This window comes from Xenopus tropicalis, chromosome 9 (genome assembly GCF_000004195.4).
Source record: "Xenopus tropicalis strain Nigerian chromosome 9, UCB_Xtro_10.0, whole genome shotgun sequence".
NCBI lineage: Eukaryota > Metazoa > Chordata > Amphibia > Anura > Pipidae > Xenopus > Xenopus tropicalis.
Genome location: NC_030685.2, coordinates 84492084 through 84780441, shown reverse-complemented (window position 1 = coordinate 84780441; position 288358 = coordinate 84492084). Strand labels below are relative to the sequence as shown.

The 288358-nt window shown below is 45.7% G+C and overlaps 6 protein-coding genes and 1 long non-coding RNA gene across 12 annotated transcripts in view; 4 read left to right on the top strand and 3 right to left on the bottom strand.

Moving 5' to 3' along the window:
• LOC105948563 overlaps nucleotides 1-6833 on the top strand; it is a 23159-nt gene extending 16326 nt beyond the window's left edge. Inside the window, exons 1-2 of one of the 2 annotated variants that reach the window (XM_031893788.1) lie at nucleotides 4262-4338; nucleotides 5532-6833. In XM_031893788.1, coding sequence (XP_031749648.1) covers nucleotides 5632-6081 — 450 coding nt within the window. In that variant the 5' untranslated portion in view covers nucleotides 4262-4338; nucleotides 5532-5631 and the 3' untranslated portion in view covers nucleotides 6082-6833. Of the gene's footprint in view, nucleotides 1-4261; nucleotides 4339-5531 lie in introns of those variants that run through there. The other variant, XM_031893789.1, reaches the window with a different exon arrangement.
• Nucleotides 1-61529, top strand: part of LOC116407773 — an 880143-nt gene extending 818614 nt beyond the window's left edge. The window contains exons 1-4 of one of the 3 annotated variants that reach the window (XM_031893783.1): nucleotides 27093-27149; nucleotides 37448-37582; nucleotides 43321-43454; nucleotides 60070-61529. In XM_031893783.1, the coding sequence (XP_031749643.1) occupies nucleotides 43396-43454; nucleotides 60070-61105 (1095 nt within the window). In that variant the 5' untranslated portion in view covers nucleotides 27093-27149; nucleotides 37448-37582; nucleotides 43321-43395 and the 3' untranslated portion in view covers nucleotides 61106-61529. Of the gene's footprint in view, nucleotides 1-27092; nucleotides 27150-37447; nucleotides 37583-43320; nucleotides 43455-57825; nucleotides 58202-60069 lie in introns of those variants that run through there. The other 2 variants (XM_031893784.1, XM_031893785.1) reach the window with 2 other exon arrangements.
• Nucleotides 15723-24526, top strand: LOC101730916. The gene is made up of 2 exons (XM_031893786.1): nucleotides 15723-15844; nucleotides 23052-24526. The coding sequence occupies exon 2, from the start codon at nucleotides 23062-23064 to the stop codon at nucleotides 24085-24087; it is 1026 nt and encodes a 341-aa protein (XP_031749646.1). The 5' UTR covers nucleotides 15723-15844; nucleotides 23052-23061; the 3' UTR covers nucleotides 24088-24526.
• Nucleotides 61530-117665: 56136 nt separating the features above from the next.
• Nucleotides 117666-118580, bottom strand: LOC116407710. Its single transcript, XR_004220514.1, has 2 exons — nucleotides 118167-118580; nucleotides 117666-118076 (listed from the first exon to the last, which is right to left on the bottom strand). It is a non-coding gene; the product is annotated as an uncharacterized LOC116407710 (long non-coding RNA).
• Nucleotides 118581-128994: 10414 nt separating this feature from the next.
• Nucleotides 128995-220509, top strand: mgat5 (alpha-1,6-mannosylglycoprotein 6-beta-N-acetylglucosaminyltransferase). Of its 2 annotated transcripts, none has more exon segments than NM_001126984.1 (17): nucleotides 128995-129155; nucleotides 158672-159046; nucleotides 169019-169186; nucleotides 177566-177642; nucleotides 179870-179959; nucleotides 185419-185490; nucleotides 186037-186198; nucleotides 187198-187367; nucleotides 189946-190080; nucleotides 192238-192371; nucleotides 195713-195846; nucleotides 209005-209154; nucleotides 210106-210252; nucleotides 211309-211425; nucleotides 212219-212293; nucleotides 213060-213217; nucleotides 213940-214175. In NM_001126984.1, coding segments are annotated over 16 exon segments (2229 nt in total). In that variant the 5' UTR covers nucleotides 128995-129155; nucleotides 158672-158805; the 3' UTR covers nucleotides 214139-214175.
• Nucleotides 220462-224419, bottom strand: tuba1l (tubulin alpha 1 like). Its single transcript, XM_031893884.1, is given in 6 exon segments — nucleotides 220462-221626; nucleotides 222287-222435; nucleotides 222912-223131; nucleotides 224221-224250; nucleotides 224252-224328; nucleotides 224410-224419. Coding segments are annotated over 6 exon segments (1461 nt in total). The 3' UTR covers nucleotides 220462-220651.
• A 6719-nt stretch (nucleotides 224420-231138) lies between these two features.
• Nucleotides 231139-286175, bottom strand: tmem163 (transmembrane protein 163). Of its 2 annotated transcripts, XM_031892473.1 has the most exons (9): nucleotides 285852-286175; nucleotides 284154-284437; nucleotides 276032-276151; nucleotides 254057-254100; nucleotides 251727-251818; nucleotides 245263-245359; nucleotides 240374-240485; nucleotides 235374-235515; nucleotides 231139-234302 (listed from the first exon to the last, which is right to left on the bottom strand). In XM_031892473.1, the coding sequence occupies exons 2-9, from the start codon at nucleotides 284329-284331 to the stop codon at nucleotides 234242-234244; spliced, it is 846 nt and encodes a 281-aa protein (XP_031748333.1). In that variant the 5' UTR covers nucleotides 284332-284437; nucleotides 285852-286175; the 3' UTR covers nucleotides 231139-234241.
• Nucleotides 286176-288358: the final 2183 nt, after the last annotated feature.

The window sequence follows — 288358 nt, the reverse complement described above, 5'->3', positions numbered from 1 at the left end:
CTCCTTGCCATGAACTTCACTGAGAAGGCCGCAGTCCGAGTGTAAAACAGAATGAAAGCGACCGAGCTCGTGGTTTACTTGTCTCCTTTAGAGACCAGGCCCTGCTGGCAAGGCAAGCAATTTATAGAAATTTTTGTGAAGTCCAGTATTTTATGTTACCTGCTATGTGTCTTCTTACAAAATCCAGCACCCACTGCACCCCTTCACCCATGAGACCATGGGCACATCGTAATCCAGTATGGAAATAGAATAACTTCATATTGACCCCTATGCTAGATAATAAAACAGCAACATTTCATTTGATGACGTTGTGGTTTATCTGATCTCAGCCCGGCTATTCAAGGGTTGGAGTGGTAGTATACACACTAATGACGCTTTGTCAGTACAAGCGAAGAATACACGAATTAACCACCACTCTATTATGTTGCTTTTGGGTAATTTGTTTGCATCCTCATGGTCTGCCAAAGGAATTAGTTTTCGGGATAAAGTGGACAACTTTCCAGTGTTCAACATCTTCAGGATTTGAATTCCAGTACTCTCTCTGCAACAAAATGGTATCAAGCACAAAATTGACCCCACCCTTATCACCCAGCCTTCAAAAAATTGTTTGGCCTGTAATCCCTGAACAGGGCTTGTTTCAGACATTTAAAAAAAAAGCATTGTATGAAAGTACAACATCTCCCCACTATAGCCATGCTTCCCGCTCGCTACTGCTAACCAAGTGAGATGTTGAAGAACTTTGTACCCGGGATTGTCTGTTATAATTATAGGATACTTCCACCAACAAATTCCCATCCACTAGAAAGTACCCCCCCAGCGGGACATCAAGTTATGTAGAATGAACAGCAATTCTCAAGCATTGGTTTGGAAAATGTTAGACACTATACTACTCTCCTTCTAATGTCCTAGGATACCCACGTTGTGATAATAACTTTCCAGATTACTGCTAATCAAGTCCAGAGCACATAATAAGCTCCAGACCTAAGATAGAAGACTATTTTTTACCACCAGTTGTGTATAAGCTGGTTTCCCGGTTCCGCAGTACATTACCCGCCATTCTCAGGGGCCGCGCTCTTGCGTCTCCCGGATACATTTGTCCTTCCATAGAAGGGGTCCATTTCCTAGACTACGAAGGTTCCCCAGAATATGTCCACATCCATGTCCTAGTGTAGCATAAGACTAAATCATGGCTCTCTAGATAAAGCAGTGTTGTTTCCGGCTGTCACCCGTACCTCCTGTCATTTTGCTTACCATGTGACTTCAAGTACCCCTGTCACACGGCCACCTAGGCCCGCTCAACAGGAGACAATTACCAGATGCCCAACCAATCCCATCTTAATCAAACCAGTGCTACCAGCCTATGAGGGTGAAACCCGGACAGTTTTATTGGTGATCCGTAATAACGACAGTCACTGCCAAGCCTCCCCTGACAAGAATTACACGGATCTTATCAAAATGCGCATCTTATAGTATGCACTTGTTAACTTGTACTTTCACCTTTAAAAATGGTTGTAGAATCTGAAGTTATAAGCTGTTATATATGCTACTAGTATATATATATATATGTATATTGTCCCGAGAAATCTACCTTTCTTGCTAAAAAAGGGAAGGAAAATTAGTAAAACCTGCTCCTGTTGCATTAGACATATCAAATTCTCGTGTTACAATGGCATCTTGTGGCTGCTTATTGCCCATGGTTGCGCTTGTCTGTATGAGAATGAATAAGTGTCCTAAACTATAATCCCTGTTATCGTGTGCTTCTGTAAACCTGCAAGATGCAAGCGCAAATCGGCACAGGCCAAAATCATTAACATACGCCATGTTCTAATAAAATTAACCAAAAAATCCAGTGTGTATCTTAAACACTGAAACATAAAACGCACAAAGACAAAAGAAGTTAAAGTTTATTTGAAACCCCAAACATGACTAAAAGCCAGAGCCTAAGTTTATAAAATACATTCAATTATATCTATAATTGAGGGGTATAATGAAACAAATATCCCCGTGTCCCACGAACCCAGGACAAATAAGAGTTCTTTAGCACTCGAGGTTGCTCCTTAATGATACCATTATTAACAGTAAACTCTTAGAGAACCCACACCTTTTTGATTTCTTGGCAATTTAATCATTATTGCCTCTCTCTGATTTATGGCCTTGAGATTTATTGCTGTTATCAGGATGTGTAACAAGCTTCTACAGATTCCATAGAGTTTAGGGCGTGGGTTCCTCTGGCGCGGCCCGGAGACTGATGAAACCCTGGTTGTGCCAGTGCTGTGCGCTATAAATTCATTGAAAGCGTTCCGGCTGGTGTAGATACCAGGAGCTGGGTAACCTGTCCATACGGCTTTGGAGTCGGGGTGGGGGGGGGGGCAAAGTACCTGGAGGAAACCCAACAGAAACAGGGAATAACTCCTGGGCTGGATTCAAACTCAAGACCAGCTCAGGGCCTCCTGCAGGAAATTCTGCAGTCAGGGGGTTCATGGCAGAAGGAGCCCCGAGAACCATAAATTGTGATTCATGGACCACATAGGGCAGGGGCTTGTGGGGAGTGGATGAGCTTTTAACATAATGGGGTGTGGCTTGGGCAGGGGCGTGGTCATAGGTGAATGGGTCTTTTCATTACTTGTTGGCAGGGCCCCTTTTGCCAAGGGGACTGGAGGGTTAATAATTGAGGGGGAGTGCCCTGCTAACTGATGGGGCCCTGTGATTCCGGATGGCTGCCCTACCCACAATTCTGAGGGAAACTTTTCTTATTGTATATTCTTTACTCTGAGCCTGCTACACATGGGGCCTGATGGCAAATGAGTGGTAGGGGGTTATTATTATTATTATTATTATTATTAACATTTATTTATAAAGCGCCAACATACCCCACAGCGCTGTACAATAAGTGGGTTTCATACATTGGACATACAGAGTAACATATAAAGCAATCAGTAACCGATACAGGAGGGGAAGAGAGCCCTGCCCAAAAGAGCTTACACTCTACAAGGAGTAACATATAAAGCAATCAGTAACCGATACAGGAGGGGAAGAGAGCCCTGCCCAAAAGAGCTTACACTCTACAAGGAGTAACATATAAAGCAATCAGTAAGCGATACAAGAGGGGAAGGGAGCCCTGCCCAAAAGAGCTTACACTCTACAAGGAGTAACATATAAAGCAATCAGTAACCGATACAGGAGGGGAAGGGAGCCCTGCCCAAAAGAGCTTACAATCTACAAGTAGGTGGGTTGGGCTGCTGGGCACCCCGGCCCATATGCCTTGGCCTGACTCTGGTTCCCCCCCCTATCTCCAATACCTGCACTTTGTGCCTGAGGGTGGGGGTTCCCCCTCTGTAATGAGAGAAGTCGGGGTACGTGCCTCACACTTACTGTACCACATCCTGCTGACACTAAAGAAATATTACAAAATAATTGGAAGGTTCAGAAAAACAACTCACAAGTTTGGGCAAAAAATCCAGCTGAGCAATCATTTGCCTTAAAGATATAGATATTGTGTAACAGAACAGCAACCCTCTCGCCCGTGGGCACTACAGCCGCCATCTTGCTCTATTCAACCTACTGTTACTCACATTCCCTATTGCAGCTCCTACTGTGTGGGGCCCCAATACCCCCATCTCTACCCTTCGGCCCCCACCTTATGGCACAGGTAACATTTTGAGGGCCTTTTGCAAGTGACATTTCAATACTTTTTGTCTTAACCCATTCATTTCCACAAACAACCCAGATGCCCCATTGCACCCACTGGCTTATTGTGCTGGGACATAGCATCCCACCCCTATTGCCCACAGCTCCTTTATACCATGGTCATATTCTGCCCCATCAGCAGAGGGGTAAATAACCAGGGTCGGACTGGGAAAAATCCCAGTCGGCCCCGGCTCTAGTGGGCCCCGGCGGCCCAGTCCGACCCTTGCTGGCGATCCCCATGCCTGACCATTCCTCCCCTGACGCATTAAATTTACGTGGGTGGGGGCCCCTGCGGGGGGGGGGTTAGGGGTCACCTGGAGGGCCCTTGGGGCAGGAACCCCCGGTGGGCTCTTCACCCCCCAGTCCGACCCTGTAAATAACAGGCATTTTTTAACTAACTACACTTGGGTTGGGCCGCTCTGCTCTGCTGATGGAGATAATTTCACAAAACTATTAAAAGGTTTAGAAAAACAACCCATTAAAGAGACAAGTTTGGGCAAAAAAATCCTGTTGAGCAATTATTTACCTTGAAGATACAGATATTGTGTAATAAGGATACAAAGCCTCTCGCCCATAGGGGTATAAAAGGAACCGTTCCCTGGTACAGAAGCAGAATAATCTGATTCAGCAGGAGCGGCTGTTCCATTACAGGTAATTACACTGCAGAAACTTTGCCTTTAATTCATTCTTTGAAGAACAATTTTACCCTGGTATATCCCCTGGCACAGCCACTATGCCCCGGGGGCAGCCAACGGAGCTGAAAGGTCACATGGTTATTGGGAATAACTAGGAACTGATCAGGGCCAAGAGCAGAGCAACCATATGCCTCCTACGTTAGGTTTAAGTTACCCTTGATTCTTTATATATATAGCAGTCTTTTATCTCCTGCTCACATGGAATGATAATGATATAGTGACTGTCTCTTTATTATGATAGCTTAGAGATCAGGTCACTATGGCTGTCTATCTGTCTATATCTGCTACTTTATAGTTCTGCATCAATGTGGTCCTTCCCTCGCCCCTTATTATTGCCTCCAGCTGCCCCTCCCACCCACTTTTTTCTGCTGCTTCACTATGGGGAGACTTCATACTTTTCCTACCTCTTTTGCTGCCCCCCAATGTCAGTCAGTTATTTACAATAGTGAATTGATGGGAATATAGCCAAATAAAATGGTAGGTGGACAATTGAATGGATTAAATGGTTGGGCAGATGTACTGGAAGGTAGGCAAACCTATATCAATATCAATGTATCTGAACTGATAGATGTAGACTGCTTCATAGGTGAGTGCACCTAACCCCTGGCACATCTTTATAGCTTTGAAGCCTCCTCAACCTCTACTATGAAGCAAGTGCATAATAAATACCTTTTGTATTTCCCAAGCTCCCCTTGAGTAGGACTTCTTTTGTTTTTATCTGGAGTCCTGTTCGTCTCTGGACATGTTTTAGGTAGGGTGATGGCAAGTACTTGGCATCTATGGCATCCATGTGTTATAGAAATACACTGGCATAAACCCATTCTCATAGTTGGTCAATGAGTGGGTCTTTCCTAGAGGAATTCATACACTCATTCTTGCTTGAGTCCTTGTTGAGTAGAAACTCTAGGTTACAATAACGTCTTGTACTTACCATCTAACGTCTACTGTGGGAGGTCTACTGTCTACTGTGGGAGGCTTAATGTCTACTGTGGGAGGTCTACTGTCTGCTATAAGAGGTCTACTGTCTACTGTGGGAGGCTTAACATCTACTGTGGGAGGTCTACTGTCTACTGTGGGAGGTCTACTGTCTACTGTGGGAGGCTATCATACGTTATTCCATTCAATCCTCTGGATTTTTCTTTCTTGCAGAATCATGGTTGGGATTGTGCCAAAGAATAAGGCCCGAGGGGTGGACTTTTGTGGAGTTAATGATTATTACTAGATCGTTCGATCTGACTTGAACTGTTACATGAGATCAACAAACTTCAACAAGGGAGAAGATATCAATATTTTTACACTTCACCCCTCGTGTAGAGACGGAGACCATTACCTGGCATATAAAGATGATTACTTCTACATCATTAAGGGCAACAGCTACCGCCGAGTCACCAACATGAATAAAGATGAAGGTGCAGTCGTCTACTCGCTCCATCCCAACTGCCAGGGGGGAGACCATTACCTGTCCTCTGGGGACTACTTCTACATCATCTACCAGAACCGAGGTGTCTATCGTCGCACCAAGAACATGAACCAGGATGAAGAGAGTGAAGAATTTACTCTCCATCCAAACTGTAAGAATGGGCTGTACTATTTTGGAATAGTAAAATACTACTATTTTGTAAAGCCCCATGATGAGTGGGGGCTTCAGTACTACAGGAGCAGCAACTTCAACAAGGATGAAGATAGTGAGACATTTTAATTTCATCCCTCTGTCATCAGCTTTCTCCCAGGGGGCTTGGCCATCACCAAAGGTCCATCATTTGGCACGTGGGAGTGCATCAAAACCATTTCCAATAATTCCGACACTCCAGTAACCTGGACCAAGAAAATCACCAAGAAGGTTGGCTGTGACAGAGAGAAGATATCCAGTATAGAGCACAACTGGAAAATATCCCTTGAAGCCAGCATGGAAACTGGGGGCTTGTCGTCTTTAATTGCAAAGGCACAGTTCTCACTCAAAACTGAATATGGGGGATCCTCAGTCAATACGGAGAGAGAGAATTGGTCCCAGGCTACTGAGGTGGAAGAATCAATGACCATCACCTTACAGCCCAATAAATCAATGTATATCTGGCAGTACCAAGTTGGCTTGGGGTCAGAAGCAGTTCTGCACTGCCGCGATACCAGGTTTAAGAATGATCCGACCCCACCTACAGATAATCCACTGCCCCCAGCATAAAAATAGCCTTCATGGTTCTACCTGTTTTAGTGAATAGTTCATTCTATCCTGTTTAGTTTAGGATGCATCTGGTGCAAATGGGTGGGGCTTAATGTAGATGCTTCAGTTTAGCTTGTGTTGACCATAAGGGTTAGGTTGGAAAACACATTATAACTAGCTACTGGTGTTGAACAGGGACCTTGCTTTGATAAATGTTGGGCTCATCAGCATTAGCCCCACTGGGACCTTTTTCTTTTAAAGTTCTTATGCAATAAATCAAATATTAACATTTTCAGCTGCCTGTTTATTTGTGTGTGTGTGGGGGGGGTGTTTGCAAATCATGAATCCTGTATCAGACAGGAGTGCTGGGCCCCCAGGAAACCTTCCCATCACCCACCTTCCCATCTTTTCTGTCTCAGTACCACAGTACAGTAAGCCGTATTTAGGACCTGGTATCCTACCTGGGCAGACACTAGAGTGCTGATTGGGTTTATAATGTCAACCATGTTGGGAAGAACATAAGATCCACAAGATCTCCTTCAGTGGTCTAGGCAGGGTAAGGGAGGTGAGTCCTGGTTCTGGAAGGCAGTTTGCTGGTTGGGTAGACTCTCTTGGCATTGTATTATGGCACCCTGCTGACATTAGCCTCATTAGTGATGTCTCCCTAGATAAACAAATCCAATCCCCAAATAGAACTTTTGAGCAAACGCTTCCTCATGTAATTGGGAAAGGTCCCACCACTTCTCAGTAATTCCTGGACTGCTCTCTTTCCCACGGTCAACAGGCAGAGCTTAGTCCTGACTGAGACAATGATCAATGGTCACTGAACTCTATGCACTTACACTACGCACTCTGTGCACTTTGATAGGTCAAGGGCTGATTTAGTTGCAAAAGATCTAAGAACCTTATTTACAGGCCCAGAGCAATGCAAAGGGAACACCCATGCAACCCCTCTCCATTGGTTCAAGGCTACTCCCCTTTGTAAGACTCATAGAAAGAGAGAAGCCCAGAACCAGAACTACAGCTGTAAAACTGTTTTTTTTTTTGCACAAGGGTCATTGGCACAATAATATATCAGATCTGGGGGTTTTGTAGATCACAAGTTGTCGAATTCCAGGCAGTGTCATTCTGTGGCTACTAAAGCAAATAAAGTGCTGTCTTGTATAAAAAAGGGCATTGACTCAAGGGATGAAACATAATTTTGCCCCTTTATAGGTCCCTGGTAAGGGATGTGAGTGGATAGGTCAGTATGGGTCTGTATGTGAGTGGATAGGTCAGTATGGGTCTGTATGTGAGTGGATAGGTCAGTATGGGTCTGTATGTGAGTGGTCAGTAGGTCAGTATGGGTCTGTATGTGAGTGGATAGGTCAGTGTGGGTCTCAGTATGGGTCTGTATGTGAGTGGATAGGTCAGTATGGGTCTGTATGTGAGTGGATAGATAGGTCAGTGTGGGTCTGTATGTGAGTGGATAGGTCAGTATGGGTCTGTATGTGAGTGGATAGGTCAGTATGGGTCTGTATGTGAGTGGATAGGTCAGTATGGGTCTGTATGTGAGTGGATAGGTCAGTATGGGTCTGTATGTGAGTGGATAGGTCAGTATGGGTCTGTATGTGAGTGGATAGGTCAGTATGGGTCTGTATGTGAGTGGATAGATAGGTCAGTATGGGTCTGTATGTGAGTGGATAGATAGGTCAGTGTGGGTCTGTATGTGAGTGGATAGATAGGTCAGTGGGTCTGTATGTGAGTGATAGATAGGTCAGTCTGTATGTGAGTGGATAGATAGGTCAGTATGGGTCTGTATGTGAGTGGATAGGTCAGTATGGGTCTCTGGGTCAGGTAGTGTGGGTCTGTATGTGAGTGGATAGATAGGTCAGTGTGGGTCTGTATGTGAGTGGATAGGTCAGTATGGGTCTGTATGTGAGTGGATAGATAGGTCAGTATGGGTCTGTATGTGAGTGGATAGGTCAGTATGGGTCTGTATGTGAGTGGATAGATAGGTCAGTGTGGGTCTGTATGTGAGTGGATAGGTCAGTGTGGGTCTGTATGTGAGTGGATAGATAGGTCAGTATGGTCCTATGGTCTGTATGTGAGTGGATATAGGTCAGTGTGGGTCTGTATGTGAGTGGATAGGTAGTGTGGGTCTGTATGTGAGTGGATAGGTCAGTGTGGGTCTGTATGTGAGTGGATAGATAGGTCAGTGTGGGTCTGTATGTGAGTGGATAGGTCAGTATGGGTCTGTATGTGAGTGGATAGATAGGTCAGTATGGGTCTGTATGTGAGTGGATAGGTCAGTGTGGGTCTGTATGTGAGTGGATAGGTCAGTGTGGGTCTGTATGTGAGTGGATAGGTCAGTATGGGTCTGTATGTGAGTGGATAGATAGGTCAGTATGGGTCTGTATGTGAGTGGATAGGTCAGTATGGGTCTGTATGTGAGTGGATAGATAGGTCAGTATGGGTCTGTATGTGAGTGGATAGGTCAGTGTGGGTCTGTATGTGAGTGGATAGGTCAGTATGGGTCTGTATGTGAGTGATAGGTCAGTATGGGTCTGTATGTGAGTGGATAGGTCAGTGTGGGTCTGTATGTGAGTGGATAGGTCAGTGTGGGTCTGTATGTGAGTGGATAGGTCAGTATGGGTCAGTATGTGAGTGGATAGATAGGTCAGTATGGGTCTGTATGTGAGTGGATAGGTCAGTATGGGTCTGTATGTGAGTGGATAGGTCAGTATGGGTCTGTATGTGAGTGGATAGGTCAGTATGGGTCTGTATGTGAGTGGATAGGTCAGTATGGGTCTGTATGTGAGTGGATAGGTCAGTATGGGTCTGTATGTGAGTGGATAGGTCAGTATGGGTCTGTATGTGAGTGGATAGATAGGTCAGTGTGGGTCTGTATGTGAGTGGATAGGTCAGTATGGGTCTGTATGTGAGTGGATAGATAGGTCAGTATGGGTCTGTATGTGAGTGGATAGGTCAGTGTGGGTCTGTATGTGAGTGGATAGATAGGTCAGTATGGGTCTGTATGTGAGTGGATAGATAGGTCAGTGTGGGTCTGTATGTGAGTGGATAGGTCAGTGTGGGTCTGTATGTGAGTGGATAGATAGGTCAGTGTGGGTCTGTATGTGAGTGGATAGGGTCAGTGTGGGTCTGTATGTGAGTGGATAGATAGGTCAGTGTGGGTCTGTATGTGAGTGGATAGGTCAGTGTGGGTCTGTATGTGAGTGGATAGATAGGTCAGTATGGGTCTGTATGTGAGTGGATAGATAGGTCAGTATGGGTCTGTATGTGAGTGGATAGGTCAGTATGGGTCTGTATGTGAGTGGATAGGTCAGTATGGGTCTGTATGTGAGTGGATAGGTCAGTGTGGGTCTGTATGTGAGTGGATAGGTCAGTGTGGGTCTGTATGTGAGTGGATAGATAGGTCAGTATGGGTCTGTATGTGAGTGGATAGATAGGTCTAGGTCATGTGGGTCTGTATGTGAGTGGATAGAGTGTGGGTCTGTATGTGAGTGGATAGATAGGTCAGTGTGGGTCTGTATGTGAGTGGATAGATAGGTCAGTATGGGTCTGTATGTGAGTGGATAGTAGGTCAGTATGGGTCTGTATGTGAGTGGATAGGTCAGTGTGGGTCTGTATGTGAGTGGATAGATAGGTCAGTGTGGGTCTGTATGTGAGTGGATAGGTCAGTATGGGTCTGTATGTGAGTGGATAGATAGGTCAGTGTGGGTCTGTATGTGAGTGGATAGATAGGTCAGTGTGGGTCTGTATGTGAGTGGATAGATAGGTCAGTATGGGTCTGTATGTGAGTGGATAGGTCAGTATGGGTCTGTATGTGAGTGGATAGATAGGTCAGTGTGGGTCTGTATGTGAGTGGATAGGTCAGTGTGGGTCTGTATGTGAGTGGATAGATAGGTCAGTGTGGGTCTGTATGTGAGTGGATAGATAGGTCAGTATGGGTCTGTATGTGAGTGGATAGGTCAGTATGGGTCTGTATGTGAGTGGATAGATAGGTCAGTGTGGGTCTGTATGTGAGTGGATAGATAGGTCAGTATGGGTCTGTATGTGAGTGGATAGGTCAGTATGGGTCTGTATGTGAGTGGATAGGTCAGTGTGGGTCTGTATGTGAGTGGATAGGTCAGTATGGGTCTGTATGTGAGTGGATAGGTCAGTGTGGGTCTGTATGTGAGTGGATAGATAGGTCAGTGTGGGTCTGTATGTGAGTGGATAGATAGGTCAGTGTGGGTCTGTATGTGAGTGGATAGATAGGTCAGTGTGGGTCTGTATGTGAGTGGATAGATAGGTCAGTGTGGGTCTGTATGTGAGTGGATAGATAGGTCAGTATGGGTCTGTATGTGAGTGGATAGGTCAGTATGGGTCTGTATGTGAGTGGATAGATAGGTCAGTGTGGGTCTGTATGTGAGTGGATAGATAGGTCAGTATGGGTCTGTATGTGAGTGGATAGGTCAGTATGGGTCTGTATGTGAGTGGATAGGTCAGTGTGGGTCTGTATGTGAGTGGATAGGTCAGTATGGGTCTGTATGTGAGTGGATAGATAGGTCAGTGTGGGTCTGTATGTGAGTGGATAGATAGGTCAGTATGGGTCTGTATGTGAGTGGATAGGTCAGTATGGGTCTGTATGTGAGTGGATAGGTCAGTGTGGGTCTGTATGTGAGTGGATAGGTCAGTATGGGTCTGTATGTGAGTGGATAGGTCAGTGTGGGGTCTGTATGTGAGTGGATAGGTCAGTGTGGGTCTGTATGTGAGTGGATAGATAGGTCAGTATGGGTCTGTATGTGAGTGGATAGGTCAGTGTGGGTCTGTATGTGAGTGGATAGGTCAGTGTGGGTCTGTATGTGAGTGGATAGATAGGTCAGTGTGGGTCTGTATGTGAGTGGATAGGTCAGTATGGGTCTGTATGTGAGTGGATAGATAGGTCAGTGTGGGTCTGTATGTGAGTGGATAGATAGGTCAGTATGGGTCTGTATGTGAGTGGATAGGTCAGTATGGGTCTGTATGTGAGTGGATAGATAGTCAGTATGGTCTGTATGTGAGTGTATAGATAGGTCAGTGTGGTCTGTATGTGAGTGGATAGATAGGTCAGTATGGGTCTGTATGTGAGTGGATAGGTCAGTATGGGTCTGTATGTGAGTGGATAGGTCAGTATGGGTCTGTATGTGAGTGGATAGGTCAGTGTGGGTCTGTATGTGAGTGGATAGGTCAGTATGGGTCTGTATGTGAGTGGATAGGTCAGTGTGGGTCTGTATGTGAGTGGATAGGTCAGTATGGGTCTGTATGTGAGTGGATAGGTCAGTATGGGTCTGTATGTGAGTGGATAGATAGGTCAGTGTGGGTCTGTATGTGAGTGGATAGATAGGTCAGTGTGGGTCTGTATGTGAGTGGATAGATAGGTCAGTATGGGTCTGTATGTGAGTGGATAGGTCAGTATGGGTCTGTATGTGAGTGGATAGGTCAGTATGGGTCTGTATGTGAGTGGATAGGTCAGTGTGGGTCTGTATGTGAGTGGATAGATAGGTCAGTATGGGTCTGTATGTGAGTGGATAGGTCAGTATGGGTCTGTATGTGAGTGGATAGATAGGTCAGTGTGGGTCTGTATGTGAGTGGATAGATAGGTCAGTGTGGGTCTGTATGTGAGTGGATAGGTCAGTATGGGTCTGTATGTGAGTGGATAGGTCAGTTGGGTCTGTATGTGAGTGGATAGGTCAGTATGGGTCTGTATGTGAGTGGATAGGTCAGTATGGGTCTGTATGTGAGTGGATAGGTCAGTATGGGTCTGTATGTGAGTGGATAGGTCAGTGTGGGTCTGTATGTGAGTGGATAGGTCAGTGTGGGTCTGTATGTGAGTGGATAGATAGGTCAGTGTGGGTCTGTATGTGAGTGGATAGGTCAGTGTGGGTCTGTATGTGAGTGGATAGGTCAGTGTGGGTCTGTATGTGAGTGGATAGGTCAGTGTGGGTCTGTATGTGAGTGGATAGGTCAGTGTGGGTCTGTATGTGAGTGGATAGGTCAGTGTGGGTCTGTATGTGAGTGGATAGATAGGTCAGTGTGGGTCTGTATGTGAGTGGATAGGTCAGTGTGGGTCTGTATGTGAGTGGATAGGTCAGTGTGGGTCTGTATGTGAGTGGATAGTCAGTTGGGTCTGTATGTGAGTGGATAGGTCAGTGTGGGTCTGTATGTGAGTGGATAGGTCAGTATGGGTCTGTATGTGAGTGGATAGATAGGTCAGTATGGGTCTGTATGTGAGTGGATAGATAGGTCAGTGTGGGTCTGTATGTGAGTGGATAGATAGGTCAGTGTGGGTCTGTATGTGAGTGGATAGATAGGTCAGTATGGGTCTGTATGTGAGTGGATAGATAGGTCAGTATGGGTCTGTATGTGAGTGGATAGGTCAGTGTGGGCCTGTAATGTGAGTGGATGGGTCAGTGTGGGTCTGTATGTGAGTGGATAGGTCAGTGGTGGGTCTGTATGCGAGTGATAGATAGGTCAGTATGGGTCTGTATGTGAGTGATAGGTCAGTGTGGGTCTGTATGTGAGTGGATAGATAGGTCAGTATGGGTCTGTATGTGAGTGGATAGGTCAGTATGGGTCTGTATGTGAGTGGATAGGTCAGTGTGGGTCTGTATGTGAGTGGATAGATAGGTCAGTGTGGGTCTGTATGTGAGTGGATAGGTCAGTATGGGTCTGTATGTGAGTGGATAGATAGGTCAGTGTGGGTCTGTATGTGAGTGGATAGGTCAGTGTGGGTCTGTACGTGAGTGGATAGGTCAGTGTGGGTCTGTATGTGAGTGGATAGGTCAGTGTGGGTCTGTATGTGAGTGGATAGATAGGTCAGTATGGGTCTGTATGTGAGTGGATAGGTCAGTGTGGGTCTGTATGTGAGTGGATAGATAGGTCAGTATGGGTCTGTATGTGAGTGGATGGGTCAGTGTGGGTCTGTATGTGAGTGGATAGGTCAGTATGGGTCTGTATGTGAGTGGATAGGTCAGTATGGGTCTGTATGTGAGTGGATAGGTCAGTGTGGGTCTGTATGTGAGTGGATGGATAGGTCAGTATGGGTCTGTATGTGAGTGGATAGGTCAGTATGGGTCTGTATGTGAGTGGATAGGTCAGTATGGGTCTGTATGTGAGTGGATAGGTCAGTGTGGGTCTGGCCAGTAAGAAAGTTGGCAATAGTACCTGGACTTCTATAGTTCAAGATTTCTACAATTGAATCTTAAATATTGTTCTGTGGCACTGTGTGCATTGTATTCTGTACATCTGGGGTTTTACTCTTTATAATAAAACTACATCTCTGGACACAGAAAGTTCTGTTTAGATTTTTTAACTGCACTATAAATTATTATTTGCACATTTTATTGCATTTGCTTTAGGCATTTGCCAAAACACAATTAAGATATACAGGTTCACTGGAAAGGAGGGCGAGGCCCCGCGGCAGTAAAGATTAATTTAACCAGCTGAATGCCTGGGAGACCTACTGACATTAATCCCAGGGGGCTATTCACTAGCCTATCTCTTCATCTTCCTAGTGGTCTTCCTTGACACAGAAAAGGCTTTTGGTTCTATCTCCAGTCTGCTCTCTATAACTAGGTCTTTGGGCATATCAGCTAGAATTCGGGGTAACCCCACTCTTATCTCTCCAACCTGTCTCCAGAGGGCACCAGGCAGGGATGCCCCCTCCCTCCCTACCTCTTTGCTCTTGCAATTTAGCCCCCCACTTATGCAATCCATCAATTCCAGAACATAAGGAACCTTCAATTTCACAACAGCCAATAACATGTTTCCTTATATCCAAATGTCATTGTCCTTTATCTGGAAACACAAATGTAGCTCCCTCATAGTCCTTGATTGAGAGGTCCCAGAAGGCCTTCTTTGTTGGGTCTAAAAAATTAGAAGGTGATCATTCAAATATTGATGGGGTTAATTGGGTTGGAGCAATGAATTATTAGTATAATATCCTAATTTCTATGAGAGCCCATACAAGTCAAATGCTTGCGTCAACCAGCCGAAATCACCAGGCTGGATACTGATAATGTAGGGAATGTGGCGCGGCCAAGGCAAACTTCTTCCATCTGCTCTGGTCCTGTCCAATAGTGTTTCAGTTTCAGTTCTGACTTTAGTGGGAAGTTATATATCCTTCCCCATGGTGAGGAACCCCAAAGTAACACTTCTGGGTTTGGTTGTACAGAAGAAATATATGAGGACCTTGATGTACCTTACACGACTATTCTCCCTTCATACACCCTTAGTGCCCCCATGTACTATTGATGATCTTTCCCAACTAATTCCATGTACGCACTGAGCAGGCAGGTAGGACACAGTGGAACCCAGGCCTAGGGTTAGGGGCAGATAGGTCAGGATATACTTATTCACACGGGATGTGATAGAGAGTTTAGGGGTAGCTAGTGAGAAGCCATTGGCTGTTAGTGGGATTAGGATCCCAGGTTTACAATTGCCCAGAAGTAGGGACCGAGTACAGACTCAGGGCAGGTAGACTTGGCTTGGGTTCCACTTGGGGAGAAACACTGAAAGCTGGGGGGGGATTCATTGTTCTCTTGTTGAGCCGTCAGTGACCCTGTGGGGCAGAACAATATTGAAAGAGAATCTGTGAGTATGTGTGCGCTATGTGTAACGCCGGCATTATTGTTACTATTTACTCCTATGTGGATGTACTTTGTGTTTGAGAACCACTGACGCCCTTACAGTTACACTACCCCCCCGGCCTCCCCTATATGTGAGGGCTCACTCCTGAGAGAAATAGTCCCATTCCGGGAGAGGTGTCCGTAAGGTGTGAGAATTGGGGAGCCCTAATTCCCCATAAGCTTCCATAGACATGAACTGGAGGGGCCCCTGAATCTGTGGCCCTAGGCAGGGGCCCTCAGGGGCCTATATAGAAAATACAACCCTGGTTGCACCACCCGGTGTCCTTTTATTTTTTATTGATGTAGATGGAGCAGAGTGACTCATTTTTCTGTGATAAATGGAAGAAGTATGTTAACTTTATTAACTTCTTTACATTGAGTTTATAGGGTGCCACCCAGTAGGGCAGAGTGCGAGTGTCAGTCATCATTTTCCTGTAACCACAATCTGGATGGATTGGGAAATATAACAAAGAGACCGCAGTGGGTTTTATATAACTGAGCCGTGTTTACTCAGCGCCCAGCGAGCGGTATCAGCGCCGATACCCAATAACTGGGTCTTAAATTTCCCAACTGTCGGAGTATAAAAAGGGAGGATTCCCTGGTACAGAACCAGAAGGCTTTCTGATCCAACAGGAGCGGCTGTTCCACTGCAGGTAATTTCTCCGGCTTATCTGGGTTTCAGGGGCTTCTCCCCACACAGACGCTGAGCAGTAATGCAGTTTGTATATCCGCAGTCGGGACAAGTGATACCCTGGGTGCCGCCGAATGGCCTGATTTGGGGTAATATTTACAGCGGATAGTGCTGATGTACTTGAGAAGTAGCAGAGCAGCCATATGCCTTGTAACAAGAGTTTTAGTTACCCTTTAATAATGGGATTTCTTTCCCGGCTGATTTTTTTAAATAATTCAATTTAGGTTTCTGTGGGATCCAATTCCTACAAAGGAACGTTGCATTGAGCTTTATTATGGCAGCTTGGAGCCCGGGTCAGACATTAGTATTGCCATGTTGGTCTCCACAAGCCTTCAGTAGGATTTATCTGGGCACATTGCTGGGCACATTGCTGGGCACATTGCTGGGCTCATTGCTGGGCACATTGCTGGGCTCATTGCTGGGCACATTGCTGGGCTCATTGCTGGGCACATTGCTGGGCACATTGCTGGGCTCATTGCTGGGCACATTGCTGGGCACATTGCTGGGCTCATTGCTGGGCACATTGCTGGGCACATTGCTGGGCTCATTGCTGGGCACATTGCTGGGCTCATTGCTGGGCACATTGCTGGGCACATTGCTGGGCTCATTGCTGGGCACATTGCTGGGCACATTGCTGGGCTCATTGCTGGGCACATTGCTGGGCACATTGCTGGGCACATTGCTGGGCACATTGCTGGGCTCATTGCTGGGCACATTGCTGGGCACATTGCTGGGCTCATTGCTGGGCAAATTGCTGGGCACATTGCTGGCTGCTTTACAATATTCCTGCACAGGGGGGACACATCCCAGGGCCTGTGGGTTTTTGGGTGTTAGAGGGGCCAACTGTGCTGCATTTACTTGACTAGCGGGGCCCCCCTGCTGTCACTGAGCTGCAGACTTGGGAAGGAAGGGAAGGAGCCAGAGCACTTGGGCCAGCAGAAAAAAAAAATGTTGAATTATGACTTTTAAACTTATAATAATCACTTTATAAAGTCGTCATTACATTTTGGTAAAACTCAAAAGTATCACTTTTTAAACTTAGAATTGTGACTTTTTGTGAAACCGGCTTTTGTGCCACAATATGGAAAAAGTTGCGTTTTTCACATTTATTCTGCATCTATTTTCATTTGCGCTTTATTCAAGTCTGACATTCCCGGAGATAAATTTAGTTGCTTGAAAACCACAAAAATCCGAATAAATCCCTAAAAAATCCCCCCTAGAAGTCAGAATTATGAATTTAGAAGCCAGAATTTTGAGTTTTAAAAGTCAGAATTCATCAGAATTTTTGTTTCTTGCTGGCTCCACTGCTCTTCTGTATTCCTCATTGTGTTTCACCCAGCTTCAAGGGGAACTTAATGCCCTCACTGTTTTGTATTTCACTTTTTTTTACAAACTCAAAGAATTCCAGCATTATCGCGACATTTTATAAATACAACAATGATCGAGTTTAAATAGAATTTATACACACTTAGGAGTGACCCTCCTGTAGCTCTGACTGTTGGGCTGGAGGCCTGTTGCCGGGCAGACATAGTTACATAGGGTTGAAAAAAGAGTCCATCAAGTTCAACCCTTCCAAGTAAACCCAGCACCCACAGCCTATACTTACCTATCTATACACTCACATTAGAGATATTAGTATCACAATAGCTTTGGATACTCTGATTGTTCAAGAACTCATCCAGGCCCCTCTTATAGGCATTAACAGAGTCTGCCATTACCCCATCACTAGGGGCATTCCCCAACCCCCTCACTGCCCTCACCGTGAGGAACCCCCTACCCAACATCCCCCGGCAGGGCATTCCCCAACCCCCTCACTGCCCTCACCGTGAGGAACCCCCTACCCAACATTCCCCGGCAGGGCATTCCCCAACCCCCTCACTGCCCTCACCGTGAGGAACCCCCTACCCAACATCCCCCGGCAGGGCATTCCCCAACCTCCTCACTGCCCTCACCGTGAGGAACCCCCTACCCAACACCTCCCGGCAGGGCATTCCCCAACCCCCTCACTGCCCTCACCGTGAGGAACCCCCTACCCAACATCCCCCGGCAGGGCATTCCCCAACCCCCTCACTGCCCTCACCGTGAGGAACCCCCTACCCAACATCCCCCGGCAGGGCATTCTCCAACCCCCTCACTGCCCTCACCGTGAGGAACCCCCTACCCAACATCCCCCGGCAGGGCATTCTCCAACCCCCTCACTGCCCTCACCGTGAGGAACCCCTACCCAACATCCCCCGGCAGGCCATTCCCCAACCCCCTCACTGCCCTCACCGTGAGGAACCCCCTACCCAACATCCCCCGGCAGGGCATTCCCCAACCCCCTCACTGACCTCACTGTGAGGAACCCCCTACCCAACATCCCCCGGCAGGGCATTCCCCAACCCCCTCACTGCCCTCACCGTGAGGAACCCCCTACCCAACATCCCCCGGCAGGGCATTCCCCAACCCCCTCACTGCCCTCACCGTGAGGAACCCCCTACCCAACACCCCCCGGCAGGGCATTCCCCAACCCCCTCCCTGCCCTCACCGTGAGGAACCCCCTACCCAACACCTCCCGGTAGGGGGGGCCTCTGGTGCATTGATCATTTTCATGGGAAAAGAGAACCCCCCCATCTGCCTATAATCCCCTCTAATGTACTTGTACAGAGTAATCATGTCCCCTCGCAAGCGCCTCTTTTCCAGAGAAAACAACCCCAACCCTGACAGTCTCACCCCATAGTTTAACCCTTCCATCCCCTTTACCAGGTTAGTTGCAGTCTCTGCACTCTCTCCAGCTCATAAATATCCTTCTTAAGGACTGGAGCCCAAAACTGCCCCCCATACTCACTGTTACTGCCCCCCCATACTCACTGTTACTGCCCCCCATACTCACTGTTACTGCCCCCCATACTCACTGTTACTGCCCCCCATACTCACTGTTACTGCCCCCCATACTCACTGTTACTGCCCCCCATACACACTGTTACTGCCCCCCATACTCACTGTTACTGCCCCCCATACTCACTGTTACTGCCCCCCATACTCACTGTTACTGCCCCCCATACTCACTGTTACTGCCCCCCATACTCACTGTTACTGCCCCCCCATACTCACTGTTACTGCCCCCCATACTCACTGTTACTGCCCCCCATACACACTGTTACTGCCCCCCATACTCACTGTTACTGCCCCCCATACTCACTGTTACTGCCCCCCATACTCACTGTTACTGCCCCCCATACTCACTGTTACTGCCCCCCATACTCACTGTTACTGCCCCCCATACACACTGTTACTGCCCCCCAATACTCACTGTTACTGTGCCCCATACTCACTGTTACTGCCCCCCATACTCACTGTTACTGCCCCCCATACTCAAGGTGAGGCCTTACCAGGGACCTATAAAGAGGCAAAATTATGTTTTCATCCCTTGAGTCAATGCCCTTTTTTATACAAGACAGCACTTTATTTGCTTTAGTAGCCACAGAATGACACTGCCTGGAATTAGACAACTTGTGATCTACAAAAACCCCCAGATCCTTCTCCATTAAGGATCCCCCCAACACACTTCCATTCAGTAGATAGTTTGCGTTTATATTATTTCTACCAAAGTGCATAACTTTGCACTTACCAACATTGAACCTCATTTCCCAGTTTGCTGCCCAGTTTCCCAGTCAAATCGCTCTGCAAAGCGGCACATCCTGCATGGAACTTATAGTTTTGCACAATTTTGTGTCATCAGCAGAAATAGAAACAGTACTGTCTATGCCCACCTCCAGGGCATTAATAAACAAGTTAAAAAGCAAAGGCCCAAGGACTGACCCCTGCGGTACCCACTAACCACACTGGCCCAATTAGAAAATGTTCCATTTACCACCACTCTTTGTACTCTATCCTTCAGCCAGTTCTCTATCCAATTACAAATATTATGTTCTAGGCCAATATTCCTTAATTTGATCATTAACCTTCTGTGAGGTACTGTATCAAACACTTTAGCAAAGTCCAAGTAGATCCCATCCACTGCCATTCCAGCATCGAGGTTCCTACTCACCTCCTCATAAAAATTAGTCTGGCAAGATCTGTTACGCATAAAACCATGTGGCACAAACTAATAGTACTGTGAACTGCAATGTATTCAAGTACCCTATCCCTTATTACCCCTTCCAAATGCTTTCCTGATGGATCTGTGGGGAGACAAATAGCTTGAAAGACTGGCTGTCTATTTAGTGTGAGTTTTCCATTCCTGCACCAAAGACTAATTGAAGAAAGTCGTTATAATAGGGCACAGATGGATCATTCTGACAAATGCAGAAAATGATCTTTATTTATAGAGTACAGATAGTATGTAAGCTTCCCCCATTCACTGTACATTGTAACTTTCCCACAAACCCCCCTCCCCCCCCGCTCACTGTTATAGATAGAGAGCCCAGACTGCCTTGTCCACTTCCAAAACCCCTTTCCCCAGGGGCTGTACCAACCCCTGGCAGCCTACCCTCCATCTCATTGGCTTTGAAGCCTCCAGCAAGTTCCGCCTCTTTAAAGAAGCTAAACACAAACGTGTTGGTAACTCTGCTCGGGGTAATTTTGGACATATTAAACTTTACCTAATGAGAATTGCAATTTTTGTAGCTGTAATATTGGTGTGTAGGCGCCATCTCAGTGCATTGTGCCTGAGTCTGAGCTTTCAGCCAGCGCTACACATTAGACCTGCTTTCAGCTAACCTATTGTTTCTCCTACTCCCATGTAACTGGAGGAGTCCCAAGCCGGACTTGGATTTCTTACTATTGAGTGCTATTCTGATCCCTACTGGGAGCTGCTATCTTGCTCCCTTCCCATTGTTCTGCTGATCGGCTGCTGGGGGTGAGGGGGGGGGGGATATCACTCCAACTTGCAGCGCAGCAGTAAAGTGTGCCTGAGTCTGAGCTTTCAGCCAGCGCTACACATTAGAACTGCTTTCAGCTAACCTATTGTTTCTCCTACTCCCATGTAACTGGAGGAGTCCCAAGCCGGACTTGGATTTCTTACTATTGAGTGCTATTCTGATACCTACTGGGAGCTGCTATCTTGCTCCCTTCCCATTGTTCTGCTGATTGGCTGCTGGGGGTGAGGGGGGGGGGATATCACTCCAACTTGCAGCGCAGCAGTAAAGTGTGCCTGAGTCTGAGCTTTCAGAAGGAGCCAGCGCTACACATTAGAACTGCTTTCAGCTAACCTATTGCTTTTCCAAAATAGCTAAACAGGGTTTCTCCTGCTTGCATGCTTTTTTCTTATCTACCACTAGGTGGGGCAAGTGAGAACCTTTAGCAATGCAAACTATTTCTGAAATTGTTCAAAACTCTTCAGCGCTGAAATCTTCCCCGACCTTCAGGAAACCTACTTTTTGGAAGGATAAAATGGGTCTTGGGTGTCAAAAATCATTTTCTTTCACTGTATTTTATATATTTGGGGCTGAAATTTGCACTGCTTCTCACTGTATTTAATGTTTTTGGTGCCACTACCCTTTGTCTCTCACTGTATTTAATGTATTTTGGGTGCCACTATTTTTGCCCCTCACTGTATAATGTATTTAGGATATGGAATTATTGTTTATAGAAGTCAATGTACAGGTATAGGACCCATTATCCAGAATGCTCGGGACCAAGGGTATTCCGGATAAGGAGTCTTTCCGTAATTTGGATCTTCATACCTTGTCTACTAAAAAAATCAATAAAACATTAATTAAACCCAATAGGGCTGTTCTGCCCCCAATAAGGGGTAATTATATCTTAGTTGGGATCAAGTACAGGTACTGTTTTATTATTACAGAGAAAAGGGAATCATTTAACCATTAAATAAACCCAATAGGGCTGTTCTGCCCCAATAAGGGGTAATTATATCTTAGTTGGGATCAAGTACAGGTACTGTTTTATTATTATAGAGAAAAGGGAATCATTTAACCATTAAATAAACCCAATAGGGCTGTTCTGCCCCCAATAAGGGGTAATTATATCTTAGTTGGGATCAAGTACAGGTACTGTTTTATTATTATAGAGAAAAGGGAATCATTTAACCATTAAATAAGCCCAATAGGGCTGTTCTGCCCCAATAAGGGGTAATTATATCTTAGTTGGGATCAAGTACAGGTACTGTTTTATTATTACAGAGAAAAGGGAATCATTTAACCATTAAATAAACCCAATAGGGCTGTTCTGCCCCCAATAAGGGGTAATTATATCTTAGTTGGGATCAAGTACAGGTACTGTTTTATTATTACAGAGAAAAGGGAATCATTTAACCATTAAATAAACCCAATAGGGCTGTTCTGCCCCAATAAGGGGTAATTATATCTTAGTTGGGATCAAGTACAGGTACTGTTTTATTATTACAGAGAAAAGGGAATCATTTAACCATGAAATAAACCCAATAGGGCTGTTCTGCCCCCAATAAGGGGTAATTATATCTTAGTTGGGATCAAGTACAGGTACTGTTTTATTATTACAGAGAAAAGGAAATCAGTTTTAAAAATCTAATCTATTTGATTAAAATAGAGTCTATAGGAGACGGGCTTTCCATAATTTGGAGTTTTCTGGATATCAGGTTTCTGGATAACGGATCCCATTTCTGTACCATTATTTACAAGTGCACATACAGTGTGGATATATCTACATATCCTTTACTTTACAAGCTTATTGAGGCTTACGGCACATGGGGTTATAGAACACAAATGAACAGATATGAAGCAAATAGAATGCTTACAGAGATACACCATATAGTGGATTCCCTTTAATATCATTTGGTAAATTACTCCATTTACTGTAATGCAGAAAATATATCAGAATAAGGTTCATGAAATAATTCCATTTCTGGGTTGGTGTATTTGTTACTTTGAAAGATCCGTTCAATAAGGTATCTTGTTAGCGCAGACGGGTTAAATGTTCGTTATTTTTACAATGATAGGTTTCTGGGGTTTATTCATGGGCAGCAATGTGGTTCTGTTGCCAATTCTCCTGGGGAACAACATCAAAAGTGATTTTCATTTCTTATTGTCAGTTGTAGAAAGACCAGGCCCCACCCCTGAAATAGCACCGCTATCATAATATGGATCCAAAACTTGGTCCCCCAACTTCGCTTCTCTTTCGGAGGTGTTGCAGCTACTTTTTTACTAACTGTCATCATTTCATTTCATCTTATGGCATTTTCTTCTTTTTAGAGTTGCCACCATGACTGGGATTGTGCCCAAGAATAAGGCCCGCGGGGTGGATTTTTGTGGTGTTGATCAAAATTACTATATTGTTCGATCTGATCTGAATTGTTACATGAGATCAAGTAATTTCAATAAGGGTTACGATATCGAGATTTTTACCCTCCATCCCTCGTGTAGAGACGGGGATCATTACCTGGCCCATCAAGATGGCTACTTCTACATCATTAAGGGCACCAATTACCGCCGTGTCACTAATATGAATAAAGATGATGATGCAGTCGTCTACTCGCTCCATCCCAACTGCCAGGGGGGAGACCATTACCTGTCGGCTTTCGGCAATTACTACATCATCTACCAGAGCCGAGGTGTCTATCGTCGCACCAGCAACATGAACAAGGATGAAAACAGTGTAGAATATACTCTCCATCCAAACTGTAAGAATGGCCTGTACTATTTTGGACTCAGATTCAATTATTATTTTGTGAAGCCCCATGATGAGTGGGGGCTTCAGTACTACAAAACCACCAACTTCAACAAAGATGAAGCTAGCGAGACATTTTCTTTTCATCCCTCTGTCATCAGCTTTCTCCCGGGGGGCTTGGCCATCACTAAAGGTCCATCATTTGGCACGTGGGAGTGCATCAAAACCATTTTCAATGATTCCGACACTCCGGTTACCTGGACCAAGAAGATCACCAAGAAGGTCGGCTATGAGAAAGTGAAGATGTCCAGTATAGAGAACAACTGGAAAATATCCTTGGATGTCAGCATGGAAACTGGGGGCTTGTCGGCTCTAATTGCAAAGGCGCAGTTCTCCCTCAAAACTGAATACGGAGGATCCTCAGTCAATACAGAGAGTGAGAACTGGACCGAGGCTACTGAGGTGGAAGAATCAATGACCATCACGTTGGAACCCAAGAAATCAATGTATATCTGGCAGTACCAACTTGGCCTGGGATCAGAAGCAGTTCTGCACTGCCGCGATACCAGGTTTAACAAAGATCCAACCCCACCTACAGATATTCCACTGCCCCCAGCATAAAAACAGCTTTGATAGTTCTGCCATTGGCTGTTGCTAAGGTCGGATCAAGCGGCAACCATTTTGCTTTTGCTGATCATTTCTCTTAAATAATTTTCCTGTTTCTTTGAACTGTAACGCAAGTGCAAGCGCCACACAAGTGTTAATGATGAACAAAGGAAACCGAGACTCAATCAGGATCATTAGCCTCTAATGTCTAAAGGCCAAAGGAGTGAAAATATAAGAAAACCCACAAGAATTGATGCCTAATGATTGGTGGACTTTTTCACAGTTCGTCTAGAACTAATAGCCAGCTTGCTACGTCTCTTTTTCTGTATGATGGTAGGATAGGCCATATGTATGTAAGAAGGTATAAACAGGTATTGCATTACCAACCTTTGCAAAGATCTCACTGCTTTATCCAATGATATCACTGTCTGCAATAAATCACGATAATGAGTTACATCTGCCTGGTTATTGTCTACTAGAGATAGAGTTAGCAGCCTTACCAGTTGGTGACCCCAAACGTCCTACTAGAGATAGAGATAGCAGCCTTACCAGTTGGTGACCCCAGATGTCCTACTAGAGATAGAGATAGCAGCCTTACCAGTTGGTGACCCCAGACATCCTACTAGAGATAGAGATAGCAGCCTTACCAGTTGGTGACCCCGGACGTCCTACTAGAGATAGAGATAGCAGCCTTACCAGTTGGTGACCCCGGACGTCCTACTAGAGATAGAGATAGCAGCCTTACCAGTTGGTGACCCCAGATGTCCTACTAGAGATAGAGATAGCAGCCTTACCAGTTGGTGACCCCAAACGTCCTACTAGAGATAGAGATAGCAGCCTTACCAGTTGGTGACCCCAAACGTCCTACTAGAGATAGAGATAGCAGCCTTACCAGTTGGTGACCCCAGACGTCCTACTAGAGATAGAGATAGCAGCCTTACCAGTTGGTGACCCCAGATGTCCTACTAGAGATAGAGATAGCAGCCTTACCAGTTGGTGACCCCAGATGTCCTACTAGAGATAGAGATAGCAGCCTTACCAGTTGGTGACCCCGGATGTCCTACTAGAGATAGAGATAACAGCCTTACCAGTTGGTGACCCCAGATGTCCTACTAGAGATAGAGATAGCAGCCTTACCAGTTGGTGACCCCGGACGTCCTACTAGAGATAGAGATAGCAGCCTTACCAGTTGGTGACCCCAGATGTCCTACTAGAGATAGCAGCCTTACCAGTTGGTGACCCCGGACGTCCTACTAGAGATAGAGGTAGCAGCCTTACCAGTTGGTGACCCCAGATGTCCTACTAGAGATAGAGATAGCAGCCTTACCAGTTGGTGACCCCAGATGTCCTACTAGAGATAGAGATAGCAGCCTTACCAGTTGGTGACCCCAGATGTCCTACTAGAGATAGAGATAACAGCCTTACCAGTTGGTGACCCCAGATGTCCTACTAGAGATAGAGATAGCAGCCTTACCAGTTGGTGACCCCAAACGTCCTACTAGAGATAGAGATAGCAGCCTTACCAGTTGGTGACCCCAAACGTCCTACTAGAGATAGAGTTAGCAGCCTTACCAGTTGGTGACCCCAGATGTCCTACTAGAGATAGAGATAGCAGCCTTACCAGTTGGTGACCCCAAATTCGGCTGTCCCATGTGGAGAGATAGAATTCCCTCCCCATCTGGATTTGCAGGGGTTTCTTCCCACACAATGACACCTCAGTATCAGAAAGCTGGGTCTCTGTTGGGAATTGTGGATCTTCCAGCAGGACAATGACCCAAAGGATCCTTCAAACAGCACCTTGTAATGATTAACGACCAAACTCTGGACTGTGCTGATGTGGCCAACAATGAGTCCAGCTCTAAAGCCCATGGAACTCATATTCAAACATTTTCAAACAGTACCCCAGTAATATTGCCTTTTTCAGCTATTTATTTGTTTATTTTTATTTGCTCTCATATACTTTCCCCTTCCATAACCTTTCAATTATTTTCTACTGTTTCCCATTTCTCTTTAATTGTCATTTCTAGTGATCAGTGTTGTTTTGCTTTGCCAAAAACAATGGGTCAAGAGGCAGAATTTTACCAAATGCATTGGAGCCAATGGGAAAGCGAAATGGCCTTTATTCCCTTCCATCCTTTCCTGAAGGTGAAGCCACACAGAGCTACTAGTAGCAGCTATTAAAACAGACAATGCTGATCATTTACTGATAACTGTCTCTACGTGTGTTTAGCAGAGGCAATTCTCAGTATTGTCTATGGCAGGATATTTTCTGGGGTTTAGTAGCTGCTACTAAGTAGCTCCGTGTGTCTTTACCCTTAATGCCAATACATGTTCAGTTTAAATGCAATGATGTAAAACTGACATTCAGACTGAAATTGTAGGAGAAAGCCCTAAATATAACCAATGGGAGGAGGTTCTGAACATGAAATAGTTGGCAGAGACCAATCGTACAAAAGTGACTCCCATTGTAGGCCCCCCAAGGGTATCGGCACATACACAATACATACCCAGATTTTATCCTTATTTGAATTAAATTTTTTAACCTGTCGGACTAAATGACCGATCATCATGGTAAGAAAGTTATCGGGACAATAATACTGAGCCCCACTCAGTCTGAGAATTGTACGGAACTGGGTTTCATATATTTTATCCCCATGTGTATTCCCAGCTTCACTCCCATGCTTTATTTCCCCTTTATTTCCCCTTTATTTCCCCTTTATTTCCCATTCCCATGCATGCAGCCTTCTGCTCCCAGCCCCCCCGCACACATTCCCTCCTTCCCACAGTGCAGCACCTATAGGAGCCGGGAGCAGACACATGAGCCTTGGGTGCAGCGGGGGGGGGGGGGCAAATGGAGGGAGAGGGGGCAGCGGCCGCAGGGTTGGGGCGAGAGGACAGAGAGAGACAGAGAGAGAATGATTTTCACTTTCGCTGAGACAGCCGCATAGAGCAGAACTGGCAGCTCTTCATCCCCTCATTCAACAATCAGATCCCTCTGTGTGTGGGTCGGGGTCCCGACTTGACGACTGGGGACGAGGATCAACTTTTTGCATCATTGTCTTCATTTGATTCTTACTGTGAGTAACGAGCATTTCTGCCCCTCTAGCTGCGCCCTTTGTACTGAACACATTTCCACCATTTGACTCAGAAAGTGATGGGATTCCTATGGATCCCACCAACGCTAAATAATAATAATAATTATTGTACAGCGCAGCGGAATATGTTGGTGCTTTATAAATAAATGTTAATAATAATAATAATAATAAAGTTTTATTAGTGCATTCAGCTAAAGGGATATCTGGCGGAACCCAATGATACGTATCAGTTCTGTATGCCCCCATTGTGATCTTTGTCAGGACTCAGGGGTCCCAGCTCCATGTTCTACTCCTCTGTCCCCCATACACTGTCAGCCCCTCTGCCCAATCCCACTCTAACCCTGAAAGTGTCAGTTTGTGGTTCCAGTTGGGTGGGGTAGGGGTGGGGTAGGGGGGTAGGTGGAAGGGGCATGGAGTGGGTAAGGGCAGTGCTGACCAGGGAGGTACCGGGGAGGTTGGGCTTCTGAGCTGGGACAAGGGCTGCTGATTCCTGGCAGGGAGGGGCAGAATTGATCACAATGGGGGCGTAAGGTCCGGGCACCTCTCTTCTGACAATAGAGACCCAGTAAATGGCATTGATGATAATCCAGTTGCCATAGGAGGTACTAATGTGCACACTGTATCAGGGGGAAGAAGTTCAGCACATACAGTGTAAATATATAAAGAATATATATCTACAGTATATTTGATTTCCCGGCATTGGGGAAAGCACTGAATTTTAACTGCATAAACAAGTTTTAAATCCTCTGGGCTCGTTGTAAAGGGTACCCCAGGGTTACAGTTTCATTGGGGGTTTCCAGAGAAGGACAAATATCCCCCTGCACCCCATATTGTAGGGTCCCGCAGAACAGCAATTGTAGGTAGGAAGAGTGTGGGAAAGGGCAGTATTGCACTGCAGTAACTTCTGATGAAGAACCCTGGCAACCAAAAGGCAAACTAGGGACCCCCTCCTCTCTTGATAGTCACAGTAGGGATACCCCCAAGGACAGCCCCGTACCATTACAGGTTAAAGTATTCCTTTTATTCATCTCTTAGGCTGATGTCCCATGGAGAGATTTAAGGTGGCCATACACATTCAGATTTTAGTCTTCTTCCGATGAACGTACGGATATCGGTCGTACGTTTAAAAGTCAGAGATGGTTCTGAACGTGAAATAGTTGGCAGACTCCGATGGGACAAAAAGTGACTTCCTGGAAATGCATTGTAGGTCCCAAAAGGGTTTCGTCAAAAAAGACAGATGTCCATCAAGTTCAACCATAATGCCTATATATAACCTGCCTAACTGCTAAGCTGATCCAGGGGAAAGTGAAAACCCCAGCCTCTCTAATTTGCCTCAGAGGGGAAAAAATCCTTCCTGACTCCATAAGAGCAACTTGTACGAAGAGCTATAAGTCATAACCCTGTATTTCCTTAACTGCAATATATGCGCAGATTTTACCTTTATCCAACCCAAATTTTCGAACCTGTCCAATTGTCCACAGATCCTATCTGATCCCCCCCATTGTAAGCAGCAGTCCTGCCCTGCTTTATGGCTGAGATTCTAGCTATCTGTATAACAGAGCATTCTGTCACAGTGGCACAGATCCTATCTGATCCCCCCCATTGTAAGCAGCAGTCCTGCCCTGCTTTATGGCTGAGATTCTAGCTATCTGTATAACAGAGCATTCTGTTCACAGTGGCACAGATCCTATCTGATCCCCCCCATTGTAAGCAGCAGTCCTGCCCTGCTTTATGGCTGAGATTCTAGCTATCTGTATAACAGAGCATTCTGTCACAGTGGCACAGATCCTATCTGATCCCCCCCATTGTAAGCAGCAGTCCTGCCCTGCTTTATGGCTGAGATTCTAGCTATCTGTATAACAGAGCATTCTGTCACAGTGGCACAGATCCTATCTGATCCCCCCATTGTAAGCAGCAGTCCTGCCCTGCTTTATGGCTGAGATTCTAGCTATCTGTATAACAGAGCATTCTGTCACAGTGGCACAGATCCTATCTGATCCCCCCCATTGTAAGCAGCAGTCCTGCCCTGCTTTATGGCTGAGATTCTAGCTATCTGTATAACAGAGCATTCTGTCACAGTGGCACAGATCCTATCTGATCCCCCCCATTGTAAGCAGCAGTCCTGCCCTGCTTTATGGCTGAGATTCTAGCTATCTGTATAACAGAGCATTCTGTCACAGTGGCACAGATCCTATCTGATCCCCCCATTGTAAGCAGCAGTCCTGCCCTGCTTTATGGCTGAGATTCTAGCTATCTGTATAACAGAGCATTCTGTCACAGTGGCACAGATCCTATCTGATCCCCCCCATTGTAAGCAGCAGTCCTGCCCTGCTTTATGGCTGAGATTCTAGCTATCTGTATAACAGAGCATTCTGTCACAGTGGCACAGATCCTATCTGATCCCCCCATTGTAAGCAGCAGTCCTGCCCTGCTTTATGGCTGAGATTCTAGCTATCTGATATAACAGAGCATTCTGTCACAGTGGCACAGATCCTATCTGATCCCCCCATTGTAAGCAGCAGTCCTGCCCTGCTTTATGGCTGAGATTCTAGCTATCTGTATAACAGAGCATTCTGTCACAGTGGCACAGATCCTATCTGATCCCCCCATTGTAAGCAGCAGTCCTGCCCTGCTTTATGGCTGAGATTCTAGCTATCTGTATAACAGAGCATTCTGTCACAGTGGCACAGATCCTATCTGATTCCCTCATTGTAAGCCACACCCTCGTGCTGAGTGGAGGTGCTGTGAGGGAGCTCCTGTGAGGTGAACTTTCCCCAGGCCCTGTAAGGGTCTGGGGGGCTGTTTGTTTCCCGGTTTGGGGCTTAAAAAGAAAAACAAAAAAACTGATTTCTTTTATTGTTTGTGGAAATGAAAAGAAGATTTTCTCTTCGTGTGAGGAATGAAAAGAAAACTGTTGTTTCTGGAAGGAAAGGCTCAAGCCAGAAAATGGCGGCAGAAAGTGAAGTAAGTAAAGCTAAGCCCAAGAGAAAGAAGGTGGGAGGAAGGGAAGATAGTGGAAGCAGCATGGAGGAGGAGGATATGAATGATCCTTTTCACAGACAATATCAGAAGATTTGGAAAGAACTCCAGTTTTGTTGCCTGATGAGCCTGACCCACAAACAAGCATGTCCCCCCCCTGAGTATGCCTCCCATCCCTATGTCTGGCTCTGAAACCCCTCAAAGTGCCACAATAGTCAGTTGTGTGAGACCCCTGCGCAATTCTCCTCCAGTGACCTGTTGGGGGGTGACAGTGTGGAACCTGAGACCCCCGGGAGGAGCGGGGAGTTTGGTGCAAGTAAAGTAATGGCAGCTGGGAGAGCAGAGAGATCCAGCAATGTGCCTGCGGGGCCTGTCTGTGTGGAGCTAAAGCATCGGGAGGCTAGCAGTGCATGCTGGGAGTTGTGTCCTGCGGAGGGCACGCATAATGCTGATGCTGCTGCTGAAAATGCTGCTAATTGCGCCTGTGAGAATCTGGCTATGGCGGTGGCAGAGGGGGCTTTGGACTGTGCAGAGGAGCCTGGAGTGGAGGTGGGGGAAGGGGGCTTTGGGCAGGTGAGCAAGGACTGTGTTACTGCTGGGAATCCAACTGCTACTAAAGCGAAAGCTAAAATGTCTTATTCTGCTGCTGTGGCTTCTACTGGTGGGGCCGCTATTCCTGCTGATCCACTCACTGCTACTGACTCACTTTCTGCTGCTGATAATAATGTTATTTCTGCTGATTTAAAGACTGTTTGTGCTGCTGCTAAAGAGACATTTTCAGCCTGTATAGAGACTGTTGCTGCTGTGAGTAAAGAGACTGATACTAATTGTGCTAACGAGGCACTTGCTGCTGGAGAGAATCCTGACCCTATGGTGATTGCTAAAGCTCTAAGGACTGTGAACTTTCTTAAAGACAAAAAGAGAGCTTTGGAGAGGGATATTGAGAGGGGGATTACTAACATTAAGTTTGCTAAAGGGGAAGCTAGAGCTTTAGGAATAAGAAAGCTTGCTATAATAAATAAAGAGTTGGAGGAGGCTGATGGGGAAATTGAGCAAACTATGCTGTTAATTAAACCCTGGGAAGAGGTGTTTAAAAACAGAACTCGTTTTGATGAAATGCAACAGGCTGGTAAAGGGGGGAAATCATTTGAAGCAATGTATATGGATTTTGTGCTTAGGGGGGAGGAGGAGGGAACAGGGAAAGGGCAATCTGCTGTTATGTCTGTACCTAAACCCTCTGATGTCCCCTCTGTTTCTAACCCTCCTACCTCTAACCCCCCTACCTCTAACCCCCCTACCTCTAACCCCCCTACCTCTAACCCCCCTACCTCTAACCCCCCTACCTCTAACCCCCCTACCTCCAACCCCCCTACCTCCAACCCTTCTAACCCCATTGTTTCTGCAAGTTCTGTGGATAATGGGAATAATATGCTGGTAACTCCTGATAATGTTTTGGGTAAAGCAAATAAAGTGGCAAATCCTACTAAGTCAATGGAAATGTCAAATGCAGGGGGAGAGGATCAAGGAAGTAAAGGGTTTTGGGAAAAAAGAAGATTTTTTGCAAGACAACAAGAGACTCTTTTTGATGGGCCTGTGTTTAAAAGGATAAATGTAGTTAAGATTAAATGGGATGGGGAGAAGGAAAAGATGCCAGGCAGTAGGTATATCTGCAAGAATTTGATAAAGGAGTCAATGGGTTTTACACCTTCTGATGTTAATGCCTTTATAACAGTGTCCGATGTGGAATTTGAAGTAAGTTTTAAATTACCACAAGGTTTGGATAGATTTTGGAGTCTCTATCAGGAGAAGGGAAGATCCCCAGAGTGGGAAGGTTTCAGGGCCATACCTGTTTCAAAGCCAGAAGTTAAGAACGTCACTGTCATTTTTAAAAATGAATCAATTCCCCCAGAAGATGTTTTGGTCTGGCTTAAGCGCCAATGTAAGGTCCTGGCGCCACTGACAAGGTTATATAATGAGGAGGGTTTCTGGATTGTGGGATGGAAAGTACAAGTGAGATTGGATGTATCTAATAATGTTACCAAGCATCTCCCAAACTCTTTCTTTATCGGGAAGGAGAGGGGTGTTTGTTTTTATCCGGGACAACCCAAGCAGTGTTTCAAGTGTGGTTCAAAGCGTCATCTGGCCAATGATTGCACTCTCAAAGTTTGTGCATTATGTGGGGCTCAGGGGCATGTTAGTAAGGAATGCAATAAGGTAAGGTGCAACCTTTGTAATGATTTGGGACATACGCACCGGGAATGCCCAGAAGCCTGGCACAATATTGTGAGGGAATGCCCTAGAATCGAAAAAGAGTTTTTTCAGGAGGATGTACCCAGGGTGGAGGTGGGTGTATGTGAGGAAATCACTAACAGGAAGGAAGGTGGGGAAGTTTTGTCCCAGACTATTGAGAAGGATGGGGGAGAAGGGATAAGAAGGGAAGTGGAGGTTGAGAAAGAAGGATGGGAGGAGGTAGGAAGGAAAACAAGGAAGATGGTAGGCAAGATGGTTTTCCAAACAAATATTGAAACCTCTAATAGGTTTGAACTCCCTGATGGGAAATCTTGGGGGGATATGGCTGAGGAAGAAGAGGAAGAGTTAAGCAGGTTGGAGGATGAAGAGAGGGAGCATGGGAAAGAAACAGGGAAGAAGCAGAAAAAGAAGAAGGGAAAAAGGAAATCCAAGGCTTCTTTGCCTCTTGTGACAGAAGAAATGAATTGTGAAATTGAAGAACAGGTCCCTTCCCATGTAGAAATGGAGATAACTGAGGATCAGGGGAAGAAAAGGAAAGGTCGGATAGAAAGTGATGAGGAAAGGGAATCTATAGATGGGAATGGGTTTTTTGAGAAAGACGGTGGCCCTTCAAGTGGATTAGGGAAGCCTCAGTATAAAAGATTTGGAGAGGGGAAGGAGGGTAGGCTGGCTAAATCTCCAAAATGTCAAAACAATTGATTCATTTTTGTACTATCAACGTGTGTAGTATAAAGAACCATAAAACAAGGGCTGAAGTTTATGATTTTTTAGGGAAATCTAATTTTGATGTTCTTTTCTTACAAGAAACAAGGTTAACTGATGGGACAGAAATATTTAATGCTAAAAGAGAATGGCAATTTGGACCCTCTTTTTGGTCTATTGCAGAGGAATCTGCAGGGGGGGTGGGAATTCTTTTTAAAGGTCATTTTGATCTTAAAATCAAACGTTTTTTGGAGATCAGAATAGGACGCTGTATACTCCTAGATGTTCATTTTCAGGGTGAGACGTTTAGGCTGATTAATGTTTATGGGCCACATACGATAGCAGAGAGGAAAGAACTGTTGGGCGAAATTAAACCTTTTTTGTGTGTTTCTTGTCCTGTCATTCTGGCTGGGGATTTTAATGAAGTCCTGAAGCCGGGGGACAGGACAGGTAAATATAATAAATATGAAGGGGCCTTTTTGTCTAATATTATCAGGCAGGCGGGGCTGGTGGATGTGGCGACCTGGAATGGGAGGAAGGGTGTCCATACTTATTTTTGTGCAAACCGTAGTAGTCGCATAGATTTGGTTTTTGTTAAAGAGAGAGATACTTTTTCAGATGTAAAAGAAACGTTGGTAGATTTCTCAGACCATTTAATGGTGTCCTTTAAATATGGGATGTCAGAGCTCCCGAGAAGGGGTAGAGGGTTGTGGAGACTGGGATTTGAGTCATTGAAGGAAGCTGCAAGGAATGGCTCTTTTAGGAGTTTTTTTGAGGCCCAGTGGTCGAAGCTGGACTTCTTTGATTCAATCCAACAGTGGTGGGAGGGTACAAAAGAAGAAATCCGAACCTTCTTCACAAAACTATCTGTTAAAAGGGAGGGTATAAGATCTAGAACATACCAGTCTCTGAGAAAGAAGTTGGAAACCTTAATTTCGGCCGGGGTGGTGGGGGAGAAAATTGCCCGGTTGAAAACTCTGATGAAGCAGCATCAGTACAGTCGCCAGGACTCTATGGTTCTGGAAAGGGATTTTGGGGCAAAAAACTCCCCGGACCCTTTCCAGAACTGTAGAGAGACCTTTAAGAAAAAGCAGGTGACTGGCCTTATTGATTCTGAGGGAAGTTTGCAGAAATCCAGGGAGGGTATCCTCAGAGTTGTAAGGTCGTACTATGCTGGCTTGTTCAGACGTAAGGCTTTGGAGAGGGAAAGGACTGAAAGCTTCTTAAAGGCGACCCCAGGACCTGATACAGCTAATTTGGATTTCTCCCTTTGACAGCAGATATTGGGGAAGAGGAGGTGGAGGGTGCGATTGATAAGTTAAACAACAAGAAAGCTCCTGGGCCTGATGGGCTTACAGCAGAATTCTATAAGACCTTTAAGGAGCTGTTAGTCCCGGTGTTAACAAAGATCTTTAATGGATGTCTGGGGAGTGGGTTGTGTGAGTCAATGAGGTGCTCTGCCCTGATTCTGCTGTCAAAGGGGAAGGATGATGAGAGGATTGAGAACTGGAGGCCGATTGCCCTTCTCAACTCCGATAGAAAGATTCTGGCAAAGATCCTTTTTTCCCGGTTAATTTTATTTTCTGGCACTTTATTATCGTCCTGTCAGTTCTGCACGGTGAAGGGGCGGAGCATCTTTGGGGCGATCCTTACTATAAGGGAAGCCTTGGAGTCATGCAAAGCTCATGGTTGGGGTAAGTATCTGTTGTCTCTGGATCAGACAAAAGCTTTTGATAATGTTAACCATGATTATCTATGGGCTGTTTTGTCTAAATACGGCATCCCGGGCAGATTCATTAGTTGGATTAAAGTTTTGTATGAAGGGGCAAAAAGCTTCCCATTGATTAACGGTTGGCAAGGTGAAGACTTTGAGGTTGGGGCCGGGGTGCGGCAGGGCTGCCCTCTGAGTCCTCTTCTCTATGTATTCGCTCTGGATCCCTTCCTGAGGATGCTGGAGAGGAAAGGCTTGGAGGGGGTCTGTGTGCCCGGCGGGCAGCCCCTCAGGTTTGTTGCCTATGCGGATGATGTGTCAGTGATCGTTTCTAAGCAGGCGGAGGTTGAAGTGGTCACTGATTGCATCAGAAGTTACTCGGGGGCCTCTGGCTCCTCTGTCAATCGGGAAAAGTCGGAAGCTTTTTGGGTTCTAGAAGGGGAACCAGCTTTTCAGGTTGGTAATTTCCCAGTAGCCCCAGAGCAGGTAAAAATCTTGGGAGTTAAATTCGGGAGGAATGATAATGGTCTGTTAAATTGGGAAGAGAAACTGGATGCTGGTTTGGCAAAAGTTCAGCGCTGGAAATCTTGGAAGCTGACCTATAGAGAAAGGGTTAATTTGATCAAGACTTTTCTGATCCCGTTGTTTCTTTTTGTTGCCTATGTGTTTCCCCTGCCAGAATCTCTCTCTGCTCGGCTCTACAGTCTGTTCTTTCAGATGCTCTGGGGGAGCAGACTGAACCCAGTAAAAAGAGGGGTCACATTCCTGCAGAGAAAAGAGGGGGGGTTAGGGATGGTTTGTCCAATCGCGTTCTTTGGCACCATTTTCCTGAAATTTAATTTTGGGAATCTGGGCCAAAGGACGTGTTCTCTGTGGGAGAACTGTGTCAGGTCCTGGGTTTCGCCTTTTATCAGAGACTGGATGGAGGGCGGTAGAGTGAAGGGGGTCCGGATTAGGGGGGGGTACTTTCCACAGCATTTAGTTTTAGGCTTAAAGCTGATAAAGAAGTGGAATTTGGACTTTGGGGCAATAGGGAATCTTACCAGGAAGCAGTTATATGAGTCTGTATTGAATTCCTTTTTTATCTCTGCCCCAGTCCTGAAAGACTGTACAACTGAACAGATGAAAACTTGCCTGAAGTTCCTGAATGGCCATAGGCTCCCCGGCAAGTTCCTGGATAACGCCTGGCTGGCTTTCCAGGGGAAACTCTTCCTTAGGGGCAATCTGAGCTATCTGAGTGTGGTAAACAGGCTCTGCCCCTGGGGGTGCCAAGTGGAAGAGACCACAAATCACTTTTTATTAGAGTGCTCGGTATCTCGGGCTCTGTATAATGAAGTCCTGTCAGTTTTGAAAATTGGAAGGTTCTGTCGGCACACATATGGGGAAAGGGCGTATGGGCTGGTAAGGGGAAAGCATCCTTTGGATAATGAGACCTTTTTTGTGATTTTCACTGTCATTAGATACTTTTTGTGGATAATGAGGTGCAGTAAATCTTTCGGGGGGGAGGATGGAACTATTGATCCAACAGTTAAAAGAATCTTGAGGGAACTGTTTTTCATCCGTTTCAAAGAGATTGGCATTAACAAGGACAATGCTAAACTGTGGAGGGAGGTGGATTTCACATGGGTGCAATCTTCAGATGTTATTTAATTAAAATGTCATTTTGATGTTATGTAATTGAATTTTCTTTTTTGATGTTATGTAATTGAAAGTTTGATTTTCTGTTTTATGTTTTAATTTCTTAATAAAAATCCCTATCTGATCCCCCCATTGTAAGCAGCAGTCCTGCCCTGCTTTATGGCTGAGATTCTAGCTATCTGTATAACAGAGCATTCTGTCACAGTGGCACAGATCCTATCTGATCCCCCCATTGTAAGCAGCAGTCCTGCCCTGCTTTATGGCTGAGATTCTAGCTATCTGTATAACAGAGCATTCTGTCACAGTGGCACAGATCCTATCTGATCCCCCCCCATTGTAAGCAGCAGTCCTGCCCTGCTTTATGGCTGAGATTCTAGCTATCTGTATAACAGAGCATTCTGTCACAGTGGCACAGATCCTATCTGATCCCCCCATTGTAAGCAGCAGTCCTGCCCTGCTTTATGGCTGAGATTCTAGCTATCTGTATAACAGAGCATTCTGTCACAGTGGCACAGATCCTATCTGATCCCCCCATTGTAAGCAGCAGTCCTGCCCTGCTTTATGGCTGAGATTCTAGCTATCTGTATAACAGAGCATTATGTCACAGTGGCACAGATCCTATCTGATCCCTCCATTGTAAGCAGCAGTCCTGCCCTGCTTTATGGCTGAGATTCTAGCTATCTGTATAACAGAGCATTCTGTCACAGTGGCACAGATCCTATCTGATCCCCCCATTGTAAGCAGCAGTCCTGCCCTGCTTTATGGCTGAGATTCTAGCTATCTGTATAACAGAGCATTCTGTCACAGTGGCACAGATCCTATCTGATCCCCCCATTGTAAGCAGCAGTCCTGCCCTGCTTTATGGCTGAGATTCTAGCTATCTTTGTTAATGAGATAGTACATCTTTAGCATGGGTTTTACTTGCCCTTTTATACAGCAGTTCTTACATATATTTCTCTAACTGACTGTTTTATTTCCTTTCTTAAAATCTCTCTGACAGGATAATGAAGAAAGTGGTCGGAAACAGGTCCGGTTGCCCTACACAAGGAGACAAAGTGGTGGAACTTATTTACATTGATATCGTGGGACTCTCGCAGTTCAAAAAGACTCTCGGCCCCTCCTGGGTTCATTACCAGTGAGTTCATACATTTAATACGTATTTCTCTTTCGGGAGCTGCAATCGGAGATTGTAAAAACCACTTGGTTTCCATTCCGTATCATTGGGAGCAGGGACAGACGCACGGGGCTGAGTGTTTTCATTCAGAAAATGTTGTTGTAAAGTTTTAAATGTTATGCTCTAATGTGGAACTAATATAGAATACTGTATATACTCGAGTATAAGCCTAGTTCTTCAGCCCCCAAAATGTGCTGAAAAAGTCACCCTTGGCTTATACTCGAGTTGGGTGCCATGGGGCCCTCCAGACTAGCACCCTCTGTCTTTTGTGTGCAAATTAGGCCTCCCGCAACCAGACCCTCCAGTGCCCTGGCCCACTCCCACATCCATCTACCATCCTCACGTGCCCCATTCTGCACTAGCCATTGCACTTTATATTCTATATAATCTGTATATAGTTTTGAATGATTTTAACTCTTTGTGTTTTAGCTGGGTTGCTGATTGAGCTAAGGGGGTAGTACTCTTAAGGTATCATTATTGATACCATATTGTTTTTGTTGACCCTCTTCTCCATTTACACTTACTCTTACTTACACTTACTTAAAAACATCTACCCCACTGATGCCTCATTTAATGTAATTGTATTGGTATTTATTTTGATTATTGAAACTTAGCAATAGCCGCTGCATTTCCCACCCTATAGGCTTATACTCGAGTTAATACGTTTTTCCAGTTTTCTTAGGTAAAATTAGGTACCTCGGCTTATATTCGGATCGGCTTATACTCAAGTATATACGGTATATCAAAGTGCCAGGAACTGTTTCGACTGAAATGGGCTGGGTGCAACACAGGCATTTGTACTATAGCCCCCACGCATTGCGAGCACCCAAACTAATGACAATAAATATGTATTCACTCAGCACCATAAACACACAATAAACAGACAAACATCCGTGTGTGTGCAAAGCCTCGAGGTTCCTGTAAAGAGAATGAGTAGAATTTCAAGAAAGTTGCGGTTAGGTGATGGGTCTCCCCCCTATACGGAGGCCGCTCAGAGCAGCAAACATTCTACATCTTGTGGTTTTAACAAAGAAAATTTTTCATTTTACTTCCCTTTCTGAGAATAAACAACGAGGAAGTTCTGGGTTTTATTGCAAAGTGACTGTTGGAGCAGTTATTGTAGGTTTCAGTTCATTAAAGGGAAAGTATAACCAATGATTTCATTGAAACTGACCTATCACAGGACAGTGTTGCCCAATCAGCCGGCTAGTTTCAACCCAGTCACATCGGCCTGTGTTAGGTACCACAACAGTGGTGGTCAGGGGTGAGCCATATATATTTGAATTTGAGAGAGGAATATGAATAGAGGAGGGCCTAAATAGAAAGCTAAGTAATAAAAAGTAACAATAAGAATAAAACTGGAGCCTCACAGAGCAATAGGGTTTGGCTGCCGGGGTCAGTGACCCCCATTTGAAAGCTGCAAAGAGGCAGAAGAAGGGAAATAATTCATAAACTATATATATTAAAAAAAAAAGTCCAATTAAAAATGTGCTAAGAATGTACCATTCTATAACATACTTTAGAGGGGGGGTTTGAGTTCACTTTTAGTATATTATAGAATGGCCTATTCAGCTGTTCAGTTGGACTTTATTTTTTTTTATAGTTTTTGAATTATAGGCCTTTCTTTTTCTGAGTCTTTCTAACTTTCAAACGGGGGTCACTGACCCCGGCAGTCATGAACCTATTGCTCTGTGAGGCTCCAGTTTTATTGTTATTGTTACTTTTTATTACTTTTTCTATTCCGCTTCTCTCCAATAAATATATCAGTCTCTCTCGCAGACAAAGTAGGAAGCTGGTGCCGGCGAGGGGGCTGATTCTCGGCAGGTGTTATTCCCACAGGCAAAGAATCAGCCCTGTGTGGCGTCAGCTGTAGCCCCCTCCCGGCAGAACTTCTCCCCCATGTTGTACTGATCTCTGCCCATAGTCCCTCTGTTATGTTACTAAGCACTTACAAGAATTCAGCACTGGGCATGGCCTAGCAAACCAGATACTTAGGGGCTGATTTACTAATCCACGAATCCGAATGAGAAAAATTTGGATTGGAAAACGAACATTTTGCGACTTTTTTGCGTTTTTTTCGTCGCCGTTACGACTTTTTCGTAACCGTTACGACTTGCGCGAATTGTCGTGACTTTTTCATTGCCATTACAAATTTTGTGAATTGTCGCGACTTTTTCATAGCTATTATGACTTTCGTGAATTTTCTTGACTTTTTCGTATTGAGCGCTCGAAAAATTAGCGACAATTCGCAAAATACCGATCATTACGAAAAAAACGCATTCGGACGCTTTTCGGACGTTCGTGGATTAGTAAATGTGCCCCTTAGTCTGTTATTGGAACAGAGATGCAGAAACAAATGGAATGAAAAAGGGCCAAGCTTCCCATCTGGAGGCCTGTGGGGCCACATGTGGCCCTCCATGACGTTTTATGACCCCCAGCCTGTCCTAGGGCACCCCTGATTTTTTTTTTATGACAATTATTTTGTGGGTGGGGCAAGTGCTATAAACCCATGAATGAGAAGCATTGTGCCTGGGAGCTGGTAATAGAGAATGCCTATTGTTATAATTATGATGTATATAACAAGCAGCAACATATTGGGCAGCACTGTGCCAGGGCATACACACCCTTCATGGGAAAATCAAAAATAGAAAAGGCAGGCACTCCGGATTTTTTCAACAATGTAGAGAAATGCAGCAACAAAAGTAGTTTACATTAAAAACGTATAAATTTTATTGGATCCATATGTAAAAACAAGAAGCCTTACGCGTTTCGTACCATGAGGTACTTAATCATAGGCTGAAAACATTATGCACAGTACACATTATTTCAAGGCAAATTGACCAATAGAAAGGATTTTTCAATTAACCAACCAGACCAGAAGGTCTTGTGGCTAGGGATAGTGAGTAAAAAGTCACAAATTCACATAAGGATACAATAAGCACTATATAAGTTAAATTAGAGTACTTTGAAAAATGACCATGATATAGTTATTCGAAAAGCAGACAAGGGAGGCCAAATTGTTATACTCAATAAATCAGACTATATTTTTGAGGCCCATAGACAACTTTCAGATAGGGAGACATACTTACCTCTTGAAAAAAGTCCCTTAAATATATATGCAACAGAGCTCGATGCTTTGCTACAAGAGGCATTGAGCTTTAACATCATAGACGATAAACTTATCTCCTTTATTAAAAATGAAACACCAAAATCAGCCATTTTTCACCATTTGCCTAAAATCCATAAAAAAGAGAGACCACCAGTAGGACGCCCTATTATAGCAGGTATTGGTTCACTTGGCGAAAACTTGTGCGAATTTATAGATCATTTTCTACAGCCTAAGCGTAAGCGTAAGGCTTCTTGTTTTTACATATGGATCCAATAAAATTTATACGTTTTTAATGTAAACTACTTTTGTTGCTGCATTTCTCTACATTGTTGAAAAAATCCGGAGTGCCTGCCTTTTCTATTTTTGATTTTCCCATGATGGCTCCCTACGCTGAGAGGTCTGGGGCATGAGCACCTGGACCCACCGTGACTGTGGGTAAGAGATATTTATACACCCAACCTTGTGTGATTACTTCTTGATTTGTTTTTTGATTCATACACACCCTTCATACTGATATGCCAAGGTGACACAGAGATGCCCGCAATGCTGACTGACTACATTAATACAAAGTGACATCTTACATTATTTCCCCTCGGATGGGGGCATATAAATGTCTCCATAAATAAAATCAAATTTTTTTTTCACACCACGTACCTTTGCCTTTCCCAAGTGCTCAGAAAGGACCCAAAGCCACTAAACATTTGTCTCCAAATGCAAATAACACAGTCGTTGCCCAGAACATTCCTTCTCTGTATATTTGTATTTATACATATGGGTAGGGGGTGCCATAGTGTTTCCCTTAGACAGTACAGTATGGGGGTACAGCTTATTGTGTGCCCAGAACATTCCTTCTCTGTATATTTGTATTTATACATATGGGTAGGGGGTGCCATAGTGTTTCCCTTAGACAGTACAGTATGGGGGTACAGCTTATTGTGTGCCCAGAACATTCCTTCTCTGTATATTTGTATTTATACATATGGGTAGGGGGTGCCATAGTGTTTCCCTTAGACAGTACAGTATGGGGGTACAGCTTATTGTGTGCCCAGAACATTCCTTCTCTGTATATTTGTATTTATACATAAGGGTAGGGGGTGCCATAGTGTTTCCCTTAGACAGTACAGTATGGGGGTACAGCTTATTGTGTGCCCAGAACATTCCTTCTCTGTATATTTGTATTTATACATATGGGTAGGGGGTGCCATAGTGTTTCCCTTAGACAGTACAGTATGGGGGTACAGCTTATTGTGTGCCCAGAACATTCCCTCTCTGTATATTTGTATTTATACATAAGGGTAGGGGGTGCCATAGTGTTTCCCTTAGACAGTACAGTATGGGGGTACAGCTTATTGTGTGCCCAGAACATTCCTTCTCTGTATATTTGTATTTATACATATGGGTAGGGGGTGCCATAGTGTTTCCCTTAGACAGTACAGTATGGGGGTACAGCTTATTGTGTGCCCAGAACATTCCCTCTCTGTATATTTGTATTTATACATATGGGTAGGGGGTGCCATAGTGTTTCCCTTAGACAGTACAGTATGGGGGTACAGCTTATTGTGTGCCCAGAACATTCCTTCTCTGTATATTTGTATTTATACATATGGGTAGGGGGTGCCATAGTGTTTCCCTTAGACAGTACAGTATGGGGGTACAGCTTATTGTGTGCCCAGAACATTCCTTCTCTGTATATTTGTATTTATACATATGGGTAGGGGGTGCCATAGTGTTTCCCTTAGACAGTACAGTATGGGGGTACAGCTTATTGTGTGCCCAGAACATTCCTTCTCTGTATATTTGTATTTATACATATGGGTAGGGGGTGCCATAGTGTTTCCCTTAGACAGTACAGTATGGGGGTACAGCTTATTGTGTGCCCAGAACATTCCTTCTCTGTATATTTGTATTTATACATAAGGGTAGGGGGTGCCATAGTGTTTCCCTTAGACAGTACAGTATGGGGGTACAGCTTATTGTGTGCCCAGAACATTCCTTCTCTGTATATTTGTATTTATACATATGGGTAGGGGGTGCCATAGTGTTTCCCTTAGACAGTACAGTATGGGGGTACAGCTTATTGTGTGCCCAGAACATTCCCTCTCTGTATATTTGTATTTATACATAAGGGTAGGGGGTGCCATAGTGTTTCCCTTAGACAGTACAGTATGGGGGTACAGCTTATTGTGTGCCCAGAACATTCCTTCTCTGTATATTTGTATTTATACATATGGGTAGGGGGTGCCATAGTGTTTCCCTTAGACAGTACAGTATGGGGGTACAGCTTATTGTGTGCCCAGAACATTCCCTCTCTGTATATTTGTATTTATACATATGGGTAGGGGGTGCCATAGTGTTTCCCTTAGACAGTACAGTATGGGGGTACAGCTTATTGTGTGCCCAGAACATTCCCTCTCTGTATATTTGTATTTATACATATGGGTAGGAGGTGCCATAGTGTTTCCCTTAGACAGTACAGTATGGGGGTACAGCTTATTGTGTGCCCAGAACATTCCTTCTCTGTATATTTGTAACTAATAGTATTTGGGGGCTGTATTACCTATTAAAGACCCCTTGTTGCATGTTGTTCCAGCTCATACCCCAGACAACAGCTTCCTGGGCTTCGTGGTGGAGCAGCACCTGAACGCCAGTGACATCAGACACATGAATGACATCAAGCGGCAGAACCAATCACTGGTCTACGGCAAGGTGGATAACTTCTGGAAGGTAAGGGATGGTGACTCCTCGGTGACAGCGGAGATGCCGATCAATGAAAGAGGAGGAAATCGCCTCGTCATCACTTTCATTGGCCAAAGGGAACTTTTGTGGTTCCTTTAATCTTTACGGCTTCTTAATTTGTAATTAGCTGATGAAAACTGTCTGCTCCCTGGGCCTCATCGATCAATCATAGTTACATAGTTACATAGGGTTGAAAAAAGACCAGTGTCCATCAAGTTCAACCCTTCCAAGTAAACCCAGCACACAACCTATACTTACCAATCTATACACTCACATACATAAACTATAAATACAACCACTAATACTAACTGTAGGTATTAGTATCACAATAGCCTTGGATATTCTGATTGTTCAAGAACTCATCCAGGCCCCTCTTATAGGCATTAACAGAGTCTGCCATTACCCCATCACTAGGAAGGGCATTCCATAACCTCACTGCCCTCACCGTGAGGAACCCCCTACCCAACATCCCCCGGCAGGGCATTCCCCAACCCCCTCACTGCCCTCACCGTGAGGAACCCCCTACCCAACATCCCCCGGCAGGGCATTCCCCAACCCCCTCACTGCCCTCACCGTGAGGAACCCCCTATCCAACATCCCCCGGCAGGGCATTCCCCAACCCCCTCACTGCCCTCACCGTGAGAAACCCCCTACCCAACATCCCCCGGCAGGGCATTCCCCAACCCCCTCACTGCCCTCACCGTGAGGAACCCCCTACCCAACATCCCCCGGCAGGGCATTCCCCAACCCCCTCACTGCCCTCACCGTGAGAAACCCCCTACCCAACATCCCCCGGCAGGGTATTCCCCAACCCCCTCACTGCCCTCACCGTGAGGAACCCCCTACCCAACATCCCCCGGCAGGGTATTCCCCAACCCCCTCACTGCCCTCACCGTGAGGAACCCCCTACCCAACATCCCCCGGCAGGGTATTCCCCAACCCCCTCACTGCCCTTATCCTGAGGAACCCCCTACGCTGCTTCAAATGGAAGCTCTGTTCCTCTAATCTAAAGGGGGGGCCTCTGGTGCGTTGATTGTTTTTATGGGAAAAAAGAACCCCCCCATCTGCCTATAATCCCCTCTAATGTACTTGTACAGAGTAATCATGTCCCCTCGCAAGCGCCTCTTTTCCAGAGAAAACAACCCCAACCTCGACAGTCTCACCTCATAGTTTAACCCTTCCATCCCCTTAACCAGTTTAGTTGCAGTCTCTGCACTCTCTCCAGCTCATTAATATCCTTCTTAAGGACTGGAGCCCAAAACTGCCCCCCATACTCACTGTTACTGCCCCCCATACTCACTGTTACTGCCCCCATACTCACTGTTACTGCCCATACTCACTGTTACTGCCCCCCCATACTCACTGTTACTGCCCCCCCCCCATACTCACTGTTACTGCCCCCCCCATACTCACTGTTACTGCCCCCCCCCATACTCACTGTTACTGCCCCCCCCCATACTCACTGTTACTGCCCCCCCCATACTCACTGTTACTGCCCCCCATACTCACTGTTACTGCCCCCCCCCATACTCACTGTTACTGCCCCCCATACTCACTGTTACTGCCCCCCATACTCACTGTTACTGCCCCCCATACTCACGGTGAGGCCTTACCAGGGACCTATAAAGAGGCAAAATTATGTTCTCATCCCTTGAATCAATGCCCTTTTTATACAAGACAGCACTTTATTTGCTTTAGTAGCCACAGAATGACACTGCCTGGCATTAGACAACTTGTTATCAACAAAAACCCCAGATCCTTCTCCATTAAGGAAACCCCCAACACACTACCATTCAGGAGATAGTTCGCGTTTATATTATTTCTAGCAAAGGGCAGAATTTTGCACTTATCAACATTGAACCTCATTTCCCAGTTTGCTGCCCAGTTTCCCAGTCAAATCGCTCTGCAAAGCGGCACATCCTGCATGGAACTTATAGTTTTGCACAATTTTGTGTCATCAGCAGAAATAGAAACAGTACTCTCTATGCCCACCTCCAGGTCATTAATAAACAAGTTAAAAAGCAAAGGCCCAAGGACTGACCCCTGCGGTACCCACTAACCACACTGGTCCAATTAGAAAATGTTCCATTTACCCCACTCTTTGTACTCTATCCTTCAGCCAGTTCTCTATCCAATTACAAATATTATGTTCTAGGCCAATATTCCTTAATTTGATCATTAACCTTCTGTGAGGTACTGTATCAAACGCTTTAGCAAAGTCCAAGTAGATCCCATCCACTGCCATTCCAGCATCGAGGTTCCTACTCACCTCCTCATAAAAGGCGACTAAATTAGTCTGGCAAGATCTGTTACGCATAAAACCATGTGGCACAAACTAATAGTATTGTGAACTGCAATGTATTCAACTACCCTATCCCTTATTACCCCTTCCAGAAGCTTTCCTACTACTGATGTTGTTGTGTCCATGGCATATAGAGTAACACACAGACAAGTAGCTGCTGGAGTAATTCTGTAATGCTTAACAGGAAGCTAACTCCATAACACAGTAAGAATAGAAAAAGTTTCAGAAGAAACATAACAGCAGATTCAACATGAAGCCTTATAAGACTCTAGTCCTAGACTAGCATCAGCAGATTCAACAGGAAATATGCTCAATTACTTTATCTCATATTCAACAGTTCTCTCCCCCATCAGATTCATGGTGGTAACACCTGTAAAAGAAATGGTTAATAAATGCCACAGGTTATAAGTTAAGTCTATCCGGGGGTCGATGCTCTCTTTGTGGATAACGCCTAGCATTGTTGCTCTCTTCTCGGGAAGAAACCTGACATTCAGAACAACCAGGTTCCACCGATGCTTCAGAGAATGTGGTCTCCATTTCTGTTGGACTTACAGGGCTTGTTGACTCTGGTGATGCCACAGTTTGGGGTTCAAGGGGTACCTCCTTGGTAAGGGGAAGTCCAACAAGGCCTTGAGTCTGGGTTTGCTCAGTGGTCACTGCAGTATTACGTAGCTGGTCGATATGACAACGCCAATATAGATTGTCTGCCACTTTTACTGTGTAACTGCATGGACCTCTCTGAGCAGTGACAATTGCTGGTAGCCATTTATTAGGCCCTCTGTAGTTTCTTGCCAATACCGTTTGTCTGACACTAAGCTTCCGCAAGGTTCTCCTCTATCCTTCCCTGACGTTAAACTGGTGGTTTCTCACATGATGACTGAGATCTGGTTTCAGCAAGTCTAACCGAGACCTAAGATTTGCAGTCCATGAATAACATTGCAGGCGTGCAGCTTGTAGCCGCATGAATTGCATTCCGATAGGGTAACAAAAACCTTGCCAGTTTATGCTGCAGGGATCCACTGTCGTTTGTCATTGACCGCAGTGACTGTTTCATAGTTTGTACAAATCTTTCAGCTCATCCGTTTGTAGCAGGATGGTATGGATTTGACGTAGTATGTTTAATTCCATTGCGTTTCATTAACAATTGAAACTCTTCAGAGATGAACTGGGGACCATTATCACTGACAATCTGTTCAGGGATTCCCGTTCTTGCAAACAGGGTTCTCAATATATCAATTGTATATGAGGTACTAGTAGACTTCATGCCGAAAACCTCTGGCCATTTTGAATGGGCATCCACAATAATGAAAAACATCAGTCCCAGAAATGGTCCTGCAAAATCAATGTGTATACGTTGCCAAGGAGCAGAGGGCCATTCCCAAAGGTGAACCGGAGCAGGTTGTGGCATAGACTTGTGGCATTTGTTCGCCAGTTGCTCTATTTGCTGATCAATTCCTGGCCACCACACAAAACTCCTAGCAAGTGACTTCATTTTTACTATGCCCAGATGGCCCTCATGGAGCTCATCTAATACTCTTGATTGTAACTTTTTAGGAATAATAATACGAACTCCCCACATTACACATCCTTCATGTATAGTCAGTTCATGTCTGCGTGAGTAGTAAGGAATTAGTGGGGCTTTGTCTGTGTACTTCCAGCCCTTGTTGCTTCATAGACACATGCTAGAGTTGGGTCTCTTTTGGTTTCATTCTCAATCATTTTACAGGTAAGAGGAAGACAATCAATCTGATGTACATTAACATATTCAGCATTTTCCTCAGACGTTTCCTGACCTGGTAATGGCAGACGCGACAGTCCGTCGGCATTTGCGCGTGCCGCTGTCCGCTTGAACTCAATATCATAGTCATAACCAGCAAGAAACAAAGCCCAGCGCTGCATACATGCAGCAGATGTTGCAGAAACTCCTTTCTTTGGGTGAAGTATTGCAACCAATGGTTGATGGTCTGTTACCAGTGTAAACTTCCGGCCATATAAGAATTGGTTAAATCTTTTCACTCCCCGGATAAGGCTAAGTGCTTCCTTGTCTATCTGTGCGTAGTTGCTGTGACATAACCAGTTGTATAAGTTGGAGGGAAAACATGAAATATTGTGGTTATGCTGAAATGTACCCCCTGCCCCCTCCTACCTGTTGTAGAAAATGCATTGTGTAGGTTAATCTCATCTAGGTGTGTATTGTGTGTAGCCAGCCTGTGCTCTTGTTCCTTAGGGAATAGGGAAGTACACACAGTTGGGGGGAATCTTCTTCAGCTAAGGTAGATTCCAGGGAACACAGGGGAGGGGGTCCTGCCGCAGAGAGGTTACACCCCAGACAAAAGGCCCCTTGGAACTCTTGGCAGCCACCTTTTAGCCAGAAAGGGAACAGCCCCTGTCGTAAAATCAAAACAGGGTTGGATTCCTTCTGCCAACCCAAAGGCAGCTTCCAGAGTGGCCAATCATAGCTATTCCCACTGGGCCTATGGGAAGCCACCTAGTGAGCATGCCCAGTTCAGTCTTTTGCATTTACCATATTGTGTCACTATGGGGTCTGGCTTTGTGTGCCCTCACAATAGGGGCAATTACATTAGAAGGGCCAGACAGAGCCGGCTGGCTACACACAATACACACCTAGATGAGATTAACCTACACAATGCATTTGCTACAACAGGTAGGAGGGGGCAGGGGGTACATTTCAGCATAACCACAATATTTCATGTTTTCCCTCCAACTTATACAACTGGTTATGTCACAGTTGCGTTCTGCACTCGTGAGTGACCTTGAAGCAAATGCTATTGGCCTTTCACTTTTGTCTGGGAGAACATGAGATATCACAGCTCCAATGCCATATGGAGAAGCATCACATGCCAGTTTTAATGGCAAAGAAGCATTGAAATGCACAAGGACATCATCGGATGTGACCAATGTCTTTGCTTCCTTGAAGGCTTTGTCACACTGTACACTCCATTCCCATTTTTGACCTTTCTGCAGCAATTGAATTAATGGGTATAGCACAGTTGCAAGATTTGGCACAAACCGGCTGTAATAATTAATAAACCCCAAGAACGATCTGAGCTGCGTTACATCCTTGGGCAGTGGTGCTTGTAACACTGCTTGGATTTTCTCTGGAGACTTGTGCAAGCCACTGGCATCTATAATATGTCCACAATATTGGATAGAGTCCTTAAAGAAGGCACATTTTTCTTTATTGGCTCTTAGCCCATATTCTTCCAGCCGTGTCAAAACCCTCTTTAAGTTTTCCAAATGTTCTGATTCATCTGTACCTGTCACAATTATGTCATCCAGATAACATTTAGTATGTGGAATGCCTTGTAGGACTTGATCCATGGCCCTTTGCCATATGGCAGGTGTAGAGGCTATGCCAAATACTAATCTGTTGTATCGGTATAGTCCTTTTGACGTGTTGATTGTAAGGTAGTGTTTGGCATTTTCTTCTACCTCCATTTGTAAGTAGGCTTGTGCAAGATCAATTTTGCTGAATTTTAGTCCACCGGCAAGAGAGGCAAAGATGTCCTCAATCAAAGGTAAGGGATACTTATCAGACTGTAGAACTGGGTTAATGGAAACTTTAAAATCTCCACATATTCTAACCGAACCATCCTTTTTTATAATAGGCACAATAGGTGTGCCCCAGTCACTCCAAGAGACTTTTGAAATGACTCCATCTTGTTCTAGACGATCCAATTCTGCTTCCACTTTTGGACGAAGGCACTGGACGAGCTTTGTGAAATTTGGGCTGTGCATTTTCCTCAAGGCATATATTAGCCTTGATGTGTTTTAAAGTACCCATGCCTTCTTTAAATACTTCTGAGGCCTGAGCTAAAATGGCCTTTAATTGTTCCACTGGCTTGGAGTTCTCAGCAGACATTGAATGTAGCATTTTAATGGATTTCCAGTCAATGGGTATTTTGTGTAACCACTCCCGGCCCCATAATGCAGGATCACCTGTCTCCACTACATATAAATTCATCTGGCCTTTAAAATTATTGTACTCTACCTTAGCATTTAACACTCCGAGTGGCACTATCTTCTGTCCAGTGTATGTTTTTAGTAGCAGCTTTGTTTTCTGAAGTGGTGTGTCTTTAAACAACTTTTTATATTCTGGGTGTGTTATTATTGAAACAGCAGACCCTGTGTCTAGTTCCATCTTAACTGGAATGCCAGCTATTTTTGGTGTTAGCCAGATGACAGATCTAGCACCAGTATCTGCATGGTAAACATCAATACTTCCAAGTTCTGAATCGGTGCTATCGGCCACACAAGCATTTTCAACATCAGTTTGTCACTTAGGCATACTGCTTGGATTTGGCCCTTTTTATTGCATTTTCTGCAATTGGCACTCTTGAATTTGCAGGTTGCAGGATTATGGAATCCTTTCCCACACCTGTAGCAGGATCCTGAATTATGGGTAGAATATCCTTTATTTTGACCTGCCCCCACCCTATGCACTTCAGTTCCTGCTTTCTCTAGTGTTTCTGCTTTGCTTCTGTTCTGTAGTTCTAATGTGTCCTTAGCAGCAGTCTCCATTGCTACAGCAATTTCTATAGCTCGTTTAGAAGTAATATTATCTTCTGTTAGCAGCCTTTTCTGTTTGTTTTTACTGCATAAACCACATACAAATCTGTCCCTTAGTGCATCATTCAGGCCATCCTTAAACTCTCAGTGTTCTGCCAGTTTCCTCAATTACTTTATCTCATATTCAACAGATGTCAGACTAACAGGCCTATAGTTTTCAGGCTGAGAACGGGATCCCTTTTTAAATAACGGCACCACATTAGCAATCCGCCAGTCTCTCGGCACCATGCCAAACCTCAACGAATCCTGAAAAATTAAGTGAAGAGGTTTGGCAATCACAGCGCTCAGCTCATTTAATACCCTGGGATGAATCCCATCCGGCCCTGGACCTTTGTTTACCTTTACATGTTCAAGTCTCTTTTGAATTTCCTCCTGAGTGACCCATGCGCCAGTAGCTAAATTACTAGCACTGGGCATATTACAAGGGAAGCCTTCATTATCTGGCTCCTCAGATGTATAGACAGATGAAAAATAAGAGTTCAAAATTTCTGCTTTTTCCCCGTTCTCATCAACCAACTTACCCCCCCGTGATAATAAAGTTCCCACCCCTTCTTGCTTCATTTTTTTACTATTCACATAATTAAAAAATAATTTTGGATTCTTTTTACTCCTAGCTGCAATATCCCTTTCCATCTCTATTTTAGCTGCCTGATAGCTTTTTTGCTGCTTTATTTGCCCCCCTGTACCTGATGAAAGCCCCCGCTGCCCCAGCTAACTTGAATGCCCTAAAAGCACGTTTTTTATTACCAACCTCGACTCTAACTCTTTTATTCAGCCATAAAGGTTTTGCTTTGCGATGCCTCTCCTTGCTTACAAGGGGGATATACTGTTGTGTATACCTGCAAAGCAATGTTTTAAAGATGTTCCATTTTCCTTCTGTGTCTAACCCCATGAAAAGCCTTTCCCAGTTGACACATTGCAGAGATGCCCTTATACTGGCACAGTCTGCACGGCTAAAATGGAGCGTTTTAGTTACTCCCTTATCCCCTTAACCCCTCATCTATACGGGGTGGTTTATAACATACACCAATGATCATTTTCTTTGTGACCTTCAGCCCTACTGAAATTTCTACCCAAAGAGATTCAACATTTTCATTGGTAATGTCTTTATTACATGGCTTTAAATCTGACTTTACATAAAGACAAACCCCTCCACCCTTTTTAATCTCTCTGTCCCTCCTAAAAAGTGTATAACAATTTAAATTCGCAGCCCAGTCACATTTTCCATCCCACCAGGTCTCAGTGATACCTATTAAATCATAATTTTCAATACATGCAATAGCTTGCAGCTCCCCTAATTTACCCGACAAGCTACGCGCATTAGCCAGCATGCAGCGGAGATTATTACTTCTCCCTCTGATGTTTACATTAGCTAAGGGAGAATTAGAGCTAAGGCAAATATGAGACTGCTTTCCTTGTAACGGAAGCTCCTTATCTGATAAACTACATGCCCCCCTCACTCCTCCCCCACAACCCTTTGCTAGTCCCCCTGCCCCATCTACACTAATTTTCCCATAGAACTCTAGCTCACCCACCCCCCCTTGTCTAGTTTAAACACTCCTCCAACCTCTTAACCATTCTCTCCCCTAGCACAGCAGACCCCCTTCCATTGAGGTGCAATCCGTCAGGGCTGTATAGATTGTACCCCAAGGAAAAGTCAGCCCAGTGCTCTAGGAACCCAAACCCTTCCTTCCTACACCAAGACTTTAGCCACGCATTTAGCTCCCTAAGCTCCCGCTGTCTCCCTAAACTTGCACGTGGCACCGGCAAAATTTCCGAAAAAATGACATTGGAGGACCTTTGCCTAATCTTAGAGCCTAGATCCCTGAACTCACTCTTTAAGGTCCCCCACCTACCGTTCATTTTGTCGTTAGTACCGATATGTACCAAGACAGCCGGGTCATGCCCAGCCCCTCCCAATAATGTGTCAACCCGATCAACCACATGCCGAACCCTGGCACCAGGAAGACAGCAAACTGTCCGGTTGAAGCGATCCGCTCGACAGATTACCCTGTCCACTTTCCTAATGATCGAATCCCCTATAACCACCATCTGTTTAGGCCTAGCTCTTCTCTCCTCCCCACCACTACTAGAGAAACTGGTCTCCCGGCTGTTAGAGAGATCAGTCCAGAGTTCACACTCCCATCTTCTTCACACAATCTGGCAAATCTGTTGGGATGCGCAAACCCTGGAGCAGCCTCCCTTTTCCTTTTACCCACACTAGATTTTCTAACTGTCACCCAGCTTACTGCCCTATCATCCTTTTGCTGCTCCCCTCCCCCCATACTATCTGACCCCGCTAGTTCTTGTTCAGTTAGCAAGAGACTTCTCTCAAGATTGTTGATTGAACCCAGTGTTGCAACTTGTTCCTCTAGAACTCTAACGCGAGCCTCTAAAGTGGCAATTCGCTGACATCCACAACAGAGGTGGCACTTTGGAACTGTTGTTCCACAACTGCATACATGTGGCAGCCTGGCACTGTGTCATACCTTCAATGTTGCTACAACTCATTCTCCCAGTTACAGAAACAGTTAAACAAAAATAGGTGAAAGGACTTGTAGTAACTACCTTGTAAACTCCTGAGTTTATAACTCCACTTACAGAGCCCCCACTAAAAGAGCAATCACTTACAGAGCACCTACCACCAGAGCAAGCTCCCTGGAGTGCCAGTGGTTCTATTTATACAGCCTGTAAAGGTGCAACTAATCAAACCCCCCCACCTCATACTGAGGGTAATTACAAAGGAATGTAACTTCTGGCAAACCTGCTGTATGCCTATAGAACACACAAACTTTGGTAATTAGCACCAAAAACAACAATTACTTTTGAAAAAAATTAAACCCAACAGTTAAAAAAACACAATGGTTTTGATAAAAGTTAATAAAGAATACTTATCCCTCTTTTGTTGAATTGAAAGCAAGTTGATCCAACCAGCCACCAGCCTGTTAGCAAGCCTAATGACCTGGAGGGGGGCATAGACAGTAATGTTTCTATTTTTGCTGATGACACAAAATTGTGCAAAACTATAAGTTCCATGCAGGATGTGCCGCTTTGCAGAGCGATTTGACTGGAAAACTGGGCAGCAAACTGGAAAATGAGGTTCAATGTTGATAAGTGCAAAGTTATGCACTTTGGTAGAAATAATATAAACGCAAACTATCTACTGAATGGTAGTGTGTTGGGGGTTTCCTTAATGGAGAAGGATCTGGGGGTTTTTGTTGATAACAAGTTGTCTAATTCCAGGCAGTGTCATTCTGTGGCTACTAAAGCAAATAAAGTGCTGTCTTGTATAAAAAAGGGCATTGACTCAAGGGATGAAAACATAATTTTGCCCCTTTATAGGTCCCTGGTAAGGCCTCACCTTGAGTATGGGGGGCAGTAACAGTGAGTATGGGGGGCAGTAACAGTGAGTATGGGGGGCAGTAACAGTGAGTATGGGGGGCAGTAACAATGAGTATGGGGCAGTTACAGTGAGTATGGGGGGCAGTAACAGTGAGTATGGGGGGCAGTAACAGTGAGTATGGGGGCAGTAACAGTGAGTATGGGGGGCAGTAACAGTGTGTATGGGGGGCAGTAACAGTGAGTATGGGGGGCAGTAACAGTGAGTATGGGGGGCAGTAACAGTGAGTATGGGGGGCAGTAACAGTGAGTATGGGGGGCAGTAACAGTGAGTATGGGGGGCAGTAACAGTGAGTATGGGGGGCAGTTTTGGGCTCCAGTCCTTAAGAAGGATATTAATGAGCTGGAGAGAGTGCAGAGACTGCAACTAAACTGGTTAAGGGGATGGAAGGGTTAAACTATGAGGTGAGACTGTCAGGGTTGGGGTTGTTTTCTCTGGAAAAGAGGCGCTTGCGAGGGGACATGATTACTCTGTACAAGTACATTAGAGGGGATTATAGGCAGATGGGGGGGTTCTTTTTTCCCATAAAAACAATCAACGCACCAGAGGTCACCCCTATAGATTAGAGGAACGGAGCTTCCATTTGAAGCAGCGTAGGGGGTTCCTCACGGTGAGGGCAGTGAGGGGGTTGGGGAATGCCCTGCCGGGGGATGTTGGGTAGGGGGTTCCTCACGGTGAGGGCAGTGAGGGGGTTGGGGAATGCCCTGCCGGGGGATGTTGGGTAGGGGGTTCCTCACGGTGAGGGCAGTGAGGGGGTTGGGGAATGCCCTGCCGGGGGATGTTGGGTAGGGGGTTCCTCACGGTGAGGGCAGTGAGGGGGTTGGGGAATGCCCTGCCGGGGGATGTTGGGTAGGGGGTTCCTCATGGTGAGGGCAGTGAGGGGGTTGGGGAATGCCCTGCCGGGGGATGTTGGGTAGGGGGTTCCTCACGGTGAGGGCAGTGAGGGGGTTGGAGAATGTCCTGCCGGGGGTGTTAGGTAGGGGGTTCCTCACGGTGAGGGCAGTGAGGGGGTTGGGGAATGCCCTGCCGGGGGATGTTGGGTAGGGGGTTCCTCACGGTGAGGGCAGTGAGGGGGTTGGGGAATGCCCTGCCGGGGGATGTTGGGTAGGGGGTTCCTCACGGTGAGGGCAGTGAGGGGGTTGGGGAATGCCCTGCCGGGGGATGTTGGGTAGGGGGCTCCTCATGGTGAGGGCAGTGAGGGGGTTGGGGAATGCCCTGCCGGGGGATGTTGGGTAGGGGGTTCCTCACGGTGAGGGCAGTGAGGGGGTTGGGGAAGGCCCTGCCGGGGGATGTTGGGTAGGGGGTTCCTCACGGTGAGGGCAGTGAGGGGGTTGGGGAATGCCCTGCCGGGGGATGTTGGGTAGGGGGTTCCTCACGGTGAGGGCAGTGAGGTTATGGAATGCCCTTCCTAGTGATGGGGTAATGGCAGACTCTGTTAATGCCTATAAGAGGGGCCTGGATGAGTTTTTGAACAAGCAGAATATCCAAGGCTATTGTGATACTAATATCTACAGTTAGTATTAGAGGTTGTATATATAGTTTATGTATACATAGTTACATAGTTACATAGTTACATAGGGTTGAAAAAAGACCAGTGTCCATCAAGTTCAACCCATCCAAGTAAACCCAGCACACCTAACCCACACCTACCAATCTATACACACATACATACACTATATATACAACCACTAGTACTAACTGTAGATATTAGTATCACAATAGCCTTGGGTATTCTGATTGTTCAAGAACTCATCCAGGCCCCTCTTAAAGGCATTAACAGAATCTGCCATTACCCCATCACTAGGAAGGGCATTCCATAACCTCACTGCCCTCACCGTGAAAAACCACCTACGCTGCTTCAAATGGAAGCTCCTTTCCTCTAATCTAAAGGGGTGACCTCTGGTGCGCTGATTGTTTTTATGGGAAAAAAGAACATCCCCCAACTGCCTATAATCCCCTCTAATGTACTTGTACAGAGTAATCATGTCCCCTCGCAAGCGCCTCTTTTCCAGAGAAAACAACCCCAACCTCGACAGTCTCACCTCATAGTTAAAATCTTCCATCCCCTTAACCAGTTTAGTTGCACGTCTCTGCACTCTCTCCAGCTCATTAATATCCTTCTTAAGGACTGGAGCCCAAAACTGCACTGCATACTCACTGTTACTGCCCCCCATACTCACTGTTACTGCCCCCCATACTCACTGTTACTGCCCCCCCATACTCAAGGTGAGGCCTTACCAGGGACCTATAAAGGGGCAAAATTATGTTTTCATCCCTTGAGTCAATGCCCTTTTTTATACAAGACAGCACTTTATTTGCTGTAGTAGCCACAGAATGACACTGCCTGGAATTAGACAACTTGTTATCAACAAAAACCCCTAGATCCTTCTCCATTAAGGATCCCCCCAACACACTACCATTCAGTAGATAGTTTGCGTTTATATTATTTCTACCAAAGTGCATAACTTTGCACTTATCAACATTGAACCTCATTTTCCAGTTTGCTGCCCAGTTATCTAATTTTGTCAAATCGCTCTGCAAAGCGGCACATCCTGCATGGAACTTATAGTTTTGCACAATTTAGTGTCATCAGCAAAAATAGAAACAGTACTGTCTATGCCCACCTCCAGGTCATTAATAAACAAGTTAAAAAGCAAAGGCCCAAGGACTGACCCCTGCGGTACTCCACTAACCACACTGGTCCAATTAGAAAATGTTCCATTTACCACCACTCTTTGTACTCTATCCTTCAGCCAGTTCTCTATCCAATTACAAATATTATGTTCTAGGCCAATATTCCTTAATTTGATCATTAACCTTCTGTGAGGTACTGTATCAAACGCTTTAGCAAAGTCCAAGTAGATGACATCAACTGCCATTCCAGCATCGAGGTTCCTGCTCACCTCCTCATAAAAGGCGACTAAATTAGTCTGGCAAGATCTGTTACGCATAAAACCATGTGGCACAAACTAATAGTATTGTGAACTGCAATGTATTCAAGTACCCTATCCCTTATTACCCCTTCCAAAAGTTTTCCTACTACTGATGTCAGACTAACAGGCCTATAGTTTTCAGGCTGAGAACGGGATCCCTTTTTAAATAACGGCACCACATTAGCAATCCGCCAGTCTCTTGGCACCATGCCAGACCTCAATGAATCCTGAAAAATTAAGTGAAGAGGTTTGGCAATCACAGCGCTCAGCTCATTTAATGTATGTGAGTGTATAGATTGGTAGGTGTGGGTTGTGGGTGCTGGGTTTACTTGGATGGGTTGAACTTGATGGACTATTTTTTCAAACCTATGTAACTATGTAACACTTCTGGGTTTGGTTGTACAGAAGAAATATATGAGGACCTTGATGTACCTTACACGACTATTCTCCCTACATACACCCTTAGTGCCCCCATGTACTATTGATGATCTTTCCCAATTAATTCCATGTACGCACTGAGCAGGCAGGTAGGACACAGTGGAACCCAGGCCTAGGGTTAGGGGCAGATAGGTCAGGATATACTTATTCACACGGGGTGTGATAGAGAGTTTAGGGGTAGCTAGTGAGCAGCCATTGGCTGTTAGTGGGATTAGGATCCCAGGTTTACAATTGCCCAGAAGTAGGGACCGAGTACAGACTCAGGGCAGGTAGAATTGGCTTGGGTTCCACTTGGGGAGAAACACTGAAAGCTGGGGGGGGGATTCATTGTTCTCTTGTTGAGCCGTCAGTGACCCTGTGGGGCAGAACAATATTGAAAGAGAATCTGTGAGTATCTGTGCGCTATGTGTAACGCCGGCATTATTGTTACTATTTACTCCTATGTGGATCTACTTTGTGTTTGAGAACCACTGACGCCCTTACAGTTACACTACCCCCCCGGCCTCCCCTATATGTGAGGGCTCACTCCTGAGAGAAATAGTCCCATTCCGGGAGAGGTGTCTGTAAGGTGTGAGAATTGGGGAGCCCTATTCCCCATAAGCTTCCATAGACATGAACTGGAGGGGCCCCTGAATCTGGTTGCACCACCCGGTGTCCTTTTACACAATTCTTTATTAGATGGAGCAGCGGGACCCATTTTTCTGTGGTAAATGGTAAAAGTATATTAACTTTACTAACTTCTTTACATTGGGTTTATAGGGTGCCACCCAGTAGGGCAGAGTGTGAGTGTCAGAGTGTGAGTGTCAGAGTGTGAGTGTCAGAGTGTGAGTGTCAGAGTGTGAGTGTCAGAGTGTGAGTGTCAGTCATTTCCCTGGAGCTGCAATCTGGATGGGTTGGGAAATATAACAAAGAGACCACAGTGGGTTTCACAAGACGGAGCCGTGTTTACTCAGCGCCCAGCGAGTGGTATCAGCGCCGATACCCAATAACTGGGTCTTAAATTTCCCAACTGTCGGAGTGTAAAAAGGGAGGATTCCCTGGTACAGAACCAGAAGGCTTTCTGATCCAACAGGTAATTTCTCCGGCTTATCTGGGTTTCAGGGGCTTCTCCCCACACAGACGCTGAGCAGTAATGCAGTTTGTATATCCGCAGTCGGGACAAGTGATACCCTGGGTGCCACCGAATGGCCTGATTTGGGGTAATATTTACAGCAGATAGTGCTGATGTACTTGAGTTTTAGTTACCCTTTAATAATATGTGTTTTCTTTCCTGGCTAATGTGACTTTTTTTGTTTAATAATTCAATTTAGGTTTCTGTGGGATCCAATTCCTACAAAGGAACGTTGCATTGAGCTTTATTATGGCAGCTTGGAGCCCGGGTCAGACATTAGTATTGCCATGTTGGTCTCCACAAGCCTTCCGTAGGATTTATCTGGGCACATTGCTGGGCACATGTTTGGGCTAATTACTGGGCTAATTGCTGGGCTCATTGCTGGGCTCATTGCTGGGCTAATTGCTAGACACATGTTTGGGCTAATTGCTGGGCACATTGCTGGGCTAATTGCTGGGCACATTGCTGGGCTAATTGCTAGGCACATTGCTGGGCACACGTTTGGGCACATTGCTGCACTCACGTTTGGGCTAATTGCTGGGCACATGTTTGGGCACATTGCTAGGCTCACGTTTGGGCACATAGCTGCACTCACGTTTGGGCTAATTGCTGGGCACATGTTTGGGCACATTGCTGGGCTCACGTTTGGGCTAATTGCTGGGCACATGTTTGGGCTCATTGCTGGGCACATGTTTGGGCACATTGCACACCCAGCTTCAAGGGGAACTTAATCCCCTCACTGTTTTCGATTTCACATGTTTTCAAGGGGAAGTTAAGCCAGCGCTACACATTAGAACTGCTTTCAGCTAACCTATTGTTTCTCCTACTCCCATGTAACTGGAGGAGTCCCAAGCCGGACTTGGATTTCTTACTATTGAGTGCTATTCTGATACCTACTGGGAGCTGCTATCTTGCTCCCTTCCCATTGTTCTGCTGATCGACTGCTGGGGGGGAGGGGGGGGGTATCACTCCAGCTTGCAGCGCAGCAGTAAAGTGTGCCTGAGTCTGAGCTTTCAGCCAGCGCTACACATTAGAACTGCTTTCAGCTAAACTATTGTTTTTCCATTATAGCTAAACAGGGTTTCTCCTGCTTGGGTGCTTTTTTCTTGTCTACCACTGGGTGGGGCAAGAACCTTTAGCAATGCAAACTATTTCTGAAATTGTTCTAAACGCTGCAGCGCTGAAATCTTCCCTGGCCTTTAGGAAACCTACTTTTTGGAAGGATAAATGAGTCTTGGGTGTCAAAAATAATTTTCTTTCACTGTATTTTATGTATTTGGGGCTAAAGTTTGCACTGCTTCTCACTGTATTTAATGTATTTTGGGTGCCACTACTTCTGCCCCTCACTGTATAATGTATTTAGGATATGAAATTATTGTTTATAGAAGTCAATGTACCATTATTTACAAGTGCACATACAGTGTGGATATATCTACATATCCTTTACTTTACAAGCTTATTGAGGCTTATGGCACATGGGGTTATAGAACACAAATCACATTAAGCAGTTTGTCCTGTATCTTGTTAGCGCAGACAGGTTAACTGTTCAAAAAATTCGGTATTTTTACGAGGATAGGTTTCTGGGGTTTATTCATGGGCAGCAATGAGGTTCTGTTGCCAATTCTCCTGGGGAACAACAACAAAAGTGATTTTCATTACTTATTGTCAGTTGTAGAAAGAACAGGCCCCACCCCTGAAATAGCACCGCTATCATAATATGGATCCAAAACTTGGTCCCTCAACTTCGCTTCTCTTTCTGAGGTGTTGCAGCTACTTTTTTACTAACTGTCATCATTTCATTTCATCTTATGGCATTTTCTTCTTTTTAGAGTTGCCACCATGACTGGGATTGTGCCCAAGAATAAGGCCCGCGGGGTGGATTTTTGTGGAGTTGATAAATATTACTACATTGTTCGATCTGATCTGTATTGTTACATGAGATCAAGCAACTTCAAGAAGGGTTACGATATCAATATTTTTACCCTCCACCCCTCGTGTAGAGACGGGGACCATTACCTGGCCCATCAAGATGGCTACTTCTACATCATTAAGGGCAACAGCTACCGTCGGGTCACTAATATGAATACAGATGACAATGCAGTCGTCTACTCGCTGCATCCCAACTGCCAGGGGGGAGACCATTACCTGTCGGCTTTTGGCTGTTACTACATCATCTACCAGAGCCGAGGTGTCTATCGTCGCACAATGAGCATGAACAAGGATGAAAACAGTGTAGAATATACTCTCCATCCAAACTGTAAAAATGGCCTGTACTATTTTGGATTAAAAAACTACTACTATTTTGTAAAGCCCCATGATGAGTGGGGGCTTCATTACTACAAAACCACCAGCTTCAACAAAGATGAAGCTAGCCAGACATTTTCTTTTCATCCCTCTGTCATCAACTTTCTCCCAGGGGGCTTGGCCATCACCAAAGGTCCATCATTTGGCAGGTGGGAGTGCATCAAAACCATTTCCAATGATTCCGACACTCCAGTTACCTGGTCCAAGAAGATCACCAAGAAGGTCGGCTATGAGAAAGCAAAGATGTCCAGTATAGGGCACAACTGGAAAATATCTCTTACAACCAGTATGGAAACTGGGGGCTTGTTGGCTCTAATTGCAAAGGCACAGTTCTCTCTCAGCACTGAATATGGAGGATCCAAAGTCAATACGGAGAGTGAGAACTGGACCCAGGCTACTGAGGTGGAAGAATCAATGACCATCACGTTACAGCCCAATAAATCAATGTATATCTGGCAGTACCAAGTTGGCTTGGGGTCCAAAGCAGTTCTGCACTGCCGCGATACCAGGTATAAGAGTGATCCAACCCCACCTACAGATAATCCACTGCCCCCAGCATGAAAATAGCCTCGATAGTTCTGCCATTGGCTGTTGCTAAGGTCGGATCAAATTGCAAACATTTTCCTTTTGCATTTTCTGATTTTCCAGTTTCTTTAAACTGTAACGCAAGCGCCACACAAGTGTTAATGACGAACAAAGGAAACAGAGGATAAATCAGGATCATTAGCCTCTAATCTCTAAAGGCCAAAGGAGTGAAAATATAAGAAAACCACAAGAATTGATGCCTAATGATTGAAGGACTTTTTCACAGTTCGTCTAGAACTAATAGCCAGCTTGCTACGTCTCTTTTTCTGTATGATGGTAGGATAGGCCATATGTATGTAAGAAGGTATAAAAAGGTATTGTGTTACCCAACCTCTTTGCAAAGATCTCACTGCTTTGTCCAATGATATCGCTGTCTGCAATAAATCACGATAATGAGTTACATCTGCCTGGTTATTGTCTACTAGAGATAGAGTTAGCAGCCTTACCAGTTGGTGACCCCGGACCTCCTACTAGAGATAGAGATAGCAGCCTTACCAGTTGGTGACCCCGGATGTCCTACTAGAGATAGAGTTAGCAGCCTTACCAGTTGGTGACCCCGGACCTCCTACTAGAGATAGAGATAGCAGCCTTACCAGTTGGTGACCCCGGATGTCCTACTAGAGATAGAGATAGCAGCCTTACCAGTTGGTGACCCCGGACCTCCTACTAGAGATAGAGATAGCAGCCTTACCAGTTGGTGACCCCGGATGTCCTACTAGAGATAGAGTTAGCAGCCTTACCAGTTAGTGACTATGGACGTCCTACTAGAGATAGAGATAGCAGCCTTACCAGTTGGTGACCCCAAACGTCCTACTAGAGATAGAGATAGCAGCCTTACCAGTTGGTGACCCCGGATGTCCTACTAGAGATAGAGTTAGCAGCCTTACCAGTTGGTGACCCCAAACGTCCTACTAGAGATAGAGATAGCAGCCTTACCAGTTGGTGACCCCAAACGTCCTACTAGAGATAGAGTTAGCAGCCTTACCAGTTGGTGACCCCAGACATCCTACTAGAGATAGAGTTAGCAGCCTTACCAGTTGGTGACCCCAAACGTCCTACTAGAGATAGAGATACAGCCTCTGGACTGTGCTGATGTGGCCAACAATGAGTCCAGATCTAAAGCCCATGGAACTCAAATTCAAACATTTTCAAACAGTACCCCAGAAATATTGCCTTTTTCAGCTATTAATTTGTTTATTTTTATTTGCTCTCATATACTTTCCCCTTCCATAACCTTTCAATTATTTTCTACTGTTTCCCATTTCTCTTTAATTGTCATTTCTAGTGAATGTGTTATTTTGCTTTGCCAAAAACAATGGGTCAAGAGGCAGAATTTTACCAAATGCATTGGAGCCAATGGGAAAGCGAAATGGCCTTTATTCCCTTCCATCCTTTCCTGAGGGTGAAGACACACGGAGCTTCTAGTAGCAGCTACTAAAACAGACAATGCTGATCATTTACTGATAATTGTCTCTACGTGTGTTTAGCAGAAGCAATTGTCAGTATTGTCTATGGCAGGGGATTTTCTGGCGTTTAGTAGCTGCTACTAAGAAGCTCCGTGTGTCTTCACCCTAAATGCCCATACGTGTTCAGTTTAAATGCAATGATTAGTGATGGGCGAAAAGTTTCGGCAGGCATGGATTCGCGGCGAATTTCCGCGTTTCGCCATTGGCGGATTGTTTCGCGAAACGGATGAAAAATTTCGCCGCGGAAAAATTCGACGCACGTCCAAAAATTGTCGCCGGCATCAAAAGAGAATAGTCGCGGGCGACGAAATAATAGCCACGCGACAAAATAATAGCCGTGTGCGACGAAACAATAGCCGTGCGACAAAATAATAGCCGCGTGCGACGAAACAATAGCCGCGCGACAAAATAATAGCCGCGTGCGACGAAACAATAGCCGTGCGACAAAATAATAGCCGCGTGCGACGAAACAATAACAGCGCGCGACAATTTTTTTTGTCGCACGACATTTTCGCCGTTTCGCGAATTTTTCGCCGTTTCGCGGATCTTTTGAAAGATTCGCGGATCTTTTGAAAGATTCGCGAATTTTTTGGCGAAGCAAAACGGAACAGATTCGCTCATCACTAGCAATGATCTAAAACTGACATTCAGACTGAAATTGGCAGAGACCAATCGTACAAAAGTGACTCCCATTGTAGGCCCCCCAAGGGTATCGGCACATACACAATATATACGCAGATTTTATCCTTATTTGAATTAAATTTTCTAACCTGTCCGACTAAATGACCGATCATCATGGTAAGAAAATTATTGGGACAATAATACTGAGCCCCACTCAGTCTGAGAATTGTACGGAACTGGGTTTCATATAATTTTATCCCCATGTGAATTCCCAGCTTCACTCCCATGCTTTATTTCCCCTTTATTTCCCCTTTATTTCCCTTCCCATTCCCATGCTTGCAGCCTTCTGCTCCCAGCCCCCCCGCACACATTCCCTCCTTCCCACAGTGCAGCACCTATAGGAGCCGGGAGCAGACACATGAGCCTTGGGTGCAGCTGGGGGGGGGCAAATGGAGGGAGAGGGGGCAGCGGCCGCAGGGTTGGGGCGAGAGGACAGAGAGAGACAGAGAGAGAATGATTTTCACTTTCGCTGAGACAGCCGCATAGAGCAGAACTGGCAGCTCTTCATCCCCTCATTCTACAATCAGATCCCTCTGTGTGTGGGTCGGGGTCCCGACTTGACGACTGGGGACGAGGATCAACTTTTTGCATCACTGTCTTCATTTGATTCTTACTGTGAGTAACGAGCATTTCTGCCCCTCTAGCTGCGCCCTTTGTACTGAACACATTTCCACCATTTGACTCAGAAAGTGATGGGATTCCTATGGATCCCACCAACGCTAAATAATAATAATAATAATAATAATTATTGTACAGCGCTGCGGGATATGTTGGTGCTTTATAAATAAATGATAATAATAATAATAAAGCTTTATTAGTGCATTCAGCTAAAGGGATATCTTGCGGAACCCAATGATACGTATCAGTTCTGTATGCCCCCATTGTGATCTTTGTCAGGACTCAGGGGTCCCAGCTCCATGTTCTACTCCTCTGTCCCCCATACACTGTCAGCCCCTCTGCCCAATCCCACTCTAACCCTGAAAGTGTCAGTTTGGGGTTCCAGTTGGGTGGGGCAGGGGTGGGGTAGGGGGGTAGATGGAAGGGGCATGGAGTGGATAAGGGCAGTGCTGACCAGGGAGGTACCGGGGAGGTTGGGCTTCTGAGCTGGGACAAGGGCTGCTGATTCCTGGCAGGGAGGGGCAGAATTGATCACAATGGGGGCGTAAGGTCCGGGCACCTCTCTTCTGACAATAGAGACCCAGTAAATGGCATTGATGATAATCCAGTTGCTATAGGAGGTACTAATGTGCACACTGTATCAGGGGGAAGAAGTTCAGCACATACAATGTAAATATATACAGAATATATATCTATATATGAAAGGAAAAGTGAAACTAACTCCACACTTGTGTCTATGGCTGCCATATTATGAGAGTGAAATTTGGAGACAGTCCCTGATAAATTTGTATTATACATGTCACCAGTCCACCCCGTGACATTAGGGGACAGATAACATTGCTCGTATCCTGGGATCCCAATGATTGCTGGGTGGGGGGGGGGCAGTTGCCAAGGGGACCCAGACATTGGGTGCTGATGCTGCTCCTAGGAGACAATTTACTACCAGGACAGAGACTCTGAAATAGGGTTGGTCCCTGGGAAACGGGGATTGATGGAAACCCTAATGAACCCTAAGGAGCAATCACAGCATGAAATGACCTGCTCCCTGTATTAAATGAATGTTACTAGTGCATGAAACTTGGCCGGCGAGATGGGAGAGCTGGAAATATTGGCACTGGATGAGCAATAGGATGTAACTGGTGTGGTGTTTATACAAATGGCCTGTAGGTGTCACTGTGAACAAACACAGTGCACATTAATACTGTGCATGCATAGTACTTTCTAGGCTACTAAAAGTGTTAGAGTTGAAGTTCCTGTGTTATGTAATGGCTGCATGAACCTGCTAATAAAGCACTGTTATACCCTACTCTTTCGTGGCTATCAAACATAACAAATTGGCGACGAGGATGTCTCTTCTATCCCTGCAGCAGCCTGCACCGTTTCTTCCAAACCCTGGTGAGCCTACCATGAATTTTACTGCTTGGATTCGTATGTTTGAAAATTACATTATTGCTACTGACCAAGGGGAGATTTCTGATGCTAGAAAGCGTGCCTTACTTATTCACTGCCTGGGAGCAGAGGGACAGCGGATATTCTATACATTACCATTAGCTGATGATACTTATGAAACAGCTCTTACTGCTATAAAGAACTTTTTGTGCCAAAAGTAAATGTGGTTGCTGAAAGATATAAATTTCGCCAACGTGGACAGCGTAATGGCGAATCCACAGAACAATTTGTAGCAGCTTTGAGAGAGCTGGTTGTTACATGTGAGTTTGGGAATCTCACAGATGAAATGCTAAGAGACCAAATAGTGGAAAAAACAAATTCACCTCGCATTAGAGAGAGACTGCTCCTGGAACATGATTTAACCCTTGCAAAGGCTATATTACAATTGCTAGCCAAATTGAAACAGCAGTGGCAGAGGCTACAACTCTCAGTCAGGGAAATACTGGGAATGTACAGGCTGTGAATTCAGCAACAGGGCCTAATAAGGCACATTCACATGCAAAATACAGTGCTAAGGAAAGGGATTCACCTAACTGCAAAACCATACATCAGATACAAATAAAAAATACTGCTTCCGCTGTGGTTCAACACAACACACTGCAAATTATGCTGCATGTCCTGCAAAAGCTGCACAGTGTCGCAAATGCAAAAAGGTAGGACATTTTGCTAAAATCTGCCGTAGTTCTGCTTAAGATGTTCATGAAGTTACTGCTCCGAATGTTACTGTGTTAAGTGTGGCTAAAGATGGTACATCTATTCCAGACAAGTTTCTATGCACTGTTAATGTCAGTACTGCTTCTACTGACAAAGGAGAAACCATTAACCTGATGCTTGATACAGGTTCAGCTGTTTCTATACTACCAGAGGATATTTACTTGAAATACTTTGCAAAAGATCTGCTTGTTGCACCTGCTCTGAGACTGGTCAGTTACTTAAAGGATCCAATTCCTGTCCTTGGTTGCTTGCAAGTGACTGTACAATTTAAATCAAATAGAGCAAAATGTGACTTTTACATTGTGAATAATGGTACTGCTATACTTGGAAGGGATCTATTTGCTGCATTAAACCTACAATTAGTTGATAGCTGCATTACTACAGCACCAGTACCTTCCTCACAGCCAGTGTCTAAAATTTCACCACAAAACAACACTCCACTGGGCTGTGCAAAGAACTTTGTACACAAAGTAAAATTGCGACCAGATGTAAAGCCAGTACGTCAGAAATTGAGGCGATTACCCTACTCTATAAGAGAGACTGTCTCCCAGGAACTAAAGAAACTGGTAGAGCAAGATGTGATTGAAAAATCAGAATCCTCTGAATGGGTTTCACCCATTGTTGTAACAATGAAGAAAACAGGAGGTATTCGATTATGTGTTGATCTGCGTGAACCTAATAAAGCAGTTGTTATTGATAATCACCCCTTGCCACACATAGAGGAAATATTTTCAGAACTCAGAGGAGCAAAATTCTTTTCTACCCTGGATCTTCAGAGTGCTTATCATCAAGTATTACTGCATGAGGAAAGCAGAGACCTCACTGCATTTATCACCCATGATGGTTTGTTTCGTTTCAAGCGTGTACCTTATGGACTTGCTTCAGCACCAAGTTGTTTTCAAAGACTGATGTCTTCTATCCTCCATGACATACCTGGTGTACAATGCTACTTGGATGATATAATTGTCTATGCTCCAACTTTGGATAGTCATGACAAGTACCTTAAAAAGGTTCTGAAACGTATTGATTCTGCAGGACTGAAACTGAACCATTCCAAATGTCACTCCAGACAAACTCAGCTGTCATTTCTGGGTCATATAATTTCACAAAATGGACTACTGCCTGACCCTGACCATGTCAACGCTGTTACACAAGCACCTACTCCATCGGATTTCCAGACCTTACGAGCTTTCCTAGGTCTTACTTCATGGTATTCTAAGTTTATTCCAAACTATGCTTCAGTTGTGGAGCCACTTAGAGCACTATTACGTGGAACTTCAAGTCTGGTTTGGTCAGAGACTGCTCAGCATAGCTTTGAAACAGTGAAACAGTTAATTGTGAACAGTCCAGCGCTGGCTTTATTTGATCCTGCACTAACAACTATGGTTACTACAGATGCTTCAGACTATGGCGTTGGTGCAGTCCTCACACAGATCCATGCCGATCAGTTAGAGAAAACTGTTGCATTTGCATCCAGAACACTTACAGAGGCAGAGCGCAAGTATTCAACGGTTGAAAAAGAAGCTCTAGCATGTGTTTGGGCAACAGAAAAATGGAGAACCTACCTATGGGGTAGAGAATTTACATTGTGCACTGATCATAGCCCTTTAACTACACTGCTTACAACAAAGGGACTAGGAAGAGCTGGAATGCGTATAGCTAGATGGTCAGCAAGGCTACTGAATTTCAACTACAAAATACAGTACAAACCAGGTTTGAAAAATGTTACTGCTGATTGTTTGTCACGTTTACCTTTACCTGCAGCTACTGATACACTGCAGGAGGACATAGAAGTCGTGGCATTGACTGACGATATACTATCATCTACAGTTACAGCTGCTGATTTTAAGCAGGCTTGTCTCACATGTCCAGTTCAAGAAAAACTACGGGACATCTTACAAAGCAAATGGCCAAATTCCGAGAAGACAGTCAGCCCTGATCTTCAACCTTACTACAGGATTAGACATGAACTGTCCTTAGTAGATGATTATGTTGTCCGAGGATCTCATCGCTTACTGGTACCAGAGACTTTGAGGGAAAAGTTCATACAACTTGCACATGAGAGTCATCAAGGAATTGTACGTACAAAACAAAGACTACGAGAACTATACTGGTGGCCAGCAATGGATGCCGATGTGGTAACTGCCATTCACTCTTGTGTTACTTGTCAGAATCACGACAAAACAGCTATCACACATACACCACCACTTCAGCCAGTACCATTTCCTGATTCAGCCTGGGAAAAACTTGTTATTGATATTGTGGGTCCTTTTACAGATGCTACTATAGACTGCAGATTTGCTATAACTTTGATAGACTATTATAGTAAATGGCCAGAAATTGCATTTGTTTCTCATATAATGTCAGCTACAGTAATAACATTTCTGTCTACAGTCTTCAGCAGAGAAGGTAACCCAAAGGAAATCTTCTGTGTATTACCCACAAGCAAATGGAGAAATTGAGCGATTCAACAGAAGTCTAAAAGAAGCGCTACAAACAGCAAATCTTACTGGGAAGTCTTGGAAAGCATTTACAACAGAGTTCTTACATAACTACAGAGCAACCTGCCATGCAACAACCCAAGCATCTCCAGCTGAATTACTACATGGCAGACAGATGCGCACTAAGTTACATGTTGCAGACATCAAATTCCCACAACATGCTCTGGCTACAAAATCATCTACTGCTGACATTGTTAGACGTCAACAAGCCAAATGCAAGGCTTATACTGACAGAAAACGTGGTGCAAGAGAAGTACATTTTCAGCCTGGATCTCTAGTCCGAGTTAAAAAGCCAGGACTACTGAAACAAGGACAGTCCAAATTTACTACACCACTTGAAGTGAGACGCCAGCGAGGTCCATACACATACGAACTGTCTGATGGACGCATATGGAATGCCAGTCGTCTCGCTCCTGTTAGACATGACCTTGCAGAAGTCCCATTTGATGAAGGGCATATTCCTACTCCTGATATTACCTGTGATAGGCCTGAGCAAAGTGAACCTATAAGGCGGCCTGAAAGAAACAGAAAACAACCTGCATGGACCAAGGACTATGTGATGTGAAATATGCATAATATGGCTTTAAGATGCATACTATGTCATAGTTGTTGTTGTATTATATTTACTGTACTGAAAAAAATGCTTTCCTACTATAGGGGGAATATGTGGTGTTTATACAAATGGCCTGTAGGTGTCACTGTGAACAAACACAGTGCACATTAATACTGTGCATGCATAGTACTTTCTAGGCTACTAAAAGTGTTAGAGTTGAAGTTCCTGTGTAATGTAATGGCTGCATGAACCTGCTAATAAAGCACTGTTATACCCTACTCTTTCTTGGCTATCAAACATAACAACTGGCACTGCCAAAATATGGCTGAATAAGTCACATGACTGGGCAGTAAATATGTTGGGCTAAACTATGTTTGGGGGGGATGGGGAAATAGAAAAGGATGATATGTCTGTACATTCAGCATGATCGGAAACCCAGTATTGGGGAAGAGGTTGCTGGCTTTCTAAGGCTAAGATTCCCAAATGGCCGCCCTTCCTATTGGCCACCACTGGGATCACCTGACTGTAGCTGGGAATGATGGGAGCGACAGCATGGAGCTGCTCCTATATAAACTAAAACAAAAAGGGAAAGCTGTACTCAGCAACTTGTGAGTGTAGGACCGGCCAGACTGGGGGTGAGTGAGTGTAGGACAGGCCAGACCGGGGGTGAGAGAGTGTAGGACAGGCCAGACCGGGGGTGAGTGAGTGTAGGACAGGCCAGACCGGGGGTGAGTGAGTGTAGGACAGGCCAGACCGGGGGTGAGTGAGTGTAGGACAGGCCAGACCGGGGGTGAGTGAGTGTAGGACAGGCCAGACCGGGGGTGAGTGAGTGTAGGACAGGCCAGACCGGGGGTGAGTGAGTGTAGGACAGGCCAGACCGGGGGTGAGTGAGTGTAGGACAGGCCAGACCGGGGGTGAGTGAGTGTAGGACAGGCCAGACCGGGGGTGAGTGAATGTAGGACAGGCCAGACCGGGGGTGAGTGAGTGTAGGACAGGCCAGACCGGGGGTGAGTGAGTGTAGGACAGGCCAGACCGGGGGTGAGTGAGTGTAGGACAGGCCAGACCGGGGGTGAGTGAGTGTAGGACTGGCCAGACCGGGGGTGAGTGAGTGTAGGACTGGCCAGACCGGGGGTGAGTGAGTGTAGGACAGGCCAGACCGGGGGTGAGTGAGTGTAGGACAGGCCAGACCGGGGGTGAGTGAGTGTAGGACTGGCCAGACCGGGGGTGAGTGAGTGTAGGACTGGCCAGACCGGGGGTGAGTGAGTGTAGGACTGGCCAGACCGGGGGTGAGTGAGTGTAGGACAGGCCAGACCGGGGGTGAGTGAGTGTAGGACAGGCCAGACCGGGGGTGAGTGAGTGTAGGACAGGCCAGACCGGGGGTGAGTGAGTGTAGGACAGGCCAGACCGGGGGTGAGTGAGTGTAGGACTGGCCAGACCGGGGGTGAGTGAGTGTAGGACTGGCCAGACCGGGGGTGAGTGAGTGTAGGACAGGCCAGACCGGGGGTGAGTGAGTGTAGGACAGGCCAGACCGGGGGTGAGTGAGTGTAGGACTGGCCAGACCGGGGGTGAGTGAGTGTAGGACTGGCCAGACCGGGGGTGAGTGAGTGTAGGACTGGCCAGACCGGGGGTGAATGAGTGTAGGACTGGCCAGACCGGGGGTGAGTGTAGGACAGGCCAGACCGGGGGTGAGTGAATGTAGGACAGGCCAGACCGGGGGTGAGTGAGTGTAGGACAGGCCAGACCGGGGGTGAGTGAGTGTAGGACAGGCCAGACCGGGGGTGAGTGAGTGTAGGACAGGCCAGACCGGGGGTGAGTGAGTGTAGGACAGGCCAGACCGGGGGGTGAGTGTAGGACAGGCCAGACCGGGGGGTGAGTGAGTGTAGGACAGGCCAGACCGGGGGTGAGTGAGTGTAGGACAGGCCAGACCGGGGGTGAGTGAGTGTAGGACTGGCCAGACCGGGGGTGGGTGAGTGTAGGACTGGCCAGACCGGGGGTGAGTGAGTGTAGGACAGGCCAGACCGGGGGTGAGTGAGTGTAGGACGGGCCAGACCGGGGGTGAGTGAGTGTAGGACAGGCCAGACCGGGGGTGAGTGCGTGTAGGACGGGCCAGACCGGGGATGAGTGAGTGTAGGACGGGCCAGACCGGGGGTGAGTGAGTGTAGGACAGGCCAGACCGGGGGTGAGTGAGTGTAGGACAGGCCAGACTGGGGGTGAGTGAGTGTAGGACAGGCCAGACCGGGGGTGAGTGAGTGTAGAACAGGCCAGACCGGGGGTGAGAGAGTGTAGGACAGGCCAGACCGGGGGTGAGTGAGTGTAGGACAGGCCAGACCGGGGGTGAGTGAGTGTAGGACTGGCCAGACCGGGGGTGAATGAGTGTAGGACTGGCCAGACCGGGGGTGAGTGTAGGACAGGCCAGACCGGGGGTGAGTGAATGTAGGACAGGCCAGACCGGGGGTGAGTGAGTGTAGGACAGGCCAGACCGGGGGTGAGTGAGTGTAGGACAGGCCAGACCGGGGGTGAGTGAGTGTAGGACAGGCCAGACCGGGGGTGAGTGAGTGTAGGACAGGCCAGACCGGGGGTGAGTGAGTGTAGGACAGGCCAGACCGGGGGTGAGTGTAGGACAGGCCAGACCGGGGGTGAGTGAGTGTAGGACAGGCCAGACCGGGGGTGAGTGAGTGTAGGACAGGCCAGACCGGGGGTGAGTGAGTGTAGGACTGGCCAGACCGGGGGTGGGTGAGTGTAGGACTGGCCAGACCGGGGGTGAGTGAGTGTAGGACAGGCCAGACCGGGGGTGAGTGAGTGTAGGACAGGCCAGACCGGGGGTGAGTGAGTGTAGGACGGGCCAGACCGGGGGTGAGTGCGTGTAGGACGGGCCAGACCGGGGATGAGTGAGTGTAGGACGGGCCAGACCGGGGGTGAGTGAGTGTAGGACAGGCCAGACCGGGGGTGAGTGAGTGTAGGACAGGCCAGACTGGGGGTGAGTGAGTGTAGGACAGGCCAGACCGGGGGTGAGTGAGTGTAGAACAGGCCAGACCGGGGGTGAGTGAGTGTAGGACTCAGATGAGAACATGTGTTGGTTGTAGGGTTGCCACATGGCTGGTAAGAGTTATGTTGGATGCCAATGTTATTAATAGGGAAAAAAAGACAAAAATATAGGAAGGCCGGTATTTTTTCCATAAAAGGTGGAACCCTAGTTGGTTGGGAGACTGTTGGATCGAGGGGCAAGTTTGCACTCAGTGCTATAAAAAAGGTACAAAAATGACCAAACCCAGTTCCACTTGCATCTCCCCCTTAGACCTCCCCTGGTTAAGTCTCCCCTTATTGTTCAGACAGTTTGGTGCCACTGATTATTCCGCTTAATCTTATAAACATTTTCCTTATATTCAGGGTTTTCATGATGACTGGGATTGTACCAAAGAACGAGGCCCACGGGGTGGACTTTTGTGGAGTTGATAAATATTACTACATTGTTAGATCTGATCTGAATTGTTTCATGAGATCAACCAACTTCAACAAGGGAGAAGATCTCAATATTATTACCCTCCACCCCTCATGTAGAGACGGGGACCATTACCTGGCCCATCAAGATGGCTACTTCTACATCATTAAGGGCAACAACTTCCGTCGGGTCACCGATCTGAGTTCAGATGAAAATGCAGTGGTCAACGCACTTCACCCCAACTGCCAGGGGGGAGACCATTACCTGTCGGCTTTCGGCTGTTACTTCATCATCTACCAGAGCCGAGGTGTCTATCGTCGCACCGAGAACATGAAGATTGATAAAAATGGCTGTGAATTTACTCTCCATCCAAACTGTAAGGACGGGCTGTACTATTTTGGAATAAAAGGCCACTGCTATTTTGTGAAGCCCCATGATGAGTGGGGGCTTCAGTACTACAGGTGCTCCGACTACAACAAGGATTATAATGGCATTACATTTTCTTTTTATCCCTCTGTCATCAACTTTCTCCCGGGGGGCTTGGCCATCACCAAAGGTCCATCATTTGTGTCCTGGGAGTGCATCAAGACCATTTTCAATGATTCCGACACTCCGGTTACCTGGTCCAAGAAGATTGTCAAAAGGTTGGGCTATGAGAACAAGAAGATGTCCAGTCTAGGGAACAACTGGAAAATTGCCCCAGATGTCAGTGGGAAAACTGGGGGCTTGATCGCTCTAATTACAAAGGCACAGTTCTCACTCAAAGGTCAATATGGAGGATCCAAAGTCAATACTAATAGAGAGAACTGGACCGAGGCTACTGAGGTGGAAGAATCATTAAGTGTCACATTAGAACCCAATAAATCTTTGTATATCTGGCAGTGCAAACTTGGCCTGGGGTGTGAAGTGGTTCTGCACCACCGTGATACTAGGATAACGGATACACCAACCCCACCTACAGATATCCCACTGCCCCTGGCAGAGCCTAATGGGGGCGCTAGTGACTCTACGTGAGAGAAGGCCTTGTCCTATGCTACTTACTTTACTAAACAGGGAGGTATTTAACATATAGGAACTTGGGGCAGCAGCTTTGTGGGGGGCATGAAATCCCTTGGCAGAGGTGGGGTGGGTAGGGGGCACCTGTCACAGCATGTTGCATGATGACCAAATATAAAACATATGCATGATGTACATGGCGCCATTCCTTTTAATGGTTGAGGCTAAAGGGCCATTTAGCCTGTTTTACCTTTACAAGCTGGAGCTGCCATAATACTTGTATTGCCAGACTCATTCTGTATAGAAAGTTAAGGTAAAAAGCATGTGACCTTTGAAGATGGTGTCTCATTAACCCTTCATCCCACTGCTGATAAAGCCTCGGCCTATCAGTATGAGCCCCACTAGGAGCATTATCATGTAATAAAGTCTATGCATTCGTATTACCAGCTGTGATGCCTTTTTATGGGTGTGGGGGGAGTGGGGGGTGTTTACAAATGGTGAATATGGTCTCCTCCTCTCTTCTCTCCCCTTCCCTTCTTCTGTTATACCTTTTCCTCTTGTTCCTTTTGTTTTTTTATCTCCATTTTCCATTCTTCTGACTGATTGGCTTCACTCACTATCAACCTCCCTCTTCTCTCTGCATCTGTATTTCTTATCTTCTCTCCACTTGTATTTCTGCTTCCAACCCTTCGTTTTTCCTCCTCCTTTCTTCTTCTACCACTTTCTGATGGCCCTAAGAACCATTATTTAGAACGCCCAGTTAGCCATGGTCAGGACCTGATATCCTACTTAGACATGGCCCTACAGTGCTCATTGGGTTTTGGATGGTGACCATCCTGGGGAGAATACAAGGCTGTTATTGGTCAGGGGATCCAGGTTCTCCAGCAGTGGCCTAGGTAAGGGAGGGGATCCCTGGTACTGAAAGGTCATTTAGCCAGTTGGTTGGACTCTCCTGGAATCCTCCGGTGCCAGTCAAACCTTCTCTGATTCCTACTGGGATCAGGAACAATGGCTGCACTGGAAATCGCCGAATCTGCCTGAGCAGCTCAAGTTCTTCTATAGTTCTGAGCCTTCCCTGGGCAGCCCCACTCCCGGCCATTAGTCATTTACCTCTCATCCATACGAGTTAAAGTTCATATTTTCATTTTAAGTAATAGCAGGGGATCCCATACCTGTATATATGTGCCTGAAATAAGTCAACTTTCCACAAGTTTAGGGCAGACTGTAGGGCCGGCCCCATGGGGGGGGGGGGCTCGTGGGGTTCAGGGGAGGGCTCAGTCTGAAGATCAGTAAGGCTCAGATATTGCTACAATTAGGGTTCCACCTGTCCAGTTTTGACCCAGATTGGTCTTCGTAAGGGCTGTACAGGTCAAAACTTCCTGCCCAGTTTTCCCAATTTAGAAAACCAGACAGGACTCTCCAAAATTGAGGAGGCAATCGGCCAATCCCCGATCACCACATCATAGCCCCCCCACAACAGCACCTTTCCACCAATATGGCATCACATCCCGCCTACTGACTCACATGCCCGCCCCCCGCCTGAACCTATGGCCATGGAAAGGTGGCAACACAAGAGCTTTAGTACACCTAGACCATAAAGGGGTTCTAGGCCTTACTATATGTGAGCGCTACTGGGTAAGTTGGCCCTAAAAGAGGTCCAGTAACCTCTAGAACTTCTTTCAGACATGGAATGTGCCTCTTGGGTAGATAATGAGCCTGGTACTGGAAGTGATTCCACATCACCAACCCGTGGACCAATCAACAGTTCTTCTGATGTCTTCTACATGTGACCTTTGGCCGTTTCATTGATTTAGTCGCCTTCTCCGTCCTTAGTCTGATTTGCCGCTGACCCTGAGACGTCACCTTCTGACTCCCCATCAATCTACTGACAATGCTCCTGGCAGCCAAGGTGCCGTCTGCCCCCCAGAGATGCTATTCCTGCATTTTGCCACCAATGCACCCCCCCCCTCCCCCCCAGCAGCCGATCAGCAGAACAATGGGAAGGGAGCAAGATAGCAGCTCCCAGTAGGTATCAGAATAGCACTCAATAGTAAGAAATCCAAGTCCGGCTTGGGACTCCTCCAGTTACATGGGAGTAGGAGAAACAATAGGTTAGCTGAAAGCAGTTCTAATGTGTAGCGCTGGCTGAAAGCTCAGACTCAGGCACACTTTACTGCTGCGCTGCAAGTTGGAGTGATATCCCCCCCCCTCACCCCCAGCAGCCGATCAGCAGAACGATGGGAAGGGAGCAAGATAGCAGCTCCCAGTAGGTATCAGAATAGCACTCAATAGTAAGAAATCCAAGTCCGGCTTGGGACTCCTCCAGTTACATGGGAGTAGGAGAAACAATAGGTTAGCTGAAAGCAGTTCTAATGTGTAGCGCTGGCTGAAAGCTCAGACTCAGGCACAATGCACTGAGATGGCGCCTACACACCAATATTACAGCTACAAATACATTTGTTGGTTGAAGAATAAAAGGTTAAATGGCAGAGGGAATTATTTGCTGTGTAACAGGGTCATAATAAATATCATGGCAGTGTCCCTTTAATATTTTTTAGTGTCAGTGATCAGCCTCTGATGCTGGATCTGATACTAGGGACACTGGTTTGATTCCCTGTGGCACGTCCCATGCTTAATGTGTCCCAGCATATCTAATGTGCCTATAATGGCAGCCTTGCTTAATAAAGGGATATATAAATAATAATACCTTTTTTAGCTTTTCCCTATTACTTGCTGAAGTTCCTGTTTTCAACCACTAGAGGGGGCACCATTACACTACACTGGCCTGGGAAGACTTTAACAGCCCTTAGAGCAGAGGTTGGGGGGGGGGGGGGACAAAGTGGGCCCCGCCCCCTTAACTCTTCAATCTCCCCTGCTACACTCAAGCTCACAGCCTTACCTTGATGTTTAATTGTCCTGGGAGGAGCCTTTGTGAGAGGCAAGGGTTAACTATTGGCATTGGCTGCATCCCTCTCCTGCTCAGTGGGTCAGGGGCTGAGGGGGGGCTCTGTTATTTATCAGGCAGAAGAGGCTGCTGCTTTTATTTGTGTGCTGGGCAGTTTCACCTTCCCACCCCTAACATATATCTCTCACTCCTGGGATCTCTGGCATTTAAAAGGGGCCCTTATAAGTTTGGGAACCTTAAGCCTAATTAATATGGCTAGAAATTCTAGTGGTACTTTAATATTGTTTTGCTTTCTACTGATTAAGAATGGAAGGAAATAACATAGATTTATGTACCACTGGAATTGGCCCTGTTTATAACTTTGGAAAATGCACAGAACTGTTGGCATGTCTGAAGTTGATATGCCCTTTATCAGTTTCATTTAGTAATTTTACTGGCATGTCTGGGGTTAATATGCCCTTTATCAATTTAATGTAGTCATACTGGCATGTTTGAAGTTAATATGTCCTTTATTCTTTTTATTTAGTGATTATACTGGCACATCTGGGGCATGTAAAATGGGTGTGGCATGTGGGGCGTGGTCACAAAGCAGGCGTGGCCAAAACATTTTTGCCACACTACCCGCGTCACATATTTTTGTCCCTCTTTCTCTTAATGAAATGTTGGGAGGTATGCCTGTGGGGGGTGTGGGGGACATGACCGGCAGGGGCACCTTGGGTGGTGCAGAGCCCCTGGGGTGGGAGCCTCGGTGGGCCCTGCACCCGCCAGTCCGACCCTGTCCATAAGCCAAACCCACACAGAAAGGGGGTACATGGGGGCACTGTAATCAAAGATCCAATCAGATGATTGCTTTCACACAGCAGAACAATATAAGCTCCCTGCACATTGGTTGCTTTTATGTGACTATATAGAAAGGGAATAAAACATTAATAAGGCCGCAGGGGGGGCAGAAAGTTTGTCTGCCCTAAAATAAGTGGCATCACTAACTGAGAGACCCCATAACTGTGCCGGCCCAATAAGGACCCTCGGCTTCACCCTTATTCCCACTAACGACCTGCAATCTCCATGTCCAACGGCCGACAGTTATGGGGGAGACAGTGAGGAATTTAACCTCAGTGCAAACAGTAGGAATGGCCTCTACTACTATAGAACGGAAGGCTACTACTACTACAGCCGTGATATCTTTTTATGTTTTGTGGGGGGTATATGGGCAGTTGGCCGAGGACAACATCAACGAGCCAATGTGGTCCTGATCTGTCGTGAAAATGAAACTTGCCCGGTAGAGGTCTGACCAATTTTAGGCCAGATATCAATCAGGTTGGCCAGTCGGGGGCCCATACACAGGCAAATCAGCTGCTGAATAGTTCTGACCCGAATTGGCAGCTGAAATCTGCCCCTGTATGGGCCCCTAAAGCCGGAATTCTACTGTACAGAGATTTGATACTGTAACTGACGCCGCCCCCTATTGGCCATTATACCCGGCATATAGCAGCCATCAGGCATTATTAGCAAAGTCCCATTCTAGGCTGTTGGGGTTGGACAAAGTTGGATTTATCAATAATTGCTGAAGTTCCTTTTCTCAACCACAAGGTGGAGCTTTTACTCCATGAAAGAGCTCAGGCCTAGTTTTATATAAACCCCACAAAACCCTAGTTTTCAGATATTGCCCCACAAAACCAACCCCCCCCCCCCAAAGCAGTGGACAGGGAACCAATTAGTGTTTTTATATGTTTTTTATATGTTCTCCTTCCTGCAAGATATAATTTGGGGTTAGATGTGAGGAAAACGCTAAGGGGCATATTTAATACACTCCATTGACCTGCAATGAGAATTAACCCTATGCATCCCATTACACATCATCATAATCCATTATAAACAGCTACAAAGCTGTGCCTGTCTTTTTAACATCATGGGTGTTCTCTTTACCATGGTCAATCATAGATTTCACTAAAAAAAAGTATTTTCCCATCACATTGATCTCCATGGGCTACAGAATCTATGTCTATGGGGCCAGGGCTGCCTTTAGTCCCCGACTATAAGTTTCATTAGTCACTAAGCCACGCCCCCTGACCATGGGAAGGAGAGCAACACAATAAGAAGAAGCTCGGAGCCTGACGCTGCTGCCACGGTAACAAACTGACGGACGAGGGGCACATGTCACTGCGGCTTTGGGTTTTTTTTAGTTCATAAAAGCTGATGTTGAAGCCAATTCTACAGTCATTATCCTAACGCTTCTCCCGGAGCCAAACCCCGACATAACGAGGTGACACAGTAATTAAAGATGCAGAGGTTGTGTTAGGTCAGTTAACCCACAGCAACCAATCAGATGCTTCCTTTCATACGGCAGAGTCAGAAGTGCTTCCTGCTAATTGGTTGCTATGGGTTACAAGAATCAGGCCGTGTTATTACATAACCCCCTGAGGATCCACAAACCCAAACGCTGCTCTCGGCTTCCCAAAGCCACGGATACAGCTGCCAAACCCCAGGGTGCGAGGGGCGGCTTCTGTCTTGGGAGTCAGGGACCCAGCTGAATAGGGTTGCCGTGGAGAGGATCCATAGTTACATCGTGTGTAGCTGGGCAGTGCCCCCCAATATAAGCAGTGCTGCATCATTTGAATCCCGGGGGGCAAATTCCAACTGTGGGAGGAGAAAACACAAATACAGAAAAGAGGAGCAGCAAAAGGTTTGGTTGTCGCGATTGACGCTACAATGGGTGCAACTCTGTCGCTATTGTAGCATCATCAGTCAATATAAATGATAGTGAGATCTTTCTCATGTTCCATACAGTTCTGTCCTTGGTGCTGACAGACTCCCCCATGTCAATACCCCCAAGGAGGCTAACTGGCCTTCAGGCTGGGCCCCCTTAGCCCATAACAAGGTTACAGATATATAGAAACATTGGGGTAACAGTCACCCCGCTATAGTTCCAGGGGTACCCAGGGCACAAATAAGCACTCACCCCAAATCCCCCCCCTAACTGGCCTTCAGGCTGGGCCCCCTTAGCCCATAACAAGGTTACAGATATATAGAAACATTGGGGTAACAGTCACCCCGCTATAGTTCCAGGGGTACCCAGGGCACAAATAAGCACTCACCCCAAATCCCCCCCTAACTGGCCTTCAGGCTGGGCCCCCTTAGCCCATAACAAGGTTACAGATATATAGAAACATTGGGGTAACAGTCACCCCGCTATAGTTCCAGGGGTACCCAGGGCGCAAATATACACAGAAGAGAGGACTGTTAAATCACCAGGCTGGGGGCTAACGAAGCGCTAATTAGTGACAGAGATAGGGGCCGCTAATCACGCACTTCTTTTGTACAATCAGCCCGAGAATGGGAGAATGATAAATACGATATATTCTCCCTATGAAGCAATGGCCGTATATCATACTTTGGGATCCCAGTGAGACCAACAAAACGCACCATAAAGTTTATGAATAATAATTATTAAATAGTAAATCTGAAATATATTTCATTTGTTATCCACTAGATGGCGCCAGGCCTATAACTTGCTGCCCGGAGCCAACAGAACATTGATTTGGGAATAGGATGAATATAATTATTATGGTTTCTCTCCCTGATGAAACCAAATGGGAAAAATGAGATTAGACAAAAATGTAATCAAGTTAATGTAAAAAATACAGTTCTACCTGCAGTAACCCCAAGCACAGAGAGATACCATCAAACTATGGCACATAGGGATTCCCCTGTACTAAGCACAATTCAGCAGGAACAGCCCCCTAAGTTTGCTCATAGCCTGTACAGAGAGATACCATAAAACTATGGCACATAGGGATTCCCCTGTACTAAGCACAATTCAGCAGGAACAGCCCCCTAAGTTTGCTCATAGCCTGTACAGAGAGATACCATAAAACTATGGCACATAGGGATTCCCCTGTACTAAGCACAATTCAGCAGGAACAGCCCCCTAAGTTTGCTCATAACCTGTATAGAGAGATACATCGGGAGGTGCAGGGAGTAGTAGTTGGAATGATGGGGAAGGCGGCAGTTAATACAAATAATGGGGCCCCAGGAAGCCTATTTTGCTGCTACAAAGAAGACTCCGGCGTGTTTTGCCCAATGAGGGGACAGAGCCAGGGAAGCACAAGATGAAGGTGATGGATTGTGACGTTCGTATGAGCAATAAAACAAGTGGATTCTTCACTTCCCAGAATTGAGGTCTCGCTGGGGGGGGGTAACGGGGCAAACACAGGCCTTTCCCTCCCCCTTCTGCCCCCCCCCCCCCACTTGGCACTTACCATGCAAATGAACCACAAATGCAAAATTGCACATTTCTCCCTGATAAATAATGAACATGTGAATAAGTGGAGCGACAGGGAAAAGCCTTATGGGAAAAGCCGTATCAGCAGGAAACCATCCCCCCCCCCCCCCCCCCCCCGCGGCCAATGTGGTATCAGGTCGGGCACTTGGTCACTTGGCATCTGTTTGCAGGACGGAATATTCCACGGATTCGGGGAGAGCAAAGGATACGGGTTTAAATGGGGGGGGAAGTCCCTCATATCTCAGGGTGGGGGCTTTCACTAACACAATCTGCGACTTTTAAAAGGGGCAGAAATCTTTGGAGGGACCCATCACAATCATTCATAGGCTATAAAGGAAGCAGACTCCATAGTTCGGGCCCCTCTGGCCCCCGGGCCCCTTCCCCCTCTGGTCAGTTTCCTCTATAGTTACACCACTGGCAGTGTCCCCTATGGTCACATTAGTGCAATAAATAGGGTTTGTATTGAACATCCAAACAATTCAGCAGTATACTTAGGACCCTTGTATAAACAAACCCCTGCCTTCCCCCTCTGGTCAGTTTCCTCTATAGTTGCACCACTGGCAGTGTCCCCTATGTTCACATTAGTGCAATAAATAGGGTTTGTATTGAACATCCAAACAATTCAGCAGTATACTTAGGACCCTTGTATAAACAAACCCCTGCCTTCCCCCAGGTCAGTTTCCTCTATAGTTACACCACTGGCAGTGTCCCCTATTGTCACATTAGTGCAATAAATAGGGTTTGTATTGAACATCCAAACAATTCAGCAGTATACTTAGGACCCTTGTATAAACAAACCCCCGCCTCCCCCCCGGGTCAGTTTCCTTTATAGTTACACCTCTGGCAGTGTCCCCTATTGCCACGTTAGTGCAATAAATAGGGCTTGTATTGAACATCCAAACTATTCAGCAGTATACTTAGGACCATTGTATAAACAAACCCCTGCCTTGCCCCCCCTGGGTCAGTTTTCTCTATAGTTACACCTCTGGCAGTGTCCCCTATTGCCACATTAGTGCAATAAATAGGGTTTGTATTGAACATCCAAACTATTCAGCAGTATACTTAGGACCCTTGTATAAACAAACCCCTGCCTTCCCCCAACTGCAGCCTGTAAGTCCTTGTTACAGGAAGCAGCTGATTATACGGAGGCGCCCCCGTACCCCAGATTATAGGGCACATAATAATAATATTCTTTCACGGCTTCTATATCCCTTTTCCTTACAGTTTTCAGAAGCAAATTGGTGACTCACTGGTACAAATGGATGAGCCGCGCGCGCAGTCGGAACCAGCACAGTGGGGTTTGTTTGTTCGGCAGATATTGTTCTCTCTTTATAATTGAGCAAAGTTACATACAGAGATTTTATCTAAATTATGTCTTTTTTTATGCAAAGAACGGACAGAACATTCCATGTCCCTATTATATAACTATAAGTGTTTCCATCAGCATTTAGTTTATTGGCAGCTCATTCTGTGAGACCTCAGGTGTCTCCTGTGCGAAGCGACAGTCACTTCTGCCCATATTGTGTCTTTATTCCTACCCCCAAACTGTGTCTGTCCCTTTCCCTTCCCTGCACTGCTGGTTCTGACTCCTGATATAACTCCCCAATATCCATTCATTCCTCATTCTCACTGGGTTTATAGTTATGTGTAACTGTCACTGTGTCTGTCCCTTTCCCTTCCCTGCACTGCTGGTTCTGACTCCTGATACAACTCCCCAATACCCATTCATCCCTCATTCTCACTGGGTTTATAGTTATGTGTAACTGTCACTGTGTCTGTCCCTTTCCCTTCCCTGCACTGCTGGTTCTGACTCCTGATACAACTCCCCAATATCCATTCATTCCTCATTCTCACTGGGTTTATAGTTATGTGTAACTGTCACTGTGTCTGTCCCTTTCCCTTCCCTGCACTGCTGGTTCTGACTCCTGATACAACTCCCCAATATCCATTCATCCCTCATTCTCACTGGGTTTATAGTTATGTGTAACTGTCACTGTGTCTGTCCCTTTCCCTTCCCTGCACTGCTGGTTCTGACTCCTGATACAACTCCCCAATATCCATTCATTCCTCATTCTCACTGGGTTTATAGTTATGTGTAACTGTCACTGTGTCTGTCCCTTTCCCTTCCCTGCACTGCTGGTTCTGACTCCTGATACAACTCCCCAATACCCATTCATCCCTCATTCTCACTGGGTTTATAGTTATGTGTAACTGTCACTGTGTCTGTCCCTTTCCCTTCCCTGCACTGCTGGTTCTGACTCCTGATACAACTCCCCAATACCCATTCATTCCTCATTCTCACTGGGTTTATAGTTATGTGTAACTGTCACTGTGTCTGTCCCTTTCCCTTCCCTGCACTGCTGGTTCTGACTCCTGATACAACTCCCCAATACCCATTCATTCCTCATTCTCACTGGGTTTATAGTTATGTGTAACTGTCACTGTGTCTGTCCCTTTCCCTTCCCTGCACTGCTGGTTCTGACTCCTGATACAACTCCCCAATACCCATTCATTCCTCATTCTCACTGGGTTTATAGTTATGTGTAACTGTCACTGTGTCTGTCCCTTTCCCTTCTCTGCACTGCTGGTTCTGACTCCTGATACAACTCCCCAATATCCATTCATCCCTCATTCTCACTGGGTTTATAGTTATGTGTAACTGTCACTGTGTCTGTCCCTTTCCCTTCCCTGCACTGCTGGTTCTGACTCCTGATACAACTCCCCAATATCCATTCATCCCTCATTCTCACTGGGTTTATAGTTATGTGTAACTGTCACTGTGTCTGTCCCTTTCCCTTCCCTGCACTGCTGGTTCTGACTCCTGATACAACTCCCCAATATCCATTCATCCCTCATTCTCACTGGGTTTATAGTTATGTGTAACTGTCACTGTGTCTGTCCCTTTCCCTTCCCTGCACTGCTGGTTCTTACTCCTGATACAACTCCCCAATATCCATTCATTCCTCATTCTCACTGGGTTTACAGTGAAAAAAATTAAGGAAATCATTTTTATAATTTTGAATTATTTGCTTAAAATGGAGCCTATGTGATTATGGGCTTCCAGTAATTTGGAGGTTTCTGGATAACAGGTTTTCAGATAATGGATCCCATACCAGAGGAAACGTGTAATGAATATACAGTATATTGGGAAGTTGCTTAGAATGAAGATAACATTTTTGAGCTGAGTTTCCCTTTAAAGAAAGTGGAAGGGAGCGGTAAGTTGGCCGAGGGGCCCTAGTACAGAGCTGCTTTTCATTAGGTGCCTCCCCCATAACGAGATATTGGCAAACGAGATGTTGCTTTAAGCAAATAAACAAATAATGTGTCCGGAGCCAAACACTGAGGCTCTTTATACACAGCAGGAAATATCCTGGGAACCAACTTGCACCGATATCATAAACCCCATACGTTTGTGTCTAATAAAGTTCCATTTCCGTCTCATAAAGCCCCATAACCCAGTGTATCAGTTCCTTATACAGATATGGGACCTGTTATCCAGAATGCTTGGGACCTGGGGTTTTCCGGATAAGGGATCTTTCTGTAATTTGGATCTCCATACCTTACGTCTGCTAAAAAATTAAATAAACCCAATAGGACTGTTCTGCCCCAATAAGGGGTAATTATATCTTAGTTGGGATCAAGTACAGGTACTGTTTTATTATTACAGAGAAAAGGGAATCATTTAACCATGAAATAAACCCAATAGGGCTGTTCTGCCCCAATAAGGGGTAATTATATCTTAGTTGGGATCAAGTACAGGTACTGTTTTATTATTACAGAGAAAAGGGAATCATTTAACCATTAAATAAACCCAATAGGGCTGTTCTGCCCCCAATAAGGGGTAATTATATCTTAGTTGGGATCAAGTACAGGTACTGTTTTATTATTACAGAGAAAAGGGAATCATTTAACCATGAAATAAACCCAATAGGGCTGTTCTGCCCCAATAAGGGGTAATTATATCTTAGTTGGGATCAAGTACAGGTACTGTTTTATTATTACAGAGAAAAGGCCCCCCCATGTGGCTGCGAGGTTGTACGGCTGTGTTTGATTGGCTGAGCGAGCCCCATTCACCACATATTAGCCACATTCCCTCCCACTTTCAGTCCAGCGCCGCAAGTCTATTTTTAATAAGAAGTTTCTCTGGGTTTTCTAAATATTATCAGTGTTTTATGATGAGTCGGTGTGGCGGGAAACAAACAAAAAAATCTTATTGGAGGGGGCAGAATGATGTCAGTAAATAATGTTTTAGTGATTCTGGTTGGAACGTGTTGCCTGTGCGGCTTCGGGCGGCTAATGCTTTCAGTTGCTTCCCTGGCAGATCCATTGCCTCGTGGAGCTAAAGTGCTAGTGATTGGTTTGGGGAGGAAGTTATAAAGGCCATTTGCAATAAAGCCAAAGGGAGAGGGGGGGGCGGAGCACTCAGGGACATGGAAACCGCCAGGGAGAGCGTAGGGTTAAACGAGGGAGGGTTGGAAATACAAACATTACTTTATACAGGTCCAAATCTAATATAAATGTAATGGGCCCCACCCTTGGTGCCTCCCATAGCGGCGCTGTATATTCCCCTAGGCACCCATCGCTGTGCCGCAAATCATCCAAAAGAAACACACAGGGGGGGGCAATAAAAGCAAAGCTCTGATTCGTTGCTATGGGCAACTGCACTGGAGCAATGTAGTGCTTACGTTAGTCAATCAGTCACTGTCAGGCTCATTTACCAACACCGGGCAAGTTTGCACCGTTGCCGTCGTTCATAGCAACCAATCACGCGTTTGCTTTAATTGCGCTTTCTGCAGCCGTCATCATGATCATTTATTTGTTTTATATTTATCTAGAACAATCGGTTCTTGAAATAATTGAACAAGTAAGGGATGGAGAATAAAAATGGGTTCAGAAGAGCTTACAATCTAAAGGCTGAATGGGAAAAGCTGGTTGCTATGGGTAACTGCCCAGGTGTCAAAGATAAAAGGATAAAGCCACAAAGTAACGCAATGTGTGTGTAATAAATAGGAAAGCGTCTTCGGCAGGACCCGCAACTCATAAAGTCGTTACTGGGAGTCACTGGGACACAATGCCCAGCGATGGCCGCAGACTGCAATGGCCACACACATTGCACAATTGGCCCCTGTGTAACCCAGGCGGGGGCGCTGCCGGGCCCATTCCCCCACTCCTGCTCGATACATTTGTTACAAAGGGAAGAAGCGGAATTGTACATTTGATTGTGAATAAATTAGATCAAGTCGGAAGTAATGCAGAGAGTCTGAGGCGAGTCGGGAAGGAAAATGCATTTATTCCCCGCAGGGCGTGCGTCATACGAGCAACGAGAAACTGCTGTGTGGAGCGGCTCCAGCGGCATTTATACGCAGAATGTGGGGGCAGCACAGAAACGGGGGGCCCTGTGTATAGTAACCAGGTATAGAGCAGTATAGTGATAGTAAGGCTCGGGGTATAGTAACGGGGCTGTAGGAAGATACAGGTATAGAGCAGTATAGTGATAGTAACGCTATGGGTATAGTACAGTAGAGCAAGATGGAGACAGTAGGGCAAGATGGAGACAGTAGGGCAAGATGGAGACAGTAGGGCAAGATGGAGACAGTAGGGTAAGATGGAGACAGTAGGGCAAGATGGAGACAGTAGGGCAAGATGGAGACAGTAGGGCAAGAGGGAGACAGTAGAGCAAGATGGAGACAGTAGGGCAAGATGGAGACAGTAGGGCAAGAGGGAGACAGTAGAGCAAGATGGAGACAGTAGAGTAAGATGGGGACAGTAGGGCAAGAGGGAGACTGTAGAGCAAGATGGAGACAGTAGGGCAAGATGGAGACAGTAGGGCAAGAGGGAGACAGTAGAGCAAGATGGAGACAGTAGGGTAAGATGGGGACAGTAGGGCAAGAGGGAGACAGTAGAGCAAGATGGAGACAGTAGGGCAAGGTGGAGACAGTAGGACAAGAGGGAGACAGTAGGGCAAGATGGGGACAGTAGGGCAAGATGGAGACAGTAGGGCAAGATGGAGACAGTAGGGCAAGATGGAGACAGTAGGGCAAGATGGGGACAGTAGGGCAAGATGGAGACAGTAGGGCAAGATGGAGACAGTAGGGCAAGATGGAGACAGTAGGGCAAGATGGAGACAGTAGGAGAAGATGGAGACAGTAGAGCAAGATGGTCACCCTAGAGCAAGATGGAGACAGTAGGACAAGATGGAGACAGTAGGGCAAGATGGAGACAGTAGGGCAAGATGGAGACAGTAGGGCAAGATGGGGACAGTAGGGCAAGATGGAGACAGTAGGGCATGATGGAGACAGTAGGGCAAGATGGAGACAGTAGGACAAGATGGAGACAGTAGGACAAGATGGAGACAGTAGGAGAAGATGGAGACAGTAGGAGAAGATGGAGACAGTAGAGCAAGATGGTCACCCTAGAGCAAGATGGAGACAATAGAGCAAGATGGAGACAGTAGGGCAAGATGGAGACAGTAGGGCAAGATGGAGACAGTAGGGCAAGATGGAGACAGTAGGACAAGATGGAGACAGTAGGACAAGATGGAGACAGTAGGGCAAGATGGAGACAGTAGGAGAAGATGGAGACAGTAGAGCAAGATGGTCACCCTAGAGCAAGATGGAGACAGTAGAGCAAGATGGAGACAGTAGGGCAAGATGGAGACAGTAGGACAAGATGGAGACAGTAGGGCAAGATGGAGACAGTAGGGCAAGATGGGGACAGTAGGGCAAGATGGAGACAGTAGGGCAAGATGGGGACAGTAGGGCAAGATGGAGACAGTAGGGCAAGATGGAGACAGTAGGGCAAGATGGAGACAGTAGGACAAGATGGAGACAGTAGGACAAGATGGAGACAGTAGGAGAAGATGGAGACAGTAGAGCAAGATGGTCACGCTAGAGCAAGATGGAGACAGTAGAGCAAGATAGAGACAGTAGGGCAAGATGGATACAGTAGGAGAAGATGGAGACAGTAGAGCAAGATGGTCACCCTAGAGCAAGATGGAGACAGTAGAGCAAGATGGAGACAGTAGGGCAAGAAGGAGACAGTAGGGCAAAATGGAGACAGCAGAAACCATAGCTAACGGACAGTAGGATAGGATGGAGGTCAAAATTGGAACAGTGGGGAAAAAATGACAGAAGGGCAAAGTGGAGAATAATGTACAGTTTCAGTGTGGGGATCTCTATATTTCTGTAACACCCCAACTTAGAACTAGTTGCCCCAGGGACTGGTCCGATTGCCATCTTGGAGTCAGGAAGGAAAATGTTTCCCCTCTGGGGCAAATCTGAGAGGCTTCAGATGGGGTTTTTGCCTTCCTCTGGATGAACTAGCAGTCTGGCAGGTTATATATAGGCATTATGGTTGAACTTGATGGATGTGTGGCTTTTTTTCAACCTAACTTACTATGTTACTATGTGGGAAATGTATCCCTTCATAATCATAATCCAGAGAAATGTGTTTCCCGGGTAGAAAAGCGGCTTCTTTTGGGCCAAAGGAAAGGCAAGTTCAGGCACAAACACACAGGAGGTCGGGGCAGGCGGAATGATCAGACAGTGGAGAAGCCTAAAGGCCAACGTCTATAACGTTGGGATAAACAGGTAACAAACGTCACAGAGCAGAATGCTGGGATATATATCCTCATTCTTGGGGAGCCACCCAAAGTGTTACCTATTCTCCACCCGTGGCTGTGGGTGCCATTAATCCTGCAGGAAAGATGGACAATACGATCAATGCTGGAACTCTGAGAGTTTCTGCCAGTCGGCTTTGGACCCGTTCGGGTTCTTGTGAGTAGAAAGGGGACCAAGGGGGAACTTCAAGACTAATGAAAGAATAATAAATGTTCAGTGGAAATGTGACTGACCAGCCCAAATGTACTTAAACTATTGATCAATGCACATTCCCTGGCCCCAAGTTTTATTAGTAATTAATTCTGTGCAAGTGAATGAAAAGATGGGTTTATGCCTTTAATAATGGGTGTTGGCCTTGGGTATCTCGCCAAGGGAGGGTCGGCCTGTACGGCCATTGCCTTAGTAAGGAAACACATTTCCCATGAAGTGCAACCAAGCAGGGAGGTGCCGGCCATGGAAAGTACGAGGCCAATAGCTGGGATGGCAACATTATTATCAGAGCAGGAAGGGATTGAGGTCATGGCTGTCTATAGAGAGAGAAGCCATTATTATTTATATAAGGTAGGACTATGGGCCAGCTGCCTTGCAGCACCGAGGTCCTGAGTTCAAGCCTACCCTGGGCACTATTTGCAGGGAGTTTACATTCTCCATTAAACCTTCAATACTTGTTATTTTATTAGATGAAAAGAGCTTTCTATGTTTTCTTTAGACCATACTTGGCATCAAGGCCAGAACTAGGGCCAGGCAGCCGAGGCACATGCCTAGGGGGCAACAGAAAGATAGGGGTGCTGGGCACATAGCCCTTCTGCTTGCCTACCCATAGGTCTGGCCCAATTGTCCATCAGGGAGGTGAGTAGGAAGGAGGGGGGAGAAGATAAAGATTTGGTGTATGTAGCCGGCAGCATTGGGGGGGGGGGGGGGGGGGGGGGGGGGGGTTGGCCTATCCTGTTACAATAGGATTTTATGAGATGGGCTATTGTGTCACTAGTCAGGAATCCCACGCATTGTAATGTATCCCATATTCATTCTCTGGCTTTAAAATTAGCAGTTTCCTGTCCTTCTAAAGGTTCCTTCTTAGTTGTCAATGGGAAATAGAAGAGAGGGATTTGCTTCCAGTCCATGGAGATATGAGCTGTTTATAATTAGCATTATTCCTTAGTCCCTGCCCCAGTGAGCTTACAATCTAAGGTCCCTATCCCATTCCCATCAGTCCCTGCCCCAGTGAGCTTACAATCTAAGGTCCCTATCCCATTCCCATCAGCCCCTGCCCCAGTGAGCTTACAATCTAAGGTCCCTATCCCATTCCCATCAGCCCCTGCCCCAGTGAGCTTACAATCTAAGGTCCCTATCCCATTCCCATCAGTCCCTGTCCCAGTGAGCTTACAATCTAAGGTCCCTATCCCATTCCCATCAGCCCCTGCCCCAGTGAGCTTACAATCTAAGGTCCCTATCCCATTCCCATCAGTCCCTGTCCCAGTGAGCTTACAATCTAAGGTCCCTATCACATTCCCATCAGCCCCTGCCCCAGTGAGCTTACAATCTAAGGTCCCTATCCCATTCCCATCAGTCCCTGCCCCAGTGAGCTTACAATCTAAGGTCCCTATCACATTCCCATCAGTCCCTGCCCCAGTGAGCTTACAATCTAAGGCCCCTATCACATTCCCATCAGTCCCTGCCCCAGTGAGCTTACAATCTAAGGTCCCTATCACATTCCCATCAGCCCCTGCCCCAGTGAGCTTACAATCTAAGGCCCCTATCACATTCCCATCAGCCCCTGCCCCAGTGAACTTACAATCTAAGGTCCCTATCACATTCCCATCAGTCCCTGCCCCAGTGAGCTTACAATCTAAGGTCCCTATCACATTCCCATCAGCCCCTGCCCCAGTGAACTTACAATCTAAGGTCCCTATCACATTCCCATCAGTCCCTGCCCCAGTGGAGCTTACAATCTAAGGTCCCTATCACATTCCCATCAGTCCCTGCCCCAGTGGAGCTTACAATCTAAGGTCCCTATCTCATTCCCATCAGCCTCTGCCCCAGTGAGCTTACAATCTAAGGTCCCTATCCCATTCCCATCAGTCCCTGCCCCAGTGAGCTTACAATCTAAGGTCCCTATCCCATTCCCATCAGTCCCTGCCCCAGTGAGCTTACAATCTAAGGTCCCTATCCCATTCCCATCAGTCCCTGCCCCAGTGAGCTTACAATCTAAGGTCCCTATCACATTCCCATCAGCCCCTGCCCCAGTGGAGCTTACAATCTAAGGTCCCTATCACATTCCCATCAGTCCCTGCCCCAGTGAGCTTACAATCTAAGGTCCCTATCACATTCCCATCAGTCCCTGCCCCAGTGAGCTTACAATCTAAGGTCCCTATCCCATTCCCATCAGTCCCTGCCCCAGTGAGCTTACAATCTAAGGTCCCTATCACATTCCCATCAGTCCCTGCCCCAGTGAGCTTACAATCTAAGGTCCCTATCACATTCCCATCAGCCCCTGCCCCAGTGGAGCTTACAATCTAAGGTCCCTATCACATTCCCATCAGCCCCTGCCCCAGTGAGCTTACAATCTAAGGTCCCTATCACATTCCCATTAATGCTTAAGTGTTTTTCTTACATGTCTCATACTATCAGACTAGATATACATTGTAGTCCGTTTTTAGTACGAGCCCCATTTATCTGTCTAATGCTGACGTGGGTATAAATTGGCCCTTAAACAAGGAGGATAATGTGGAGCAGAAAGAGACTCCCTTAGTGATAAGGAACCGCTCTCAGCGAATGATATTAAACAATAAAGCAAATACCCACCCTGCAATTACTGCGAGCAAAGCAAATTAAGGAAACCTCTTATACTGTCAGCGTGATGGGAAAACGAGCCCAGGGAGATCTCTGCTTTGCTACATACAGGAATATACAGTATATACACTAACGGGAACGGTGCCAGCACAGTCATTTACCTCTTTAACACAATTACATTAAAGCCATTTGCTGTATAAACTGCAGTGTTATTTTATTAATTGTATTGCTATATAAACTGAGGGAAAACGATACACATTGTAGTTTGTTTTATTGGAAGCATAAAGGCTGCAGGCTGAGTTATACAGGGAACTCTGAGTATCACTCATGTATTATAAGGGATAATGTACCCCCTACTGTAAATGATAAGGATATTAGCAGTCACTGAGGGGTTCTGTGCCCCCCATATAAAGGCACAAGGCTGCAGGCTGAGTTATACAGGGAACTCTGAGTATCACTCATGTATTATAAGGGATACTGTACCCCCTACTGTAAATGATAAGGATATTAGCAGTCACTGAGGGGTTCTGTGCCCATATAAAGGCACAAGGCTGCAGGCTGAGTTATACAGGGAACTCTGAGTATCACTCATGTATTATAAGGGATAATGTGCCCCCTACTGTAAATGATAAGGATATTAGCAGTCACTGAGGGGTTCTGTGCCCATATAAAGGCACAAGGCTGCAGGCTGAGTTATACAGGGAACTCTGAGTATCACTCATGTATTATAAGGGATAATGTACCCCCTACTGTAAATGATAAGGATATTAGCAGTCACTGAGGGGTTCTGTGCCCATATAAAGGCACAAGGCTGCAGGCTGAGTTATACAGGGAACTCTGAGTATCACTCATGTATTATAAGGGATAATGTACCCCCTACTGTAAATGATAAGGATATTAGCAGTCACTGAGGGGTTCTGTGCCCCCCATATAAAGGCACAAGGCTGCAGGCTGAGTTATACAGGGAACTCTGAGTATCACTCATGTATTATAAGGGATAATGTACCCCCTACTGTAAATGATAAGGATATTAGCAGTCACTGAGGGGCTCTGTGCCCATATAAAGGCACAAGGCTGCAGGCTGAGTTATACAGGGAACTCTGAGTATCACTCATGTATTATAAGGGATAATGTACCCCCTACTGTAAATGATAAGGATATTAGCAGTCACTGAGGGGTTCTGTGCCCATATAAAGGCACAAGGCTGCAGGCTGAGTTATACAGGGAACTCTGAGTATCACTCATGTATTATAAGGGATAATGTACCCCCTACTGTAAATGATAAGGATATTAGCAGTCACTGAGGGGTTCTGTGCCCCCCATATAAAGGCACAAGGCTGCAGGCTGAGTTATACAGGGAACTCTGAGTATCACTCATGTATTATAAGGGATAATGTACCCCCTACTGTAAATGATAAGGATATTAGCAGTCACTGAGGGGCTCTGTGCCCATATAAAGGCACAAGGCTACACTTCTATGGAAGTGTAGCTGCGCATTCATGTACCAGTCTATATACAATTTACTAACCAGAACCATCGCAGATCTTTGCACTTACAGTATCTGATGTTGGGGGGCGCAATTCCAGTTTGTAGGACAGAATGTTGCACGTTGGATTGGAACTACTGACATCCCGCTGTTTGGGGATGAGCCCCGGCTGCCAACCTGAGGAATGGGAGGAGAGCAGACCTACAAGAGGACATATGGACCCCCTTAACCTGGGAATTTTTATTGGATCAGAAGCAAATAAGCCCAGGCTGAAACTCTTCTAACCTTGGCACCAGTACCCGCGTGGCATTTCCGCTCCAGGAATCCTCCATTATGTCAAGTGTTTCCTTTCTGCTTGGCAATCAGGTGCCTATTACAGGGAAAGGGGCCAAAGTAGCCCTTATAGATCATTGAGTCGCTGCACTAAGAGCCACACGGAATAACACTGGAACGTGGCCAGACATGTACTTTAGTATTTGCAGCAGAAAGATGCATTATTCCATCGAGCCGCCGGGGGGATAAAATATTCGATATTCATACACAAGCCGGGATTTATGAACAAGCGATGGAAAATCTATGGGAGGGAGGGCATATTTCTAACATATCCCAAGCCTCAGCGAACTGGAAGGCAACCAAGCAGCTGAAAGTCTATCTGTCAACATGGCTAAGAGATTACATTGCACTCTGGGAATCAATTACAGAGGCAATATGGCTGTCTAGAAACAGGGGGAGTCAATAAGGAGCAGGGAGATCAGCTGAATATCAGCACAAGGGCCGGTGGGATAAATGGACTTGAAGTGACCAATGTAGGACCTGTCTGGCAACAGATGGGATCAAAGGGCCATAAACGCTATTACATTAACCAAAGGCAGCCTGTTTTTATGGTATCTCTCTATAAATGCTGATATAAAACCTGGTGGGCTGTTCCTGCTGGATTGTGCTTAGATTGCTATAATGGAGAAAGGAGGTGCTTGCAAACATGGGTTAGAAGGTGGCCATACACAGGAAAGTCACCAACTGAGCAGATCTTCTTCTAATATGCCCACCTAAAATTGAATTACAACAGTGGGCATAGGGATCCTAAGACTGCATCAATGAGCCAATGATCTGATGGAAAATCAAACCAATTTTAGGCCAGATATCAGTCGGGTAGGCCCATTGGGGGTGCCCATACACTGGCAGATAAGCTACCAAATTGGTCTGAAGGACCCGAATCAGCAGCTTAAATCAGAATAGCACTCAATAGTAAGAAATCAAAGTCCGGTTTGGGACTCCTATAGTTACAAGGGAGTAGGAGAAACAATAGGTTAGCTGAAAGCAGTTCTAATGTGTAGCGCTGGCTGAAAGCTCAGACTCAGGCACAAGGCACTGAGATGGCGCCTACACACCAATATTACAGCTACAAATACATTTGTTGGTTCAAGAATAAAAGGTTAAATGGCAGAGGGAATTATTTGCTGTGTAACAGTGTCATTTAGAGATAAAAAGTGCCCCATAAAAATCATGACACTATCCCTATGGGTGTCAAAACTATCCAAAGATAGAAACAGGGCCCAAGAAGACCCAAATGGCAGTGAGAGAGTTTCCTGAGTGGGTTGGCACATGATTTTGATTGGTTGGGACTGGGTGGTGCCAGTTAGAGATGATGCCACCCCTGGCGCTGCGCGCAGACTGGAGAGGAGACTCTGAGCTTTGCGTCACCTTTGCCCGTGTAAATCCTGGGAACGTATTGCTAATGCCTCTGCCTTGTAATTATGGGAATTATTCTACTTATTATTATTATTTTTATTCCAGAATGAAGAACACTTTCTCCCATGGAAACGCCTCGCAGTTAAAGTTTTTACTGCCCTCGTTTTTATGAAATACAAGAACTTGGAAGGAGAGGGCCGCCCCGGTGCCAGCGGCGGTTGATTTAATCCTTATGGCTGCCAGCGACATGATCCATCACACCCCTATAAATGAACTGCCGCCGGCTGCTCATTGGGCAGATCAGTGTTTATTTGATTTTGGCACGGAGACTATTAACGAAACATTGGGTTTTATAATGTTTATAGGCTACAGCGCAGACAACAAGTGGGATGCTGTTTTGCTTGCCAAAGGCCCTTTTTGGCATATTCTGGGACAGCGGCGTAATGTAGAGTCATTTCGGCACCCCCTGCGACTTGCATCCTACCTGTCTCTCTGTTGCCAGGGAACAACCATCCCAAAATAATGCCCTATGGAGAAATAACACAGGGGGGGCTCTATTATACATATGGTGGGATACCCTCCTACAATGTGCAATAGGGAAGAATAGGTATAAGGCTGACAGGGGAAGTCTACAAGGGCTGCAACTTGGGCCCAGTTGCATTAGTCCCACTAGGAACCTGGGTAAAACAAACCCAGTCTCACCCAGTAGGAACCCAAAGACTTAGATGCTCTGTATGTGCCATAATGAGGCTGCTTGGTGTGATGTGTATGAGGTAGGTCTGATGGCGGCTTGGGCTGCAACAAGGTGGGTAAGTGGAATAATAACAGATATATGTGAGGCTGCACCTCAGCCATGCCAATAGGGTAGAACCTCTGGAGAAGGGCAGAGCTCAACCAAGTAATGCCTACTGGGTGAATCCAAGATGGCTGACAATGATGGAACTGCACCAAGGTAACATTAGCCACTGGTACCTGGAATTGTTGCTACTATACCTGCCTTACTCATAGCCACAATTAGTGATGAGCGAATCTGTTCCGTTTTGCTTCGCCGAAAAATTCGTGAATCTTTTAAAAGATCCGCGAAATGGCGAAAAATTCGCGAAATTGTGAAAATGTTGTGCGACAAAAAAAATTTGTCGCCTGCGGCTATTATTTTGTCACGCGACTATTGTTTCGCCGCCCGCGGCTATTATTTTGTCGTGCGGCTATTGTTTCGTCGCCCGCGGCTATTATTTTGTCGCGCAGCTATTATTTTGTCGCGCAGCTATTATTTAGTCGCACGGCTATTCTTTTGTCGCCCGCGGCTATTATTTTGTCGCTCGGCTATTCTTTTGATGTCCGCGACTGTCCTTTTTTTGACGCCGGCGGCAAATTTTGCCCGAGCGGCAAATTTTTCCGGGGCAAATTTTTTCATCCGTTTCGCGAAACAATCCGCCAATGGCGAAACGCGAAAATTCGCTGCGAATCCATGCCTGGAACATTTCGCCCATCACTAGCCACAATACAACTAAAGCTGAGTAATAACGTCTGCCAACCAACACCAGATCAGACATATACTTTCCCCCCTTTCCTATTATACAAACCAAGGCTTGCTTCTCTGCGTCTCTGATAGTGATAAATCTAAAGCCATTGGCGCTGCTAAGCAATCCTGAGTAATCAGAGCAATATACCTGTATATGAACTGCCGCCGGCTCCTCATTGGGCAGATCAGTGTTTATTTGATTTTGGCACGGACAACAACAGCGCAGACAACAAGTGTGACGGTGTTATGCTTGCCAAATGCCCTTTTTGGCATATTCCGGGACAGCGGCGTAATGTAGAGTCATTTCGGCACCCCCTGCGAATTGCATCCTACCTGCCTCTCTGTTGCCAGGGAACAACCATACCAAAATATGGAGAAATAACACAGGGGGGCACTATCATATATATGGTGGGATACCCTCCTACAAATGTGCAATAGGGAAGACAGGGCTGACGGGGAAGCCTACAAGGGCTGCAACTCGGGCCCAGTTGCATTAGTCCCACTAGGAACCTGGGTAAAACAAACCCAGTCTCACCCAGTAGGAACCCAAAGACTTAGATGCTCTGTATGTGCCATAATGAGGCTGCTTGGTGTGATGCGTATGAGGTAGGTCTGATGGCGGCTTGGGCTGCAACAAGGTGGGTAAGTGGAATAATAACAGATACATGTGAGGCTGCACCTTGGCCATGCCAATAGGGTAGAACCTCTGGAGAAGGGCAAAGCTCATCCAAGTAATGCCTACTGGGTGAATCCAAGATGGCTGACAATGATGGAACTGCACCAAGCTAACATTAGCCACTGGTACCTGGAATTGTTGCTACTATACCTGCCTTACTCATAGCCACAATACAACTAGAGCTGAGTAATAACATCTGGCAACCAACACTTTCCCCCCTTTCCTATTATACAAACCAAGGCTTGCTTTGTAACCATGTGTCTCCGGTAGCGATAAATCTAAAGCCATTGGAGCTGTTAAGCTGAGTAATCGGAGCAATATAGATACTGTATATCATGAGCTGGATAAATGAAAGCCTTCATAGTTATTGCGGGGGGTGATTGACGGCCATGGCTCTCTGCCACCCAGATTTCCTATACATAATTAATGGCATTTATAAGAGCTGGAAAGAATATTCTGCCCGCGCAGCCATGTAAATACACTGTACAGTTTCTCATCATCAGCACATATGGCATTGGGGGGTAAATACATATTTCTGCCCCAAAGGCTACATGTCCATAGGCCAGTGACAGCCCTATTTCCTGCCTTACATGGGCTGGGGGTAACAGATATAAAACCTACAGTGCTGTTTCCCATCTATATACTGCATGGGGATAACAGGCATACAACTGACAGAGCTATTTCCTATCTATATGATGCCTGGGGGTTACAAATATAAAACTGACAGTGATATATTCTGCTTATATGCTGCTTAGGCTATCATACATTAAACTGGCACTGCTATTTCCTGTCTATACTCTGCCTGGGGGTAACATATATAATACCAAAAGCTCATGTCTCATGTCTATATGCTGCTCTGGGGGTAACAGATATAAAACCAGTAGCGCTACTTCTTGCCTATCAAGCAGCTGAGGGAAGCAGATATAAAAGTGACAGAGCTATTTCCTGTCTATATGTTGGCTGGGGGTTACAAAAATAGAACTGTCAGAGATATATTCTGCTTATATGCTGCTTGGACTATCATACATTAAACTGACACTGTTATGTCCTGTCTATACTCTGCCTGGGGGTAACATATACAGTATAATACCATAAGCTCATGTCTATATGCTGCCCTGGGGGTAACAGATAAAAAAACAGTGGTGCAACTTCTTGTCTATGTAATCTCTGAGGGAAGCAGATATAAAAGTGACAGAGCTATTTCCTGTCTATATGTTGGCTGGGGGTTACAAATATAGAACTGTCAGTGATATATTCTGCTTATATGCTGCTTGGGCTATCATACATTAAACTGACACTGCTATGTCCTGTCTATACTCTGCCTGGGGGTAACATATACAGTATAATACCATAAGCTCATGTCTATATGCTGCCCTGGGGGTAACAGATATAAAACCAGTGGTGCAACTTCTTGCCTATATAACGGCTGAGGGAAGCAGATATAAAAGTGACAGAGCTATTTCCTGTCTATATGATGCCTGGGGGTTACAAATATAGAACTGACAGTGATATATTCTGCTCTTATGCTGCTTGGGCTATCATACATTAAACAGACACTGCTATGTCCTGTCTATACTCTGCATGGGGGTAACATATACAGTATAATACCATAAGCTCATGTCTATATGCTGCCCTGGGGGTAACAGATATAACCAGTGGCGCTACTTCTTGCCTATCTAACGGTTGAGGGAAGCAGATCTAAAAGTGACAGAGCTATTTCCTGTCTATATGTTGGTTGGGGGTAACGGATGTAATACTGACAGCACCAACAACTGTTAACATGCTTGTTGGGGGATAATGATATCATACTGACAGCACTGTATGTTGGTTGGGGGTTAGGGCTACTGATATAATGCCAAATGCACAAATATAACAAGTCCAGCCTATACGTTTGCTGAGGGCAACGGATTTAATGTTACAGATAAAGCTCATAGTGGTATATTTTGCCCGGGTGAGAGGGTGGGTTGGGGGCTGAGTTGGATATAAAGCATAGCTGATGGGTATAACTGAGCAGATTGGTGGCTAAGTGGGCACACTGGGGGTGTAACAAGAGGGGGTGTATATTATAGTGGCCTTATGCTGCATTTTACCAGTGATAGAAATACAAGCCAGATGCCCCCCCCCCCCCCCCCAGCCTGGGACCTGTAGACCTAATGCAGCATATATAGACCACCTGTTGTCTATGTGGCACCCAGGGGCAATAAACACCCAGCACCCACCGGGGCTGCTGCCCCCTGCCCTCTGCCCTTGTCCCCACTGGGCACCTACACTTACTCGGCCCAGTCTGACCTTTCTCAGCACCTGTCAGTAGCGGGGGTCAGTTCTAAGCTGCTGATCCAAGTCGTTTAGCTTATCTGTGCAGGTATGTGGACCCCCGATGGGCCTACCTGACCGATAAATTGTCCGTCAAGGTGTCAATTTGGGGGGGGGACTGCATTGGCTCATTGATGTGCTCCTCGCTCCGACTGCTCCTATACCCACTGTTGTATTTCAATCATTTGGCTATAGGGCCCAGCAGGGCCGCCTTCAGAAATCACAGGGCCCCTACAAAATTTTCTGCCCCTCCCATCGGTACAAAGGACACACATACATTGGTAGCCAGGGGCCCCTAAAAGATTGGTAGCCAGGGCCCCTTAAAACATAGGTGGCCAGGGGTTAAGGGTTGCATTGGTGCCAGGGCAGGGGCCCCCTAAAACAATGCTAGCCAGCCTAGGGCCCCCTAAAACATTGGTGACCAGGGACCCCCTAAACATTGGTGACCAGGGACCCCCTAAACATTGGTGACCAGGGACCCCTAAACATTGGTGACCAGGGACCCCCTAAACATTGGTGGCCAGGGACCCCCTAAACATTGGTCATCAGGGACCCCCTAAACATTGGTGGCCAAGGACCCCCTAAACATTGGTGACCAGGGACCCCCTAAATATTAATGACCAGGGACCCCCTAAACATTAGTGACCAGGGACCCCCTAAATATTGGTGACCAGGGACCACCTAAACATTGGTGGCCAGGGACCCCCTAAACATTGGTCATCAGGGACCCCCTAAACATTGGTGGCCAAGGACCCCCTAAACATTGGTGACCAGGGACCCCCTAAATATTAGTGACCAGGGTTCCCCTAAACATTGGTTACCAGGGACCCCCTAAACATACGTGTACTGACATCACATGTACAAAAGGGGTGTGACCAATCGGATTACCCGCTGACCACCAATGACAAGGCCCACAATTGATTAAAGGGGGCCTGAGCTAAAAAACTGTAGCACGGCCGGGCCCCCCTTAAAAGCGAGAATCGTCTGGGCCCGGGACAACTGTTCCCCCTGTGCCCCCCTGATGGCGGCCCTGATAGGGCGAAACAATCCAATTAGCCTGATATCGGCCACCTTAAGTAGGTATATTGGGAGAAAGATCTGCCCAAACGAGTGGATCTGTATGAATACGGCCTTACTATATGCCAGATTGTGCAGTGGTGCCCCCTATTAGTCTCTATGCTGGATATATACAGAGCACCAGGATGTCTATATAACATTATGTGGGACAGTAGCCGGGGCAAGTACAGGCCTCGGGGCCCGATGTGCATCTGGGAATAAGCCGGCGTCGTTAGTGGTAATATCCCTCGTTATAGGGAGACCAATAACAGCCGTAAGCCTTGGGCTGAGGAACAAACGTGCCGGGGATTTGCACCTCATAAATATTCCCGCCGGGGAGAGATCTATTAGCAATTCAATCTGTGGCTGATCTGCTAAACAGGAAAACATTGCCCAAATATTGTCTGAGCTCCTTGGCTGCCGGGGAAGGGCCTCTGTGTATCGGCCAAACTCCTCAGCATGTTGGTTATTGTTCATTGGGGGAAACTAGCATCTCTGACATTCAGCGCAATATCTACCTGCCAATTGTACCCCCCCCCCGGCCCCCGGCAATCCATTGTTTCTATCCCGACGCACACACACACACACATACACACACACATATATACATACACACATACACACATACACACACACACACATACACACACACATATATATATACACACATACACACATACACACACAGCGTTTTTACTGTCAGGGAAAACATGTTTTTCTCACAACCCATCAGTTAATAGAGCTTCTCCAGCAGAATCCTGCATTGTAATCTGTTTTTCTCATGGGGCAAGCCATATTCTTCATTTCCCAGGGTGCCACAGCCATGTGACCTGTGCTCTAATAAACTTCACTCACACTTTACTGCTGCGCTGCAAGTTGGAGTGATATCCCCCCCCCCTCACCCCCAGCAGCCGATCAGCAGAACAATGGGAAGGGAGCAAGATAGCAGCTCCCAGTAGGTATCAGAATAGCACTCAATAGTAAGAAATCCAAGTCCGGCTTGGGACTCCTCCAGTTACATGGGAGTAGGAGAAACAATAGGTTAGCTGAAAGCAGTTCTAATGTGTAGCACTGGCTGAAAGCTCAGACTCAGGCACAAGGCACTGAGATGGCGCCTACACACCAATATTACAGCTACAAATACATTTGTTGGTTCAAGAATAAAAGGTTAAATGGCACTGCCCTCACCGTGAGGAACCCCCTCCCTGCCCACCCCTCACTTCCCCCCTCCCTGCCCACCCCTCACTTCCCCCCTCCCTGCCCACCCCTCACTTCCCCCCTCCCTGCCCACCCCTCACTTCCCCCCTCCCTGCCCACCCCTCACTTCCCCCCTCCCTGCCCACCCCTCACTTCCCCCCTCCCTGCCCACCCCTCACTTTCCCCCTCCCTGCCCACCCCTCACTTTCCCCTCCCTGCCCACCCCTCACTTTCCCCCCTCCCAGACCACCCTTCACTTCCCCCCTCCCTGCCCACCCCTCGCTTTCCCCCCTCCCTGCCCCACCCCTCCCTTTCCCCCCTCCCTGCCCACCCCTCCCTTTCCCCCCTCCCTGCCCACCCCTCACTTTCCCCCCTCCCTGCCCACCCCTCACTTTCCCCCCTCCCTGCCCACCCCTCACTTTCCCCCCTCCCTGCCCACCCCTCACTTTCCCCCCTCCCTGCCCCACCCCTCCCTTTCCCCCCTCCCTGCCCACCCCTCCCTTTCCCCCCTCCCTGCCCACCCCTCCCTTTCCCCCCTCCCTGCCCACCCCTCACTTCCCCCCTCCCTGCCCACCCCTCACTTTCCCCCCTCCCTGCCCACCCCTCCCTTTCCCCCCTCCCTGCCCACCCCTCCCTTTCCCCCCTGCCTGCCCACCCCTCACTTCCCCCCTCGCTTCCCACCCCTCATGTCCCCCCCGACCTCTAGCTCTCAGGTGGGGAGGGGGTTCACTAAAGCCGGGTGCTTTATAGTTACGCCACTCAGTGCGAATAACAGGGATTGGGTGAGTCGCTTACGGAAGTGACTTTAAAATTAATTAGGTGTTTACTTGCAAACAATGTTCAACAACCCTGTAATCTTCTTTTATGCTCCCTGTAATTAGCTTTGGGGAAATACACCCCCAGCCGCCGCTCGCTCCTCGTCCCCATCCCGCTCGCCAGGCACAAATATATATATATATGTTATTAACCAGGCAGACAAACGATTCCGCCGCCTTATTAATGGGAAGCAAGGTACAAAGCGGCGTTGGTGCTCAGCAATTACAATGAGTAAATTAGAGCTTTAACATTTTGCTTTTAGGATCTCTATAAAACTGGCAAAACATTATTTCTGTTCTGGGGGCCCGAGAGCTCATTAAAGCGCCCCCGCGAGGAACCCAAACATCATTAGCACCTTCACAGAGAGAGAGAGCTCCTACTGATAATTGGGCTTCAGATCCACGTGTAATGCTGTATAGTATGTATAGTGGCACCCAGGGGCCCAAACAGCCCCCCCAGCCCAATAAATAGTGACTGTCTGTGGCACCTTACAGCCCCCCTGGCATTCCCAGTACCCAGAGGCACAAACAGCCCCCCCAGCCCAATAAATAGTGACTGTCTGTGGCACCTTACAGCCCCCCTGGCATTCCCAGTACACAGAGGCCCACACTGCCCCCTACTGGCCCACCAAATAGTGACTGTCTATGGCACCTTACAGACCCCCTGGCATTCCCAGTACCCAGAGGCACAAACAGCCCCCCCCCAGCCCAATAAATAGTGACTGTCTGTGGCACCTTACAGCCCCCCTGGCATTCCCAGTACCCAGAGGCACAAACAGCCCCCCCCAAGCCCAATAAATAGTGACTGTCTGTGGCACCTTACAGCCCCCCTGGCATTCCCAGTACCCAGAGGCACAAACAGCCCCCCCAGCCCAATAAATAGTGACTGTCGGTGGCACCTTACAGCCCCCCTGGCATTCCCAGTACACAGAGGCCCACACTGCCCCCCCAGCCCAATAAATAGTGACTGTCTGTGGCACCTTACAGCCCCCCTGGCATTCCCAGTACACAGAGGCCCACACTGCCCCCTACTGGCCCACTAAATAGTGACTGTCTATGGCACCTTACAGGTTGCCAGCCCGGGCCTCTATGTACATATATGTGCTTGCAGGGGGAGAGTATCTCAAGGTACACATGTTACACATGAAACGTTGATGAATCGTTTTGGGGGTACGGTTCGGAGGACATTATAGGGTGCATTCATTTACCTTTACGCACTGTGCCAAGAGGAATTTTAAGCACCAAGTTTTTCTCCCACAATGCACTGTTATTACCCAGAATTCTAGCATCATTGCTAAGCCAAATGGGCGATTTTATTGACTCAGTTTCGCTGTGCCTACTGCAGTTGTGTCTAATTTGCCGAAATGGAAGCATCTGAGGATTTTTCTGCAGGGGAACCTGGAGCGACCAAGTTACCTTACTGGTTCAGATGATGTCTGAGCTCCACCCATTAAGCGCAATTGAGCTCCGCCTATTGACACAGGGTGGGTGGGGGGAACCCTGGAGAACCTTTATTGAATATATATATTCAGTTTGGCTTGAATTTAGCTTGTCGTGGGTTCTGGAGTAGTGGATCCGGAACTCCCACTACTTATCGCACTTGTGCAGGGTTCTAGGGTTCTAGAAACAGAACTGTCCAGGGATTTTGTGAATGACTCTGTATAGAAAATACACAGCTTTGCCAAACACAAAGGGCCCCAGGAGGTGTAGGGGGCCACATCAAGCCCTAATTAAAGGAGAAATATCATGTGAAAATTAAGAATGTACCAGTGCATTATACTCCTCTAAAGGACTGTGCTTCAAAAAGTGGTGTTTTGGACTGATTTATTGAGTAATTCCCTCAAAACTCTACTACTCCCGCCCATCTGTTCCACTTCCTGCTGGCTGAAATCTCCGGATGTGCAGGGGGGCCGGCGGCACTCAGCACACTTCTGACTCTACTAGTCTCGCCCATCTGTTCCACTTCCTGCTGGCTGAATTCTCCGGATGTGCAGGGGGGCCGGCGGCACTCAGCACACTTCTGACTCTACTAGTCCCGCCCATCTGTTCCACTTCCTGCTTGCTGAAATCTCCGGATGTGCAGGGGGGCCGGCGGCACTCAGCACACTTCTGACTCTACTAGTCTCGCCCATCTGTTCCACTTCCTGCTGGCTGAAATCTCCGGATGTGCAGGGGGGCCGGCGGCACTCAGCACACTTCTGACTCTACTAGTCCCGCCCATCTGTTCCACTTCCTGCTGGTTGAATTCTCCAGATGTGCAGGGGGGCCGGCGGCACTCAGCACACTTCTGACTCTACTAGTCTCGCCCATCTGTTCCACTTCCTGCTGGCTGAAATCTCCGGATGTGCAGGGGGGCCGGCGGCACTCAGCACACTTCTGACTCTACTAGTCCCGCCCATCTGTTCCACTTCCTGCTGGCTGAAATCTCCGGATGTGCAGGGGGGCCGGCGGCACTCAGCACACTTCTGACTCTACTAGTCCCGCCCATCTGTTCCACTTCCTGCTGGCTGAAATCTCCGGATGTGCAGGGGGGCCGGCGGCACTCAGCACACTTCTGACTCTACTAGTCCCGCCCATCTGTTCCACTTCCTGCTGGCTGAATTCTCCGGATGTGCAGGGGGGCCGGCGGCACTCAGCACACTTCTGACTCTACTAGTCCCGCCCATCTGTTCCACTTCCTGCTGGCTGAATTCTCCGGATGTGCAGGGGGGCCGGCGGCACTCAGCACACTTCTGACTCTACTAGTCCCGCCCATCTGTTCCACTTCCTGCTGGCTGAATTCTCCGGATGTGCAGGGGGGCCAGCGGCACTCAGCACACTTCTGACTCTACTAGTCCCGCCCATCTGTTCCACTTCCTGCTGGCTGAATTCTCTGGGTGTGCAGGAGGACCGGCGGCACTCAGCACACTTCTGACTCTACTAGTCCCGCCCATCTGTTCCACTTCCTGCTGGCTGAATTCTCTGGATGTGCAGGGGGGCCGGCGGCACTCAACACACTTTTGACCTGATAGGGAACTGAAGCCTGTGTTTGCTTGTGTGACTGCAGGGCTGTGATCGGCTCTCCCCCTCCTACTGTGCTTCTGGCAGGGACCGTTAGGACACACCCACCCCTCATTTGGAACCCAGACAGGGACCTGAGAGGATCCAATAAAGGGGCCATTTTTACAGACAGTATTAATTTCATAAATTCATAATTGCCTACAGGATTAGGGTTCTTTTCATTTATCCAATATGTTTCCTGTTATGAACCATTTTAATATATACTTGCAAAACTTGGGGACATTATGGGGGCTCTAAAATTCATTTGCTGTGGGCCCCAGTATAAATTCCTATACTAAACTGAATGCCAGCATATCTGAAATCCCCCTCCTGGCACCTTACCTACCACCTACCTACACAGAAATAACACCTTAAGGGCTCGTCTCATCAGTCTGATGGCACATGTGCACAGGAGGAGCACAATAGGTGGGCTGCAGGGACCCCAAAATCACTTATACAGGCGAAAACAACAATTTTACAAATACAGAATTCACTAAAATCACTAAAAATCCAACCCAAGCCTCTTACCCAAGGTCACATGTTGCCAGTGGGCCAGTGGGAGAACCGCAGCCCCATCTGTAACACTGGGCCCTATAAATAAAATATCATTAAACACATGTTTAGCTGCTTATTTCCCATATCACCCCCCCCCCCGCGCGCTAAAACTGCGACTTCCCACCTCACACGTTGCTCTAACACTTTCATCAGATTCTGTCTTCGTTTCTTATCTCATTAAATGGTAATTAGTAAATAGCCGTCAGCGCTTGGCACAGTTCCGCACCTCCTGTTTATTAATAGCAATGGCGTACTTGGCCTTGAGATCATACACTTTTACTGATGATTAAGTAGCTTGTTAGTAAAATAAGACCCCCCCCAAAGGCAAAGGAACGAGCCAATAACTTGGGGTAGGATTGCACTAGCCAAATGGGAAGCCCACGAGTCCCCAGGAAACTTGCTACAATTAATGGTCTACAAGGATGATGTCCAGTGACATACAGGGAGTTGTAGTTGTACTACACCTAGAGAGATATGGGCCGATGATTACTGCCCTAAAGAGATAGTAAATAATACTTCAGTGTATTTCATAAGCCATTGTCTTTACTTGACATTGTTATACAGCTGTACACTCTGCTCTGATCTAAAGGGGAAGTAAAAACTTACTATATATAAATATACACTATATATAAATATACACTATATACAGTTAGTTATTGGTGTATATAGTTTATACATAGGTTGGTATAAGTCTATATATGTGCACTGGGTTCACTTGGAGGGGTTGGACTTGATGGACTTTGGTATGTAACTCAATAGGCACTACTGATGTGCAGTCTGGCCCAAAACCCAAGGGTCGGTTGTGTTCGGGCTGGGGAAATACTTGATGCCAAATCTGACAATGGCACTTCCTGCGACATTAGCACTTCCCTATTAACGGAGAAATAAAGGTAAAAATTAATTAAGCTTAATCAGAAAGGTCTATGTAATTACAGCCATAAGCACTCACAGAAACACTGCACTGAGTCCTCTGTCAAAAGAAACACAGGATTTCTTGCCTCCTTTTTTGTAAACATGTTGTTAGGATGCGACGGAAAAATCACACCTGCCCAATTGAGAACTGCCCATACACAGGCAGATAAGGTCTAAAGGACCAATATCGGCAGCTAAAATCAGCCCGTGTATGGGCACCTTAACTCTTCCAGTTGTATTACACCACTTGTTTATTTACTAGTGACTGCCCCACCCCTTCCGGTGACATCAGACATGGGCGGGTAAGTCTTGGGTATTTAATATATTGAAGAAAAGAGTCAGCACAACAGATCTTCATGCAGCGGGATTAACCCTGTGTGTTTCATTCAAAAACGTCATGTTTCAGGGACACGCCCCTTCATCAGACACGGAAACGTCGCATTTTTTCATTTGGGGGTTAATCCCGCTGCATGAAAACCTGTTGTGCTGACTCTTTTCTTCCATATATTAAATACTAGGGGGCGCCGTTTCCTCAGGCCGTGCACCGGGAGAGGTCAGTTGGGTTTGGGTGTGGTTTAGCCTTTTGTTGACCCAAAAATCACTAATTGGTACATTAATTAAGACATTAGTTGTAAATCTATTCTGCCTATTCTTCTGATAGAAATATATATCAATTCATTTGTATTACTGCCTACTGCTCTGCAAACAGCGACTCGGCAGAACAAGGAAGTGGTTCATTTTCTAACAGGAAGTTAGAAAGTGAAAGTGGTTTCAGTTTCATGTTTAGTGCAAAGAATAACAGAAAGGATAGAGCTATGGCAGCTAAAGGGGTGCAGGGAATTATAAGGGATAATATGTCCCTCGGGGGGGGGTCACGTGCAGGGTCAGACTGGGCCGCCAGGAAAAATCCCGGTGGGCCCCGGTGGCCCAGACCCGACCCTTGCGACGCTCCCCCTGCCCAACTGCTCCTGCCCTGACGCGTTAATTTTACGCATTCGGGGGAGGACGTTGGGTGGGGGGCCCTGCAAGGATGGTTAGGGGGGCCCTTCGGGGGGGCGGACACCTGCAGGGCCCCTGGGGCGGGACCCCCGGTGGGCCCTTCACCCCCCAGTCCGACCCTGGTCACGTGACCCACCATCACACTTGGAGCTGGTGGATCACCAGCCCCCACAGCCCTTGCATTTTAACCTTCTACCCCCCCAAGGACCTTTCTGTTTCTGGGGGCCCAGAATCATTGCCCTTTATGCCCGACCCTAATGAAGCCCCCCGGGCAGCGCCTCTATAACGTTTTTCTGCTGAACTAGAGGGAAATTGCATTGAGCTGACGGAGCTGCCGGCGTCCCAGCAACACTCGAGTGTATCCGACTCATGAATAATTTGGAGCAGAAGTTTAAAAGCTGAGGAAGATGAAACAACATCTCGAGGGGAACCAATGAGCACGAGGCAGCTGTTGCTTTCATTAACGCTAAAACTAAAATAGCTTAGATTCTCTGATCAATAATTAAGGAGGATTAATCATTCTCTGCTCAGCGAGAAACCGCAACATGGATTCTTGTCCACGATAGTAAAAATATTTCTCTTCCTGCTTCCAAACATGCTCATTCTACACTAATCCCCCCCCCCCCAACAACTGCCATTAATATTAAAGGTGCAGGCTATGAGCAAACTTAGGGGGCTGTTCCTGCTGAATTGGGCTTAGTACAGGGGAATCCCTATGTGCCATAGTTTTATGGTATCTCTGTACAGGCTATGAGCAAAGTTAGGGGGCTGTTTCTGCTGAATTGGGCTTAGTACAGGGGAATCCCTATGTGCCATAGTTTTATGGTATCTCTCTGTACAGGCTATGAGCAAACTTAGGGGGCTGTTCCTGCTGAATTGGGCTTAGTACAGGGGAATCCCTATGTGCCATAGTTTTATGGTATCTCTATGTACAGGCTATGAGCAAACTTAGGGGGCTGTTCCTGCTGAATTGTGCTTAGTACAGGGGAATCCCTATGTGCCATAGTTTTATGGTATCTCTCTGTACAGGCTATGAGCAAACTTAGGGGGCTGTTCCTGCTGAATTGTGCTTAGTACAGGGAAATCCCTATGTGCCATAGTTTTATGGTATCTCTCTGTACAGGCTATGAGCAAACTTAGGGGGCTGTTCCTGCTGAATTGTGCTTAGTACAGGGGAATCCCTATGTGCCATAGTTTTATGGTATCTCTCTGTACAGGCTATGAGCAAACTTAGGGGGCTGTTCCTGCTGAATTGTGCTTAGTACAGGGGAATCCCTATGTGCCATAGTTTTATGGTATCTCTCTGTACAGGCTATGAGCAAACTTAGGGGGCTGTTCCTGCTGAATTGTGCTTAGTACAGGGGAATCCCTATGTGCCATAGTTTTATGGTATCTCTCAGTACAGGCTATGGGCAAAATAATTTTTTTTTCTGTAAGATTTTGCTTAAAGCTGGGATATACCTATAGTACTGTATGATGTACTGGCAAGATGATACCATTGGAGATGGTAAGGTGAGAGAATGATACAGTATAAGCACAGACGTACCCTGCCCAGACATAAGGTTGGGTGACAAGTTGATATTCAGGGAGAGGCCACAGACTGCCATAACAACATCAAGTATCTCTATTGTCTCTATCATAACTTATTGTGCCAGAAGACTTATATCAGTCAAGACATATAGATCTGCTGTATCAGTGTATGAAGGATTCTTAAGGGGTCCTTGAGAGACCAGCTTAATGATATAAAAGCACCATTCATTTTATTGTAAATGATGACTGAGTGTTGTCTAGATCTCTATGTGACTTGTGGTTTATTACAGCCTGTCTCTCCTTGGGATCATGGCTTTGAGAAGCTTGTCAATTATATACTGGCATGGCTGACTTTAGAGTTAGTGCCCTATTTATTTATATCCCCCCACTGCTACTATAGGCACCATCTCTCCCTACTATACCTGCTATCCCACAGCCCCAGTCCCTTCCCAGAGGCTATTATCCCCCCCACTGCTACTATAGGCACCATCTCTCCCTACTATACCTGCTATCCCACAGCCCCAGTCCCTTCCCAGAGGCTATTATCCCACTGCTACTATAGGCACCATCTCTCCCTACTATACCTACTATCCCACAGCCCCAGTCCCTTCCCAGAGGCTATTATCCCACTACTACTATAGGCACCATCTCTCCCTACTATACCTGCTATCCCACAGCCCCAGTCCCTTCCCAGAGGCTATTATCCCCCCACTGCTACTATAGGCACCATCTCTCCCTACTATACCTGCTATCCCACAGCCCCAGTCCCTTCCCAGAGGCTATTATCCCCCCACTGCTACTATAGGCACCATCTCTCCCTACTATACCTGCTATCCCACAGCCCCAGTCCCTTCCCAGAGGCTATTATCCCCCCACTGCTACTATAGGCACCATCTCTCCCTACTATACCTGCTATCCCACAGCCCCAGTCCCTTCCCAGAGGCTATTATCCCCCCACTGCTACTATAGGCACCATCTCTCCCTACTATACCTGCTGTCCAACAATCTCATAAACTGCCTTCTGAGACAAGAAGTTAAAGTAGGAAGAATTACTGAGCATTGCATACTCTTCCCACAAAGAACTGTTGGTCTCTGGGTACCATTATTTAAGGGGTCCTATTAATCGGTTTTACATGGAGCCCCCAGCCCCTCCATGTAAAACCGTTTAAATTCCTTGTTCCCTTTCCCTTGTTTCAGCGCACAATTCTGGGAAACGCCGGTGCCTGAAGGAAAGTAAAAAGCTCGGAATTTCCCCGGCCTGATACAAAGTTCCGCTCCAGGTATCAGCACTTCATCATATCTGTCGTAAATGCAGAGCTGTAAGTTTTGCAGTCGACGCCAAAAGGGATTATCAGGCATAAAAGAATCATTTTCATGAAGATGCAAGTCAGTAAAGATGATGAATATCTCTATATATATCCCGTGTCTCTGCTTGGTGTGAAAATAACGGAACATAAATAGCTAAATGTTCCATATGATGTGAAGCATTGAGCCATCAACGTACCATAAAAACCAATAGGATTTCACCCAGAACCCTCCAGTCCCCAAGTGCAAAACAAAATTAACGAAAAGTGTTAAAAGTTACACTTAGGGGCACATTTACTAACCCACGAACGGGCCGAATGCGTCCGATTGCGTTTTTTTCGTAATGATCGGTAATTTTGCGATTTTTTTCGGCGTCTTTACGATTTTTGCGTAAAAACGCGAGTTTTTCGTAGCGTTAAAACTTGCGCGAAACGTTGCGCCTTTTAAGTTTTAACGCTACGAAAAAGGCGCGACTTTGCGCGCAAGTGTTAACGCTACGAAAAACTCGCGACTTTGCACAACTTTCATAAAGACGCCGAAAAACTCGCGTTTTTATGCAAAAATCGTAAAGACGCCGAAAAAATCACAAAAAATACGAAAAAGTCGCAAAATGCTCATTTCCAATCGGAATTTTTCCAATTCGGATTCGAAATCGTGTCTTAGTAAATCAGCCCCATAATGTTACAATCTTCCGATGATACCCTTTTGCCCTGTGATATAAATTTATAAACATGCTGAATGTTACCTAGCAACAGCCAATCAGCAGTTGAAGATTTAGATACAGGGGTAGCGGCTGAACCCTCCCTGATGTGTCCCAAAGTGCCCAAGAGACTCCCCTATATCAACTGTTGTGCCCAACCAATGGGAACATACAATACAGATGCAGCTGTACATCTCTGCAACTACCCTGCCCAGCCAATCAGGATGAAGAATGTAGCCGTGGCTCTTTAACTGCTGTGACCAACCAATAAGAAGTAGGAGGGGCCCATGGAGGAAACGGACTGGGAAAGATCCAGTAGATCTTAATAAAACATTTATCTGCATATTTCCATACATAAAACATACGGGAGCTGCTTTAGTGCTTGTCTTGTCAAAGGTCAAATTAAATATTAATTATTTAACTTACAGGGGTAGTTCACCCTTGAGTTAACTCAAATGGCTAATTTAATGTGCCTTCATTTTATATTTTCCATAGTATTTGAATTATTTGCCTTCTTCTTACTCTTAGCCCTCCGGCAGCCAAAAACCGATTGTGAGACTACAGTTTTATTGTTACTTTGTATTCTTTATCTTTCTTTATAGCACCTCTCCTATTCATCTTCCAGTCTCTCATTAAATCACGCCCAGGTTGCTAAGGTAATTTGGACCCTAGCAACCAGAAATTGCAAACTGGACAGATGCTGAACAAATAGGCTTTCCTTATTTTCACTGGACTAACCCAATGAATGCTGCCAGTTGATTGGTTGCTTTTATAACTGGCCAAGTAACTGATTTAAGTGGGCAGCAGTGGGGGTGCTGGCTGTGCCACAGAGGAGCGTTGGGTATGATTCTGTTTTCTAGTTAGAAAGTGGTAACAAATCTAAATTCTGGGTGCCATTTACACAGTGAAAGTAGGAGGAGCCTTTAGTATTTAGAGACCCCGCCCCCTGTGCAACTTTGTGTTCTCTAAACCTCAATTCTCCGTTGAGAAGCGTCTGAAAAACCACATCCTCGCTTCCTATTCCTCTCTCACATATTTGCCCTGCCCTTGTTCATATTTATAAAGCTGACATTTAGGGGCAGATTTATCAAAATGTCACTGCAGTGCTTAATACATAAAAACTCACCCACGTTTCATTCATTTTCTATTGGATTTTTCGAAGTGTATTTATCAACTGGTGAGTTCGAGCACTCACCTATGGATAAATACACTTCTAAAAGTCCCATAGAAATGAGTAGAACGTGCGTGAGTTGTTATGTATTAGGCTCTACATAAAGTCCCATTGTGGTAAATCTGCCCCTTAATGTGCAAACATAATTGCAATTTTGCAAATTGTAAGCATTTAGGGGCAAACATGTGCAAAATAACCATTTGCTAAAAAAAATCATTCCCTTTTCTCTGTAATAATAAAACAGTACCTGTACTTGATCCCAACTAAGATATAATTACCCCTTATTGGGGGCAGAACAGCCCTATTGGGTTTATTTAATGGTTAAATGATTCCCTTTTCTCTGTAATAATAAAACAGTATCTGTACTTGATCCCAACTAAGATATAATTACCCCTTATTGGGGCAGAACAGCCCTATTGGGTTTATTTCATGGTTAAATGATTCCCTTTTCTCTGTAATAATAAAACAGTACCTGTACTTGATCCCAACTAAGATATAATTACCCCTTATTGGGGGCAGAACAGCCCTATTGGGTTTATTTAATGGTTAAATGATTCCCTTTTCTCTGTAATAATAAAACAGTACCTGTACTTGATCCCAACTAAGATATAATTACCCCTTATTGGGGCAGAACAGCCCTATTGGGTTTATTTTATGGTTAAATGATTCCCTTTTCTCTGTAATAATAAAACAGTACCTGTACTTGATCCCAACTAAGATATAATTACCCCTTATTGGGGGCAGAACAGCCCTATTGGGTTTATTTAATGGTTAAATGATTCCCTTTTCTCTGTAATAATAAAACAGTACCTGTACTTGATCCCAACTAAGATATAATTACCCCTTATTGGGCAGAACAGCCCTATTGGGTTTATTTTATGGTTAAATGATTCCCTTTTCTCTGTAATAATAAAACAGTACCTGTACTTGATCCCAACTAAGATATAATTACCCCTTATTGGGGGCAGAACAGCCCTATTGGGTTTATTTAATGGTTAAATGATTCCCTTTTCTCTGTAATAATAAAACAGTACCTGTACTTGATCCCAACTAAGATATAATTACCCCTTATTGGGGCAGAACAGCCCTATTGGGTTTATTTAATGGTTAAATGATTCCCTTTTCTCTGTAATAATAAAACAGTACCTGTACTTGATCCCAACTAAGATATAATTACCCCTTATTGGGGGCAGAACAGCCCTATTGGGTTTATTTAATGGTTAAATGATTCCCTTTTCTCTGTAATAATAAAACAGTACCTGTACTTGATCCCAACTAAGATATAATTACCCCTTATTGGGGCAGAACAGCCCTATTGGGTTTATTTAATGGTTAAATGATTCCCTTTTCTATACTTATTGCCTCGTGTGTCTTCACTGCTGTAGCGCAGCAGCAGTTATGTGAAATCATTTTTATATACAGCCACCAACACTGTGATGTGTAAGTACCACCCCTATGGGGGGGAGTGGGGGGCAGCGGGCAGGGTGGGAGTATGTACATAGTGATTCTCACTCTCACTGCTGCTGGGTCTGATATTTGAGCAGCTGTTCCTCTGCAAATAGAGATTTCTGGTAGGAAGATGTCCCCCCCCCCCAGATGTCAGGTCCTGGGAAGACACTGGTTTAGTTTTTGAAGACTTGTCAGTATCTCTTCCAATTGACATTGCTCATTGCCTGGAGTTGGTAAGGGCAAATATAACCTTTCCTGCATCTCTGCTTCATTAAACAAAAATACATTTGGAAAGTTGTTTTTTCTCACCCAAACATTTATTATGCCGACACATATGAGGTATCACCCCCTCCGGCTGAGGGATTCGGGCTTTGGAATCTAAAAGAAATGTAATAACGGAAGGATCACAATGTGCAAGTGTCCCCCTGGGTGTCCAACCTGCCCCATAAAGTGGAATAATGCTTCCATAGGAAAGTATCATTATAGTTTGGATGATTAATGTGATCATTTCACGGGAGCGGAATTCCTGCTGCCTAAGGCGGATTTCCTAAAGACTAACGAGACCCGGCTACTAATGAACATGGGGGGTTTAACATGATTGTACCTATAATAGCAGTGAGCTGTTACAGTGATATTCAGTATATACCCGGAGACTAGACCTGAGTAACAGCTATTCAGCACCATGGACAGGAGCACAATTCTTACATAGAAATTGCTAAAATGAAAACTGTAAAAATATTAGGAATTGCTAAAAGCAACAGCGGCTAAAGTTTATTTATGGATTTATCTATTTACTTATGGCCTGTTATTTGTATTTAGTTATTTATACAGTTTTCTGCTATTGGCATGGCTGTGTGACTTTGTTTTTTCAATATTCTTTTATCACAAATGTTCAAATACAGAGGAGTTTTATGGAGTCAATAAATGTCATTGTTGTAAGTAAACACAGTTTTATGTGTCTGATAAGAAACAATGGTAAATGTAAAAACCTGGGCTCAGGCCCTGTCATCCATAATCCAATCCGATTGGTCGCGCAACCTTATAAAAGGGCCTGTCTCGCTGAGGATCTCGAAGTCGCCTTAGCCACCACCTCAGGAGAAGCCGCACATTGGAGGCAATTGGGGGGCACTGTGTATGGGGGCACTGTCTTCAGGGGGCAATTGGGGGCACTGTGTATGGGGGCAATTGGGAGCACTATGTATGGGGGCACTGTCTTCGGGGGCAATTGGGGGCACTGTGTATGGAGGTACTTTCTTTGGGGGGCAATAGGGGGCACTGTGTATGGGGGAAATTGGGGGCACCATTGGAGGGGCACTTTGTATGGATGGCCCTGGCCAGCATAGCATTAGGAGGGCCCTGTGTATGGGGGCAAATGGGGCACTGTGTATGGGGGCACTGTCTTCAGGGGGGCAATTGGGGGCACTCTGTATGGGGGCACTGTCTTCGGGGGCACTGTGTATGGAGGTACTTTCTTTGGGGGGCAATAGGGGGCACTGTGTATGGGGGCAATTGGGGGCACTGTCTTTGGGGGGGCACTTTGTATGGATGGCCCTGGCCAACATAGCATTAGGAGGGCCCTGTGTATGGGGGCAATTGGGGCGCTGTGTATGAGGGCACTGTATTCGGGGGCAATTGGGGACACTGTGTATGGGGGCAATTGGGGCACTGTCTTTGGGAGGCACTGGCCAGCATAGAGTTAGGGGGGCCCTGATACTTTTATGTCTGTGTATTCTTTGTACTAATGGGGGGGGCCATTGAGGGGTGGCCCTTTGGGAGGGGGACCCAGAAAATTATGTTGTGAGGGGCCCCGTAATTTTTGCTGGCGGCCCTGCATACAATCTTTGAATACTATAAAAGAACACCTTTTGCAAATGGAGGTATCAAGTTTCCAAATTTACGCAACTACAACAAAGCTGCCCTTACGACACATTGGGGACTGGATATTTAACACCAATACATACAGTAATTTAGAAATCGAATATACCCTAATGGAACCACCACACCTTAACTCTCTGCTTCACCCACCACCAAATGAGCTAACAACCAGCCAGTACCAAATTACCACATTGCCCAATGACAGTATTAGAATATTCACAGGACTAAAGAAACCTGTAACCAAGCGTAGTTGATCTTTTGGGACATTGGCTGCCTAAATCAGAGCTACTTGGCCCCCAACTAGGCAGCTTATTTTATCATGGCAAGAAACCCATTGTATGTGGCATATAAAGTATTTGCCTATTCACAATGAAGCTTAAAGAGATCACGTTGCTTGCTGTAATAGGATCAGACCTCTATGAAACAAAGCTCATTCCCAAAGACAAATATAACTCTTATACCTCCCCCAGGCCATAGTTGTTGTGCTTGGGAACCACACCCCAGTGATTGGTGTAATGGATTTGCAATGATGCACCTCCAGCCCTGTACATGAAGGCTGTGCATAGGGAGGGGGCACACCATTTAGGTGAAAGTGCTCATCAATTAGGGCTGCCACTTTTCAGTGCGTATCTCTGGGCAGAAGCGGGGGCGTGATGTCATGTGGGTGGGCTGGTGACATTGTGGGGGGGGGGCTGGTGACATCATGGGGCAAAGCTATGACATCTTTATTGACCAATCGCCTTGTCAGTCTTGGAGAGTCCAATTTGGGAAATTGGACAGTCAGTTTTGACAGGGGAACACTGGACAGGTAAGTGATGCCTATCTGCTATACAGTACCTTACTGATCACCTAATAGAGCAGGAGTCCCCAACCTTTTATACCCATGAACCACATTCAAATGGAAACATGTTTGGAGAGCAACACAAGCATTAAAAAAGTTCCTGGGGGTGCCAATGAGAGCTATAATTGGTTATTTAATAGCCCCTATATGGACTGGCAGCCTACAGGGGGCTCTGTTTGGCGATAACACTGAGTTTTTATACAATCAAAACGTACCTCCTTTCCAGAAATTCAAAAACAAGCACCTACTTTGAGGCCACCGGGAGCAACATCCAAAGGGTCGGGGAGCAACTGGTTGGGGATCACTGTAATAGGGGTATCCATTGGTCAACACATGACCTCCTTCTCTCCTCCTCACTCATTACTTCTTTGCACTCCTGCATCCAGGACTTTCATGTTGTGCTCCCATCTCCTGGAATGCTTTGCCTCGTCCCATTAGACACCCTCAGAGCCCACAGGCTTTCAAACCATCACTTAAGACCCAGTTTTTCATTCAAGCCTATAACCCAGTAATCCCCAACCAGTGGCTCAGGGGCAACATGTTGCTCCCCAACCCCTTGGATGTTGCTCTCAGTGCTCCCAAACCAGGGGGTTATTTTTGAATTCCTGACTTGGGGGCAAGTTTTGGTTGAATAAAAACAAGATTTCCTACCAAATAAAGCCCCTGTAAGCTGATAGGGTGCATAGAGGCCCCTAATAGCCAATCACAGCCCTTATTTGGCTCCTCCATGAACTTTTATGATGCTTGTGTTGCTCCCCAAGTCTTTTTACATTTGACTGTGGCTCACGAGTAAGAAAGGTTGGGGATCCCTGCTATAACCCAAGCTTGCAGATATTTGACCAACCAACTAACGCCCTTTCTCTTTGCTCCCACACACTAACTACTGGTATCCATCTTTCACTATGCACTTAGCTTTGCTCCTACCCAACAGAAACACAACAGTCACACTGGTTACCCTCAACCTATGTCTTCCTTCCTTTTCCTCTTAGATTGTAAGCTCTTTTGACCAGAGCCCTCCCCCTACCATCTCCTAACAGTATCCAGTTTTAACTGTAAATAGATTCTGTTGAAATATTTGTCTGGATATGCAAACTCTTAGGTCTTTTATTTGGATCCCTTTATTCTGTAAAGTGCAGTGGGGAATGATGGCCCTATAATAATAATAATAATATACAGATAGGTCCGATGCTTTCCTGCATACTTATAATATATATAATATTCTGTCAATGTTTGTGAACCTTTACATATCCACCAGTGAATGTTATAACAAACTCATACAGTATTGGATTAACTAGTATCTTAGGTTTAGTAGCACTTTATGCACCCCTCCCTACCTATCTCCGCTCCTGTACCCCTCTATACGATATTATGAAATTAGACAGCAGAGAAGGAGTAACAGTTACAGAAAACTTTATATTCTTTCTCTTTTTCCGTGTTCACTTCCACAGGCAATATGTACGTTAGAAGCCAGTACCAGCTGTCTCTTTATTGCAACTGACATGTCAGTATGACAGAAATATAGACTTTAATAACAATACTGAGATCAAAAAAATATATATCAAACCCTGTGAAAATTCACTGAATGCAGGAAAGTTTCCCCTTAACAAAAGATGGATTTTCTCTCTGTTCCCTTTGTTCTGACATAACAATAGTAGACAGTCTGCATTCATAAATCTCTCTTCCGTGAGTCTTTGGGTAGAAATCTTGCTGAAAACGAGTCAATCCGTCTTTTTTTTCCACATCATTTTTTTTTCTTTCTCAAAAAAAAAGGCAAAGAGATGCCAAAATCCCTCAGCAGATGACTCTGTAGATGAAACATGAATGTGGAGAATAAGTGTGATGGCTGAGCCATGTTGTTAATTAGCGTATGGTCTGGAAAGACGCTGTTAATTACCCGTCAGGAAAATAAGAGCAGATTTTTCCGAAGGCGCAGTAAAGCCCCGGCGGATCAGCGTCGATAGCCTGCTTAACGCGGCGCTTGTACATCAATCCTAAGTAGATTTGCTCACAGTCGGGGCTAAAGATTCAATAAGGTTCTCGTCGGAAAAGGCCTCATTCATGGGAAGCTGCGATGGGAGGAACAGGGTTCCCCGTTGCCCTAAGTGAAAAGTTAACAATCTACGTTAGCTGTCAATGTTATACTGGGAGTTTTACTTTAACTAGTTGTACTACATTTTGGACCCTATTAACTAAACTTTGGGCAATGTACAAAGTTCAAAAAATAGGCACGCCATGTTTTACCCACAGTGCACTGCATTCTTTCAGAATTCCAGCATGTTTGCATGTTCTGCTAGTAGGAGTGCCTTCCTGGGTTGGACTGGGCCGATGGGACACCGGGAAAAAACCCAGTGGGGCTTGGCACTTATGGGCCCCCGCAGGCCAAGAACTGATCCCCACTGGGCGCTGAGGGCCCGCAGGTCCCCCTCTCCTTACGCACCTTAGAATGCATGCTCAGGGGAGGGGGGTGGGTGGCCGGCAGGGGCTGGGGGGGCTGTGAAGGGGCCACTGCGGGGTCCCTCGGGGGGGGAGCGGGGCTCCTGGATCCTAGGGAAGAAAAAAAAAATGTCACGGTTGCTTAGTCCTGCTCATACCTGATGCACTCTTACCTTCCAATTTGTGCCTGTATGTTACCCAACCACTCAGATTGTAAGCTCTACGGGGCAGGGACCTCCTTCCTACTGTGTCTCATACCCCATGGCACTTATTCCCTGTGTATTTATACATATATATATTTATTGTATTTATTTATTATAACACTTGTCCTCCCTGTGTGTAATTTTGTAAGATTGTACAGCGCTGCGTACCCTTGTGGTGTAATAAATAAAGTTATACATACATACCCCCAGTCCAACCCTGGTGCCTTCCACTAGATGCAAGTTAGTGACCTGTGTGGGTCTAATCTAGCATCCCCCCCCCAATAACCTCCATTTATAGGTATGCAGATCTGCCACCTAATCAGACTAGGGATGCATCAAATCCACAATTTTAGGATCCGGCTGAACCCCAAATCCTTTGTGAAAGATCCGTGAATACCGAAGTGATATGCAAATTAGGGCCACGCGGGGTTAAAGAGAACCATGGGGGGGGAAATTTTTCAGCTTTGGTGTTTATGTGACAAAAAGTCACATGGTTGTAAAATTCAGATTCGTTTTGGCCAGAGGCGTGGATTTAGCTGAATCTGAATCCTGCTGAAAAAGCCCGAATTTTGGCTGAATCCCGAATCGAATCCTGGATCCCTAACTCAGACCTTTATCTTTAACCTGCCCGTTGGCCTTTATAAAATGGAAGTGATGATTATCATACACCGGAAGTGATGTATCCTGAGGGAAATGGCAAGTGAGGAAGAAAACCCATTGACCTGACTTACCCATACCTGCAGGGTTGGACTGGGCCGGTGGCGCACTGGGAAAAAACCTTTTGGGCCCCAATGTCCCAGACCCTATCCCCGCCGGCACTCCCTCACTCGTCTCCCTTCCCCAATCACTCTGAAGATAAGTAGTAGATAAGTTGGGTGGGTGTCAGGGGCCCTGGGGGGGTGTGGGGGCCCCTAGCAGTAGCCCCAGTGGGCCCTGCACACACCAGTCCAACTCTCCATACCTGCACCTGCAATTCCTACCTGAAACCTGCCAAACCCCCGCATTTATTTAGAATGACCCATGAGTACCCAACCTACCCAACCCAGGCTCTCATGTAAGCTGTACATCAAACCCAGCTCCTTAATGTGGGCATGGCAATGCATGGGCATCAATGTGGGCATGGCAATGCATGGGCATCAATGTGGGCATGGCAATGCATGGGCATCAATGTGGGCATGGCAATGCATGGGCATCAATGTGGGCATGGCAATGCATGGGCATCAATGTGGGCATGGCAATGCATGGGCATCAATGTGGGCATGGCAATGCATGGGCATCAATGTGGGCATGGCAATGCATGGGCATCAATGTGGGCATGGCAATGTATGGGCATCAATGTGGGCATGGCAATGTACACAGAATAAATACAGAATAAATACAGAATAAACAGCCATGTTCAGATGAGCAGAGTTCTCCCCTAACTAGGAATGTTATTTATTACTCAGTGCCAGCCTATTCAAAATAGCTTAATAATCAACTGCCCTCTGGACCTCTTCAACAAGAATCTCTTAGAGAGGGTGCATAGATTATATAGAGAAAGTATTTCAGCCCATGGCATGCTCAGCTAAAGGTCTTTAGCAACAGTGACATAAAGTGTTACTGTCGCCATCTTGCCCCACCATTAGGATTGTGGTCAGGCTGGTTTTTCACCAGCCTAGCCAGTAAAATACCAGCCAAGGCCAGGGCCAGTACAATGTAGTTGCTAGTAAATATGTAATAACTAGTCCTCTGGCCCTGGCCTGCCCCATTTGCCTCTGAAACACCCCTTCCAATTCCCTCTCCCAGCTCGCTTCACTAGTGGGCATTCACCAATGGAATTTAATATACTAGCACACATTGCCACATTTTTTACCTTCTCAGAATTCCAGGGTAAATAATTGTGGTGTCAGTTTTTGCCAGTCAGCCTGTGGAACCACCTCTGGGGTGCGGTTGGGCATAGTATCAATAAAGGAAAGACTGTAATATCGGTCCCTTAGAACGATTCGCAGCTAATTGGCCCGTGTATGGGCACTACCGACGGGCCTGCCCGACCGATATCTGGCCTGAAATCGGGCAGGTTAAAAAATCTAGTCGGATCGGGGACCACATCGGCTCGTGGATGTGGTCCCCGGACTGACTTTTCCTATGCCCGTAGATTCTCCCAATATCGCCCACCCATAGGTGGGGATATCGGGAGAAGATCCGCTCGCTTGGTGACATCGCCAAGCGAGCGGATCTGCCCGTGTATGGGGACCTTTATAGCTTATATCAACAAAACTGCTGTCTAGTAGTAGGTAGGTAGTAGGTATTCAAATTGAAATAGGGATAAATGGCATAAGTTACATAGCAGATAACAGAAAAGCTCTGTAAAACACCATTGTATTCATCCGTTCCGAGTTCATCCGTTATCTGCTATGAAACCTGTGCCTTTTCTCCTTTTTCCAGATTAAATGGCTGCCCCCATGACTACACAGCAGCTTGTTTATATAAACTATAGTAGCGTTTCTGAAACAAACACACAACCTTTACCAGAGCAGGTCTTTTATATTAATTACTTTAAAACACTTTTGGTGTTACTGTTCCTTTAATAGTGGTAAAGCCAACTATGGATCACAATTTTACACTTTGCCCTTGTGCTTGCTTTTGTCAATGCCCTTTTCATAGACCATGGAAGAGGTAGCACTGCTGTTTGACTTCTTCAAATGCAATTTTGGTAAATGAAAACAGTACAAAGCAATTTCACGGGAGAGGACAAATTGGAGAAAACAAGCTCTGTTGAATGGACCAGCTGGATGCTGTATAAACCCTAAAAAAAAAAATAAAAACAAATCTTTCGATGTTGTAAGGGAATAAGTATGGAGCCAGAGAACAATAGATGAAATGCGGAAATTACATGCGGAGCATTTACCTTTCAGTGTTGCCATTAAACAAATACAATAGGAAATGAGATTAGAAGGCATAGTTGCCCTTTGAACAATGCACTCACATGAAGGTGTTACCATTATACAATCTGCCCAACTGAACCATATCTTCAATTCCAGTAAAATGATTCTCTGATATCTCAAGCATTGTTGTCCGTCAGGGAGCAATAATCCTTTATCTTTGACCAACTCTATAGCCACGGGAACATACTGGTCTCTTTATGGCTCTGTGAAGGGGCGAGGAGGAGTTGGTAAGACAATAGCGTGTTTATTGCCAGAAATACATTGATGACGTTATTGTTAATGAAGAATGACCCTGAAAATGTTATCCCACTGAATAGCATAGCAATAATAATATTCACGTTAGTGGTAATTATAATAACCAAGAGGTTGATTTGCTGCTGCTGCTAAATAGCAACAAATAAATTCTACACTATTGTAAATCTTATTACTAAGGGCAAAGGCACCCAAGGAAATCTGTGCTGCCCATGGGGAGATTGCTTCCATGAAGCTCTTGGGCTGTTTCTTGGTATTGGATAACACCGTCCCTAAATGAAGTTTTTGGGCCCCACAGCAAAATCAATTCAGGGCCTACCTAAATTTTGTAAATAAGACATTCTCCTAAAGATGCACAGAATCGACTTTTTTGTGGATTTGGCCAAATACCTAATTTACACATTTTTGGGCGAATCTTGAACTGAATGCAAATTAGCAATATTCTGGGGGTTGGGAAATTCACATGCAAAGCATGGAGAAAAGGGTCTCTGGGGTCATGTGGTTAAAGCAGGGCCAGAACTAGGGGTAGGCACAGGAGGCACGTGCCTAGGGTACAATGGGTTAAGGGCAACAAGCAGGTACCCCTTCGGCATATTTACTCTGAGTTCCATCCCTTCTGCAGCTCATCTGCGAGCCCGACTCTGTCCTGCTCTTCCCTCAACCAGCCTGTCACTGATCCCTCCTGTGATCCTTCCCCTGCCCTCAATAAGTAGTGCGGGTAGTTCTGGTAGCAGGAGCGGGGGGGGGGGGGCAAGAAAGGAATAGGTGGGGTGACAGGAGTCGGGTCCTGCCTTGGGAGCAATTAGCCCAAGGTCTGGCATGGGGTGTAAAGGCTTGTGATCTTAAAGATTTGGATTCAGGGATGGACTCGGGGGTTGCAGGGCCCCACACGCCCCCTAAAGACACCTGGTATGGCCCCTACACATGCCCCGGGGGCCCCTGCCGCCCACCCAACCCCCTGCCCCAAATGTGCATACTTAATCCTTACAGTAGGGACGTCGGGAGAGGGAGATCTGTGGGCCGTGGGGAGCACCAGCGGGGATCAGGACAGGGCCAGTCCAACCATGTTTGTATTTGGGTTAGCTTGGCACTGCAATTTGGCCAAATCTGGTTCAGCTTGGCACTGCAATTTGGCCAAATCTGGTTCAGCTTGGCACTGCACACTGCAATTTGGCCCTAGTCAGACTGAGATTTAAAATAGACCCTGGCGTTTCAAGTGCACAGAGGCCCAAACAGACCTAATAAATATTAAACGTCAATGGCATCTTACAGCTTTTGCCAGACTGTACTGATTGCTGGTTCTGGCCTGATCCCTAGTGTTAATGCTGCCATTTCTTGAACCCAGGACTAATAACGGATCAGAGCAGGCTGGGCGGGTTCATTACAAGTTGGTATGTATGGAGGCAAGTACAGTACATTTGTCAATAGCTCCTATGTGTGATTCATTTTACATCCAAAAAGAGATTTTATTTTTTTGCATGCACTTTAAAATTAGCACTGTTCTATCTATACCTGAAATGGAACAGAATTAGTATGATGTGATAATGGGGTGTCTTCAATAAATATATTAAATAGGTAGGTGTCAGAATTATTGTGAGCGAAAGTGAAGAATGATAATATTTTAGGAAACCAAAGTTAAAGCTTGACAAATGCGTCTCTTTGATCATCAAATGCAGACGAAAGTGGGAAAAAAACATCACACTTTTTTAAATAGAAAACATGGTGAGAACTAAACCGGTGTTAACTGCAAGTGATATTAAACCCATTTACACTGCTATGCATGGCATCAGATACAGAGAGGAAAATTGGCACCAATGCGCTAATTGCGTGAGTGGACCCCATAGGAGGTTGATATCTATATATATATGTATATAACTGTGTTATACAGCACATTCATTGTCACATTGGAACAAAATTCCATACCAAAAAGAGATGAACTATTTTATTTTATAATGTAGGATTGCTTGTGCTGATCGAATCTGATACACTGCTGAACAAACCTGCCAGAGGGATTTCTGACTTTTCAGATTCAAGCCTCCATTTCTAACGTTTTTTCACAGCCCCCTTAGCACATAAGGCAGGGTATAAAATAAGCTCTTAAGGTGGCCATACACACTAAGATCCGCTCGCTGGGCGAGGTTGCCAAGTGAGCGGATCTTCTCCCGATATCCCCACCTACGGGTGGGCAATATCAGGCTAAGAAGGTGGGTATAGGCATCCCGATCCGACAAGCTGATGCGGTCCCCCATCCGACTGATTTTCAAACCTGCCTGACCGAGATCTTCCCAATTTCAGGCCAGATGTTGGTAAGGCAGGCCCATCATTAGTGCCCATTGTGAAAGAAAAAAAGAAACCATCTTGTTTCTTTACTCCATCTTGTTCATATCATTTAATATTAGAGGTTTTTTTTTTTTAAATACATTGTATAAGAATGTTTTTTCTTGCTGTTGAACTTTTTGATGAGCCATTAAACTTGTGACAAAGGGGCCCATGGGTGTTGGCCAACTGGGCCTCTTTGCCTGTTCTGTTCTTAGAGATAACAGAGCCAACTACTGATAAGAGTGCTTCACAGTTAAGCTGGCCATACACGCACCGATAATACCAAAAGAAACCTTGTTTCGTACAATATTTGGTGCATGTATGGCAAGTCGGCGAGTCGACCGATATTGCAGGAAGCTGCTGATATCGGTCGACTCGCCGATCGGGCTAGTTAAAAGGTTTTGATCAGGCGCTATAGAAGGCGCCTGACCAAAATCCTATTGTTTCTACCTCCTTATCTGCCGTTTCAGCCCTGAACGGTTTGTGGCTGATTGTACGATCTTTCGTGCGACCCAGGGCACAAATAAGCACTCACCCCAAATCTCCCCCTATCTGGCCTTCAGGCTGGGCCCCCTTAGCCCATAACAAGGTTACAGATATATAGAAACATTGGGGTAACAGTCACCCTGCTATAGTTCCAGGGGTACCCAGGGCACAAATAAGCACTCACCCCAAATCCCCCCCTAACTGGCCTTCAGGCTGGGCCCCCTTAGCCCATAACAAGGTTACAGATATATAGAAACATTGGGGTAACAGTCACCCTGCTATAGTTCCAGGGGTACCCAGGGCACAAATAAGCACTCACCCCAAATCCCCCCCTAACTGGCCTTCAGGCTGGGCCCCCTTAGCCCATAACAAGGTAACAGATATAGAGAAACATTGGGGTAACAGTCACCCTGCTATAGTTCCAGGGGTACCCAGGGCACAAATAAGCACTCACTCCAAATCTCCCCCCAACTGGCCTTCAGGCTGGGCCCCCTTAGCCCATAACAAGGTTACAGATATATAGAAACATTGGGGTAACAGTCACCCTGCTATAGTTCCAGGGGTACCCAGGGCACAAATAAGCACTCACCCCAAATCCCCCCCTAACTGGCCTTCAGGCTGGGCCCCCTTAGCCCATAACAAGGTTACAGATATATAGAAACATTGGGGTAACAGTCACCCTGCTATAGTTCCAGGGGTACCCAGGGCACAAATAAGCACTCACCCCAAATCCCCCCCTAACTGGCCTTCAGGCTGGGCCCCCTTAGCCCATAACAAGGTAACAGATATAGAGAAACATTGGGGTAACAGTCACCCTGCTATAGTTCCAGGGGTACCCAGGGCACAAATAAGCACTCACTCCAAATCTCCCCCCAACTGGCCTTCAGGCTGGGCCCCCTTAGCCCATAACAAGGTTACAGATATATAGAAACATTGGGGTAACAGTCACCCTGCTATAGTTCCAGGGGTACCCAGGGCACAAATAAGCACTCACCCCAAATCCCCCCCTAACTGGCCTTCAGGCTGGGCCCCCTTAGCCCATAACAAGGTTACAGATATATAGAAACATTGGGGTAACAGTCACCCTGCTATAGTTCCAGGGGTACCCAGGGCACAAATAAGCACTCACCCCAAATCCCCCCCTAACTGGCCTTCAGGCTGGGCCCCCTTAGCTCATAACAAGGTTACAGATATATAGAAACATTGGGGTAACAGTCACCCTGCTATAGTTCCAGGGGTACGCAGGGCACAAATAAGCACTCACCACAAATTTCCCCCTAATTGACTGTAAGACTGAACTGCGCTGCCCTATGCTGCCTGTGTGTGCCATACTTTGCCTGCCCTTTGCTGCCTGTGTGTGCCATACTCTGCCTGCCCTACCCTGCCTGTGTGTGCCATACTTTGCCTGCCCTATGCTGCCTGTGTGTGCCATACTCTGCCTGCCCTATGCTGCCTGTGTGTGCCATACTCTGCCTGCCCTATGCTGCCTGTGTGTGCCATACTCTGCCTGCCCTTTGCTGCCTGTGTGTGCCATACTCTGCCTGCCCTACCCTGCCTGTGTGTGCCATACTTTGCCTGCCCTATGCTGCCTGTGTGTGCCATACTCTGCCTGCCCTATGCTGCCTGTGTGTGCCATACTCTGCCTGCCCTATGCTGCCTGTGTGTGCCATACTCTACCTGCCCTATGCTGCCTGTGTGTGCCATACTCTGCCTGCTCTATGCTGCCTGTGTATGCCATACTCTACCTGCCCTATGCTGCCTGTGTGTGCCATACTCTGCCTGCCCTATGCTGTCCATGGGTGGTGAGCCTGGCATGGGGTTTGTTCTGGGAGTTTGTTAGCATTTGGAAATTGTTGTAAGGGGTCCCTAAGGTATGTAATTATTATGTACTGGGGGTTGCTGTGCTATCCACAGGGGAGGAGGCCTATAGATTTAAGGGTGCGGCTTAATATGATTTAATAAACTTCTTTCACACAAGTAATGGATAATACCCCTGCAGTGGGCACTAATAATTTGGGTTTTGGCTGTGCTACCACCATTAATGTGGAGATGGTCTTATAAGCTGTTGTGATAACATGGGTGTAATTTGAAATGGGTGTGGTTTAAAAGGGGGCGTGGTCAAAACTGGCTTCCATTATCAGCCCTCCACCATGTAGGCCATAATAATTCCGGCCCTGGGTAGCACAGAAGTTGCACAGCACTGTTCTAAATGGTTGCTCTGAGCTGGGGCCACCTGAACAGTGCCAAAGCCAAGGAGGTTCTATAAGTCAACTCTACTGGCAACTGCAGCCTTGTATAATATGGTTACAGAACCCCTTAGTGACTACTTCTGATACCTTTCTGCTAATTTACAAACCCCACACCAATATTTATCCAACAATAATACAGTTCACACTCAGAGAATCTGATGGGAAAGATAAAGGGCTTGTGTTAATTAATTGCCTAATCATTCATTAAGATAAGGAGACATAGGAGGATCAGAATTCAAATTAGTCATTTAAAAAAAAATCATCTTCAGCTATTAATATAGAGTGTAGAGAGTATATTAATAGATTAAAAGTGAAAATACTGATTTGTATGGTAGCCAAAAGTGTAATATAGAAACATATACATTTTTATTTGAATGTGTGTGATACTTGTAACGCAAAAAAATAATTACAAATATATGCATTTTATTAATAAAGCGGTCTGTAAATAAATTACATAACTGAATTGGTGTGATAACTCTTATTTTTAATGTGACGATTAAATGCAATAAACTGAAATGCCCTATTTTACAGAACGTCAATACCAAAACTGTAATTAACGAAACTTAATTCCAACCAACTTTCCAACTGAAATGTTTTAGTGCTTCAAAAGTTATTTGTAAATGTAATTGCTATTGAAAGCAGCATTTGGAACCCCTGGTTACTTTTTTAAGCTAATGTTGCAAAGTTCTGTCTCCTCCAGCGAGTCCGGTCAGTCTCCTCCAGCGAGTCCGGTCTGTCTCCCCCAGCGAGTCGGGTCTGTCAGGCTGCTGCCTTGTGTTACACTGTTTCATATGCCGGAGCCCCCAGGGCAGGGAATAGAAAGGGACAGGCAAACACTGCTTCTAATAGCAATTATAAATACAAATAAGTCAAAAACCATTGCAAATATTTAATGAATGTATATTGCAAAGCTGCTTAGAATTATGTTTTGGGTTGACTTGTCCTTTAAGGTTTTATCAGGGGTGTAACTTGGGAGTCCTGTGACCCCATCAGATGCCTCAGTAAGTGGCTTATCAGGCCTCCTCTGCCCCAGGCCCAAGTGCAGCCCCCGCCAGATCAGCCTGGAGTTAGCGGCAGAAGGGGATTCATGTGACTTTACCTACAGGCAAGTTCAGGCCTTGGGTCGGCTCTGGTAGTTACAACACTGCTTGTCATTCTTTAGTTCTGGAGGGAGCCATGAATGGAGCTTTTGTTTATTTTCTACACATGTATATTCTACTACGTTATCTGCACTGTAAAAATCAGCCCTATTGCCCCCTTTTCTTATCCCACTGCTTTATAGCAACTTATTTATATAAATAGCAGTTTCTGAAGCAAACACACCATTTTCACCTGCACAAAACGCATTTAGAAGTTTAATAGTATTTTGGATATAATTAGATTTCTGTGATATTTCCAGTTGTCATGTTAGTGCTTATACTTGTAATCTCCTGTGGAAAATGTATACTTTGCAATAATTGAGCACATGAGGAAGTCTGTGAGGAGAAAGAAGGAACAACCTCTCTCTTTGCCTTTCACACTCTGCCTGAGCTCTACAAGGGCGGGTTACTGCTGCCCTTGCTAAGTCCCGCCCTTTAGAGTTGACTGACAACGCTTTCCCATTGCTTATTGGACAAGCCCCTGTCGCTCTGATTTTCGGCACCTACCACTGCTCTGAGAAGGCGGGAGCATCCTTTTATTACGCCAGAGCACATCCGAGACAACAAATCCTCCCTATTCTGCAGCGGTTGGTTGCGCCCGTCACTTGCTGCTGGTGAGAGTATCGTTCAGTCTCCGCCCCTCTCTGCGCGTTCCCGTGGCTGTAGGGCAGAGGCGCGCCCCCGGTTCTTGCTTACAGTCCGTGTGACAGGAGGAAGGCGCTGCGGGTCCGGGGGCTGCAAGGTGCTGGGTGCAGGGGGAGGTACAGATGGGCAATGGAAGGAAGGTGCCCCTGTCATGATGGGAGCTGCTGCCGGTGTGAGGCTGCCCTAGTCGGAAGGAGGAGACACGATAGCCCGGCTCTGCAGGCTGGTACCAGGTACTGTCCCTGAGCATAGGGGGCTTGGGTGGGTGGGGGTGGGGGGAATGTCACATCTCGGCTTCTGCATGGCTGGGAAGGGGTTAACTCTGTGTCATGCTTGGCCCTTTAAATGCCTACAAACCTGCTCACTCTGCTTGGACTACAACTCCCAGAATCCCCTAGATGGAGGGCAGCAGCAGGTTGGACCTCTGGCAGACAACTTCATTATATATATAGGGTGTCTTACCTGCACCCCCAGCACCCTAACAGCTGGGAGGCATTGGGTGCTCATCCCTCATGTGGGTTCTATCAGCACTCTCAGCTCTCTCAGCACTCTCAGCACTCTCAGCACTCTCAGCACAGCAGCAGCTGTCTCTGCCTGGGACTGTCTACTCTGGGACCCACCTTGCTGCCCCTGTTCAACTGCAACTTGCTTCCCAGTTGGAAGGATAAAGGTGGGTGCAAGCGGGGTAACCCCTAATAGGCCCAGGGGAGCCCTGCGGAGCAATAGTCAGGGCCCAACATTAGCTCCCCTTATGTTTTTATTCACTGGGAATGCTCTATAATTGTGGTGTGTGTGTATAGTAAGGCAAGATGGGAGTGTCTGGGATATTGTGTATAGTAAAGCAAGTTTGTGCCAGGAATGGGACTGTGTGGGATAGGACTGCTTGGGATTTTGTGTATAGTAAGGCAAGATGGGAGTGTCTGGGATACTGTGTATAGTAAAGCAAGTTTGTGCCAGGAATGGGACTGTGTGGGATAGGACTTCTTGGGATTTTGTGTATAGTAAGGCAAGATGGGAGTGTCTGGGATACTGTGTATAGTAAAGCAAGTTTGTGCCAGGAATGGGACTGTGTGGGATAGGACTGCTTGGGATTTTGTGTATAGTAAGGCAAGATGGTGTCAGGGATGGGACTGCATGAGATTTTGTGTATAGTAAGGCAAGATGGTGTCAGGGATGGGACTGGGTGGGATTTTGTGTATAGTAAGGCAAGGTGGTGTCAGGAATGAGACTGGGTGGGATATTGTGTATAGAAAAGCAAATTTGTGCTAGGAATGGGACTGTGTGGGATAGGACTGCATGGGATTTTGTGTATAGTAAGGCAAGATGGTGTCAGGGATGGGACTGGGTGAGATTTTGTGTATAGTAAGGCAAGATGGTGTCAGGGATGGGACTGCATGAGATTTTGTGTATAGTAAGGCAAGATGGTGTCAGGGATGGGACTGGGTGGGATTTTGTGTATAGTAAGGCACGGTGGTGTCAGGAATAAGACTGGGTGGGATATTGTGTATAGTAAGGTAGTATGGTGTCAGGAATGGGACTGTGTGGGATATTGTGTATAGTAAGTCAAGGTGGTGTCAGGAATTAGACTGGGTGGGATATTGTGTATAGTAAGGCGAGATTGTGTCAGGGATAGGACTGCATGGAATATTGTGTATAGTAAGGTAGTATGGTGTCGGAGGTTGGACCATGTGGGATGTTGTGTAAAGTAAGGCAACTTGGTGTCGGGGATCTGTAACTGTGTGGTAGTAGGTATATAGTAAGGCAAGATAAAGTCAGGTCTGTGAGAGAAGTCTCCATCTCCAGCTGTTTTGGAACTGAAACCCCCAACATCTGCCAACATCCGAACACTGGGAATTGCAGTTGGGGGGGCGCGCAGTTTTATATTCTCAAACCCGCATGGTCATTTGCTTTGTGTGAATTAAAAACAAACACGGGTGGAAAGGGTTAATGCAAATCGACCCCCCCTGGGGCAGTTATATGGATACTGGGCCCTATAGAAACGATGCGTTAGTTGCGCTGTCACGCACAGCCCTGCTCCGTGTATGAGACAGCAGCGACTTCATTAGTGTGTCAGGAACTCCCAGCATTCCACCCATTGGCAGCTGGAGGGCCACAGGCTGGCATCCCTCATGGTATAGACAGTTGGCATAATGTGCCCTTTATACTTTTAGCTACACCTTCTCTCCCCTGTGTGCCGGAGGAGGGGCCGGATCAGTGCCGTTATATCCCAGCCCTGCTCCTTATTCCTGGAGCACCTGGTGCCCTGAGGGTTCTGAGTTGGCAGCAAAGCACAGGGGGGCCGCCAGGCTTGGATTGCCCCCATCACATCCTCTGGTTGGTGCTTTTGGCCATGGATCACATGGTTTACATCCCCTTCCCAGCGTCCTGCTGCCAGATTGTCTGGAGACGGGGCAGGGGTCAGATCTCCCAGCATGCACGGCTGTGTGCCCTCAGCCAGCATATAGAGTGCCCGGGGGCACGTGGGTCCCAGCTTTGCTTTCCCCACTGCAGGTCAGTGCATTCTTGGATCCCTCGTCCCATAAGCCTCCCATTGTGTATCCTGCTGGAAATTCTCTGCTTGTGGCTTTGGCAGCCGAGTGCAGAAAGCAAATATCGTTATTTGGTGTTGAAAGTGATCCGCGTGTGACATTCCTCTAGGTCTCGCCTCGTTACTCGCCTATCCCTAATTATTTCCTTATTACACCTTCTAATTGTGCGCTTCTGTATACTGTGTGTTAACAATAATAACGATGTGTAATTCTACCTGCACCTTGTTCTGCAGTGGTTACTTTTCTGGGGTACAACTGGCTATTACATTGCGCTGTATCTTTCCCCCCAGCACCCCTTAAGCACCCCCTTTCTACTTATGTACTGTCCCCTACACTTACCTTCCCTTTACTTCATTGTGCAAAGCACTTTATGTCCACTGCACCATCTCTCCCTACTATACCTGCTATCCCACAGCCCCAGTCCCTTCCCAGAGGCTATTATCCCCCCACTGCTACTATAGGCACCATCTCTCCCTACTATACCTGTTATCCCACAGCCCCAGTCCCTTCCCAGAGGCTATTATCCCCCCACTGCTACTATAGGCACCATCTCTCCCTACTATACCTGCTATCCCACAGCCCCAGTCCCTTCCCAGAGGCTATTATCCCCCCACTGCTACTATAGGCACCATCTCTCCCTACTATACCTGCTATCCCACAGCCCCAGTCCCTTCCCAGAGGCTATTATCCCCCACTGTTACTATAGGCACCATCTCTCCCTACTATACCTGCTATCCCACAGCCCCAGTCCCTTCCCAGAGGCTATTATCCCCCCACTGCTACTATAGGCACCATCTCTCCCTACTATACCTGCTATCCCACAGCCCCAGTCCCTTCCCAGAGGCTATTATCCCCCCACTGCTACTATAGGCACCATCTCTCCCTACTATACCTGCTATCCCACAGCCCCAGTCCCTTCCCAGAGGCTATTATCCCCCCACTGCTACTATAGGCACCATCTCTCCCTACTATACCTGCTATCCCACAGCCCCAGTCCCTTCCCAGAGGCTATTATCCCCCACTGCTACTATAGGCACCATCTCTCCCTACTATACCTGCTATCCCACAGCCCCAGTCCCTTCCCAGAGGCTATTATCCCACTGCTACTATAGGCACCATCTCTCCCTACTATACCTGCTATCCCACAGCCCAAGTCCCTTCCCAGAGGCTATTATCCCACTGCTACTATAGGCACCATCTCTCCCTACTATACCTGCTATCCCACAGCCCCAGTCCCTTCCCAGAGGCTATTATCCCCCACTGTTACTATAGGCACCATCTCTCCCTACTATACCTGCTATCCCACAGCCCCAGTCCCTTCCCAGAGGCTATTATCCCACTGCTACTATAGGCACCATCTCTCCCTACTATACCTGCTATCCCACAGCCCCAGTCCCTTCCCAGAGGCTATTATCCCCCCACTGCTACTATAGGCACCATCTCTCCCTACTATACCTGCTACCCCACAGCCCCAGTCCCTTCCCAGAGGCTATTATCCCCCCGCTGCTACTATAGGCACCATCTCTCCCTACTATACCTGCTATCCCACAGCCCCAGTCCCTTCCCAGAGGCTATTATCCCCCCACTGCTACTATAGGCACCATCTCTCCCTACTATACCTGCTATCCCACAGCCCCAGTCCCTTCCCAGAGGCTATTATCCCCCCACTGCTACTATAGGCACCATCTCTCCCTACTATACCTGCTATCCCACAGCCCCAGTCCCTTCCCAGAGGCTATTATCCCCCCACTGCTACTATAGGCACCATCTCTCCCTACTATACCTGCTATCCCACAGCCCCAGTCCCTTCCCAGAGGCTATTATCCCCCCACTGCTACTATAGGCACCATCTCTCCCTACTATTCCTGCTATCCCACAGCCCCAGTCCCTTTCAAGCTATGCAAACCTTAAACATACATACATATCATTTAATGTGAGGCTGTTTAGATGTCACTGTAGTAAATACCAGTAGTGTAGCTACAACTGTTCCTCAGGGGTTACACATTGAGTAACGCTGGAGGTATTTGCCCAGCGTAGCTTTCAAGAGGAAATTATATGTTCCGTTCCAGTAAGAGAAAAGGTGCAAAAACACAAACTCGGGGTTGGCTTTAAATTTCACTAATATCACTAAACCAAGAAATGACGTAAGCCTCTCCCTTAGGCAGACTGGGTGCCCCGGCAGGGTTGGGTGGCACAGCTCGGCACCCTCGGCGCACATAGGGAAACAGTATCACTTCAGCTGTGGAAAAGATTCACAGAATTGTCCAAAGCTGAATTTTGCTTTTCCTCTCGCTGATCCTCTGGCTCAGAAACCATCTTGTACATTAGTATCTCCGGCTACTGAGCACTAACGCTCTCGCCATTTGGCTTTTTGTCCCCATTACAGATACTCGTGTGTGTGTGGGACCCTCTCTGCGCTGCTGCCGGGGGGCCTCCTCTCCCTGTTATTGTACAATAAAGCTGAATACGTAGAGAATTGATACAGATCATTAAAGTTGTGCGGTGAGGGTTTTGCTGTGATCCAAGCCTGTGATTGGTTACATCGATTCCTGTATTATTCTCAAAAAAAAAAGTGAGCAAAGGTGATTTTTATGGGATTTCCCCAGTTATTTCCGGCTGCAGGTAGTGGGTTATTAAGTGTAATTTCCCCGTTCCTTTCTGCCGGGAAAACTGCAGCCCAGTCTTGTTTTATGGCAGTTGTCAGACCTGTTGTCCGTGGAGCCCAGCAGGTTTTTACAAATCAAGTATCTTTTTAGATTTCTGCAGCGTTAAGTACAGAAATGCTGAATCTAACAATCTGTAGTCAGTTTTACACTTATATAGTGCAGTGTATTTCTCAGGGACAGTGTGGATGTGTCTCTTTTATTTCTCTGAAAGAGCATTAGTGGGTACAGGTCCTGCCTGAGCAGCCACATTCTGTCTAATACTTATTGTAAGCAGCAGTCCTGCCCTGCTTTATGGCTGAGATTCTAGCTATCTGTATAACAGAGCATTCTGTCACAGTGGCACAGATCCTATCTGATCCCCCCATTGTAAGCAGCAGTCCTGCCCTGCTTTATGGCTGAGATTCTAGCTATCTGTATAACAGAGCATTCTGTCACAGTGGCACAGATCCTATCTGATCCCCCCATTGTAAGCAGCAGTCCTGCCCTGCTTTATGGCTGAGATTCTAGCTATCTGTATAACAGAGCATTCTGTCACAGTGGCACAGATCCTATCTGATCCCCCCATTGTAAGCAGCAGTCCTGCCCTGCTTTATGGCTGAGATTCTAGCTATCTGTATAACAGAGCATTCTGTCACAGTGGCACAGATCCTATATGATCCCCCCCATTGTAAGCAGCAGTCCTGCCCTGCTTTATGGCTGAGATTCTAGCTATCTGTATAACAGAGCATTCTGTCACAGTGGCACAGATCCTATCTGATCCCCCCCCCCATTGTAAGCAGCAGTCCTGCCCTGCTTTATGGCTGAGATTCTAGCTATCTGTATAACAGAGCATTCTGTCACAGTGGCACAGATCCTATCTGATCCCTGTAAGCAGCAGTCCTGCCCTGCTTTATGGCTGAGATTCTAGCTATCTGTATAACAGAGCATTCTGTCACAGTGGCACAGATCCTATCTGATCCCCCCATTGTAAGCAGCAGTCCTGCCCTGCTTTATGGCTGAGATTCTAGCTATCTGTATAACAGAGCATTCTGTCACAGAGGCACAGATCCTATCTGATCCCCCCATTGTAAGCAGCAGTCCTGCCCTGCTTTATGGCTGAGATTCTAGCTATCTGTATAACAGAGCATTCTGTCACAGTGGCACAGATCCTATCTGATCCCCCCATTGGAAACAGCAGTCCTGCCCTGCTTTATGGCTGAGATTCTAGCTATCTGTATAACAGAGCATTCAGTCACAGTGGCACAGATCCTATCTGATCCCCCCATTGTAAGCAGCAGTCCTGCCCTGCTTTATGGCTGAGATTCTAGCTATCTGTATAACAGAACATTCTGTCACAGTGGCACAGATCCTATCTGATCCCCCCATTGTAAGCAGCAGTCCTGCCCTGCTTTATGGCTGAGATTCTAGATAATTTGCTCAGACAAAGGAGAAGCACCTAAGGAATATATGTATATATGTGGTGAATGTTTCTATTAAACAATTTTCATTATGAATTATGAAAAGTGAAACGACTTAACGCTCATTAGGAGGTTAGTCATTTCTTTTAATGACTGGTTCTAGAGTGTGAGATCAGATTCCCATTGAAGTGTTAGTAAATAGCTTTGTCTCATTATGAGCAAGTGATAATTTGAGACCTGTCACTCACTTCCCCTACATTCTAGAGATGGGAGACTCTGTATTGTGTTGTACAGTTGCCTATTCCCAGAACTAATTGCGCAGTGTGCAGTATTGGTCATTATAAAATATCTTTAGAGACTTTACTTGCCCTTTAAAAACTCCTGATCTGCATTGTAATATATTTTTACAAACTGATTCTTATTTCAATAGTTTAAACACAGTGGGGGTCATTTATAAACACTGGGCAGATTGGCACCTGGGCAGCCAATCAGATGATTGCTTTCAGTGTCCAACCTGCAGCTGGCTGGAAAAAAAAATCTAAGCTCTGATTGGTTGCTAAGGGTAACTGCCCAGGTGCAGATTTGCTCAGTGGTTATGAATTAGCCCCAATATTATCCCTGCTTGTGAATGTGCTGTTCCTGCAGCCTAAGGGCCCATTTCCCAGCATTCTCTGCTCCTTTTCAATCTAGGATTAAAGGAGAAGGAAAGCTGCAGAGGCAGTTTATTCCCAGTTGATTAGCCACAATCGTGCAGGCTAGAATGCTAGATTTATTCTGTAGATTGCTTTGCCATGCCCGAGTAAACAGCCCTAGCAGCTCTCTCTCTTTGTTGAAAGGGGTGGGTTCACTTTTAAGTAAACTTTTTATAGAATGACCAATTTTAACCAACTTATCAATTGGTCTTCATTATTTATTTGTTATAGTTTTCGAATTATTCTTCTAACTACATGCAGCTTTCAACTGGGGGTCACTGACCCCGGCAGCCATCTATCGATGTGTGAGGCTGCAATTTTATTGTTATTGTTACTTTTCATTACTTATTTTTCTATTTGGGCTCTGGTCTATTTATATATCTGTCTTTCAATTTAACCACTCCCTGATCGCTAAGGTAATTTGGACCCTAGCAACCAGACAGCTGCTAAAACTTGAAAGCTGCTTAACAAAAATTGAAATACCTAAAAAAAAACTACAAATAATAAACAATGAAGACCAATTGCAAACTGTCTTGGAATATCACTCTCTACATTATACTAAAAGTTAAGGTGAACGACTTCTTTAGGATAGCAGCTGCCATATTAGCTTGGTGTGATGTAATTTCCCTTTCCTGCAGTCTTTGGCTGGATCGTAGTTCTGGGCTCAGATTACAGCAGGGAGGGGAGGGGGGAAGAGGAAGAAGGGAGGGGAGGGAGAGAGGAGCAAGCTGAGAATGCTTAAGCCTGTGTCCTAGAGGTTTGAACTGAGAGAAGGAAGTCTGATACAGGAGCCCATGTGTACACAATAGAAGGAAAGAAATACAGTGTTCCTTAAGACAGAGGACTCAGAGCAGCATTACTGCAAGTTTTTATTGGTGTATTTACATAGACCTACCAAATAAAACTAACTTTATTTTAACTACTGCTCTACCCTACCACTGGGGTTTATGGCACATCTGACTTTCATTGTTCAAGGGGGGATGTAAGTCCAAAAATAAAATGAAATAATATTCCTCCGTCAGATATTATTCTGGATGATGCCTTGCCCTATGCATTGGCCAACAGGCCCTAAGTTTGTTCTAGAAAATCCAAATTTGCAGCCTGATTACAAGAACCATTCTGGTACCAAATGACGGCTTTCTCTTTGTGTGTTTGTTGAGACTCCGGCCCCCCAGCCTGAGAAGCACCGGGCTGTATAGATCTCATCTTTTCCCGTTTATATTCTACAGAGAGATGGTTTCTTCTCTTGCAACATGGAAGGTGCATTTCATATAAATCTGTGTGCGAATCACAGACTTTGACAGCAGATAAAAATCTCTTGGTCTTGCTGTCTGCCCAGTCCCCCCGGGGGGAACAAGATTCTGCCTCCCTCAGGGTACATCGACTCGCTGTCAGAGATTAAAATCAGCGTTAGTGTATAAAAAGGCTATTGTCCCCAAAATCTTGCTGGTTATTACAGGGGAATCCCTATGTGCCATAGTTTTATGGTATCTCTCTGTACAGGCTATGAGCAAACTTAGGGGGCTGTTCCTGCTGAATTGTGCTTAGTACAGGGGAATCCCTATGTGCCATAGTTTTATGGTATCTCTCTGTACAGGCTATGAGCAAACTTAGGGGGCTGTTCCTGCTGAATTGTGCTTAGTAAAGGGGAATTCCTATGTGCCATAGTTTTATGGTATCTTTCTGTACAGGCTATGAGCAAACTTAGGGGGCTGTTCCTGCTGAATTGTGCTTAGTACAGGGGAATTCCTATGTGCCATAGTTTTATGGTATCTCTCTGTACAGGCTATGGGCAAACTTAGGGGGCTGTTCCTGCTGAATTGTGCTTAGTACAGGGGAATCCCTATGTGCCATAGTTTTATGGTATCTCTCTGTACAGGCTATGGGCAAACTTAGGGGGCTGTTCCTGCTGAATTGTGCTTAGTACAGGGGAATTCCTATGTGCCATAGTTTTATGGTATCTCTCTGTACAGGCTATGGGCAAACTTAGGGGGCTGTTCCTGCTGAATTGTGCTTAGTATAGGGGAATCCCTATGTGCCATAGTTTTATGGTATCTCTCTGTACAGGCTATGAGCAAACTTAGGGGGCTGTTCCTGCTGAATTGTGCTTAGTACAGGGGAATCCCTATGCTGCCATAGTTTTATGGTATCTCTCTGTACAGGCTATAAGCAAACTTAGGGGGCTGTTCCTGCTGAATTGTGCTTAGTACAGGGGAATCCCTATGTGCCATAGTTTTATGGTATCTCTCTGTACAGGCTATGAGCAAACTTAGGGGGCTGTTCCTGCTGAATTGTGCTTAGTACAGGGGAATCCCTATGTGCCATAGTTTTATGTCACTACACCCTGGTCATATACAATATATTGATGATGTTTCCAATTATCGTTGTCATTGTAATGTTACTGGAAGTGGGGTACCGCAGCATTATATTTCAGTACATACACTACGCTTTTATTTGCAGCGTTACTGGTCCTTTAACCGCTCTAGCCGTGCCAGGGTTGGGTGGACAGATCCCGTGTCTGCACTTTGTGTCTATATTTATTGGTGTAGAAAGGTAAATACGCATCTTTATGTGTTTCCATTCTTATGTTAAGGTCAAGGAAAGTGATATTTATATATACACAATAGGGCCCCTACAGAGAGTGGGTGGTGTGATTCCTCAAGGGCCCGATTATATATATATATTACTTATTTATATAACTCTGACATATTCTGCATTGCTTTTTAGAAATTATACATCATTGCCATCATTCCCTTCCCAGCAGAGCTTACAGTCTAAGGCCCCCATCAGTCCCTGCCTAAGGTCCCTATCACATTCCCATCAGTCCCTGCCCCAGTGAGCTTACAATCTAAGGCCCCTATCACATTCCCATCAGTCCCTGCCCCAGTGAGCTTACAATCTAAGGTCCCTATCACATTCCCATCAGTCCCTGCCCCAGCGAGCTTACAATCTAAGGTCCCTATCACATTCCCATCAGCCCCTGCCCCAGTGAGCTTACAATCTAAGGTCCCTATCACTTTCCCATCAGTTCCTGCCCCAGTGAGCTTACAATCTAAGGTCCCTATCACATTCCCATCAGTCCCTGCCCCAGTGATCTTACAATCTAAGGTCCCTATCCCATTCCCATCAGCCCCTGCCCCAGTGAGCTTACAATCTAAGGTCCCTATCACTTTCCCATCAGTCCCTGCCCCAGTGGAGCTTACAATCTAAGGTCCCTATCACATTCCCATCAGTCCCTGCCCCAGTGAGCTTACAATCTAAGGTCCCTATCACATTCCCATCAGTCCCTACCCCAGTGGAGCTTACAATCCAAGGTCCCTATCACATTCCCATCAGTCCCTGCCCCAGTGAGTTTACAATCCAAGGTCCCTATCACATTCCCATCAGTCCCTGCCCCAGTGAGCTTACAATCTAAGGTCCCTATCCCATTCCCATCAGTCCCTGCCCCAGTGAGCTTACACTCTAAGGTCCCTATCACATTCCCATCAGTCCCTGCCCCAGTGAGCTTACAATCTAAGGTCCCCATCAGTCCCTGCCCCAGCAGAGTTTACAATCTAAGGTTTTTTTTATAGCAGGATTATTTCAATTGATTATTGTCTCTTTAATGACACCATCAGGCCGGGCCCAGGCTATAAAAATACAACAATCGTAACACGTGTGAATGGGAAGTTCTGGGTGTGGGTTGGAATTTTTCCCACACACTTATCAGTTATCATTCAGTCTGTTGTGAAATCAGTCAAAGTGAAGAAAGTTATTGTTGCAATAAACTTTAGCTGTCATTGGACCTTGCCCTTAAAGGTGATGTAAACTCCGAAATTGTGGTTAAACAGTTATTTGTAAATGTAATTACTAATAAAATAAGGTTTGTTATTTTTGCACTGCTGGTTCTGACTCTTGAAACTATGTAGCAGAAGCCAGCTTTGCTTGGTGCTTCCCAGGTCCACTGTAACTTGGACCTGGGGAAAATGTTATTTGTAAAGTGAGGATGTGGTGCTGCAAATATATCTGCAGTGTGTATGTAAGTAATTCATGATGCCAGTGCCACAGTATCCCTTTCTATACCCCCTTTTGTTACTGGGTGCTACAGGGTACTATGGGTGCCAGCTGTAAGCAATCGCACCATTAGAGCAAAGCTAAGTGGCACAGACAGAGAAACAAGATATTTGTGTGAAAATGAAATTTTTCCCTGTTCTCTTGGAGAATGCGCTCATCTGTGCGCTCATTGCCCCTTGGCCGGGAACTGCCCCTACTGGTTTTACCAGCCCGGTGCTGGGCACTTAATGGCTAAGTATTTACTAGGAGAGGAAACCCAACAGAACCAAGCCTGACACTAAATCCAAAATAAAATTAGTCTGTCAGTAGGGCTGCTCCTGCATACAGTTTTACTTTTATTTGCTGGGTCTCCCCCACCCACTGTGCTGCACTTGCACTTGTATCCGCTCCCACCCTGCACTGCAGCGTTTCCGCCTGCCTCACCCTCAGCCTCTTATCAGACTCTTCCTTCCCTTGCAAATAATCTGACCCACCTACACAGTGACTTCTGTCCCACCCTTACAGTATTCTCATATATTGCTTTCCCAGCAGTCTCTCCCACGTGGCATGTGTTCTATAGAGGTCTCTCAGGTGATAGAGTTTCCCTAGAAAATCACAGAATACCCTGTTATACAGAATCTCAGCCATAAAGCAGGGCAGGACTGCTGCTTACAATGGGGGGGGATCAGATAGGATCTGTGCCACTGTGACAGAATGCTCTGTTATACAGATAGCTAGAATCTCAGCCATAAAGCAGGGCAGGACTGCTGCTTACAATGGGGGGATCAGATAGGATCTGTGCCACTGTGACAGAATGCTCTGTTATACAGATAGCTAGAATCTCAGCCATAAAGCAGGGCAGGACTGCTGCTTACAATGGGGGGGATCAGATAGGATCTGTGCCACTGTGACAGAATGCTCTGTTATACAGATAGCTAGAATCTCAGCCATAAAGCAGGGTAGGACTGCTGCTCACAATGGGGGGGGGGGGATCAGATAGGATCTGTGCCCCTGTGACAGAATGCTCTGTTATACAGATAGCTAGAATCTCAGCCATAAAGCAGGGCAGGACTGCTGCTTACAATGGGGGGGATCAGATAGGATCTGTGCCACTGTGACAGAATGCTCTGTTATACAGATAGCTAGAATCTCAGCCATAAAGCAGGGCAGGACTGCTGCTTACAATGGGGGGGATCAGATAGGATCTGTGCCACTGTGACAGAATGCTCTGTTATACAGATAGCTAGAATCTCAGCCATAAAGCAGGGCAGGACTGCTGCTTACAATGGGGGGGATCAGATAGGATCTGTGCCACTGTGACAGAATGCTCTGTTATACAGATAGCTAGAATCTCAGCCATAAAGCAGGGCAGGACTGCTGCTTACAATGGGGGGATCAGATAGGATCTGTGCCACTGTGACAGAATGCTCTGTTATACAGATAGCTAGAATCTCAGCCATAAAGCAGGGCAGGACTGCTGCTTACAATGGGGGGATCATATAGGATCTGTGCCACTGTGACAGAATGCTCTGTTATACAGATAGCTAGAATCTCAGCCATAAAGCAGGGCAGGGCTGCTGCTTACAATGGGGGGATCAGATAGGATCTGTGTCACTGTGACAGAATGCTCTGTTATACAGATAGCTAGAATCTCAGCCATAAAGCAGGGCAGGACTGCTGCTTACAATGGGGGGGATCAGATAGGATCTGTGCCACTGTGACAGAATGCTCTGTTATACAGATAGCTAGAATGTCAGCCATAAAGCAGGGCAGGACTGCTGCTTACAATGGGGGGGATCAGATAGGATCTGTGCCACTGTGACAGAATGCTCTGTTATACAGATAGCTAGAATCTCAGCCATAAAGCAGGGTACAACAGTAGGCATGCTAGTTTAGCCACATCTATACAAGTCCTCTTTTAGAACCTGGCACTTAGCAGTATTTCCATTTTTAGCCATTTAGAGAGATGCTTAAAGTAAAGTATACCATGCTAGCTGTATTATTTCTCCCACACCAGATCCCGTGCATCTGTAACAGAAGCCGCAGTTGCCGGCGTGGCATTGAATCTGATGCCTTTGTCTCCCTCGCGGGCGGGCAGGGAAGGGCAAGGGTAGAGGGCAGTACGGCCTTTAAAGGGCAGACTAACCAGCTGCTGTTTCTCAAGGTCGGTTTGTGTGCGGGCGCAGGGGGTGAAATCGACGCAAAGGGAATATTTTACACGGTGGATTTTGTTCCGTGTGATAATGTGCTGAGCTCAGCTGCCCCCGGCCCCTTGTATCTAGATACTCCGAGGGTATCATTCCTTTCTTGCCAATTGTCTGCGCCGGGGAACAGCTGGGGGCCCATAACCTTCTGCCATTCGCTTCTGCTATTAACATTAACTTGTGTGGGAACTGCCGGAAACATTTAAAGGGGAAGTAAACCTTTACATTATAGATGGATCTGTTTTAAAGGGCTTGTTCACCTCTGAGTTAACTCTTAGTATGATGGAGAGACTTATATTGCAATTGGTCTTCATTTTTTTTTTATTTTTTTTTTTTTTAATAATTTCAGTTTTTGTTCAGCCGCTCCCCTTTTAGGAGTTTCAGCAGCTGTTTGGTTGCTAGGGTCTAAAGTACCATAGCAACCAGGGTTTTAAATGAAAGACTGATATTGGAATAGGAGATTTACTTGAATAGAAAAATAAGTACTAAAAAGTAGCAATAAAACAGAGCAATAGTTTTTGGCTGCTGGGGTCAGTGACCCCCATTTGAAAGCTGGAAAAAGTCAGAAGAAGGAGGTAAATAATTCAAAAACTATAAATAATAAAGACCAATTAAAAAGTTGCTTAGAATTGGTAAACCTACCGCTTTAAGCTATTTTCCAGCTGATTATTTTTATAAAGCCACAGACCCAAGTGTTAATCCACATTACAGACTGATTTATAATATTATTTCCCATAGTGTCCCCTTTAAAAGGGGGGGAACTCCACCAATCTGCAATGAATGCACTAATAAATCACCAATAGTCTGTATTTTAGGTTTCTTTGTACAGTTGTTTATATAGTTAAGAATTTATTTCTGACTTCCTTATCCACTTGACTCCAGCCTGAGGCAGGAATGGATAATGCCCCACCGGCACGCGGGGTGACTGGGTTTTTGGGAGTAGAACAGCATGTCGGGGTGAGGAAACACACTAATAAATATATGATTTATAGCTCCGCAACTATAACTCATATAAGGGATAGAAATGTGGGAAATAGTATTATTAACCAGTGCGTTTGTGTCCGTGATACTTCCCCTTTAAACACATAATAGTTCAGTTTTTGCTGATTTGCCCTTTTATTGGAAAGGCAGTGTTATAGTTTATATTATAGTATAAATGTTTGTAGTAGCCTTGCCCCACATTCCACAATCCTTTATTTAGAAACCCCAGGTCCCACGCACTTGCAGCCACTCCAGGGTTCAGTGGGGTGCCCTGCGTTACTAGGCAATTGCCCAGCACAGTTTGTGCCCGATTTTTGATGAAGTGCGTAGTGTTAATTTTGAAGCATTGGCTGCAGTTACAGTGCTGGGATTCTGGGGGAAAATGATGCATTATGGGAAAATGCCTATGCCTTGTGTACCCTAGGCCTCAAGGTGGCCATACACTGTAAGATCTGCTCGACCGGCAGTCATAGGCTCCGTCGGATATTAATGAGCCAATGCGGTCCCTGATCCAACGGAAAATCAAACCTGCCTGATCGAGAACTGGCGAATTTTAGGTGAGCTATCGGTCGGGTAGGCCCATCGGGGGTGCCCATACACGGGCAGATAAGCTGCCGAATCAGTCTGAAGGACCTGAATCAGGAGCTGAAATCTGCCCCTTTATGGACAGCTTTAGGCTTACGGGCAGCTTTAGGCTTACGGGCAGCTTTAGGCTTACGGGCAGCTTTAGGCTTACGGGCACCTTTAGGCTCATGGGGCACCTTTAGGCTCATGGGGCACCTTTAGGCTCATGGGCACCTTTAGGCTTAAGGCACATGGGATGTTTACGCTCCTGTCAATAAGTTCTGCCAGAAAAGTTGGGGGCAACTTCCATAAAATGTAGTGATGGGCTCCTTGGCAGGATTTGGGCGCTTCGGTGCCAGCGGAGGATAAGTTTCACAAGAATCGCTTTATCTCGTTGATGTCAGTGCTATAAAATAAGGCTCGTACACTCAATGAATAATTTAGCGGCCTGGAAGAGAGAAGAAGAATAAATAAACAAGAATAAATAAATCAATCACGCGGCCCAGACTGCGGCGCTAATGGAAGAGGAGTTACAGGCGCATGTTTGGCTGAATCAAAGATAAACAAGATCATAAAAAGTAAGGTGTTTATTATGGGGTGCTGTTAGCGTGCCGTGTGTATGAGGCGTAATGCACAATGGAATATGGGAAACCTCAGATTGTTCATTGGATTTACCTGTTTATTGCCAGGGCTGTAAATAAGCATGGAGTTAACTTTTAGTATTCCGAGACAATTTGCAATTGGTCTTTATTTTTTATTATTTATAGTTTTTTTTAATTATTTTACTTTTTGTTATGCAGTTCTCCAGTTTGGAATTGCAACAGTTATCTGGTTGCTAGGGTGCAATTTACCTTAGTAACCAGGGCGTGGTTTGAGAGATATATGAATAGTAGAGGGGCTGAATAGAAAGATAAGTTAGAGCACAGAGCAACGGCTGCCGGGGTCAGTGACCCCCATTTGAAAGCTAGAAAGAGTCAGAAGGAGAAGGTGAATAATTCAAAAACAATATAAAATAAAAAGTGAAGACCAATTGAAAAGTTACTCAGAATTGGCCATTCTATAACATATTAATGTTAACTTTATCTGAGTTTCTAGCAGCTTTTATGTATTTTGCAATCTGTGTGGGTTGGTTTCCCTGTTGATTTATATCAGGTTTTGAAGCGCAGTATATTATTTGCAGTTGGGCACCAACAGGGATAAAGTACAAGATTCTGTTTTATTATGTTTCTTATAATGGAATCTATCAGAGATCCAGAACTATCTGGATAAGGGGATTCTGGATAAAGAATTCCATACCTGTACTGAGATTTCACCATGGTGAAACTATATCCTTAGTGGGCCGGGTGGGGGGGCAGAGTGGGGTGGGCCAAAATCTGGACCCCTATATATCAGCTGGTTGCATTTATTAGTCACCCATTTGAAAGTAAAAAGCTGATTGGTTGGTTTGTGTTACAGGTATGGGATCACTTATCCAGAAACCCGTTACCCAGAAAGCTCCGAATTACGGAAAGTCTGTCTCCCATAGACTCCATTTTAATCAAATAATTCAGATTTTTAAAATGTATTCCTTTTTTCTCTGTAATAATAAAACAGTACCTTGTAATTGATCCCAACTAAGATATAATTACCCCTTATTGGGGCAGAACAGCCCTATTGGGTTTATTTAATGGTTAAATGATTCCCTTTTCTCTGTAATAATAAAACAGTACCTGTACTTGATCCCAACTAAGATATAATTACCCCTTATTGGGGGCAGAACAGCCCTGTTGGGTTTATTTAATGGTTAAATGATTCCCTTTTCTCTGTAATAATAAAACAGTACCTGTACTTGATCCCAACTAAGATATAATTACCCCTTATTGGGGGCAGAACAGCCCTATTGGGTTTGATTAATGGTTTATTGATTTTTTAGTAGACTTAAGGTATGGAGATCCAAATTACGGAAAGACCCCTTATCCGGAATACCCTTTGTCCCGAGCATTTTGGAAAATGGGCCCTATACCTGTACTACACCTGGGCATCTGTTATTGCATTGCTGTGTTAGTGCAGGGTTAATGCAGGGACTGGGCCCTTTTCCCTTTAATAAGTAATACTGGAGGCCGTTTCATGCTGTATCTTTGGGTTCCATGTGAATAGAAAGCACGGGGCTGCCATGGGCACCGGTCCAACCCCAAGAGGCATTTGCCCTTTAGCTTGTGATAAAGATCTTTTTGTGGCCGTATCCCCAGCGAGCACCGAGGCAAATCTGCTTTTCCCATTATTCCCCCCCGTCACGCTATCGCCTGGCTGCTCTTTTGTACCCCCTTTATTTCTCACACAGGATTATTTTTGTACCTCTCAGGCTCCGGTTCTCGCCTTATCTCCCTTTGTGTCTGGGAACACGGAACCGACAAGATTATTTTGCAAGTTCAAGGCTGGGGGCACACGTGGCCTTTTGTCTGTTTTTGCCTCAGACAGAACATGACAGAACTCGCCTGAATTTGCCACGAAAATTACACGTTTTGCCGCTGATTCTCTCCGGGGAGACAGGGCGCGTGTCATTTCTTTCATGTGATTCTAATTAGAGATGCACCAAAGGCAGGATTCGGTTAGGGATCCGGCCAAGATTCAACCCTTTTCCTCAGGATTCGACTGAAGGGTCCATAGTCAGTGATCTGACCTACAGCGACAGCAGGGGAGTCAGCTGATTATATTCCCCTGCAATAAAGAATGAAATAAAGGGGGAGGAGCCTGCAGCATAGAGGCGGGGCAGGCAATATATGATTGAATTACTTTAACTTTCCATTCAGCACTTCCTAGATATCACTTAGATTTTGGGGTGATACAAAGCTTGCCTTAATAATGTAAACCAGTGCTGTCCAACTGGCGGCCCGCGGCGGCCCGCGACCCCCCTCTGTGTGGCCCCCCACCTGTCTGGCTGCTTTGATGGCTTACCTTTGAGTAAGCATTAAATGGTATCAGTACTGAGATTAACTGCCCCCCTGCATGGTTCTCACCTCAGATTCAGGCTGTAATCCCCCTGTATTGTTTAAACATGTAATCCCCTGTTTTTTTCACACCTTTTAATACCTGCATTGTTCACCCCCTGCAGTGTTCCCACCTCAGGCTCAGACTGTAATCACTCCCATTGTTCACTTCTTCACACCTCAGACATAGGTACTGTAGGCAGAGTATGGCACATACAGCCAGCATAGGGCAGGTAGAGTATGGGACACACAGGCAGCATAGGTTAGGGAGGGTATGGCACACACAGGAAGGGTAGGGCAGGCAGAGTATGGCACACACAGTCAGGGTAGGGCAGGCAGAGTATGGCACACAGAGGCAGCATAGGGAAGGCAGAGTATGGCACACACAGGCAGGGTAGGACAGGCAGAGTATGGCACACACAGGCAGGATAGGACAGGCAGAGTGCTGCCTGTGTGTGCCATACTCTGCTTGCCCTATGCTACTTGTGGGAGGTGAACCTGGCAGGGGTTTGTTGTGGGAGTTTGTTAGCAGTTGGAAATAGCCATTAAATGGTCCGAAAGGTGTGTAATTATGTACTGGGGGTTGCTCTCCTATCCTATCTTAATGTGACATAATTCTTTCACATATGAATGATGGTTGATATCGCCACAGTAAGGACCAAGCATTTGGGATTTTGCTGTGCTACCAACATTGTGATAAAATAGGTGTGGTTTGAAGTGGGTGTGGTTTCAAAAAGGGGAGTGGACAAAACTGGCTTCCATTAGCGGCCCTCCACCATGTATGCTAGAGAATTTCCGGCCCTCGGCACCGTAGAAGTTGGACAGCACTGATGTAAACAAATGTATTTGTAGCTGTAATATTGGTGTGTAGGCGCCATCTCAGTGCATTGTGCCCGAGTCTGAGCTTTCAGCCAGCGCTACACATTAGAACTGCTTTCAGCTAACCTATTGTTTCTCCTACTCCCATGTAACTGGAGGAGTCCCAAGCCGGACTTGGATTTCTTACTATTGAGTGCTATTCTGATACCTACTGGGAGCTGCTATCTTGCTCCCTTCCCATTGTTCTGCTGATCGGCTGCTGGGGGTGAGGGGGGGGAGGATATCACTCCAACTTGCAGCGCAGCAGTAAAGTGTGCCTGAGTCTGAGCTTTCAGCCAGCGCTACACATTAGAACTGCTTTCAGCTAACCTATTGTTTCTCCTACTCCCATGTAACTGGAGGAGTCCCAAGCCGGACTTGGATTTCTTACTATTGAGTGCTATTCTGATACCTACTGGGAGCTGCTATCTTGCTCCCTTCCCATTGTTCTGCTGATCGGCTGCTGGGGGTGAGGGGAGGGGATATCACTCCAACTTGCAGCGCAGCAGTAAAGTGAGACTGAAGTTTACCAGAGCACAGGTCACATGGCTGTGGCACCCTGGGAAATGAAGAATATGGCTAGGCCCATGGGAAAACAGATTACAATGCAGGATTCTGCTGGAGAAGCTCTAGTAACTGATGGGTTTTGAAAAAAAATATGTTTTCCCATGACAGTATTCCATTCATTATAACAATATTATGATTTCTACAAATGATTGGGAAATGTTGACATGGAATATTTCCTGGAATAATAATAATTTTACTATATACCTGTATAAAGAATGAGGGACTGGGTAGAACTGTACTATATACCTGTATAAAGAATGAGGGACTGGGTAGAACTGTACTATATACCTGTATAAAGAATGAGGGACTGGGTAGAACTGTACTATATACCTGTATAAAGAATGAGGGACTGGGTAGAACTGTACTATATACCTGTATAAAGAATGAGGGACTGGGTAGAACTGTACTATATACCTGTATAAAGAATGAGGGACTGGGTAGAACTGTACTATATACCTGTATAAAGAATGAGGGACTGGGTAGAACTGTACTATATACCTGTATAAAGAATGAGGGACTGGGTAGAACTGTACTATATACCTGTATAAAGAATGAGGGACTGGGTAGAACTGTACTATATACCTGTATAAAGAATGAGGGACTGGGTAGAACTGTACTATATACCTGTATAAAGAATGAGGGACTGGGTAGAACTGTACTATATACCTGTATAAAGAATGAGGGACTGGGTAGAACTGTACTATATACCTGTATAAAGAATGAGGGACTGGGTAGAACTGTACTATATACCTGTATAAAGAATGAGGGACTGGGTAGAACTGTACTATATACCTGTATAAAGAATGAGGGACTGGGTAGAACTGTACTATATACCTGTATAAAGAATGAGGGACTGGGTACAACTGTACTATATACCTGTATAAAGAATGAGGGACTGGGTAGAACTGTACTATATACCTGTATAAAGAATGAGGGACTGGGTAGAACTGTACTATTTACCTGTATAAAGAATGAGGGACTGTAGAACTGGACTATATACCTGTATAAAGAATGAGGGACTGGGTAGAACTGGACTATATACCTGTATAAAGAATGAGGGACTGGGTAGAACTGTACTATATACCTGTATAAAGAATGAGGGACTGGGTAGAACTGTACTATATACCTGTATAAAGAATGAGGGACTGTAGAACTGGACTATATACCTGTATAAAGAATGAGGGACTGGGTAGAACTGGACTATATACCTGTATAAAGAATGAGGGACTGGGTAGAACTGGACTATATACCTGTATAAAGAATGAGGGACTGTAGAACTGGACTATATACCTGTATAAAGAATGAGGGACTGTAGAACTGGACTATATACCTGTATAAAGAATGAGGGACTGGGTAGAACTGGACTATATACCTGTATAAAGAATGAGGGACTGGGTAGAACTGTACTATTTACCTGTATAAAGAATGAGGGACTGTAGAACTGGACTATATACCTGTATAAAGAATGAGGGACTGGGTAGAACTGTACTATATACCTGTATAAAGAATGAGGGACTGTAGAACTGGACTATATACCTGTATAAAGAATGAGGGACTGGGTAGAACTGTACTATATACCTGTATAAAGAATGAGGGACTGTAGAACTGGACTATATACCTGTATAAAGAATGAGGGACTGGGTAGAACTGTACTATATACCTGTATAAAGAATTAGGGACTGGGTAGAACTGTACTATTTACCTGTATAAAGAATGAGGGACTGTAGAACTGGACTATATACCTGTATAAAGAATGAGGGACTGGGTAGAACTGTACTATATACCTGTATAAAGAATGAGGGACTGGGTAGAACTGTACTATATACCTGTATAAAGAATGAGGGACTGGGTAGAACTGTACTATATACCTGTATAAAGAATGAGGGACTGTAGAACTGTACTATTTACCTGTATAAAGAATGAGGGACTGGGTAGAACTGTACTATATACCTGTATAAAGAATGAGGGACTGGGTAGAACTGTACTATATACCTGTATAAAGAATGAGGGACTGGGTAGAACTGTACTATATACCTGTATAAAGAATGAGGGACTGGGTAGAACTGTACTATTTACCTGTATAAAGATTTATTGGCTTTGAGCTTTCCGCCATACCCTCTGTTTGGCATTCAGTCCTGATCCCTTTGCCAGACCCTGCTTTTTCCATCTTAGGAAGATATGTAGCATGTAGAATTGTAATGAGAAATGACTACATTCAATGATACCGCTCTATCTGTTCTTATCTCCCCCAGGCTGCAGGGTTGTAAAGCAATAATGATAGCAATATAGATAAGGGCTACTAATCATGATTTATTTTTTGCTATACAGCCAGCTGGGATCCTGGGCTAGACGGAAGTAGAATGAAAAATGAACCCAGTTAGGGTTATAAAAGAAACGTTAATTAACCAAGCTTTGTTTCATAGTTATCATGTATTAATATGTTTTCGGATGATACTTTTCTTTAATGATTTAATTTGTTGGATATGTACTTATGTGAACTTCGCATTTTGACTGATATCTCTGTAATAAAGATAGCTAGAATCTCAGCCATAAAGCAGGGCAGGACTGCTGCTTACAATGGGGGGGGATCAGATAGGATCTGTGCCACTGTGACAGAATGCTCTGTTATACAGATAGCTAGAATCTCAGCCATAAAGCAGGGCAGGACTGCTGCTTACAATGGGGGGGGATCAGATAGGATCTGTGCCACTGTGACAGAATGCTCTGTTATACAGAGCTAGAATCTCAGCCATAAAGCAGGGCAGGACTGCTGCTTACAATGGGGGGATCAGATAGGATCTGTGCCACTGTGACAGAATGCTCTGTTATACAGATAGCTAGAATCTCAGCCATAAAGCAGGGCAGGACTGCTGCTTACAATGGGGGGGATCAGATAGAGCATTCTGTCACAGTGGCACAGATCCTATCTGATCCCCCCCCATTGTAAGCAGCAGTCCTGCCCTGCTTTATGGCTGAGATTCTAGCTATCTGTATAACAGAGCATTCTGTCACAGTGGCACAGATCCTATCTGATCCCCCCATTGTAAGCAGCAGTCCTGCCCTGCTTTATGGCTGAGATTCTAGCTATCTGTATAACAGAGCATTCTGTCACAGTGGCACAGATCCTATCTGATCCCCCCATTGTAAGCAGCAGTCCTGCCCTGCTTTATGGCTGAGATTCTAGCTATCTGTATAACAGAGCATTCTGTCACAGTGGCACAGATCCTATCTGATCCCCCCCCCATTGTAAGCAGCAGTCCTGCCCTGCTTTATGGCTGAGATTCTAGCTATCTGTATAACAGAGCATTCTGTCACAGTGGCACAGATCCTGTTATACAGATAGCTAGAATCTCAGCCATAAAGCAGGGCAGGACTGCTGCTTACAATGGGGGGGATCAGATAGGATCTGTGCCACTGTGACAGAATGCTCTGTTATACAGATAGCTAGAATCTCAGCCATAAAGCAGGGCAGGACTTACAATGGAAATTACATGGGATCTTAAAGATACTTTTTTCATCAGTTAATATATGGTTTCTGGTGTTGGATTATTATTAAGACCCTCTGCCTGGTTGCTGGGGAAAGCACAAACCTAGCAACCAGATAACAGTTACAGACTTTCTAGACTGCAGAGCTACAGAACAGGAGAGTTGTCCTATTCAGAAATGAAAGAATAAAAGGCATACTTACTCGGGGCCTAAAAATAATATAAACTAGAGGTTATAAATCCCATAAATCTAATAATCCAATACATCCTATAAACCCTCTCACAGAGATGGAGACTTTTCCAGTTGTGTACTCTGCATAACACAATAATTTATGAGGAGAGCGTACTGTTCTTAACTCTTAGCAATTGAATACAACTTCATTAGTTGTAGTATTAGGTGTAGTTGTAGTTATAGTTTTTACTATATGTATACTTCCTTATTGGGATATATCAATTTATTATAGTAAAATATTGCTCTATATTTTTGGTGAAGCAAAATTTCTTAATGATACAGCTTGACTATGTTCAATCAATCCTTAGATGGATGCGACCCCTAGGATCTCAGTAGTGTCAGTTTATACGCGTTTTGCACGTTTTCAACGCGTGATTAGTATACGGGTATAAATATACGTGTACATAACAAATTTCTTAACCAACAATATTAAATTATATTATATCATATTTTATCATATGTTGACCAATACTGAATGTATAAGTTTTCAACGGCTGTTATTATTTGTACTGCAGATTATTTTTCTGCATAATGTAAATATTAATGTTTGAAAATATTTTAATGCCTTTATTTGGCTATAATGTTTAAAAAATCCCAATAAAAATGATTGAAACTAAAAATAATATAAACTAGCATGAATAATGCGAATGGATATTTCCAAAATAACTTTTTAGTAAATACGACTGTATTGTTTTCACGCTCTCACACCGAGCTACAGAGAACGTAAATGAGGACAAATGAGGGGGGATGTGACTCTCTCCCCCCCGTGAGTGATTATAATAATATAAAGGATGAATATAAATAGCCCCGGGGTATTGTGTGCATGGTTAGTAGGGAGGCGGCGGGGCCCCGGGATGCAAATAGCTGCTACCTGAGCGCTCTAATGGCGCCGGCGAGCTGCTAAATTACCGTCAATAACTGAAAACACTTAGTAAAATGTCAGGGAGGGAGAGTCGAGGAAATGTCAAGATGCAAAAGGTTGATTTTGTTGGAGAGAAGCCACACAGCCGGGGTACGGGGGGGCTATAGATCACTTTCCTGCCCCCGCCGGTGGGATTAACCCACTGTAGAGCCGCACAGGGGCCGAGGAGCCGAATAAAGTGGGGCGGCCAAATGATTAATGATGAATATCTGCTGCACATTATAGTGTCTCGCGGGGCGGGTAGGGACGGTGGGCAATTACAGACCTGGCTAATAGGGTCTTGTTGCCAATGGAAACCCATTAAAGGGGTTGTTCACCTTTTGAGTTAACCTTTAGTATTATGTAGAGAGACAATTTGCAGTTGGTCTTCATTTTTTTTTTTTTTAATATTTGTAGTGTTTTAGTTATTAAATTTTCAGTTCAGGAGCTCTTCATCTGGAGTTTCAGCAGTTATTTGGTTGCTAGGGTCCAAGATACCTTAGCAACCAGAGAGGGGTTTGGACAGGAGACTGGTATATGAATAGGAGTGGGACTGAATAGAAATGAAAGTTTACAAAAAGTGACAATAGCAATAAAATTGGAGCCTCACAGAGCAATGGTTTTTGGCTGCCGGGGTCACTGACCCCCATTTGAAGAAGAAGGTAAAAAAATTCATAAACTATAACAAATAAATAAAGGAAGACCAATTGAAAGGTTGCTCAAAAGAGGTCATTCTCCATACTAAAAGTTAGCTTAAAGGTGAACCACCCCTTTAATAATGATATAGGATTGTGGATAATTTGGCAAATTTTATTTGATTATTAAACTTTCCAGGGTGCAAAGGGAACGTTTTCTGCCCCCAGTGAGACTGTAATTAGAGGGGCAAGGCCTGCTGCCTGATAAGCAGTGCATTCTGGGAATGCGCATATCTTTATCACTCACCGGCAGTGGGCTGCTGTGTGCCTGCATCACACCTGGTGAGCTTCCTGGTCACATGACAGGGGGCGGGGCTACGCTCCGATACCTTTATATAAAGGTATCACATAGAGAACTAGAAATAAACTGTATTTTGCTATTTGCTATAATTTTACATTAGGCATGACCTTTAAAACTATAAACTACAACTCCCAGCATCCCCCGCTCAGTTCGCAGGTCTTTCTGTAAATGTGTTTCTCAAGCTAATGTTTTTATTTTTGCATTGGGATTTGCGCACTTAAAGCCCCGGAGGCAGCGTGCGTTTAACATCTTATTTAGGAAATGTTCCACTTTGGGACCTCGGGGGGTTATTTCACTGTTAAGTAATTGTTAGTAATTAGTAAGGCAGTGCTGCTTATGGATCTGCCTCCCTGCACACCTGAGCCCACAGAAAGCCAGCTTTGGGCTGTGCAAACAGAGCGGCCGCAGCTACAGTCTGTATTTCATTGTGGTATGGGCCCCTCGCAGGGCAGCGGTCAATTTTTGGATAAGGGGTCTTTCCAAAATTTGGATCTCCATGCCTTAAATCTGCTAAAAATCATTTATATCTTAAATAAACACAATAGGACTGTTCTGCCCCCAATAAGGGGTAATTATATCTTAGTTGGGATCAAGTACAGGTACTGTTTTATTATTACAGAGAAAAGGGAATCATTTAACCATGAAATAAACCCAATAGGGCTGTTCTGCCCCAATAAGGGGTAATTATATCTTAGTTGGGATCAAGTACAGGTACTGTTTTATTATTACAGAGAAAAGGGAATCATTTAACCATTAAATAAACCCAATAGGGCTGTTCTGCCCCCAATAAGGGGTAATTATATCTTAGTTGGGATCAAGTACAGGTACTGTTTTATTATTACAGAGAAAAGGGAATCATTTAACCATGAAATAAACCCAATAGGGCTGTTCTGCCCCCAATAAGGGGTAATTATATCTTAGTTGGGATCAAGTACAGGTACTGTTTTATTATTACAGAGAAAAGGGAATCATTTAACCATTAAATAAACCCAATAGGGCTGTTCTGCCCCAATAAGGGGTAATTATATCTTAGTTGGGATCAAGTACAGGTACTGTTTTATTATTACAGAGAAAAGGGAATCATTTAACCATGAAATAAACCCAATAGGGCTGTTCTGCCCCAATAAGGGGTAATTATATCTTAGTTGGGATCAAGTACAGGTACTGTTTTATTATTACAGAGAAAAGGGAATCATTTAACCATTAAATAAACCCAATAGGGCTGTTCTGCCCCCAATAAGGGGTAATTATATCTTAGTTGGGATCAAGTACAGGTACTGTTTTATTATTACAGAGAAAAGGGAATCATTTAACCATGAAATAAACCCAATAGGGCTGTTCTGCCCCAATAAGGGGTAATTATATCTTAGTTGGGATCAAGTACAGGTACTGTTTTATTATTACAGAGAAAAGGGAATCATTTAACCATTAAATAAACCCAATAGGGCTGTTCTGCCCCAATAAGGGGTAATTATATCTTAGTTGGGATCAAGTACAGGTACTGTTTTATTATTACAGAGAAAAGGGAATCATTTAACCATTAAATAAACCCAATAGGGCTGTTCTGCCCCAATAAGGGGTAATTATATCTTAGTTGGGATCAAGTACAGGTACTGTTTTATTATTACAGAGAAAAGGGAATCATTTAACCATTAAATAAACCCAATAGGGCTGTTCTGCCCCAATAAGGGGTAATTATATCTTAGTTGGGATCAAGTACAGGTACTGTTTTATTATTACAGAGAAAAGGGAATCATTTAACCATGAAATAAACCCAATAGGGCTGTTCTGCCCCAATAAGGGGTAATTATATCTTAGTTGGGATCAAGTACAGGTACTGTTTTATTATTACAGAGAAAAGGGAATCATTTAACCATTAAATAAACCCAATAGGGCTGTTCTGCCCCCAATAAGGGGTAATTATATCTTAGTTGGGATCAAGTACAGGTACTGTTTTATTATTACAGAGAAAAGGGAATCATTTAACCATTAAATAAACCCAATAGGGCTGTTCTGCCCCAATAAGGGGTAATTATATCTTAGTTGGGATCAAGTACAGGTACTGTTTTATTATTACAGAGAAAAGGGAATCATAGAATAAAAAGTAACAATAAAACTGGAGCCTCACAGAGCAACAGATTTTTGGCTGCCAGGGTCAGTGACCCCCATTTGAAAGAAGCAGAAGAGAAAGAAAAATAATTCTAAAACTATAAAAAATAAATTAACGCCAATTGCAAAGTTGCTGGAAACAGGCCATTCTATAACATACAAAACGTTAACTTAGAGGTGAACCACCCCTTTAAAGGATTCTTTAGTACACTTTAAATTACAGAAGGATCACTTATCCAGAAAACCCAAGGCCCCAAGCATTCTGGATAAGAGGTCCCATACATGCACTGTCTTGCTTTTTGCGCTTGCTATGCTTGATGTTTGCTTTCTAATAGTAGGCCAGTCCCATCTGATTGGTTGTTATAACATTGAAACCGTTTACCAACGAGATTCTTAAGGGTGATCTTCCAGTCGAGCCACATTGCATTTGTGTCTGTGGGTAAATTATCAGTTGTCGGCATTTTTGGTTAAAGGTAAACTCCACCCAAATACTATTTTTTGCACAGTGAAAGAAAATATCATTCTAAGCAACCAGGGGTGGTTTTCCCTTAGGTCTGGGTACTTGAACCTCTCCTCTACTGGTTACGCCCTACACTTCTTTGTTTAAAGGGGAACTCCACCCAAAAACCTTTTTTTATGCCTAATGAAAGTAATTGTTTTCAAATCCGTAAGCAACTTTCCACTATGCATTGGTTTTTAATGGTTTTATAGTTATTTGTAAATATAATTGCTACTGAAATGAGTACAGGTGTGGGATCCATTATCCGGAAACCTGTTATCCAGAAAAGTCTGAATTGTGGGAAGGCCATCTCCCATAGACTACATTATAAGAAAACAATTCTAATTTTTAAAAATGAACTTCATCCCAACTAAGATTTAATTACTCCTTATTGGGGGTAGAACAGCCCTATTGGGTTTATTTAATGGTTAAATGATTCCCTTTTCTCTGTAATAATAAAACAGTACCTGTACTTGATCCCAACTAAGATATAATTACCCCTTATTGGGGCAGAACAGCCCTATTGGGTTTATTTAATGGTTAAATGATTCCCTTTTCTCTGTAATAATAAAACAGTACCTGTACTTGATCCCAACTAAGATATAATTACCCCTTATTGGGGCAGAACAGCCCTATTGGGTTTATTTAATGGTTAAATGATTCCCTTTTCTCTGTAATAATAAAACAGTACCTGTACTTGATCCCAACTAAGATATAATTACCCCTTATTGGGGCAGAACAGCCCTATTGGGTTTATTTCATGGTTAAATGATTCCCTTTTCTCTGTAATAATAAAACCGTACCTGTACTTGATCCCAACTAAGATATAATTACCCCTTATTGGGGGCAGAACAGCCCTATTGGGTTTATTTAATGGTTAAATGATTCCCTTTTCTCTGTAATAATAAAACAGTACCTGTACTTGATCCCAACTAAGATATAATTACCCCTTATTGGGGGCAGAACAGCCCTATTGGGTTTATTTAATGGTTAAATGATTCCCTTTTCTCTGTAATAATAAAACAGTACCTGTACTTGATCCCAACTAAGATATAATTACCCCTTATTGGGGGCAGAACAGCCCTATTGGGTTTATTTAATGGTTAAATGATTCCCTTTTCTCTGTAATAATAAAACAGTACCTGTACTTGATCCCAACTAAGATATAATTACCCCTTATTGGGGGCAGAACAGCCCTATTGGGTTTATTTAATGGTTAAGTGATTCCCTTTTCTCTGTAATAATAAAACAGTACCTGTACTTGATCCCAACTAAGATATAATTACCCCTTATTGGGGGCAGAACAGCCCTATTGGGTTTATTCCATGTTTAAATGATTTTTCGGCAGACATAAGGTATGGAGATTCAAATTTCAGAAAGACTTCTTATCCGGAAAACCCCAGGTCTGGAGCGTTCCGGATAATAGGTCCAATACCTGTATATGTGCTGCCGTTTAAATTCTCTGCACAATTGGTTCTGCCTCCTGAAACAATGTAGCCAGCAGGAGAGCTGCCTTCCGCTACATTGTTTCCAGAGTCAGAACCAGAGAACAGTAAATAAACTTACAAAATGAAAGGTTTCAGTGACTGGATATTGGATAATTACTATTCTAATCAGACTAGTAGCAGCTACTTGTTACAGCTACTAAAACAGACAATGCTGATCATTTACTGATAATTGTCTCTACGTGTGTTTAGCAGAGGCAATTCTCAGTATTGTCTATGGCAGGGGATTTTCTGAAGTTCAGTAGCCGTGACAAGTAGCTGCTACTAAGTAGCTCTGTGTGGCTTCACCCTTACCTGGCGGAGGTGCTGCAGGACCTCTGTCCCACAGCCGGTGAAAGGGAGTAATGTGACTTGTTTTACTCAAATATTTGCAAAGTGTTTAAAAATGTTGTAATCTGAACACAAAACTGGTTTTTGACCTCCCCTTTTTGTTCACAATTAAATAATCGGCACCGGTGGCGGCAGGGCAGTGGGAATTCAGGGCTGCGGGGCAAACTGTGCGTTGTATTTGCAGGGATATTAATCTGAATTTCTCTGTCTCTCTAGCGGCGATGTGGAGTTGAAGAGTTCCGGCCAGACGAGCAGCCCGGGGGATAATGGACATTAATGCGATGGCTGTGCGCGCTCTCCGCTCTCTCTGAGGTCGTTCCCGCGTCGGACTGAGCGCTCGCAAAAGGGCAATGGCCTCCTTCACCCCTTGGAAACTGTCGTCCCAGAAGCTGGGCTTCTTCCTGGTGACTTTCGGCTTCATTTGGGGCATGATGTTGTTGCATTTCACCATACAGCAGCGGACTCAGCACGAGAGCAGCTCCATGCTCCGAGAGCAGATTTTGGATCTTAGCAAGAGATATATCAAGGCGCTGGCCGAGGAGAACAGGAACGTGGTGGATGGTCCATATGTCGGCACCATGACTGCGTACGGTAAGGGCAAAAACAGCGAAGTGTGCATATTCCCCTGTAAGAATGGCCCAGGCTGCCCTGATGCCCCTTTCTATTCTCACTCCAGAAATATAGCTTGTAAAACTAGAGACGGACCCTTAGGGGGCTGTTCCTGCTGAATTAGTACTTAGTACAGGGGAATCCCTATGCTGCCATAGTTTTATGGTATCTCTCTGTACAGGCTATGAGCAAACTTAGGGGGCTGTTCCTGCTGAATTGTGCTTAGTACAGGGGAATCCCTATGCTGCCATAGTTTTATGATATCTCTCTGTACAGGCTATGAGCAAACTTAGGGGGCTGTTCCTGCTGAATTGTGCTTAGTACAGGGGAATCCCTATGCTGCCATATTATTATGGTATCTCTCTGTACAGGCTATGAGCAAACTTAGGGGGCTGTTCCTGCTGAATTGTGCTTAGTACAGGGGAATCCCTATGCTGCCATAGTTTTATGGTATCTTGATCCCAACTAAGATATAATTACCCCTTATTGGGGGCAGAACAGCCCTATTGGGTTTATGTAATGGTTAAATGATTCCCTTTTCTCTGTAATAATAAAACAGTACCTGTACTTGATCCCAACTAAGATATAATTACCCCTTATTGGGGCAGAACAGCCCTATTGGGTTTATTTCATGGTTAAATGATTCCCTTTTCTCTGTAATAATAAAACAGTACCTGTACTTGATCCCAACTAAGATATAATTACCCCTTATTGGGGCAGAACAGCCCTATTGGGTTTATGTAATGGTTAAATGATTCCTTTTTCTCTGTAATAATAAAACAGTACCTGTACTTGATCCCAACTAAGATGAAATTATTGGGGGCAGAACAGCCCTATTGGGTTTATTTAATGGTTAAATGATTCCCTTTTCTCTGTAATAATAAAACAGTACCTGTACTTGATCCCAACTAAGATATAATTACCCCTTATTGGGGCAGAACAGTCCTATTGGGTTTATTTAATGGTTAAATGATTCCCTTTTCTCTGTAATAATAAAACAGTACCTGTACTTGATCCCAACTAAGATATAATTACCCCTTATTGGGGGCAGAACAGCCCTATTGGGTTTATTTCATGGTTAAATGATTCCCTTTTCTCTGTAATAATAAAACAGTACCTGTACTTGATCCCAACTAAGATATAATTACCCCTTATTGGGGCAGAACAGCCCTATTGGGTTTATTTCATGGTTAAATGATTCCCTTTTCTCTGTAATAATAAAACAGTACCTGTACTTGATCCCAACTAAGATATAATTACCCCTTATTGGGGGCAGAACAGCCCTATTGGGTTTATTCAATATTTAAATTATTTTTAGCAGACTTAAGTTATGGAGATCCAAATTACAGAAAGATCCCTTATCTGGAAAACCCCAGGTCCCGAGAATTCTTGAAAACAGGTCCCATACCTGTAGTGGGAGTTCACAGAGGCTGCGTTTATACCATTGAGGTATTTCTCAGCTCAGCGCTATAGTGGTAGCGTGTATGCAGGCATCACCAACATCTATTTTAACATAATTAAATACAGTTTAGTCGAAATTTCTGAACGTTCCGTGACTGTACTTCCCTGTTAAAATCTTTCAACTGTACTTCCCGAGGAGAAGGAATTTATATGAGAATTTCAGCATTCTTTCTCCAACTGGACTTGCTTTTGTGACTTTTATGACTAAATCATTTCCTTATAAATATGCAGCCATAGACAGTACAGTATGGGGGTACAGCTTATTGTGTGCCCAGAACATTCCTTCTCTGTATATTTGTATTTATACATATGGGTAGGAGGTGCCATAGTGTTTCCCTTAGACAGTACAGTATGGGGGTACAGCTTATTGTGTGCCCAGAACATTCCTTCTCTGTATATTTGTATTTATACATATGGGTAGGAGGTGCCATAGTGTTTCCCTTAGACAGTACAGTATGGGGGTACAGCTTATTGTGTGCCCAGAACATTCCTTCTCTGTATATTTGTATTTATACATATGGGTAGGAGGTGCCATAGTGTTTCCCTTAGACAGTACAGTATGGGGGTACAGCTTATTGTGTGCCCAGAACATTCCTTCTCTGTATATTTGTATTTATACATATGGGTAGGAGGTGCCATAGTGTTTCCCTTAGACAGTACAGTATGGGGGTACAGCTTATTGTGTGCCCAGAACATTCCTTCTCTGTATATTTGTATTTATACATATGGGTAGGAGGTGCCATAGTGTTTCCCTTAGACAGTACAGTATGGGGGTACAGCTTATTGTGTGCCCAGAACATTCCTTCTCTGTATATTTGTATTTATACATATGGGTAGGAGGTGCCATAGTGTTTCCCTTAGACAGTACAGTATGGGGGTACAGCTTATTGTGTGCCCAGAACATTCCTTCTCTGTATATTTGTATTTATACATATGAGTAGGAGGTGCCATAGTGTTTCCCTTAGACAGTATAGTATGGGGGTACAGCTTATTGTGTGCCCAGAACATTCCTTCTCTGTAAATTTGTATTTATACATATGGGTAGGAGGTGCCATAGTGTTTCCCTTAGACAGTACAGTATGGGGGTACAGCTTATTGTGTGCCCAGAACATTCCCTTTATACAGGCCATGAAACTATAAGGTGACAAAGGAGTATATTATACTTTATATTTTACAGTGCACTAGTGAATGTGGCTGTTAGTAGTGTTACTGGCACTAACATGGGAATGATGCCCCCCTGTGTCCCCCTTTTTCTTCATATCCCATCATCATTTTATTTAGCCATACTTCTATAGAATACAGTATATAGTCATACACTTACCCATTGTACAATATAGGGAGTGACTTATAACGTAGATGGCCTATTATTTCCTACAGCACCCCTAGGTTTTGATCTATACATCCTAGCACCCCCCAGATTAATTACAGCTTCCAGCACCCTGTCTGCCTTTGGAGCATCGGGAGAGGTGCGGGTTGCACAAGGTGCTCTGGTTATGCAATAGAGTGTTACTTTGTGGTGGTATTGCCCAATGGTGCAAGTGGCTTTATACTAATATTTGGCAAGAGGGCGTTGATTAATGGAGGGTGCTGGGTAATGTGATAGTTTAACCCTAATGCAGGCAAGTGTTTGTAGCAGTTTTTAGCCTGTACAGAGAGATACCATAACACTATGGCAGCATGGGTATTCCCCTGTACTAAGCACAATTCAGCAGGAACAGCTCCCTAAGTTTGCTCATAGCCTGTACAGAGAGATACCATAAAACTATGGCACATAGGGATTCCCCTGTACTAAGCACAATTCAGCAGGAACAGCTCCCTAAGTTTGCTCATAGCCTGTACAGAGAGATACCATAAAACTATGGCACATAGGGATTCCCCTGTACTAAGCACAATTCAGCAGGAACAGCTCCCTAAGTTTGCTCATAGCCTGTACAGAGAGATACCATAAAACTATGGCATCATAGGGATTCCCCTGTACTAATCACAATTCAGCAGGAACAGCCCCCTACGTTTGCTCATAGCCTGTACAGAGAGATACCATAATAATATGGCAGCATAGGGATTCCCCTGTACTAAGCACAATTCAGCAGGAACAGCCCCCTAAGTTTGCTCATAGCCTGTACAGAGAGATACCATAAAACTATGGCAGCATAGAGATTCCCCTGTACTAAGCACAATTCAGCAGGAACAGCCCCCTAAGTTTGCTCATAGCCTGTACAGAGAGATACCATAAAACTATGGCAGCATAGAGATTCCCCTGTACTAAGCACAATTCAGCAGGAACAGCCCCCCCTAAGTTTGCTCATAGCCTGTACAGAAAGATACCATAAAACTATGGCAGCATAGGGATTCCCCTGTACTAAGCACAATTCAGCAGGAACAGCCCCCTAAGTTTACTCATAGCCTGTACAGAGAGATACCATAAAACTATGGCAGCATAGGGATTCCCCTGTACTAAGCACAATTCAGCAGGAGCAGCCCCCTAAGTTTGCTCATAGACTGTACAGAGAGATACCATAAAACTATGGCAGCATAGGGATCCCCCTGTACTAAGCACAATTCAGCAGGAACAGCCCCCTAAGTTTGCTCATAGCCTGTACAGAAAGATGCTGTAGAATTATGCCAGCTGTGCCTCTAATGGTTAATAAAGCTAAATGTACAGTGCCAATTAGCCATTAGAACAGTCTGTACTCTGCCCCTACTCTGAGTTTTAGTGGGGGGGGGCTGCCTATGGGAGATGCAGCTGTTGAACTGCGGCCCGGCTCGCTCACACTCCTACCTTCTGCTCTTCCCACTAGTAGTCTTTGGCAGCGGCAGAAAATGTTTTTGCCATATAGAGTTTTCCTAGCAAGAAAGGTTTGATTCATGGTGCTCTCGTGTCCCCGTGAGAAATGAGCGCTTGTTAGTGTGGCGGCTGGAAGGGAAAGGTGGCGGCGCTCCAGCTGGATTGAGTTTGCTGGGAGTTGTAGTTCTGGCAGTGTCAGGCTTGCTGCCCAAGATCACAACTCCTGACGTTCCCTAGTAGTAGCTGGGGTGGGGTGCCGGACTCGGGGTGCAGTAGGTTCTCCAGGTTCTGTGTTATTCACAGATCAGCCTGCAGATCTCCAGCTGTAGGAGTTGTGTTTACCATTCCCTGACATCCAGCTGTGTCCCCCAAGGAGGATTCATTCCATAACCTCTCTATACATTATAAAGACAAGGACCTGAGCTGACCCCCCCCCCACCCAAAAAAGCAGTAACCGCCCCCAGCCTAAATAGCCCAGAACCACGGCCCCCCAACCCCTCTGATTTGATGATCCATCTGTAGTAGACCCAGTCTCAACTGGGAGTAGCCATAATTTCCACTCTCCAAGGGTTGTATTCTCTACCTGTAGTATCTCCAGTCCCAGTCTCTACCTGTAGTATTATTATTATTAACATTTATTTATAAAGCGCCAACATATCCCGCAGCGCTGTACAATAAGTGGGTTCCATACATTGGACATACAGAGTAACATATAAAGCAATCATCTCCAGTCCCTAGTATCTCTCTCTGCAATAGCCTCAGGTACCATCTGTAGTAGCATCAGTCTTTAGTCTCCACCTCTAGATGTTCCAGCCTCCAATCTCTGTGTACAGGTATAGGACCTGTTATCCAGAATGCTCAAAACCTGGGGTTTTCTAGATAAGGGATCTTTCTGTAAAATTCTACACTATAATTCTACTAAAAATCATTTTAGCCTTAAAGAAACCCAATATGATGGTTTTGCCTCCAATAAAGATTACTTTTATCTTAGTTGGGATCAAGTACATGTACTGTTTTATTATTACAGAGAAAAGGGAATCATTTAACCATTAAATAAACCCAATAGGGCTGTTCTGCCCCCAATAAGGGGTAATTATATCTTAGTTGGGATCAAGTACAGGTACTGTTTTATTATTACAGAGAAAAGGGAATCATTTAACCATTAAATAAACCCAATAGGGCTGTTCTGCCCCAATAAGGGGTAATTATATCTTAGTTGGGATCAAGTACAGGTACTGTTTTATTATTACAGAGAAAAGGGAATCATTTAACCATGAAATAAACCCAATAGGGCTGTTCTGCCCCCAATAAGGGGTAATTATATCTTAGTTGGGATCAAGTACAGGTACTGTTTTATTATTACAGAGAAAAGAGAATCATTTAACCATGAAATAAACCCAATAGGGCTGTTCTGCCCCCAATAAGGGGTAATTATATCTTAGTTGGGATCAAGTACAGGTACTGTTTTATTATTACAGAGAAAAGGGAATCATTTAACCATTAAATAAACCCAATAGGGCTGTTCTGCCCCAATAAGGGGTAATTATATCTTAGTTGGGATCAAGTACAGGTACTGTTTTATTATTACAGAGAAAAGGGAATCATTTAACCATGAAATAAACCCAATAGGGCTGTTCTGCCCCCAATAAGGGGTAATTATATCTTAGTTGGGATCAAGTACAGGTACTGTTTTATTATTACAGAGAAAAGGGAATCATTTAACCATTAAATAAACCCAATAGGGCTGTTCTGCCCCAATAAGGGGTAATTATATCTTAGTTGGGATCAAGTACAGGTACTGTTTTATTATTACAGAGAAAAACATTCATTTTTAAAACTTAGAATTATTTTCTTATAATGGAGTCTATGGGAGATGGGCTTCCTATAATGCAGAACTTTCTGGATAACTGTTTTCCGGATCCCATACCTGTACTAGTAGCTCCCTTTGTATTTGCCGCTATTTCCTGGTTCAGATTGTGCTACTTATTGCATTTGTAAAAGTTTTTCTTAAACTTGGCTTCTGCCCAACAGATATGGGAGCCGTGTCGGCCAAGTTGGCCATGGGACTGTTTCCCAATGTCAATTTGATTTAAGGTGTTTGTAGATTGTTACATCAGGTTTATTTATAAAAAAGCCAATCTGTGTGTTTTGGATCCTTTGTATTTCCTTTCGGTTTGCCAAGTCACGCGCCCCATTCTTATTTATCAACTGTTTCTCATTTGTCAAGTATTAATTGGGTGACCTCATAGGGACACTGCCATGATGTTTTTATTGTATAAATGACACTGTTACACAGCAAATAATTCCCTCTGCCATTTAACCTTTTATTCTTCAACCAACAAATGTATTTGTAGCTGTAATATTGCTGTGTAGGCGCCATCTCCGTGCATTGTGCCTGAGTCTGAGCTTTCAGCCGGCGCTACACATTAGAACTGCTTTCAGCTAACCTATTGTTTCTCCTACTCCCATGTAACTGGAGGAGTCCCAAGCCGGACTTGGATTTCTTACTATTGAGTGCTATTCTGATACCTACTGGGAGCTGCTATCTTGCTCCCTTCCCATTGTTCTGCTGATCGGCTGCTGGGGGGGAGGGGGGGATATCACTCCAACTTGCAGCGCAGCAGTAAAGTGTGCCTGAGTCTGATCTTTCAGAAGGAGCCAGCGCTACACATTAGAACTGCTTTCAGCTAACCTATTGTTTCTCCTACTCCCATGTAACTGGAGGAGTCCCAAGCCGGACTTGGATTTCTTACTATTGAGTGCTATTCTGATACCTACTGTGAGCTGCTATCTTGCTCCCTTCCCATTATTCTGCTGATCGGCAAGGGGGGTGGGGGGGTTGAGGTGGGTTTTAAAGCTAGAGTGCAGTTACAACCAGTTACTGACTGGTTGCAGTTCAGCTAGATCTTGATGTAACATTCTCGGCTGGTAGGAAGTAAATCGGTTAATACTGGGGAAGAAAGAGACAGACGTGCCCCCGGCTTGTCGCAGGAATGTGGAGAGATTGGGAGACGTGACACTTTTTAAGAAAATTCTTTATGATCTCAGCGCCTTTAGTGCCGGAGAGGCAATTCCGACTCTGATTGGCTGCGTTCAGATTTTTCCTCAAGAGAATCCCTTCTCTTCTCACTAAGGGCACATGAAAAGGCGTCTCGGTGTTTGAAGTTAGTTCAGTGTTTTTGGTTTTACTCTTTATAAGCTGGTATTTGGACTTCACAGGCTTCAGGGGCTTCAGGACACACAGTGATCGACTTCAAGGCCCTCTAAACACTTAGAATCATCATCCCTAAATGTAATTTATTTATACACCTCCAATTTGTGCTTGGGAATTTATTTACACCTGCATATCCAGTGTTCAGAAAATATTGGTGTCACCGGTATGGGATTAAGTATATAGATCAGCAAGAATCTCAGCCATAAAGCAGGGCAGGACTGCTGCTTACAATGGGGGGATCAGATAGGATCTGTGCCACTGTGACAGAATGCTCTGTTATACAGATAGCTAGAATCTCAGCCATAAAGCAGGGCAGGACTGCTGCTTACAATGGGGGATCAGATAGGATCTGTGCCACTGTGACAGAATGCTGTTATACAGATAGCTAGAATCTCAGCCATAAAGCAGGGCAGGACTGCTGCTTACAATGGGGGGGATCAGATAGGATCTGTGCCACTGTGACAGAATGCTCTGTTATACAGATAGCTAGAATCTCAGCCATAAAGCAGGGCAGGACTGCTGCTTACAATGGGGGGGATCAGATAGGATCTGTGCCACTGTGACAGAATGCTCTGTTATACAGATAGCTAGAATCTCAGCCATAAAGCAGGGCAGGACTGCTGCTTACAATGGGGGGGATCAGATAGGATCTGTGCCACTGTGACAGAATGCTCTGTTATACAGATAGCTAGAATCTCAGCCATAAAGCAGGGCAGGACTGCTGCTTACAATGGGGGGATCAGATAGGATCTGTGCCACTGTGACAGAATGCTCTGTTATACAGATAGCTAGAATCTCAGCCATAAAGCAGGGCAGGGCTGCTGCTTACAATGGGGGGATCAGATAGGATCTGTGCCACTGAGACAGAATGCTCTGTTATACAGATAGCTAGAATCTCAGCCATAAAGCAGGGCAGGACTGCTGCTTACAATGGGGGGGGGGGGATCAGATAGGATCTGTGCCACTGTGACAGAATGCTCTGTTATACAGATAGCTAGAATCTCAGCCATAAAGCAGGGCAGGACTGCTGCTTACAATGGGGGGATCAGATAGGGTCTGTGCCACTGTGACAGAATGCTCTGTTATACAGATAGCTAGAATCTCAGCCATAAAGCAGGGCAGGACTGCTGCTTACAATGGGGGGATCAGATAGGATCTGTGCCACTGTGACAGAATGCTCTGTTATACAGATAGCTAGAATCTCAGCCATAAAGCAGGGCAGGACTGCTGCTTACAATGGGGGGGATCAGATAGGATCTGTGCCACTGTGACAGAATGCTCTGTTATACAGATAGCTAGAATCTCAGCCATAAAGCAGGGCAGGACTGCTGCTATTAGTTAGTACGGTGATGTTGGGTACTGGTTGATAGTTGGAAAGTGCATGGTTTGAATGGAAGGCAGAGAGAACAGGGTGCTGATAATATTGGGTAAGAATTGGGCTTGGAAACTTCTGTCCATCTGAGACACATTTATTTTCCATGCTTGGCCATTTGAGATGTTATTTTAGGCCCAGAGGGATAAATATTTGTGGGATGAGTAAGTCTGTGCCCTGTGGGTATTTTCTCTCTGCACAGAGAAGCTTTATTGTAACTGCAGGGTTTAATAATGATTTAATTAGCAGCAAGCAAAGGTGTTATTTGTGTAGGTTTAATGCTTTCTAAAGGGAAGAGCTCAGCCTTGTTGTGTCTGCACTGCCCAAAATATACAGGGAACAGCACCCATACACATTTTTCATATTAAAAAGAAAATATAATTCTAAGCACCTGTATAGGGATTCCCCTGTACTAAGCACAATTCAGCAGGAACAGCCCCCTATGTTTGCTCATAGCCTGTACAGAGAGATACCATAAAACTATGGCAGCATAGGGATTCCCCCGTACTAAGCACAATTCAGCAGGAACAGCCCCCTAAGTTTGCCCATAGTCTGTACAGAGAGATAACATAAAACTATGGCAGCATTGGGATTCCCCCGTACTAAGCACAATTCAGCAGGAACAGCCCCCTAAGTTTGTTCATAGCCTGTACAGAGAGATACCATAACACTATGGCACATAGGGATTCCCCTGTACTAAGCACAATTCAGCAGGAACAGCCCCCTAAGTTTGCTCATAGCCTGTACAGAGAGATACCATAACACTATGGCACATAGGGATTCCCCTGTACTAAGCACAATTCAGCAGGAACAGCCCCCTAAGTTTGCTCATAGCCTGTACAGAGAGATACCATAAAACTATGGCACATAGGGATTCCCCTGTACTAAGCACAATTCAGCAGGAACAGCCCCCTAAGTTTGCTCATAGCCTGTACAGAGAGATACCATCAAACTATGGCAGCATATATTGTACAATACTGTGGAATATGTTGGCATTTTATAAAAATATAATAATAATTTTCATGTTGAAACCCCCATATTTTCTTTGGCATAAATTGTATTTTGTTTTATACCAATGATTTTCTCAAGTGTTGACTCCTGTCTCCTGTTGTTTTACTTTAGATCTGAAAAAGACTCTTGCTGTGCTGCTTGACAATATTCTCCAGCGGATTGGCAAACTGGAGTCCAAGGTGGATAATCTTGTGATAAATGGGACAGGGACAAACTCTACGAACATCAGCACCACGGCCATTCCCAGCACTGGCGCCGGGGAGAAACTCAATGTAGCTGGTGAGTAGCCCCCCAGTCTCGTTACGAGGTTAGGGGGAGATTTGGGGTGAGTGCTTATTTGTGCCCTGGGTACCCCTGGAACTATAGCAGGGTGACTGTTACCCCAATGTTTCTATATATCTGTAACCTTGTTATGGGCTAAGGGGGCCCAGCCTGAAGGCCAGTTAGGGGGGGGATTTAGGGTGAGTGCTTATTTGTGCCCTGGGTACCCCTGGAACTATAGCGGGGTGACTGTTACCCCAATGTTTCTATATATCTGTAACCTTGTTATGGGCTAAGGGGGCCCAGCCTGAAGGCCAGTTAGGGGGGATTTGGGGTGAGTGCTTATTTGTGCCCTGGGTACCCCTGGAACTATAGCAGGGTGACTGTTACCCCAATGTTTCTATATATCTGTAACCTTGTTATGGGCTAAGGGGGCCCAGCCTGAAGGCCAGTTAGGGGGGATTTGGAGTGAGTGCTTACTTGTGCCCTGGGTACCCCTGGAACTATAGCAGGGTGACTGTTACCCCAATGTTTCTATATATCTGTAACCTTGTTATGGGCTAAGGGGGCCCAGCCTGAAGGCCAGTTAGGGGGGATTTGGGGTGAGTGCTTATTTGTGCCCTGGGTACCCCTGGAACTATAGCGGGGTGACTGTTACCCCAATGTTTCTATATATCTGTAACCTTGTTATGGGCTAAGGGGGCCCAGCCTGAAGGCCAGTTAGGGGGGGATTTGGGGTGAGTGCTTATTTGTGCCCTGGGTACCCCTGGAACTATAGCAGGGTGACTGTTACCCCAATGTTTCTATATATCTGTAACCTTGTTATGGGCTAAGGGGGCCCAGCCTGAAGGCCAGTTAGGGGGGATTTGGAGTGAGTGCTTATTTGTGCCCTGGGTACCCCTGGAACTATAGCAGGGTGACTGTTACCCCAATGTTTCTAAATATCTGTAACCTTGTTATGGGCTAAGGGGGCCCAGCCTGAAGGCCAGTTAGGGGGGATTTGGGGTGAGTGCTTATTTGTGCCCTGGGTACCCCTGGAACTATAGCAGGGTGACTGTTACCCCAATGTTTCTATATATCTGTAACCTTGTTATGGGCTAAGGGGGCCCAGCCTGAAGGCCAGTTAGGTGGGGATTTGGGGTGAGTGTTTATTTGTGCCCTGGGTACCCCTGGAACTATAGCAGGGTAACTGTTACCCCAATGTTTCTATATATCTGTAACCTTTTTATGGGCTAAGGGGGCCCAGCCTGAAGGCCAGTTAGGGGGGGGATTTGAAGGGGTAGGAACAGCTATTGATTACCTAACAGCTAGCTGGATAGACTTGGGGTACTTAGAAGGGCAGAATCATGATACACTGATCTGTTTCTTTGATCTTATTAAGAAGACAGAACAGAAGGATCAGAATGAGATTCCGGACACAGATATACAGTACAGACGACACAGCATGATGTGCTCTAGAAATTAGATCTATGTGACACAGGAGTGTAAGGTTCCGGTGGTTCTAGAATCCAACATAGACGTATACCTTTAAATATTTAAATGGTAAAGGAAAGGCAGACATAGAGGGAAAATGTGAATAGAGAATTCTCATACACATGTCACATTAAATGGAGGGCGAAAAGGGAAAGGAGCAGAATATACATGGGGCCGAAGGCAAGGAGACTTGGGAAGTCAGAAGGAGGGTATAATGGGTTATACAGGTATGGGACCTGTTATCCAGAATGCTCGGGACCTGGGGTTTTCCGGATAAGTGATCTTTCCATAATTTGGATCTCCATAGCTTAAGTCTGCTAGAAATCATTTAAATATTGAATAAAACCCATAGGGCTGTTCTGCCCCCAATAAGGGGTAATTATATCTTAGTTGGGATCAAGTACAGGTAGTGTTTTATTATTACAGAGAAAAGGGAATCATTTAACCATGAAATAAACCCAATAGGGCTGTTCTGCCCCAATAAGGGGTAATTATATCTTAGTTGGGATCAAGTACAGGTACTGTTTTATTATTACAGAGAAAAGGGAATCATTTAACCATTAAATAAACCCAATAGGGCTGTTCTGCCCCAATAAGGGGTAATTATATCTTAGTTGGGATCAAGTACAGGTACTGTTTTATTATTACAGAGAAAAGGGAATCATTTAACCATGAAATAAACCCAATAGTATTGTTCTGCCCCAATAAGGGATCCCATACCTGTAGTAGATGGAAAGAATCAAGTGGAAGCACAAGATAAAAGAAAATGTGTAAAGTGTATAAAGACCTGGAAGAGAAATGGGGATCATTACAAGGGGGAGATCATAAAAGAGCAAGGGGTTGTATAAAAAGGGGATGGGCAGAGAAGAAATCATGAATACAGTGGTATAGTGGAAGAAATGGGGGAAACACTGAGAAGGGATATAATATAATATAAGAGGTTTTTGTCCTTTTATTGATCTGGAGCTGAGATATGACACAACTACATGGCGTGGGGGATACCCGCTACCCTTACATTAGAAACACGGGCAACAGCTGTTTTACCCGCCAATACTTATGCTTACTACCCCCATAACTCTATACCTGCAATAACCCATTGACGTCAGTGGGACAGAATCAGGCGGCAAAGAATTTCTGGCATGAAAAGATGTGTTAAGTGCCGGTTTTATGGGGCTTTTTTTCAAGCCGACACTTTTTTACACTAGAATTTAATAGTTTTCTACACATTGTCAAAAATTCTTTCTCCAAATGTATCAGTATGTAGGATTTTACAAGGCGTGCCGTGGCAATAAAGTGGCGGTTGGGGGGGTGTTTCACAGTTAATAATCTGCCCCTTGGTCTGTTTGCTGTGTCTGGGGACAGATAAAAGGCTTGTTTTCTGTCTGAAATAATCATTATTTACACAAAGCTTTGATCCCAAGGCTGTGGCACTCCCAATACCTCTGCCAGTAATACACTGAGCTACTAGTTGCAGCTGCTTGTCACAGCTACAGGGGTAGACAGTGCTGATCATTTACTGACAACTCTTTACGTGTGTTTTACTAAAGGCAATTCTCTGTATTGTCTATGGAAGGGTTTTTTCTGGCATTTAGCAACAATGACAAGTAGCTGCTACTAAGTAGCTCCATGTGTCTTCACCCTAAAGGTCCCCATACACTGGCAGATCCGCTCACTTGGCGATGTCGCCAAGCAAGGGGAGCTTCTCCCGATATCCCCACCTACGGGTGGGCGTTATCAGGAGAATCCAGGGTAATTTGATTGTTTGGCCCCAGGAATTATAATGACGGGTATAGGTAAAGTTGGTCCGGGGACCACATTAACGAGCTGATGCGGTCCCTGATCCGACTAGATTTTCTAACCTGCCAGATATCGGTCGGGCAGGCCCGTCGGAAGTGCCCATACATGGGCCGATTAGCTGCCGAATTGGTCCAAGGGACCCATATCAGCAGCTACTATCGGCCTGTGTATGGGGACCTTTAGGGCTGTGACAGATGGGGAGATTAGTCGCCCACGACAAATCTCCCTTGTTGCGGGCAACTAATCTCCCTGAAATGCCATCCCACCGGCTAGAATCTAAATTGCTGGTGGGATGGCATGCGCAGTGCCGAAATCGCTGAAGTTTCTTCTCAAGGCAACTTCAGCAATTTCGGCAAATTTTACATTCTAGCCGGTGGGATGGCATTTCGGGGAGATTAGTTGCCCGCGACATGGGAGATTTGTCTCCCCATCTTTCACAGCCCTAAAGCATTGGGTTCCAAGGTGCGTTTGCTGTCTGCAATGAGTGCCAGTGCTGTCCCATCTGCAGGAAGGTGGGCAGCATAGGTGTAATTAGGGATGCACCAAATCCAGGATTCGGTCTTTTTGGCACGGTTCGGATTCAGCCAAATCCACGGTCCTGACCAAACCGTGTCATAATTAGCCACCCTGCCCTACTATTAGTCCTTTTATGCCCGAAAAACACTTACAAAGGCACAAAATAAAAAAAAGAAGCTTTTCCCAAGAATACAGTGCTGCCTGTGTTGGTAGCAGCGTAACCTGGGCATCCCCATTAAGTTAGGGAGCACCAAATGGTGCAAGGTGCCCTACCATTGGGTCCAGATCAGATATGGATCAAGGAGCGGAATTTTGGGGCAACTTTCTGTCCACACAGATGAGCACACAGGGTTGGACTGGGCCGCCGGGACACGGGGAAAAAACCCAGTGGGCCCAGGCGACCCAGACCCGGCCCTTGCCGGCACTCTCCCGGCCTACGGTGTTCCTCCCCTGACACGTTAAACTTAGGCACGTTTAGGGAGGATGTCGGGCGCCCCTGTGGGGGCTTAGGGGGTACAGCGTGGGTCCCTAGGGGGTGCATGGCACCCCCCAATCTGACCCTGTGAGCGCATAGCTGAATTAGTCACAGGCATCTTCAGGCAGCAGTGTTGTAAATGCTGCTTTGGGGTGCTATTTATCTACGCTGGGCAAATTTGCACTTGGGCAGTAACCCCTAACCCATAGCAAACCCCCAGTGATTGCCAGCTGCAAGGTGGGCAGCAAATGTGTGTGTGTGTGTGCGGAGTAAGTGCAACTTGTAGTTTTATGGATGAAAGAAAGCCAATAATAAACCAAACAATCCCAGAATGAGAGTCTCCGTAACCAGCATGTCCTCTGCCTCGTGTTTGGGAAGCGACTGCATGGAACGCTTTGTACCTGACAAACCCAAGGCAGTTACACAATCAATGGGCGCAGCCCGTGCCAAGTGCCCGTGAATAGAGGTAAGATGAACCAGGTAGATAGAAAATCCTGAATAGGGGACTGACCCCGGTGCCGCTCCAGGGTTCTTACATTACGCGCCGCTTTGTGTGTGGTTCCTCCCAGAACACCGCTCATTTTGTTTCTGCCCTTGTACAGCGACTGTTCCTGATCAGTGAAGCCAAGAAACACAGAACAAAGTCCTTTAATCTTTCCAAATTCCTGGGTATAACTGCTTGGGGTCTTGAACTCTGAACTGCTTGACTTTATTGCGCTTATAACTCCCAACATGCGATACCCTGCAATCTGAGGCACCCTAGAACCGCCAATAGAACCGCAGCCCGTACTTTGTAAATTAGAGCTAACTAAGGGCAAAGAGAATAGGTGTAAGGTGCAACTCCCTGCACTCCTTGCACCCATAACCCTGCATTCATTCGGCAGCACTGCATACAGAAGGGTGGGAGATGGGTGGCACACTGGAACACCCCATAGCTTGGGCATTATCCAGTTATTAAATCCCACACAGGGTTCAAAGCAGAGATGCAGCTTCCCAAGGGTTAATTTTATGGAGCTCTAAGGGCCCATGGTGTTCCTTCACTTGCCCCTGGGCCCCTTGTAAATGAGTGCCCTATCCGGAATCAGCTGAAGCTGGCCATATATGTAATGATTTGTAAAAGATCTTTTCATTATCGTTAGGACCAAGCTTATCCTTATTTAAAAGTACAATTGAAAATGGTCATTAGGGAGAGAAAAATCTTAACGTGTATGGCCGGCTTCACCCTCCGTGTCATAGCCCCACCTACTCCACACCATAGCCCCACCCATTTTTATCCACCCTGCCTCCACATCATCAGCCGGTAGGGGCCACAGAAAAGGTGGAAACCCTATGTATAAGGGCCTAAAGGTCCCCATACACGGGCCGATCCACTTGCTTGGCGATGTCTCCAAGCGAGCGGATCTTCTCCCGATATCCCCACCTACGGGTGGACGATATCGGGAGAACCCAGGGCCAAACGATCGAATTATAACGACGGGTATAGGAAAAGTCGGTCCAGGGACTGCATCAACGAGCCGATGCGGTCCCCGATCCGACTACATATTTTAACCTGCCCGATCGAGATCTGGGCAATTTCAGGCCAGATATCGGTCAGACAGGCCCGTCGTTAGTGCCCATACACAGACTGATTTGGCAGCTAATCGGCCCTAGGGACCCATATCGGCAGCTAGACTCGGCCCGTGTATGGGGACCTTTAGGTTGGCACCTGTCTGGGCTTAATTGTGTATTCTATTGGGGCCACCGTATGGGTCATACGGATCAGGGACAGTGGGGCACCCCTCTCCCAAAGCCCCTACAGACCGTTTTGGTCTTCCAGGAATACAGAGCAGGCCAAGTGTTCCAGAACGATGTGGGTTTGTGGCACAATGAGCCCCCCCAGACAGCCCCTCGGGAAGCACCGGTGCTGGGGCCCATAGGGAAACAAGTGCCGCTAGTTTGCTTGTCTGCGCTCAGTCCTTTGCCCATTGTGGTGTTCGGAGCCCGAGGCTGATTAATGGGTGGCGCTGCCATGACAAATGAGCTCTGATGACAAGTGCAGACATTTTAGCTTTGACGGGAAACAAATATTTCTCAGGAGAAGAATGGGGGCTGTTTGTACAGGTTTGTTAGCCCTGTATTATCCTGTCAGGGGCCTTTTCTTCCTTTCCAAACCTTTCATCTGTCTTAATCGCAAGGTACAATTAACATTTTAAGCACAAAATAACATGACGTAAGGCGACAGCTTCAATCCATCCACACTCTTACTGAGCCCTGTCTCTCCCGTACAGCTCGGCCCTGTCTCTCCCGTACAGCTCAGCCCTGTCTCTCCCGTACAGCTCGGCCCTGTCTCTCCCATACAGCTCGGCCCTGTCTCTCCCGTACAGCTCGGCCCTCTCTCTCTCCCGTACAGCTCGGCCCTGTCTCTCCCGTACAGCTCAGCCCTGTCTCTCCCGTACAGCTCGGCCCTGTCTCTCACATACAGCTCGGCCCTGTCTCTCACATACAGCTCGGCCCTGTCTCTCACATACAGCTCGGCCCTCTCTCTCCCGTACAGCTCGGCCCTGTCTCTCCCGTACAGCTCGGCCCTGTCTCTCCCGTACAGCTCGGCCCTGTCTCTCCCGTACAGCTCGGCCCTGTCTCTCCCGTACAGCTCGGCCCTCTCTCTCTCCCGTACAGCTCGGCCCTGTCTCTCCCGTACAGCTCGGCCCTGTCTCTCCCGTACAGCTCGGCCCTGTCTCTCCCGTACAGCTCGGCCCTGTCTCTCCCGTACAGCTCGGCCCTGTCTCTCCCGTACAGCTCGGCCCTGTCTCTCCCGTACAGCTCGGCCCTCTCTCTCTCCCGTACAGCTCGGCCCTGTCTCTCCCGTACAGCTCGGCCCTGTCTCTCCCGTACAGCTCGGCCCTGTCTCTCCCGTACAGCTCGGCCCTGTCTCTCACATACAGCTCGGCCCTGTCTCTCACATACAGCTCGGCCCTCTCTCTCCCATACAGCTCGGCCCTCTCTCTCTCCCGTACAGCTCGGCCCTGTCTCTCACATACAGCTCGGCCCTCTCTCTCCCATACAGCTCGGCCCTGTCTCTCACATACAGCTCGGCCCTCTCTCTCCCATACAGCTCGGCCCTCTCTCTCCCATACAGCTCGGCCCTGTCTGTACCGTACAGCTCGGCCCTGTCTGTACCGTACAGCTCGGCCCTCTCTCTCCCGTACAGCTCGGCCCTGTCTCTCCCGTACAGCTCGGCCCTCTCTCTCCCGTACAGCTCGGCCCTGTCTCTCCCGTACAGCTCGGCCCTGTCTCTCCCGTACAGCTCGGCCCTGTCTCTCCCGTACAGCTCAGCCCTCTCTCTCCCGTACAGCTCGGCCCTGTAGCTCGGCCCTGTCTCTCCCATACAGCTCGGCCCTCTCTCTCCCATACAGCTCGGCCCTGTAGCTCGGCCCTGTCTCTCCCGTGCAGCTGATCCGTGGGAACATGGCCGTGCCCTGGTGCTGGAGTTACCCTACAGCTAATCCTTTTGTCTCCAATTGTTCCCAGTTAATCTGGAATTAGTGTTATATTTTTAGTTAAAAATAGTCCATTTTCTTCTGCTGGACACAAGAACATTACACCACTGGCATTAGTTTTATTTTCTATGTATGGTTTACACCTTATTATTCCTTAAACGCATTACAGTGTGAGGTTATTGTGTGCCCAGAACATTCCTTCTCTGTATATTTGTATTTATACATATGGGTAGGGGGTGCCATAGTGTTTCCCTTAGACAGTACAGTATGGGGGTACAGCTTATTGTGTGCCCAGAACATTCCTTCTCTGTATATTTGTATTTATACATATGGGTAGGGGGTGCCATAGTGTTTCCCTTAGACAGTACAGTATGGGGGTACAGCTTATTGTGTGCCCAGAACATTCCTTCTCTGTATATTTGTATTTATACACATGGGTAGGAGGTGCCATAGTGTTTCCCTTAGACAGTACAGTATGAGGGTACAGCTTATTGTGTGCCCGGAACATTCCCTCTCTGTATATTTGTATTTATTCATATGGGTGGGAGGTGCCATATTGTTTCCTATTGTGCCCTGCTGTGGGCATTAGGAGGCTCCAGTGGGTGCCTGCATTGGTGCTTGTTAAAAAGAAATTATCTTTTATGTTCTTTTTCTGTACAGATATCATTAACGGAGCCCAGGAACAGTGTGAATTGCCTCCCATGGATGGCTACCCTCATTGTGAGGGAAAGATCAAGGTAAGTGTAAATTTATGGATTATTTCTGGTGCTCGTGATATTGAAAGCATAAGCCTCTCATGGTCAGGGATTCCAAACCTACAAGCTGCTGCAGAGTGAGGACCACCAACTGGAGTCTATTGTAATACACTGGGGGAGACAGGAAGTAGAAGAACACGACACACAGCTTTAAAGGGGAAGTAAACCAACTTTCAACGTCAGCTATACAGTATCATTGTAAGAGCACATAAACCTTATAATTAAGCTTGTGGTACCTGTCATGTTTATTGTGAGTTCCCCTGCCTTTAATCAGACATTTAATTAGACATTAATTAATGGTTTGTATCCCACACTGGCCATTAAAATGTAAGAAAATCACAGACAAGGGAACAATTTCCTGCCCCCATTCACTCCCATCAGAAGGAGGAAAGGTTTGCAGATAAATCCCCGCGGCTGCCGCCAGTTACAGCCATAAAGGATACAGATGCGCGGCTGATATGGAGCACAATGAGCGCTGCTGGCTGGCAAGGGGCCTGATTTGGACAAAAAAGCTTTTAATTAAGGGGGTTGTTCACCTTTAAATGAACTTTTAGTATGATGTAGAGGGCGCTGTTCTGAGACAATTTACCAATAATAAAAAAAATGAAGACCAATTGCAGTTTTTTTAGTTATTTGACTTTTTGTTCCGCAGCTCTCCAGTTTGGAATTTCAGCAGTAGTCTAGTTGCTAGGGTCCGGTTTACCTTAGTAACCAGGGAGTAATTTGACAGAGTGACTGGTTAATGAATATTAGAGGGGCTGGAAATAAAAATAAGTAATAAAAAGTAACCATAACAATAAAACTGGAGCCTCACAGAGCAATGCTGGGGTCAGTGACCCCCATTTAAAACCTGGAAAGAGGCAGAAGAAGAAGATAAATAATTCAAAAACTATAAAAAAAAAAAAGGAAGACCAGTTGAAAAGTTGCTTAGAATTGGCCAATTTGTAACATATTAAAAGTTTACTAAAGGGGAACTACACCTTTACCCCTTATAAGTAACTGCACTCCCCAACGTTTAGGGAATACTAGGGAGTATAGGACACACTACAACTCCCAAGAATCTCTGTCCCAGCTAGAATTGGGAAAAGATAATGGTGGTTGTAGCTTTGCAACATCTGTATTGTGCATAAGTGACTATCCTTATTCTGGGGAGGGTTTAACCATTCCTTTACAGAGGAGGCGTTACCTGTCCCTGTTCAGGGGAGGGGGCTAATTGTTCCTTTACAGAGGAGGCGTTACCTGTCCCTGTTCAGGGGAGGGGGCTAATTGTTCCTTTACAGAGGAGGCGTTACCTGTCCCTGTTCAGGGGAGGGGGCTAATTGTTCCTTTGCAGAGGAGGCGTTACCTGTCCCTGTTCAGGGGAGGGGCTAACCATTCCTTTACAGAGGAGGCGTTACCTGTATCTGTTCAGGGGAGGGGCTGATCTCGCTATTCAGGGGAGAGGTATCTACAATATATATCTTTGCACCGAGAGATCTAATTCAAAAGTTGTTAGTGAAAAAAATATATACTAAAACTAAGGGTGAAGACACACAGAGCTACTTGGTATCTACGTGTCACGGCTACTAAACCCCAGAAAATCTGCTGCCATAGACAATACTGAGAATTGCCTCTGCTAAACACACGTAGAGACAATTATCAGTAAATGATCAGCATTGTTTATTTTACTAGCTGCTACTAGTAGCTCTGTGTGTCTTCAACCTAAAGGGTAACTAATGCTCTGCCTATTTTCAGCCTACTACTGAAATTGTCATCTGGTTTTCAGGTTCACTGAACCCGGAAACCAAAACTCTCACTGACTGAGACTGTTCAGCTTAATTGTTATTTTTATTCTTAATTACTTATCTTTTCCTTCTCCTGTTCATCCCCCATCCTGCCCTACAAATTGGTATTTGGTTACTAAGCTATTTAAACCCTAGCAACCAGTAAGCATCTTAAATTATAATCCTGAGTTGCAGAACAAATTGCAAATAACTAAAAAAAAAAAAAAAGGCTAGATTAAAAAAACTAAGACTAATTGCAAATAGTCTTAGGATGCTTCGTTCAGCATCATAGTAAAAGTGAATCAAAGGGTGAAGTTCCCCTTTAAAATTCATAGTTTTTCTGATTCAAATAAACTCTTTTTGACCGCTGTTTAGTTTGGGTTTCCCATGTATCCCAGCAGCCTCTACTTTCTCACCTGAGTCTCCCTGTCTGTTCTCTCCCCCAGTGGATGAAAGATATGTGGCGATCGGATGTTTGCTACTCTAACTATGGCGTCGACGGATCCACCTGCTCGTTCTTTATTTACCTCAGTGAGGTCAGTATGGCAGTTCCACTTCTAACATCATTTTTTATGTTCTTAGAGTCCAGAGGTTGCATTTTGGTTCCTTATTTTTTGATCTGATTTCTGCTCATCACATTTACACAGTATTTTATACATCAACTTCCTTCTATTAAAAGAGGTCTCCAAAGCAGAGCAGCTGTTTACGCGTTGCTAGCATTGCATCATGGGTCTGATAGTCATCACAAATGGTAGAAAAGAAATACTAAGTAATACAGGGTGATACCATCGAAATAATAAGTACATGTGCTTGTATAATAATATACACTGATGTGTTTAATGTGATAAAATGTTATAAACTGTTATACAAATAGCTAGAATCTCAGCCATAAAGCAGGGCAGGACTGCTGCTTACAATGGGGGGATCAGATAGGATCTGTGCCACTGTGACAGAATGCTCTGTTATACAGATAGCTAGAATCTCAGCCATAAAGCAGGGCAGGACTGCTGCTTACAATGGGGGGATCAGATAGGATCTGTGCCACTGTGACAGAATGCTCTGTTATACAGATAGCTAGAATCTCAGCCATAAAGCAGGGCAGGACTGCTGCTTACAATGGGGGGGGGGGGGGGGATCAGATAGGGTCTGTGCCACTGTGACAGAATGCTCTGTTATACAGATAGCTAGAATCTCAGCCATAAAGCAGGGTAGGGCTGCTGCTTACAATGGGGGGATCAGATAGGATCTGTGCCACTGTGACAGAATGCTCTGTTATACAGATAGCTAGAATCTCAGCCATAAAGCAGGGCAGGACTGCTGCTTACAATGGGGGGATCAGATAGGATCTGTGCCACTGTGACAGAATGCTCTGTTATACAGATAGCTAGAATCTCAGCCATAAAGCAGGGCAGGACTGCTGCTTACAATGGGGGGGATCAGATAGGATCTGTGCCACTGTGACAGAATGCTCTGTTATACAGATAGCTAGAATCTCAGCCATAAAGCAGGGCAGGACTGCTGCTTACAATGGGGGGGGATCAGATAGGATCTGTGCCACTGGGGTCAGTAGAGGGGCTACTTGCCTGCGGAGCTGGAAATTGTGCAGACAGGCAAAACTCTGTCAATCTCCCCCCTTTGCCATTAAAATAATACATTCAAAATAATAAGAATCCTTGTTCCACGCGATTTCATACAATACAGGAAATTAATTGTAGCATAAACAATATAGAATTCAAGTGATTAAAAATTAATTACAGTGATTTATTATGATACTCTAGGAGTGAAATTAATTCGTAATGACACGGTCAATAAATTTATTAGTGACGCTGAAAAGACGGAGAAAGCATTTGATCAGAAATAGAGAAAATAAAGAGATCCCTGCACTTTCCCAGCGCTCGGTGCGATCATTACGGATATTCAGGCAATGGGTGAAGGTTGCCTGGTAAATATATAACTAATCTGTAAATCCCTTCCTCCTGTGGGTTTATATTCATTTCCCTGTAGTGATTACTCCCTAGGCATTGGGCCCTCTGTTCATTAAAGGGGAAATAAAACCAAAAATATACAATTTTGCCTCCTAAAGAAAATGTAACTTCATTCAAAGGATTCTGACTTTTCAAACTCAGGTAAAACAATCCACTGCGAAACCTTTAGTTGAGGAGCTTGGATTCCTTCGATTAACGCTCGGCTGCAGAGGTTGCGCTCCTCTGTGTTTGTGAATGGAAGCGTGAAATGAAACGCTGGCGGCGGAGACGGCGATACGACTGTAGAGTCTGGGGGGCTGATAAATCCGATAACTGGAGAATGGAGCAATTAGTCAGGGCAGCAGGGCCTTCCTTTCCCATTTGCCTTGCCGCGTAATTGCTGCAAATTATATCGTTATAAAGTTTTGCTAATTGGATGTTTTTGCCCCATAGAAATCAGGTGTATTGATTCTATTATGGGCAGAACATTTCATATATTTATATAGTCAGTCAGTGCCTGCCCCCCTGCCTGGCTTTCACGCTAATATCTATATATTATATATAGTGCTATTCAGACACCTACTGGGAGCTGCTATCTTGCTCCCTTCCCATTGTTCCAACTTGCAGCACAGCAGTAAAGTGTGCCTGAGTCTGAGCTTTCAGCCGGCGCTACACATTAGAACTGCTTTCAGCTAACCTATTGTTTCTCCTACTCCCATGTAACTGGAGGAGTCCCAAGCCGGACTTGGATTTCTTACTATTGAGTGCTATTCTGATACCTACTGGGAGCTGCTATCTTGCTCCCTTCCCATTGTTCTGCTGATTGGCTGCTAGGGCTGAGGGGGGGATATCACTCCAACTTGCAGCACAGCAGTAAAGTGTGCCTGAGTCTGAGCTTTCAGCCAGCGCTACACATTAGAACTGCTTTCAGCTAACCTATTGTTTCTCCTACTCCCATGTAACTGGAGGAGTCCCAAGCCGGACTTGGATTTCTTACTATTGAGTGCTATTCTGATACCTACTGGGAGCTGCTATCTTGCTCCCTTCCCATTGTTCTGCTGATTGGCTGCTAGGGCTGAGGGGGGGATATCACTCCAACTTGCAGATCAGCAGTAAAGTGTGCCTGAGTCTGAGCTTTCAGCCAGCGCGACACATTAGAACTGCTTTCAGCTAACCTATTGTTTCTCCTACTCCCATGTAACTGGAGGAGTCCCAAGCCGGACTTGGATTTCTTACTATTGAGTGCTATTCTGATACCTATTTTGAGCTGCTATCTTGCTCCCTTCCCATTGTTCTGCTGATCGGCTGCTGGGGGTGAGGGGGGGGATATCACTCCAACTTGCAGCGCAGCAGTAAAGTGAGACTATGTTTATCAGAGCACAGGTCACATGGCTGTGGCACCCTGGGAAATGAAGAATATGGCTAGCCCCATGGGAAAAACAGATTACAATGCAGGATTCTGCTGGAGAAGCTCTATTAACTGATGGGTTTAAAAAAAAAACATGTTTTCCCATGACAGTATTTTTTCAATTAAGGATTAATTATATCTTGGGATCATCTACAATAGCCTTCCTGTAATTCAGAACTTTCTGGATAATAATGGGCTTCCAGATAACCGATCCCATACCTGTATGTAAATATATATATTGGAGTTGAGCACCGGGCTAGTGTCGCAGTTCAGCGCACACAATATGGCGCATTACCATGCTATTTACTGAGGGAAATGCAGCCACAAAATTTTCACTTGATTTGAATGTGACGGAGGGAGGGGGCAGCAAAGGCTTTAATATGATCTGTACGGAGAGGCCGAGGAAACAGCAGCAGCTTGAATGTGTTTTTCTTCAGGCTCAGTGTTTACTTTTTGGACATTTCCAGCGTGTGGGCCGGGAGCCAGGCCGTCTGGTTCTGGAATGGGTCCAGCCTCTCACACACGGAGCCAGGGGAATTCTGCCTTGTAACTGGAACGGCAAAATAGTTGTTTCCCATGCTCGGCTCCGTTACTCTTTTTATTTAAGGATAAAAATATATTTATATATATATTTAATGCTCTTAATGCTCTTTTTTATTTTTTATTAATTCACTGCAGTAGCCTAAGTGTAAGCACAGCACTTTGGTCTCCCTTTCCTGCGTTCCCTGCCATTCCCTGCTGGTTATTGTAGTTGGTCTAAAGGGGGGGTCTATAGACAGAAGTGCAGAGAGGGCTGGGGGGGGGTCTATAGACAGAAGTGCAGAGAGGGCTGGGGGGGGGGTCTATAGACAGAAGTGCAGAGAGGGCTGGGGGGGTCTATAGACAGAAGTGCAGAGAGGGCTGGGGGGGCTATAGACAGAAGTGCAGAGAGGGCTGGGGGGGGTCTATAGACAGAAGTGCAGAGAGGGCTGGGGGGGGTCTATAGACAGAAGTGCAGAGAGGGCTGGGGGGGGTCTATAGACAGAAGTGCAGAGAGGGCTTGGGGGGGTCTATAGACAGAAGTGCAGAGAGGGCTGGGGGGGGGGTCTATAGACAGAAGTGCAGAGAGGGCTGGGGGGGGGCTATAGACAGAAGTGCAGAGAGGGCTGGGGGGGGTCTATAGACAGAAGTGCAGAGAGGGCTGGGGGGGTCTATAGACAGAAGTGCAGAGAGGGCTTGGGGGGGTCTATAGACAGAAGTGCAGAGAGGGCTGGGGGGGGTCTATAGACAGAAGTGCAGAGAGGGCTGGGGGGGGTCTATAGACAGAAGTGCAGAGAGGGATGCTTTTAGCAGGGTTGCCTTTATTTATTTTTTTTAAATACTGGTCTTTGGGTTTAGGGGGCGGTCTGTGATGTCACTTGGGGGTGGCAATGATGTCACAGGGTGGAGAAATAGGCAGGTTTGGTGGGGGAATGGGCGTGTGAGGTGGGGAAAGGGGCAGCCAGACCCAGTTTCTATTCAAATGGGGTTCATCTGGCACAAAAAGACTCAAGGGAGGGAGGGATTTATAAGTAGGGTTTCCTGCCTTATAGATTTACTGGCAGGCGTATTGCCGGTAAATTTGTAATACCGGCACTGGCGAGATGCCAACTAGGCCAGTCGAATACCGGCTGAATGGCAACCCTAGCCTTCAGTGATGAATGAAGCCTTTGCAGCATTGCCATTTTCCAAGGATTCTAGCAGAGGTTTTTCTCTGTTGTTAATTTCCACTGCATTCTCCACCAAGTGACACAATCCGCACAATATTATTTATTATATAATATAATTATATTTTTGTAACAGAACTTGTCTATTCTGGTTTCTTTAGTGCTATTCTTTCCCCCCTTATCCTTCCCGCCCACATGGGCCACAACTTGCCTCATAGGCTCACCCTGCCCATATTACTTTCCTTGGCCCGGGGCATTACAGTGTTAGAAATAGGATCCAAAATAGGGAAATTAGTAACATTTTTGTTAGTTAAGAGAAAAATATACCCTGTGTACCCCAGAAAAATATACCCTGTGTCCACTGCATTCTCCACCAAGTGACAGAATCCGCACAATATTATTTATTATATAATATATTATAATTATATTTTTGTAACAGAACCTGACTTTTCTGGTTTGTTTAGCGCTGTCCAAAATAGGGAAATTAGTAATATTTATGTTAGTTAAGAGAAAAATATACCCCATTTACCCCATTTCCCAACCGCACCAGCATGCCAAGCTGCAAAGTACCTTGATTCTTGTATGGGGGATGTGATGGCTTAATGGGTATACAGATAAGTACAATGCCAGAATACTCTGTATATATGGGAGAGATCTAACATGAGCCAACACAGGGCTGCTGTTGGCTACCAAATTGGCTTACTTGTCTGTGGGACTAAAATCATGGCCTCCCCAAACGGTACCAGGGCTTTATCCTATATCCATGCCCTTTTACCAGTGGGTTTACATAGGCCCAATATATATATCATAGATCTGGGGGCCAAAAAAGCAACTTGCTTAATTTGGCTCTCAACTTGCTTAATTTGGCTCTTTCACCCGATTATTGACTGTGTGCCTAGCATTGTGCCGACCTGACTAATAATTCTTTTGTTTTCCAGGTTGAAAACTGGTGCCCCCGACTCCCGTGGCGAGCTGTGAACCCCAACGACGAAGCCGACAGAAAGAACCTGGTAACATGGTTTCTATAACTTAATTTTTTTGCCCACTCTCTGTGCCTGTCATAAGACTTGGGTGTGTTTTGGGGGGACCAGTAAAGGCTAAAGGTGGCCATACATGCTACAATTATGATCTTTTTGCACGACCATTGGTCATGGGAAAGGTCGTTTACCCTATTTGACAATTCAGTATAAACCTTCAAAGGCGCCCAGTCAAAATTTTTAGACCAGCCCGATCAATGAGACGACCGATATCCAAGGATTTACCGTTATCGGGCGCCTCATTTCCCACCATACACGCTGTAATTTTCATATGAAGATAATAGCGGCGCGTGTATGGTCATCGTTAGGTCTGTGGTTCGTCACAACTACTTTTTATGGTGAAACAGTATGGGGCATACCTACACAGGGGTTACAGGGCATGCTAGAAGTTGTAGTTTATTAACAGCTGATGGGTTGTTGGTAAATATTGGGGCTCCAAGATGGAACATTCTCTTCATGTCTTTGTCGTTCCGGTAACAAGGAATCCCCAGGCTGATTGCTTTTATTCCTTGCTTTCAGGCTGAAATCCGCACCGACTTCGACGATCTTTACAAAGTCATGGCGAAGCACGAGGAGTTTCGGTGGATGACCCTGCGAATCAGAAGGATGGATGACACTTGGATAGAAGCCATCAAGTCGCTGGCAGATAAGCAGAATCTGGAGAAACGGAAGAGGAAAAAGGTGAGTTAGCTGATGTCACCGAATCAGTTGCGTTGTTATGTCTGATGTCATTGTCCTAAAGGGATACTGTCATGGGAAAAAACATGATTTTTTTTTATTTTTTTTTCAAAACCCATCAGTTAATAGAGCTTCTCCAGCAGAATCCTGCATTGTAATCTGTTTTTCCCATGGGGCTAGCCATATTCTTCATTTCCCAGGGTGCCACAGCCACGTGACCTGTGCTCTGATAAACTTCACTCACACTTTACTGCTGCGCTGCAAGTTGGAGGGATGTCCCCCTCCCCTCATCCCCAGCAGCCGATCAGCAGAACAATGGGAAGGGAGCAAGATAGCAGCTCCCAGTAGGTATCAGAATAGCACTCAATAGTAAGAAATCCAAGTCCGGCTTGGGACTCCTTCAGTTACATGGGAGTAGGAGAAACAATAGGTTAGCTGAAAGCAGTTCTAATGTGTAGCGCTGGCTGAAAGCTCAGACTCAGGCACAATGCACTGAGATGGCACCTACACACCAATATTACAGCTACAAATACATTTGTTGGTTCAAGAATAACATTTAAATGGTAAAGTGAATTATTTTCTATGGAAACAGTGTAATTTAGAAATAAAAAGTACCCCATAAATATCATGACAGTATCCCTTGAATATAACAATAGAATACAGTACCTGTTTGGGGCCCCTAAGACTGGTGGGATGGTAATTTGTTAACCAGTTCAGTAGACATGGTTGGATTGCATGTGGGCCGTTGATTACCGCTGCTATGAGGAACAGACCATAAAGAGAGGCAGATTATAGCCTGGCCACGTTCAGGGCAAAATGGAACCCCCTGGTCTGTGTACCTGGTCAATAGCAGGTGTATGGGATAGGGCCCACTTCTGGCTGAAGTGTAATAATTATAGATATATATGTATATAATGTCAGATACATCAGTTGCAAGTACTGATATGACCTGGCCCCCATTACAAATCCATCCATGTGACTTTCCCATTTTCCTCCCCTCAGATCCTCATCCATCTCGGGCTGCTGACAAAGGAATCCGGATTCAAGATTGCCGAAAATGCGTTTAGCGGTGGCCCTCTCGGAGAATTAGTGCAGTGGAGTGACTTAATTACATCGCTTTACTTACTGGGCCATGATGTGAGGATTTCTGCTTCAATAGCCGAGCTGAAAGAGTAAGGAGATTACTTTCATCTCTCCAGCCGCAGAGAAGGGACACTGCGGGGCTGTTTTCTCAAAGCGTCATTTTGTAAAAAAAATAAATTAAAAAAAAAATTAGAATTTCAGATTTTCCCAATGTCACTTCAGTTATATTTGATTTCCCGGCATTGGGGAAAGCACTGAATTTTAACTGCATAAACAAGTTTTAAATCCTCTGGGCTCGTTGTAAAGGGTACCCCAGGGTTACAGTTTCATTGATGGTTTCCAGAGAAGGACAAATATCCCCCTGCACCCCATATTGTAAGGTCCCGCAGAACAGCAATTGTAGGTAGGAAGAGTGTGGGAAAGGGCAGTATTGCACTGCAGTAACTTCTGATGAAAAACCCTGGCAACCAAAAGGCAAACTAGGGACCCCCTCCTCTCTTGATAGTCACAGTAGGGATACCCCCAAGGACCGCCCCGTACCAATACAGGTTAAAGTATTCCTTTTATTCACCTGTCACATCTTAGGCTGATGTCCCATGGAGAGATTTAAGGTGGCCATACACATCTTCTGATGAACATACGGATATCAGTCGTACGTTTAATTAAGTCCTAATTGGATGAAAATGACTTCCTGGAAATGCATTGTAGGTCCCCCAAGGGTATCGTCAGATAGTAACATAGTAAGTTAGGTTGAAAAAAAGACAAAAGTCCATCAAGTTCAACTTTAATGCCTATATATAACCTGCCTAACTGCTAAGCTGATCCAGGGGAAGGCGAAAACCCCAGCCTCTCTAATTTGCCGCAGAGGGGGAAAATATTCCTTCCTGACTCCATAAGAGCAATTGCCCATAAGAGCAACTTGTACAAAGAGCTATCAGTCATAACCCTGTATTTCCTTAACTGCAATATATGCGCAGATTTTACCTTTATCCAACCCAAATTTTTGAACCTGTCCAATTGTCTAAACAACCAATAACCGTGGTACGAAAATTATCGGGACGTTAATTTGGAGCCCACACACTCTCCAAAAATCGTATCAAACTAGGCGACTAATCTCTCCAAAATGCCTTTCCACTGGCAACAATACGAATCGCTGGTGGAAACGCATTTTGGAGAGAATAGTCGACTATAGTAGCGGGCAACTAAATCTCCCCATGGGACATCAGGAAATGCTTTGATTATCCAAACGCCAGTGCCTGCCATATACAGAGCGTTATGTGCACTTTACCGTGGGTACAGGAGCTTTTTTACTGACCACCAAAACTTCCCGGTTGAGTTCAAAACTCCATTGGCCGCGCTATGGGATAATTCCCCATTTTATATATACTCCTAAGATGATATTAAGTGTGTGACAGTGGCAAGTTTAAGTGATTTGATATGTATGCTAGGGCCTCCATTTCCCATTAGGTGAGTACTTGTACTTATCCATTACTTGTCCAGTGTTAGAGGCTAAGTGATTGGCTACAAATTTATACTGTACGTCTCCTACTAAATGCTGTGCTGGGCTCTATTAATCTGTAATGAAGGGACTGAACTGTCAGATGGATTTTTGGAAACAGTAGACTTTGGCTCGTATTTTAAAAGAGCTCAAACAAGAATGATTTGCATTGATTGGCACAGAACTGGTTTCTCCGCTCAGTTGGGGGATCACTAAATGCCATTTATTCTTTAGCGTAGAGGTCTTTAACGGGTTATTGTGCTCCAGAAGCCTTGAGGGTTTGGTAAAGTGGTCTTGGATACAATTTGAAAACTTTGCATGCAGTACATTGTGCCCTGCTTTATGGCTGAGATTCTAGCTATCTGTATAACAGAGCATTCTGTCACAGTGGCACAGATCCTATCTGATCCCCCCATTGTAAGCAGCAGTCCTGCCCTGCTTTATGGCTGAGATTCTAGCTATCTGTATAACAGAGCATTCTGTCACAGTGGCACAGATCCTATCTGATCCCCCCATTGTAAGCAGCAGTCCTGCCCTGCTTTATGGCTGAGATTCTAGCTATCTGTATAACAGAGCATTCTGTCACAGTGGCACAGATCCTATCTGATCCCCCCATTGTAAGCAGCAGTCCTGCCCTGCTTTATGGCTGAGATCCTAGCTATCTGTATAACAGAGCATTCTGTCACAGTGGCACAGATCCTATATGATCCCCCCATTGTAAGCAGCAGTGCTGCCCTGCTTTATGGCTGAGATTCTAGCTATCTGTATAACAGAGCATTCTGTCACAGTGGCACAGATCCTATCTGATCCCCCCCCCCCATTGTAAGCAGCAGTCCTGCCCTGCTTTATGGCTGAGATTCTAGCTATCTGTATAACAGAGCATTCTGTCACAGTGGCACAGATCCTATCTGATCCCCCCATTGTAAGCAGCAGTCCTGCCCTGCTTTATGGCTGAGATTCTAGCTATCTGTATAACAGAGCATTTTATCACAGTGGCACAGATCCTATCTGATCCCCCCATTGTAAGCAGCAGTCCTGCCCTGCTTTATGGCTTCTATCTATCTTTGTTAAGTGAAATAGTACATCTTTAGCATGGGTTTTACTTGCCCTTTTACACAGCAGTTCTTACATACATTTCTCTAACTGACAGTTTTTTTTCCCCTTCTTAGGATAATGAAGAAAGTGGTCGGAAATAGGTCCGGTTGCCCTACACAAGGAGACAAAGTGGTGGAACTTATTTACATTGATATCGTGGGACTCTCGCAGTTCAAAAAGACTCTTGGCCCCTCCTGGGTTCATTACCAGTGAGTTAATAAATTTAATACATATTTCTCTTTCGGGAGCTGCAATCGGATATTATAAAAACCATTCCGTATCATTGGGAGCAGGGACAGACGCACGGGGCTGAGTGTTGTAGTTCAGAAAATGTTGCTGTAAAGTTTTGAATGTTAATGTGGAACTAACATAGAATATATCAGGAACTGGTTTCAACTGAAATGGGCTGGGTGCAACACAGACATTGGTACTATAGCCCCCACGCATTGCGAGCACCCAAACTAATGACAATAAATATGTATTCACTCAGCACCATAAACACACAATAAACAGACAAACATCCGTGTGTGTGCAAAGCCTCGAGGTTCCTGTAAAGAGAATGAGTAGAATTTCAAGAAAGGGTGCGGTTAGGTGATGGGTCTCCCCCCTATACGGGAGGCCGCCCAGAGCAGCAAGATAGGTCGGAAACATTCTACATCTTGTGGTTTTAACAAAGAAAAGTTTTCATTTTACTTCCCTTTCTGAGAATAAACAACGAGGAAGTTCTGGGTTTTATTGCAAAGTGACTGTTGGAGCAGTTATTGTAGGTTTCCGTTCATTAAAGGGAAAGTATAACTTCCAATGATTTCATTGAAACTGACCTATCACAGGACAGTGTTGCCCAATCAGCCGGCTAGTTTCAACCCAGTCACATCGGCCTGTGTTAGGTACCACAACAGTGGTGGTCAGGGGTGAGCCATATATATTTGAATTTGAGAGAGGAATATGAGTAGAGGAGGGCCTAAATAGAAAGCTAAGTAATAAAAAGTAACTAACAAAACCATAAAACTGTAGCTCTTAGAGCAATAGTTGTTTGGCTGCCGGGGTCACTGACCCCCATTTGAAAGCAGGGAAGAGTCAGAAGAAGGAAAATAATTTTAACAATTTTAAAAACTATAAATTAAAAATGTGCTAAGAATGCACCATTCTATAACATGCTTTAAAGCAGTGGGTCACCTTTGAGGTTTTTGTAACGTATGTTATAGAATGGCCTATTCTATGCAGCTGTTCAGTTGGTCTTTATTTTTTTTTTATAGTTTTTGAATTATAGGCCTTCCTTTTCTGGGTCACTGACCCCGGCAGTCATGAACCTATTGCTCTGTGAGGCTCCAGTTTTATTGTTATTGTTACTTTTTATTACTTTTTCTATTCCGCTTCTCTCCAATAAATATATCAGTCTCTCTCGCAGACAAAGTAGGAAGCTGGTGCCGGCGAGGGGGCTGATTCTCGGCAGGTGTTATTCCCACAGCCAGAGAATCAGCCCCTTGTGGCGTCAGCCTTAGCCCTCTCCCAGCAGAACTTCTCCCCCATGTTGTACTGATGTATAGTCTGTTAGCTATTGGCTGTGCATGTGTAAAGGTGCCCTTACACGGGCAGATGTGCATGTGTAAAGGTGCCCTTACACGGGCAGATGTGCATGTGTAAAGGTGCCCATACACGGGCAGATGTGCATGTGTAAAGGTGCCCTTACACGGGCAGGTGTGCATGTGTAAAGGTGCCCTTACACGGGCAGATGTGCATGTGTAAAGGTGCCCTTACACGGGCAGATGTACATGTGTAAAGGTGCCCTTACACGGGCAGGTGTGCATGTGTAAAGGTGCCCTTACACGGGCAGATGTACATGTGTAAAGGTGCCCTTACACGGGCAGATTTGAGTTGGATCAGAGACCGCATTGGCTCATTGATGCAGTCCTTGGGAGAATATCTGCTCGTTTGGCGACCTCACCAAACGAGTGGATTGGGGTGCGTATGGCCCCCTTAATACTAGTAAGAGTACCTCTTAACTGCCACTTGCTTCAGTGCCGTATCAGCCGCCTATAGGAATATATATGGGTTGGGGAGTAAGAACCTCTTGTATATCTAATCGTGTCGGAGCAGCAGTTATTGCTTTGACCAGGTAACCGTATCCGCAGCCTGTAGTGATCCATTGGGCAGATTATCAGGAAACTGATAACTGACTCCCCACCCAGTGAATCACTCATAGAACACCCTTTGTTACTCCATGATGTATAAGCCATACTCAATGCATGTATTGTTTTCTAAACCCATTTGGCTGCTGTGATGCCTCCTTAAGGCAATATCTGCATTTACATATAAATGAAATTTCAAAAAATTGAAACAACCGCCCCCCCCTCCATCTCTTTCAGGTGCATGCTGCGCGTTCTGGATTCCTTTGGAACCGAGCCCGAGTTTAACCACGCCCACTATGCGCAGTCGAAAGGCCACAAAACTCCATGGGGCAAATGGAACCTTAACCCTCAGCAGTTCTACACCATGTTCCGTAAGTGAACTACATTTCTCTACTTTTATTGTTTACTTGCAGACAGGGTTGGAATGGGGGGGTGCAGGGCCTACCGGGGCTGGTGCCTTAGGGGCCCCTGCCCTGCCCAGTGGCCTTCACACCCCCCGCAGGGGCCCCCTGTGCATCAGGGGAGGGAGACTGGTGGCTCAGGGGGGAGCACCCTATGGGGATCGGGTCTGGGTCACTGGGGCCCACCTGGTTTTTTCCCGGTGCCCTGGCGGCCCAGTCCGACCCTGCTAGTTGACACCTAATAGTTAGAACTAGAAGGGAGGTTTAGTTCCCCTTTAACTGGGTGACAAAACATATTCTCACTAGGTTATTAAATTAAATTAAAGAGTAAGTGCTGGTTTTCAGCTACTCTGACCCAAATAGTCCCATAATCCAAAATGGCTCCCAGCGTCGCACAGAGCCCCTAAGTGTCCCTGTGTGCCTGTGGTAAATAAAGATTTGTGAAGTTGCTGTGAAGGTTGGACAGAGTGCACTGTAGGCAGAAAACATCACAATTTGCCCCAGTTATTTGCACTTTGCACCATGTCTGACTTTAATAAATGAGCTCAGTTGTCCTTGAGATGCACTTCCTGCCCAATGAGAGTGTCCCTGAGACTATTGTCTATTCCCATAAGTCCTCAGTGTATGCCGTCATTCTGCGACGAAGCATTTGCCCTCTATTTGCCACATATTGGGCGGCCATTGCAGTTTATTAGTCTCCTATTGGCCTGTCAAACCGGCAGCGGGCTGAGCAAATACAAATTGTTTTATTGATCGCATTGTTCCCAGTCAGGTTTTTTCTCCTCTTTGAAAATGTGCTCTGTCTTCATTTACCTACGTCCCTCGCTAAAGAGCAGTGCCAAAGCCTGGCCTTAAAGGGGATATAAACCCAAAAATCAAATTGCGTGTACATGGAATTGGCAGCATCTTTTTGTTTCTTTCTGTTCTCTGCCCTTGTGGTTCTGACTGCTGACACAATGTAGCAGAAGTAGCTGATTAGCAAACCTGTCAGGAAGCCTGCAAGGCTGACTTCTGCTACATTGTTTCAAGTGATCGGCATGGACCATAGAATAAACGGAACCTGATTGGGTAGAGTAAAAAGGTAGGTGGAGTAGGGTTTTATCTTGTTGATAAAGAGAGATAAATGGGCAACATATGTTTTCCAGCTGTCATTGTCTCAGTCTGGCTGGTCCCACCCTTTTTTTCATGGTCGGACTGGGCTGTCGGGGGACCCTGGAAAAAACCCGGTGGGCCCCAGCAGCCCGGACCCGGCCCCCGACGGTGCCCCCCCGGCTGACAGTGTCCCTACCCTGACTCGTCACTTACACACAATTAGGGGAGGAAGTCGGGCAGGGGCCTCTGTGGGGGGTTAGGGAGGCGCGGTGGGGGCCCTTGCAGGGGATGCGGCCAGGGCACCCAGGGGGGTGCCCATAGTCCCTCTGTTATGTTACTAAGCACTTACAAGAATTCAGCACTGAGCATGGCCTAGCAAACCAGATACTTAGTCTGTTATTGAAACAGAGAGGCAGTAACAAATGGAATGAAAAATGGCAAAGCTTCTCATCTGGAGGCCTGTGGGGCCACACGTGGCCCTCCATAACATTTTATGGCCCCCAGCCTGCCATAGGTAGAGTAAAAGGTAGGTGGAGTAGGGTTTTATCTTGTTGATAAAGAAAGATAAATGGGCAACATATATTTTCCAGCTTTCATTGTCTGTCTCTCTGGCCCCACCCCTTTTTTTTATCTTTGCCCATAGTCTCTCTGTTATGTTACTAAGCACTTACAACAATTCAGCACTGGACATGGCCTAGCAACCTCTTAGAGATGCAGAAACAAATGGAATGAAAAAGGGCAAAGCTTCCCATCTGGAGGCCTGTGGGGCCACATGTGGCCCTCCATGACGTTTTATGACCCCCAGCCTGTCCTAGGGCACCCCTGATTTTTTTTTTATGACAATTATTTTGTGGGTGGGGCAAGTGCTATAAACCCATGAATGAGAAGCATTGTGCCTGGGAGCTGGTAATAGAGAATGCCTATTACTATAATTATGATGTATATAACAAGCAGCAACATATTGGGCAGCACTGTGCCAGGGCATACACACCCTTCATACTGATATGCCAAGGTGACACAGAGATGCCCGCAATGCTGACTGACTACATTAATACAAAGTGACATCTTACATTATTTCCCCTCGGATGGGGGCATATAAATGTCTCCATAAATAAAATCAATTTTTTTTTTCACACCGCGTACCTTTGCCTTTCCCAAGTGCTCAGAAAGGACCCAAAGCCACTAAACATTTGTCTCCAAATGCAAATAACACAGTCGTTGCTTCGTTGCTATGCTCTGCAGTCACGGATCCGCTCTGTCTGGGAAAGGGGTCCGTTGGGAATCCCATTCATAAACAGGAGCGACAGTATTTGCCCACTGGGGATTAATATTTTTCTTATTATCTTTTCTTATTTTCTTATTATTCTGCAAATACGTAGTTTGTCTGTAGCATTCATCAAATATAGAACATTCCTTCTCTGTATATTTGTATTTATACATATGGGTAGGGGGTGCCATAGTGTTTCCCTTAGACAGTACAGTATGGGGGTACAGCTTATTGTGTGCCCAGAACATTCCTTCTCTGTATATTTGTATTTATACATATGGGTAGGGGGTGCCATAGTGTTTCCCTTAGCCAGTACAGTATGGGGGTACAGCTTATTGTGTGCCCAGAACATTCCTTCTCTGTATATTTGTATTTATACATATGGGTAGGAGGTGCCATAGTGTTTCCCTTAGACAGTACAGTATGGGGGTACAGCTTATTGTGTGCCCAGAACATTCCTTCTCTGTATATTTGTATTTATACATATGGGTAGGAGGTGCCATAGTGTTTCCCTTAGACAGTACAGTATGGGGGTACAGCTTATTGTGTGCCCAGAACATTCCTTCTCTGTATATTTGTATTTATACATATGGGTAGGGGGTGCCATAGTGTTTCCCTTAGACAGTACAGTATGGGGGTACAGCTTATTGTGTGCCCAGAACATTCCTTCTCTGTATATTTGTATTTATACATATGGGTAGGAGGTGCCATAGTGTTTCCCTTAGACAGTACAGTATGGGGGTACAGCTTATTGTGTGCCCAGAACATTCCTTCTCTGTATATTTGTATTTATACATATGGGTAGGAGGTGCCATAGTGTTTCCCTTAGACAGTACAGTATGGGGGTACAGCTTATTGTGTGCCCAGAACATTCCTTCTCTGTATATTTGTAACTAATAGTATTTGGGGGCTGTATTACCTATTAAAGACCCCTTGTTTCATGTTGCTCCAGCTCATACCCCAGACAACAGCTTCCTGGGCTTCGTGGTGGAGCAGCACCTGAACGCCAGTGACATCAGACACATGAATGACATCAAGCGGCAGAACCAATCACTGGTCTACGGCAAGGTGGATAACTTCTGGAAGGTAAGGGATGGTGACTCCTCGGTGACAGCGGAGATGCCGATCAATGAAAGAGAAGGAAAGCGCCTCGTCATCACATTCATTGGCCAAAGGGACTTTTTGTGGTTTCTTTAATCTTTACGGCTTCTTAATTTGTAATTAGCTGATGAAAGCTGTCTGCTCCCTGGGCCTCATCGATCAATCTTTCTGCCCAAACCTGTCTGGTACAGTGTGCCGCTGTGGGCTTTACAGCAAGGGCTGCTGGGTTCTCATTGGGGGGGGTAAAAACCAAATAATGAAAAAAATGTCATTCTAAGCACATCCCAATATCTACTCGTTATACTTTCCTGATGATTTCAGCTTTATTTTATAGTTTCTGCCTGCACTGCTGCCCCTGACTACAGCCACCATTAATACAATATCAGTAGGCATCTCTCTTCCAGCCAAGACTTCATTTCCCATAATCCCTTGCATGGTTTGTTATTAACTCTCCTATAAAGCAGGGGAATCCTTAACTTAACTTTATATTATGTTACATGGCCTATTAAAGAATCTCACCAAACTGGAATATATATATCAGTAAATATTGCCCTTTTACATCCTTTCCCTTGAGCCGTCATTTAGTGATGGGCTGTGTGCCCCCTCAGAGATCAGCTGACAGGAAGTGATGCAGCTCTAACCGTAACAGGAAGTAGTGTGGGAGCAAAAGGCAGAACTCTGTCCATTCATTGGCTGATGGGGCCTAGCATGTATGTGTGCCTTGGCTTGTTTGTGTGCACTGTGACTCCTATGATCCCAGGGGGGGGGGCTTAATTCTTTCTATTTAGGATTACCCAATAGCACATACTACTAAAAAAGTATATTTTTATGAAAATGGTTTATTTAGTTGAAGCAGGGTTTGAGTTGGTTTATGTAATATATTTTTATAGAGTCCTACATTGTACTGGGGGTATAGTTCTTTTTTAAAGGGGAACAAAACCCTTTTTAATAGCTTGACTGCCTCCGGAGGCCTCACTTTCCCCTCCACCAAACCCTAAACTTCCCTGTTCTCTCTACAAAATTCTAAAAAGCAGAGTCGTGGAGCTGGGTTGGTGGGTGCTGCCTCATACCACTTTAGGTGCCCTATATGCAGTCTCCAGAGGGAAGCATGGCTGAACCCAACTCAGACCTGGCTCCAACTGCAGAGAAGAGACCCCAAAGCAGCAGGACACCCACCAACAGGCCCGGACTGGCAATCTGTGGGTTCTGGCAAATGCCAGGGGGCTTCTGTAAGGTGCCATAGACCAGTGATCCCCAACAAGTGACTCAGGAGTAACATGTTGCTCCCCAACCCCTTGGATGTTGCTCCCAGTGGCCTTAAACCTGGTGCTTATTTTTGAATTCCTGGCTTGGAGACACGTTTGGAGGTATAAAGACCATGGGTACTGACAAACAGAACCTCCTGTAGGCTGCCAGTCCATATAGGGGCTACCAAACAGCCCATTCTTGGCATCCTAGGAACTTTTTTTCCACTTGTGTTGCTACCCAATTTGTTTTACATTTGAATGTGGCTTTCGGGTAAAATAGTTTGGGTATCCCTGCCATAGACAGTCACTATGTAGTGGTGGGGGGACTGTTTGGGCCTTTATGTACCTAAAATGCAAGGGAATATTTTGCATCCCAGTCCGGACCTGCCCACCAACCCCACTGCGCAAAGAACATATAGGGGGTCCCCAGGAATGCGGTTCGGAATGGGAGAAGGAAGGTGTGGGGTTTTTAAACCAACACAGAATAAACAAAGTATTGGGTTTCTCTGACAGGTCACAATGATACTATATTTGCCATTTTCTGTCCCAGCAGCATTCCTGCCTCGTATCAGCATCAACTGTTATTCTTTGTACAGATCTGTCAGTCCCTGTCACTTTCCTTCCCCCCCCCCCCGCACATGCCGTCGCCCTGAAACTATTTGGCACAGGTGACACTTAAGCATTTGAGATTCAAGGATACAACATTACATTAACATTTATTTATAAAGCGCCAACATATTCCGCAGCGCTGTACAATAAGTGGGTACCACAGCCTACTCTATTAGTGTAGCGCCATTGTCCTTACACTCAGTATAGAGCCGGAAATAATCCTTTACAGAGAACCTAATGCTTACTGCTTATGGCACCTGTAATGCTTTGGGGCATTTTGGCTGCTGCATTTTTTCGTTTACTGAAAACACTGCCGGTGTTATTTATTATTGCCCAATAATTGGATTAGTGCAAGAGCGACAGGAGGCAAAACTAGTGCTGGTGCAAAGAGCGCTTACAGCTGGGCAGTGACTGTGCCCATTATATGTGGTGCCAGGGGCAGAGTGCTGCTGGCTAAGAGTAGGGATGCACGGAATCCAGGATTCAGCCTTTTTCAACCAGATTCAGATTTGACTGAATCCACACTCCTGGCCTAACCGAATCCTTTTTGTCATATAAACACGGAAGCTGAACATTTTTCTCTTTTAACCCTTCTGGACACTAATTTGTATTAGCAAATTATGATTCAGTTCGGTATTAGACTGAATCTTTTACAAAGGATTTGGGGGTTAGGCCCAATCCGAAAATAGTGGATTCGGTGCATCCCTAGCTAAATGGCTGCCCAAGAATTAAATACAGGGCTTATTTGCATCTTGGGGCTCTGTAGCCAGCATGCTTGAGTGGCACCCAAGGGGTCATTCCAGGGGATCCATACGTTGTACCTGCTGCCCAACACTGCCACTGCCAGACACACACACTGTATTTAATGCAAAGAGCTGTGCCATAGTAGGGTGCAACCCACAGGGCAATGTGCAAAACTAGAACCCACTTTGCACGTGGCCCCTTGCTTAGTAAATGAGCCCTGTAGCACGGATACCCCAAATCACCTCCAGTTGCTATACGGAATGACTCCAGTCTATAGAAGAAGACACACATGGGGTGGTTAATCGGCGCCACTTTTTAAAAAGTTGGTCGCAGTGACTTTCCTGCAAATGGTTATTATAAAAGTCACTGCGATTAATCGTGCTGTGGTTTCGCTGTGTGAATTAATCGCCGTGACTTTTTTTAAAAGTCTACTAATCACCACGTGTGTCTTCACCCTAAGGGTGAGCTACTAGTAGCAGCTACTTGTCACAGCTACAGCAATAGACAATGCTGATCATTTACTGATAATTGTCTCTGTTGTCTATGGCAGAGGATTTTCTGGCGTTTAGTAGCCGTGACAGTAGCTGCTACTAAGTAGCTCAGTGTGTCTTCACCCTTAGGGCTCTGGCACACAAGGGTGATTAGTCGCCCGCGACAAATCTCCCTTGTTGCGGGCGACTAATCTCCCCGATATGACATCCCACCAGCAGTTTACATTTTCACCGGTGGGATGTCATATCGGGGAGATTAGTAGCCCGCGAACAGGGAGATTTGTTGTGGGCGACTAATCTCCCCATGTGCCCTAAGGGTGAAGACACACTGAGCTACTTAGTAGCAGCTACTTGTCACAGCTACTAAACGCCAGAAAATCCCCTGCCATAGACAATACTGACAATACTAATTGCCTCTGCTAAACACATGTAGGGACAATTATCAGTAAATGATCAGCATTGTCTCAGTAGCCACAAGACGTAGCTGCTACTAGTAGCTCCGTGTGTCTTCACCCTAAATGTTTTATCTGTGCCACAGGCCTGAAACTGCTGTTCCCAAAACGGGTGGCAGTTAGATTGTCCTTTTATTATTCTTACTGCATACGCCTTGCTATTGCATTGTTTATCCGTAGCATTCTAATTATCCGGAAATACCACATTACGGACAATAGATACTCTGATATGGAACCTGACTCTCTATTGTGTGTCTGGGGAGATTTACTTTCAGAATTGTATCATCGCCAGGTACATATTTGTCCCTAACACCGTTCTACCCGCGCTGCCTGTGACCCACTTCTAGGGAACAAGTTCAGCAGCGTCGCCGCTCCATTATCCCCCCACATTGTTCTCGGCGGCAGAGGACGACTCTCGGCTTCACAAGAACGAGATGTTTCCTCTCTGGTTACATGTAGCGCCATTGTCTCTTTATAGATTCTATCTCTCAGCGGAACACCCTATACCCTATTGTTGGGTGCTGAGAGGGGTGCCACTTGGGCCGGGGCCGTGGCGCATTCATTTCCCAGTGCCTGTAAAGAAACGTTACATTGTCAGGAACTAATTGTCGTATGTGTAGTTGTTAGAGTGACACGGGCGCGCCTGATAGGGTTACACTCCGTATGGGCTCATTGGGGAAAGTTGTGCCGAAACACTACCATCAAATACTTTTAAGGCAACAGTATAAATAGCATGCAAAGGCAATGTTATAATAGATGTAAAAAATGGTTTCATTTCTGGTGTCAGTATCTCTTTAAGACTGGAACCGGTTTCCATATGACTGTAAATTTACAACAGTTTGTCTTTCAAGGGTTAGAAGCATTTCCCATGATGATGTCATTAGACTGGGGCATTTGCCATTTATCTATGATGTCATTAGATTGGGGCATTTACAGTAGGACTGTGATGTCATTAGACTGGGACATTTACAGTAGGACTGTGATGTCATTAGACTGGGACATTTACAGTAGGACCGTGATGTCATTAGACTGGGGCATTTACAGTAGGACTGTGATGTCATTAGACTGGGGCATTTACAGTAGGACTGTGATGTCATTAGACTGGGACATTTACAGTAGGACTGTGATGCCATTAGACTGGGGCATTGGCAGTTACACTGTGATGTCGTTAGACTGGGGCATTGGCAGTAGGACTGTGATGTCGTTAGACTGGGGCATTGGCAGTAGGACTGTGATTTCATTAGACTGGGGCATTGGCAGTAGGACTGTGATGTCATTAGACTGGGGCATTGGCAGTAGGACTGTGATGTCATTAGACTGGGGCATTGGCAGTAGGACTGTGATGTCATTAGACTGGGGCATTGGCAGTAGGACTGTGATGTCATTAGACTGGGACATTGGCAGTAGGACTGTGATGTCATTAGACTGGGGCATTGGCAGTAGGACTGTGATGTCATTAGACTGGGGCATTGGCAGTAGGACTGTGATGTCATTAGACTGGGGCATTGGCAGTAGGACTGTGATGTCATTAGACTGGGGCATTGGCAGTAGGACTGTGATGTCATTAGACTGGGGCATTGGCAGTAGGACTGTGATGTCATTAGACTGGGGCATTTACAGTAGGACTGTGATGTCATTAGAGTAAGGGAATATGCCATTTTTCCATGATGTCATTAGACTAGAGGTATATGCAGTTCTGGATAACAGGTCCTATACCTGTTCATTACAACCATCCCAGCATGCACTTGGCAGGCTTCCATTCACTCCCTTTACTCGGGTTTGGTGGCTGTGGATCAGGCAGGGCCCCCTGCAGCCGGCGAGATTGCCCTGTGCGGCTAAATGGCACAGATATTACAGATCTGCTTTCTGTGGCTTAGCAGGAAGCAAAAAGTTATTTTCTTTCTATCCAGCAAGAAGCCCCCCAGCCTGGGAAGGTCACTTTCCTATTGTGCTGCTGTTCCACTAACTGTCAGTGCTTTTGTCTGCTGGCCGGCAGATTGTTCTGTGTAAGTGTCTGTGCAATGTCACCCTACCCTGGGAACCCAGTAATGATCCCGGTAATGATCCCCGCTCACCCCCGGCGCTGCTAATGGGAAGCTTCTTGTGTCTCACCCTGAGCCTGTAATGGGCAATATTCTCATTCCCTCGCCGGTGCTATTCTCTGCTTCCCTACCGGCCGTAATAACCTGGCAGGCTCGGGCAGCTGGGAGGCCAGACTGATTGCTTTCCAGCCATGGGGAACTGCAGCTCCCAACATCCTCGGGCAGCCAGTGGCTGTAGAATATTACAATGGAGGGGGGGGTTTGTGGGTGTCATTTATTGTTGAGAATCAACAAGCCAGTGTGTGAGTGCAAATACTATTAGTTACTTAGATCTGTTGTGAGTCTGATTGGTTAAAGGGGTTAGCATCTTATAAAATGACCTGTTCCTAGCAACTTTGCAATTGGTCTTCGTTATTTATTTCATTTATTGAGTCTGGGTTTTGAAACACAATATTTGTAGAGAAGAATATAGCTCTATTGGGTTTATTTAATGGTTAAATGATTCCCTTTTCTCTGTAATAATAAAACAGTACCTGTACTTGATCCCAACTAAGATATAATTACCCCTTATTGGGGCAGAACAACCCTATTGGGTTTATTTAATGGTTAAATGATTCCCTTTTCTCTGTAATAATAAAACAGTACCTGTACTTGATCCCAACTAAGATATAATTACCCCTTATTGGGGCAGAACAACCCTATTGGGTTTATTTCATGGTTAAATGATTCCCTTTTCTCTGTAATAATAAAACAGTACCTGTACTTGATCCCAACTAAGATATAATTACCCCTTATTGGGGCAGAACAGCCCTATTGGATTTATTTAATGGTTAAATGATTCCCTTTTCTCTGTAATAATAAAACAGTACCTGTACTTGATCCCAACTAAGATATAATTGCCCCTTATTGGGGCAGAACAGCCCTATTGGGTTTATTTAATGGTTAAATGATTCCCTTTTCTCTGTAATAATAAAACAGTACCTGTACTTGATCCCAACTAAGATATAATTACCCCTTATTGGGGGCAGAACAGCCCTATTGGGTTTATTTAATGGTTAAAAGATTCCCTTTTCTCTGTAATAATAAGTGAATAAAGGGTTTGATGAGATACAGTATATTCTGCATTAAATGATAGCTAAAGGCTTTCATGCCACAGTAAAACCCATACTAATTAGTTGCCATTGAAACCCCGGGTTCTGTAACTGAACTACAAACCCCTTGAATCGATACCTATCTGGTTGCATATATAGGGCTGGGGCCAGCCTTCCCAGACGTATCACTGGAGGATGATGAAGGGGATTACACAGGACTTTTCTCTACATGTGAGTCCTAATCTGGCATTTGCGTGGGATTAGTGGGGGCAGTGGGGGGGGGGGGGGGGGTAACAGCAAGGGATTTGCCTCTCTGTAACTGAGAAGCTTTATTGGTTTGCTCAGTTTCTCTACCTTTCTCTCCCATTTCTCGCTCTTTCCCACTTCTAATTGGACGCTGTCTAAGCCCCACCATTAATATTCACTCCAGGCCACCAATAGAGAAGCTGGATTTTTCTTCTGCTCCAGAGTTATTTTTAATGTCGCTGTTTGCTGTAATGCCCCGCAGTCAATGGGGGTCTTTTATAAACACGGGGCAAATATGCACCTGGGCCAGCTGCAGGCAGAACAATGGCAGCAAACATCTGATTGGTCGCCATGGGTTACTGCCCAAGTGCAAACTTGCACAGTGTTTATTAATGACCCCCAGTGAGTTAAACAACTTCTGTTACCAGTGATTCACACAGGACCCCCCCCCCCCCCCGCCTTATGTTGTTCTTGCAGCTTTGCTAAAGCCTAATATTCATTTTTGCAGTTTAGGATTTATCTCCCTATGTTTGTAATTGTGTTCAAATTTGTCTAAAATGGGTTGTTCACCTTGAAATTAATGTGAATCTGAGACAATTTGCAATTTGTCTTCATTTTTTATCATTGGTAGTTTTTTAGTTATTTTACTTTTTGTTCCGCAGCGCTCCAGTTTGGAATTTCAGCAGTAATCTGGTTGCTAGGGTCCAGTTTACCTTAGTAACCAGGGAGTGATTTGAGATAGTGACTGGAATATGAATAGGAGAGGGGCTGAATAGAAAGATAAGGAATACAAAGTAACAATAACAATAAAACTGGAGCCTCACAGAGCAATAGGGTTTGGCTGCCGGGGTCAGTGACCCCCATTTGAAAGCTGGAAAGAAGCAGAAGAAGAAGGCTAATAACTCAAAAACTATAAAAGATAAAAAATGAAGACCAATTAAAAAGTTGCTCAGAATTGGCTATTCCATAACATATTAAATGTTAACTACCCCTTTAAAACACGGGTTTGGGTCACATTAAAATAGCTAAAGAGGTCGGAATCTGGCAGCGGAAGGGTTAAGTTTTCCCATCACGGAGCCCACGGATCATCGGGACAGAGCTGAGATAGAGCTGAGAGGCTTATACAGCGATTACAGCAGCTTTGCCACTGAACGGAGCAGTAGAATATTATCCTTGGCATTCTGCTACCCCACCCCGGGCTCATCTGCTGCTATGGGGGTGTCGGGGCATTTACACGTGCAGGGAAGTACCCCCAGTGGCACCTATTCCTTATTATTGCCACTGACACTTTTTACAGCTCCTAGACATCATCATGGAGCTTACAAGCTACGGTTTAATCACCTTCTCTCTTTGTGTCAATTGCCCCCTCATACAGAGAGGTGGGGCATTTTGTTCCCTTAGGGGCAATCAGGGCCGGAACTAGGGTTGGGTGGAAGTGGAACCTGCCTAGGGCACAGCAATGGTGGGGCACCGGGCAGGTACCCCTCCTGGTTACACTTAGTCCGCGCTCCCTTGTCATTGCCCCCGTGGCTTGTCATTGCACAGTGGGGGCCATGATCCCCCCACACACGGGGTAGGGTTCACGGGGGAGGTGGCCAGTCACGGGTGGGTTTGAGTTCAGCTCTCCCCACCCGCAACCTAATACTACCAGTCTTCGTCTTCCCGCTTTTTAGATGCCCCCCACCCCTTTGGGACAACATTGCAGGGCGGGCGCAGGTCTATAAATACAGGGTAGAAGCCGGGTCGGGTAGGGTTCCGGTTGGGAGAGGGTGGGTTGGGGTTGGTTGGGACATCACTGTTGCCTAGGGCACCTGGTCAGCTTGGCCCAGCCCTGGGGGCAATATACACCTGTTCTCAATGCCCAATGAGGATGATATTTGTCTGGTACCCAAAGTGTCGCCTGGTTGCTGGGATCAGAGACCTGATTGTCACTTTCAGTTCATCATCCTGTAATCACTGGCAGTTTAATGATTGCAAGTATTTGCCTGTGCCCGGGCCGGCCAGCCGCGCCGCATTAATGGGCCCATTAGTAGCAGACGCTTGCTTAACGCACTTTCTCCGTGACACACTCTGTGTGACCCTTTAAGATGCTGGGAAATACAGATATGAGGATTTGAGCAGATTACAAAAGGCTGATGCTTAGAAAATGGACATGGGTAAGTACTGGGGGGATATAGGATTGACCAGGGGGAGGTTCCTGTCTGACCATGGGAAAGAGAGCAGCCCAGGAGCAGAAAGTACAGAGAATTCAGGACTGTATTGGCTTCCAGTGTGCAGGTGTCTGATGATCTCAAATGATCTCTTGACGTCACTATATCAGGCTTCATTCATTGGTCACATTCCTTACTGGGATCGGGCAGTTGAGAGAGGGGCTATTAAAGGGGTTGTGTACCTTTTAATTTGTATGTTATACAATGACCAATTCTAAGCAACTTTTCAATTGGTCTTCATTATTTATTTGTTATAGATTTTGAATTGTTTTCCTTCTTCTTCAAACTCTTTGCAGCTTTCAAATGGGGGTCAGTGACCCCGGCAGCCAAACCCTATTGCTCTGTGAGGCTCCAGTTTTATTGTTATTGTTACTTTTTATTACTTATCTTTCTATTCAGCCCCTCTCCTATTCATATATCAGTCACTCATTCAAACCACTCGGTAGTTGCTAAGGTAACTTGGACCCTAGCAACTAGACAACTGGTAGAACTCCAAACTGGAGAACCGCATCAACTAGCCAATGTGGTCCCTGATCCGATGAAAAATGAAACCTACCTACCCATCAAGATCTGCCCAATTTTAGGCCAGATATTGGTCGGGTAGGCCTGTTGGTGGTGCCCATACACTCGCAGATAAGCTGACCAATCAGTCTGAAGTACTAAAATCTACCCCTGTATGGGTACCCTAACTTTTTTATCGTGCCCACCCCCAGTGATATGCCAGAAACAGAGCCCGGGCAGCTCTGGTGACTGTCCCTTTAAGCACAAATATACGAATTTCCTCTGTTTTTGTCTTGCCCAGCAAATCCCCCCGCTAATCGCTTGGCTGTCCTCATTTTGCATTTGGGCTTGCTGGGCACAGAGACGTAACAAAGCGGGGCCCTTAAGATGCTGCCCATATGCTTTGCCAACTGAGCTACCAGCTTGCTAAGCGTCTGAGCAAATCAATTCCTTCCCGCGCCGCTGCCCTGAGGAGAGCCCATATGTTCTCTGTTAGATTGCAGCGCTTTGCGTGGTGTGAAGGTGACCCCGTCATGTGACTCTCATGTACTGTCACACGCCTGATACACGCCTGATACACGCCACCGATCCATTGGCTCCAGATCAAGGCACTTGGGATGGCATTTTTAAGTCATTAGCCTGTTTGAGCCTAAAGCTCTCTATCTGTTGTTGAACTACAATTCCCAGCATCCCCAGCTGTAGTTTACACAGTGCTGAAGAGCCAAAGGCTGGGTATTCCAACCCTTTCCCAAAGTTGTGTGCCAATGTGCCCCTTAGTCAGGCCCAGGCTGGCAATCTGTGGGTTCTGGCAAATGCCAGAGGGGCTATTGTAATATGCCATAGTCACTATTTATTGGGCTGGGGGGGCTGTTGGTGCCTCTGGGTACTGGGAAGGCCAGGGGGGCTGTAAGGTGCCACAGACAGTCAGTATTTATTGGGCTGGGGGGGCTGTTTGTGCCTCTGGGTACTGGGAATGCCAGGGGGGCTGTAAGGTGCCACAGACAGTCACTATTTATTGGGCTGGGGGGGCTGTTTGTGCCTCTGGGTACTGGGAATGCCAGGGGGGCTGTAAGTTGCCACAGACAGTCACTATTTATTGGGCTGGGGGGGCTGTTTGTGCCTCTGGGTACTGGGAATGCCAGGGGGGCTGTAAGGTGCCACAGACAGTCACTATTTATTGGGCTGGGGGGGGGGCTGTTTGTGCCTCTGGGTACTGGGAATGCCAGGGGGGCTGTAAGGTGCCACAGACAGTCACTATTTATTGGGCTGGGGGGGCTGTTTGTGCCTCTGGGTACTGGGAATGCCAGGGGGGCTGTAAGGTGCCACAGACAGTCACTATTTATTGGGCTGGGGGGGCTGTTTGTGCCTCTGGGTACTGGGAATGCCAGGGGGGGCTGTAAGGTGCCACAGACAGTCACTATTTATTGGGCTGGGGGGGGGGCTGTTTGTGCCTCTGGGTACTGGGAATGCCAGAGGGGCTGTAAGGTGCCACAGACAGTCACTATTTATTGGGCTGGGGAGGCTGTTTGTGCCTCTGGGTACTGGGAATGCCAGGGGGGGCTGTAAGGTGCCACAGACAGTCACTATTTATTGGGCTGGGGGGGGGGGTGTTTGTGCCTCTGGGTACTGGGAATGCCAGGGGGGGCTGTAAGGTGCCACAGACAGTCACTATTTATTGGGCTGGGGGGGGGGGGGCTGTTTGTGCCTCTGGGTACTGGGAATGCCAGGGGGGGCTGTAAGGTGCCACAGACAGTCACTATTTATTGGGCTGGGGGGGGGGGGGCTGTTTGTGCCTCTGGGTACTGGGAATGCCAGGGGGGGCTGTAAGGTGCCACAGACAGTCACTATTTATTGGGCTGGGGGGGGGGGGGCTGTTTGTGCCTCTGGGTACTGGGAATGCCAGGGGGGCTGTAAGGTGCCACAGACAGTCACTATTTATTGGGCTGGGGGGGGGGGGCTGTTTGTGCCTCTGGGTACTGGGAATGCCAGAGGGGCTGTAAGGTGCCACAGACAGTCACTATTTATTGGGCTGGGGAGGCTGTTTGTGCCTCTGGGTACTGGGAATGCCGGGGGGGCTGTAAGTTGCCACAGACAGTCACTATTTATTGGGCTGGGGAGGCTGTTTGTGCCTCTGGGTACTGGGAATGCCAGAGGGGCTGTAAGTTGCCACAGACAGTCACTATTTATTGGGCTGGGGAGGCTGTTTGTGCCTCTGGGTACTGGGAATGCCAGGGGGGGCTGTAAGGTGCCACAGACAGTCACTATTTATTGGGCTGGGGGGGGGGGGCTGTTTGTGCCTCTGGGTACTGGGAATGCCAGGGGGGCTGTAAGGTGCCACAGACACTCACTATTTATTGGGCTGGGGAGGCTGTTTGTGCCTCTGGGTACTGGGAATGCCAGGGGGGCTGTAAGGTGCCACAGACAGTCACTATTTATTGGGCTGGGGGGGGGGGCTGTTTGTGCCTCTGGGTACTGGGAATGCCAGGGGGACTGTAAGGTGCCACAGACAGTCACTATTTATTGGGCTGGGGGGGCTGTTTGTGCCTCTGGGTACTGGGAATGCCAGGGCCTATTTGGAACCATATCCAGACCTGCCCTTATTGCCCTTGCACCCGGGGTCCCCCTATGGTTTAGTGCCCATTATCCCATGAATCGCTCCAATGAGGGCCAGAGAAATGAGTCTGAGTTGTCTCTAAGCTTTACTTGCCCTTTAATGGACACTTATAAGTAGGCCAGAACATACCCAGAAGGTAGTTAATGGCAGGGGCATGTAATGGAAAGTGAGCTGAAGTATTTGTCATACGGCCAGAACAGAACCAGAACATTCTCTAATGTTTCCTTTTTAGTATTGTGTACCTTGGCACTGGCAAGAAGACTAAGGGTGTTCTGTTTCTCCTCCAAAGTGTACTTAACCCTCTAGGTTCCATTGCCAAAGTCTTTTAACCCCCAAGTCCCCTTCAGAACCAGTGTGTGAAACCCCTAATATCCCTATCCCTGTAATCTGTTCCTTCAAACAGTAGGAATAAATCCCATGTTTATATGCTGAAATCCAGCTGCAAAACAGTTATTTTCTTTCTGCATCATCTGAATTCCTGGCAGGGGAGGAGGGACTAAAACACTGATGTTACAAACTGTAACAACTTCCCCACAGCTTGCAGACAGCATGCAGGAACTACATAACCCACAATGCACTGTGATGTTCCTTTCCTTATTGACATCACATGTGCAGCAGGGAATTGTGGGATTGGGGGGAGGCAGGCTGAGGACAGGCGACTACTGTTACATTTTATTTGAGTCACAAAGTAGTCGGGCAGATCAACGGGGGAACAGGGCAGGGCTTGGGGAACAGGGGCAGGGCTTGGGGAACATGGGCGGGGCTTGGGGAACAGGGGCGGGGCTTGGGGAACAGGGCAGGGCTTAGGGAACTGTTCCAAACCATATTATTACTTTTTCAGTTGTGTTTGGGTGAAGTTCCCCTTTAAATTAACACAAGCGTTTGTACCGTTGCAGGACAAGCATTCCTACCTGGATATCATCCACACGTACATGGAGGTCCACGGCACCGTGCACGAGAAGGGAACCCTTTACATGCCCAGTTACGTCAAGAACCACGGCATCCTCAGTGGGCGGGACTTGCAGTTCCTCCTCCGGGAAACAAAAGTGAGTTTTTTGCATGTTGTAGGAGGACATAGTGTGGCCCTAGTGGCCGGTGGCTACCTAGCAATCTATAGCACCTCACACCTCCCTGCAGTGCTTGGTATAATAACAAAACAATAGTATCTTGTGCTATTTCTCCTTACTCCTGCTAGCTGGGGGTTGCCCATTTATTATCCTACATTGCACAATAAATCCATGCTGCCATTTTCCGCTGGTTCCTATAGGCGTCTGATCCTGGGTGGCCAGATTGGCAGACACCCGTTTGTGTGGCCACCTTAATAGCAATGTTTCCGTGAGTGATCTGTTGCTATGGATCAGGCCCCTTGGCATCACTTTACTGTTTGTAAGGCGCAACGTTGCCTCGTATTTCCCAATGAGACGGAAGGCAGCGCACTGCTGGGTGCGACTCCTGACAGTTTGCTGACGGCACGCAGGGAAGTGGATTGATATGTTTCCCTGTAACCCTCTCTGACAAGCGCGGCGCTTTCCCTCCCATTAAATTGCGCTGCCACCTACTGATACTAATGGCACAGACGCACCATTACACGGAATTAGTTGGGCGGCCAATTTACCCAGAGAGTGGCATTGTTAGTGTGCAGGCTGAGCCACTCGCTAGCACTTCAGTAGAGCTGCAGTCTCGCCTGGTGTATAGCAGCCTCCTGAGAGCGCTGACTCCATCAAAGGGCTTATTCTGTCGGCCGCTCTGTTTCCCCTTTATTCCCGCTTTGCCGAGAGGCTGGAGGTGCCGGTGTCTTGTGCCATTTGGCAAACGCAGAGTGACATTTGAAGGCCACCGCACTCATCAATTTGCCCTTTTTTCAGCTGTAAATGTTACTCTCTAGGGGGCTGCAAAATAAACTTACCCTTTAATCACCGGTGCATGTCCAGCGGCAGCCGTGCCTCTATTGGTCATAAAAACTCAGTGTAAATGTGGCTCCTGCTTTTTCTCTGCAGTTGTTTGTAGGCCTGGGCTTCCCATACGAAGGGCCGGCTCCTCTGGAAGCCATTGCCAATGGCTGTGCTTTTCTCAACCCCAAATTCAACCCACCGAAAAGCAGCAGGAATACGGATTTCTTTAAAGGGAAACCGACCCTACGAGAGGTGAGTTGCACCCATTACTCAAGGGTTCCTTTCTGCTGTCTATTTTATTAGTAGCCCACTTGTTAAATATATCACCAGCCAGCAGTGGTGCAAGTTTTAAATACTGTATAATGGGATAATGTACCCCCTACTGTAAATGATAAGGATATTAGATGCCACTGAGGGGTTCTGTGCCCATATAAAGGCACAAGGCTGCAGGCTGAGTTATACAGGGAACTCTGAGTATCACTCATGTATTATAAGGGATAATGTACCCCCTACTGTAAATGATAAGGATATTAGCAGTCACTGAGGGGTTCTGTGCCCCCCATATAAAGGCACAAGGCTGCAGGCTGAGTTATACAGGGAACTCTGAGTATCACTCATGTATTATAAGGGATAATGTACCCCCTACTGTAAATGATAAGGATATTAGCAGTCACTGAGGGGTTCTGTGCCCATATAAAGGCACAAGGCTGCAGGCTGAGTTATACAGGGAACTCTGAGCATCACTCATGTATTATAAGGGATACTGTACCCCCTACTGTAAATGATAAGGATATTAGCAGTCACTGAGGGGTTCTGTACATAAGGATAGATTTTACAAGATATTAATGGCTCTTGTGTGTTACAAATATCAGTATCAGTTGTTCTGTAGAACTTGCTGACAGTCAGAGCTGACATAGAATCTGCTCACTGGGGGTAATGCCAAAATCTGTGCTGATCTCCACTTGGATGAATCCTGTGAGCTTTGCACCATGACTGCCCCCTGCTGGACCCACAGCAGCACTGCACTTGATAAACAAACCCCCATCCAGTAATTAACTGTTGTTTATCATTTCACATGAGACAAAGTGATGCTGGAAGGCGGCCGGGGCTGAGCTCCATTCTGCTTGCACAACATTTGGGAAGCAGCTTTCCCTTTATTTGCCTTTAGTTTCCTATAATGAAATTAAATTAATTGCCCCTGGGGTGTCAGAGAGAATTACACGGGATCCCTGGTGCCATATCCTACGTAATGCTTATTTCCCAGCAGGTTATTGTGTTTTTGGCTCTGACTTGTTCTCTTTTGTGCAGCTGACGTCCCAGCACCCATACGCAGAGGTGTACGTAGGGAAACCGCACGTCTGGACTGTGGATATTAACAATCGGGAGGAAGTGGAAAAGGCGGTGAAAGAGATTCTGAATCAGAAGGTCAGTGCTCTTTTATGGTCTTTCATTTGGGGGGGTTCCAGAAGCTCGTTGGGAAGAAGGATCCACTCAGCCTATTCCAGCCTTTGTCTGGGGTTGTCTTAATGGGAGTTTAGCTGGAAACACACTGAAAGGTCCAACCGTTGGCAGCCTACTGATCTCTTCTGATTGGCTCACAGTGATGGGATACAGGTCGGTGGGGCGAGGAATGTGTTGGCTCAAAGACACAGTCCTCGTACCAACAACCTGATGGGATTGTTCAACCTGGCGATCCACATATGGCTAATTGTCGGCTAGGTTCTGGTTTGGTAGACCCATTGGAGTGTCCCATATATGGGCCAATAAGCTCCCAGTGCAGTCCGTCAGTAGCGTTTATGAGCCACCTTTACTTGTACTTTACCCCAAAACTGGGGTTGCAAGTTTGGGCAAAACACCTTGCCGTGCAGTGTCCATCTTTGTTCCACTGTCTTTGTCCTACCATCTCCATTTTGTTGTACTGCTGCCATCTTTTCCCATTGTATCCGTGCTGTTACTGTTACTACTGTGTCGCCGTCTCCATCTCTATCTTTCCCTGTTGTCACCATTGTGTCCAGCTGTCTGTCTTGGCCTGATGTTTCTATATTGTCCTACACTGTCCATCTTGACCTCTTGTCTCCATCTTGCTGTCGGGAACAAACCAACAGGGCACCTTTGGCTCCATGAAGGCAGAACTGAGAACATTATCTTAGCAACAAACCAGACATCCCTGTATTTTCCCGACAGACAAGGAAATTTATTTGGTGCTTTCTCTTTGCAGAATGAGCCCTATCTGCCCTATGAGTTCACATGTGAGGGGATGCTCCAGAGGGTCAACGCCTTCATAGAAAAACAGGTGAGACAAGCAGGCCAGACTGGTAATCGGTGAGTTCTGGCAAATGCCAGAGGGGCTGCTGTAAAGTGCCATAGACACTCACTATTTAGCAGGCGGAAGTGCTCAACCCGCAAATGGTGTGCAGAGGTCGGCCCAAACCCACCCGACCCGCAGGTATCGATCGGCCCAGCCTGCACATCACTAGTGCTCAGCCACTATCCTACTTTTAGTAGTACAGGGGCACCTTTATGGTTGGCATGTTGGGTAAATGTGGCACGGCTGGGCATTTTATCACAATGGCTGTTTAATGATATTGGGAGTTGTAGCTTTACAAGCAATAAAGCAGAATTGTGGGTCTTTTTGGGTCCAGGCTGTATTCTGAGGTCCAGGACCCCCCCCCCAGAGGGTTACAGATAGATGAAAGCACTGTATCGGCCATAGTTCCAACAATATCTAGGAGAGTAAATAAGTATCTGCCCTAAATGGTCTCCCTGCTGGTGCCTGGGAGTATCCAGAAGGCCAAAGAGACTGTTAGAATGGTCAGATTGTAGTTCCGCTCTTATTGCAGGCTGAATGCCCCCAGAATATGTGATTTGAGAATAATTCATTCATTAGGAACAACTTAAGTCCTGGGACCAAGGGCAAGTCAGACGCAGGCTCCGCTTCTCCCATTTAACTCATGGGCACAGGGTGGCATTATGAGCAAAGTGTCACCGTCATGTGTCCGACAGCCATTAGCCAAGCCTGCCCCTCAGGACCCCTCTCACTTCTCCTCTTATCGCCACAGGACTTCTGTCACGGGCAAGTGATGTGGCCGCCATTAAGCGCGCTGCAGGTGAAAATCGCAGAACCAGGAAAGTCGTGCAAACAAGTGTGCCAGGAGGAGCAGCTGATCTGCGAGCCGTCCTACTTCCAGCACCTCAACAAGGACACAGACCTGGCTAAGTGAGTGACAATAATCTCATTCACATAACATGGCAGCATAGAAACCATTGCAACAACCCCTAAGCTTCTCACCAGAGCCTACTGAGCACGTGCAGTGCCGCTGACACCCATTTCACTATGGTGACCCCCTGTGAGCAAAAGCCTTAGGCTGGGGTAGTAAGTTCATTATATAAAATGCTGCATTTCTAGCTATATTGATTTTTAGGGTTTAGTTCTTCTTGGACATCTAGAACATCTTGAAAACAGGTCCTGTTTTACTCAATGCCATGTTGTGTGTAGCTTGACATGGCCAAATAGAGAAAGCTACTTGTACTTCCTGTTCCTTGGCTGTTCTCCTTCCCAGGCCTTTGTATTGGGTGTTTGCCTTTGCATTGCTCTCTTTACCCAGGTAAGTGTACTGACTGAGCAGCAGCTCTCCCTAGTGCACAACTATTCACTGCCTACAGTGACCAATGCAATAAAAAAAAAACAAAAAAACCCAGCTCAACTTCAGAACCAAGCCCCTCCCTCTACTTGACATGGGAAGGAGAGCAGCCCAGGAACAGGAAGTAGAGCTCAGTACTGGCTAAGTGCTGTAATAAGATTCTCCCTTTAGATGTTCAGCCTTCAGGGTCCATGGGTCACATGTTTTCCATTAGCCTATCCCAGCCGGCCAGCAATCACCCCAAATCCCTGCTGCCTGTGTTCTTCCCTTTTGTGAATTTTCTGTATTTTCTTTCCAGGTTCGGGGTCCGATGCCAGTCGTCCGAAACCGCGAACGACATTGTGGTCCCGTCATTGGACGAGAAGCGAAACCATTGTGTTCTACAGGGCGACCTTCTGCTCTTCAGCTGCGCCGGGTCCCATTCCAACCACAAACGCGTCTGCCCCTGCAGGGACTACATGAAGGGACAGGTGGCGCTGTGCAAAGACTGCCTATAGCAGAGGGGCAGCCGCCATGGATAAGCTAAAAAAAAAACCACCCGGGAGCCGCGGGCGAGCTTGCCGGTCCTGTCCCACCAGTTCACGTCGCCATTCGGACGCGGACACTTTCTCCAGTGGCCCAAAGAGGACGCGTTTAAAAAAACGTGCGCTTGAAGACGTCCAGGGTTTGGAACAACCCCCCCCTGCAAAAAAACAAACATTGGGGGCAGATTTAGCGAGGTGTTTACAGCGGAGGGGGGGGACTCTGTCGAACATGCGGGGCGTGTCATGCAGAGGCGCTGGGATCCGTACAACCCGCTGCATGCTGCTACTTCACAAATCCAGTTGTGTGTGGGGCTCCGCCCCCCGGGAAATCCAGCGGCAGCGCAAAGCATGACTACTTAGCGGATCTGCCAAGAGCTAACACTTCCTGTGCACTAAACGATGGCGTTACCCACCATGCACTCTGCTCAGCCGAGCTTGGGGGGGGGGGATGTAGATTAGATGCAACCAAGGAGTTAACCTTCCATCCTCTGTAATTATAGGAAAAAACGTGTAATTATTATTTGTTTCTATTTAATTTATCCCTCTGCTTCATCCACGCCTCCGAAACGCAACAGCCCCCCCCCCATAGTAACCGAGGCAGCAAAGGCTTCTGGGAGCAACCGGTGACCAAAATCGGCGTCGTGCGATGTTTTGTCGTAGCTAGCAACGGCCGTAGCGTAGGAATAACGCCGCTAATCTCTCACCGCGTGACGTCGGAGATCAGTGTAACCGGATTGGATGTATGGAGATGCCCCTCCCCTACCTCCTTGATTTTGGCTATAGGCATGACTGTAAGCTAATGGTGTATATATTCAACATACGTGGAGTATTTTCCTCTAGGTATTTATAATGCTGGAAGGGTGTACATACTTTTTATGTTCAGAATCTTTTTTTTTTTTCCTGGGGGGGGGTATTTGGGGTAAAACCCCATTTCCTGTAGATACAGAGCCTATACCATGGGCTTTGGTTCCTCCAGTATTTCAGCTGCAACTCCCAGTCAGCGGTTCTCTATGATTATTACACTGGGTGCAAGCAGAGGGGCTGGAACATATAGTAAAGCTTGGTGGAAGCGGCGGAGCTCAGTGATTGGACGGCTTGTGAGATTGCCATCCACCAAAGCCCACAAAAATGTCTGCTTATTGGGTTAATAATAGTTTTTCCAGTGCAATTGCAGAATGGTTTCATTTCACTTTTGATCCCGCCCCCGAGGTTCTTTCAATGGTTTCATTTCACTCTTGATCCCGCCCCTGAGGTTCTTTCAGTGGTTTCATTTTGCTCTTGATCCTGCCCCCGAGGTTCTTTCAATAGTTTAATTTTACTCTTGATCCTGCCCCCGAGGTTCTTTCAATGGTTTCATTTTACTCTTGATCCCGCCCCTGAGGGGATGGAAACCATTTTCTTAGCAAGACTTAAGATATTCTATAAGAAATAAAGAGTTGGTGCCAAGGTGCGGCTCCCCCTGGTCTTGCAATGGGGTCGTTACAATCGTACCCCCAAAGTAACCAATCCCCAAAGTAACCAATCCCCTTCTGGATCTCATAGCAATGTACAGGGGACTGTGGGTTTGACTCGCTCGCTGCCTCGTTGCCAGGGGAACATGATAAATATTGGTTATATTTTGTTGTTCTAGGCCCATTGGGAGAGAGAGAATTGAAATCATCTTGAAATTGAAATGTTTGTATGGTGCAGACAATGATATTGTAAGACATACTGGAAGTTATACCGTTGCTGTGCCAGGACTGGTGGAACCTGATAGAGTTACTATGGGCTGTTATGGGTCAGAGTCTGACCTGTTGTTAGGTGAAAACCCAAACAGCCACTAGGGGGAGTGTTACAGGAAGCCACATTTGTTTATGGGAGGAGCTTAGCTCTACCACATATCCCTGTTTATCGGGGAATCAAATCAAAAAGTGATAATTTTCTTTGCCATATCAATAATTTTGCCTTTGGTTATATTTCCCCTTTACTTGGGAACCCATTTAAGGTCTCAGTTGAAGTCGTATTTCCCGTTGTCCCATTATAAATACTATTCCTGCTGATCTTTGATGACTGAGAGGTTAGTTAACATATGTGGGAGTGGCTTTTAGCCAAGTGGGTGTGATTTTGAGTGCCAGTCATGGTTGGGGAGGGGCTGGGCTTAAGAGATAATGAACATCTGTGAGTGGGGTGGGACTTACAGGTAAGTGGGCTGGGCTTGGAGTAGTTGGTATGGCTGGAAGTAGCTGGGTGTGGCTTCTGGGGCCTCTAGCCGCCTCCTATTAGTGATTTGCGTATGGTCCCCAGACAGAAATATCTCTTTCTAATTATCTCTGATTAATATTTTATTTTAATGTTTTTTTTCCCAGGGCAGAATTAATGTGTAAGAAGATTTATCATTTCTGTTATCGCTTATTATTGGGTGTAATTGAAGAAATATATTATCTGCTCTGGGAATATAATGAGCCGCTCTCCACAGAATTCATACTAATTATTGAAATCCTTAATTGGCTCCGTGACTCCGCCCCCTCCCTTGTGAGGCATTTAATGATCACTTATTAATATAATTAATGGCAAAAACAAGGCACAGCCAATTAACTCATCTACTGAGCATCGGTGGCTCCTTCAGCCTCTCCCCCATCATCTTCATTAACCATTTAACCATTTGGCATTTTAACCATTAGCCATTTTGGATCAAAGCGGGGCCCTGATTTCAGCTCCTCCACAACTCGTTATTATTATGTTATTCCAAGGGGTCGTTAGTCTATCACTGCCTGTAAGCAAAGCTCTTTAGGGGAAGAATAATGGAGGGACAGCTGTTAGGGCAGGGCAAGATGGCCGCCATAGAGCAACATGGTGACATTGGCATCTGTAGAGCAAGATGGTGGCAGTAGGGGCTCGATGTCTGCCACAGAGCAGGATAGTGTCATTGGAGGCAATATGGCTGCCATAGGCAAGATAGTGTCAGGGGGGCAAGATGGTGACTGTGGTGCTGCTGTAGAGCAAGATGGTGACAGTGGGGCAATATGGCTGCCATACAGTACAATGGTGACAGTAAGGGCAAGTGGCTACTGTAGAGCCATATGGCGACCATGGTGAAAGATGGCTGCTGTAGAGCAAATGGTGACATTAGAGCAAGATGATGACTGGGACAAGATGGCGGCTGTTCATATGGATGAGTAAAATGGCAGCTGTTGAGCAACTTAGTGAGAGGGGGTAAGACTACTGGAGAGCAGATGTTGACAGTAGGGGCAAGATGATGACTGGGACAAGATGGCGGCTGTAGAGCAACATTCTGACAGGGGGGTAAGACTGCCATAGAGCAGTGGCTACCATAGAGCAAGATAGTAAGAATAGGGGCAAGATGGCGACTGTGGTGCCAAATGGCTGCTGTAGAGCAAGATGGTGACAGTGGGGCAATATGGCAGCTGTAGAGCAACATAGTGACAGGGGGGTAAGACTGCCATAGAGCAGATGTTGCCAGTAGGGGCAAGATGGCTACCATAGAGCAAGATAGTATGAATAGGGGCAAGATGGCAGCTGTATGTATATGTACCAATGTCATCCAACCTGCTGTCGCCATGACAACCCCTCCTGTCATCATTCCATCATCGTCGGCTTCTTTTTCCCTGAAAGAAATGGGCATTTTCTAACATAGTTTGTTGCACTGATAAATGATATATATATATATAATGCTAATATATTTACCTTGCACAAAGCCGAGGGGATTGTGGGTATTTAACTTTGTTTGTCATTTGTTTGTCACAATAAAAGTCCTAAATAGAAGAATAAAAGCCCATTCTGGGATGGACCACGTACATCACACTGTTACTACCAATGGGAACCTCATTTATCTCATATCTATATAAATATGCAATTTCTTTTGCACATGTACAAACTGGGTTCTGTTTGGGTTCCACGCTCCGGGTTCCGTTCATTCCGTGTCGATACAGTACGTGCCTTCAGGTTGCTCTGAGCCGTGGCTTCTGGTTCCGTGGCTCCGACGTGACACAGTTATCACTTCTTTATATTGATTTACCAAAATATGGGGGTTTTTTCTGCCCGACAGAATCAAGTCTGCCTGAGGAATGTCTGTATTCCCATTTCCCCCTGAAGCAATTAAAACGTTAATTAATACCTGTACTTCCTAATTATCTGCTGCCTGTAGTGTCCTTGGTTACGGTGTCTCACTGAGGTATCTGGGATGCCTTTAATAAAGCAATGCCATGTACAAAGCCTGTATATAGATGCCCACTCTGTGCCAGAAGCTGAAATGTTCCTTTCTTGTGTCTCCGTTCTACCAGTTTTTGTTCTCGCTACTCTAGAACATACTTGTGTCTCTCCCACTCGCTCTTCTGAGGATCCAATTGATGGAAACTCTTGTATATATGGTCAACGTACCTTTAGGCTTCCACCAAATGGGAAGGTTGGTCACTTTACTTTCCTAAGATAAGTCATGTTGGCGTTGGAGAAGTCTTGATGGAAAGTCATTAGGAGAATTTTAATGGGAACCTGGGACTTGGTTACAGGGGGACATGAGGGTTGGAGAAGTTGGAGTAGTCTCCACACAAAGTCTTTGGCAAAGTTGAGAAAGGCAGAGTCGTATATTTCGCTGGGTACTGGCGACTTCTGGGGCAAGTGGAGGTTGATGGTTTCCATCCCTCTGAGGAGACGGCAGCAGAATGAATAAACTTCATGAAACTTTTCTAAGATGAGACATGTTGGGACTGGAGTTGTCTTGATGGAAAGTCATCAGGAGAATTTTACTGGGAACCTGGGACTTAGCTACAGGGGCATGTGAGGGTTGGAGAAGTCTCCACACAAAGTCTGTGGCAAAGTTGATTTGTTGGCAGAGTTGTATATTTCACTGGGTACAGAGGAATTAGCCTTTGGGGCAAGTGGAGGTTGATGGTTTCCAGCCTTCTGAGGAGACGGCAGCAGATAGAATAAACTTCATGTAGCTTTTGGAGTTGGGGTTGGAGTTGTCTTGATGGAAAGTCAGTAGGAAAGCTTTAATGGGAACCTGGGACTTAGCTACAGGGGCATGTGAGGGTTGGAGAAGTTTGAGTAGTCTCCACACAACGTTGGTTTGTTGGCAGAGTTGTATATTTCACTGGGTACTGAGGAATTAGCCTTTGGGGCAAGTGGAGGTAGATGGTTTCCGGCCTTCTGAGGAGATGGCAGCAACTAACAGTAGACTTCACATAACTTTTCTAAGACCAGACATGTTGGGGTTGTCTTGATGGAAAGTCAGTAGGAAAACTTTAATGGGAACCTGGGACTTAGCTACAGGGGTATGTGAGGGTTGGAGAAGTCTCCTCACAAAGTCTTTGGCAAAGTTGAGAAAGGTGGAGTCGTATATTTCACTGGTTACTGGTGACTTCTGGGGAAGAGCCATATATTTTAGTGGGTACTGGGGACTTTAGCTTCTAGGGTATTTAGAGGTTGCTGGTTTCCACCCTTCTGGGGAAATGGCAGAAGCTACAGGAGACATCCCTTAAGTTTTCTCCAACAAGTCATGTTGGGGTTGGAGTTGTTGGGTCTCAGTGCAAAGTCTTTGGGGGTAGTTAATGTGTGGAGGCAGTTCTGCACATTAATATGGCAGCGGGGAGCTGGCTACAGGGGCACGGGGAGGTTGCTGGTTGCACCTTATGGGGAGACGACAGAAGGTACAGGAAACGTTACTAATTCATGTTGGGTTTGTAGCTGTTGGAGCTTTAGGGTTGTCTCACGTTTTGGGAAAGATAAATTGAAGGGCAAATCAATGTTTATTAATATTATTGGATAGTCAATAACAGACACAGTAGACTTTCCATAGATCCTGTTTGGAGATTATTCCAGGATTATTGTTATTGAGTCTGGTCTTTAGAAAAGTCAAGTCTAAAGCTACAAATATTTGCCCTGACTGGGTGGGCTCTGGGGCAAAAACTATAAGAAAATAATAACCTACTAACAAGGAACAATCCTTGTATGATACCCCCAACAACACACATCTGGCCCACAAATCCTAGTAGGGAAATGAGTCTAGAATACTCTTTTTGTGTAGGAAACCAAACTTGCCCCATCTCCACGGCAATACGGCCTTACTTTATGGCCCTCCAGCTACAAGTTGAGTCCAACCACCTCTCGCCCACCTCTGCTCCACATGTCTAACCCTAACCCAGGTCTTCATACACCAACTAGAGGTTTATTTGTAACGTGTTGCTAATCTATTGAGCTGTATAAAGAGGTCTGGATCCCACGTGTAAATGTCTGTCTGTACCTTTTGTTGAGATGAATCATGCGTTTCCTGTTCTCATTGTTGTAGAAAAAAAAAGAGAAAATTTAGGAAGAACTTTATTTTTCAATAAATCTTTTTTCTGGTGTCAGACTGTTCATCTTATTTGACCCTGTTTTTCTGAAGACAATAAGAGCGATACACACGGTTACTCTTTATTATATTGGTGCTTAGTAAGGAGGCCATCAAGGGTCTCAATAGTATTATTTGTAATAATATTCTGATTTAATGAATTAGACTTCTTCCCCATCCTCCTCCTCCTCCACATAATCACAAGCTATCTCCTCATAATCCTTCTCCAGGGCGGCCATATCCTCGCGGGCCTCAGAGAACTCCCCTTCCTCCATTCCCTCCCCTACATACCAGTGCACAAAGGCACGCTTGGCATACATAAGGTCAAACTTGTGATCCAGGTGAGCCCAGGCCTCAGCAATGGCGGTGGTGTTGCTCAACATGCACACAGCTCGCTGCATCTGGGCTTGGTCTCCTCCTGGAACCACAGTTGGGGGCTGGTAGTTGATACCAACCTTGAAACCAGTTGGGCACCAGTCCACAAACTGGATGGTACGCTTTGATTTGATGCTAGCAATGGCAACATTGACATCTTTGGGCACTACATCACCTCGGTACAGCATACAGCAAGCCATGTATTTACCATTTCGTGGGTTACATTTCACCATCTGATTGGCTGGCTCAAAGCAAGCACTGGTTATCTCAGCTATGGAGAGCTTCTCATGGTAAGCTCTCTCAGCAGAGATAAAGGGAGCATAGGAAACCACAGGGAAATGGATGCGAGGGAATGGCACCAAGTTGGTTTGGAATTCTGCCAGGTCCACATTCAGAGCCCCATCAAATCTGAGGGAGGCTGTGATAGAGGACACAATCTGGGCAATCAAGCGGTTCAGGTTGGTGTGAGTTGGGCATTCAATATCAAGGTTCCGTTGACAGATGTCATAAATGGCTTCGTTGTCCACCAGGAAAGCGCAGTCGGAATGCTCCAGGGTGGTGTGGGTGGTGAGGATGGAGTTGTAGGGTTCCACCACAGCAGTGGACATTTTAGGAGCTGGATAGATGGAGAACTGCAGCTTGGACTTTCTTCCGTATTCAACAGAGAGACGTTCCATCAGCAGGGAAGAGAAACCAGAACCAGTGCCCCCCCCGAAGCTGTGGAAGATGAGGAAGCCCTGGAGTGCATTGCATTGATCCGCCTACGAGAAGACACAAAGGTTGATCAGATGAATTATACTTGTTTGTTTTGATTAAGACTCTAGTATAATATTTCTCCTGATGGCTCCATGTCATGCTCATTTACTCCTACCACAAGGGCTCTCCTTTCCCTAGGCCCTTGCTGGAGTTTAAACCCTCAACCTCCTGCCCAATCAGAGCAGGACGCACAGATTTATCTACTCATCAGATGGTAATTAATGAACTTCCTAAAGCAGAACCTCCATACACCCTACAGCTGCTTTACTCATGAGTTTGTCCTGTATATAGGAGGGCACAGGAGGCAATGGGTGGGAAAGTGGAGAGGAGCAGAAGCAAGAGGATGAGGGAGAGTATGGCCAAAAGAACAAGGGGAGAGCAAGACCAAATGATCAAGAAGAAGAATGAGTCTATCAGAAGAAGGCAAAAGTTGAATGAAGAAAGGAAAGTGGTTGGTGGGTTCTATGTCTTGGTGGGCTCCCACTGTTCCTCCAAGGCACTGGGTGACCATGAACACCTGGTAAAGCATACACAGCCGGTATAAGAAGGAATAAGGTCTCTGTGGATTCATAGAGTGCATAGGGCAGAGGACCATTGGAGATTTAGGGGGTTCAAAGGGAAAGCTCCATGACCGCCCCAGGAAGCAGTGCTACAATGTTTCTCACCATTTTGCGGATTCTCTCCAGCACCGAGTCAATGATCTCCTTGCCGATGGTGTAATGGCCGCGGGCGTAGTTATTGGCAGCATCTTCCTTGCCTGAGATGAGTTGCTCAGGGTGGAAAAGCTTCCGGTAGGATCCTTTCCGGACCTCATCTGTAGGGCAAGAGCTGTGTTGGTTAAGAAGCCATGTTGGGGTACAGAAATACAGTTAGTTGGGGGGGTTTGATGCAGTATTTGGTCCCTGACCTTCAAAATGATGACGGGAATTGAAGACTGAGCAGTGAGGGGCTATGAGATTGTTACCCCCAACACTTACCCCCATCTCTTACAGAAGGGTTGTTAATTTGGGGGGGTCACAATTTGGGCAGAACTGGGCGCTACTTGCCAAGATGTGAAGGATAAATACACTAGTTGGTTATGTCCTTACTAATCCATTTGGGGGTCAGACAACAGAACTAAAAATAGGGCCCAATTGGTCAGTGCCCTGGGATTCATATCCCCCTTACTGACCCCTAGTGGCCAACATCATCTGTCTGGGACCAAGGTGGGAGTCTGTTTCTTTCATTCTTGCCCCCCCCCCCCAGCTCACCACAATCCTTTGCCCCACTGATCCCATCACCACAACTCACCTATGACAGTTGGTTCCAGATCCACAAACACGGCATGGGGTACGTATTTACCCCCACTCGTCTCATTGAAGAAAGTGCTGAAAGATTCATCCTCTTCGCTGAACATGTCGCTGAGCAGTCGCCCGTCTGGCAGGATCCCGTGTTCCAGGCAGTACAGCTCCCAGCATGCATTGCCAATCTGCACCCCCGCCTGCCCCACGTGGACTGAAATTACCTCCCTCTGGGGGTATAAATGGCAAGTAATGGGCGTGGCTCAACAGAAAGAAGAAATTTGGGTTAGAAGTGAAACTTGGATCAAAACTTGGGCCCCTCCCATCCAGCCGGGCTCCTCCCATCCAGCCAGGCTCCTCCCATCCAGCCAGGCTCCTCCCATCCAGCCAGGCCCCTGCAATCAGTCAGAGCCAACTCATTCCCCTGTCTGGCCCCCAGCGCCCCCTGTAGGCCCCCAGATACAGGTATGGGACCTGTTATACAGAATGTGTGTGACCTGGAGTTTTCTGGATAAGGGTATTTCTGTTATTAGGATGAAGCACCTTAAGTCTACTAAAAATAATTGTAATGATTATTACAGAGAAAAGGGAATCATTTAACCATTAAATAAACCCAATAGGGCTGTTCTGCCCCAATATGGGGTAATTATATCTTAGTTGGGATCAAGTACAGGTACTGTTTTATTATTACAGAGAAAAGGGAATCATTTAACCATGAAATAAACCCAATAGGACTGTTCTGCCCCCAATACGGGGTAATTATATCTTAGTTGGGATCAAGTACAGGTACTGTTTTATTATTACAGAGAAAAGGGAATCATTTAACCATTAAATAAACCCAATAGGGCTGTTCTGCCCCAATAAGGGGTAATTATATCTTAGTTGGGATCAAGTACAGGTACTGTTTTATTATTACAGAGAAAAGGGAATTATTTTTAAAAATGTGGATAAAGGATTTCCGGATAACGGATCCCATATCGGTATAATAACAATGGACACAGGCTCATGGGCTGAACTGAGATTCATGTTCTTCCAATTACATTTAATCAGAAAGAAACATAAATCTGGTACAAAAAATAATTACCCCCAATTAGTACATAGAAACCCCCTTTACCCACTGCCCTGGGCACATTCCTGCCATGTTGCTCTGTGTAGGTCTATATATCTGTATATACTGTATATTCAACTCACATTCAGGACACAGCCCACAGTATAAACATAGAGACCCCCCCACACACACACCTTACTGTAAGGAATAGTTGGGAGTTGTAGTTGAACAAGGCTGTTAGAAATGAATAGAAATGAATGAGGTTCCTTACGTGGGATGAGACCGACGCCATCGCAGAGCAAACTGGTGTCCGATATAGAGAAATGACTTTGCAGGGAGCTGCCCAGTGTAGGAATGGCCCCGGGACAATAGAATGGGGCTTTATGGGCCACAAGTAACAGTCAGACACATAGTTACAACTCCCAATGTCACATCAGCTGCACAAACATGTGGTCTGTACCCACGGACATAATGCTCCTCTGTGCGGCTGGGACTGTGGCAGTGTCAGGGTTAATGAGTTAGAGCCCATTTAGCTCCCTATAATCACAGTAATGGGGGGGACTCACCCCCCCCCCCCCGTAACTGTAGCCCAGTATGGAGCCAGCAAGAGCGACTGTGGCAAGAGAGAATGATGGAGACAGTAGGACAAGATGGAGACAGAAGGGCAAGATGGAGACAGTAGGACAAGATGGAGACAGTAGGGCAAGATGGATACAGTAGGGCAAGATGGAGACAGTAGGACAAGATGGAGACAGTAGGACAAGATGGAGACAGTAGGACAAGATGGAGACAGTAGGGCAAGATGGAGACAGTAGGACAAGATGGAGACAGTAGGGCAAGATGGAGACAGTAGGACAAGATGGAGACAGTAGGACAAGATGGAGACAGTAGGACAAGATGGAGACAGTAGGACAAGATGGAGACAGTAGGGCAAGATGGAGACAGTAGGACAAGGTGGAGACAGCAGGGCAAGATGGACACAGTAGGGCAAGATGGAGACAGTAGGGCAAGATGGAGACAGTAGGACAAGATGGAGACAGTAGGACAAGATGGAGACAGTAGGGCAAGATGGAGACAGTAGGACAAGATGGAGACAGTAGGACAAGATGGAGACAGTAGGACAAGATGGAGACAGTAGGACAAGATGGAGACAGTAGGGCAAGATGGAGACAGTAGGACAAGGTGGAGACAGCAGGGCAAGATGGACACAGTAGGGCAAGATGGAGACAGTAGGGCAAGATGGAGACAGTAGGACAAGATGGAGACAGTAGGGCAAGATGGAGACAGTAGGGCAAGATGGAGACAGAAGGGCAAGATGGAGACAGTAGGACAAGATGGAGACAGTAGGACAAGATGGAGACAGTAGGGCAAGATGGAGACAGTAGGACAAGGTGGAGACAGTAGGACAAGATGGAGACAGTAGGGCAAGATGGAGACAGTAGGACAAGATGGAGACAGTAGGGCAAGATGGAGACAGTAGGACAAGGTGGAGACAGTAGGACAAGATGGAGACAGTAGGACAAGATGGAGACAGTAGGGCAAGATGGAGACAGTAGGGCAAGATGGACACAGTAGGGCAAGATGGAGACAGTAGGGCAAGATGGAGACAATAGGGCAAGATGGAGACAGTAGGACAAGATGGAGACAGTAGGGCAAGATGGAGACAGCAGGGCAAGATGGAGACAGCAGGGCAAGATGGAGACAGCAGGGCAAGATGGAGACAGCAGGGCAAGATGGAGACAGTAGGGCAAGATGGAGACAGTAGTCAAGATGGAGACAGTAGGACAAGATGGAGACAGTAAGGTAAGATGGAGACAGTAGGACAAGATGGAGACAGTAGGGCAAGATGGAGACAGTAGGACAAGATGGAGACCGTAGGACAAGATGGAAACAGTAGGGCAAGATGGAGACAGTAGTCAAGATGGAGACAGTAGGACAAGATGTAGACAGTAAGGTAAGATGGAGACAGTAGGACAAGATGGAGACAGTAGGGCAAGATGGAGACAGTAGGACAAGATGGAGACAGTAGGGCAAGATGGAGACAGTAGGACAAGATGGAGACAGTAGGGCAAGATGGAGACAGTAGGACAAGATGGAGACCGTAGGACAAGATGGAAACAGTAGGACAAGATGGAGACAGTAGGACAAGATGGAGACAGTAGGGCAAGATGGAGACAGTAGGGCAAGATGGAGACAGTAGGACAAGATGGAGACAGTAGGACAAGATGGAGACAGTAGGACAAGATGGAGACAGTAGGACAAGATGGAGACAGTAGAGTAAGACAGAGACAGTAACATTTTCTATCAGTAGTACCAGACCCTTCACCAACATTTTTTTTCGCCCCCCAAACCTTGGAGATCTGGTCACACATGGGGCCCCCCTGGAGCCTCTGCACATTACCGACTGCCCTTACAGACCAAGACCTGCGTGGGACCCACTAGAGCGGATCCCCTTCCCTACCTGTCAGTAATCTGCTCGTACTGTGCCCCCCCCAGATGTGGCCCCCCAGCTCCCCATGTTTCCCACAGGCCAAAGAATTAGCCCTTTTCTGCCCCAAATGCTACAACTTGGCAATAGCCTGCGGGTGTCTGACCCGGGGCCGGAACCCACCGACACATTCTATTCACCCTGTCAATCAATTTTCAACCTCAACAAAAACTTCATTTTGACTTAACTTCCCCTTTAATCTGTATGGGAATGAGAGAGACTTTCAGGCATGTGGCCTTGTGTTGTGCCCCTGAGTGTGACTGAGTGTGACTGGCACATTGTGTATCTGAGTGTAACAAAGTAACTCTTCCCCCCCCGCAGCCAATCCAGCGCCTCCCACGGCCTTCTGCCATAATAGCTGATAGTATATATATATATCCTGCCATAATAGCTGATAGTATATATATATATATCCTGCCATAATAGCTGATAGTATATATATATATCCTGCCATAATAGCTGATAGTATATATATAAATCCTGCCATAATAGCTGATAGTATATATATAAATCCTGCCATAATAGCTGATAGTATATATATATATCCTGCCATAATAGCTGATAGTATATATATATATCCTGCCATAATAGCTGATAATATATATATATATCCTGCCATAATAGCTGATAGTATATATATAAATCCTGCCATAATAGCTGATAGTATATATATATATATCCTGCCATAATAGCTGATAGTATATATATATATCCTGCCATAATAGCTGATAGTATATATATATATCCTGCCATAATAGCTGATAGTATATATATATATATCCTGCTATAATATACAGTGCCGGCCTGCTGCCATAATAGCTGATAGTATATATATATATCCTGCCATAATAGCTGATAGTATATATATATATATCCTTCTATAATATACAGTGCCGGCCTGCTGCCATAATAGCTGGTAGTATATATATATATATCCTGCTATAATATACAATATTAACTTACCCTATAGGGCTGCTATAATGCACAGTGGGTGCAGCAGTGTAACTGTACTTATCCCGGGGATTCAGGGTTCAGCCCCTCCTCCCCTCCCTACAATGTGGGAGCTGCCTCTCTATTGGGGATACCCGCTGCGCCCCATATCCACACAATCCTACTCTCCTTCCCCATTCAGCCTGGGGCTAATAATCATCTTCCCGGGGCATTAAATGGGGCAATAGGCACTGAGCAGTGGTGTAACTTGGTCTCACTGGCTCCCCCTGCAGAAAAATCTTTTGAGAGGGTCCGGCACAACCAGTCCCTCTCCTTCACCCCCCTCCCTGACTGCCAGTATAAAGTAGGAGAGGGGCTGGGGAGAAGGACCTGTGGTTGGGGGGGGTGGGGCAGCAGGGGTCCAGCCGCAGGGTCTGCTGTATATATAGTTATGCCACTGGGGCTCCAATAGTTATACAACAACAGCCAATAAACAATACAGTAGGAGAGGTAACCTGACAGAAGCAAAATTATTTGTTTTCCCTCCACCAGAAATCCCCCCCAGCTAATGGGTTTGCATATTGGTTTTAGTTGCCCCTCAGTTACCCAGTTGCCAATGCACCGCCATATTGCGCCAAACCCTTAGTTATTAGCAAGAATCTCAGTTGTTACCACAAGATGGCACCAAAGCACCAGGTTTCATTCTAAACCTCAGACACTTTCCCAGTTCCACAGTTCAGCCCCTGCGGGTAGGTACTTACTGTGCAGTTTGCCCCTGGGTGGGGTAGGTACTTACTGTGCAGTTTGCCCCTGGGTGGGGTAGGTACTTACTGTGCAGTTTGCCCCTGGGTGGGGTAGGTACTTACTGTGCAGTTTTCCCCTGGGTGGGGCAGGAATGCTGGTTCTACACTGTTTTTGGCTCTGAAGCTGAAAGTTGTTCACCTTTGAGTTAACCTTTAGTATGAAGTAGAGAGCAATACTCTGAGACAATTTGCAGTTGGTCTTCATCTTTTTATTATTTGTATTTTTTTATTTCAATTTTTGTTCAGCAGCTCTCCAGTTTGGAATTTCAGCACTTATTTGGTTACTAGGGTCCAAGTTACCTTAGCAACCGGGAAGTTGTATAAATGAGCCACTTGTAAATGAATAGGAGAGGGGCTGGATTGAAAAACAAGTAATAAAAAGCCCATATTTCTTATCTTCAATTTCTGCATAGAAAGACTGGGGTAATAAATATCAGGTGATTTTTTTTATATATATATATATTTTCTAAGCAGAATCAGGGTTTCCTCTTCTTGTCTCCAGAACTGACCAGCAGGGGGCGCTGTTGTTTCATGTCATTATATGAGGAGTCTCAACGCTGCTAATTTCTTGAAATCCAGAAAATAAAAACGTTAAATGTTAAAGTGCTGAGTTTCCTGAAGTTTCGGACTTTGGCCACATGAGGGAGCTCTTGTTCCACCAATTACTTTTATCTGACTGCAACTCCTTCAGGTTTATATAATATATATTTACCTAGCAGTCCTCCCCCATCCTGACCATGGGAAGGAGAGCAGCCCAGGCGTTGGCAGTGCCAAGAATCAGAGCCCTATGTCTAAATTCACTTTTCCAGGGGGTTGTGAACAGAAAGAGAACTCACCATTAGGGCAGCCGTTTGGCCAGTGTGGGGGAGGCAGGCAGGTTGGGGTACTACATACAGTATTTTATACTCACATATAGGGGGGTAGTTATGATTGTGCTGCTACAGGCGGTTATAGAAGGCAATGCCTGGCCTATAGAAATAGAAAATACCCCGTCACATAACATACAGTCCCCGATCCGACCTGCCTTTGCTCTCCGTTTATGGGACAGAATCTCCTAAATTGCACCAACTATCACTGTGGCTCAGCTTGGCCTTTATGTTGCTGAACTGTAACTCCCATTAACTCACTATGCACTACTGCTTTTCCCATGAGGCACTGCTCTCCCCACAGGTCGCACCGAATATACTTTTGTTCATAGAATCTCCCAGTTTGCGTTATTGCTGCGGTTGATAAATGTACAGCGCGGCCAATACAGCGCCTCTATACAAACTTGTATTCTGTCTGCCACAAGGTGGCGCTGCTGCTCCACAGCCCAGAGTTTAATAACATTGCGTTACCTCTATAGGTGGTACTGTCCCACCAATACTGGTGCTTCAGTCCCTTTCCCTTCCCTGCACTGCTGGTTCTGACTCCTGATACAACTCCCCAATATCCATTCATTCCTCATTCTCACTGGGTTTATAGTTATGTGTAACTGTCACTGTGTCTGTCCCTTTCCCTTCCCTGCACTGCTGGTTCTGACTCCTGATACAACTCCCCAATATCCATTCATCCCTCATTCTCACTGGGTTTATAGTTATGTGTAACTGTCACTGTGTCTGTCCCTTTCCCTTCCCTGCACTGCTGGTTCTGACTCCTGATACAACTCCCCAATATCCATTCATCCCTCATTCTCACTGGGTTTATAGTTATGTGTAACTGTCACTGTGTCTGTCCCTTTCCCTTCCCTGCACTGCTGGTTCTGACTCCTGATACAACTCCCCAATATCCATTCATTCCTCATTCTCACTGGGTTTATAGTTATGTGTAACTGTCACTGTGTCTGTCCCTTTCCCTTCCCTGCACTGCTGGTTCTGACTCCTGATACAACTCCCCAATATCCATTCATTCCTCATTCTCACTGGGTTTATAGTTATGTGTAACTGTCACTGCGCCTGTCCCTTTCCCTTCCCTGCACTGCTGGTTCTGACTCCTGATACAACTCCCCAATATCCATTCATTCCTCATTCTCACTGGGTTTATAGTTATGTGTAACTGTCACTGTGTCTGTCCCTTTCCCTTCCCTGCACTGCTGGTTCTGACTCCTGATACAACTCCCCAATATCCATTCATTCCTCATTCTCACTGGGTTTATAGTTATGTGTAACTGTCACTGTGTCTGTCCCTTTCCCTTCCCTGCACTGCTGGTTCTGACTCCTGATACAACTCCCCAATATCCATTCATTCCTCATTCTCACTGGGTTTATAGTTATGTGTAACTGTCACTGTGTCTGTCCCTTTCCCTTCCCTGCACTGCTGGTTCTGACTCCTGATACAACTCCTCAATATCCATTCATTCCTCATTCTCACTGGGTTTATAGTTATGTGTAACTGTCACTGTGTCTGTCCCTTTCCCTTCCCTGCACTGCTGGTTCTGACTCCTGATACAACTCCCCAATACCCATTCATTCCTCATTCTCACTGGGTTTATAGTTATGTGTAACTGTCACTGCGCCTGTCCCTTTCCCTTCCCTGCACTGCTGGTTCTGACTCCTGATACAACTCCCCAATATCCATTCATTCCTCATTCTCACTGGGTTTATAGTTATGTGTAACTGTCACTGTGTCTGTCCCTTTCCCTTCTCTGCACTGCTGGTTCTGACTCCTGATACAACTTCCCAATTTCCAAAATGCCCCCCCCCCCCAGGCCCTGGGAAACACCCCCATAGGAGGGGCTGCAAATAAAAATACAATTATTGCACAAGATCAGTTTGTTCTTTGAAATAAATATTTATTGGTCATGGATAGTTGTTGCCCCCTTTACCCCAGCGCGGGGGGGGGGGGGGGGCTATTGTACCTCGGAGGCATCATATACAGTACATTCAGGGGTTACAGTCTATAGAACCGGGACCAGTACAGTAGAAAAGACAATATATTTCTTTAGGTTCTGACAAACATTTGGTTTCGATATTAGCGGTGAGAATAACGACTTTATTACAGCAAACACCCCACAAACACACTGGCGCCCCCCGCTGCCCATTCCTATTCACAGCTTTCTATGTACAAATAGTAGCGCTGGGGGTTAATCATTAAAGGGGAAACTCACCTAATCTCTTACACTTTGCTACACAAAGTAATTTATTTCATTAACATTAAATGATCTTTACCCTGACTCACAATGCCCCCCTTGGGGTAAGTACGTGTTGCAGTTTTGCCCCCGGGCTGCTCTCTGGCACAACAGGAAGGGCTGATGGGTAATTTCTGGTTGCTTTGGTCTCTATGGGAATGTCGGAGTCTCTGCTTACCTTTAACATAACTTTTAATATTACTATTCCTAGAAACTTTGCAATTGGTCTTTATTATTTTTTTATATACTTTTTGAATTATTTGCCTTCTTCTTCTGACTCTTTGCAGCTTTCAAATGGGGGTCACTGACCCCGGTTATTGTTAGTTACTTTTTATCCCTTATCTATCTATTCAGTTTCTCCCCTATTCATATTCCAGTCTTTCATTCACACCACTGCCTGGTTGTTAGGGTGAACAAGACCCTAGCAACTAGATAGCTGCTCAACAAAAAGCTAAATAACCAAAAAATCACAAAAAATGAAGACCAATTGCAAATTCCCTCAGAATATCAATGTCTACATCATAGTAAAAGTTAATTTCAAGGTGAACTACCCCTGTAATGGCCACGGCTCTGGTATGGTTTATATTGCATTGTGTATCCTATGGGGATCTATATTAGAACCAAATTAGGGGTCAGAACCAAGCCCGGCTCCTGTTGTACCATGGGAAGAGAGCAGCCCGAGGGTTGGGCCATGGGAAGAGAGCAGCCCGAGGGTTGGGCCATGGGAAGAGAGCAGCCCCAGGGTTGTACCATGGGAAGAGAGCAGCCCCAGGGTTGTACCATGGAAAGAGAGCAGCCCAAGGGTTGTACCATGAGAAGAGAGCAGCCCAAGGGTTGGGTAAGTAATAGCTGTGGGGTGGGTGCTTGTGCTTACTGTGCAGCGTTTGTGCTCTCCACCCCCCCCCCCCCCACCCCCCACCCATTACCCAAAGCCCAGGGTGCAAGTGTTGTATTTGTGCTTGAGAGCAATGTGTGTGCGTCACAGAGACCCATTGGGAACAAAATGTATTAAAGGGAAAGCAAAGGCCAATCTGGGAGCCTGATATTTCTCCGTAAGTGCCGTGTAAAGCAGTTTGGCCACTAGATGGAGCTTTTGCTCTACCAGCCTGCTCTCCTCTGTTTCTCCATCAGTGTCTGAACCACTGTCAGTCAAGTCCAAGCCCCTCCCCTTCCTGACAGCAGGAAAGAGAGCAGCCCTGGAACAGGAAGTGCAGAGAATGAAAGTTCTGTACAGTGAGGGGGGGGGGCAGTAATATTTATCCCATGTGGCTGAATGTCAGTGTCATTTATACAGGAGGGCTGTGCCTGTTTCTGTGCTGGGGGGGGGTAATAATGACCCCCATCTGTGCTTTTGGGCATAGACCTCTCATGGGGTAAGGAATGGGTTAACATCTGAAGCATGAGGATCAGCTCATGGGTGGGGCTCTCAGGCCTTGGCCAGTGATTACACTATAAATATATATTTCTAATATACTGTATATATATATATATATTGCTCTGGGAAGGGGGTGCAAGGGTTAAACCTGCCTTTGGTTCCATTTACTGAGGGTATGATTGACAGGAGGTACAGTAAGTACAGTAAGTACAGTAAGTACAGTGAGTACCGTAAGTACAGGGGGGAATACTTTGCCTTTAGGCAGATGATGTTGGGGGAGGGAGGGGAAATATAATACAATTCTGTCTGATTTCAATAAAAACCGAATAATAACATTTCCGTTCCAGGTTAGCGCCTCTCAGACTGGGCTGTAAGGTGGATTCTGATTGGCTGTTTGGAACATTTCATTGTGTGCTTAAAGAGAACAGCCCAGTGGCTGTATAATGCTGCCTGCTTGGGTTATTATTGCGTTAGTGTCCCTTTAAGATCAGTGAAACCTTGTATTGCTCACCCCTGGGCTGCTTTCTTTCCCATGCTCAGGCAGAGGGGCGGGGCTAGTGCTCAGGCAGAGGGGCTGGGCTAGTGCTCAGGCAGAGAGGCGGGGCTTAGACTGCCCTGATCTCTGTAAGCAGTGTAGGAGGGACCAATGCAGTGGACTTGATGGCGGAAGCCCTCCATCTAGTGGCCAAGCTCTAACTCAGCATTGGAGGAGTCCCACCCCCACCAGACCATGGGAAGGAGAGCAGCCCAGTAGGGTAGTACAACTGATCAGACCTTTACTTCTGGGTAAGTACTGAAGGAAGAGCCCAGGTGAACTTACCATTTAAAGGAACAGTGACATATTCCAGAAATTAGCAGGGACCATCCTAATCAGAGACTCATTGCTGGAATGTGACACTGTGCCTTTAAGACTGAAACACTGCCTTCAGGTCTCGCCATAAGGATATATAGATATAAAAATATATGTTCAAAATCATTTCCATAGCGACCTGAAATAACGTCTAATCCACGTTTTACAGCATCGTGCTGACGTGCTTTCCAGCACCGGGGGGGGGGGGGGGGTGGCTACGGTGACATGTAGGGGCAGCGCAGCTTTCATTCTAACCACATCACATGACCAGGGGCAGATCAGTCAGTGGCTGAGTTAGTGTGACAGCCCAGCTGTGCCAATCAGAGTGCCATCTGTCCCAGTTGGCAGTGAGGCTGTAAAGCCGCCATTCGCAGCCGCTCCTGGTAATGTCTCTCTGCCCCGATCTCCCCAATCCGGGGATATTTCTCTCTCCGGTGCGAGCGGACGAAGCAATGCAACACTCTTGTACTAACGTTGCGCTACTTCTGTCCTTCATCAGACACACGGACAAATGGGAGGGGCATGGCCCCGCCCACAGCGCAGTCGAGTAACAAAAATACTGTTTTTGCTCATTTACAAGCACATAACATTTGTATGTACAGGTGAGTGTTTCACATGAGCCCCCCAATACCCCCAGGGGAACCCACATAGTCCATTCGCCTACAGTTAGAACCTGCCTATTTACAAGAGATGGCCGGGCAGCCTGGGGGGGTCTCTTCCTCGACTGCGTCCGGCGCCCCTCATTCAAACATCTCGTAGTGACGCGTCTGCCTCACCCTCGGAACCATGTCCGTCAGCAGCCTGAAAGGAGAACAATTGGTATATTAGAGAATCCTGCTCATGTCTGAATCAGTTTTATATGGGATAATGTACCCCCAACTGTAAATGATAAGGATATTAGCAGTCACTGAGGGGTTCTGTGCCCATATAAAGGCACAAGGCTGCAGGCTGAGTTATACAGGGAACTCTGAGTATCACTCATGTATTATAAGGGATAATGTACCCCCTACTGTAAATGATAAGGATATTAGCAGTCACTGAGGGGTTCTGTGCCCATATAAAGGCACAAGGCTGCAGGCTGAGTTATACAGGGAACTCTGAGTATCACTCATGTATTATAAGGGATAATGTACCCCCTACTGTAAATGATAAGGATATTAGCAGTCACTGAGGGGTTCTGTGCCCATATAAAGGCACAAGGCTGCAGGCTGAGTTATACAGGGAACTCTGAGTATCACTCATGTATTATAAGGGATAATGTACCCCCTACTGTAAATGATAAGGATATTAGCAGTCACTGAGGGGTTCTGTGCCCATATAAAGGCACAAGGCTGCAGGCTGAGTTATACAGGGAACTCTGAGTATCACTCATGTATTATAAGGGATAATGTACCCCCTACTGTAAATGATAAGGATGTTAGCAGTCACTGAGGGGTTCTGTGCCCCCCATATAAAGGCACAAGGCTGCAGGCTGAGTTATACAGGGAACTCTGAGTATCACTCATGTATTATAAGGGATAATGTACCCCCTACTGTAAATGATAAGGATATTAGCAGTCACTGAGGGGTTCTGTGCCCATATAAAGGCACAAGGCTGCAGGCTGAGTTATACAGGGAACTCTGAGTATCACTCATGTATTATAAGGGATAATGTACCCCCTACTGTAAATGATAAGGATATTAGCAGTCACTGAGGGGTTCTGTGCCCCCCATATAAAGGCACAAGGCTGCAGGCTGAGTTATACAGGGAACTCTGAGTATCACTCATGTATTATAAGGGATAATGTACCCCCTACTGTAAATGATAAGGATATTAGCAGTCACTGAGGGGTTCTGTGGAAGCTGACATTCACACGCACAATAAACACTCACTTAATGCCATAGCCCATAATGATGAGCCCAATGAGGATCCCCACGCTCCCATCCAGGTACCAGACGCTGGCGTTGTGCTTGTAAACTTCTGCGCTCAGAAGGATGGAGAAACCCATAATTCCTCCGACGAGAGAGTTGAACCCTGGGAAAGGAATACGATAAAAGGAGTTATTTTAACTTGATTCACCCCCAGGTTCCTGCCATTATATAACTGGATCCCATTATATGACTGGGTCCCATTATATGACTGGATCCCATTGTACGACTGGGTCCCATTATACAACTGGGTCCCATTATACGACTGGGTCCTGATCAACACACTAAGTTTGCTCAAAGCTTGGCTGTCATTGGGCAGGTAGAACTGACCAATCCCTGTTTCCATATTCTACTATGAGTTCTACTACGGGGGGCAGTTGTGCTCCCATATTCTACTATGAGTTCTACTACGGGGGGCAGTTGTGCTCCCATATTCTACTATGAGTTCTACTACGGGGGGCAGTTGTGCTCCCATATTCTACTATGAGTTATACTATGGGGGCAGTTGTGCTCCCAACTTCTAATATGAGTTCTACTATGGGGGGCAGTTGTGCTCCCATATTCTACTATGAGTTCTACTATGGGGGGCAGTTGTGCTCTGATAGATTGTGAATAGATCTATAGATGTTGCATTAGAATAACATTAGGGTGGAAGTGTAACTGGGTCGGATCCTGTTACAGTAAATGGGCCGGGGGTTTGACAGAAGCGAAGACTAAAGATCTCAATAAATCATTCTCTACTTTTGTATCATTTTGTGATTTTAGTATTTATGATGCTGATTGGCTTATGTTTACATTATTTCCGCCCTTCTGCCGCGTCGTGCATAACAATGGCTGCCAGACGGGAGGGAAGGATTGTTCCCCGGCTAGTGGATCTGAGAGCCAATAGGCTGAGGGTTCCGAGAATAGCGGCAATTAGCGGCGACAGCACAGATATAGGAATAATCACTAATAAACATAAAGCCATTAAAAGACCAAGCGCATCCCCTCCCTCCCCCCCCCCCCCCCCCCCCCAGTGCCAAGTCTGGGTGAGAAACAGTTACTTTGTGTTATTGTCACAAACCCCTTCGTCTGCTGAATTCCATGTATCCACTACCCCTTCAGTAAAGCCACTCCTCCTGGCATCAGCAATTTCAGGCAAGGATTCTGGGTACCCCCCCCCCCCCATATTCCTATAATTTCCCTTAGTGAGACTGGGTCGGTGGCTGCTCCCCTGAAGGTTCTTGTTTGCCTTTATGTGGATCAAACCGCAGATGGTTCTGATTTATGTCTTTGTTTAACCTGCCTCCCTATATGAGCCGTTGGCATGCCTTGCCGTAGCCTAGCAACCCAGAGGGATGAGTGCGCGCCTGCACTCTGGGGAGTGGCCCTTCCCTACACAAAGTCAGGGCTTAGTATGATTAATGCGCATTACGCTCCATCCCTCCGTTACTTGGCGGCACCGCAGCCTCATTCGCTTCCACTGGAACATTTCTAATGGATCCAAACAGGTCAGATTGGCAATAAGGATGATTTCTGCAAAGTTTATATTTTTTCTTAGAAATTAGTATTTTTTGTAGTCATTGTAAATCATTAATGTCCCCAGAGTGAGGGTGGGGGGCATATCTATGCTCACCCCAAGGTGATTGGGCCCCTCTGTGTCTCTATATCCCATTGGCTTCTGTACACAATGAATTGGCCCAGGCAGGGTCGGACTGGTTGGGATTTTTCCCGGTGGGCCCCGGCTCTAGTGGGCCCTGGCGGCCCAGACCTGACCCTTGAGGCGCTCCCCCTGCCTGAATGCTTTTGCCCTGATGTGTTAAATTTACGCGCTCGGAGTAGGACGTCGGGTGGGGGGCCCTGTGGGGGGGGGTAAGGGTGCGCGGCCGGTTAGAGCCCCGGTAGGCCCTTCACCCCCCAGTCTGACCCTGAGCCCAGGGTTGCACAAAGGCTGCTACAGTAAGGTGCCCCGTGGGAGAAGGTTGGGTGCAAGGAACGCAAAGGGCCAATTCAGGTTCCACAAAGGAATAAAGCTTGGGGAGAGGCGAGTGGGTGGATCGTGGGCATGTAATGGGCACGGCCAGGGGCACACTGAGCTCCATTCTGCTGGCGGGGAGGGATTTGTTGGCACTTTATACATATATGTTAATAATAATGTAAGTAACGTAGAATGAAACATGGGCCCAATAGCTTAGCAGGCCCAGCCCCCTACATGGATCATGGGAAAAAGACCAGCCCGGTAACAGGAAGCCAATCAGAGCTGTATGGGGGCAAATAACCAGGAAAGGTTCTAGTTGGGGTTCAGACCCCCCTATTCCCTTTAGGCTGATGGCACCGGGGGAGACTAGTGGCCCTCGATTTTGCAGCTGCATTTTCATTATTGTTATCGTTATTTTGTTTATAAACAGGGGCCAAACCTGGAAGGCACTGAATAAAAATTGCAAATAATTAAAAAAGTTTTCAAAGGCACAGCACTAAAAGGGTTAATAAAGCCGCCGCTCTGGAACCTGGATAGGAATAATTGGTAGCGGCGATTGTGTTGCCGGGGAGCGATTTCCCAGTGTCCCCCATTCATTCCCAGGGATCTGGGGGGCTGCGCGGAAATCCCATTATTTCCCAGGGATCTGGGGGGCTGCGCGGAAATCCCATTATTTCCCAGGGATCTGGGGGGCTGCGCGGAAATCCCATTCATTCCCAGGGATCTGGGGGGCTGCGCGGAAATCCCATTCATTCCCAGGGATCTGGGGGGCTGCGCGGAAATCCCATTATTTCCCAGGGATCTGGGGGGCTGCGCGGAAATCCCATTATTTCCCAGGGATCTGGGGGGCTGCGCGGAAATCCCATTATTTCCCAGGGATCTGGGGGGCTGCGCGGAAATCCCATTATTTCCCAGGGATCTGGGGGCTGCGCGGAAATCCCATTATTTCCCAGGGATCTGGGGGGCTGCGCGGAAATCCCATTATTTCCCAGGGATCTGGGGGGCTGCGCGGAAATCCCATTATTTCCCAGGGATCTGGGGGGCTGCACGGAAATCCCATTATTTCCCAGGGATCTGGGGGGCTGCGCGGAAATCCCATTATTTCCCAGGGATCGGGGGGGGCTGCGCGGAAATCAACGGAAAAGCAACTGAGCTGCGCGGAAATCCCATTATTTCCCAGGGATCGGGGGGGCTGCGCGGAAATCAACGGAAAAGCAACTGAGCTGCGCGGAAATCCCATTATTTCCCAGGGATCTGGGGGGCTGCGCGGAAATCAACGGAAAAGCAACTGAGCTGCGCGGAAATCCCATTATTTCCCAGGGAACATCTGTCGCTGGCAGGGGGGGCTGCGTTCCACTCGCCTGTAATTACATCCGACCCCAAGTGACTGCCCCCCCCGCAGGCAGCAGGGCAACAGAGCGGAGCCGACTGCAATTACCGGGTTAACCCCGTCCCCGGCTAACGAGGAGTAATATACATATCCCATAATATCAGCAACTCTGGGGTAATGGCCTGTGCCTGAGCAGTAAATGGATCCGACAGCAACTGCTCCCTTCCCCCTAATGGAAATATAAAAAGTATTGTCTGCATTACTGAGCCCTCACCCCCCGGGGTTTAATTCCCCCGTATATCCCACTCTCCTTATCCCTCTAATCCCCCTAATAAGGCACAGGCTCTCTCTTGTACAACTACAAGTCTCAAACACTTGCACTCAATCATACATAGGGATCAATACAACTGGGAAGACCCCTGCCCCAGTGAGCTTACAATCTAAGGCCCCTATCCCATTCCCATCAGTCCCTGCCCCAGTGAGTTTACAATCTAAGGCCCCTTTCACATTCCCATCAGCCCCTGCCCCAGTGAGCTTACAATCTAAGGTCCCTATCCCATTCCCATCAGTCCCTGCCCCAGTGAGTTTACAATCTAAGGCCCCTATCCCATTCCCATCAGTCCCTGCCCCAGTGAGCTTACAATCTAAGGTCCCTATCACATTCCCATCAGTCCCTGCCCCAGTGAGCTTACAATCTAAGGTCCCTATCCCATTCCCATCAGCCCCTGCCCCAGTGAGCTTACAATCTAAGGTCCCTATCCCATTCCCATCAGTCCCTGCCCCAGTGAGTTTACAATCTAAGGCCCCTATCCCATTCCCATCAGTCCCTGCCCCAGTGAGTTTACAATCTAAGGCCCCTATCCCATTCCCATCAGTCCCTGCCCCAGTGAGCTTACAATCTAAGGTCCCTATCCCATTCCCATCAGCCCCTGCCCCAGTGAGCTTACAATCTAAGGGCCCTATCCCATTCCCATCAGCCCCTGCCCCAGTGGAGCTTACAATCTAAGGTCCCTATCCCATTCCCATCAGTCCCTGCCCCAGTGAGCTTACAATCTAAGGTCCCTATCACATTCCCATCAGTCCCTGCCCCAGTGAGCTTACAATCTAAGGTCCCTATCACATTCCCATCAGTCCCTGACCCAGTGAGCTTACAATCTAAGGTCCCTATCCCATTCCCATCAGCCCCTGCCCCAGTGGAGCTTACAATCTAAGGTCCCTATCCCATTCCCATCAGTCCCTGCCCCAGTGAGCTTACAATCTAAGGTCCCTATCACATTCCCATCAGTCCCTGCCCCAGTGGAGCTTACAATCTAAGGTCCCTATCCCGTTCCCATCAGTCCCTGCCCCAGTGAGCTTACAATCTAAGGTCCCTATCCCATTCCCATCAGCCCCTGCCCCAGTGAGCTTACAATCTAAGGTCCCTATCACATTCCCATCAGTCCCTGCCCCAGTGAGTTTACAATCTAAGGTCCCTATCACGTTTACCATCAGTCCCTGCCCCAGTGAGCTTACAATCTAAGGTCCCTATCCCATTCCCATCAGTCCCTGTCCCAGTGAGCTTACAATCTAAGGTCCCTATCACATTCCCATCAGTCTCTGCCCCAGTGAGCTTACAATCTAAGGTCCCTATCACATTCCCATCAGAGCAAATAGAAAACACCCAAAAACTGAACCTACCGTCAGTTATCAGTGCTCGACTTGTTAGGACTTTCCCCAACATGAATTTTATTGCCGCCAGGAGAGAACAAAGGATCCCGCTGAGAATGGAAACGCTGAAGAGAAAGCCGTCCTGAGAGAGAGAAAGAGAGGGTCTCCATTAGTGCCGTTACCTGTGCCCCTAACAACACGTTGGCGAGGTTGCACAAATGAGTGGATCTTTTCCCAATATACCCCAAGCAGCTGGAATCTGCCCCTGTATGACCACCTTTAGCGTCCCAGGGCACCCGCCCTGCATTATCCCATTTACCATATTTATCCCATTTTGCTGAATGAGGCAGTAACTGCTAAAGAACAAACTCCATTGTGACCTCACTTGTGTTGAGTCCACAAGCAACTGAGCTTTAATGTTTCCTTTTTCCAGCTTATCCAGTCACAGAACTGAAGGTTCCGATCAGTCAGTATATAGTGTAATGGGACAAAATGTACCCCCCAAACTCTTACTGTGCTGCACAGCGGGACCCCTGACAGCCGGCAGACACATGGTTAAAATGCCTGTAGTGCACAAAGGCTCTTGTTGTTGGGAGCTAATGAGGAGGGATTTGTGGTTGGAACCCACTGTCACATTAAATAAATTAGCACCCGGTAAAGCCGCGGCGGCGGAATGAAAAGGACAGATTTACCACGCCGAGCCAATTACGCTCAGGAAATATTGATTGGACAAGGGGTGCAAATTTTTTTTTTCTCAGGGAAATTTCTGTATGTTTCCATGTGTTTCTGTTCTGTGGCAGATGGGTAATTAGTGTCGGGTTGTTATTGGATTTGTACTGAGCCCAAGTGTGTGGGCCCCCCCCCCCCTGTACATGGAACATATGTGCTCATTCAGCTAACAAGGCAACTGCACTCTATTCATATATACTGTATATATATGTATGGATATAGGGGGATTGCTTTAGTAGCCACGGGCACCACCCTGGGCATAGTCTGTGGGGGAAGAATCACAGACCAGGCACTTGGGGGCTGTAGCCGCCATAATTATACTTTGCTGGGGGACCTCTTGCTATGTTTTCCGCTTCTATGGAGGTTTTACTGGCAGATAAACCCAGAGATATGATATACAGGTATAGGATCCTTTATCTGGCAACCTGTTATCCAGAAAGGGATTATACATATGCCATACACTCCATTATCAGCCATACACTCCATTATCAGCAAATAATTCACATTTTTAAAAGTGATTCCCTTTTTCTCTGTAAGGCTAAGACACACAGAGCTACTAGAAGCAGCTACTTGCCACGGCTACAGAAATATACAATGCTGATCTTTTACTGATAATTGTCTCTACGTGTGTTTAGCAGAGGCAATTCTCAGTATTGTCTATGGCAGGGGATTTTCTGGTATTTAGTAGCCGTGACAAGTAGCTGCTACTTATTGGGGGCAGAACAATCCTATTGGGTTTATTTCATGTTTAATTGATTCCCTTTTCTCTGTAATAATAAAACAGTACCTGTACTTGATCCCAACTAAGATATAATTACCCCTTATTGGGGGCAGAACAGCCCTATTGGGTTTATTTAATGGTTAAATGATTCCCTTTTCTCTGTAATAATAAAACAGTACCTGTACTTGATCCCAACTAAGATATAATTACCCCTTATTAGGGCAGAACAGCCCTATTGGGTTTATTTAATGGTTAAATGATTCCCTTTTCTCTGTAATAATAAAACAGTACCTGTACTTGATCCCAACTAAGATATAATTACCCCTTATTGGGGCAGAACAGCCCTATTGGGTTTATTTAATGGTTAAATGATTCCCTTTTCTCTGTAATAATAAAACAGTACCTGTACTTGATCCCAACTAAGATATAATTACCCCTTATTGGGGCAGAACAGCCCTATTGGGTTTATTTAATGGTTAAATGATTCCCTTTTCTCTGTAATAATAAAACAGTACCTGTACTTGATCCCAACTAAGATATAATTACCCCTTATTGGGGGCAGAACAGCCCTATTGGGTTTATTTAATGGTTAAATGATTCCCTTTTCTCTGTAATAATAAAACAGTACCTGTACTTGATCCCAACTAAGATATAATTACAGTGGTGTGAAAAACTATTTGCCCCCTTCCTGATTTCTTATTCTTTTGCATGTTTGTCACACAAAATGTTTCTGATCATCAAACACATTTAACTATTAGTCAAAGATAACACAAGTAAACACAAAATGCAGTTTTTAAATGAGGGTTTTTATTATTTAGGGAGAAAAAAAATCCAAACCTACATGGCCCTGTGTGAAAAAGTAATTGCCCCCTGAACCTAATAACTGGTTGGGCCACCCTTAGCAGCAATAACTGCAATCAAGCGTTGGCGATAACTTGCAACGAGTCTTTTACAGCGCTCGGGAGGAATTTTGGCCCACTCATCTTTGCAGAATTGTTGTAATTCAGCTTTATTTGAGGGTTTTCTAGCATGAACTGCCTTTTTAAGGTCATGCCACAACATCTCAATAGGATTCAGGTCAGGACTGTGACTAGGCCACTCCAAAGTCTTCATTTTGTTTTTCTTCAGCCATTCAGAGGTGGATTTGCTGGTGTGTTTTGGGTCATTGTCCTGCTGCAGCACCCAAGATCGCTTCAGCTTGAGTTGACGAACAGATGGCCGGACATTTTCCTTCAGGATTTTTTGGTAGACAGTAGAATTCATGGTTCCATCCATCACAGCAAGCCTTCCAGGTCCTGAAGCAGCAAAACAACCCCAGACCATCACACTACCACCACCATATTTTACTGTTGGTATGATGTTCTTTTTCTGAAATGCTGTGTTACTTTTACGCCAGATGTAACGGGACACGCACCTTCCAAAAAGTTCAACTTTTGTCTCGTCGGTCCACAAGGTATTTTCCCAAAAGTCTTGGCAATCATTGAGATGTTTTTTAGCAAAATTGAGATGAGCCATAATGTTCTTTTTGCTTAAAAGTGGTTTGCGCCTTGGAAATCTGCCATGCAGGCCGTTTTTGCCCAGTCTCTTTCTTATGGTGGAGTCGTGAACACTGACCTTAATTGAGGCAAGTGAGGCCTGCAGTTCTTTAGATGTTGTCCTGGGGTCTTTTGTGGCCTCTCGGATGAGTTGTCTCTGCGCTCTTGGGGTAATTTTGGTCGGCCGGCCACTCCTGGGAAGGTTCACCACTGTTCCATGTTTTTGCCATTTGTGGATAATGGCTCTCACTGTGGTTCGCTGGAGTCCCAAAGCTTTAGAAATGGCTTTATAACCTTTACCAGACTGATAGATCTCAATTACTTTTGTTCTCATTTGTTCCTGAATTTCTTTGGATCTTGGCATGATGTGTAGCTTTTGAGGTGCTTTTGGTCTACTTCTCTGTGTCAGGTAGCTCCTATTTAAGTGATTTCTTGATTGAAACAGGTGTGGCAGTAATCAGGCCTGGGGGTGACTACAGAAATTGAACTCAGGTGGGATAAACCACAGTTAAGTTATTTTTTAACAAGGGGGGCAATCACTTTTTCACACAGGGCCATGTAGATTTGGAGTTTTTTTTCTCCCTTAATAACGTAAACCTTCATTTAAAAACTGCATTTTGTGTTCAATTATGTTATCTTTGACTAATAGTTAACAGTTTTTGATGAGCAGAAACATTTAAGTGTGACAAACATGCAAAAGAATAAGAAATCAGGAAGGGGGCAAATAGTTTTTCACACCACTGTACCCCTTATTGGGGGCAGAACAGCCCTATTGGGTTTATTTAATGGTTAAATGATTCCCTTTTCTCTGTAATAATAAAACAGTACCTGTACTTGATCCCAACTAAGATATAATTACCCCTTATTGGGGCAGAACAGCCCTATTGGGTTTATTTAATGGTTAAATGATTCCATTTTCTCTGTAATAATAAAACAGTACCTGTACTTGATCCCAACTAAGATATAATTACCCCTTATTGGGGCAGAACAGCCCTATTGGGTTTATTTAATGGTTAAATGATTCCCTTTTCTCTGTAATAATAAAACAGTACCTGTACTTGATCCCAACTAAGATATAATTACCCCTTATTGGGGCAGAACAGTCCTATTGGGTTTATTTCATGGTTAAATGATTCCATTTTCTCTGTAATAATAAAACAGTACCTGTACTTGATCCCAACTAAGATATAATTACCCCTTATTGGGGGCAGAACAGCCCTATTGGGTTTATTTAATGGTTAAATGATTCCCTTTTCTCTGTAATAATAAAACAGTACCTGTACTTGATCCCAACTAAGATATAATTACCCCTTATTGGGGGCAGAACAGCCCTATTGGGTTTATTTAATGGTTAAATGATTCCCTTTTCTCTGTAATAATAAAACAGTACCTGTACTTGATCTCAACTAAGATATAATTACCCCTTATTGGGGGCAGAACAGTCCTATTGGGTTTATTTAATGGTTAAATGATTCCCTTTTCTCTGTAATAATAAAACAGTACCTGTACTTGATCCCAACTAAGATATAATTACCCCTTATTGGGGGCAGAACAGCCCTATTGGGTTTATTTAATGGTTAAATGATTCCCTTTTCTCTGTAATAATAAAACAGTACCTGTACTTGATCCCAACTAAGATATAATTACCCCTTATTGGGGGCAGAACAGCCCTATTGGGTTTATTTAATGGTTAAATGATTCCCTTTTCTCTGTAATAATAAAACAGTACCTGTACTTGATCCCAACTAAGATATAATTACCCCTTATTGGAGGCAGAACAGCCCTATTGGGTTTATTTCATGTGTAAATAATTTTTTGACTTAAGGTATGGAGATCCAAATTATGGAAAAAGCCTTTATATGGAAAACACAAAGCATTCTGGATAACAGGTCCCATACCTGCAGTGGAAGGTTTAATAGGGAAGGGGCACTTACCACTTCTGGCAGAACCCTGATTGCGAGGTCATGGATGGCTTTGGATATGATGCAGATGGAGGACAGCACGAATATTGCCCCCAGGATACAACAGGCCCTAGGGGTAGAAGCAGAGGAAAGGGCATTGAATATATAAATCACATAGAGATCTTTTGGAATCATTTATGGGGTAAGAGAGCAGGGGGGTAGGATCACTATTAATAAATATACCAGACCTGTTACACCCCCTCACCACCAATGTAACAGCTATATAATAATAATAATAATAATAATAATAATAGTAATAATAAAAAACCAGAGCAATGATAAAGGATATAGAAATCTGACAGCTTCCCCTTTAATCAGAGAGCAGCAGATACACAGATCTCTTTATGGCAGTGCTGCGTCTCTTGGCCTTGCAGGTTGGCAGGACGAGCGGAACGCGCTGGGAGCCCACTCCGTAGGCTGCTCTCAAATCTCTTTTATTCTGCAGTCGCCATCGATGCTGGGAAATTTCACTTTGGGAAACATGACGCCGGGTCGGGGGGAGAGGGGGCACTTACATCACTGTATGTACCTGCAATGCAGGTCTGGCACCCAGGGTATAGCCAAGGTGGGCTCCGAGTATAAATAAATATATCGATACAACTATAGTCTGTAGTAAATAATGTCAGGCAGAAAAATACCTCCTTTCTGTGCATCTTTAATAACATGGGAAGTTATGATTAAAGGGGAAGTTAAGTTTAAAATAAAGCTTTAGTATGATGCAGACCAGGTATCTCCAGCCTGAACCCCTCAGACTGCTGGTAAATTCCAACTCCCAGACACCCCTGGCCTGACAAACAGCATCATGACCCCCCGTTATATCATATTATAGATATATTATGTCCCAATTGTTCATGTGTTGGCGCCCCTACCAACGAGCCACGGACCTACCCCCCTCACTGGCCCCACTGATATCTGATGAAGCCCAATCAATTATCAATCAGAAATCATACCTGGCTACTTTTGTATAAGAGTACCCTTTTGGTGTGTTGGGACCATTAGGTGTATAGAACATTCTATTATAAAACCAGGCAGGATACCAACGTCACTTTAGGCAGAATAATGAGTATTTCTCAATGGGACTGAAGGCCTTGGACCTATTTCTATGGTAACCCCGATGGTCCCGTTACCGGGGGGCCTTTCACAAAACATTTGCCGGAGGCAAACAACATGAATTCATTGCTTTTCTTACAGAATGCTACGTATAAGAATGGAAGCATATCCCATTTAAAGGGGAAGTAAACTGTATTCAGAAGCAGGATTGATCCTTAATACCGACAGCGACAACACAAAGCAGAATTGTTGAGTGTTTGCTCAGAAATATCCCTATTTATAGGAGTGTGCACTCACTGAGAAATGTCTTATTCCTTTTCTACTTGCATTTGAACGTAAGCGAGAGATGTATTTAATGGCCTGGTCAGATGCAGCCTCCATAGGATTCCCAAATGTGATGCTGTTAGTTAACCCTCTCTGGTTCTAGGCCTTCTTTATTAACTAGCACCTAGTTAATAGGTGCTAGTTAATAGCACCTTGTACTAGGTGCAAGGTCCTTGTACCACTCTCCCCAGCAACCAGGCAGTTATCTGAATGGCAAACTGGATATTTAGGTACATTTTTAGGTGAACTTCCCCTTTAATGCCTTCTCAGACTCATACCTGGAGCTAAACCCCCTGCTTGAGAATCCCATTTGCAATATTCCCTATAGAACCTGTCCCCCAGGAAAGGGAATCCTAAACTGATTCTTTGTACTTTCAGTTCTTAGGCTGCTCTCCTTCCCATGGGCTGATTCTGCCATTATTTCTATAAAAGTAAAGCAATCTGAACCTGTTTTTGTTCTGCCTATAGATGAACCCTGCACAGCTTCTCATTACACACCAAGTCTGCCCTCTGTCTGACCATGAGAGGAGAACAGCCCACGGGGAGGTGTAATAGAGAATAAGAGCTCTCTAGGACTCTACATTGCATTCCTAAACCCAAGGCCTGACCATGGGAGGAGAACAGATGAGGGGGAGGTGTAACAAAGAATACAAGCTCTCTAGGACTCTACATTGCATTCCTATACCCAGGGCCTGACCATGGGAGGAGAACAGCCCTTGGGAAGAAGTAACAGAGAATAAGAGCTCTCTAGGACTCTACATTGCATTCCTATACCCAGGGCCTGGCCATGGGAGGAGAACAGCCCTTGGGAAGGAGTAACAGAGAAAAAGAGCTCTCTAGGACTCTACATTGCATTCCTATACCCAGGGCCTGACCATGGGAGGAAAACAGCCCAGGGGAAGGAGTAACAGTGAATAAGAGCTCTCTAGGACTCTACATTGCATTCCTATACCCAGGGCCTGACCATGGGAGGAAAACAGCCCAGGGGAAGGAGTAACAGTGAATAAGAGCTCTCTAGGACACTACATTGCAGTCCTATACCCAGGCCTGACCAAGGGAGGAAAACAGCCCAGGGGAAGGAGTAACAGAGAATAAGAGCTCTCTAGAACTCTACATTGCATTCCTATACCCAGGCCTGACCAAGGGAGGAGAACAGCCCAGGGGAAGGAGTAACAGAGAATAAGAGCTCTCTAGAACTCTACATTGCATTCCTATACCCAGGGCCTGACCATGGGAGGAAAACAGCCCAGGGGGAGGTGTAACAGAGAATAAGAGCTCTTGGGGGGGATAAGAGGACACAGGCCGATGTAGACTCTTGATTTCAGGGTAACTAAATGCTGGGTAATCCTTGTGTGGTATAAACATGCCTTTGTTGCAAGCAATATCTACATCAGAGACACAAACAATCTGAATGCCCTTGGAAAGGAGAATATCTTCCATCTCAGCAGAGAGAGAAGACAGTATAAAGCAAAGGGGTCAGACAGGGAGGGGGGAGGAGCCTGGATGTGGCCCCCCTGGGATTACTCTCTGCGCTGAATAATGTATGAAGTGTTATGGATTTCTGTTAATATCCCTCCATCGCTGCTCTCCCTGCCAATCCGCACTTATACCGAGGCCTCACGTTCCCTTTCCCAGAAAGCCCGACAGGCCTGATACAGTGGGGATTATGCTGCACAAAGCATTACACAGAATGGCCGAGCAGCGTGGAAATCAATATATAAAATGTGTGTTTTAATATATTTATTCACATGAGCAGGGAACCCACATATAAACGAAGGCAGAGCCTCCGAAGGGCCAGCACCATGAACAGAAAATAATAAAGATAATAGGAAGGATTCCAGGGCTCTCAGCCATAAAGCAGGGCAGGACTGCTGCTTACAATGGGGGGATCAGATAGGATCTGTGCCACTGTGACAGAATGCTCTGTTATACAGATAGCTAGAATCTCAGCCATAAAGCAGGGCAGGACTGCTGCTTACAATGGGGGGATCAGATAGGATCTGTGCCACTGTGACAGAATGCTCTGTTATACAGATAGCTAGAATCTCAGCCATAAAGCAGGGCAGGACTGCTGCTTACAATGGGGGGGATCAGATAGGATCTGTGCCACTGTGACAGAATGCTCTGTTATACAGATAGCTAGAATCTCAGCCATAAAGCAGGGCAGGACTGCTGCTTACAATGGGGGGGATCAGATAGGATCTGTGCCACTGTGACAGAATGCTCTGTTATACAGATAGCTAGAATCTCAGCCATAAAGCAGGGCAGGACTGCTGCTTACAATGGGGGGGATCAGATAGGATCTGTGCCACTGTGACAGAATGCTCTGTTATACAGATAGCTAGAATCTCAGCCATAAAGCAGGGCAGGACTGCTGCTTACAATGGGGGGATCAGATAGGATCTGTGCCACTGTGACAGAATGCTCTGTTATACAGATAGCTAGAATCTCAGCCATAAAGCAGGGCAGGACTGCTGCTTACAATGGGGGGGATCAGATAGGATCTGTGCCACTGTGACAGAATGCTCTGTTATACAGATAGCTAGAATCTCAGCCATAAAGCAGGGCAGGACTGCTGCTTACAATGGGGGGGATCAGATAGGATCTGTGCCACTGTGACAGAATGCTCTGTTATACAGATAGCTAGAATCTCAGCCATAAAGCAGGGCAGGACTGCTGCTTACAATGGGGGGATCAGATAGGATCTGTGCCACTGTGACAGAATGCTCTGTTATACAGATAGCTAGAATCTCAGCCATAAAGCAGGGCAGGACTGCTGCTTACAATGGGGGGATCAGATAGGATCTGTGCCACTGTGACAGAATGCTCTGTTATACAGATAGCTAGAATCTCAGCCATAAAGCAGGGCAGGACTGCTGCTTACAATGGGGGGATCAGATAGGATCTGTGCCACTGTGACAGAATGCTCTGTTATACAGATAGCTAGAATCTCAGCCATAAAGCAGGGCAGGACTGCTGCTTACAATGGGGGATCAGATAGGATCTGTGCCACTGTGACAGAATGCTCTGTTATACAGATAGCTAGAATCTCAGCCATAAAGCAGGGCAGGACTGCTGCTGGCAATGGGGCAGGTGTGAACAACACAGGGGCTTAAGGGGGCCATACAGGGGTAGATTTTATCTGCTGATTCAGGTCCTGAATCAGACCAATTCAGCAGCGTATCTATCTCAATCTCAGGCAGTTTGAGTTTCCATCGGATCAAGGCCCTTATCTGCTTGTTTATGCAGTCCTTGGTCTGACTGCGGCTATGCCCCCCAGTATAATTTGATTGTTTGGCCCTAAGGCCTATCGGGGAAAGATTAGCTCATTTGGTGACCTCCCCAAACGAGCAGATCTTACAGTGTATAGCCACCTTTACAGCCTGAATCTGAGGCGTACACAATGCAGTTAATCTCAGTACTCATCCCAATTAAAGCTGGAGGGCCCCCAGTTGGACGGCACTGTTCTAGACTTACCATGAAATGTCTCCTAGACTTACCCTGAAACTGATGTTGAGTTTAGGCTTCCCAGTTCGCCATATTGAGGCCTCCTGCCCCAGGCTTTCATCACTACCCACCCCCTTCCTGCTGAGTGGAACCAAAGAGGCCTCTCTAACTGCCCTTTACCCTTTATACTACAGGTAATCAGCAGTCTTTTAAGCTTAAATGCAATATGTGCATCTATGGTGCATGTTACACCTGCTAAAGTCCCACCCAGACCCCTAAGTCTGTCTAAACATATCAGAGAAATGAATAAGTCCATTACAAAGCACAGGGCAAGTCTCCCTGACCCGGGGTATCTCAGGGTGGGTGGCTGAGTTGTGTTTATGAGGAGTGGATGAGTATTGTCACAATGGCTCTTCAATAAAATGCCGTAATTGGAAGCTTATTAGATGTACAAGCGTTTGCACAGAACTATCCTAGAGAGTGCCTTATTGACCCGGTGAGAGGTATCACAACCCATAAGTACCTGGCACTTCATTATATTAGGATTGGGGCCCCTCGCTGGGCAGGAGCAGAGCTGCTAGGAACTGTCTAGAAAGGTCTCTTTATCTGAGCAGAAGATTCCATATCCATGACCCGTCCTTTCCCGGCTCCGTCTCATTAGCACCAATCACTTTCCCTAGCAACCCAAGGCTACTCATTACAATTCAGCTGGTACCTCATTATCCAGAACAGCTTTTGGGCTCTGAAGTAACGGCTCCAAAATAATGAGAACCGCAGCATTTTTTTTCTCGCCATCAGACATCTGCGGCAGCTTCGTTTTTTTTTTTTTTAAAAATAGACTAATTATGATTTCAAATGTTCATTTAATGCTCGGAAAAAATATTGGATCAAACATGAAGTGTTGGCATTGGGAGCGGCGCTGGTTACGGAAACATAAATCTGGGGGGGATCAATAAGGCACCGTCAGGATTAGGAGGACAATGCAGTGAGACTGGCGCCCCCATCAGGAAGGCAGGAATTACATGTACCATCCATGTATATATACCAACCAATAAGCTGTGTGCTTTTAAACAGGTGACCAGTAAATTCAATCTTCTGATTGGTTGCTATGGGTTACTGCTCCTAGGCAAACATAGTGTCCTTTATTACATAACCCCCAATAGGTGGAAGCCTTGCAATCAGACCTATTGAGTATTAAAGTGCCAATTGCATGCTGGGATTTTTTCCCTTATTAATGCGATTAACACCACGGAGTCTCTGTTGGGCAGAATTGCCTGGGGGGGGCTTCAAATATGGTGCTGTTTGCACCCTCATCATCACCACAAAATGATGTCATCAGGACGTGACAAAACAGCGATGAAGCCGCCAAGATGAACAAAAAAGGTGGATTCTGTGCATGCCTTGAAACCCTACTTTTTGATCATTCCATAAGAAACATCATCAATATATCGAGCTCAGCGATTCCCTTAACTGTATATAAATACGGCTCATGTAGTGAGGAATATCTGGGTACGTAGGCTGTACCCCTAAATTAAGACACAACACAATATCCAATCATTGGGAGGGTTATAATTCAGCAACACTGGGACTGAGCAAACATGGCGGCGCCTACTTACATGTACTCCCTGTGCGCAGAATGTACGGCCGCGGCGTTGCTGTACCTCCACAATACTATGGCTGATGACAAAACATCCAGGACAGCATCAAACTAAAGAAAATAAAGAATTATACAAGATTAAGTCTGTATATATAATAATGGCTGTACCGTCTGTATATGTAATAATGGCTGCACTGTCTGTATATGTAATAATGGCCGCACCGTCTGTATATGTAATAATGGCTGTACCGTCTGTATATGTAATAATGGCCGCACCGTCTGTATATGTAATAATGGCTGTACCGTCTGTATATGTAATAATGGCTGTACCGTCTGTATATGTAATAATGGCTGTACCGTCTGTATATATAATAATGGCTGTACCGTCTGTATATATAATAATGGCTGCACCGTCTGTATATGTAATAATGGCTGCACCGTCTGTATATGTAATAATGGCCGCACCGTCTGTATATGTAATAATGGCTGCACCGTCTGTATATGTAATACTGGCTGTACCGTCTGTATATGTAATAATGGCTGCACCGTCTGTATATGTAATACTGGCTGTACCGTCTGTATATGTAATAATGGCTGTACCGTCTGTATATGTAATAATGGCTGCACCGTCTGTATATGTAATACTGGCTGTACCGTCTGTATATGTAATAATGGCCGCACCGTCTGTATATGTAATAATGGCTGTACCGTCTGTATATGTAATAATGGCTGTACCGTCTGTATATATAATAATGGCTGCACCGTCTGTATATATAATAATGGCTGCACCGTCTGTATATGTAATAATGGCTGCACCGTCTGTATATGTAATAATGGCCGCACCGTCTGTATATATAATAATGGCTATCCGTCTGTATATGTAATAATGGCTGTACCGTCTGTATATGTAATAATGGCTGCACCGTCTGTATATGTAATACTGGCTGTACCGTCTGTATATGTAATACTGGCTGTACCGTCTGTATATATAATAATGGCAGTACCGGCTTTATATATAATAATGGCTATCCATCTGTATATATAATAATGGCTGTACCGTCTGTATATGTAATAATGGCCGTACCGTCTGTATATGTAATAATGGCTGTACCGTCTGTATATGTAATAATGGCCGCACCGTCTGTATATATAATAATGGCCGTACCGTCTGTATATGTAATAATGGCTGTACCGTCTGTATATGTAATAATGGCTGCACCGTCTGTATATGTAATACTGGCTGTACCGTCTGTATATGTAATAATGGCTGTACCGTCTGTATATATAATAATGGCTATCCGTCTGTATATGTAATAATGGCTGTACCGTCTGTATATCTAATAATGGCTATCCGTCTGTATATATAATAATGGCTGTACCGTCTGTATATATAATAATGGCGTACCGTCTGTATATGTAATAATGGCTGTACCGTCTGTATATATAATAATGGCTGTACCGTCTGTATATGTAATAATGGCTGTACCGTCTGTATATATAATAATGGCTGTAGCGGCTGTATTTATAATAATGGCTGTACCGTCTGTATATATAATAATGGCTGTACCGGCTGTATATATAATAATGGCTGTACCGTCTGTATATATAATAATGGCTGTACCGGCTGTATATATAATAATGGCAGTACCGGCTGTATATATAATAATGGCTATCCGTCTGTATATATAATAATGGCTGTACCGTCTGTATATATAATAATGGCGTACCGTCTGTATATGTAATAATGGCTGCACCGTCTGTATATGTAATAATGGCTGCACCATCTGTATATATAATAATGGCTGTACCGTCTGTATATATAATAATGGCTGCACCGTCTGTATATATATAATAATGGCTGTACCATCTATGGGGATAGTGTTATGGGGGAAACAGCACCATCCAATGGGTAAAAAAAAGCTTTTATTATGAAAAATGGCTTTGATCTGTAACAATTGCAGTAGTTACAGACCAAAGCCATTTTTCCAATAAAGCCTATTTAATTTTACCCATTGTACAGGGCTGTTCCCTCCATGAGACTTTTGTGACCCTGTTGGCAACCCCCTAATGTTAATAAACAGAATAGTAAATGCAGGAATGTAACCTGCCCTTCCAGAAAGAAATATCTGTGCCCATTTGTGTGTTTACAGAGAAAATTCCAATTGGGAAAACAGAGAAAAGTTCCATGCACAAAATTAAGGAGACCCTCAAACTGTGCTATGGGAACCAATATGGCAGCTCTCACCTGTATGTATCAATGGTCTGTACACACAGTCACACTGCATTGTTATATAATAAATTACATATAATAATAAATGACTGAGTAAATTCAAATATTAAAACACTTACAGCAAATCCGAATGAGGACGCACTGTATCTCATCACCGAGACGGCTGAAAAGAGAAAAGAATACATCATTAATTGTATGTTCTGTTACAGTGTGGGACGTGGCATTGCCGTGGCATAGAAATGAGCCATCTCAGCGCCAGTAGTGCCAGTACCTGCCATTCCATGTCCCTGTAGGAGTGATTAAAGAGAAAGGGGAGCAGGAAGAGGGAAGTGATTGTAAATTAAAGGCTAAGTTGTGCCATTAGAAAATTCTATACAGGGCTCTAGGCTAGGGTTGCCCCCATTTAAAAATAAATTTACCCGCCAGCAGGGGGTGGTGCAAAAAGGGGGGTGGTCCATGACATAATATGGGTGGGGTTATGATGTCACGGACATCTGGAGGAGGCTGGGAAAGGAGGAAGAGAAAGAGTGTCGTCCAAGTTGTGGGCAGATTGGGGGCTTAAGGGGAAGGATTGGAGGCTTAAGGGGGCGGCCAGGGGGTGAACTAGAGCCCTGGAAGGTGTTTTACTGGCTAGGCTGGTAAAATATTGGCCTGGTGACAACTCTACTATTGGCACAGATGGTTGCGCCACTCCTTATTGACTTTAATAGAATTATACCTGACTCTGATAACAGGCTACAGGACAGGAAGTGCAAGTCACAAGGCTACAGGACAGGAAGTCCAAGTCATAAGGCTACAGGACAGGAAGTGCAAGTCACAAGGCTACAGGACAGGAAGTGCAAGTCCCAAGGCTACAGGACAGGAAGTGCAAGTCACAAGGCTACAGGACAGGAAGTGCAAGTCACAAGGCTACAGGACAGGAAGTCCAAGTCATAAGGCTACAGGACAGGAAGTGCAAGTTACAAGGCTACAGGACAGGAAGTCCAAGTCACAAGGCTACAGGACAGGAAGTGCAAGTCACATGGCTACAGGACAGGAAGTGCAAGTCCCAAGGCTACAGGACAGGAAGTGCAAGTCACAAGTCTACAGGACAGGAAGTGCAAGTCACATGGCTACAGGACAGGAAGTGCAAGTCACATGGCTACAGGACAGGAAGTGCAAGTCACAAGGCTACAGGACAGGAAGTCCAAGTCATAAGGCTACAGGACAGGAAGTGCAAGTTACAAGGCTACAGGACAGGAAGTCCAAGTCATAAGGCTACAGGACAGGAAGTGCAAGTTACAAGGCTACAGGACAGGAAGTGCAAGTCCCAAGGCTACAGGACAGGAAGTGCAAGTCACAAGGCTACAGGACAGGAAGTGCAAGTCACAAGGCTACAGGACAGGAAGTGCAAGTCACATGGCTACAGGAAGTAAGTTCCTCAGTTGTGCAAACAGAAATAAACCCATTTCATTTTATAATTGTTTAATGACATCATTTTTGTTATATTGTAACCCAATGTACGGTTCCCAGGGCAGACTAATGATATCATAGCGATGCCGCTTGCCTCGGTTCATAAATAGCACCCAAAGGCTCATTTACAAATGAAAGTGCAAAGTGTCATTTTTGGCCACAAATTGGCATTTTTTTTTACCCACCAACCGAGTTGTGGCCCTCCAGGCTGCACCCACGTTGGTAGGAGCATGTGTGTGGGGGGGTAGGTATGGAATGGGGTATAGAATGGGGTCAGTGTATGCTATGGGGAGATCTCTGGCAGGACAAGTAACAGTCGGAATCCAGATGGGAAGGAGCTGTCTCCTGACTGTCACTGTGACTGTATGCTAGAGGGGAATCTCTCTCCTATCAGGGGCTGATCAGGCAGTCAGACAGTATCATTATCTGAGGGTGAAACTGCCAGACAATGTCGCTAAATTCACTGACAAACAGAAGAACATTTCTTCTCCTTCTATCAATCCCTCGGAGTCACTCTCTGGGGAAATCTCTATCAAACAAACCTTCCCCACAGCCACATTCTTGCAGTCAGAACAAGCAGCGACCCAGTTCTAATTACAGCGGATCTTTGATGCGACTGCTCCGAGCAGAACCAGCCCTGATAACGATGACAAGGAATGTGAATGTGCCTCACTCTCATACTTATAATATTCCCCACTCGGTGGGGCCGGCGCAGTTATATCCATGGCACAGAGGAGCGATTGGTTACTGAGACAGGCAGCCATTTTGAGTCTGGGATGAATGTCTTTCCTTAGCCAATATATAAAGATCTGCAGCCATTTTCAAGGGAGAACTGGTTAAAGGGACACTATCGCTAAGCTTTACCCTTCGTTTACCAAAAACGAAATAACTATATACCGACAGGATATTTACATACCTTTAATTCTTAATTAAAATAAATTTTTTCCTACTTGGGCTCGCCTGGGCAGCATCACGCTGCAAGCGCAACCGTAAGGTCTTTATTTTTACCACCTTTTACTGCTTCTGGAAGCATGGTGGGGTTGGTGATCTCTAACAGAGCCCTTTGTTTATAAAATGTCTATTGGTAGAATCAGAGGTATTGTAGTAAATCCAGAGGGGAGAGACATGATGTCTTTGCAGCAATGCCAGTTTCCGAAGACTTTAGCAGACAGTTTTCTCTGCTGTTAGTTTTCCCTGCATGCTCCCCCTAGTGGCAGCATTTAGTTTAGTATTAATAATTTCCCTTCTGTAAGAGGGGACATGTGACAAGGAAACATCCACTAAGACTGGAGGAAAGGAGATTTCGCCACCAACACAGAGTTTCTTTGCTGTACGGTTGGTAGTTACTGATCAAGGGAGCGATCTAACTGGGGGGGGGGAGGTTACAAAGAAATATACTATATGATTCATGATGACTGGTTGCCCTGGTTCAGTAGAACTGGGTCAGACTTTGCACCTGTAATTACATCTTCCCACAATGTTACACACATAGTTACATAGGGTTGAAAAAAGACCAGAGTCCATCAAGTTCAACCCTTCCAACCCAGCACCCACAACCTATACTAACCTATCTATACACTCACATACATAAACTATATATACAACCTCTAATACTAACTGTAGGTATAGTTACTAAACTGGTATCTGTAACTGGAAATGTTACTGTGCTACAACTCCCAGCACCCACAAAGGCCTTTAGATGGGAGAGCCGCGGGTTGGACATCGCCGACGTAGATCAGTGTTCCGTGTATTTAACATTTTTCAAACTTCCGTGCTCTTTGGTTCCACTTAATGAAATTCGTGCTCAGTCTAAAATCCCAGGCAGAATAACGAGCAAATGAGTTAATTGCGTTCATTTGGAACCCGGAGAAGCAGCCAAATCTCTCATTTGTGTGTCTGTGCATCTCTAATTCCATCCGATCTCATTTATCCACGAGGCGACCTCTGACAGGTCATTTGTCATATCTGCTGGGGTAACCATTTGTGTACTGGGCCACGGAGCTTAGTGGGTTTAACCCCCAAAACTCTTTTCTTGGATTTACTGGAAAAGGATAATTCCCAGTAACGGGAACATCTGGAATATGGCAAAAGAGGGGTTTCTGTAAGGTGCCACAGACACTCACTATTTATTGGGCTGGGGGGGGGGCTGTTTGTGCCTCTGGGTACTGGGAATGCCAGGGGGGCTGTAAGGTGCCACAGACAGTCACTATTTATTGGGCTGGGGGGGGGGCTGTTTGTGCCTCTGGGTACTGGGAATGCCAGGGGGGCTGTAAGGTGCCACAGACAGTCACTATTTATTGGGCTGGGGGGGGCTGTTTGTGCCTCTGGGTACTGGGAATGCCAGGGGGGCTGTAAGGTGCCACAGACAGTCACTATTTATTGGGCTGGGGGGGCTGTTTGTGCCTCTGGGTACTGGGAATGCCAGGGGGGCTGTAAGGTGCCACAGACAGTCACTATTTATTGGGCTGGGGGGGGCTGTTTGTGCCTCTGGGTACTGGGAATGCCAGGGGGGCTGTAAGGTGCCACAGACAGTCACTATTTATTGGGCTGGGGGGGGGCTGTTTGTGCCTCTGGGTACTGGGAATGCCAGGGGGGCTGTAAGGTGCCACAGACAGTCACTATTTATTGGGCTGGGGGGGGGCTGTTTGTGCCTCTGGGTACTGGGAATGCCAGGGGGGCTGTAAGGTGCCACAGACAGTCACTATTTATTGGGCTGGGGGGGGGGGCTGTTTGTGCCTCTGGGTACTGGGAATGCCAGGGGGGCTGTAAGGTGCCACAGACAGTCACTATTTATTGGGCTGGGGGGGGCTGTTTGTGCCTCTGGGTACTGGGAATGCCAGGGGGGCTGTAAGGTGCCACAGACAGTCACTATTTATTGGGCTGGGGGGGGGCTGTTTGTGCCTCTGGGTACTGGGAATGCCAGGGGGGCTGTAAGGTGCCACAGACAGTCACTATTTATTGGGCTGGGGGGGGGCTGTTTGTGCCTCTGGGTACTGGGAATGCCAGGGGGGCTGTAAGGTGCCACAGACAGTCACTATTTATTGGGCTGGGGGGGGGGGCTGTTTGTGCCTCTGGGTACTGGGAATGCCAGGGGGGCTGTAAGGTGCCACAGACAGTCACTATTTATTGGGCTGGGGGGGGGCTGTTTGTGCCTCTGGGTACTGGGAATGCCAGGGGGGCTGTAAGGTGCCACAGACAGTCACTATTTATTGGGCTGGGGGGGCTGTTTGTGCCTCTGGGTACTGGGAATGCCAGGGGGGCTGTAAGGTGCCACAGACAGTCACTATTTATTGGGCTGGGGGGGGGGTTGTTTGTGCCTCTGGGTACTGGGAATGCCAGGGGGGCTGTAAGGTGCCACAGACAGTCACTATTTATTGGGCTGGGGGGGCTGTTTGTGCCTCTGGGTACTGGGAATGCCAGGGGGGCTGTAAGGTGCCACAGACAGTCACTATTTATTGGGTTGGTGGGGGGCTGTTTGCCCCTCTGTGTATACTTGAAATGCCAGGGAATATTTTGACTCCCAGTCCAGGCCTGGCACTAGGCACTGGGGAATAGTATCACAGTGGCACTTTAGGCTGCTTGTCCTACTATGCAGATAGATAGTTAATCATTAGTAACAAGGCTTAACATTAAAGAGAATCCTGTGTGAGCGCCCCCTGGCTTTCAGCAATTGTAACACATCCTCAAGTTCCCAGTTTCTTAAAGTAGCCTTGTTATTATTATTCCCTGTGCTAAGGGCCCATCCATCAACGTCAGCGGACGCAGCAGAAATTTCTGCCTCTGCCTGCAGTTCTGCTCCTGACACACCGACTCTGTGCTGCTGAGCTGGGACGCTGCAAAGGCCAAATTACTCTTTTATAGGGCGGTGCCTGGCGATGGTGTGGCTGCAGGAGTTGGCACCAAGGAATCGGCACCATTGGCACCGATCTTATCTCAGTACTTTTAACTAAAGCTGGCCATACACGTGGCGATCTCACGATGTTTCGTACGACCGTCGGTCGCACGAAACATCGTCAGATCCGCCACACACCATTCAGGGCTGAATCGGCAGGTAAGGAGGTAGAAACAATAGGATTTCTACCTCCTTCTGCCGATTCAGCTCTGAAGGGAGAATTTTGGTCAGGCGCCTTCTATGGCGCCCGATCAAAATTTTCTAACTTGGCCGATCGGCGAGCCGACCGATTTCAGCAGCTTCCTGCGATATCGGTCGGCTCGCTGACATGCCATACACGCACCGATTATCGTACGAAACGAGGTTTCGTACGATAATATCGGTGCGTGTATGGCCACCTTAACACAGGGTTGAGATGGACCATGCACAGTGCTGCTGCACAATTCCCCATGTACGGCAGAGCTTTCCATCTAACGTATGTGCCCACTGCATACCTTGTGGCTTCTCTTTCACTGAACCTTTACCAGCCTGGCACTGTGCCCATTCTGAGATTGGCACGTATGCACCAAGCATCTGCACTGCTTCACTCTGCCCATTCAGCATAGAGCAAGGGGACCAGCCGCTCTGTATCTACAAGGAGTGTAAGGGGGACCAGAAGGGTTACTACTGGTTCGGTTTTGACCCAAACAGTTTGGTTTTTCCTATGCCTGTTTGGGTCTCAACTGTCCAGTTTTTAATCTTGAAAAATTGACCAGAAAAATAATCTGGTCAATAAAGAAAAATTGACCAGAAAAATAATCTGGTCAATAAATGAAAAACATTTATATATTTTATAATAATATTTTGTATGTTTTTTAATTATTTGCCTTCTTCTTCTAAATATTTCAAGCTTTCAAATGGGGGTCACTGACCCCATCTAAAAAAACAAATGCTCTGTAAAGTTACACATTTATTGTTATTGTTACTGTTTATTACTATCCTTTCCATTCAGGCCCTCGCCTGTTTGTATTCCAGTCTCTCATTCAAATCAATGAATGGTTGCTAATGTAATTTGGGCCCTGGCAACCAGACTGCTGAAATTGCAAACTGCAATAAACTGCAGAATAAAAAATGAAGACCAGTTATAACCCCACCCAACATCATTGTGCCAGGCCCTTATGTCATCATGCCCCCCACCAGCACCAATACCCCACCCCCATAATCCTATACACGGGTACAAGAAACAGTAATTTTCCTGCTAGTTGCCAGTTTGGCATCAGAAGTGGCTACCTCATCCCTTGATTGCTGGCCTCATATCCATGCTGCATGGCTAACACAGCTCCCTATTTTTGCCCCATTCATCTACCTCCTAATTGCCCGTCTGCTGCCAGTGGCTTCATAATACTGCAGAATGGAAAGGTTTGGGGCAGATCTGCAATAGGGTTATAGGGAATATCTGGCAATTATATTGAATAGTGGGGACAATGGCACGAATACCAGGGGCCAACGTGGCACCATGAACCAAAAGCAAAGCTGAAACTGCCGACTGGCCCCTCCACACTGAATTATCTTGTATTACTGAACACACAATTTCCATTGGCAGCTGAATTCTGCCCTTCCTTTACAAAGATCCTACGCAGGGCGCAGACAGGCACTGCCAACTGGAGACAGCCTGCGTTACTGGAAATAATTAGTGATGAGAGCCCAGCGGCTGCATGGGTGAGCTAATTAGCTGAGTATGATCTGTTGGGTGCTAGGGTGCTGACATGCTACTCATTAATGCAGGAGAAAGAGGATAAGAATAGTTCTTTCAGCATTTTGAACAATTTAACACCAAGATAATCACTGACTTCTGCTTGGAGTTAAAGCTCCAACGAGCACATATCACCCACTAATGTTCTGTGTTGGGCACAGGGTATTTCTGCCTGTCAGTGCACTCTCTCTGAAACAACCCAGTCTTGGCACAAAGAATAACATTTTACCGTAATTCAATGCTGCTTCTTTTCATATTAATCATTCTGAAAATGAATCCCCAACCTACTGGATCAGTGCAAAATTATCCCCACTGCTACTATAGGCACCATCTCTCCCTACTATACCTGCTATCCCACAGCCCCAGTCCCTTCCCAGAGGCTATTATCCCCCACTGCTACTATAGGCACCATCTCTCCCTACTATTCCTGCTATCCCACAGCCCCAGTCCCTTCCCAGAGGCTATTATCCCCCCACTGCTACTATAGGCACCATCTCTCCCTACTATACCTGCTATCCCACAGCCCCAGTCCCTTCCCAGAGGCTATTATCCCCCCACTGCTACTATAGGCACCATCTCTCCCTACTATACCTGCTATCCCACAGCCCCAGTCCCTTCCCAGAGGCTATTATCCCCCCACTGCTACTATAGGCACCATCTCTCCCTACTATACCTGCTATCCCACAGCCCCAGTCCCTTCCCAGAGGCTATTATCCCCCCACTGCTACTATAGGCACCATCTCTCCCTACTATACCTGCTATCCCACAGCCCCAGTCCCTTCCCAGAGGCTATTATCCCCCCACTGCTACTATAGGCACCATCTCTCCCTACTATACCTGCTATCCCACAGCCCCAGTCCCTTCCCAGAGGCTATTATCCCCCCACTGCTACTATAGGCACCATCTCTCCCTACTATACCTGCTATCCCACAGCCCCAGTCCCTTCCCAGAGGCTATTATCCCCCCACTGCTACTATAGGCACCATCTCTCCCTACTATACCTGCTATCCCACAGCCCCAGTCCCTTCCCAGAGGCTATTATCCCCCCACTGCTACTATAGGCACCATCTCTCCCTACTATACCTGCTATCCCACAGCCCCAGTCCCTTCCCAGAGGCTATTATCCCCCCACTGCTACTATAGGCACCATCTCTCCCTACTATACCTGCTATCCCACAGCCCCAGTCCCTTCCCAGAGGCTATTATCCCCCCACTGCTACTATAGGCACCATCTCTCCCTACTATACCTGCTATCCCACAGCCCCAGTCCCTTCCCAGAGGCTATTATCCCCCCACTGCTACTATAGGCACCATCTCTCCCTACTATACCTGCTATCCCACAGCCCCAGTCCCTTCCCAGAGGCTATTATCCCCCCACTGCTACTATAGGCACCATCTCTCCCTACTATACCTGCTATCCCACAGCCCCAGTCCCTTCCCAGAGGCTATTATCCCCCCACTGCTACTATAGGCACCATCTCTCCCTACTATACCTGCTATCCCACAGCCCCAGTCCCTTCCCAGAGGCTATTATCCCCCCACTGCTACTATAGGCACCATCTCTCCCTACTATACCTGCTATCCCACAGCCCCAGTCCCTTCCCAGAGGCTATTATCCCCCACTGCTACTATAGGCACCATCTCTCCCTACTATACCTGCTATCCCACAGCCCCAGTCCCTTCCCAGAGGCTATTATCCCCCCACTGCTACTATAGGCACCATCTCTCCCTACTATACCTGCTATCCCACAGCCCCAGTCCCTTCCCAGAGGCTATTATCCCCCCACTGCTACTATAGGCACCATCTCTCCCTACTATACCTGCTATCCCACAGCCCCAGACCAGTGGCACAACTTGGTAGCTTCAGGCCCCCATGCAGAGAAACCTTCTGAGGGGGCCCGGTGCGACGAGTCCCTCGCAGGACTGCTCTTTAGTGGGACATGATCTCAATTTCTTCCATTTTAGGGAGCAAAGCTAACTCTAGTCTGAGAGCTGCAATGAATTCACGTGGGAACAGAATTAGATTACTTATCGAATACACAGCAAATGTGCTGCTAAATAAAGTAAAATCAAGTTGAGAAGTACTTTCTCATTCATTTTAATTAGCTGGAAATGTGTAGCAATTTAGGCAAAAGAGCTGATTTCTGTTAAAGAACAAAACGGTCGGGGTTTGTGTTTCACAGGTAAAAACTGCTTGGCATGAGAATATGCAGGATCGGCACACATTTCGCTGATGTGTTAAAAAAGTGTATTCTGTACTTTTACTGAGAAATTCATACAAAAAGGTTATTAATTCTCAGTAACCACAGATGCACCCTGCCCAGGCAGAAACTATAATTGCTCCTAAGGAACCATCTATTGGCAAGGGGACTATAAAGTGAGTGTCCATTGTACTTTATATATATATATATACTGTATAATACACAAGAGCCATGAATATCCTGTACAATAAAACCTTATAAATGGTGCTTAGTGATGTCATCAGTTATAATTGGTGTTTGATGTAATTTCCATCACATGATTCACTGAAACTTGTGTATTGTAATATATAATGTACTCCATATTGAAAAATATGAGGCTATTCACCTAATTCACCTCGGAGTTCCATGATCTGTATAAAAGCATTCAGCCTTTGGCCTTGGGCCTTTATATGGTCATAGAACTCCTCAGCGATGTATAATACCTTTATATTTTACAATAGGGGATACATTATTCATTATATATATATATATATTAGATAAGCACCAGCACTATCAAATATAAAAACAACAAAATATCTTTATTTTACTTATCACTTGTGTCCAACGTTTCAGGTCCACATTAGGACCTTTATCAAGGATGTATATGTATATATGTTGTACAAGGGTATATTATCCTTACATTTTCAAATAGGGGGTACATTATTCACTATATATATATATATATAGTGAATAAAGTACCCCCTGTTGTAAAATATAGGGATATTATAAGTCACAGGGGAGTTCCTTATAATATATAGTGAATAAAGTACCCCCTATTGTAACATATAGGGATATTATAAGTCCCTGAGGAGTTCCTTATAATATATAGTGAATAAAGTACCCCCTATTGTAACATATAGGGATATTATAAGTCACAGAGGAGTTCCTTATAATATATAGTGAATAAAGTACCCCCTGTTGTAAAATATAGGGATATTATAAGTCACAGGGGAGTTCCTTATAATATATAGTGAATAAAGTACCCCCTATTGTAACATATAGGGATATTATAAGTCCCTGAGGAGTTCCTTATAATATATAGTGAATAAAGTACCCCCTATTGTAACATATAGGGATATTATAAGTCACAGAGGAGTTCCTTATAATATATAGTGAATAAAGTACCCCCTATTGTAACATATAGGGATATTATAAGCCCCTGAGGAGTTCTTTATAATATACAGTGAATAAAGTGCCCCCTATTGTAACATATAGGGATATTATAAGTCACAGAGGGGTTCCTTATAATATATAGTGAATAAAGTGCCCCCTATTGTAACATATAGGGATATTATAAGTCCCAGAGGAGTTCTTTATAATATACAGTGAATAAAGTGCCCCTATTGTAACATATAGGGATATTATAAGTCCCCGAGGAGTTCTTTATAATATACAGTGAATAAAGTGCCCCCTATTGTAACATATAGGGATATTATAAGTCCCCGAGGAGTTCCTTATAATATATAGTGAATAAAGTGCCCCCTATTGTAATATATAGGGATATTATAAGTCACAGAGGAGTTCCATTATAATATATAGTGAATAAAGTACCCCCTATTGTAACATATAGGGATATTATAAGTCACAGAGGAGTTCCTTATAATATATAGTGAATAAAGTGCCCCCTATTGTAACATATAGGGATATTATAAGTCCCCGAGAAGTTCCTTATAATATATAGTGAATAAAGTACCCCCTATTGTAATATATAGGGATATTATAAGTCCCCGAGGAGTTCCTTATAATATATAGTGAATAAAGTGCCCCCTATTGTAACATATAGGGATATTATAAGCCCCCGAGGGGTTCCTTATAATATATAGTGAATAAAGTGCCCCCTATTGTAACATATAGGGATATTATAAGCCCCCGAGGAGTTCCTTATAATATATAGTGAATAAAGTGCCCCCTATTGTAACATATAGGGATATTATAAGCCCCCGAGGAGTTCCTTATAATATATAGTGAATAAAGTGCCCCCTATTGTAACATATAGGGATATTATAAGCCCCCGAGGAGTTCCTTATAATATATAGTGAATAAAGTGCCCCCTATTGTAACATATAGGGGTATTATAAGTGCTGTATAATTATTTTGCGCATCTTTGCACATGGAACTGTGGGAATAGAGCAATAATAGCAGTGGGGGGCTGTGTATATTACTAATTACCTTGCTGAGCTCTATAATGATACCTATTAGGCACACTGGATGCTAATGAGCACCACGTACTGTGGATTAAATAAGGATCGGATGTAAAAAAGATCCGGCATCTGTGTTTAACCTTTTTTGAATACTGGGCTACACAATCCTTTAGCCAATAGCCGCAGCCTGTATCCAATCAGAACATGACAATGTTGGCAGGTGTAGGGAAACCTCTATCCAATCAGAAGGTCAGATGCTGCCTATGCCTTTCTCACTGCAGGACTATATCTCACAAGCAGGGAGCTGGGATCAATATTAATCTCATTGCAAGACTTTATCATAAACAGCAGCAGCATTTACAATGGCTGATATGGCCGGCCTTCTGCCAACGTGGAGCATTATTGGGTTAAGGATCATTAGTGATAAATGTAACCTGAATCGGTTATGGGTGGATAATGGATCCGTTGCTATGGCTCATCCGGCCTCAGATACCCCGGCTCCGTGTATTCAGCATGTAATGCATCACTATGTGCGGAACCTTTACTTCTCCATAGACTGTTTCATCTCTTTAAAATGACATTGATCAATAAGGAAAACCTCTTTGCCCCTGAATGGAAGAATATTAACCCCGTGAGTGCAGTGGAGCCTATAACAAGCTCAGTACACACTCATCTTGGGACTGATGGGTGGGAATGTATTTAGCAACACTCTCATTGACGTTGGCTTCACCCTCTCGTACCAGTTGGGTTTTGCGTAAGGAAAACATTCTTTTAAAACAGAAGTGGCTTGTCGACGTTGGGAAATAGGGAAATATCTGTAAGTATTGGTAAAAGAACTAATGTGCTTTTTAGTGAATATCTGCCACGTATTTTTTGGGAGGGGGTGCAAACTGAGACAAACAACAAGTAAATCAGCTGGAAGTTGAAGTTCAACAACAGCTGGAAGGTGTCAACGATATTTAATTAACCAGTAAATCACCAGCTAGGGACAGGGCCTGTATAATAAAGTTACTGGCAGTATAACCGTCCCAGTAACCCAGGAATGGGCAGGAACTCTGTAAGTCAGGCAGTGGGTGGGACTAGAACACTCTGATGGCAGCTTTAAGGGGAGGAGCAGGTAGTATGTGACTCGGGCAGTGGGTGGGACTATAATACTCTGATGGCAGCTTTAAGGGGAGGAGCATGGAGTATGTGACTCAGGCAGTGGGTGGGACTAGAACACTCTGATGGAAGCTTTAATAGGTAGGAGCATGGAGTATGTGACTCGGGCAGTGGGTGGGACTAGAACACTCTGATGGCAGCTTTAAGGGGAGGAGCAGGTAGTATGTGACTCGGGCAGTGGGTGGGACTATAATACTCTGATGGCAGCTTTAAGGGGAGGAGCATGGAGTATGTGACTCAGGCAGTGGGTGGGACTAGAACACTCTGATGGAAGCTTTAATAGGTAGGAGCTTGGAGTATGTGACTCGGGCAGTGGGTGGGACTAGAACACTCTGATGGCAGCTTTAAGGGGAGGAGCAGGTAGTATGTGACTCGGGCAGTGGGTGGGACTATAATACTCTGATGGCAGCTTTAAGGGGAGCAGCAGTGGGCTGGACTAGAACACCCTAATGGAAGCTTACAGGAGTTGAAGCAAGAAGTCTGTAACTCAGACAATGGGCAGCACTAGAATACTTTGATGGCACAATATGGGGCGGGGGTTAGGAGCAGGGAGTATGTGACTCAGGCAGTGGGTGGGACTTGAACACTCTGATGGCAGCTTTAAGGGGGAGGAGCAGGGAGTTTGTGACTCAGACAGTAGGTGGGACTTGAACACTCTGATGGAAACTTTAAGGGGAGGAGCAGGGAGTTTGTGACTCAGGCAGTGGGTGGGACTAGAACAGATTAGAAAAGGCTCATCTACTGGAAGTTTTTTACAAAGCATTATGGAACACAGATATGAGCCCATGTTATGTACAAGAACAGCCAATCACTCATAATATAAAATATCTATAAAACTCATATTTAAGGGTTTAACCCCATACCCACTGATTACATTCCAGCTGAAAGGGTTACACCCAGAGGTTGGAAATAGCACACGTTATATTTTTGTCTTGTTGCTCTCACACTTTACACAAGCAGAAAAAAAAACAAAAAACAGGTGAAAATGAGTCTTTATTTCCTGCATAAAACAGCTATCGAGTGCCTCGTTAGGAATATTCACAGGAGCCGCGTGATATAACACATCTGAGCTGGGAACGGAGCTGTGAAAGCGACATCTCAAGACTCACATTGGGAACTTTATCTGTACGGCCGCCATTGGGGCCTCGCTGTATCCGCCCAGGGTGCATTAGGGGCGTGGCTTAAACTGGCCCTGATTCTAATATGTGGGTGTTGGGGGGTATCTGTGGCTCCAGGGCATTGTGCTTAAGTGTATATTATGCCCTTACATTGCTGGGCTCAGCTCTCTCGCTTCTCTCATTTATTCCATTACGGCCTTAACACGGTGCAGTGAAGCCAACAATGACTTTCAGTCTCAGCTATAAAGCAGAATAACATTATTGCTCAGCCTGATTCCACTCAGCCATACAGGACTGCCCCACTGAACTTATGTACAAAGCATAACAGTTAGAGAATCCCTTTCTGCGGGGCAATAATGTAACGTACAAAGCTGTCTCTGCTATAACTGTAACATACGCTGAATTATGGATAGGTTTCACTGAGAGGAACATCCGGCCCCTATAGCCCCAGATTTGAAAGGCCAGATTTGAAAGTTGAGCGCCCGGAGGGGGCTTGCATCCCCACAGCCCAGCCCCCTCACTTGCACCCCCAGCCCCCCTCACTTGCACCCCCAGCCCCCTCGCTTGCACCCCCAGCCCCCCTCACTTGCACCCCCAGCCCCCCTCGCTTGCACCCCCAGCCCAGCCCCCCTGGCTTGCACCCCCATCCCAGCCGCCCTCGTTTGCACCCCCAGCCCAGCCCCCCCTGCTTGCACCCCACAGCCCAGCCCCCCTCACTTGCACCCCCAGCCCCCCTCGCTTGCACCCCCAGCCCCCCTGGCTTGCACCCCCATCCCAGCCGCCCTCGCTTGCACCCCCAGCCCAGCCCCCCTTTCTTGCACCCCCAGCCCCCCCACTTGCACCCCCAACCCAGCCCCACTCACTTGCACCTCCAACCCAGCCCCCCTCGCTTTCACCACCTCCTGGATCAGCTGCACTGGGGACTGAACATGCCTGTCACCACAGGGGCCCCCAATTATTAACCCACTGGTACACACCTCGTGGCCACCCTCTGCCACTGTATATAATGGGTCTGACCTGGAGCGCCACCTAATGTGCATTTTGGCCAACTGATTAAAGGGGAAGTCCGCTGTGATAGAACTGACCAGGTCACTTATCAATTTCACTTTCTGAGCAGAGCAACTTAACAACCCCTCCCTATTCTCAGTAACTTTATTTTCTACTGACTGCATCCAGTCAGCCAAAAGAAAAAATCTGTGGGGCCCATGTAGCTTTTTGTAAATTATTTTTCATGATCACATGGGCCCTAGGCTATAGCTCAGGGATGCCTAATGGTTAATCCGCCCTTGACTCCGTCTCAGACCTCAGAACAATCTATTGACCATACAAAGCCAGTTGGCCCTATTGCCCCATAGCTCCGGAATGCTCTCTCTCTCTTGCATCACACAAGCCCCACATTAGCCTTCTTCTCAAACCTCTTTAGGTTTCTAAAGAAACCTCTCAAGAAGTGTTCCTCTGTTACAACACCCCCCCCCCCCCCCCCAAAGTATACACTCCTTCCCTCCCTGTCCCTCTTTGTTTCAGTCTCTTCTTTTTCAGTGATTGTAAGCTCTTCGGAGCAGGGACATTATTTTAATATGTATTGAACTTTCCAGCACTACGGCATTATTAGTTTAATTTATATCTACAATACTCCTGTGGCGGGATGCCTTTTTCCTGTACAGGTATGGGATCTGTTATCCAGAATGCTCGCGACTTCCGGATAAGGGATCTTTCCGTAGTTTGGATCTCCATGCTTTAAGTTTATTAAAAAATCATTTAAACATTAAATAAACCCAATAGGATTGTTTTCCATCCAATAAGGGGTAATTATATCTTAGTTGGGATCAAGTACAGGTACTGTTTTATTATTACAGAGAAAAGGGAATCATTTAACCATTAAATAAACCCAATAGGGCTGTTCTGCCCCCAATAAGGGGTAAATATATCTTAGTTGGGATCAAGTACAGGTACTGTTTTATTATTACAGAGAAAAGGGAATCATTTAACCATTAAATAAACCCAATAGGGCTATTCTGCCCCCAATAAGGGGTCATTATATCTTAGTTGGGATCAAGTACAGGTACTGTTTTATTATTACAGAGAAAAGGGAATCATTTAACCATTAAATAAACCCAATAGGGCTGTTCTGCCCCAATAAGGGGTAATTATATCTTAGTTGGGATCAAGTACAGGTATTGTTTTATTATTACAGAGAAAAGGGAATCATTTAACCATTAAATAAACCCAATAGGGCTGTTCTGCCCCAATAAGGGGTAATTATATCTTAGTTGGAATCAAGTACAGGTACTGTTTTATTATTACAGAGAAAAGGGAATCATTTAACCATTAAATAAACCCAATAGGGTTGTTCTGCCCCCAATAAGGGGTAATTATATCTTAGTTGGGATCAAGTACAAGGTACTGTTTTATTATTACAGAGATAAAGGAAATTATTTCTGGCATGTTGGGAACATTTATGGGCACATGTATAGCTCCACACAATATCTACCGGGTCTGGACTGGGATACAAAATAAGCCTGGTCATTTTAAGTACACAGAGGCCCAAACAGCCCCCCATTTGCACACTAAATAGTGACTGTCTATGGCGTCTTACAGTGGCCCCTCTAGTCCGGGACCTATTTACTGTAAAATAAACTGAGCACAGAGTTTCTCTTGTGTCCATACAGTTCCCAAATAATAAGCCTTGCCCCCAAGTTGCTTTCCATTATAACTAATGAACTGATCCCAGCTTGCGGAGGCCCCGGTGCCACGTCGTGGCCCATATTTACTGCAGCTCTGACACAAATGACTTGTTTTCCTGCTCCTATTGATCCTGATATATTTGCTTCAAAAGAAACAAAAAAGCTATTTGTAAGAACAGGAGAAAACAAAGAGCTAAATATAAATCATTCCATAATGGATACAACTGGGCAAAGGCAGGAACAGCACATAATAATAAAGGCCAGCATAAAGGGGAAATGTTTAGCTCCACCTGTACGGTGCAAGGAATATTTCCCCTTTAAGCAGCCTCTGCCATTTGCTGACAGCCAAAAGCCAAGCGGTCTCCCAGAAGATTTCTGTTTAGAACCCGCAGGCATTTAAAGCTGTCACTGATCAAGCCCATTTATTATGGTCTCGTTTGCTAAATTCATTCGGCAGTAACAGCACCGTGGCTCTAATCCAGACCAGGTCACGCTCCATTATTGCTCTCAATCAAGAGGATAAGAAGAGCCGGACAGTTACAAGATGTAAGGGATAGAGCCATCGGTCTCGCTGCCATTTAGAAAGGCAGAAGAGTCCCTTGAAATGATGTAGCAGTGATTTCTGCTCCAGATCTGTCCGTCAGCTGTTTGTTTCCACAGACAGAACCACCAATACAGAAACGGGCAGATAGGCATTGCTTTCAATAGAAATTAGATTTACAAATAACTTTGAAACCACGGAAACATTTCAATAAATGTATATTGGAAAGTTGTTTCATTGGGTAAAATGGTATTTGGGGGGTTTATGTGTTCACATAACATAGTCCCTGTATCATAGGGTGACTTGTACCGACCGACTGGGAAGTGCACCCTGTATTTGCCTGAGCCCTGTGGATTGTCCAGACTGGGACAAACTGGGATGCCAGGGGCCCTCCAGAAAACCTTAACCTGTGGGCCCAGGGTGCCCCTGCCGCCTCCCCTGCACTCCCCACAGGGGCCCCCGACACCTGCCCAACGTCCTCCCCTGAGCGTGGGTAAGTCAAACATACTTTGAATGCATCAGGGCAAGGAGAACAGCGGCCGGGGGAGTGCCGACAGGGGTCAGAGTCTGGGCCAGTGGGGCCCGCCAGGGCCCACCGGGTTTCTTCCAGTGCCCCAGCGGCCCAGTCCGACCCTGTGTGGGCCCACTCCTCAAATTATTTTCCATCCACTTCTCATTCAACCTCTATATTTTCCTAGTTTTTTTGTGTTTACATACTATAACCTATTCTTCTTTATACTTAGTTGATTTGTCCCCATAGAGAAATAGGAAATGACCATGAATTAGGCCAAATGGTTAGAAGCAGTAGGACCCACTGACACCTGGGCCCAGCGGGAGTTTTCCTGGTGTACCTGTGGGCCAGTTGGACACTGCAGATAGCCCTTTCCATATCTGGCTGTTCCGGATAATGTGAATTACATGACTTAGAGTGGTTTTAGAGTGTTTGGGCAGGGAGCGGTGAGACGGGGGGCAGAGGATAGAAGTGCGGTTGGGAAAAGCTTTGCACAAATGCGAGTACCCACAGGGCTCTGGGGCACAAGTGTTTGTGGAATCAATGAAAGAGCAATCGGCACAGAGAGAGGAAGAGTCCGATTCCTGGAAATGTCAATGTAAAGTGTGAGAAAACCACAGGAGTGTCATTTTTTTTAAATGCATATATAGATTATCCAAAAAAATCCACATTACGGAAAAGTCATCTCCCATTTTAATCGAATAATAATATATATTTTTTAAATTAACCTTTTCCTCTATAATAATAAAACAGAACCTTTGACTTCACCCTAAATAAGATATAAATAATCCTTACTAAAGGCAGAACAATCATATTGGGCTTGTTTAACATTTATCCGGAAAACCTCAGGTCCCATGCATTCTGAATAACAGTTCCCATACCGGCATTTACAGTTTTTATTACAATGTATCATTTTTTTATGGGGTTCTTTTTATATTATTGAGCTTTTTGCTCTGTAGCCCCCAAATTTGACATTCGCAGCATGAAAAGTTCCCCTTTAAATGAAGTTCCAGATGGAAGCATTCCAAGCAAATCTTCATTGTCAAGGATTTATCGGCTGTGACCCTCCTGCTGTTCTTCAGCTACAACTCCCAGCACCCCCTGACAGCCATGGCGCTTGAGCAGCAGCAGGAGGGCTACAAGGCTGCTTCTGTCTATCCCAATGTATATGTATGCGGTTCTTGATCCCTGCGCTGCTGCTGCCTGTAATGTATGCAGCACGTTGCAGAGAACAGACAGACAGATCCGGCAAATCCCCCTGGGGAGCTGACACGGAATTTTCTGCAGAGACTTCACTGCGGATTGTGCCGCTCGGCTCTCGGGCTCTGAGTGACATCAAGCACATCCCCAGCTCCTGTGTTAATTAATTACTATTTCTTTTGCAGCACAGGAGGGTAATTACATGTACAAGACATAAGAGCAGAAATCTCATTACTTGTACTGGGAGAACAGGATTATCTGCTAAACAAGTGCCAGTTTCATGGGATGCTTTCTTGATCTAGAGAAAGTCAGCCTGCAGCTCTCTGCCTTTTAAATGACCTGCAGGGGGTTATGGGTAATGTAGTTTTGCAGGCAGCACCGGACCTAAATACGCCCCTGCAGTTTCATTATTAATCAACTAATAAGTAATTCAGTTTATTGGGGGGGGTCAGTGGAGTTTGCCCTAAGTTTAACCCCTTCCCACCTACCTGCCCCTGCTCTGCGCTGTCATTGCCTGATATGGAAGTTACGTAAGTTACTAATACTGCATAGGTTTAGGAGCCCAATTATATTGCTGTGGGGCCCCATAACTAGTCAGTAGTAGATAAAAAAAAATAGTATAGGTAATTAATGTGCTAATAAGTCAGTATTTTAATTGGGGGTCAGTGGAGTTTATAAGAAGTAGCTTATGGTTTTGTAATGTCTCTTCTGTCCAGCTGCCCCTATGCATTCTGTCAGCCATTGTTAAGCTCCTCCCATTACGCTGAGCCTATGGGCACGATATCCAGAGTAGAAAACTGGTTTGCAAGGCTGAAATAATGAAAGGGAGCATCTAAAGGGTGTTTTTGTCTCCTTTAAATACACGAAACCTGTCTATACACAGAGGCCGATATGATACACGAGTACACTCCATATTTATCATGGATTTACACAGTCACGATCGATTGTTAAAGGACATGAAACATGAATGTTCCGCCTGTGGTTTTCTGGGTGTTACTGGGTTATATTTCCCTGTTAAATATTCCTGATACCAGAGCTGAGAATGCTGGGGCCCAGTGCTATGAGCATACAACATACTGAATACATGTTCTGTTCGTGTTCATATGGAAAGGCCTGCAGCCTTGTGCCTTTATATGGGCACAGAACCCCTCAGTGACTGCTAATATCCTTATCATTTACAGTAGGGGGTACAGTATCCCTTATAATACATGAGTGATACTCAGAGTTCCCTGTATAACTCAGCCTGCAGCCTTGTGCCTTTATATGGGGGGCACAGAACCCCTCAGTGACTGCTAATATCCTTATCATTTACAGTAGGGGGTACAGTATCCCTTATAATACATGAGTGATACTCAGAGTTCCCTGTATAACTCAGCCTGCAGCCTTGTGCCTTTATATGGGCACAGAACCCCTCAGTGACTGCTAATATCCTTATCATTTACAGTAGGGGGTACATTATCCCTTATAATACATGAGTGATACTCAGAGTTCCCTGTATAACTCAGCCTGCAGCCTTGTGCCTTTATATGGGCACAGAACCCCTCAGTGACTGCTAATATCCTTATCATTTACAGTAGGGGGTACATTATCCCTTATAATACATGAGTGATACTCAGAGTTCCCTGTATAACTCAGCCTGCAGCCTTGTGCCTTTATATGGGCACAGAACCCCTCAGTGACTGCTAATATCCTTATCATTTACAGTAGGGGGTACATTATCCCTTATAATACATGAGTGATACTCAGAGTTCCCTGTATAACTCAGCCTGCAGCCTTGTGCCTTTATATGGGCACAGAACCCCTCAGTGACTGCTAATATCCTTATCATTTACAGTAGGGGGTACATTATCCCTTATAATACATGAGTGATACTCAGAGTTCCCTGTATAACTCAGCCTGCAGCCTTGTGCCTTTATATGGGCACAGAACCCCTCAGTGACTGCTAATATCCTTATCATTTACAGTAGGGGGTACATTATCCCTTATAATACATGAGTGATACTCAGAGTTCCCTGTATAACTCAGCCTGCAGCCTTGTGCCTTTATATGGGGGCACAGAACCCCTCAGTGACTGCTAATATCCTTATCATTTACAGTAGGGGGTACATTATCCCTTATAATACATGAGTGATACTCAGAGTTCCCTGTATAACTAAGCCTGCAGCCTTGTGCCTTTATATGGGCACAGAACCCCTCAGTGACTGCTAATATCCTTATCATTTACAGTAGGGGGTACATTATCCCTTATAATACATGAGTGATACTCAGAAGCCATGTACAATCTATTAAATATGCAGTGAATAATGTAAATGTATAAGGATGTTACAGATATGATACCTTTTATCCAGAATAGTCTGGACATGGGGTTTTCTGGATATGGGATCTTTTCATCTCCATCTCCATAGCTACTAAAAGTTCTGCCCCCAATAAGGGGTAATTATATCTTAGTTGGGATCAAGTACAGGTACTGTTTTATTATTACAGAGAAAAGGGAATCATTTAACCATTAAATAAACCCAATAGGGCTGTTCTGCCCCCAATAAGGGGTAATTATATCTTAGTTGGGATCAAGTACAGGTACTGTTTTATTATTACAGAGAAAAGGGAATCATTTAACCATGAAATAAACCCAATAGGGCTGTTCTGCCCCAATAAGGGGTAATTATATCTTAGTTGGGATCAAGTACAGGTACTGTTTTATTATTACAGAGAAAAGGGAATCATTTAACCATGAAATAAACCCAATAGGGCTGTTCTGCCCCCAATAAGGGGTAATTATATCTTAGTTGGGATCAAGTACAGGTACTGTTTTATTATTACAGAGAAAAGGGAATCATTTAACCATGAAATAAACCCAATAGGGCTGTTCTGCCCCAATAAGGGGTAATTATATCTTAGTTGGGATCAAGTACAGGTACTGTTTTATTATTACAGAGAAAAGGAAAACATTTTTAAAAATGTAAATTATTGGATTAAATTGGAGCCTATGGGAGCCTTCCCGTTATTTGGAGCTTTCTAGATAAAGTTTTTCCTTAATACATAAAAACTCACCCACGTTCTATTCATTCCTATGGGATTTTTAAAACATATTTCTCAAATGGTGAGTTATAATTTTACCTCATTTATAAATACGCTTATAAAATCCCTTAGGAATGAATAGAACGTGGGTGAGTTTTTATGTACTAAATCTAAACTCAGATTTTGATCTGCCCCTAAGAGTTGGCCACAGCCGCATAGTCCAAGAGTAAAGGACATTGTTAAAGTGAATTAGGCAAGCCAGATGTATCCCATGGACTACAGCTCCCAGCATCCTTTGGCATCGATTGGAGGATACTAGGAGTTATAGTATAGCGACAGCGGGAGAGTGACAGGCCAATCATGGCAGGGACAGAGAAGTGCAGATAAAGAAACTGGATACTCACTGAAAGCCGCTATGGCCAGGATCAATGTGACGGCAATGGAAAGCCAAGAGACCCACAAGGCCTTTTTCCGATAGTTCTGGGCTTCATGGGGTTTCAGTCTGGTGCTGCTTTCAAGCAAACCTGAATGGGACGGATGCAAAGAAACACAGGAATCACTGTGACAGATACCTAACTGCTGGGTTACGACTCAGTACAACATTTCACAAGAGAGTCCTCTGTATGCACCATTGAACCAATGTAGCAGTAGTCTGCTCCCCTCCATTACCCACAATGCCTAGTGACTAATGTGTTACTCCCAGAACATGCAAAGCACTGTGGGATTGGAGGAGAGCAGGCTGCTGTTACAGTGGTATATGTAGTCAGAACAGGCAGTGGAAGGAATAGCAAGGGATGGGCAGATACTCATTTTTCTAGCAGTTACATTTCTCTTAAAAATACATTTATAATGAATTCATATTGGGAAGTTCCTTATGGTTACATTTACTTTAATTCTTTAATAATTCTTTAATGAATCACAAAAAAATAATATAGTTGTCTTAAGATATCTACATCATAATAAACATTCATTCAAATCCCATTAAATCCAGTGTCGCTATTGTCAAGTAATCTGTAGGCTAGTGACGGGCAACGTGCAATTGTTCTTGTGTATTTTATGGGATAATGTGTCCCCTAATGTAAATACTACAACCAGTTATTCAGGTCCGGATATAAGGGATAATGTACCCCCTACTGTAAATGATAAGGATATTAGCAGTCACTGAGGGGTTCTGTGCCCCCCATATAAAGGCACAAGGCTGCAGGCTGAGTTATACAGGGAACTCTGAGTATCACTCATGTATTATAAGGGATAATGTACCCCCTACTGTAAATGATAAGGATATTAGCAGTCACTGAGGGGTTCTGTGCCCCCCATATAAAGGCACAAGGCTGCAGGCTGAGTTATACAGGGAACTCTGAGTATCACTCATGTATTATAAGGGATAATGTTCCCCTTTATATCCTTATAGCTGTCACTCACTGACACCAGAGAGGATATATTTATTATCCCGTGACACCATCTCACCTTACTGTGCATTACAGGTAGATTGAGGCCCTTAGGTCAGAGAAATTAAATTTTCTAGGCAAGAAATGGAATCCTGCTCATATAACTAATAATAAATCACTTACTAAGCAGAGCCGCAGTGCAATTCCAAGAGCCTTTATAACACAGGAACCCTCACCCTAAGCACTTACCCACCATCCCCTAATGGCCTGGATATATATATATACTGTATATATGGGGCTGTATGACTGGCTGTAGTGCATCCTACATGGCACAGCTCCTACCAATAATAAGCACCCCCAGCCTGCTCAGTAAAGGATAAATAGATATCACCATCTGATGTATTTTTAAAGAACAGAAGGGAGCCCAAAATAGAATCTCCATTTCCGCCGCCTCCCTGCATCTGTGCCCACAGCATGTCTGCCACTATCTATTCCTGTTTCTCTCATATCCAGCGTGCGTATGAGATTCCCGCAGCCCCGGAGCCACAGGACTGGCGAAGCCATGATGGTCGCACCCACATTATTACGTGTGGGACCCCTGTGTTTATTATCCCGTGACACCATCTCACCTTACTCTATACTCACTGTCCCACATATACAGCCCCTATCCATAACAGCATCTTCCCTTACTATACACACTGTCCCACACTTACAGCCCCCATACAATCTTCCCTTACTATACACACTATCCCACAGTTACACCCCCCCATACCATCTTCCCTTACTATACACACTATCCCACAGTTACACCCCCCCATACCATCTTCCCTTACTATACACACTGTCCCACAGTTACACCCCCCATACCATCTTCCCTTACTATACACACTGTCCCACAGTTACACCCCCCCATACCATCTTCCCTTACTATACACACTGTCCCACAGTTACACCCCCCCATACCATCTTCCCTTACTATACACACTATCCCACAGTTACAGCCCCCCCCCCATACCATCTTCCCTTACTATACACACTGTCCCACAGTTACACCCCCCATACCATCTTCCCTTACTATACACACTGTCCCACAGTTACACCCCCCCATACCATCTTCCCTTACTATACACACTATCCCACAGTTACAGCCCCCCCCCCCATACCATCTTCCCTTACTATACACACTGTCCCACAGTTACACCCCCCATACCATCTTCCCTTACTATACACACTGTCCCACAGTTACACCCCCCCATACCATCTTCCCTTACTATACACACTGTCCCACAGTTACACCCCCCCATACCATCTTCCCTTACTATACACACTGTCCCACAGTTACACCCCCCATACCATCTTCCCTTACTATACACACTGTCCCACAGTTACACCCCCCCCATACCATCTTCCCTTACTATACACACTGTCCCACAGTTACACCCCCCATACCATCTTCCCTTACTATACACACTGTCCCACAGTTACACCCCCCCATACCATCTTCCCTTACTATACACACTGTCCCCCAGTTACACCCCCCATACCATCTTCCCTTACTATACACACTATCCCACAGTTACAGCCCCCCCCCCATACCATCTTCCCTTACTATACACACTGTCCCCCAGTTACACCCCCCATACCATCTTCCCTTACTATACACACTGTCCCACAGTTACACCCCCCCATACCATCTTCCCTTACTATACACACTGTCCCACAGTTACACCCCCCCATACCATCTTCCCTTACTATACACACTGTCCCACAGTTACAGCCTCCCCATACCATCTTCCCTTACTATACACACTGTCCCACAGTTACACCCCCCCCCCATACCATCTTCCCTTACTATACACACTGTCCCACAGTTACACCCCCCCATACCATCTTCCCTTACTATACACACTGTCCCACAGTTACAGCCTCCCCATACCATCTTCCCTTACTATACACACTGTCCCACAGTTACACCCCCCCATACCATCTTGCCTTACTATACACACTGTCCCACAGTTACAGCCTCCCCATACCATCTTGCCTTACTATACACACTGTCCCACAGTTACAGCCCCCCATACCATCTTCCCTTACTATACACACTGTCCCACAGTTACAGCCCCCCCATACCATCTTCCCTTACTATACACACTGTCCCACAGTTACACCCCCCCCATACCATCTTCCCTTACTATACACACTGTCCCCCAGTTACACCCCCCATACCATCTTCCCTTACTATACACACTGTCCCACAGTTACACCCCCCCCATACCATCTTCCCTTACTATACACACTGTCCCACAGTTACACCCCCCCATACCATCTTCCCTTACTATACACACTGTCCCACAGTTACAGCCTCCCCATACCATCTTCCCTTACTATACACACTGTCCCACAGTTACACCCCCCCCCCATACCATCTTCCCTTACTATACACACTGTCCCACAGTTACACCCCCCCATACCATCTTGCCTTACTATACACACTGTCCCACAGTTACAGCCCCCCCCATACCATCTTCCCTTACTATACACACTATCCCACAGTTACACCCCCCATACCATCTTCCCTTACTATACACACTGTCCCACAGTTACACCCCCCCAATACCATCTTCCCTTACTATACACACTGTCCCACAGTTACAGTCCCTTCCTCTGACACCATCTTGCCTTACTATACACACTGTCTGATATACCATGCTACTCTGGGTTGACCCAAAAATTGTGGGTTTGAAGGCAGTCGCCCCTATGTGCACCCCTCAAATGAGGCGGTAGCCCTACACGGATAGTCAGGCTCTGCTCAGTCTCTTATACAGCCCCGCGCCTGAATCTAGATGCCCTGCTATTTGATCCGGGGGGGGGGGGATATGGGTTTAATTCCCCTTTGTTCTCTCATTGTAATCCAGTGTAAAGCCCCTCGTAATCCCCAGGCTGCGAGTGCCTCTGAATCTCTCCGCTCGCAAACAATAACTATTTTTAGCCAAAAGCGAGCTGTACGCTGGAACCAATTAGCAGCAAAGAATATTTATTGATAATATAGTAGAAGTGTATGACTGTGGCCCCTTAATTGGTTTGTTAAAGGGAAAGTGCTCCCAGCATGCAGCCTTACCGATTTTATATAAATAGAAAAGTAAAAAAAATAAAAAGGTGGAGAAAAAAAAGAAGCTTTTCTTTGTCGTCTGCTCATTTGATATTATTCCCCGGTTAGTAATTGTATCGCCCATCTGCATTGCTGCAAATAGAAACCCTAAATAACGTGGGGGTGGGAAGATTAATGTACAAATCAGGAAACCAATATCCCGACCCTCCTTGGGCAAATGGAAATGTCAGATATTAAAAAAAAAAATCCTTCACACACGGATACGGAATTGTACGGGAAGCACGAAATTCCTCGTTTATTGGTCAGTACCGGTACTTGTGTTACTCCGGGAGCAATGTTACTCCCAGTATCTGTTACAGTAACACTATTCATGCTCTTTGTTACACATACATATATGAGCCTGTGTATGTACTGTGTAAGCCCCACATATATCCCTTGTATCTCCCGTGTACTAATGGTATATGAGCCCCTATTGCTCTATTAACCCCTTGTGCACACATTCTCAGTAACAGACTAATATGTGCCAATAGTGCCACTGCGGTTACTATGCCCAGCGCTGCCTTTCTGCCTATTAATCTTACCAAACCATATTAGATAGACAGACATGTAAATGGACAGACAGATACAGATAAATCGATATATACAAAATACAGCCAAAGCCCTATTATGTGGCCAAAGCACCAAGCTAATATATATATATAGCAGCAGTAAGCCTGTTAGCCGAGCAGGTTATGATGGTACATGTGTGTATATATCTATATCTCTCAAGCCGTGTATTATTGTTCTGTGTATCTAAATCTAATCTAGGGATTTTGTTGTGTTTATTTCATTATATGTTATCTATCTTCTCTTCTACTAATATATTACCTCTTGTGAGTCTATCTATCTATCAATATAATATCTCTATCATCAGTATTTCTTTCTATATTTCTATTTGTCTATTTCATTTCTGTGTGTGATCTTTCAATCTATATAGCATTTCTCTTCTCTATTTATCATCTATCTATTTATACATCTATCAAGTATCTAAATCATCTCTCATGTATATATTTTCATCATCTACTTATCTATTTATACACGGGTAATTATATATATATCAAATCATTAATCATCTATATTATTTATTTACCATTTATCAGTCTGGCTATCTCTCTATGTATTTATTATTATTCATCTATATAATTTCTTTATATATCATCTAATCTATTATCTTTCAGTCCATACTATCTTTCTCGTCTTCATATTTTTTTTAATCTGTCTGTCAATCTATCTATCTATCAACAATCTATCTATTGATCAGTCTCTCGGTTCTATCTATCTATATCTATTTATCTATCTATCTAGCTATCCATCAATCTATCTATCTATCTATATCTATTTATCTATCAAGCATCTATCTATCATCAATCTCATTATCTATTGATCAGTCTCTCGATTCAATCTATCTTTATTTCTCTATCATCTATCTATCTATCTATCTATCTATCATCTATCTATCTATCTATCTATCTATCATCTATCTATCGTTATCTATCTATCTATTGGCCAGTCTCTCAATTATTATCTATCTGTCTGTCTGTCTATCTATCTATTTTTATCTATCTATATCTATCTATCTATCTATCTATCTATCTATCTATCTATCTATCATCTATCTATCTATTTATCTATCTATCTAGCTATCCATCAGTCTATCTATCTAGCTATCCATCTATCTATCTATCTATCTCTCTATCTAGCTATCCATCTATCTATCTATCTATCTATCTATCTATCTATCTATCTATCTATGTATGCAATCTTGCTGTGTGTAATGAGTATGTTGGTGTTTATGTTGCTCTGCCTCTGTCTCTCCCCCCTTCTCTGCCCCCCACCCTGGGTAACAATGTAGAGAAAATGAATGGAGGAGCCCGCACCTTCCCTGGGATACGGCTGAGCCTCATTCCCTTTTGTTTGTGCCACTTAAAGCTTTGCTTTGATTTCATACTCTGCCATTTAAATTATTCATCCTGCCCTTGAAGCATGGGAGCAGCCCGTCCTGCTATGCCCTGGCCCATAGCCATCCGACTGGCAGTGCCCAGGCAGCCATCCCTTAGTGCCAGTGATTCACACATTCAGCCGGGCACTTCGGGGTTAAGATATAGCTAAAGTCACCGGACAAAACAACTCAAACCTGCTGATTTGCACTATAAACAAAAGCATATTAATGGAAGCTGTTCCACAGAGCTTGCAATCAAATCCAAATTGAGCAATTCTGTGCAATTAGGCACATGTATCTGATGCCTCATTGCTGATCCATTAACATTAAAGGAAAATCCCCAGCTAATTGCTTGTAGTGCAATTAATCACTCGGAACGTGTTTTACCCCGAGGAACGGCTCCTGTGGGACCCCATGTCTCCCCGCGCAATTACCATCAGCAATAAGATTGATTTACCCCCCCAATCCTTTCATCTGAGCGTCGTCAATATCTCATTTCCATGGAAAGATCACACCGTACTGAGCCCGGGGGGGGGACAGTAATGTGTCTTCCAGGGAGTCTCCGTGCCATCTGTGAGCTCAGGAACTGGCAATCCCTTCTACTTAATGGTAACATAACTCCCCGCCTATGTGGTGCCCTTGGTTTAATGGGTGCAAACAGTGGCCCTGGGGCCCCACACTCAAAGTGCACTCCCTGAGCAGCAGTTATCTTTCTAACTCTGGGATACTGTATATGGTAAGGGAAATGGTTTAGGGTAACTATGGGGAAGTGTGTATAGTAAGTGTGTTACTATGGGGAAGTGTGTATAGTAAGTGTGTTACTATGGGGAAGTGTGTATAGTAAGTGTGTTATTATGGGGAAGTGTGTATAGTAAGTGTGTTACTACGGGGAAGTGTGTATAGTAAGTGTGTTACTATGGGGACGTGTGTATAGTAAGGCAAAACTACATCAGCAGTCTAGGCTGAAGCTGTGGGATAGTGTTTTAGTAAATAGAGATTACATGAGGAAAATGGGCTGTATATGAAAAATGTCTATAAAGTACAGTCTATAAAGGCAGGGAGATCTGTTGGATGGTGTGTATAGTAAGGCAAGATGTGTCAGGGAAGCCCTGTAACTGTGGGACAGTGTGTATAGTAAGGCAAGATGTGTCAGGGAAGGTCTGTAACTGTGGGAGAGTGTGTATAGTAAGGCAAGATATGTCAGGGAAGGCCTGGGACTGTGTGTATAGTAAGGCAAGATGTATTGGGGAAGGTCTGTAACTGTGGGAAAGTGTGTATAGTAAGGCAAGATGTATTGGGGAAGGTCTGTAACTGTGGGATAGTGTGTATAGTAAGGCAAGATGTGTCAGGGAAGGTCTGTAACTCAGGGAGAGTGTGTCTAATAAGGCAAGATGTGTCAGGAAGGCCTGTAAGTGTGGGGGAGTGTGTATAGTAAGGCAAGATGTGTAGAGAAGGTCTGTAACTGGGGGGAGTGTGTATAGTAGGGCAAGATGTGTCAGGAAGGCCTGTAACTGTGGGGGAGTGTGTATAGTAGGGCAAGATGTGTCAGGAAGGCCTGTAAGTGTAGGAGAGAGTGTATAGCAAGGCAAGATGTGTCAGGTAAGGCCTGTAAGTGTGGGAGATTGTGTATAGTAAGGCAAGATGATGTATGGATGGACTTTAACTGTGTATATTATGGTAAGATGATGTCAGGAGAAAAAGCTGTAAGAATAATGAGTATAGTAGGGCAATATGGTGTTGGGTGGAGGCTGTTAATGTGGCATAGTGTATATAGTAAGGCAAGAATGTGTTTGGGGTAGGATTTAGAGAGCTGTAGGTTGGATTACAAATAACAGGCCCCAATTAAGGTATTTTGCATTGGGCCCCCTAATACCACCACTAAGGAATACCTGTATTTCAGACAGATAAAGAGCAACACAAAAAAATTCTGGGACTCTTGGAAAAAGTGGGGTGAACTCCCACCTAATGGGTCAGGAATTGGTCCAAGCCCACCCCACTCTTCTCCTATATTGGGGGGCAGCGCAGCCAGTAAGTTGCTGAAAGTCACTCACCTCTGTTTTCCACCACGTCGCTGAACTGGCCGCTCTCGCTGATCTTCATCTGCTGCTCGTGGTCCATTTGCAGGGTTGGCGGCTGCGTCCTGTGCCCGGGGGGTGTCTGCCCGTTGCAGGACGGTTGCACAATGCTGGGGTCTGGGTCGTAGCACAACTCTGTGTCCAGAGGCTCCATCCCGGCGGCTGGGAGAGGAATGTGGCACCCAGGTGAGATGTGCGCTCAGCACAGACTGAGGGGAAGGCAGAGCCACACTCGGTGCCAGATGCTTCACAGCAGACTCCTGACAGGCAGAGAGAGCAGCAGGCACAGTAAGGGAAGGGACAGTAACACACAGGGTCTAATTAAATCCTGGGCTTCAGCCTCCCACATCCCAAGCCTGAGCAGCATCACTGGATACAGCCTGGGGGGACCAGGGGACTTTATCCAACTGAGCTTCAGGCTGGAGCTGCTATTGCTGCGCTGCTGGGCTGGGCTGGGCTGGGGAGGGGGGTCATACAGGCAGGTAAAACCAGGACTGGAATGCATTCATCCATAGCCGCTTTGCTTCCCCGCTAACTCCTCCTCTGCCCCGGGATAGGTTGGGATGGGTTTCAGGAATGTCAAAAGGAGCAGAATCCATTCCAGGCTAAAGGCTGCAGGTTACGCTAAGGCTGCTGGGAAGGGATGGGAGTTTAATGGTTCAGTTTAATCCCAAGGTGTAAGTGGAACTAAAATTCCTCCCTTCCTGAGTGGTAAACTTAGGTAGAACTTTATTCCCCAAGCCCAATAGAACCTATGGCTTTTTGCCCAAATTTATCCTATGACCAATGGCTTCCAGCCCAACGTATACCATGGCCTTACTGACCAATGGCTTTTTGCCCAAATTTATCCTATGACCAATGGCTTCCAGCCCAACGTATACCATGCCCTTACTGACCAATGGCTTTTTGCCCAAATTTATCCTATGACCAATGGCTTCCAGCCCAATGTATACCATGCCCTTACTGACCAATGGCTTTTTGCCCACATTTATCCTATGACCAATGGCTTCCAGCCCAACGTATACCATGTCCTTACTGACCAATGGCTTTTTGCCCAAATTTATCCTATGACCAATGGCTTCCCGCCCAACGTATACCATGTCCTTACTGACCAATGGCTTTTTGCCCAAAGGAAACCCATCTCCTTACTGACATTTTTTTGACCCAAGGTTTCCCTTCAGGTTCCTGACATATGGCTTACTGGCCCACAGTACCACATCTCCTTACTGGCCAATGGCTTTCTTGCCCACAGTACCCCATCTCCTTACTGGCCAATGGCTTTCTTGCCCACAGTACCCCATCTCCTTACTGGCCAATAGTTTTCTTGCCCACAGTACCCCATCTCCTTAATGACCAATGGCTTTCTTCCCCACAGTACCCCATCTCCTTACCAGCCTATGGCTTTATGCCCCAAAGTACACCGTCCCCTTTCTGACCTATGGATTTGTATCCCACAATATCCTGTCTCCTTGCTGACCTATGATGTTCTGCCCCAAGGCACCCCGTCTTCTGATTGGCCGATGAGTTATGCCACCTTTTTACTGATAGCTTATATGTCACAGCAGGAATCCATTTGATACATTGCACCTTTATGTGTCAGATACTGATTGCCCTGCAATCGCCCCCATTAACCCATTCTAATCAGCAGTGCCGCCACAAATTCAGTCTACTTACCAAATGTTTTAAAGTCCCAGGCTGCCAAGTAGGTGTCTACACAGGTAGGTAATCCAAATGGCAGCAGTGCCAGCTCAGTGCCAGTTAAATGCCCAGACCTCTTCTCTTTCTGCTCTCTAGATTGCAAGCTGCCTAGTCAAGTCACTGGTCATCTGTTCTTATTTGCTGCATTGCTACTTATTACCAACATTATGTGTCCCAGTACTAACTCCAGTCTGTGATATGAAGTCCAAAAATTATCCCCACCTCCAGCACCCCAACTTAAAAAATCTGAAACAAGAGTTTATGTTGCTCATGACTGATCTCTGTGTCTCACATATAAATGCAGAGTCTCTGGGCAAAGACTTCTGTCCCCTAGCGTAGGGAAGCCTGGCCTGTGTGACGCACATCTCAGTGCACCGAGAGCAGACAGGGGAGGAATGGGAGTCTAAATATATATCAGACACGGAAAACTGACTGTATCAGGGATAAGGGTGCATCTCTTTAAGTGACCAAATGTCTTTACTGCTTTGGCTCTGCTCTCATTTCCCTACAGAAATAGGGGTTGGTAGCACTAGGTAGGTACCTAATATATAGGGGCAGAGACAGGGGAAAGTGTTGGAAGGGTTACTGCCTGCCCTGCTCTCATTTCCCTACAGAAATAGGGGTTGGTAGCACTAGGTAGGTACCTAATATATAGGGGCAGAGACAGGGGAAAGTGTTGGAAGGGTTACTGCCTGCCCTGCTCTCATTTCCCTACAGAAATAGGGGTTGGTAGCACTAGATAGGTACCTAATATATAGGGGCAGAGACAGGGGAAAGTGTTGGAAGGGTTACTGCCTGCCCTGCTCTCATTTCCCTACAGAAATAGGGGTTGGTAGCACTAGGTAGGTACCTAATATATAGGGGAAGAGACAGGGGAAAGTGTTGGAAGGGTTACTGCCTGCCCTGCTCTCATTTCCCTACAGAAATAGGGGTTGGTAGCACTAGGTAGGTACCTAATATATAGGGGAAGAGACAGGGGAAAGTGTTGGAAGGGTTACTGCCTGCCCTGCTCTCATTTCCCTACAGAAATAGGTGTTGGTAGCACTAGGTAGGTACCTAATATATAGGGGCAGAGACAGGGGAAAGTGTTGGAAGGGTTACTGCCTGCCCTGCTCTCATTTCCCTACAGAAATAGGGGTTGGTAGCACTAGATAGGTACCTAATATATAGGGGCAGAGACAGGGGAAAGTGTTGGAAGGGTTACTGCCTGCCCTGCTCTCATTTCCCTACAGAAATAGGGGTTGGTAGCACTAGGTAGGTACCTAATATATAGGGGAAGAGACAGGGGAAAGTGTTGGAAGGGTTACTGCCTGCCCTGCTCTCATTTCCCTACAGAAATAGGGGTTGGTAGCACTAGGTAGGTACCTAATATATAGGGGAAGAGACAGGGGAAAGTGTTGGAAGGGTTACTGCCTGCCCTGCTCTCATTTCCCTACAGAAATAGGTGTTGGTAGCACTAGGTAGGTACCTAATATATAGGGGCAGAGACAGGAGAAAGTGTTGGAAGGGTTACTGCCTGCCCTGCTCTCATTTCCCTACAGAAATAGAGGTTGATAGCACTAGGTAGGTACCTAATATATAGGGGCAGAGACAGGGGAAAGTGTTGGAAGGGTTACTGCCTGCCCTGCTCTCATTTCCCTACAGAAATAGGGGTTGGTAGCACTAGGTAGGTACCTAATATATAGGGGCAGAGACAGGGGAAAGTGTTGGAAGGGTTACTGCCTGCCCTGCTCTCATTTCCCTACAGAAATAGGGGTTGGTAGCACTAGGGAGGTACCTAATATATAGGGGCAGAGACAGGGGAAAGTGTTGGAAGGGTTACTGCCTGCCCTGCTCTCATTTCCCTACAGAAATAGGTGTTGGTAGCACTAGGTAGGTACCTAATATATAGGGGCAGAGACAGGGGAAAGTGTTGGAAGGGTTACTGCCTGCCCTGCTCTCATTTCCCTACAGAAATAGAGGTTGATAGCACTAGGTAGGTACCTAATATATAGGGGCAGAGACAGGGGAAAGTGTTGGAAGGGTTACTGCCTGCCCTGCTCTCATTTCCCTACAGAAATAGGGGTTGGTAGCACTAGGTAGGTACCTAATATATAGGGGCAGAGACAGGGGAAAGTGTTGGAAGGGTTACTGCCTGCCCTGCTCTCATTTCCCTACAGAAATAGAGGTTGATAGCACTAGGTAGGTACCTAATATATAGGGGCAGAGACAGGGGAAAGTGTTGGAAGGGTTACTGCCTGCCCTGCTCTCATTTCCCTACAGAAATAGGGGTTGGTAGCACTAGGTAGGTACCTAATATATAGGGGCAGAGACAGGGGAAAGTGTTGGAAGGGTTACTGCCTGCCCTGCTCTCATTTCCCTACAGAAATAGGTGTTGGTAGCACTAGGCAGGTACCTAATATATAGGGGCAGAGACAGGGGAAAGTGTTGGAAGGGTTACTGCCTGCCCTGCTCTCATTTCCCTACAGAAATAGGGGTTGGTA

Excerpts from the sequence above, each read along its gene's own strand:
- LOC101730916 (XM_031893786.1), top strand. The coding sequence starts at position 23,062 with ATGACTGGGATTGTGCCCAAGAATAAGGCCCGCGGGGTGGATTTTTGT.
- mgat5 (XM_031892516.1), top strand. The coding sequence starts at position 158,806 with ATGGCCTCCTTCACCCCTTGGAAACTGTCGTCCCAGAAGCTGGGCTTC. Across the intron at positions 169,187-177,565 it reads GGAGAAACTCAATGTAGCTG|ATATCATTAACGGAGCCCAG; the intron begins GTGAGTAGCCCC and ends TTTTCTGTACAG. Across the intron at positions 210,253-211,308 it reads GGAAACCGACCCTACGAGAG|CTGACGTCCCAGCACCCATA; the intron begins GTGAGTTGCACC and ends TCTTTTGTGCAG.
- tmem163 (XM_031892473.1), bottom strand. The coding sequence starts at position 284,331 with ATGGAGCCTCTGGACACAGAGTTGTGCTACGACCCAGACCCCAGCATT. Across the intron at positions 276,152-284,153 it reads CGACGTGGTGGAAAACAGAG|GTTTGCTTGAAAGCAGCACC; the intron begins GTGAGTGACTTT and ends CGTCCCATTCAG. Across the intron at positions 235,516-240,373 it reads TCGAGCACTGATAACTGACG|GGTTCAACTCTCTCGTCGGA; the intron begins GTAGGTTCAGTT and ends TTCCTTTCCCAG.